The sequence below is a fragment of the Cetorhinus maximus genome, chromosome 18 (assembly GCF_964194155.1).
Source record: "Cetorhinus maximus chromosome 18, sCetMax3.hap1.1, whole genome shotgun sequence".
In the NCBI taxonomy this organism is placed as follows: Eukaryota; Metazoa; Chordata; class Chondrichthyes; order Lamniformes; family Cetorhinidae; genus Cetorhinus; species Cetorhinus maximus.
Window position 1 is genome coordinate 68316465 of NC_135896.1, and position 210347 is coordinate 68526811.

At 42.0% G+C, this 210347-nt stretch overlaps 2 protein-coding genes and 1 pseudogene across 6 annotated transcripts; 2 read left to right on the forward strand and 1 right to left on the reverse strand.

Moving 5' to 3' along the window:
• The first annotated feature begins 21259 nt into the window (after positions 1 to 21259).
• Positions 21260 to 191274, forward strand: heatr5a (HEAT repeat containing 5a). Of its 5 annotated transcripts, none has more exons than XM_078562846.1 (37): positions 21260 to 21379; positions 34193 to 34406; positions 62108 to 62319; positions 63889 to 63997; positions 64284 to 64433; positions 67833 to 68004; positions 73344 to 73501; positions 76232 to 76481; positions 77687 to 77842; positions 79408 to 79658; positions 79947 to 80058; positions 83332 to 83484; positions 84647 to 84746; positions 85310 to 85419; positions 92680 to 92843; positions 97165 to 97340; positions 98012 to 98117; positions 101570 to 101760; positions 114923 to 115082; positions 116574 to 116763; positions 120787 to 120956; positions 121566 to 121592; positions 129255 to 129384; positions 130244 to 130423; positions 130928 to 131167; positions 131383 to 131564; positions 133698 to 133766; positions 135439 to 135618; positions 136828 to 137062; positions 141176 to 141424; positions 144827 to 144954; positions 147482 to 147629; positions 157559 to 157828; positions 178001 to 178225; positions 185842 to 185993; positions 187338 to 187551; positions 189935 to 191274. In XM_078562846.1, the coding sequence occupies exons 2-37, from the start codon at positions 34281 to 34283 to the stop codon at positions 190246 to 190248; spliced, it is 6159 nt and encodes a 2052-aa protein (XP_078418972.1). In that variant the 5' UTR covers positions 21260 to 21379; positions 34193 to 34280; the 3' UTR covers positions 190249 to 191274. The 5 variants fall into 5 exon arrangements, with proteins under 5 accessions (XP_078418972.1, XP_078418971.1, XP_078418974.1 ...); XM_078562845.1 differs by having other exon boundaries at positions 21352 to 21832; XM_078562848.1 differs by having other exon boundaries at positions 21352 to 21832; positions 178043 to 178225.
• On the forward strand, positions 53311 to 53685 carry LOC144693493 (histone H2B type 1-H-like). The gene has a single exon (XM_078563343.1). It carries the CDS (start codon positions 53311 to 53313, stop codon positions 53683 to 53685), a length of 375 nt encoding a protein of 124 aa, XP_078419469.1.
• On the reverse strand, positions 165232 to 165701 carry LOC144693230 (dolichyl-diphosphooligosaccharide--protein glycosyltransferase subunit DAD1 pseudogene; annotated as a pseudogene).
• Positions 191275 to 210347: the final 19073 nt, after the last annotated feature.

The window sequence follows — 210347 nt, forward strand, 5'->3', positions numbered from 1 at the left end:
GCTTACAAAGGAAGCTATTAATTCCCCTAATTATAGAATCCCCTACAATTACCACTTGTCTTTTTGCTCCCCCCTCTTGAATGGCCTCCTGTACCATGGTGCCGTGGTCAGCTGGCTCATCCTCCCTACAGCCCTCTTCCTCATCCACACAGGGAGCAAGTACCTCGTACCTGTTGGACAAAGTCAAGAACTGAGGCTCCTCTGTTCCTGAACACAGGATCCCTCTACCTGCCTCACTTGCAGTCACACCCTGCTGACCCTGACCACTGTCCAGACTTGAGGTACTTAATCTACCGGGTGTGACTGCCTCCTGATACAAAGCATCCAGGTAACTCTCCCCCTCCCGGATGTGCCACAGTATCTGGAGCTCGGACTCCAGCTCATCAATTCTGAGCCGGAGTTCCTCCAGCAACCAACACTTGCTGCAGATGTGGTCACTGCAGCTCACAATGGGATCTGCCAGCTCCCACATCATACAGCTACAGTACATCACCTGCCCAGCCATCTCTATTTAGATAATTAATTAATTAGCTTTGCAGTGTTTTTTTTTTCAAATTTGGTGCAGATTTCCTACCAACCAATCAGGTCACAGCTTTCCTGTGACATCACTTTTTCAGTTTTGGCTTCAGTTACTCTGCCCCGAGGTCACCACTCCTGTGCTCCTCCCTCCGAGTCTGCTCCCTAGAGACAAGGTCGCGAATCCCCGAAGTAAGTTGGATTTATACTCACCGCTCCGGTGCTCCTCCCTCTGAGTCTGCTCCCAGGATTTACACACCAATCAGCTGCTTTTTCTTTAAAATCCACTTTCAGAAGAGTGTCCCTCGCAGGTCTGGTGCACTCCTGAAGGCACTGCCTCTTTCTCTTTTTTTTATGTTTGAGGAGGAGGGAGGGATGGAAATACTACAGCAATGTAATGTTTGGGGCTATTCTGTTCTCTGACAGTGGGTCCTCCTCGATTCCCTCCTGAGTCGCGGTGGCTGCGATGACTTCTCCCAGAATGCTTCAGTCACTTCTCACCAGTGCCCTCTGTTGGATGCCCTTCCTCCTGTTGAGTGCAAGAGTCCTTCTCCCCGATTCCCTCCTGAGTCGCAGTGGCTGCGATGACTTCTCCCAGAATGCTTCGGTCGCTTCTCATCAGTGCCCTTTGTTGGAATATAATTGAGGTCATGCACTTTTCCATGAGAGTGTCAGATTTAAGTTCAATTTCTGGAAATTGAGTTGTGCTGTTCCTGTTTTCTTTTCATAAAATGGGTGCCTGAGGTTCCAATGTGGTGTGCTTGTTCTCATTCAGCGCTAGAACTTGTCTACCATACTGGTAAAGGCTTATCCATAGGTGCCCAAAGCATCTGCCTGAAACAAATGTTGGGCTGTTTGAATGTGTAAATAGGAGGCCTGCTGTTTGCTTGAGGTTCCCTTTGCAAAATTCAATTGTGCACCATGTTGTCCTTCAAGTCTTTGGCAGCCAAACCAGTAGTCCTGAAAGAAACTGCAAGAGATTGCTGTATAGAGTTAAGTTTTACATTTTTTTTACTTGCTTTTTGTGGAGCTGAGAGGAACATTAAATCTAAGGTCACTGCTGACTTGCTTCCCCTCTCCTGATTGCTATTCTCCCCTTCCAAACTCTTTATGACCTTAGTCAGCATTCAAGCTGGACCATTTTATTCCTTTCCTGGGACTGTTGGAGTTGCTTCTGGAACTATATTTGGCAGCTGCAGTTGATGGTTAAAAATAATAGATGAGGCTGGTAGACTAATTTTCCATGGGCCTGCCTTTGACCGCTTTACGTTCATGCATTGTGCCCTGCATCTCGATTGCACTTAATTTTGTACATGATCCAATTTTTAAGGCCCATATCTCAGAAAACTATTGAACTGGTAGTTTGGGGCGTTGCAGCCATCTATTCTGAAAAATCTAAAGTCCCTTTGCCAGCAAAAGCAAATAATGTTTCACGCTCTTATTTGAAATGCTCCATTGATGATTTTTCTGAACAAAGATGATAATTGATAATGCAGGTCAAATTCATAAGATGTAAATGACAACTGGAATATTTACATTGGTAATTGTCACTTCCTGCGTTCTTGATATTCACAATGACTGAACCATAAGCTTGTGAAGAGTGCAGGAAAGTCTGCTGTCTAAAACTACATAGCAATTAGTAATTCAAAACAGTAGTGACTGTCCAGGATTTATTTTAAGTAAGTGTTAATGATGTATGGACAATCCCAGGTAAAACCCTTGGCTATGTGAAAAGGGGAAAAATGAATTGATGTGCACAGTATAAAGTTACTACTTAAATTTTGACAGTATGATGTATGACCAATAATATCTACATGTAGCATAATTTCTTCAGATGCTTATCCCTATAAATTTTTGTGCTTTAATTCAGAACTGAGCGGTGCTTTGAATTCCAAATATCTCATTGGTTGTAAAGTGCTTTGAGATATGCAGTTGTCATGAAGAGTGCTTTATAAATGCAAGCCTTTTTTTGTTTTAATCCATTCAGACCTGTTGCGTGTCAATTCCTGATGTGTGCTGAATTAGATCCTTACACCCTGGGCATAAGCTTGGGTGCTTCAATTGGTCTTGGGACTCTGGGAGGGGGCATTCAGTGTTCTACTTTCTAATTGCTATATGGTAAATTGATGGAAAGTATACATGTCTGGACATCCAAGTGAAAACAAAAATCAGTTCAGGTGTGATGCTGTACTTTTGGTGAATATTGCTAAGATGCATTGAGTTCATGAGAAATGCTGACACAGGTGAGGTACTGGAGGACCTTGCTGCTTGAAGAAAAAGACCTGACCAGCAGTTAGAAGAGAGGGAAGAAAATAGGCAAAAGTGGAAAAAAAATCCTAACTGAATTAACGTGTTTAAGGGATTTCTTACCAAATCGCAACATGAAATATTTCTAGACCTTCGACTGTATAGCCCATCATGGACATCACTATAATGTAATTCTGTCCTTAAAATATGACTGGTAACTTTAAGTGGAAGTGCATTTAGAATATTGCTCTTCATAATGAAAAAGCAGCTATTCCAATATGCTCCTGTAGGATTGATATGTGCCTATCACCTGAAAATTTGGGTTTAAATCTGGATTAGTGAAATTTAAGTTGGTCTCTTATGACTGTAAGGAACCAGTGTGTTTTGAAATCTTAGTCCAGTAGGCAAGCTGTCACTACACATACCATAAATTGATAATATTAGAAATGTATAATAAATAACAGCAAAATACTGCGGAGGCTGTAAATCTGAAATAAAAGCAGAAAATGTTGGAAAACCTCTGCTGGCCTGGCAGCATCTGTGGAGAGAGAAACAGAGTTAACGTTTCGAGTCTGTATGACTTCTTCAGTGCTAAAGAGAAGTAGAAATATGATGGATTTTATATTGTTTAAGAGGGGGTGGAGCAGGTGCAACAAAATAGAAGGTCAGGAATAGGTGGGAGCTAAGGTGAAATTTGACAAAGATGTCATGGACACAGGTCAAAGGGAGTATTAAAGACTAAAGGTGCATAAAGGTAAGGTAGCAGAATGTGTTAGTAGCAGAGCAAGGGTCAGTGCTCTGTGAAAGCAAAACATAAAAACAAGTGACAGCTGGCCCTGTGGTGGGGAGGGGAGTGGTTGGGGAAAGATAAAAAATTTTAAAATGAATAAATTTTTTAAAAAAAATTTGGATTCCAAAAGGGGTAAAGATGGAGGAGAGAGTTCATGGTCTGAAGTTGTTGAACTCAATGTTAAGCCCAGAAGGCTGTAACGTGCCTAATTGGAAGCTGAGGTACTGTTCCTCCAGTTTGCGTTGGGCTTTGCTGGAACATTGCAGCAGGCCAAGGATGGACAAGCAGGCATGAAAGCAAAATGGTGTGTTGAAATGGCAAGCGACAGGAAGGTCTGGGTCATGCTTGCCGACTGAGTGAAGGTGTTCCACAAAACAGTCACCCAGCCTGTGGTTAGTCTCCCAAGTGTAGAGGAGACTGCATTGGGAGCAACATAAACAGTATACCAAATTGAAGAGGGTGCAAGTGAAGGGCTGCTTCACCTGAAAGAAGTGTTTTTATTGCAGATTTCCAGCATCTGCAGTGTTTTGCTTTTGTATTAGAATGCAGTTTGATTAGTGTGGGAAATGGAGAAATGCCACTTTAGTGTAGATGGCATTTGTATAGATGTGTATTTGTCAGTATGGAAATAGATTCCTTTGCTTCTTACTATCTTGTATCTGAGCAGGAATTATTTAATTTTGTGGTAGTGGGTCTTAAGGAGATCACGTGCATTCCCTGTACTGGATTGTGAATTGTCAAAATATTAGCAATTTACGTTTTAATATCCATGCACACACAATTTTTAAAGTAAGATTTACAATATTTCTTTATTGATTTGTGAGTCAATTTTACAAGGTGTGGAAGTTTGAAATTAGATTGCTCCCTGATAGCTCCATGAATCCTACAGAGCACAGCGGTCCTGATCTCGCACCTGTGCTAAGTTGACTGATATAAAAACAGAAAATCCTGGAATTCAGTGGCACCAATACAGTGGAAAATTTCCTACTCGTTCCCCTACAGCCCTTGACTCCCTTGTAGATCAAAAATCTAACTCAGCCTTAAATATATTCAATGACCCAGCCTCCACTGCTCTCTCTCGAAGAGAATTCCAAAGACTAACAAACCCCTGAAAGATGAAACTTTTCCTCATCTTTGTCTTAAATGGGAGACACAATCCTAAACTCTGCATCCTAGTTCCAGATTCTCCCATTATGGGAAACATCTATACTCTGTTAAGATCCCACACAATCTTGTATGTTTCAACAAGATCATCTCTTATTCTTCTAAAGTTTAATGAGTATAGGCCCAACCTATTCAACCTTTCCTCATAAGACTACCCCTTCAACCCAGGAATCATCCTAGTGAACCTTCTATGAACTGCTTAAAATGCAAGTATATCATTCCTTAAGTAAGGAGACCAAAACTGTACACAGTACTCTAGGTTCAGTCTCATCAATGGCCTGTGTAGTTGTAGCAAGACTTTCCTACTTTTGTACTCTAACTCCTTGCAATAAAGGCTAACATTCCGTTTGCCTTCCTCATCACTTACTATACCTGCATGCTAACTTTGTGATTCATGTACAAGGACACCCAGGTCCCTCTGTACTCCAGCATTCTGCAGTCTCCCTATTTAAATAATATTCTGCTTTCCTATTCTTCCTCCCAAAATGGACAACCTCACATTTTCCCTCATTATACTCCACCTGCTAAATTTTTGCCCACTCTTATATCCCTTTGCAAACTCTTTGTATCCTCCTCGCAATTTGCTTTCCTACCTAACTTTGCATCATCAGCAAATTTGGCTATAATACAGACATCTCTTCATCCAAGTTATTAATATGGATCATAAATAGTTGAGGCCCCAACACTGATCCCTGTGACATTCCACTAGCTACAGTTTGCCAACCTGAAAATGATCCATTTATCCTGACGCTCTTGTTTCCTGTTAGATAACCAATCATCTGTCCATACCAATATATCAAACCAAATAACATGAACTTACCTTGTGTGGTAACCTTTTATGCGGCACCTTATCAAATGCCTTTTGGAAAACAAATACACTACATCTACTGGTTCCCCTTTATCCATTCTGCTTGTTATGTCCTCGAAGAACTGAAATAAACTTGTTAAACACAATCTCCCTTTCTCAGAACCAGTTGATTCTGCCTGATTGTATTATGATTTTCTGAATGTTCTGCTACCACGTCTTTAATAGTGGATTCCAGCATTTTCCCAATGACAGACTAGGCTAACTGTCTCCCTCCTTTCTTGAATAGTGGTGTTACATTTGTGATTTTCCAATCCACTGTAGTCTTTCCAAAATCTATGGAATTTTGGAAGATTATAATCAATGCATCCCCTATCTCTGCAGCCACTTTTTATCAGAGCCTCGGATGCATTCCATCAGGTCCAGGAGACTTGTCCACCTTTAGTCTCATAAGTTTTACTTGTACTTTTTTCTCTTCTGATTGTCATTGTTTTAAGTTCCATCGTCCCTTTTGCCCCCAGAATTCCTACTACCGTTGAGGTGCCGTTTGAGTCTTCTACTGTGAGGACAGATACAAAATACCTGTTCAAATTCTCTGCATTTCCTTGTTTCCCATTATTGAATGCTGAATCTCAACCTCTAGGAGACCGATGCTCAATTTGACTACTCTTTTCCTTTTTATATACTTGTACAAGCTTTTATTTTATTTTATATTTCTTGCTAGTTCTGAGATTCTGAGGATTGCGCATGAAATTCCAATGGGGGGACATTTAGGAATTAGGAAAACAGGAAAAGATACACAGGTTTTTTTTTGGCCAGGATTGCATAAGAATGTAGCCAAATTCTGTAGATCATGTCATACATGTCAAGTAACAGGAAAACCACAAGCAGTGATTAAGCCGGCGCCTATAACCCCAATACCAGCATTTAAAGAACCTTGTACTAGGGTCATGATTGATTGTGTAGGACCCCTCCCTAAGATTAAAAGTGGAAAACAGTACTTACTAACAATAATGATATGTCTACCATGTTTCCTGAAGCGATATCTCTAAGAAATATCACAACCAAGAAGATTGTAAAGGATTTAATTAAATTTTTTACAAGATATGGTTTACCTAAAGAAAATAAAATCAGGTCAGGGGTCAAATTTCATGTCACAGCTGTTTAAGGAAGTAATGAACAGTTTGGGAATAAAACAGTTTAAGTCAACAGCTTATCATCCGGAGTTACAAGGAGCTTTGGAAAGATGATCAAACTTTAGGATAGAGGAATTCCATTCTTGTTATTTGCTATTAGGGATGCTCCCAGTGCATCAACTGGTTTTAGCCCTTTTGAACTAGTTTATGGTATGAGGTAAGGGGACTACTGAAATTAATTCATGAGAAATTAGTGGATCAAAATTCAGAAACTATTCTCTTGGATTACGTATCAGATTTCAGGGAAAGATTGAACAGAGCATATGAGTTGGCTAGGGAACATTTAAAGATATCACAGCAAATTATGAAAGTGAAGGCAGATAAGAAAGCTAAAGCTCGCAGTTTTGTTTCTGGAGAGAAAGTATTAGTTTTGTTACCAGTACTAGATGATTCATTAAATACAAGATTTTGTGGGCCTTGAAAAAAATTGAGTGAAGTAAATTAGTTAATAACTCCAGATAGAAGAAATAAACAGAGGGCGTGTCATGTAAATTTGCTTAAAAGGTACTTTGATAGGGAAGAGGAACAAAAAGAGGTATTAGTGATAGTTGCTCCACTGACTGAACTATTAAAAAAGAACACGAAGTTTCAATGGACACAGGAGTGTCAGAAGTCATTCGGTAGTTTGAAATCTGTCTTAACTACGCCGCCAGTTTTGGCAGTACCCAATTATGGCAAGCAGTTCAAGTTGGCCATTGATGCAAGCGATTTAGGCATTGGGACTGTACTGTTACAAGAAGATGACACTGGAGGATGAGAAAGAGGTAGAAGTGCAGGACTCAAATTGATTTTCCTCTAATCAAATTGGATAATGAGGGGGCGCTTGAAAATTTAAATGAAATATTGAGTTACCTTCCAAACAAGTGTCAAAGTGATTTGGAAAAGCTATTGCAGTCACACAAACCTACTTGTGGGAATAAATTGGGAAAGACAGATTTAGCTATACATGATGTCTCTGTACAGGTTTCGTCTTCAGTAAGGCAACATCCTTATAGATTAAATCCGGCAAAGTTATCACAAGTCCAAAAATAAATTGATTTCATGCTTCAAAATGATATAATTGAGTCTAGTTGCAGTAACTGGAGTTTGTCTATTGTGAACTGCGATATCTTTAAAGGTTCCCTAGCCAACTCACATGCTCTAATCAATCTTTCCCTGGTACATAATCCAAAAGAATAGTTTCTGAATTTTGACCCACCCATTTCTCATGAATTAATTTCAGTGGTCCCCTTACCTCATGACCATAAACTAGTTCAAAGGGGCTAAAACCAGTCGATGCATTAGGAGCGTCCCTAATAGCAAGGAAATTGGATGGAACACAAAGACTGTGGGTGTGGGGTGTGTGTGTGTACACTATCGAAAGGTGAATGCCATGACAAAATTGGATTCATATCCTATACCACAGTTAGAAGATTGCATTGAGAAAGTGGGACAATCGAAATTTATCTCACAGATTGATTTGCTAAAAAGATATTGACAGGTATTGTCAGAGAGAGCAAAGGAGATATCAGCTTTTATAACATCAAGTGGACTATATCAGTTTATAGTCATGCCATTTGATATGAAGAATGCACCTGTGACAGTTCAAAGATTGACAAAGTAATTACAGGTCTAAGCAATTGTGCTGTTTATATTGATGATCTAATAGTTTTCAGTCCTATGTGAGAGGAGCATTTACAGCATCTGGAAGGATTATTTTCTCGATTACAAGAAGCTAATTTGGTGATGAACTTGGCTAAAAGTGAATTTGCAAATGCGCAAGTTACATATCTAGGCCACACCATTGGACATGATAAGGTGGCTCCGAGAGACGCAAAAGTCAAAGATATCGTGGATTTCCAGTGCCTATGACAAAATGAGAAGTTTTGAGATTTCTGGGCATGTGTGGGTTTTACTGGAAATTTGTACCAAATTTTAGCCGTGTGGTTGCTCCACTGACTGAACCATTAAAAAAGAACAATAAGTTTCAATGGATACATGAGTGTCAGAAGTCATTTGATAGTTTGAAATCTATATTAACTACGACACCAGTTTTGGCAGTACCCAATTATGCCAAGCAATTCAAGTTGGCTGTTGATGTAAGTGATATAGGCATTGGGACTGTACTGTTACAAGAAGATGACACTGGAATTGAAAAACCGATAGGGTATTTTTCACGGAAGCTGAATGTACATCAGAGAAGATATTCAATGGTCAAAAAAGAGACCTTGGGTTTGGTGTTAGCATTGCAGCACTTTGAAATTTATGTTACAAACAATTCATCAGAAACAATTGTTTATACAGATCGCAATCCTGTGAAGTTTTTGGACAAATTTCGAGACAAAAGTGCAAGACTTTTCAGGTGGAGTCTATTATTACAACCATTTAATCTACGGATTATACCTGTTGCTGATAGAGAGAATCTGTTCTGGTAATGTAATTGTGTGAGATGGGTTATTAAAAAATGAAGCCGTCTTTTAGAATTATGACTGTTCATTTCTCAATAGGAAGGGGGATGTCATGAGATATTAATGTATATAATGTTATTGGAAATTATTTTAAATTGGACTATAGTAGGGTCTGTGTCTGTGGGTGGAAGTATTTAATTGGATTAAAGCCAGTTCATCTGGGTGCTTTGATGTATAGTAGATTTGAGATGTTAAACGGTAAGGAAGTTAAGATAAAGAGGACATTTGCATTTTGTTGAATAAACCTTTCAAAGACTGGGGGTGAATTCTTGCACCTAGCTAGGAGGCACCAAGCAATATGTTTATATTACTAAAAAAATTGGTACTATGAAAGGGGTTTTATTGTTAGAAGAGGTGGAGTTCAAACGGCCTGTTGATGCAATGAGAATTTATATTCAAAGGGAAGGCTAGGTATCTACATAAGAGTTTTGTGTGTGGAAGTTGGAGGCTTGTGAGATCTAAGCTACCTGTAAGCCTACAACTGTTGCAAAGGAAACAAATTGAAAGGAACCTCGTTTTGACTTTGTAAGATAAAATGTGCTTTGCTTGGTGTCTGTTTAAGTCTATGGGTTATTGTTGCCTTGGGGAAGATTACCTGGGAGTGATTAATTTGGGGATTTGTTTAAAAGTTATTATGGTAGTAATTTATAGACATGTATGTGTTTAATTTCTTATTAAAATTAATAAATGTTTAATTTATATAAAAAAACTCTGGAGGCTTGGTGGTTTCATTTCTGAATTCGGAGTTGCATCTCAAACATACCAATTGAAAATATAGGCTACGACAGTTGTTTAAAGTTTCCCTCTGGTATTTTTACCAACTGCTGTGTCATAACACTTTCCCATTTTTCTTGCCAAAGTGGATCAGTTCACATTATCCTCCATCTGCCAAATTTTTGTCCACTCACTTAACCTGTCTATATCCCTTTGCAGACCCTCTACCCCCTCTTGACAACCTACTTTCTTTTCTACCTTGGTGTCATCGGCAGATTTAACTACCATACATTTGGTCCCTTCATCCATATCATTGATGCAGATTGTAAATAGTTGAGGCCCCAGCACTGATCCCTGTGACATTCCACTATTTACAGCTTGTCAAGCCAAAAAAGACCCATTTATCCTTACCTCTCTGCTTCTTGACAGCTAACCAATCCTTTATCCATGCTAACATGTTGCCCACTATTACACCATGTGCTCTTATCTTGTGTAGTAACCTTTGATGTGGCACCTTGTCAAATGCCTTTTGGAAATCCAAATATACCACACCTATAGGTTTCCCTTTATCATTTATTTTATGAACCCGCATTTACCCATGTGACTATTCCACCTACTTATCAATTTTAAACACTTCTAGTGTTTGAATTACCTCCCCTTTCACCATGGCCTGGATAGTATCTTCTCTCTTGGTAAAGACAGATGCAAAGTATTCATTTAATACCTCAGCAATACAGTCTGCCTCCATGTGCAAGCCCCCCTTTTGGTCCCTAAACGGGCCTACTCCTCATTTATTACCCTTTATATACCAATGGAAGACTTTGGGATTCTCTTTTACAATAGCTAGCAGGGTCTTTTCATATTTCCTCTTTGCTTTCTTATTTGCTTTGTAACCTCCCCTCTGAACTTTCTATATTCAGCCTGGTGGTTAATTGTATTTTCTAGCTGACATCTGTCATAAGCACATTTTTTCTTCCTTATCTTTATTTCTATCTTTTTTGTCATTTATGGAGCTCTGGATTTGTTTGCCCTAATTTTCCCTTTCAAGGGGATATACCTTAACTGTGCCTGAACTATCTCTTCTTTGAAGGTAGCCCACTGTTCAGCTTTAATTTTACCTGTCAGCCTTTGACTCCGGATACAATGATCGCTGTCCCCTAAATGTTCATATGCTGACACTTAATCCACTTGACCCACCTCATTCCCAAGAACCAAGTCTAGCAGTGTCTCCTTTCTTGTTGGACTAGAAACATGTTGCTGTAGAAAAATTTCCTTAACATACTCCAGGAACCCTTGCCCCTCTCTGCCCTTTACACTACGACTATCCCAGTCTGTATTTGGGTAATTAAAATCCCCCATTATAACTACTCTCTAATTTTTGCATCTCTGTGATTTCTTTGCAAATTTGTTGCTCTACATCCTTTCTACTAGTTGGTGGACTATGGAGTACATTGAGAAATGTAATTGCACCTTTTTGGTTCCTTAGCTCTAACTCTGGGACATCCTCTATCTCCACCACTGCAAGGCTCTCCTTGAACAATACTGCCATCCCTCCCTATTTCCTTCCTTTCCTATCTTTCTGGAACACCTTGTAGCCAGGAATATTTAACACCGAGTCCTGCCCTTCTTTGAGCCAGGTAGCTGTTATAGCCACAATATCATATTTCCACATGGCAATATGTGCCTGTAACTCACCAATCTTACTTACCACACTGTACATTCACATACATGCACTGTGATCCTATTTGAGACATCATTACTTTGCTCCTTTATTCTGACTCCACCTATTAATTTACTATTCCCTATTCTAGTGCTATCTCCCAGCATATTGTGCACCTCGGTGCCCTTTCTGTTATTATCTTATGATTCCCACACCCCTGCAAAGTTAATTTAAACCCTCCCCAAAAGCACGAGGTGCAACCCATCCAGCATGTACAGGTCGCATTTTCCCAAGAGCCATTGTCCAAGCCAATGTCCCAAGAATCTAAAGCTCTCCCTCCTGCACCATCTTTCCAGTCACGCATTCATCTGCGTCATCCTCTCTTGCCTGTGGCACTGGGAATAATTCAGAGATTACTACTTTTGAGCTCCTGCTTGCTAATTCCCTACCTAGCTCCCTAAATTCTGACTGCAGGACCACATCCCTACTTCTGCTTATGTCATTGGTACTGATGTGAACTACGACTGCTGGCTGTTCACCCTCCCCCCTCTGGGTGCTCTGCAGCCATTCAGTGACATCCTCGATCCTGGCACCAGGGAGGCAACTTACCATCCTGAATTCAGGTCTGTGGCCACGGAAACGCCTGTCTATTCCCCTAACTATTGAATCGTCTATTACTATTGTTCTTCCAGTCTTCCTTTACCTCACTGCACAGCTGGGCCACCTGTGGTGCCATGGACTTGGTTCTGGCTGCACTCCCCAGATGAACTATAACTCTCATCAGTATTCAGAGCTGAATACTGGTTGGAGAGTGGGATGCACTTGGGGGACTTCTGCATTGCCTGCCTGTTCGTTTTTGGCTGTCTGGTGGTCACCCATTTCCTCTCTTTCCCTGCATACTCTTAAGCTGTGGGGTGACCACATCTATAAATGTTCCATCCAAAAAGCTCTCAACCTCAAGGATGCACGACAGTGATGCCAGCTGCTGCTCAAGTTTTGAAACCCAGAGCTCAAGCTACTGCAACTGATGACACTTACTGCACAAATGGTTATCCAGGGCATAGGAAGCAACCTAGGGTACCCACATAGCACAGGACGTACACTCTCGAGGATGGAGTACCCCTGCCATTTCTGTATTTATTAACTGATAACCTTGTTACTGCTAATAAACCTTACTACTGGTAATAAACCTTAGCAATGCTAATAAAGCTTTACCAATACTAATAAAACTTACTGCTATTAACAAACCTAAGATTGATTAAACCCTACTAATGCTTAATACACCTTACTATTGGTAATAAACCTTACTTCAGAATAAAAGATAAGACTCACCAGCTACTCACATGTTACTTTTAATTAATAGTTAACATTTTTTTTTACTGTTTTTAAGCTCCCTGTTGTTTAGATTCAGTCTCTAAAGCAGAAATACTCACCAGACCTTATGACTTTCCTGCGATGTCATTGCTAATTTTTTTCAAACCAGGAGCGCTTTCTGCCTCTATCCACATAGCTAAGCGCTGTAGGCCTCACTCCTCTTGCTTTATTTATCCACTCCCGCCTGTATATCTCCTGCCTCGCTCTGCCTCTGTAATGGCTATCCTATCATATTTATTTCTATTTGTGCTATCAATTAATTCATCTTGTCACCAATGCTGTGCGCTCAGATAAATAATGTTTAATTCTGTCTTTTTACCACTTTTTTTCTTCCTCTGACCTGATTTGCTGACCCATGTTTATATGGTTTGTCCCTTCAGTTGCAGGAAACAATATCTATCCCCCCAACTATAATGTCCCTACTGCTACAGGGCAAACTTGAGAACAGTGATGGAGTTGTCTGTGGCATTGGCTGAAAGGAATGATTCTGTATGACTTTGTCAGGTTGTTGCTTGACCAGTTTGTGGGACAGGTTGTGTGGGTTGGGTATGCCTTTTTTTGTGTCCAGCGCCTGGATGGCGGCCGCCTTCTTGAGTTCTCTGCCCGAAGGCAGGTGCAACCCACAGTCCCAAAACCTCCGGCATGGTTAGGGCAAGGAGACAGTTCCTGAATCCACCCCAGCTGGAACGGGTTCAATCCCCATGCCGTTGGCACCACTCTGGTCCATTCTGGCTATTAAGCTAACCACCCCAAGGAGTCCAGGTTTCAGTGGCAAGATGCATGTTGTAGCCTGGAACTATGGATATAGTGATGGTAGAGGCTCCAATTTCTTTCCATCACATGACTGACCAGGAATCTCCCCCACTCTTACCACCTCCCATTCGCATATGTTGGTAGGATTTACAAGTTTATACTCGACCTCTTTGGACATATTATGAATGCACCTTCCTTGGTCATCAAGTCCTGGAGTGATTCTTGAACTCAGAGCTCCTGGCTCAGAGGCAGGAATGCTATCCACTGCATGAGAAGACTTTCCCCTTAGGTGGTCTTTCCAGTTTTATTCTTGATACAGGCCCAGCTTGATATAGAGCCAACATAGGTTCGATACACATAGGTTACCCAGGAAATTCAAACTTCAGTTGGGCAATTACCCTGCATTGAGAACCATCCGATACTCTTACTTAAATCACAGACTTTGGATGATTCTGACTGTCTTACAGTAATAGTGTGAAAAGTTAGAAGAATTAAAACCACTTCTAACTCCTGGTAACTATAGTACTGAAGACATCCAGCGCCTCCAACCCCGAATCTCCTGACTATGCTCCCGACCCGACCCCGACCACCACCCCCCCTCCCCTGACCACTACCCACCCTGCAAACCTCCAATCCCCCAACTAGCCTCATGGCAGCTAGTGCCATAAAATGGGGGGGCATAGCTTCCTTTCCTCCGACTCTACTGCGATCGACTGAGAGGATTCCTGAACACTGCACTGCACTATTCTCACCTGGCCTGAGTCAGAAAGTCAGGTAAGGAAGGTGCAGCTCCCAATGAAGGTAAATAAAAAGGAGTGGAGTGGCATTCTGACTGTGATTGCCACTCTGCGGAAGTTCTGGCCCTATGTTTTCATATAACTGAGTGGATTGCTAGCCTGTTTTAGAGGGCAGTTCAGATTTACATTGCTGTGGATCTGGACTCGTGCGTCAGCCAGAGTGGGTAAGGAGAGCAAATTTCCTTCTCCAAAGGGTGCTTGTTCGTATTTTTCTTTTTTGCTTCTAAATTTGATGCTTGGATTTAACTAGAGCTCTGTTCTTAAGTTCTATATCCAGCATTTATCTTTCATTTCATCTTAGATCCAGACTTTTAAAAAAAATAAATTATCTTGCTTTTTAAAAATTTTCCAGTCTATCAGTTTTTCTTTTAGTTATGCTTTTGGTTTTCTGATTTTTATAAATTGACAGACTAGAAAGCTTTGCAAAACTCCCCTCTCAATGCTTATTAATACATTTTTAGTTTTGTTTCCAACTTTTTCTGCTCCCCATTCTCCTCTTCATATCTGGCCTTGTCCTTATCAAACTCCAAATTCTCCAATCTCAGAGGAGCAGTGTAATAAGTGAAACAATGGATTCTAAAATTAATCTTAGAACTAAAATTCAGTTGTGTTTTTTTTCAGAGGATAATGTCTTATTTCCAACACAATGCATCTTCAGGAGCAAGTTTAGGCAATGAGAAATAATACTGTGTTGTTAGGGTTGCAGTTTGTATCACCACTGTCTTTGTTGCTGGTGCCTATGGTTGCACAGATCACTGCTGTCCCAAATGATTGTCATCAGCAGCATGACATATCACAGGTTGACATTTTATTCTGGTTACTACTACTGCAGGGCAGTTTTTTGCATTTTTCTTTACGCTTCTAACTTGCTTCACTTTTTGACTTGAAACGCTAACTCTGTTTCTCTCTCCTATCTGGATATGCTACCGGACCTGCTGAGCACTTCCAGCATTTTCTGTTTCTATTTCAGATTTTTGCATTGCTAGGCTTTATGGACATTGGGAAAAATCATATCAGTTTACAAGTGGGGCATGCCTATGCCTATATCTAGTAAACAGTCTGGTAATTAACAGCTCAGTTCATAATTTTGCAACAAGATGTAGCCAACACCTTCCAGTCAGTCTCAGGGGATGCCTGAGAAGAATTCAAGGCCTTAATGAGTTAAAGAAAAACTTAAACATATGGAAATTAGTTTTTCACCACTCAAGCACTTAAATTAGTACTGGAATGTTGTGACTGCTGTGTAGGCAAATGCAATGGACAGATGCTTGAATAGCTCTCATTCTGCCAGCCTTGGGTCAGTTTGGATCTAAGGGCTGGAAGTTCCAAATCCACTTAGTCAATATTAATTTGTCCTTTTATACTTTAACCATTCAGGTTACCGGAGACAATCTAGTGATGTAACTCGGGAACATTTATTAAGCAACAAAAGTAATATTTAACAAATTAGACAGCGACTTTACTGTCTTAACATAGTTCTTGCTTCCTGATTAAGCCTCGGGTGAGAGGCGACATGTAGTCTTCTCTCTTTCTCTGTCTCTCATTCTGTGGTCTTCTGCTCCCAACTGGAAAGCAGCCTTAGTTCAGTCTTTGAATTCAGCGTGCCTGATAGCTCAGAGCCGGTGCTTTATAATTCTTTCCAAACTACAACCCTTGTGCATGATTCGTCTTGTTTTTGAATTCTGATTGGCTCAGTGGTGCATGATCAGTTTCTGGTTGGTTGTATTAATTACTCATAGGACCATCTCTCTCATTATAGCCTTCCTTGTTGTCTTATTAAATTTTGATTTCTCACTGATGATGGACCTTCAGGTAGTTTTGGTGCCTGCTTTTTTGAGATAAGAGAGCATGGTGTCTAGCACTACGGATCAACATTTAGGTTCAGTAACCCAAATGTTTAATTGATGTCTAGGTGTCCTGTAGAATTCCTATGTGCCTGCGCTTGGTACAAGTTAATAAAAAAAAAGTAAAGGAGTACAGTGATGCATAGCCTTATAGAAATTACAACACAAAGCCTACATAAATACATACAAAAATCAATACATAAAGATGACTGGTGTGTTCAACTTAAGGTAACAAAATACAGTCTAATACATTACAGGTTCATAAAGAATAAAAGTCACAAGAACTATATAGCTAAGGTACAAAGTCACGAAAACCGAGAACTTAACTCTAAGCTTACAAAGGTGAAGTTGGTTACATATTTACAATACTACAAGTTAAAAAGACTAAACTAGTTCTGACTAATTGTTTAGAACCTTACAGTTGTTTTACTTCACCCAATAGCCTTTTGAATCTGAGAATACAAACGGATAAGTTTCAATTGCTAGGAAGTACAATGGTTCTATATTTTAATCTAATCAAACTTGACTGACTTCATAGCACTAGTTTAGGGCCATATGGTGTCTCACTTGTCAAGTGTGGATTTGCCTTTTAACAAGAGAAATGTGATGTACCTCCCGTATTGACTACAATTCAGCAAAATATCATGTTGGGTGAATTGATTTATTATACTTCGATTGGTTGATCATTACACATAACTGAACTACAACCTAATTATTAAACCTAAACTTTTCTACAGGGCCCTCTGAAAAATTCTAAAATGTTAAGTGCGACCAGAAGAGCAGAAAGTCATTTTTTTAAACTTCCGTGCCTAATAAGTGGAAACATTAACGGGTTTGACGATAGACTGAAGGAGTGCAGTTTAGACCATGACATCAACAGCCAAGGGACTGTACAGATTGGAACAGCAAAGTATAGGAATGCAGTTGTTATAGGAGATTCTATAGTTAGGGGGGACCACAGGTAATTCCATAACTGTCAGCGTGAGTCTCACAAGGTGTGTTGCCTCACTGGTGCTAAGGTAAAGGACATCACAAGAATGCAGAATATTTTGCAAGGGGAAGGGAGTGAGCCAGAAGTTGTGGTACATCATGTGGCAGTGACAAAGAGAGGGCAGACATGGAGGTCTTACCATCAGATTTTCAGGAGCTAGGGAGGAAGTTTAAAAAGTAGGATTTCAAAGTTAGTAATCTTTGGGTTACTGCCAATGCCACATGCTGCCGAGAGTAGAAATAGGAACATAGTGAGGGTCAATGCATGATTTAAAGCATGGTCCATGAGGGAGGGCTTTAGGTTCTTGGGGCATTGGGACCAGTTCTGGGGCAAAAGGTACCTATTCAAAAGAGACGGGTTACACCTCAACAGGACTGGGACCAATGTCCTCGTGGAGAGGCTTACTAGTGTGGTTGGGGAGGGTTAAAACTAAATAGGAGTGGACTAAGAGGAAATAGTAAGCTATTATGTGGGTTCAGAGTACAGGAGAAAGTAATAAAGTCCAAATCAGGGTTATGCATGTATGTAAATGCACAAGACATGGTAAATAAGATTGGTGAGTTACAGACAGATTGGCATGTGGAAATATGACGATGTGATATAACAGAGACCGAGCTCAAAGAAGGACAAGATTGGGTATTAAATATTCCTGGATACAAGGTGTTCAGGAAAGATAGGAAAGAAAGGAAAAGGGGAGAGGTGGCAGTATTGATCAAGGATAACATCGCAGTGGTGGGGAGAGAGGATGTCCCAGAGGAGTCGAAGACAGAATCTATTTGGATAGAGCTAAGGAACAAAATGTTGCAGTTACATTGTTTGGGGTAGACTATGGGCCACCAACTAATGGAAAGAATGTGAAAGGAACAAATTTGCAAGGAAATTACAGAGAATTATAGAGTAGTTACAATGGGGGACTTTAATTTTCCAAATATAGACTGGGATAGTAGTAAAGAGGAGAGAGGGGCAAAGGTTCCTCGAGTGTATCCTGGAAAATTTTCTACAGCAGTATGTTTCCATTCCAATGAGGAAGGAGAGACTATTAGACCTGATTCTTGGGAATGAGGTGGGCCAAGTGGATCAAGTATCAGTTTGGGAACATTTAGGGGACAGTGATCATTGTATCAAAAGGTTTTAACTTCAATGGGGTGAGAATGAATTTGGCCCAGATCAATTGGAATTGAAGGTTGGCAGACAAAACTGTACCTGAACAAAGGGAAGAGCTTGTTCAGGCACAGAGTGGCAAGGCAGGGCAAACACATTGAGCTCCCTGGGTGACAAGAGAGATGGATATTAAGATGAAGTAGAAAAGGTGTATGTATGACAGATGTCAAGTGGAAAATACAACAAAGAACCAAGCATAAGATAGAAGATTCAGAGGGGAAGTAACAAAGCAAATATGAGAAAAAAGAGAGAGTATGAAAGGAGACTAACAGCTAATATAAAAAGGAATCCAAAAGTCTTGCATAGGTATATAAATAGTAAAAGGGTATTCAAAGGAGGAGTGGGGCCAATTAGGGATTGAAAAGAGGACTTGCACATGGAGGCAGGGGGCATAGCTGAGATATGAAATGAATACTTTGCATCTGTCTTTACCAAGGAACAAAATGCTGTGCAGGTCATGGTGAAAGAGGAGGTAATCCAGACACTTGAAGGTTTTAAATTTGATAAGGAGGCATTGGGTAGGCTGTCAGTGCTTAGAGTTGATAAGGTACCAGGACCAGATGGGATGCATCCAAGAATACAGAGGAAAGTGAGAGTGAACATTGCAGAGCACTGGCCATAAATTAGACTCAGAGGACTGGAGAATTGCAAATGGTTCACCCTTGTTCAAAAAAGGGTGTAAAGATAAGTCCAGCAACTACAGGCCAGTTAGTTTGACCTCTGTTTTGGGGAAGCATCAAGAAATGATAATTTAGGACAAAATTAATAGTTACTTTTGCAAATAAGGGTTAATTGAGAAAAGCCAGCATGGATTTGTTAAGCGGAAATTGTGTTTAATTAACTTGGATTTTTGATGGGGCAACAGGGTGTTGATGAGAATATTGTTGACATGGTGTACATGGACAGCAGCAACATGGATACAAAATTGGCTGAGTGACAGGAAACAGAGTAGTAGATGATTTTTTTTAACTGAAAGAAGGTTTGTAGTGGAATTCCCCAGGAGTCGCTCCTGAGACCTTTGCTGTTCCTGATGTATGTACTAATGACCTTGGTGTACAGGGCACAATTTCAAAATTTGCTGATGATAGAAAACTTAGAAGCATTGTGAACTTTGAGGAGGATAGTGTAGAACTTCAAAAGGACATGCACAGGTTGGGGGAATTGGCGGACAGGTGGCAGACGAAATTTAATGCATAAAGTGTGAAGTGATTCATTTTGGTAGGACAAGGAGAGTCAATATAAAATAAAGATTGCAGGAGCAGAGGGACCTGGCAGTATACTCTTGAGTAAACAAAAACAAATGAACAAATTAATCAATTAACCACCCTTAAAGGAACACTGTAATAGAAAACAAAAACTACAAAGAAAACTTACCAAAATAAAATAACGTTCCCGGGGCTGATGACGCACTCCAGCCTCTGTAGTGCTCACCAGTTGCGAAAGGTCTCAAGCATACAAATGGATACTGCATGATCCCTTTCCAAGGACACCCAGGCAGGGTCGTAACCATGGAAGAGGGGCAGGCAGTCGGAATGACTCCCTCAACTGCCCGCTACCTGAACCTATTAATGGCCACTTTGACCAGGCAGACCTTTACGTTTGTACATAAATCCTTGGTGGTAGGACAAGTTGAGAGAGTGGTTAATAAGGCATCCATCCCATAAAGCATATAGCATCCTCAGCTTTTTTAGTAGGGGCATAGAGTTTAAAAGCAAGTGATGCTAAATAAAAACAAAAAAATGTTGGGGGGTGATGGGTGTTGGGAAAAAAGGATTTAAAAAAAATGAATAAATAAATAAAAATTTTAAAAAAACAATTGGATTAAAAAAGGGGTAAAGATGGAGGAGAGAGTTCATGGTATGAAGTTGTTAAGCTCAATGTTAAGTCCGGAAGGCTGTGAAGTGCTTAATTGGAAGATAAGGTGCTGCTCTTCCAGTTTGCTTTGGGCTTCACTGGAACATTGCAGCAGGCCAAGGAAAGACATGTGGGCATAAGAGCAAGATGGTGTATTGAAATGGCAAGCAACAGGAAGGTGTGGGTTAATTTTAATTTTTTTATCTGCCCCCACACCATCCAAGCCCCGGTCATCTGTCACTGGTTTCTATGTAGTGCTTATATAGAGCACTGACTTTTGTTCTGCTATTAACACATTCTGCTCTTACCTTTATGCCACTATCAGCAAATTATTTAGTCTTTAACAGTACTGTTAACACTCCCTTTGTCTTGTGTCCAGCTTCGTCGATCTCTCCTTAGCTCCCACCTATCCCTGACCTATCTTACTCTTAAACAGTATAAAATCAATCACATTTCTACTTCTCTTTAGCTCTGAAGAGTAATACGGACTTGAAACATTAATAATGTTTCCCTCTCCACAGAGGCTGCCACATCTGCTGAGCTTCTCCAGACTTTTGTTTTTATTTCAGATTTCCAGCATGCGCAGTATTTTGGTTTCATCTAAATGATGTTGAACTTGTGCATTGCAGTTTCTGCCTGGACAGATATATTGCACCCAGCTTTGGGTGCCACACTTTAGGAAAGATGTGAAGGCAGACCAGAATGCGGAAAAGTATCACTAGAATTATCTCAGGGATGAGGGGGTCTAGGTTGCCTAGATAGATTGGAGAACTTGGGACTGTACTCTTTGGAGAAGGTTGAGAGGACGTTTGATAGGGGGCATGCAAAATCATGAGGGGCGATGATATTTTTCAGTTAATTTTCAAGAAAAATCTTTGAAAAAAGAAAATTCAGATATCACATGATAGGCCCAGCGCTTTGCTCATGTTCTGATCTATTACAGGATTGTTCGGTTGCTCGGAGTTCGGTTCGCTGCCCTGGTCATTCGGCTCTCCCGCTCGCATTGTTCGGTTGCTCGGAGTTTGCTCGCGCGGCCCTTAGTTACGGCACCTGTAGCGGGGAGGAGGTGAGTGCTGGGCCTCTGAGGACGGCTCCATCTGGCGTTGTCTGAACTCCGGGGACACTGGCTGCTCTTCAGTCAGGAACCTGGGGAGTAAATTACCCGGGAGGGAGCGGTCACTTTCTGTGCAGGCGAGCGACAGCTGATGGAGGCGGAGCCGGGTGTATAGCTGGTCACAGCGGGATGGAGATATAGGAAAGCAGGAAACGGGGCCTCACTTTCTGACCATCGGGATATGGTCGGAGGAGAGGAGCTGTCCGTCCATCCTTCTTTCCTATCGCCAAACCATGTCTGGAGTTTGTATTAAAATATAACCTGGTTTGCCCCGGGAAGGCGGAATGGACGGAGGAGCCCGTGAATAGTCCGAGCGAATGCTTTCCCTCCCCCAGTGGAAGCTCTAGAAGCGAGGCCGCTGCTGCTGCTGGCAGCACTGAAGCCCCAGCAATCTGCAAATTTCAGGTGGAAATGTCAGCAAACCGCGGTGTATTTGTTTATGTCTCGATTAAACGTTGTTTTAATCATAACATAGTGTTGCTGGTTGGACATTAAGAATTAATGCTAGTGACGAAAGGTCGGTTTGAGAAATAAAACGTCGGTATTTTATGACATTGATTTATAAAATTAAATCAAGTATAGGCGCAGATAAAGTGTTGCACGTAATAGTGGCATTTGCTTCTGTTTGTGGATCAAGTGATGATGATAAAGAAACCTCTTAGTTTGCACCTGAAGCAGGTGACATTTTGCCGAAGTTGCCAACACTGAAGCTAAGACGTGTATGGCTTGGGTACGGATATGGAGATAGTTCAATTGCTGGCGGTTCTGTGGAAATACAATTGGGGAAGAAGAAGGCACCCAATAATTGGTGAGGGGAGGAAAATATTTGGAGCTTATTGTGTTTGGCGCTTCATTGCTTCGGAATGTTTCACACAAGTGGGTAAGTATTTTTCTCCAGTTTAAAGTAGATTAAGTTAAGGAAAGGTAAGGGTTCTAGTTTTTAAAGTACATAAATAATGTAACTTTTTTTTACTGTATTTAACTTAAAGTAAGGGTTTTCTTTCACCTAGAGGCATGGCAGAGCAGTCCCGTGTTAGCCTGCAACATGTGGGAATCCTAGACGCTCCTTGCGCTATGACCGACCACGTGTGAGGGAAGTGCCACCAGCTGCAGCTACTTGAGCTCCAAATTTTGGAGCTTGAGCCGCAGCTGGAGACACTGAGGTGCATCCGCGAGGCTGAGTTTCATGGATAGCACGCTTTTAGACATGATCACCCCACAGCTTATGGAAGCGCAGACACAGAGGGAATGGGTGACCATCAGTCAGAAGAAAGGCGTCAGGCAGGTAGTCAGGAAATCCCCAGGGTGCATCTCGCTTGAGAACTGATTTTCTGTGTTGGAAAACGGTGAGAGTGACGGTTCCTCTGGGGAGTGAAGTCATGCTCATGGCACTGTGAGTCGCTCAGCTGCACAGGGTGGGGGAGGAAAAAAAGGGGAAGAGCAACAGTGGTAGGAGACTCGATAGTATGGGGAACAGACAGGTGTTTCTGTGGCCGTAGACGTGACTCCAGGATGGTATGTTGCCTCCCTGGTACCAGAGTCAAGGATGTCACTGAATGGCTGCAGGGCATTCTAAAGGGGGAGGGCAAACAGAGATTGTGATACATATTGGTACCGATGACCTAGATAGAAAGAGGGATGAGGTCCTGCAAACAGAATTTAGGGAGCTAGGAAACAGATTAAAAAAAACAGGACCTCAAAGGTAGTAATCTCTGGATTACATCTGGTGCCACGTGCTAGTGAGTATAGAAATAGGCTAGTCTAGCTGAATGTGTGGCTGGAGAGATGGTGCAGGAGGGAGGGCTTTAGATTTCTGGGACGGTAGGACCTGTACAAGGTGGACGGGTTGTACCTGAACCGGAATGGGACCAACATCCTTCTGGGGAGTTTTGCTAGTGCTGTTGGGGAGGGTTTTAACTAACTTGGCAGGGGGGTGGGACCCTGAGAGGAGGTTCAGCAGGGGGAGATGCACTGCCAAAATTAGAAGAGAGAGCAAGTGAGTCTGGAAGGCATAGAAATTATCAGTCAGTTAAGGCACAAGGGTGTTTGGCAAGGTTGGATGGTATTTATTTTAATGCAAGGAGTCTGACGAACAAGGCAGATGAATTGAGGGCACAGATTAACACATGGAAGTATGATGTCATGGTTGAGAGAGGGGCAGGATTGGCAGCTCAATATTCCAGGATATAGGGTCTTCAGGCAAGACAGGGAAGGAGGTAAAAGAGGAGTGGGTATCGCAATATTGATCAAGGAATCAATTACAGCAGTGAGGAGGGATGACATCTTAGAAGGCTCCTCAAATGAAGCCATATGGGTAGAACTGAAAAACAAAAAAGGAACAATCACATTGCTGGGAGTGTACAATAGGCCCCCAAACAGTCAGCGAGAAATAGAAGAGCAGATATGTAGGCAAATTTCAGAGAAGTGTAAAAATAATAGGGTAGTAATAGTGGAGGATTTCAACTTCCCCAACATTAACTGGGTTAGTCATAGTGTGATAGGTTTAGAGAGAGTGGAATTCTTAAAATGCATCCAGGAGAGCTTTTTAAGCCAGTGCGTAGAAGGTCCGACAAGAGGGGCGGTCCTGGACTTAATTTTAGGGAATGAAGCTGGGCAAGTGGTAGAAGTATCAGTGGGGGAGCATTTTGCAGATAGTAATCATAGCTCTGTTAGATTCAAGGTTGTTATGGAAAATGACAAGGATGGGCCAGAAATCAGAGTTCTAAATTGGGGGAAGGCCGATTTTAACAAGATCAGATATGATTTGGCCAGAGTGGAGTGAGAGCAGCTACTTTTAGGTAAATCTACGTCAGAGCAGTGGGACTCATTCAAGAAGGAAATAGGGAGAGTACAGGGCCAATATATTCCAGTAAAGACAAAGGGTGGGACCAGCAAATCCAGGGAACTCTGGATGTCGAGGGATATACAGAATTGGATAAAGAGAGAAAGGGAGGCTTATGACAGATACCGAGGGCTCAAAACAGTGGAAGCCTGAGAGGAGTATGGAATATGTGGGGGGGAACTTAAAAAGGAAATTAAGAGAGCAAAAAGGGGGCATGAGAAAACCCCACTGGTGGGTAAAACAAAGGAAAATCCAAAGTTATTTTACATGTACATTAAAGGTAAGAGGATAACTAGGGAAAGAGTAGGGCCCATTAAGGACCATAGTGGTCATTTGTGTGTGGAGCCGGAAGACATAGGTAGTGTTCTAAATGAATACTTTGTGTCGGTGTTCACAAGTGAGAAAGACGACGTGGATATGGAAATCAGGCAGAAGGACTGTGATATAATTAAAGGAATTAGCATAGAAAGGGAGGAGGTTCTAAGTGGTCTGGCGGACTTAAAAGTAGATAAATCTCCAGGCCTGGATGAAATGTATGCCAGGCTGTTGAGTGAGGCAAGGGAGGAGATAGCAGGGGCGCTGGCAATAATTTTCAATACCTCTCTGGCCACAGGACAGGTGCCAGAGGACTGGAGGACAGCCAATGTGGTACCATTATTCAAGAAGGGAGGAAGGGATAAACCAGGGAACTACAGGCTGGTTAGTCTAACCTCAGTGGTGGGGAAACTATTGGCAGCAATTCTGAGGGACAGAATTAATCTACACTTGGAGAGGCATGGATTGATCAAGGACAGTCAGCGTGGTTTTGTTAAGGGGAGGTCATGTCTGACCAATCTGTTTGAATTTTTCGAAGAGGTTACCAGGTGTGTAGATGAGGGCAATGCATTTGACGTAGTCTACTTGGACTTGAGCAAGGCTTTTGATAAGGTCCTGCATGGGAGACTGATAATGAAGGTAAGAGCCCATGTGATCCAAGGCACTTTGGCAAATTGGTTCCAGAGTTGGCTGAGTGGCAGGAAGCAGAGGGTGATGGTCGAGGGGTGTTTTTGTGACTGGATGCCTATGTCCATTGGGGTTCCACAGGGATCGGTGTTGGGTCCCTTGCTGTTTGTGGTATATATAAACGATTTAGACTTGAATGTAGGAGGGTTGATCAGTAAGTTCGTGGATGACACAAAAATTGGTGGGGTGGTAAATAGTGAGGAGGATAGCCTTAGATTACAGGAGGATATAGATGGGCTGATTAGTGGCAAATGGAAATTAATCTGGATCAGTGTGAGATGATGCACTGGGGCAGGACCGGCAAGGCACAGGAATACACGATGAATGGTAGGGCCCTGGGAAGCATCGAGGCTCAGAGGGACCGTGGTGTGCATGTCCATCGGTCCCTTTAGGTAAGAAGGCATATGGGATACTTGCCTTTATTAGCCAAGGCATAGCATATAAGAGCAGGGAGGTTATGCCGGAACTGTATAAAACGCTGGTTAGGCCACAGCTAGAGTATTGTGTGCAGTTCTGGAATCCGCATTATAGGAAGGATGTGATTGCACTATAGAGAGAGTGCAGAGGAGATTTACCAGAATGTTGCCTGAGCTGGAGAGTTTTAGTTATGAGGAGAGATTGGATAGACTGGGGTTATTTTCCCTGGAGCAGAGGAGATTGAGGGGGAACATGATTGAGGTGCATAATATTATGAGGGGCATAGATAAGGTAGACAGGAAGGAACTTTTCCCCTTGGTGGAGGGATCAATAACTAGGGGGCATAGATTTAAGGTAAGGGGCAGGAGGGTTAGAGGGGATGTGAGGAAGAATATTTTCACCCAGAGGGTGGTGGGAATCTGGAACTCACTGCCTGAAAGGGTGATAGAGGCAGAGACCCTCATAACATTTAAGAAGTATTTGGATGTGCACTTGCGATGCCATGGCATACAAGGCTATGGGCCTAGTGCTGGAAAGTGGGATTAGAATAGTTAGGTACTTGTTTGACCGGCGCAGACTCAGTGGGCTGAAGGGCTTTTTTCTGTGCTGTAGACCTTTATGATTATGACAAGTGATTGAGATGTGATGATCAGGTTGGTTTCAAGAAATAATTTAAAGCAGTTATTGAGGTCAAGCTTGTGTCTATCATGTTGGAATATTACTGCCAACAATAAGCACTTTATGGAAATATTGAATCCCAATGGCGTTTGCTTTCGGACTTTTGCTGCAGTCAGACGTTCTGAGTGGATAAGTGGTTTTATTTTACTTGAGGAAATGGGAGGTCCCTTTCTAGCAACTGGTGTTAGGTGTCCTTGTGATCAAGGACTGATCACCATTTAGTAAAAATAAGAATGTCATGGGATTGAATGAATTGTCCATATTCTGGTCAAATTAGATGAGAAATGTCAGAGAAGCTACTTTAGGCATATTATTTTTTAAAATTCCGTTATGTTTCATACTTTTAACAGTTTTACCTTGATAATTCAATTTTGTGCATTTAGGATTTTCATTCCGATGACTAAGAAACACTGAGGCCTGCTTTTCCTCTTCAATCTCATTCACAATGAAAAACTGTTCCATTTGCTCAACATAAACCACAAAGTCCATCATAGCTGGATCTAAAGCCTCTAATAATGATGATCCCATTCTCGTCGCCATTTGAAGTGTTTTGGCACTTCTTAACAATTAAGAACGAACACACACACACACACATACACATAGCTATCTGTTTCTGAACCCCAGCCTCCTGTGTAAAAAACAGAAGGTTCCTTTATTCCTTATTCTACACCAGAGGGCAATACATCTGGGACTTAGCACACCCTACTGTCAGGTTTTTCATATTACATTTTTTAACTGAAATGTCCTTATAAAAAGCATAAACGTTAAACACTTACCTACTCCAAAGGGTATCTTACCTACCCCAAAGGTGTCCCAGGACCATTTTCAAAGGGATACCTTACCTCTCCAAAAAGTACCCTAGCTTTCCAAATGAATCCAAGATTAGACCAACTCTTACCTGGTCTAATCTGCACACTTCAGTTTCACAATTCTGGGCTACCAAAATCTCACTTCAGTGGAGGCAGCTGATGATTTAAATGGCCAGTTGCCTCTGTAAAACTCACATGCTGATGATTGCAAAATGTTCAGTACCATTCGTGACTCCTCGGATACTGAAGCAGTCCATATCCAAATGTAGCAAGACCTGGACAATATCCAGGCTTGGGCTGACAAGTGGCAAGCAACATTTGTGCCACACAAGTGCCAGGCAATGACCATCTCCAACAAGAGAGAATCTAACCATCGCCCCTTGATGTTCAATGGCATTACCATCACTGAATCCTCCACTATCAACATACCAGAAACTGAATTGGATGAGCCATATAGCTGCAAGAGTAGGTCAGAGGCTTGGAATCCTGAGATCAGTAACTCACCTCCTGATTCCCCAAAGCCTGTCCACCATTTACAAGGCACAAGTCAAGAGTGTGATGGAATACTCCCCACTTGCCTGGATGTGTGCAGCCCCAACAACACTCAAGAAGCTTGACACTGTCCAGAACAAAGCAGCCTGCTTGATTGGCACCACGTCCACAAACATTCACTCCCTCCACCACCGATACACAGTTGCAGCAGTTTGTACCATCTAGAAGATGCACTGCAGGAATTCACCGAGGCTCCTTCGTCAGCACCTTCCAAACCCACGACCACTACCATCTAGACAGTCAAGGACAGCAGACAGATGGGAACACCAGCACTTCGAAGTTCCCCTCCAAGCCACTCACCATCCTGACTTCGAAATATATCACCGTTCCTTCACTGTCACTGGGTCAAAATCCTGGAACTCCCTTCCTAACAGCACCGTTGGTGTACCGACACCACCTGGATTGCAGCGGTTCAAGAAGGCAGCTCACCACCACCACCTCAAGGGCAACGAGGGATGGGCAATAAATGCTGGCCCAGCCAGCAAAGCCCACATCCCGTGAATGAATAAAAATATGCTTTGCACTCATAAAAGAGGGTTGTGCAGTTCATTAAACCCAGTGATACATCTGTTTTGAGTTTGTCTTTATTTAAAATTGGCATTTTCCCTATCATTTCAGGTTTTTCTATATGCTGCAGGAATTTTAATAAATCCTTGCCTCTGGCATACATGATTTTTGTTTATTAAGAATTATTGACAGTTTGTATTGAAGGTTTCAGTGGAACATGATGTATGCTCTTGATGCCAGTGGAACATGTTGTACACTCTTGATGCACAAGGACATAATTTTCAAAACCTATTTTAACTGCATCAAGGGAATCTAACCTTCTGGCATTGGCATTCAAATGGCATTACCATCGCTGAATTCCCCACTATCAACCTCCTGTGGGTTACCATTCACTAGAAATTGAACTGGACAAGGCATATAAAACACTGTGGCCATAAGAGTAGGTGAGAGACTGGGAATTCTGCAGCAGCAATTCACTTCCTGACTCCCCACAGAACCTGACCACCATCCACATGACACAAGTTAGGAGTGTAGTGGAATACTGTCTGCTTGCCTGGATAAGTGCAGCTCCAATAACATGCAAGGAGCTCAACATCATTCAAGACAAAGCTGGCCGTTTGATCGATATCCCATCCACCAACTTAAACATTCATTCCCTCCACCACTGATGCACAGTGGCAGCAGTATGTGCTATATACAAGATGCATTGCAGCAACTCACCAAGGCTCCTTTGACAGTACCTTCCAAACCCGTGAACACTCTCACCTGGAAGAACAAGGACACATGGGAGTACCACTACCTGCAAGTTCCCCTCCAAATCTCTCACTGTCCTGACTTGGAACTATATCGCCATTCCTTCACCGTCACTAGATCAAAATCCTGGAGCTCCCTTCCTAACAGCACTGTGGGAACACCTGCGCCAGATGGACTGCAGCAGTTCAAGAAGGCAGCTCACCACCAAACTTCTCAAGGGCAATTAGGGGTGGACAATAAATGCTAGCCTAGCCAGCGAAGCCCATGTCCCGTAAAGGAACAAAAAGAGTTCTGGTCAGTTCGATCAAAACATCTTGTTCGAGGTTCATGATTATAACTGATTGAATTAACCAGCAAACAAGTTCCGTATCTGGCAACTTTACTGTCGCTGGGTCAAATTCTGGAACACTCTTCCAAACAGCACTGTGTGTGTTCTTGCAACACAGACTGCAATGGTTCAAGAAGGTAGCACCCCACCACCTTCTCGAGGGCAATTTAGGGATGGGGAAATAATGTTGGCTTAGCTAGCGAAGCCCACACCCCATGAATGAATTTTAAAAAAACTCCTTGCTGTATTGTTTTGTGTGCTTAGTATGTAGATAAATTCTGCACAGGCCTCTTCCAAACCACATTCTTAAAATAGTTTTCATAGTAGTTATAAAGATGCAGGAACATTGTGGATTGTGCTGTTTTGTCAGTGAGCTATTTATTTTTCCCCTTAATTGTAAGGCAACTGCTTCTGTAATCTATGCTTTGAGTATTGCCTGTATACCTACTATTGAAGGGGGTCAACAGTTGTTCTGAGGTCTGAATCAACTGTGAACATTCCTTTGAAATCTACTGAATCCATCTTAAAGACTGGTACATTTATTGCCACTAGATGTCATTGGTGCACCTACGCAAGCTGTTTGTGGCAGAAATTGCATTTTGCCGTTTATTTTTATTCATTGCCAGGGCTTTTGGCAGATTCTGGGTACATATATATGCTGTGACACCATACAGTGCACTTTGGCTCATGGTAAGTAATTGATGATTCCTGTTGCACACTGTTGCAGCTTTCATTTCTATGCTAAGAATTCAAATCAGTAAATCAACCAGTTTTTTTTATAAGTGAGAGCTGCAATTCAAAGGACATGGGATGCAAATAAGAAAACCTGATGGGGCATTCATTGTTCAATGAAATTCAATTGCTAGCCAAGTCACGTTATTGTCTGTAATTCATAGCTTATTGTGTATCCATCATTTAAACAATTTCCGTCCTTTTGGGAATTTGCGTTATATTATCAAAACAGGATTGTCAGAAATGTATAATAGTTTTCATATTTTTCTGGTTTATTGTCAAGTAGGTTTATGGGGGGCAAGTATATTTGGGTCTGTGATTTAATTACATTTTGTAGTCAAGCAGACTAGGCTTTAAATCATCAAAAGAAGTTAGGTGCTAATGAGTAAACATGGATGGTGGCTTAGCATGTAAGGTGTGAAGGGAATTTGTATTTTTAGATAAATGAAGGGATATTTGGATTTCAAAGGGGTCTTAGTCTGTTTACAACTAGCCAGATAAGCAAGGCTAAGGAGTGTGTTTATTTTTCCCAAATGTTACTGTCAATATTGGCACCATGAAAGTTTTTAAGTTATGATGAAGAGACAGTTTCAAAGACATATAGAACAATAGAAATTATATGTTAAAAAGAGAGAAACTTATGAAAAGTTTTGTCAGAAGGCCATGTAAGATCTAACAGGAGTGTGTGAAATAGCTTTAATGAAGCCTTCAGCATTTGTGCATAAGCCTGCTGTCTTACAAAATTGAAGCTGGGGAAAAGCCATTTGGAATTTCACTGTCCAGGGTATTGTGTTAACTTGCTGAGTTTGTTTTAAATCTAAAATCTATTTTTGGACTGTTACCTTAAAGGAAGTGTAACTGGGGTTCAGGTTAATTAGGACTTTTAGGAGTTATAGCAGTAATTGTGGTCTTAGGTGTGTGCTTGACATCTTTTAATTTGTTAATAAATATTTTAATTTAATTTTTTAAAATCTCTAAAGGTCTTGGTGGACTTAATACTTCTGAATTCAGTGTACACATCTTGTAATAAATACAAATTGCAAAACCGTTGTGATCGTGGATTTGCTCTGCCTGGCACACATCATCTGCCACACCATAACAGGATGCGTTCCAACTTGAACATTTCTTTACATCTCTGCACCCCTCTGTTCCATGCAGTAATTTGATCTTTCACTGGACCTGTGAAGTTATTTTTCTGATGACTGATACCTCCCTTGAGAATTTCATTAGATTGCCATGAGGCTCAATTTACTGAGTCCTGTGTAGATAAAGGAATGCTCTTGATTACCTAATTAGGAAGACTGAGTTTGGAAAGAGTTATCGCTATCTTAAGACAGATTAGTGGCAAATAATTGCTTATTTTGCTGAAATTCTATCTTTCCAAATCCATTTGAAATGAACACCTAACAAGTTGACACCTCAGCTTCAAAGCCAGCTGAATTATCGCCTCTTTTCAGTTAGTTAAACCAACACTGTTTTCATTCTTGATTATATTACTTGTGTAATATAATATAGGCCTTACATACTTCAAGGAATGCATCTTATGTGACTAAGTTGTAGGTATGCTAAGAAGCATGTATATAGCAATTAATCCATGCATGTTTCAGCAGACTTCTATCACTGATATAATGAAAAGTATTTTAATCTTCTACAAAAGAAAGATACATTGTCTCTTCAAACCCTAGACCTAATACCAGAGCAAATCCTTAGATTTATTAAAACAAATTGGGGTTTCATTGTTGAATCTAAAGAACAGTTTAATCAGCCAGACCATATTGTGCCCAATTCAAAGATGATCCAGGGCAGGAAAGTTGAATCATCCGGAAATTGTCGTGCTGGAACAAATTAACAAATGAAATGGAGTGTAAGTATTCATAGAAGCAGTCGGCACACCTCTAGGCCTTGCTTCTGCAAATCAAATGCCTCTGTGTTGTCATCTCTATCTTGTGAAATAAGTAACACTTGGAATTGTAGCTGTTGGAGATTAGAACTGCACAGCAACCTGAGGAATAACAGTCTACCAAAATCCTATCTTTGTATCCTAATTTTAGAGTTTAGGAAACTTCGATTTCAGATGTTACTAATTATGTAAAAAGTACCTTCAGAATTTCTTTGTCTGTTTTTGGAATTATGTAATTATCAGATTCTTTCTTGATACATTGAAGGGAAAAGTACTGTCCAGGAATAAATGATTACTTGTGGTGCAATGGACTTGAAGTCTGTATTTACAGTCTGCATTTGAATTATGTGGATGGAATGAATATTCCTTGGTAATCTTTTTTAATGAATGGACTGTTCATAACAAGTGATCTTGCAACTTCTAACTTTAAAAAGGATTCAACTTGGTTTGAAAATGTTTTATATAATTTATTTTCCAAATTTATAATTTATATTAATACTGCGCTTTTCAAGACATCCTTGTACGGTAAATATTAAATGTCTGAATATACCACCACTGCCCTCAGCTCTGTCTTAAGACCTGGATGTAATTTTGGTTGTAGTAATGGGAGGGTTGGATTTACATTTTCTATAAAGATGCCTGGTTATCAATTGTGCCTTGTAAGCATTCAAATGACATGAGACTGGCTGAATTTGTAAATTATGATTTAATGTTTGTCAGGTTGATAGAAACTTTATCTAGTCATGATAAGAATGATTAATTGTAATTAATTTTAAATATTCATATAATTAGTAATGAACCTACAGGGCCATGAGGACTGAGGGGGCGGGATGGAGTGGGACGTGCTGGATTGCTCTCCGGAGAGCTGGCACAGACTTTATGGACTGAATGGCCTCCTTCTGTGGTGTAAATGGCTCTGACTCTATAATGTAAAACCCTGAATCACAACTGAGGGTTGTGCAAAATCTAAATAACATTAAATAAGAGTTGGTGTTAATGAAATTACCATGCATTCTTTGGGACACAGTCCTTGGTTTAAAAAAATTACATTTCAGCTGCTGCAACAGATTTCAGATACATATGATTTTTTTTCGTCATAGCGTGTGAATGAATTTCAACTGAATTATTTAATTGCTGAGTCAAAGTTTTAGGTTTATGCAAGAAACAATTTAAATTTGTCCCTCTTGGGAAATGAACCTTTGTTTTAGTTTTGGCAATAATTGCACTGGAAACATTGAAAATTGGTTGTTATTGAATCGTTCTTGAAATAAATATAGTTGACCTAGCAATTTCTGAATAAGCTGGAGGACCATGGACTTGTCGACGAACTCTTCAATCCTCCCCCATCGAAATATTTTGGCACCCTTCATTTAGTGTTAAGAGTTGCTTTGAGGAGCGCAGAGGAACCATGTACCATACCATACTGACGTAAAGCCAATAAAATCTCCATGTACTAAATTTCAACAGCCAACATTTAAAATTACCAGGATTACTATCTAATGAAAACTATTCATGTGTGATTTGTGAATCAAAGCTGATTGGTTCATATGCAAGTTTTTTTATTCCATCAATCTTTAAAAAGGTGTCAGTCATTTGGATGTACACAAAGTTCCCTGCTAATACAAAATAGGATTAAAAGCTTCATCAGAATATCGTTAACCAGTGGCAAAACAGCCTTGGCAATCTCATTTTGAAAGGGAAATGGAAAAGAGAAACCGATAATTTCACCCTGGATCCTGACTTCCAACCTAAAAGTGAATTGAACCATGGCCTCAACCTGCAAAGTTCCCTCAACAAATAATTAAACTGATTGGAAGTTGTGTTTACTTCACAACAATTAGACTTTGTGGCTTTAAAGAGACATGATTTCCTCTTACCCATATAACACACGATGCATTATATTGATTAACGTTTCTCTTCATAAAGCAACATATTATTCAATATACTAGTGTGTGAGAGACATGAATTAGCACAAAAAAGTGTTCCAGTTATAACTGGGAGAAAAGACTTTGGAATTTGGTTCCACTATTGTAGATGAAACAAAAAAAAGAATTCCCGCTGAGGGCCCTTGGAAGTGCATTCTTTATATAATAAATGCAAACTCTTGGCCTTTTTTTTAACATTGTTTAACCTTGAAATGGAAAATAATTTCATTTGTGGCAAAACTATTTTGCCATTTATTGTTGAGCCAGTCCAGATGATGGGTCCAGACTGTGAATAAATAATTTTCTTGTTTGTGTTGCAGCAACTGAAAGGATGCCAGGACTTTCAATTCCTTTTCACTGTCATTTGTGAAGTTTCAGTGACTGTTAGAAGATAAGCCTGGCAGAGGCATGGAGCAAGCACATGGCCCACTGTTAAATGAGGAGCTTTATAGTCAACTGAGTGAATCAAAGAAACCAGAGTTTGTTTTCGAATGGCTTCGATTCTTACAGAAACTTTTGGTGGCTGCCAATAAGGTAAAATGTTAAGCAAGCTTTAAAAGCCGTGAAAATGTCTTTTTATTCAAATGTTCTGTCAGAAATATGTAAATTTGCTGTTGTAGATGAAAGAAAAAGCTTGCATTTATATAGCTGTTTGGATGTCAGGATATCTGAAAATGTATAATAACAAATTTGAATATAGCCGCTATCATGTAGGCAAAGCCACAGCCTGTTGCACGCAGCACAATTCCACAAACAACCATTGGGTAAATAACCAAATTATCTGGTTTTAGAGGTGTTGGTTGAGAGAGGAGAGCTCCCTGCTCTTCAAATATTGCCACTGGATTTCTTTTCAACTGAACAGACAGGCAGGGCCACAGTTTAATGTCTCATCGAAAAGATGGTGATGATAACTTGCACTTCAATGAACCCTTTTAAGACACGATACACCAAGCCACAGGCGATAGTTTAGAATGGGTTATTGATTGTAAAGATAGCTTTTGAAAACATTTTGGAGAAGAGAGAAGTAAAACATTTTCCGTGAGAGTGTTCCATAGAGCAGGGTTTGGGTGGCGGAAGACTGTCACCCCTGTGGGGTGAACGATAGGGGTGATGCACACCCTGTCCTAAGGAAAGTAAATCTGGAGGGCTGCAGTGGTAGACTTGAGCAAGGCATTGGAGAGATTTTGTGTTTGAAAACAAAGAGCCAGTAGGTCACTGAGGACTGAATGAACAGGTCTGTATGATACAGGATGTGGGAACTGCACTTCAGAGAAATTAGAGTTTAAGTGTGATTAGAGGAAAGTCAGTAAGGAGAGCATTGGAGTAACTGACTCTGAAGATGACAAAAACCTGTTTTGATGGTGGAGGGACTGAGGAAGGACACTGGCAGGCAACTTTACTGAGATTGAGGAAAGTGATCTTGGTGGTGGCGAAGTTGTAGTTTTTCAAGCTTAACTTGTGGCCAAAAATTATGTCTAAGCCCTTAGAACGCAGCACTTCTTGTAGTGTGCTCTGGGTAATGTGCACAAGTCCATACTGAAGACTGAACCCACAACTTTCACATTCTATCAATTAAGCCAAAATAACAGTTCAGAAGTGTGATGAGCATTTATGTAATAGGTCACCTTGTACTGAAAGGTGAGCAGATAATCTACTTTGTTGCTGTTATAGTTTATGGGAAGTACCAGTTTGACTGGTACAAGTGAGATCATGAATAAATTATATGGCAGACTTCTAGCAAATGCAACCCTTTGTCAATACAAAGAGTATAGAATGTTTCTGCTAACATAGAACAACTATTATCACCTGCATATCTAGGGTATGAATCCTTCAGTTACTATATAATGTACATAATGCTTCCCACTGTGCCTTTGGTGTGGGGATATCATTAAGTTGCTTAACTGTTGGTGATTATCACTTAATCTCAATGGGCAGTATAAACCTTTAAATGTAGACAAGTAAAACACCTGGGAAATATTAAACCTACAGATGCAGAGGTAAGTACTAAGTTATTTATATATACTTAAATATCTAAAAATATTCATTTCCATTTCAATGCATAGTGTATTTGTAATTGTAGTAGAAAGAATAGTGCTCAGATTGGTGATATAAAGAATAGAATGACAGAATTTTACATGAAGTTTGAAAGTTCAATTTGAAACTAGGGCCTTTCATCTAAACAAAGGAAACTATGAAGATATGAAGGTAGATGGGGAAACTACGTTAAAAGGGAGGAGAGTCGATAGGCAATGGCTAGCATTTAAAGAATTAATATGTGGTTTGCAACAAATTAACATTCTTTAAGGTACAAAAAGCAAGCATGAAAAGTGATTCAGCCATTGCTAACAGAAGTTAAAGATTCTATTAGATCAAAGGAAGAGGCTTATAAAGCTGCCAATAAAGTACTAAGCCTGAGAATTGGGAACATTTTCAAATTCAGCAAAGGAGATTGCTGAAGCGAGAAATTGATAAAGAAAAAGAAAATATAATGTGAAAATAAACTAGCAAGGAACATAAAATCAGACTGTAAAAGCTTTTATAGTTTTGTGAAAAGGAAGAGGTTAGTAAAGACAAATGTGGGCCTATTACAGGCAGAGGATGGAGAATTTATAATGGATAGTAAGGAAATGACAGAGAAAATGAACCCATACTTTGTGTCTGTCTTCATGGAGGAAGATACAAAAAACCTCCCTTAAATATTGGGGAGCCAATGGACTAGTGAGATTGAGGACCTGAAAGAAATTAGTATTAGTCAAAAAGTACTGCTGGAGAAATTAATGGGACTGAAAGTTGATAAATCCCATGGATCTGATTACCTACACCCCAAGAGGTGGCTGTGGAGATAGTGGATGCATTGGTGATCATCTTCTGAAATTTTATAGATTTTGGAATGGCTCCTGCAGATTGGAAGGTAGCAAATGTAACCCCACTATTTAAGAAGGGAGGGAGAGAGAAAATAGGGAACTTAGACCTGTTAGCCTGACATTAGTTGTAGGGAAAATGCTAGAATCTATTATAAAAGGATGTGATAACTGGACACTTAAAAAAAATGGTAGGATTAAGCAAAGTCAACATGGATTTGTGAAAGGGAAATCCTGTTTGACAAAACTTTTGGACTTTTTTGAGGATGTTACCAGCAGGATGGAAAAGGGAGAACCAGTGGATGTGGTGTATTTGGATTTTCAGAGGCTTTTGATAAGGTCCCACACAAAGGTTAGTAAACAGGATTAGAGCACATAGGATTGGGGCATGGATTGAGAATTGGATTCTGTCTACAGTGGCATGGATTGGGAATTGATTAATGGACAGAAAACCTCTGTTTAAGAAATACTCTGCCACCTTGTTTTTTCTACCAAAGTGAATAACTTCACACATTCACATTATATTCCATTTGCCATGTTCTAGCTCGTTCACTTAGCCTGTCCAAGTCCTTTGAAGCCTCCTTGCATCCTCCTCACAGCTTACATTCTCACCCAGTTTGGTGTCATCAGCAAGTTTGGAAATATTACAATTGGTCCCCACATCCAAATCGCCTATATAGTTTGTGAGCAGCTGTGGAGCTAGCACAGATCCTTGCAGTACCCCACTAATCACAGCCTGCCATCCTGCGAATGATCTGTTTATTCCTACTCCCTGCTTTCTGTCTATTAACCAATTCTCAATCAATACTAGTATGTTTTCCCCAATCCCATGTGCTCTAATTTTATTTACTAACCTCCTGTGTGGGACCTTATTAAAGTCTTCTGAAAATCCAAATACACCACATCCACTGGTTCTCCTTTATCTCGGCTATAAATAACATCCTGAAAAAAACTCCAACAGGTTTGTCAAACATGATTTCCCTTTCATAAATCCATGTTGACTCTGCCCAATTTTACCATTCCTTTCTAAATGTCCAGTTGTCACATCCTTAATAATAGATTCTAACATTTTCCCTACTACATTTGTCAAACTAACAGTTCTGTAGTTCTCCATTCTCCCTCTCCCTCCCTTCTTAAATAGTGGGGTTAAATTTGCTACTTTCCAGTTGCAGGAACTTTGCCAGAGTCTAAGGAATTTTGAAAGATAACCACCAATGCATTCATTATCTCTTTAGCCGCCACCCTCAACACTCTGGGATGAAACACATCTGGTCCAGGGGATTTATCAGTTTTCAATCCAGTTAACTTTTCAAGTACTACCTCTTTACTGATACTAATTTCTTTTAGTTCTCCAGTTTCACAAGTCTCTTGATCGCCTAGCATTTCTGGGAGATTTTCTGTATCACCTTCCATGAAGACAGACACAAAGTAACTGTTTAGTGTCTGTCATTTCCCTCTTCTCCACTGTAAGTTCTCCTGTGCCCACCTGTAATGGCTCCACGTTTGTCCTAGCTAATCTTTTCCTTTTTATATACCTAAAGAAGCTTTTATAATCTGCCTTTATGTTCCTTGCTAGTTTACATTCATTTTTTCTTAATCAGTTTCTTGGTCCTCCTTTGCTGGGTTATAATTTGCTCCTAATCCTCAGGCTTACCACTTTTTCTGGCATCCTTATAAGCCATTTCTTTTAATGTAATGCAATCGCTAACTTGTTTCATTAACCACACACCTTTGGATGTTTCTGCCTTAAAGGGATGTATATCTGTTATGGACTTTGTAGCATTTCTTTAAGAAAATCATTAAAATAATCATCAAAATTAATCATTGCCTGTCTACTGTCAAAATTTTAGTGTGTTTTCCCAATCCACCATCACCATCTTTCCCCTCATACCTTCATAATTTCCTTTCTTCAGATATAAGACCTTAGTTTCAGAATGAACTATATTGCATTCAAACTTAATGCAAAATTCTATCATATTATGATCACTATTTCCCAAAGGCTCCTATATAGCAAGATTATTAATTAACCCTTTCTCATTACACAACTTTAAATCCAAAATAGCCTGATCCCTAGTTGGTTCCTCAACACCCTGCTCCAGAAACTCATCTCGTATATACTCCAAGAATTCCCCCTCCAGAGCATTGATGCTGATTTGATTACCCCAGTCTATGTGTAAATTTAAGTCCCCCATTATTTCTGTATTACCCATGTTACATGCACCTCTAATTTCCTGATTTATACCATGCCAAATATTACCACTAATGTTTGGTGGCCTATTAACGATTCCCACCAATGTTTGCTTGCCCCTTGTTGTTTCTTAGCTCCACCCAAACTGTTTCTACATCTTGATCCTTCGATCTAAGATCCTATCTTACCAATGTACTGATCTCATCCCTTATCAAGAGTGCTACCCCACCTCCTTTTCCTTTTTGCTCATCCCTCCTAAATGCTGAATATCCTTGGACATTTAGTTCCCAATCTTGGTCGCCCTGAAGCCACTTCGCCGTAATGGCAATTAAATCAAAGACATTTACTTCAATTTGTGCATTCAAATCATCAACATTTTTGTGACTGCTCCGTCCATTCAGATAGTGCCTTTAATATGGCTTTTTAACTTTATTCTCTATTCTGATCTTATTTGATGCTTGCCTATGCTTTGTTTGTCTTTCAGTTTTGCTTTCTACTTTTCTACTTCCTTTTACTAGTTTTGCTTCCCTTGATTCTGAGCTCCCTCTCAAGTTCCCACCTCCCCCTGTCAATCTAGTTTAAACCCTCCATAACAGCACCAGCAAATTTCCCTGCGAGGATGTTTGTCCCGGTCCTGCTAAGACGCAGCCCATCCGTCTTGTACAGGCCCTATCTGGCCCCAGTGCCTCAGAAATCTGATGCCCTCCCCCCTACATCAGTGATCTCATTGAAGCATACAAAATTCTTTCAGGGCTGAGCGGGGTAGATTCAGGTAGGATGTTTCCCCTGGTTGGAGTGTCTAGAACCAAGGAACACAGTTTTAGACTAAGAAGCAGGCCATTTAGGACTGAGATGAGGAATTTCTTCAGTCAGAGGGTGGTGAATCTTTGCAATTCTCAGCCCCAGTGGGCTATGGAGGTCAGTCATCGAGTATGTTCAAAGCAGAGATTGATAGATTTCTAGATACCGATGACATTACGGGATATGGGGTTAGTGCAGGAAGATGGTGTTGAGGTAGAAGATCAGCCGTGAATTAGTTGAATGGTGGAGCAGGCTCGAGGGGCCAAATGGCCTTATCCAGCTCCTATGTTCCTTAAATTCCCCTAAAACTCATTGTATCTGCAGAACCCATTTGAGTGCCTGAAATATGAGGTTTTATGAAAACCCTGATTGAAGGCACTTTTTAAAATAGTGGACAAACGTCAAGATTCAGATTTGTAGCCTGAGCGGCTGGATGTCAGATTATGGCATTTTTTAAGCTAAAATATTTTTGTGCCTTTCTCACATGTACATAATCTATCTCATAAAAAGGCAGGCATAGCTAGGAACCACAGTAAGTGTTATTGTTTGGAGGAAATGAGTCAAGTAAAAGAGTAAATTCAAGGTAAGAACTTAAAGTGAAGAATGATGGTAATGGATGGGGACTGGTTAGAGCTTGAAGCAATTGAGCGAAGGGCTCTCAAGTCAAATTGGTGGGTGTTGGAGACGTAGAGGGACTGGGCATTCATGGTGAAAAGCAGATGGTTAAAATAAGAAAACCATAAGCTGTTAAATTGGTAGAGAGTGTCGCCAGCATTGCAGATGTAGGTGGGAAGAGACTGGTAAAAAGTGGGAAAATAAAGTCAGTATGAAGAAGAAAGTGATATACTTTCAATTTAATACACTGTACACACTGCTCACAATTCATTCTTTGTACTGGGGTGACCAGATGAAAGATCGGGTGATCATTTTGCTGAAAACCGCCATTAAGTCTTCAAGCATGACCCTGATCTTCCGGTGACCATTTTGATTCCCCATCCCACCCCTACACTAACCTCGTCCTCCTACACTGCTCTAATGAAACTTGAGGTACACACCTCACCTGAACCGATCTAGGACCAATGTTCTAGCGAAAAGGGTAAATAGGGTGGTCAACAGGACTTTAAACTAGAAAGTGGGGGGGAGGGAAGGGTAAAACTCCCAAGAAGTATGACTAATGGGAAACAAAGCAGCAGGTTAGCACGTGGTGAGCTGGATTCAACTTCATGGAAAATTATGAAAAAACTGAAAAGAAAGGAGAGCCCAGGAGAGGTTATTAAAGTCTCCAGAACACAAAATAGGACAGAGTGTTTGGAAAGGGCTAGGAATCTAACTTCAAGCACATCAGATAAAGGGACGACAATGAGAAAGGGACGGGAAATACAGGACTGAAGGTGTTGTATCTGAATGCACGCAGTATACGAAATAAGGTAAATGAGCTTGTGGCGCAGATTGAAATTGGCAGGTATGATGTGGTGGGCATTACAGAGACATGGCTGCAAGGAGATCAGGACTGGGAGCTAAATATCCAAGGATATACATCCTATCGAAAAGATAGGCAGGTTGGCAGAGGGGGTGGGGTTGCTTTATTAGTAAGAAATGAAATTAAATCGATAGCAAGAAATGACGTAGGGTCAGATGATGTAGAACCTGTGTGGGTAGAGTTGAGGAACTGCAAAGGTAAAAAAACCATAATGAGAGTTATGTATAGGCCTCCGAACAGTAGTCAGGATGTGGGGCACAAGATACACCAGGAGATAGAAAAGGTGTGTAAGAAAGGCAAGGTTACAGTGATCATGGGGGATTTCAATATGCAGGTAGACTGGGAAAATCAGGTTGGTAGTGGATCCCAAGAGAAGGAATTTGTGGAATGTCTACGAGATGGCTTTTTGGAGCAGCTTGTGGTGGAGCTCACTAGGGAACAGGCAATTCCAGATTTAGTGATGTGTAATGAGGCAGATTTGATAAGGGAGCTTAAGGTGAAGGAACCCTTAGGAGGAAGTGACCATAATATGATAGAATTTACCCTGCAATTTGAGAGGAAAAAGCTGGAATCAGATGTAACAGTATTACAGTTGAATAAAGGCAACTACAGAGGCAAGAGGGAGGAGCTGGCCAGAATTGACTGGGAGATGAGCCTAGCAGGAAAGTCAGTGGAACAGCAATGGCAGGAGTTTCTGGGAGTAATTTGGGAGACACAGCAAAAATTCATCCCTAGGAAGAAGAAGCATACTAAAGGGAGGACGAGGCAACTATGGCTGACAAGGGAAGTCAGGGACAGCATAAAAGCTAAAGAGAAAGCAGACAATGCGGCAAAGAGCAGTGGGAAACCAGGAGATCGGGAAGCCTACAAAGACCAACAGAGGACAACTAAAAAAGAAATAAGGAGGGAGAAGATTAAATATGAGGGTAAACTAGCCAGTAATATAAAAGAAGATTGCAAGAGTTTTTTTTAGATATATAAAGGGTAAGAGAGAGGCAAAAGTGGACATTGGGCCATTGGAAAATGACGCTGGAGAAGTAGTAGTGGGGAACAAAGAAATGGCGGAGGAACTGAATAGGTACTTTGCATCAGTCTTCACAGTGGAAGACACGAATGACATCCCCAAAGTTCAAGAGAGTCAGGGGGCAGAGGTGAGTATGGTGGCCATTACCAAGGAGAAGGTGCTAGGAAAACTGAAAGGCCTGAAGGTGGATAAATCACCTGGACCAGATGGATTACACCCCAGAGTTCTGAATGAGATAGCTGAAGACATAGTGGAGGCGTTAGTGGTGATCTTTCAGGAATCACTGGAGTCAGGGAGGGTCCCAGAGGACTGGAAAATCGCTAATGTAACCCCCCTGTTTAAGAAGGGGTGAGGCAAAAGACGGGAAATTACAGGCCGATTAGCCTGACCTCGGTCGTTGGTAAGATTTTAGAGTCCATTATTAAGGATGAGATTTTAGAATACTTGGAAGTGCATGGTAAAATTGGCCAAAGTCAGCATGGTTTCGTCAAGAGGAGGTCATGCCTAACAAATCTGTTAGTATTCTTTGAGGAGGTAACGAGTAGGTTAGACAAAGGTGAGCCAATGGATGTTACCTACTTGGACTTCCAGAAGGCCTTTGACAAGGTGCTGCACAGGAGGCTGCTCAGTAAGATAAGAGCCCATGGTGTTAGAGGCAAGGTACTAGCATGGATAGAAGATTGGCTGTCTGGCAGGGGGCAGAGAGTGGGGATAAGGGGGTCCTTCGCAGGATGGTGGCCGGTGACTAGTGGAGTTCCGCAGGGGCCATTGTTGGGAACACAACTTTTCACTTTATACATTAATGATCTAGATGAAGGAACTGAGGGCATCCTGGCTATACAAAGATAAGTGGAGGGACAGGTAGTATTGAGGAGGCGGGGAGGCTGCAGAAGGATTATGTCTGGTTAGGAGAATGGGCAAAGATTTGGCAGATGGAGTACAACGTGGGGAAGTGTGAGGTCATGCACTTTGGTAGGAAGAATAGAGGCAAAGACTATTTTCTAAATGGGGAGAGAATTCAGAAATCTGGAGTGCAAAGGGACTTGGGAGTCCTAGTCCAGGATTTTCTTAAGGTTAACTGACAGGTTGACGCGGTAGTTAGGAAGGCAAATGCAATGTTGGCATTTATTTTGAGAGGACTAGAATATAAAAGCAGAGATGTGCTGCTGAGGTTTTATAACGCTCTGGTCAGAGCACATTTAGAATATCGTGAGCAATTTTGGGCCCCGTATCTCAGGAAGGATGTGCTGGCCCTGGAGAGGGTCCAGAGGAGGTTCACGAGAATGATCCCAGGAATGAAAGGCTTAACAGATGAGGAACGTTTGAGGACTCTGGGTCTATACTCGATGGAGTTTAGAAGGATGAGGGGGGATCTGATTGAAACTTACAGAATACTGAAAGGCCTGGATAGAGTGGACGTGGGGAAGATGTTTCCATTAGTAGGAGAGACTAGGACCCGAGGGCACAGCCTCAGAGTAAAGGGAAGACCTTTTAGAACAGAGATGAGGAGAAACTTCTTTAGCCAGAGAGTGGTGAATCTGTGGAATTTGTTGCCACAGAAGGCTGTGGAGGCCAGGTCATTGAGTGTATTTAAGACCGAGATAGATAGATTCTTGATTGGTAAGGGGATCAAAGGTTACGGGGAGAAGGCGGGAGAATGGGGTTGAGAAACTTATCAGCCATGATTGAATGGTGGAGCAGACTCGATGGGCCGAATGGCCTAATTTCTGCTCCTATGTCTTATGGTCTTATTAGGCACTTAACCGCCTTCAGGAGCTGAGTTCAACAATTGGAGATTCTGACCACTCCCCTCATTTTTTTCAGAAAGTAGTTGCTGGTAATTCTGGTGTTGCCATTTACCGCTCCTCCAGCCCCATCTTTTTGTTACTTCACTTGTCCCATTACCATCCCTTTTTCACTCAGATGTTTACAGCACAGAAGGAGGCCATATTTGGCCCATTGTGTCTGCGCCAGTCAACGAAGATCTGACTACACTAATCCCATTTTTCAGCGCTTGGCCCATAGCCTTGGAGGCTATGGCAACACAAGTCACTATCTAAATACTTCTTAAATGTTACGAGAGTTTCTGACTTAACCACCCTTTCAGGCAGTGAGCTCCAAACTCCCACCACCCTTTGGTGAAAAAATTTCTCCTCCACTCCCCCCACCAGCCTTTTACCTCTTACCTTAAATCTATGCCGCCTGGTTATTGACCCCTCTACTAATGGAAAAAGTGCTGTCCTATCCACCCTATCTATGCCCCTCATTATCTTATACACCTCTATCAGGTCCCCCCTCAACCTTTGTTGCTCCAAGGAAAACGACCCCAGCCTATCCAATCTTTATTCATAGCTCAGACCCTCCTGCCCAGGCAGCATCCTGGTAAATCTCTGCACCCTCTCGAGTGCAATCACATCCTTCCTATAATGTGGTGACCAGAATTGCATGCAGTACTCCAGTTGTGGCCTAACCAGCGTTTTATACAGTTCCAGCATAAACTTCCTGCTCTTCTAACTTATGCCACGGCTAATAAAAGGCAAGTATCCCATATGCCTTCTTAAGCACAAAGAAGGTCTGGAGAGAGATGCAGTGGTTGCTGTCGAGATTGTTGCGGCAGCTGCCCCAAGCTTTAGTGCGTCCCTCAGCACGTAGTCCTGGACTTTGGATTGTGCCAGTCCGCAACACTCGGTCGGGGACAACTCTTTGTGCTGGAAGACCAACAAGTTTCGGGCAGACCAAAGCGCGTCTTTCACCGAGTTGATGATCCTCCAGCTGCAGTTGATGTTTGTCTCGGTGTGTGTCCCTGGGAACAGCCCGTAGAGCACAGAGTCCTGTGTCACAGAACTGCTTGGGATGAATCTCGACAGCAACCACTGCATCTCTCTCCAGACCTTCTTTGCAAAGAACCTGCCCTGCTAACTTCAGGGATCTGTGGATATGCACACCAAGGTCCCCCTGACCTTCAGTCGTCTCCAGGGTCCTCCCATTCATGGTGTAATCCCTTGCCTTGTTAGCCCTCCCCAAGTGCATTACCTCATACTTTTCCAGGTTGAATTCCATTTGCCACTGCTCTGCCCACCTGATCAGTCCATTGATATCCCCCTGCAGTTTACAGCTATCCTCCTCACTATTTACCACCCTACCAATTTTCGTGTCATCTGTGAACTTCGTGATCAGACCACCTAATTTAAGTCCAATTCGTTTGTGTACACCACAGACAGCAAGGGTTCCAAGACCGAGCCCTGCGGAACCCCACTGGTTCACAGAAACATCCCTCTACCATCACCACTATGCTTTTTGCCTCTCAGCCAATTTTGGATCCAACGTGCCACTTTGCCTTGGATCCAGTGGGCTCTTACTTTCTTGACCAGTCTTTCGTGAGGGACCTTATCAAAAGCCTTGCTAAAGTCTGTGTAGACCACATCAAATGCATTACCCTCATCAACACTCCTGCTTACCCCCTCAAAGAATTCAATCAAATTTGTCAAACACATTTGCCCTTAACAAACCCATGCTGACTATCCCTAATTAATCTGTGTGTCTCCAAGTGCAAATATATTCTGTCCCTCAGAGTTCTTTCTAGTAACTTCCCCACCACTGAGGTTAGACTGACAGGCCTGTAATTTTCTGGCCTATCCCTTCCTCCCTTTTTTAATAATGGGACAACGTTAGCAGCCCTCCAGTTCTCTGGCAGCTCACCTATGGCCAGAGGGGATTTGAAAATTACTGCGCAGGCCCGATATCTTTTTTTTTGCAAAAATATACTTTATTCATAAAATATCTTCAATCACATTCCAAACCATTCCAAAAACACCATTTCAAGGGTACAATCCGGTTCAACTTTTACAAAATGTATCACCAGGTGCATCAGTACAAACAATATTACAATCATTTACAGCCTTTCATTTTGAGCTGTACAGCCCGAGAGGGTTTAAACAGTTCCCAGCCCCTCGGTGCGCTGTGGCAGAAAGGTCTTAGACAGTGACCCTTCCCCATTGCGCCTTTGCGGCAGCTGCCCCAAGCTTTAGTGCGTCCCTCAGCACGTAGTCCTGGACTTTGGATTGTGCCAGTCCGCAACACTCGGTCGGGGACAACTCTTTGTGCTGGAAGACCAACAAGTTTCGGGCAGACCAAAGCGCGTCTTTCACCGAGTTGATGATCCTCCAGCTGCAGTTGATGTTTGTCTCGGTGTGTGTCCCTGGGAACAGCCCGTAGAGCACAGAGTCCTGTGTCACAGAACTGCTTGGGATGAATCTCGACAGCAACCACTGCATCTCTCTCCAGACCTTCTTTGCAAAGGCACAATCCACAAGGAGGTGAACAACGGTCTCTTCCCCACCACAGCCACCTCGAGGGCAACGTGCAGAGGGGTGAGACTCCTGGCGTGTAGGAAGGATCTGACGGGGAGGGCCTTTCTCACCACCAGCCAAGCCACGTCTTGGTGCTTGTTGGAAAGTTCTGGCGATGAGGCATTCTGCCAAATGACTTTGACAGTCTGCTCGGGGAACCATCCCACAGGATCCACCCTCTCCTTTTCCCTCAGGGCCTCTAAGACGTTACGTGCTGACCACTGCCTGATGGACTTGTGGTCAAAGGTGTTTTTCTGCATAAATTTTTCCACGAGGGACAGGTGGTACGGCATGGTCCAACTACTTGGAGCGTTCCGCGGCAGCGTGGCCAGACCCATCCTTCGCAACACCGGGGACAGGTAGAACCTCAGCACATAGTGACACTTGGTGTTTGCGTACTGAGGGTCTACGCACCGCTTGATGCAGCCACACACAAAGGTGGCCATCAGTATGAGGGCGATGTTGGGCACGTTTTTTCCCCCTTTATCTAGAGGCTTGTATATCACGTCCCTGCGGACACGATCCATTTTTGACCTCCAGATAAAGCGGAAGATGGCTCGAGTGATCGCCACCACGCAGGAGTGTGGAATGGGCCAGACCTGCGCCACGTACAGCAACAGCGAGAGTGCCTCACACCTGATGACCAGGTTCTTACCCGCAATGGAGAGGGAGCGTCGCTCCCACATGCCCAGTTTCCTTTTCACCATAGACAGTCTCTCCTTCCAGTTTCTAACGCATGCCCTTGTCACTCCGAACCATATCCCCAGCACCTTCAGGCCGTCAGCCCTGACAGTGAAGGGGACAAAGGATCGGTCAGCCCAGTTCCCAAAGAACATGGCCTCGCTCTTCCCACGATTTACCTTGGCTCCCGAGGCCAGTTCGAACTGGTCGCAGATGTGGATCAGTCTGCGCACAGACACCGGATCCGAGCAGAAGACGGCGACATCATCCATGTACAGGGAGGCTTTTACCTGAGTGCCTCCACTGCCTGGGATCGTCACTCCTCTTATGCCCGGATCCTTCCTGATGGACTCGGCAAAGGGTTCTGTGCAACACACGAAAAGAACAGGCGAGAGAGGACAGCCCTGCCTGACTCCAGATTTAATTGGAAAGCCATCTGTTTCCCACCCATTGATTGAGACTGCGCTACTGATGTTAGTGTAGAGCAGTTGGATCCAATTTCGAATTCCCTCCCCAAACCCCATTTTGGAGAGCACATCCACCATGTAGGTGTGCGATATTCTGTCAAAGGCCTTCTCCTGATCCAAGCTGATGAGGCAGGTATCCACACCCCTGTCCTGTACATAGGCAATCGTACCCCTGAGCAGCGCGAGGCTGTCAGAGATCTTCCTGCCTGGCACAGTGCAGGTCTGGTCAGGGTGAATCACCAATTCCAGAACGGATTTGACCCGATTAGCGATGACCTTGGACCGAATCTTATAGTCCACATTCAACAGTGAAATGGGTCGCCAATTTCTAATTTCCTCCCTTCCCCCCTTGTGCTTGTAGATGAAGGTGATGATGCCTTTCCTCATGGATTCTGACATACTACCAGCCAGGAGCATACTCTCGTACACTGCTAGCAGGTCTGGGCCGATCAAGTCCCTCAGAGCCGAATACAACTCCGCCAGCAAGCCGTCGCTTCCGGGAGTTTTACACTTCTCGAAGGACTCAAGGGCCTTAGTCAGTTCATCAGGAGTTAACGGTTTGTCCAGGCTCTCCCGCGTACTGTTGTCTAAGACCTCCGTGATAGAGGACAGGAAGGACTGGGAGGCCGTGCTGTCCGTGGGCTTAACGTCATACAATCATAAAAGGATTTGCTGATCCTCAAAATGTCGGACTGCGATGACTTTACTGAGCTGTCTTCTTCCTTCAGGCTGCTGATCACAGAGCTCTCTCTGTGTACCTTTTGGAAGAAGAAACGTGAGCACGTCTCATCCTGCTGCACGGAGCGGACTCTGGAACGGAAGATGATCTTGGAGGCCTCCGAGGCAAAGTGCAAGGCTTGCTGGCTCTTCACCTCTTGGAGTTCCTCCTTGACATCGACCCCCATCGACTGCAGGCGGAGCAGATTCTGCATGTTTTTCTGGAGTCGGGACATTTCCCTCTGTTCCTTTCTAGCTTTCTGGGTGCCTTTGAGGATGAAAAACCTCTTGATGTTTCCGTTGATCGCTTCCCACCAGTGTGTCAGGGACTGAAAGAGGGGTTTCACGGTTCTCCAACCTTTGTAATCCCTCTTGAGCTCCTCAATGTTCTCTGGGGTCAGCAGTTGCACATTTAGTTTCCATGCCCCCCTGCCCACCCTCAGGTCCTTCTCTAAGTGGCAGTCCACCAGTAGGAGGCAGTGGTCAGAAAAAAACACCGGCTTGACGTCAGTGGATCTGACTGTTAATGCACGGGACACAAACAGGAAGTCTATCCTGGAACGAATGGACCCGTCTGGCCGCGACCAGGGGTATCTACGCTGCGCTCCGTCTGCAGGGTTGCTGAAGACGTCGTGCAGCTTGGCATCCTTAACTGTTTCCATCAGGGATTTGGACGTAGCGTCCAATCTGCTGTCGGCCCTGCTGGATCGTCCAGCCGCATCGATGATGCAGTTGAAGTCACCGCCCAGAATGACCGGTTTGGAGGTCGCCAGCAGCAGTGGGAGCTGCTGAAAAACCTCCAGCCGCTCGGCCCCTTGTGACGGGCCATACACGTTAATTAACCGGAGTGGAGCGTTCATGTACATTACGTCTGCTACGAGGAGGCGCCCGCCCACCACTTCCTTAACCTCGGAGACGGTGAAGTTGCCTCCCGCAGCAGAATACCCAGGCCGGAGGAACGAGAGTCGTTTCCGCCCGACCAGATCGATGGCCCATGGGACCACCATCGTGACCATTGCCTGTAGGAGCTGAGGTGCGGTATCGCACACTCCTGCAGAAACAACAGGTCAGCTTTGACCTTGGCAAGGTAGTCCAAGGTCGCAACACATCGCGTAGTAGATTTAATGCTATGCACATTTATGGATACAATCTTTAAACCCATTTTAAAGCATTTATTCTCCTACCAAACCCGTTGTCTCTGAGAGTCCCAGACCTTTAGTCTGCTCCTTCATACCCATAGTGAGCTCAAATTACTTCACTTTGGATGGGCTGAGGTAGTTCTCCTTGGCAGTGTTCTGCTCAGGTGGCATCTGGGGGTTCGCGTAGAGAGCGGGTTTTGAGATGACCTTTGCTGGAGAAGCTTCTCCAAAACTCACCCCCTCTGGGGTGTTGCTGTTCCCGGCTTCCCGGAGCTGGGGTGCGATGATTGCCTCACTGCTCCCAGATTCCAGAGGCTGTGGTGCACTGGCCTCCTCAGGTTGCAGGCAAAGTTGGGGTGCGCTGGTCTCCTTGTTGTCTCCAATGTTCTGGAGCTCGGGTGTCTCGTCCTCCAGTGCCCTGGAGCTTTGCCGCCTCTTCTGTTGGTGCCGCCCTGGCACTTCTTCATCCGAAGAGCTGCTGCCTTTGTCATCCATGTCGGATGGGAGACGCCTCTTGCCACTTGTCTGGGAAGTGGCTTTGCTTCTTCTTCGCTCCTTCTTCCTTTTGGCTCTCTTCACCGTCTGCCACTCCCCCTGCTGCTTTTCCACTGCTGCCTCCTCCTCCATTGATTCGCTGTCCTGAGGACTGGGAGGTTCAGGGGGTAGTGCTGCTGATTGGCTATCTGTTGCCTCAATCTCTTCCTCCACCTTGTCTCTCTCTGTGTCCTCCTTTGTCCCGTTGAGCTCCCTGGGGGCCTTGGTGGTTGGAGTGACACGAAGCATTTCTTCTGCTTCCCCCTCGTTGGCTTTGGCTGCCTGTGCGTAAGTACGGCAGCGTTTGGGGCAGGTCCTGTAGAGGTGACCTGCCTCGCTACACAGGTTGCAGCACTTAGCCTGTTTGCAGTCTTTTGTCTGGTGCCCTTCCTGTTTGCAGATCTTGCAGAGGGAGGCGCTGCAGTTGGCCGCCACATGACCAGCCTTGCCGCATGAGCGACAATGCTTGGGTTGCCCAGCGTAGACCAGGTAGCCACGGTTTCCCCCGATAGCGAATCTGGAAGGAGGGTGGAAAATGGCTCCCTTACCGTCGGTCTTTAGCGTGACCTTAAACTGGCGTTTGCCTGTCCAGATCCCCAAGTCGTCGCGAATCTCGGTGCCGCTCCCCACCTTATCGAAGTACCTGGTGAGGAAGGATATCTCTTCCCTTGTCTCCCTCAACAGCCTGGGATACATCTCATCTGGGCTTGCGGATTTATCCACTTTTAAGACTGCTACACCTTCTGGTACCTCCTCTCTCTGTCTGTCTGTCGCGCTTTCGCTCTCTCTGTTAATTTCCTCTAGTATTTCACCCTGTCCTCCGCACTGATGCCTATACCTGCGTCGTCCTTTTCCACTGTGAAGACCGAAACAAAGTGTTCATTGAGGACTGTACCCATGCCTTCCGGGTCCACATGCAGATTATCTCTATGGTCCCTAATTGGCCCTACTCTTTCCCTAGTTATGCTCTTGCTCTTTATATATTTAAAAAAACCCTTTGGGTTTTCCTTTATTCTACCCATCAGTGCTTTCTCATACACTCACTTAGCTTTCCTAATTTTCTTTTCAAGTTCCTTTTGTCTTGCATCATCAATCTTTTGTCATTTAAACACTCCTATCTTGCACACTAGCACAGATCTTTCACCTGTTGTTTCTTCCCACCAGCATCACCCCTCACCCACTTCTGTATTTGCTAAGTCTGTTGTATCTCTAACTTTGGCCAATTCTGAAGGGAGGTCATGATCCGAAAACTATTTTGCTCTCCACACTTGCTGCCTGCTCTGTTGTGTTTCCAGCATTTTCTGGTTTTTTTTAGATTTCCAGTATCCATAGTGTTTTGTCTTTGCCTGAGTTAACTGATGTTGGCCAGAACTCTTCAGTTAGTTGTGCACTCTCAGTTTGGGAGAAGAAAGTCAACTTATGTCACTCTTGATGGCTACCCAATGACCCTTGTTGGACAGGATCAGATTTGGCTCTTTTGTGCCTCATGATTGAATAGCATTCCAATTTTGTATGACTTCCTAAGATTCATTTATGATTTGATATCTGGTAATGTAGTTGGAAAGCTTTTGGGGTGTTTGCAACAAGCAATGAGGGCAGTGAAAGAATTGGCAATGCCATATATATTTAAATATTGAACAAATGAGGCACAAATGTTCCATTTAAAAACTGCCAACCCCAACTCCTAAAATAGGAAATCCCAGTGCAAAGGTGTTCATGTTTATTTGCAAATCTCATGTTATGCATCCAAATGGTGCTGTGACAGGACTTTTAATGTTAAAAGCATGACAGCTTGCTCATCACATAAAGTCTGCATCACTTGTACAACAACAGGTGTTGTGTAACACTAAGTGAGTGTGGTTTGAAAAGATGCTGTTTTGAATCTGTGTGCACGGGTTTCACCGTGGAGCCACTATTTTAGTTTCTCAGCCTCCAGTGTGTAGGCCCTTGGTAAAGACCAGTAATTAGAAGGTAAGAATTACATTTTTGTATTAATCTACTTTTAAAATATTACTTTTCAGTCATTCATAGGATTTGGACATCGCTAGCAAGGCCAGCATTTATTGCCCATACCAAATTGCCTTTGAGAAGGTGGTGATGAGCCACTTTATTGAATCGCTGAAGTCCATTTGGTGTAGGTATACCTACAGTGCTGTTAGGGAGGATGTTCCAGGATTTTGACCCAGTGTCAATGAATGAGTGGTGATATAGTTCCAAGATGGTGTGTGTCCTAGGCCCAAACATTTTCAGCTGCTTCATCAGTGACCTTCCTTCCATTATAAGGTCAAAAGTGATGATTGCACAATGTTCACCATCTGTGGCTCTTCAGATATTGAAGCAGTCCATGTCCAAATGCAGCAAGACCTGAACACTATTCAGTTTTGGGCTGACAAGTGGCAATTAACATTCACACCATGCAAGTGCCAGGCAATGACCATCTCCAACAAGAGAGAATCTAACCATCACCCCTTGATATTCATCACTGAATCCCCCACTATCAACATCCTAGGGGTTACCATTGACCAAGGGCAATTGGGGATGGGCAATAAATGCTGGCCTCGCCAGTGACGCCCACATTCCATGAATGAATGAATTTTTAAAAAAACTTGTACTGGAACCAGCAGGTGATGGTGTTCCCATGTGCTGCTGCCATTGTTCTTGTAGGTGGCAGAGGTTTGGGAACTACTGTCAAAGAAATCTTGGCGAGTTGCTGCTGTGCATCTTGTATATGGTACACACTGGTGCTGCTGTGTGTTGGTGGTGGAGCAAGTGAATGTTTAAGGTGGTGGATGGGTTGTCAAATAGGAGGGCTGTTTTCTCTGGTAACAGACTACTTGAGTGTGGTTGGAGCCATATCCTGGCAAATGGGATGCATCACACTCCTAACTTTTGCCTCGCTGATGGTGGAAAGGCATGGGAGAGTCAAGAGGTGAGCCACTCACCACACAATACCTAGCCTCTGACCGCTCCACAAGGACTGGGTGATGGCCAGGTAATGGATGCCAATACTGCCATGGACAGATGCATATGTGACAGGCACTTTGGTGCTGATGAGTTTAGGTAGGCTTTTTTCCCTTGTGTTGGTTCTGTGATCACCTGCTGCAGGCCCAATCTGTTAATGATGTCCTTCAGGACTCAGCCAGCTTGGTCAGTGTTAAAATCCACGATTAGCATGTTCAAACATACTGAAACTGAAGATGGTTGATGAGAAGAAGCCAGCTCCCAAGAAGGGAGCCAAGAAAGCCTTAAAGAAACAGTCAGCAAAGGCCGGGAAGAAGCGGCAAAAGTCGAGGAAGGAGAGTTACTCCATCTACATCTACCAAGTGATGAAGCAGGTTGATTCCGACACCAGCATCGCTTTCAAGGCCATGAGCATCATGAACTCGTTCGTGAACAATCTTTTTGAGCGCATCGCCGGTGAGGCTTCCCACCTGGCCCATTATAACAAGCGCAGCACCATCAGCTCCCGGGAGATCCAGACCGCTGTGCGTCTGCTGCTGCCCAGGGAACTGGTCAAGCATGCCATGTCAGAAGGGACAAAGACGGTGACCAAGTACAGCAGCTCCAAGTAAAACTCCAGAACAGACTGAAAAATGTCAAACGTACAAATTGGGAATAGGAGTAGGCCATTTGGCCCCTTGAGCCTGCTCTGCCATTTGATAAGATCATGCCTGTTCAAATTGTGGCCTCTGCTTTCCTGTCTGTTCCCTCTACCGTTTGACTCCCTTGTCAGTCGGGAAGCAATCTAACTCAACCTTTAAAATATTCAAAGACTCTGCCTCCACTGCTCTTTGGCAAAGAGAATTCCTAAGACTCTCAACTCTCGAGAAAAAAATTCTTCTAATCTCCATCTTAAATGGAAGACCCCTTATTTTTAATCTGTGCCCTTCAGTTCTAGTTTCTCCCACAAGGGGAAATTCGGTGCCCTTGCTACTCTCAATGCTTCTTCCAAGTTCTGCTCAATAGCGGAGCAGATGAGTAGGTGTAGGTCATTTAGCTCCTTGAGCCTCTTCTGCCATGTAATGAGATCATGGCAGGTCTATTATCTTACTCCATGTACCTGATTTTGCCCCATTTCCCTTCATATCTTTGGTTAACAAAAATCTATCAGTCTCAGATTTAAAATTAACAATTGATTTTTCATTTATTTCCTTTTGCAGAAGAGAATTCCAAACTTCTACCATCCTTTTTATGTAGAAGTGTTAACTAATTTCCCTCCTAAGTATAAACCCCTGGACCTAGACTCTCAAGCCATTGGCGATAGGGTAGATAGACAAAAATTATCTGTTACCCTTAATATCTTGAAAATTTTGATCAAACCATCCCTTAACCATCTAAATTATAGGGAACACAACTCTAGTTTGCATAATCTCTCCTTGTAATATAACCCTTATAGGTATCATTCTGGTAAACCTATGATGCATCCCCTCCAAGGCCAATATATCCTTTTTGGTGTGATGCCCAGAACTGCTTGCAGAACTCCAGATGAGATCTAACCAGGGCATTGAATGGCTTAGATGTGGCTTGTATTGTAGTCCTCTAGATTTATAGGCTAGCGCTCCATTAGACTTTTTGATTATTTTCTTTATCTTCATGACTTTTAATGATCTTTGTATCTGGACCTCCAGGTTTGACTCCACAATTGTGATATTTCAAAACTTGAAAACCTAATTAGTTAAATAAAATAGCAGAAGGCAGGGCAGATAATGTGTTGCAGCTGTAGCATGTGGTAGCTTTTTTTTCAGAATTATATTTGTTTTATTGGACTGGATACACTATTACAATAGTTTGCACTGCTTGAGCTGTTTTCAAAGTTTGGGAGGTCCTGCTAAGCGCTAACCTTCCATCTTGCCCATCTTCGTGAGAGCTGCAAATACGCCAAGGCCAAGGCAGGCTGAGATATCAGTCCATGTAGCTGTGAGCTCTCACTTTGAGAAAGACTCCTGAAGCACTACCTCCAATGAAATAATTCAATGGATCATTTTCTGTTTCTCGGATTTGCGCAGTTAGGCAAGTGGTCACTCCAAAAATTGCACCAAGAGCAGCCATAGTTAAGGTGCCATTGGTTGCTCTCTGCACTGGTGCATACCAGTGTGATCCACAAAAATCACATCTACATTAAGTATCTGCAGTTTGACGAACTTCAAAACTCAGAGTTGATGAGCTGGAGTCTGAGCTTGGGCACGTGCATAAGGGAGGGAGAAAGGTACCTAGACACTTCGTCCAGGAGGCAGTCACAGCCCTTGGGTTAAGTACTTTTAAGTATGAAAATTTGGCCCATGGTCAGGGACAGGAAGGTGTGAATGCAAATGAGGCAGATATGGGGATCTAGAAGGTAGCATTGGAGGAGTCTCAGCCTTGTGCTTGTGAAATGGATATGAGGTTCTTGCTCTTGTATACACAGGCTATAAGGACTGCAAGGAGGATGAGCAAACTAACCATAGCACCATGTTCCAGGGGACCATTCAAGTTGGGGGAGTAAAATGGAGTGTAGTATCAATAGAGGACAGTATAGTTATGGAGATAGATACTGTTCTTTACAGCCAAGCGCATGAATACCGAAGGCTGTGATGCCAGAATTAAAGACATCTCCAAGGGGTTGGAAAGGAACATGGTATGGGAGTGGAAAGATTCAGTTGCCATTGTCCATGTAGGTACCAATGACGTAGATAGGACCATAAAACACAGGAGCAGAAGTAGGCCATTCAGCCCATCGAGTCTGCTCTGCCATTCAGTGAGATCATGGCTGATCTGATCATCCTCAACTCCACTTTCCTGCCTTTTCCCCATTGGAGTACTGTGTGCAGTTCTGGCAGTCACATTATAGGAAGGATGTGATTGCACTGGAGGGAGTGCAGAGGAGATTCACCAGGATGTTGCCTGGGATGAAACATTTAAGTTATGAAGAGAGTTTGGATAGACTTGGGTTGTTTTCATTGGAGCAGAGAAGACTATGGGGCAACCTTATCGAGGTGTACAAGATTATGAGGGGCATGGACAGGGTGGATAGGGAGCAGCTGTTCCCCTTAGTTGAAGGGTCAGTCACGAGGGGACATAAGTTCAAGGTGAGGGGCAGGAGGTTTAGGGGGGAATGTGAGGAAAAACTTTTTTACCCAAAGGGCGGTGACGGTCTGGAATGCGCTGCCTGAGAGGGTGGTGGAGGCGGGTTGCCTCACATCCTTTAAAAAGTACCTGGATAAGCACTTGGAACATCATAACATTCAAGGCTATGGGATTAGGTAGGCAGGTCAGGTGTTTCTCATGTGTCGGTGCAGACTCGATGGGCGGAAGGGCCTCTTCTGCACTGTGTGATTCTGTGATTTCAGTTCATGGGGTACTGGCACCAGTACTGGGAAAAGAGTGAGTTGTTTCTTTGAGACAGTCTTGAATCATGCTGGGACCTGTGTCCTGGCAAATCAAATAACTAGGGCTGTAGATAATGCTCTAAACAAAATAATGGGGCAGGGGAGGTTCAAGTGAGGGGAAATTTAGAAAATACGAGAAAGGACAAGGTAATAGTGCAGGGTAGTGATTATGTGTAGTGATAACCAGATCATGACAGGAAGGGACAGAGCATACAAACATGAGTCAGCGTATAGGGTCAGAGTAGGAAACAAACAATAGAAAGATATAATTAAAAGCTCTTTATCTGAATGAATGCAGCATAACAAGACTGATGAATTGATAGCACAATTAAAAATAAATGAATATGACGACATTTCGGAAGGGTTGGCAGATAGGAAAAGGAGGTCGGGAACTCTCTAATAAAGGATGAGGTTAGTGCAGTTGTGAGAAATGATCTTAGCTTGGAAGATCAGTTTGGTTGGAGAAAATAAATAAGGAAAGAAGTCAATAGGACCCTGTGTGGCAGGGTCAGAGATGAGAAATTTCTGCCATTGGGCAGAATTTCGTCTTTTGGATAATGGAATTCCACCCTTTTAATTTTTTTCCTGACTTCTGCCTCCTCTCAGCCTGGAAAATCTCTGACAGTAACAGGGCCGGGAGCAGGACCCGGGGAGCCATCACACAACCTTGAGCTAGCCCATTATCCATCCCACCAGAAGGAAGTGCCCTGCTGCTGCGTGCTTGTTGGAGCCGCAGGGCTTAGCAGGCCTGGGTGGGGGTGGGGATGGTGGAGGGAGCAGTGGAGCCTGAGTCTTCACAGGGTTTGGCTTGGTGAGAGACTCCACTGAGTTCGGCAGGAGGGGAATATGGTCTGCTGAGTGAGTGGAGGGAGGGTTGGGGAGAGGGCTGGCTGAGTGAGGGGAGGTGACAAGGGGCTTTGAGGAGAGGGGCTACTGACTGAGAGGGGTCATAGGGAAGAGGAGTTGCATGTGGGGGGCGAGGGGCTGATTACAATGTGTGTGCTGGGGAGTGGTGAGGGACAGGGCCTTCACTGAGTCTTCAGTCACCATAGAATACAGAGAGCTTAGCTGAAACTTACGTGAGTATATAAAGTAACATTTTTACAAGTGCTTTAAAAACAGATTTGCATATTTGTATGATGTATGTGATACGTTAACTTTGATAATCATATACTGAATGTTATTATGTTGCTTTATTGCTATTTTGTTATTGCTGGTGTCTGGGATCACAATTTTTAAGAATACTCAATTATGTGAAGTAGATATCGCTGACAAGGCCTGTCTTTGTTGCCTATCCCTAAGGTTTATCTGAAGCATGCAACTTGGTGTAATCAAGGAAGTTCATAGTTGTGAAGAGCTAGCCTTCTCCCCACCCTTTACTTCAGTTTTTGACTGGGGAAGATGGGCTGAGAACATGTATTTTTGAAGAGAAGTAAACTTCCCACTGAGATGAGCAGTGGTAAGGACTTGAGCAGATTGGAGCTGCTGTGTATTGGATGAAGCGTTCAACTGAGTTCAGATCGACATTGAAGATCCCTTTGCATTATTGAAGTATAGGCAGTATCTTTTGCGATATGTCCAACATTTCTCCTCATTAGCTGGTCACTTATTTCAACAGCAGCAGAGCAACTTGTGTTTATATTGCATCGTAAATGTAGTGAAACATCCCAAGGTGCTTCACAGGAGCATCGTTGAGCAAAATTTTATACCAAACTGCAATTAGATATTAGGACAGATGATGAAAAACTTGGTCAAATAGGTAGGTTTTAAGGATCCTCTGAAAGGAGGAAAGAGTGGTGGAGAGAGTGTTTACAGAGGGAATTCCAGATCTTAGAGTCCAGGCAGCTGAAAGCACCGCCATCAATGTTGGGTTGATTTAAAAATGGGCTTGATGAAGAGGGCAAAATTAGAGCGCAGTTTTCTAAGTGGGTTGTGGGTTGTGGGGTGCGAGAAAATTACAGAGATAGGGAGGGGTGAGGGCATGGAAGGATTTGAAAACAAAGATAAGAATTTTAAAATTGAGGTGTCTATTAGTTGAGAGCCAGTGTACATCATTGAGCATTGGGGTCATGGGTGGACTGAATGGCACGAGTTAGGACATGAGTTTAAGATGACCAATTTTTTTTTCTTTCAAAGGATGTGAGCATCACTGGCAAGGCCAACATTTGTTGCTCATTCCTAATTGACCTTGAGAAGCTGGTGCTGAGCACTACCTTAAACTGCTACAGATGTAGGTACACTTACACTGCTGTTAGGAAGGGACTTCCTAGATCTTGACTAGTGATGGTGAAGGGATGTAAATGTAGTTTCTATCAGGATTGTTTTTAGCTTGGAGGGGAACTTGCAGGTGGTGATGTTCTCATGCATCTGCTACCCTTGACCTTCTAGTTATAGAGGTTGCAGGTTTGGAAGGTGCTGTCGAAGAGCACCTTGGTGAGTTGCTGCAGTGCATCCTGTATATGGTGTACACTGCTGCCACTGTGTTGTTGCTGGAGGGAGTCAATGTTTAAGGTGATGGATGAGGTGGCGATCAAGCGGGCAGCTTTGTCCTGGATGCTGTTGATCTTCTTGAATGTTTTTGGGGCCACACTAATGCAGGCAAATGGAGAGTCGCACTTCTGACTTGTGCCTTGTAAATGGTGGACAGGCTTTGGGGAGTCAGAGGTGAGCTACTTACTGGAGAATTCCCATTCTCTCTTGTAACCACAGTATTAACCTGGCTGGTCCAGTTAAGTTTCTGGCCAATGGTAACCCCCAGGATGTTGATGTTGGGTAATTCAGCAATTTCAAGGGGAGATGTTTAGACTGTCTTTTGTTGGAGATGATCATCACCTGGCACTCGTGGGGCACGAATATTACTTGCCACTTATCAGCCCAAGCCTGAATGTTGCCCATGTCCTGCTGCATGTGGACAAGACTGCTTCAGTATCTGAGGAGTGTGAATGATACTGAACACTGCAATCATTAGTAAACATCTCCATTTCTGACCTTATGATGGAGGGAAGGTCATTGACGAAGCAGGACCTTATGATGGAGGGAAGGTCATTGACGATGCAGCTGACGCTTGTTGGGCCTAGGACACTACCCTGAGGAACTCCTGCAGCAATGTCCTGGGGCTGAGATGATTGGCCTCCAACAACCACAACCATCTTCCTTTCTTCTAGGTATGACCTTACAGAGGATAGAACGTGGGAACTGACCAGTAGTGTTTTGGAATAGTCTAATCCAGAGGTAACCAAGACATGGATGAGGCTTTCAGCAACAGATGAACTGAGACAGGCCGATTGATGTAAATGGGTGGTCTTAGGTGGATATGCAGTCAAAACCCTGTGTTTGAGTGAGACACTAACCTTAGGAACAAAAACAAAAATACCTGGAAAAACTCAGGAGGTCTGCCAGCATCTGCGGAAAGGAGCACAGTTAACGTTTCAAGTCCGAATGAACCTTCAGCAGAACTAAGTAAAAATAGAAGAGGTGAAATATAAGCTGGTTTAAGGGAGGGATGGGACAAGAAGAGCTGGATAGAGGGCCAGTGATAGGTGGAGATAACCAAAAGATATCACAGACAAAAGGGCAAAGAGGTGTTGAAGGTGGTGATAATATCTAAGGAATGTGCTAATTAAGGGTAGAAAGCAGGACAAGCAAGGTACAGATAGCCCAAGTGGGGGTGGGGTGGGGGGAAGGGATCGAAATAGGCTAAAAGGTAGAGATAAAACAATGGATGGAAATACACTTAAAAATAATGGAAGCAGGTGGGAAAAGAAAAATCTATATAAATTATTGGAAAAAACAGAAAGGGGGGGGAAATCGGAAAGGGGGTGGGGATGGAGGAGAGAGTTCATGATCTAAAATTGTTGAATTCAATATTCAGTCCGGAAGGCTGTAAAGTGCCTAGTCGGAAGATGAGGTGCTGTTCCTCCAGTTTGCGTTGAGCTTCACTAGAACAATGCAGCAAGCCAAAGACTGACATGTGGGCATGAGAGCAGGGTGAAGTGTTGAAATGGCAAGCGACAGGGAGGTCTGGGTAATGCTTGCGGACAGACCATGGGTGTTCTGCAAAGCGGTCACCCAGTCTGCGTTTGGTCTCTCCAATGTAGAGGAAACTGCATTGGGAGCAACGAATGCAGTAGACTAAGTTGAGGGAAGTGCAAGTGAAATGCTGCTTCACTTGAAAGGAGTGTTTGGGCCCTTGAACGGTGAGGAGAGGGGAAGTAAAGGGGCAGGTGTTGCACCTTCTGCGGTTGCATGGGAAGGTGCCATGGGAGGGGGTTGAGGTGTAGGGGGTGTAGTGGAGAGGCCTATAGAGGTGGTGGTGAAGTAGAACTGGGTGATATCAGTGGTTTAGGTGGAAACTGATGTTCTGTTGTTCGGTGATGTTGTTAAGGGCACGTAGATGAGAAAGAGGATTGTTCCTTGGGGGGGGTCACCAGAGGTAACAGTGCATGAGCAGGAAAATAAGCCATTGTCGGTGATTCTTTGGCTATGACTGGATAGATAAGAATGGAACTGGGCAGTGCACTTACACCCAGCTGGATGACAGTGAAGAGGTATTGGAGGAGGATGGTGTCATCAAGCATATCAAAGGCTGCAGACAGGTGGTAATGGATAAGGAAGAATAATTTTTCATTCACAGTATTTTATAAACTTTGACAAGAAATGTGGTGTCACTGTGACAGGGTTAGAAACTGAAGAGAGGTATTCAAACATGGAGTTTCAAGAAAGATGGGCATGGATTTGGGAGGCAACAGCATGTTCAAGGACTGGGGAGAGGAACCGGAGGTTGGAAAGAGGTAATAGTTTGCAAGGACGAAGGAGTCGAGGGATACTTTTTAAGGCGAGAGTTGATAATGGCTGATTTGAAGGAGGAGGGACAGTACCTGAGGAAAGGAAACCATCAACAGTGACAGCTAACATAGGAGTCAAAAAGGGAAGTTGGGTAGTTAGCAGTTTAGTGGAAATAGGGATGAGTAGGCAGGAGCTGGATCATATGGACAAGGTAAACTTGAGAGGGCATGAGAGGGGAAACTAGAAATGTGTAAGCTCAGGACTTGGACAGGAGGGAACCATGGAGATGTTTGGCTGGGGAAAAGAGTGGTTGCAGCAGGGACGATTGAATGGATGGTCTCAATCTTAGTCACATAGATCCATCCTTACACTTGTTATTGGAGGTGAGGATGCATGTGATGGGTAGAGGGTTTTTAAAAAAAAACAGCTAGCAGTCATGAAACGTGGGATGATGTTTACGTTCCACAGTGATTCTGGAATACTGAGCAATTTTGGTAGATGAGAACAGGACACAATGGATTTTTATATGGCAACGAATAGATAGACCAAATGTCACCATTATCTGTTCATGTCTGCATCCCATGGACTTAAGGAAATGGAGATGAGGGCCATACCAAGGGAACAGCCAGGGTGAGAGAGAGCATCAAAGGTATAGGTGAGGATGTGATTGAGCAATTTTACGGCTCTGTAGAATCTTTGTTGGTTCAGAATAGCTGTCTGATCTACAAAGTCATTTGTTTTGAGTGAAAGTCAGAGGTGTGCTCAAGTGCTATATGAATAAAAGTTTGTCTTTCTGCCAGACTTGTAATGGAGCGCTTTGTTACTGAGAACCTTTGCTCGGCAGGATGATATTAAAGAGAAGCAGAAGAAGATTGTGGAACAGCTGACAGCCTTATTAGAGAGCTCACCAGGCCCGCCTGTCCGCAAGCTAATTGCTGAGAACCTGGCCTTACTGTATAAAGTTGGTGACACTTTCTCCGTGTATCAAACTATCGACAAGTGCAATGAAATCATCAGAAGTAAGGATGACTCACCGAGTTACCTACCTACCAAACTGTAAGTGATTTTTTTTCCCCCAGAAAAATCATGATTATGACAGCCCCACAAATTTGAGTACTGCTGTTAAATTACATAGCAGAGCTAATGCGGGAGCATTAATGAAAGCTAGAGTGGATAAACACTCATTCCATATTTATATGATCCAGAAATGAAACTTTGTTGCTTTGTGCAAAGGGTAAATGTACTGTATTCTATAGTCGCATAATTCTGAATCTGAGAAAGAGTGGTCTCTGTATATTTCTCCCCTACTTCAGCTACCCTTTCTTTGTTTCTACAGAAGTTTTAAAGCATAATATAAATTTGCCTGGGAGCAGATACTCTGCTCTAGAAGTTTCCTTTTAATATGACTAAAAGTTGTACTTTACTCTAAAGTAACTCTGGGTGTTGTCAGTTGTGAGCAAGCTCTCCTTTGTGATAGTGGAGCAGAAAGATGCATCTTCACATTGGTAGATTTCTACACAAGTTTGCATTCCCAGTCTACCTAAAATATGCTTCACTGGCTCTCCCCGTCCCCCAAATCCCCAATTTCAATTCCAAATTCAAGGGCACACTTAGCGAGTTATCCAACCCAAGTGAATGGAAACTTGGAATGGTTGGAAATTGATAATGTGGTTTATCATTATTTTTATTTCGAAGATCTATAGTCTGAGGTTATCTTTTTTTCACTATTCTTTTATCCTGTTTATAAAAGTTTCCCCATTTTTTAACTCTCCTTTCATTTTTGAGATTGTAGATATTTCCCACGCCACTGCTAATACCGCTGACTGCTAGAAGGTACACAAGAGCGGCCTTATGGGCACTCATTATCTCTTGTTTTCTTGCTTCTGTTGTGAGATACTGGGTGCCCACTTGGCACTTTATGCAGCACCACAACTGCATACAAAAATCTGGGAGAAACAGGAAATCTAGTCCATGATATTGTATACTGGTATTCTAATGTACATTTCGTTTTTAACATCTTACTTTAAACAATTCAGTAGAATACCATTCCCAGGTAAAAATTTGGTTTGCTTTTTGCCACCGTATGGCTTCTGTGTGATAAGTATTAAAACAATCTCAATAATCAACTGTTATATGGTTCTTGCTACAGAAATTTACACATTGACCTTTCCTCCTCTGAAGGTATTTCACTAACTCCGATTGTCCAGGTAATTTAGCTTGCATCTTATTTGTAGTTCTCTTGTGGAACCAGGTCAATTTCTAGGGCAATCTAATATGTTACATCAGATGCAATAAAGATTATCTGTTTTGTCTTCAAGCTTAAAAGCAGCAAATGCTGGAAATACTTCACAGGTCAGGTGGCATCTGTGGAGTGAGAAGCATTTTGTTTCAGGCTAATGACCTTTCAAAAGAACCCTTCTGTTTCTGTTTCCACAGATGTTGCCTGATGTGCTGAGTACTCCCAGCATTTTCTGTTTTTATTTCAGATTTCCAGCATCTGCAGTTTTTTCCTTTTGTATGTCTTCAACTTGTGTTTTTCAGAACAGGACAAGCAATTTTCTTTTAAATAGAATATTTATGTTTAAATCAGTGCAGTTTATTCAGTTTGTTGGCCTTGTTTTACAGCGCTGCAGTTTCTTGTTTGGGGTCTTTGTATGAGAAGCTAGGAAGAATGCTGGGGAATACATACCTGGATACTGTAGGGAACTTATTGAAAGCTATGAAAAGTGCTGAGGTAAGAAGAGGCTTCCCATCAGGAACTGGGAACAGTTTAGAGAATCTATTGTGAAGTAAATATGGCTGGATTAATAGAAATAATTTCACTTGTTTTGATATTCGGCCAGTCTAGCAGATAATTACGAGTTTCAAATATTGATTATTGTGCTAAATGTTCAGGGGAATGCTAAATCTCAATACAAGTTGGCAAGCTTACTGATTTGTAGCCATTGAAACTGTATAATTGTATCATATTAACATGAATGAACCTTTAACATCAGCCTCTGGAATAATTTGTCATCTAGTCCCAAGGACGATATGAGATTATGCTGAGTTTGCAGAAGGTTCTTTCTGGGCAAGGAGTTACTGCTGCACCGTGCCACAGAGATATCTACAAAGCTGCTCGCTCGTGTTTAACTGATCGATCAATGGCTGTTCGCTGTGCTGCAGCAAAGGTATACATTTCTCAATTTTATAAAGTCATACTATGATTTGTCCAAACAGTTAGCAATAGTTTGTTAAACTGGTTTAATTTCCATTTTTTATTTGCTTTATTCTGGCCTATGCAATATGTAACACAGAAACACTTCTGCAGCACCTTGACACACAGCATTTTTTAAATAGAAAAATTGAATTAATGGAATTCTAGGTTTAATCATAAGAGATAATGAGGCACCTGTACAAAACATCAGCAAGACCTTAGAGTACTGAGTGGTTCCACAGTATATGAAGCATGCTGAGGGCATAAAACATCATTAGGATCCCACCCAGCATGAGGAAATCTGATGAAATGTTCAAACTGCATCTTTTTTGTTAGAATAACATAGATAATGGGATAATATATGGTTTGGAATTATGAAAGGATCGAAGATGGTTAAGATGCTCCCAAAGGCTAAGGGGGTCAAGATCAAATGATTGCAGGAACAAGACTAAATCTATGAGATTCTTAACAGAGGACAGAAGAAACTTCTTCAAGCATGAGGCTGTGGAATTCACTTCTAGGATTAGTGGTTGAGTGAGAAACTGTCAACATTCATGATTACGATGAATAAGTGGATGAAATAGTAGGTGCTGCCTACTATTGCCTATATGAGAAGAAGAATCAGAACTATTTGCTCTTGTGGGGGGGTGGTCATTGATGAAGGTTGATTTGGCTGAGTAGCTCTTTCTGTGTCAGAACCTCTAAATATTTTTTCTCATTACCTAATTTCACATTAACTTCACTTGGCTAGGCAAGTCAATGACTTGCTTCTGAGCCCCTTTGCATGTTCTTGTAACCTTTCATGAGGAGGAGTACAAGATCATTCTTTGTTTCTTGCATAATGGCAATTTAAAATCTTAAAACATGGAATTGAATGGTGGCTGAAAATGATACTGATAAATGTGATCACACTTTTTTCATGATATGTACCCTCCTGTAAAGCCCTGCTTCCTCTGTGCCTTTCACCACCGTTTCCTTGTTGTTTCACCCTCCACCCCCAAGCCCTAGCTGTGTTTAATTGTGTCGCAACACAAGAGGGAGCATTTCCTGCACATGCATAGATGCCGTGTCAGTTTGTGTGTCAAGAGATTGTGAATGTTTAAAGTGAGGGATGCTTTAAAGTGCATCTCTGCTTTCTGTCACTGAATTATGCATTTTTTGCAAGCTGGTATCTAACAACTGTCTCCTTTGCCACAAAATCAGTTAATTGAAAAAAATTGCATCTACTCCGAGGTAAACTATTTTAAAAATCAGGTTCTTGTAATGACAAAAATAATTGTAATTTTTAATGTTTCGCTTCAACATTGTTTTACCTTGAATTTTAGTCATTAGCAGATATTTAGACAATTGTGTATTCCCATGCCTAGCCAAAATTTAGGAAATCTCAGTGAATTTCTGGAAACGGAAGATTAGCTTTAGTGAAAGAACTTGAATGTGCGTTTTCTTATTAACTGTGTGTTCTATTAATATATCTTTGTTCAGTATTTTGAATAAAAAAAAGACAAATAAAGATAAGATCACATGGAGTTAGGGGTAATATATTAGCTTGGATAGAGGATTGACTAACCAACGGAAAGCAGAGAGTCGTGATAAATGGGTCTTTTTCTGGATGGCAAGCTGTAACTAGTGGGGTGCCACAGGGTTTGGTCCTTTGGCCCCAACTATTTACGATTTATATTAATGACTTGGATTCAGGGATAGAAGGTACAATAGCTAAATTTGCAGATGACACCAAAATAGGTGGGAGAGTAAGTTGCAATGAGGAAATAAGAAATTTACAAATGGATATGGACAGGTTAGGTGAATGGGCCAAAATTTGGCAGACGGAGTTTAACGTGGATAAGTATGAGGTAATCCATTTTGGTTGGAAGAATAAAAAGGCGACTTATTATTTAAATGGAGAGAAACTTCAGAATGCTTCAGTGCAGAGGGATCTGGGTGTCCTCGTGCATGAATCGCTGAAAGCTAGTATGCAGGTACAGCAGGTAATAAGGAAGGCAAATGGAATTTTGGCATTTATTGCTAAAGGAATAGAATATAAAAATAGGGAAGTGTTGTTGCAACTGTACAAGGCATTGGTGAGACCGCACCTGGAGTATTGTGCACAGCTTTGGTCCCCTTACTTGAGGAAGGATGTAGTTGCACTGGAGGCGGTTCAGAGGAGGTTCACTAGATTGATTCCAGAGATGTGGGGCTTGTCTTATTAGGAGAGATTGTGCAGAGATTAAGCCTATACTCGCTAGAGTTTAGAAGGATGAGGGGAGATCTAATTGAGGTATATAAGATACTAAAGGGGATAGACAAAGTAGACGTGGAGTGGATGTTTCCCCTTGTGGGGCGTTCTACAACGAGAGGCCATAGTTTTAGGCTAAGGGATGGTAGATTTAAATCAGAGATGAGGAATTACTTTTCTCAAAGGGTCATGAATCTGTGGAATTCACTACCTCAGAGTGCAGTGGATGCTGGGACGCTGAATAAATTTAAGGAGATAGACAGATTTTTAATTAGTAATGGGTTGAAAGGTTATGGGGAGAGGGCGGGATATTGGAGTTGAGGCCGAAATGAGATCAGCCGTGATCGTAATGAATGGCGGGGTAGGTTTGAGGGGCTGATTTGCCTACTCCTGCTCCTAGTTCTTATGATTGTCACCAGTGTCAGACCCGAGACCATCACCCTGGGATTAAAAATTCCATTAATTGCTAACTGTGCTGTGTAAGAACTCCCTCCACAAAGCCTTTCCAACTTGGGTAACAGCTCCATAGTGAACCCTCTTCAGGATGCAGCATTCATTTCATTTAGATGCACAATGAATGTTTTATATTTCTAATATCGGACTCGGCACAGATTGGCTTTTATCCTAAACTGAATAAAACTCACTGCTCCACCCCCGGTTAACACTGCACAAAACTTTTGGCAGTCATTTTCTCCTTGCCACCCAGCCCCCTGGCCCTTTTAATTATAATTCTCCTTGGGCATTAACATTGACACTTAGGAGACTGAATGTGCAAGTGCAACCATTGCTTATGCTTTTCTGCTTGGCAACAGGAGTTAATGTTTACCCCAGCCCCACCTTTCTTTCCCATTCAGACATGCATTTTCATAACTGAGAATATGAGTTCTTGAGCTGCATGTCATATCTTAACTGATCTTGTGCAATTGTTGCTTCATTGTCCGTTTTAAAAAGGCTGGCTGTTTCACAATGTTTTGAGATATGGTGAAGTTATGTATTGACATTGAATGGTTTACCAGAATATTTGATCAGTAGAATTAGGGCATAATATTCAGTGATGCTCTCTGGCTCCTGATAGACTTAGTAGTACCATGATTACTACAATGTGAATTCTGAAAAATTGTAATGTTTTTACTTTTTAAGTGTCTTTTGGAACTTCAAAATGAAGCTGTGTTCATGTGGACCACAGAATTAGAGAACGTTACTACACTTTGCTTTAAAGCCTTCGAAGGTTCTAACTATGATGTACGTGTGTCCGTTTCAAAATTGCTGGGCACTATCCTGGCTACAGCTGTGGTGCCTAAGCAGGGTTCAGGTAGGTGCTATACTTGAACTGTTGGAATTTTTTGTTGTAATTTTATTTGAACCAATTTGGATTCGGAAATATTATTTCAATATCAAAGTAACAATAAGAATATAACAGATTTAGTGTTTATTTCTGGATGTCTGGATCTGATTAAATTGATAATTATTGCAGTTATGCCAACAGTGATTTTTGTGCAAGTGGGGAACATGCATCCCTGAGCTTGAAGTAATCCAGCAAAATGCTTTTTAAAAATTGGTTAATCTAACTGTCCAACTTGAGTCACCCATTGTGCATGTATGGCCCTTTTTTAACCAGCTATGTCTAACTTTAAACTGGATGTTTAACTCTGAAAAGTTTCTGAGTTAAAAATCCAGTTCAAAGTTAGACAAATAAGGTTTAAATTGTACGAAATTTTTAATACTAACTCAAAAGTTTGAGTTAGTATTAAAATTTTCATACAATTTAAACCTTATTTGTTCCAACCAGGTCTGCTTGATAGTTCAAGCTGCACTGTGCCATGTTGTTCTGGGCCTCCTTGGAGCTTCTCTCAGTACTGTTCTGTATTTGGAATTGTCATCTTCCACTTAAGTAACATTGTTTTCCCCTGCCACAAACTTAGCTATTCATGCCTTTCCCACTGTTAAACTTGACTATTATAGTGCTATCCTAGCTAATAACATTCTGCTGATGCCATGTTCCCATGCCAAGTTCCATTCACCATCACTCTTGGCCTCACTGACCTATGTTATTTCCCAGACCCCCAATGCCTCAATTTTTAAAATTTATCATTCTTGCATTTAAAATTACTTCAAGACCATGTCATTTTCTAGCTCTAGCTCGGCAAACTTCATCTGCCCGACAACCTCTCTAGAATTCTTCATTCCTCCAACGTTAACCTCTTTTGTGACACCTGTTTCACCAAGCCATTGGCAGCCATGCCTTCAGCTGTCGAGGCCCCTTGCTCTGGCATCAGATCAAACATGGGCAAGTAAATCTCCTGCTAATTACCACGCACAGGCCTCCTCAGGTAATGAATCCGTACTCCTCCATGTTGAACACCACTTGAGGAAGCACTGAGGGTGGCAGGGGCACAGAATGTACTCTACGACTTCATCCTCACTGTGCCTGCCGCAGATACATCTATGACAGTGTTGTTAGGAGTGACCACCTTGTGGAGATAAAGTCCCGTCTTCACATTGAGGATACCCTTCATCGTGTTAAATGAGATAGATTTCAAACAGATCTAGCAACTCAAGAATTGGCACCATAGAAACATAGAAGCCGGAGTAGGTCATGCGGCCCTTCGAGCCTGCTCCGCCATTCAATATGATTATGGCTGATCCTCTATCTCAAAGCCATACTCCTGATCTCTACCCATACCCCTTGACCATGAGGATCTGTGAGCCATCAGCAACAGCAGAATTGTACTCGATCACAATCTGTAAACTCATGGCTTGGCATAACCCCTACTTACCATTACCACCACGACAGGGAATCAACCCTGGCTAAATGAAGACTGCAGGAGGGCATGCCAGAAGCAGCACCAGACATACCTAAAAATGAGGCGTGAACCTGGTGAAGTTACAACACAAGACAACCTGCACACCAAACAGGCATAGGTGCTAGTTTCTTGTAGCAATACATTGTGGAACTGACTAGGGATAAAACTATCTTAGATCTAGCATTGTGTAATGAAGCAGAGTTAATTAGTAATGTCGTGGGAAAAGATCCTCTGGGAGACAGTGATCATAATATCATTGAATTCCATGTTAAGTTTGAAAGTGCCATACTCCAATCACAAACAAGAGTTTTAAAGCCAATTATGTAAGTATGAGGGGAGAACTGGTTACAGTTAATTGGGTAAATAGACTAAAAGGTATGGAGGTAAATGAGCAGTGGTAAATATTTAAAGAAACAATTCAAAATCTTCAACAAAGATACATTCCATTGAAAAACAAAAACTCAGTGCGAAAGACCAATCCGTGGCTCACTCGGGAATTAAGGATAGTATTAGATTAAAAGAACAGCCATAGAGTGTTGCAAAAAGCAGTCCAATCTGAGGATATGGGGTGTTTTAGAAACCAGCAGAGTGCCACCAAAAATTTGATGAAAAGGGAAAAAATACAACATGAGAGTAAACTAGCCAGGAATATAAAAACACATTGTAGGAGCTTTTATAAGTATATAAAGAGGAAGAGAGTAGCTAAAATAAACATTGGTCCCTTAGAGAAGCAGAGACAGGAGAAATTATCATGGGGAATGAGGAAATAGTAGAGACATTGAACAAAAATTTTTTTTGAGTCTGCCTTCGCCGTAGAAGACACAAGTTTCATATCAGAAATAGATGGTAACCTAGGGGCTAAAAATTGCGGAAATTCAGGAAATTAATATCAGCAGAGAATACATATTGCTGAAATATGAGGGACGAAGATCTGACAAATCCTTGAGAGCTGATGACCTACACCCTACGGTTCTAAAAGAGATAGCTGCAGAGATATTGGATACACTGGCTATGATTTTCCAAAATTCCTTAAATTTGGGAACGGCCCCATTAGATTGGAAGTTAGCAAATGTTACACCACTTTTCAAGAAAGGAGGAGAGAGCGAAAACTGAACTCGGCTAGTGAGCCTAACATCAGTTGTTAGGAAAATGCTGGAATTTATTACTAAGGAAGAGTTAACAATGCACTTAGAAAAGCATAGTATGATTAGAACAAGTCAACATGGTTTTGCTAAAAGGAAAAAAAGCAAAAAACTGCGGATGCTGGAAATCCAAAACGAAAAACAAAAATACCTGGAAAAACTCAGCAGGTCTGGCAGCATCTGCGGAGAGGAGCACAGTTAACGTTTCGAGTCCGAATGACCCTTCAACAGAACTAAGTAAAAATAGAAGAGAGGTGAAATATAAGCTAGTTTAAGGGGGGTGGGACAAGTAGAGCTGGATAGAGGGCCAGTGATAGGTGGAGATAACCAAAAGATGTCACAGACAAAAGGACAAAGAGGTGTTGAAGGTGGTGATATTATCTAAGGAATGTGCTAATTAAGGGTAGAAAGCAGGACAAACAAGGTACAGATATCCCTAGTGGGAGTGGGGTGGGGTGAAGGGATCGAAAAAGGCTAAAAGGTAGAGATAAAACAATGGCTGGAAATACATTTAAGAGACATGGAAATAGGTGGGAAAAGAAAAATCTACATAAATTATTGAAAAAAAAGGGGGGGAATCGGAAAGTGGGTGGGGATGGAGGAGAGAGTTCATGATCTAAAATTGTTGAACTCAATATTCAGTCCGGAAGGCTGTAAAGTGCCCAGTTGGAAGATGAGGTGCTGTTCCTCCAGTTTGCGTTGAGCTTCACTGGAACAATGCAGCAAGCCAAGGACGGACATGTGGGCATGAGAGCAGGGTGGAGTGTTGAAATGGCAAGCGACAGGAAGGTCTGGGTAATGCTTGCAGACAGATCGAAGGTGTTCTGCAAAACAGTCACCCAGTCTGCGTTTGGTCTCTCCAATGTAGAGGAAACTGCATTGGGAGCAACGAATGCAGTAGACTAAATTGAGGGAAGTGCAAGTGAAATGCTGCTTCACTTGAAAGGAGTGTTTGGGCCCTTGGACGGTGAGGAGAGGGGAAGTAAAGGGGGAGGTGTTGCACCTTCTGTGGTTGCATGGGAAGGTGCCATGGCAGAACACCTTCGGTCTGTCCGCAAGCATTACCCAGACCTCCCTGTCGCCTGCCATTTCAACACTCCACCCTGCTCACATGCCCACATGTCCGTCCTTGGCTTGCTGCATTGGACACAGGCTGCAGAGAGATGTAGAGAGTTTAAATCAGTGAGCTGCAAGATGGCAAATGGAGTTTTAGGTAGGGAAGTGTGAAGTTATTCACTTTGGTCTTAAGAATAGAAAAGCAGTATATTTTTAAAAGGTGTGAAACTTATAAGTTTTGATGTTCACAGAGACTTGGGTGTGCTTGTACAAAGAACGCAGAAAGTTAGCATACAGGTGCAGCAAGCAATTAGGAAGGCAAATGGCATGTTGACCTTTATTACAAGGGGATTGGATTACACGAGTAAAGAAGTCCTGCTACAATTGTACAGGGTTTGGGTGAGACCACATCTGGAATACTCTGTGCAGTTTTGACCTCCATATTTCAGAAAGGATATACTTGGTTTGGAGGCAGTACAGTGAAGGTTCACTAAATTGGCCCCTGGGATGAGGGGGTTTCCCTATGATGAGAGGCTGAGTAAATTGGGTTTATATTCTCTGGAGTTTAGAAGAATGAGAGGTGATCTCATCGAAGCCTACAAAATTCTGAAGCGGCTTGAAAAGGTGGACGCAGAGAGATTGTTTCTGCCTCTTGGGGAGTCTATAGGACGGGGGTACAATGTCAGCCTCCTTTGGCAGCACCTTCTAAACCCATGACAGCTACCATCTAGAAGGACAAGGGCAGCAGATACATGGGAGTACCACAAGCAGGAAGTTCCCCACCAAGCTACTCACCATCCTGACTTGGAAATATATCGTTGTTCCTTCACTGTCGCTGGGTCAAAATCCTGGAACTCCCTCCCAAACAGCACTGTGAGTGTACCGACACCACAGGGATTGCAATGGTTCAAGAAGGCAGCTCACCACCACCTTCTCAAAAGCAATTAGGGATGGGCAATGAATGCTGGCCTAGCCAGTGAAGCCCACACCCCATAAAATTAAATTTTAAAAAAAGATAAGGGGCTGATCATTTAGGACTGAGATGAGGAGAACTTCACTCAGGGTTGTGAATCTTTGGATTTCTCTGCTGCAGAAGGTTGTGGATGCTCCATCGTTGAATATGTTTAAGGCCAGGATGGGCAGATATTTGGTGTCTAAGGGAATTAAAGGATATGGGGAGTGGATGGAAAAATGGAGTTGAAGCCTCAGATCAGCCATGATCATATTGAATAGCGGAGCAGGCTCCATGGACTATATTGTCTGCTGCTGTTCCTATTTCTTGTGTTCTTGTATGTTGATTTTAGTTGGTTTGTTATAGTAAAAGTTATAAAAAGTTAAATCTTGCGCATTAGCTTTCTTCCTGTTAGCTTTGTGGGGATTACTTTCGATTTTCAAAATGTTATCAGTTTCTATGGGGATTGTAACACATGAAACAAAGATTTGAATTCTGGTCTGTTCGCATTGACCAGCATGTGTGGACTGGAAGTCTGCATTGAGTCTTTCTATTTTAATACCATAGATTCAATTTTCCCTATGAGTAGATTAATCAATAATCTAGAAAATATATTGGAAAAACCTCTGCTGCGTGTGACTGTGGCATATGAGTTTAGTGCTTTTTAATTAATATCAATTATTCATTTTTCTCTCAGGTGCAAGGCAGGTTGTTCGTAAAACCTCGCTGGAGGAAGCAATGGAGTTGCTGGCTTCTGGGTTCTTGCGAGGAGGCAGTGGTTTCTTGCGAGTCAGTGGAGAGATGCTAAAGGGAGGCAGCTCTGTGAACCGGGATATTAGGATTGGAGTAACTCAGGTTAGAAATTACATTTGTGTTTTGCCTTTGTGTTTTTTTTAATCATTTGAACATATGATCATTTTTATTTATCAAAGAAGGAAGTAAGGTTGATGCCTGATAGATGTTATATAAGAATCTCTGGAAAATTTTAAAATATTTGAGTGATAGTTTGCTTTTTGAAATGCTATTGTCACAATCCTGGAATGTTTTCGATTTTTGCTGTTTGCTTGTGACCAACCCCTTCATTTTCTGGGGAAATGGTCTTTTGCTGTGTGGTGTACGATACCAGTTGTACACTTGACAACTGGTTAATTCTACAGAAGCAAACCATCATTAAGATTGGAAGCGTGATTTTTTTGATCTTGTGGTTGGTTTCAAATCAAATTCTCAGTAAATGATTAATCAATCTCCTCGGGTCTGCAGCTTCATATATGCCAGTCTTTAGTCAATTTGGTTCACTCAATGTGAAATCAAGAAATGGCTGAGTGTGCTGGGCACACCAAAGGCTCTGGGCCCTGATAACATTCTGACTGTAGCGCTGAAGACTTGTGCTCCTTCTGTGCTGTAACCATTCTTTGATTCTATGATTCCAGAACCAACCGCACCCCTAGCCAAGTCAGTACAGCTACAAAACTGGCATCTACCTGACAATGTGGAAAATTGTCCAGATACATTCTGTCCACAAAAAGAAAGGACAAACCCAATACGGCCAATTAGAGGCCCATCGCCCATCAATCTACTCTTAATCAGCAGCAAAGTAATGAAGATGTCATCGACAGAGCTGTCAAACACCACTTGGATCGTAATAATCTGCTCACCTGAAGACCAGTTTGGGTTCCACTGGAATCAATCAGCTCCAGACCTCATTTGGCCTTAGTCCAAATGTGGACAAAAGAGTTGAATGTCAGATGTCTGTGAGGCTGCATTTGACCAAGTATGGCACCAAGGACTCCAAGCAAAATTGAAGTAAATGGCACTCGGAGAGAACTCTCCGCTTGCTGCAATCGTACTTGGAAGGTGATTGAAGCTGTTGGAGGTTAATTACTTCAGCCCCAGGACATCGCTGCAGGAGTTCCTCCGGGTAGTGTCCTAGGCCCAAACATCTTCAGCTGCTTCATCAATGACCTTCCCTCTATTGTAAGGTCAGAAGTGGGGATGTTCGCTGATGGTTGTAAAATGTTCAGTACCATTCATAACTCATCAGATAATAATAGTCCATGTCTGCATGCAGTATGCTCTGGACAACATTTAGGCTTGGGCTGATAACTGGCAAGTGACATTCGTGCCATACCAGTGCCAGGCAATGACCATCTGCAATAACACAAATCCAGCCATCTCCCTATCATGCTCAATGACATTACCATCGCTGAATCGCCCAATATCAAGACACTTGGGGTTACCATTGACCAGCAACTTAACTGGACCAGCCAAATGAATACAGTGGTGACCAAGAGAGGCCAGAGGCTGGGAATTTTACGGTGAGTAGCTCATCTCCTGACTCCCAAAGCCTGTTCATCATCTACAAGGCACAAGTCAGGAGAGTGATGGAATACTCTCCACTTGTCTGGATGAGTGCAGCTCCCAACAGCACCCACAAGTTCACCTCCAAATCACACATCATCGCGACTTGAAAATACATCATCGTTTCTTCATTGTTGCTGGGTCAAATCTTGGAATTCCTTCTCCACAACATTGTGGGTATGCCTACACCACATGGATTATAGCAGTTTAAAATGGTGGCTCATCACCATCTTCTTGAGGACAATTGGGGGTGTGTAATAAATGCTGGCCTTACCAGTGATGTCCGCATCCCAGTGTTAAATTCTCATGGGGAATCTGTAACCAAAAGAAACCAGATTTACCAAACAACCCCTAAATTAAGAAATTACCGAACATGATTTCCCTTTGTGTAATTTTTATTCTTACACAAATCAGAATCAACATAAATTAACAGGCAAATCGCAGTTGGCTTGAACTATAAGTTACACATGGAGTAGCAGATACAAAGACTATCTCAGAGTTTCTACGCAGCCCACTTCGCTTGTATGGCCAACATTTTCAGCCACAAAGTTCTTCCAAGTCCGGATCTCCCTAGGGCTGAATTCCAGTTTCTTCCCTTCAAGGATGTAGCCAATTCTCCGCAAGCAACAGTGTCTAGGAAACAGGTTCTGCCGGTGCAGTCTTCCACACAATGGCGCACTTCTTTTTGAAACCTTCTCAACTCTCAGCTTCTGTTGGTCATGGCAGTGTGGATCAACCATAATCGCCTTTACCTTCACACAAAATGGCTGGTTTTGGACTTTGAGTCACTTGGAAATGAAACAGTGGCAGCGTCATTAACATGCTTTCCAACCGCTCAGGAATCCTATTCCCTGACTCAGCATGCTGACCACCTTTGCTCTTTCCAGCCCCCTGTCTCTGCCACATGGCCTCCATATTTTAACTCCCTTTTGGTACTGTACAAGGTCAAGGGCCATCATGTCACATAACCAATATTTCTTATTATCTAAAAAGTAATTACAAATTTTCCTTGTGATTACTGACTCTAGGTCAAAGGTCATCACACCGTAAATTAATGAGACAAAACTGAGCTACATGTTACTAATTTTCGTGTTATGTTTAAGATAACACCCTATATAGGTGATGTAAATAAATAATTAACTTTATTGTGTAATGTTTTTCAAATAGATTTTGTTGAGTATTTGGAATTAGAAGCTATCATAATTTTCATTGATTCATCTTTTGTAGGCTTATGTTGCTTTTGTTTCCACACTGGGTGGTCAGTGGTTGGAATTGAATTTTGCTGCCCTACTTGCACACATTTTGGAGTTGGTGTCCCACCCAAAAGCTACTCAGACTCAAATCGATGCCATATGTTGTCGCCATTGTGTTTCATTTATCCTTCGAGCTACAGTAGGAAGTCTGCGCGGAGAGAAAGCTCAGATTGCAGCAGCTAAAGAGATCTGTCAGGCTGTGGGTAAACAGAAGAAGGCTGTAGGTATGAAATTAGAACCAACCTAAATGAATGTTCATGTCAAACAAGAAGTGCCTGTATGTCAAAGATATATTTTTGTATGTGGACATACACAGTACATGTTTAGTTTAAGACATTTATTGCAACTTCTACTATTACTATTCTGGCTCTGCGTAGTGACTGCCTCTCAATTTATTTATTTTGTGCTTTGTTTACTGTTCTTCATAATGAAATCTGTATGGCAAGCTAAACATCATTAAAAAGGATCCCATTTTATGATTAACATTTTTACTTTGTGAGCCATTGCTTAGAACGTATCTTGTTACAATACAGATTAATCTGCATGAGGAGTTGAACTTACAAATATTTTTATTCTTTCATGGGATGTGGGCATTGTTAGCAAGGCCAACATTTGTTGCCCATCCCTAATTGCTGTAAATGTCTTGCCAATCATTTTGGAGGGCAGTTAAGAGTCAACTACATTGTGGGGCTCTGGAATCGTATGTAGGCCAGACCAGGTAAGGATGGCAGATTTCCTTCCCTAAAGGACATTAGTGAGCCAGATGAGTTTTTACAGCAATTGATGAAAGTTTCATAGTCAGCATTACTGATACTAGCTTCCAATTCCTGATTTATTAATTCATTGAATTCAAATTCCACCAGCTGCAGTGGTGGGATTTGAACCCATGTCCCCAGAGCAATAGACTGAGCCTCTTGATTATTCCAGTGACATTATCACTCGGCCACCAACTCCCCCCTAAACTTTCACTGATTTATTTTTATTTTAGCCCTGTGTTGCTTTTATTTTACATGAGATAATGCAGTGCTGAGCTATAAAATCTATACCTCACTTTTTTATTTCACAAATTTAGAATATCCAGTTTTTCTTTACTGTATCTTTAAGATTTCTTTGCTCTTATTGGGTCCCTTTTACTATATTTTGACTTTCACTGAAGTTCACTAGTTTGATTGTCCATTAGAACTACCAGTGCTTCAGTCAGGCATGAAAAATTAGACATTGGACAAATTGTAAACTGTAAATGTGAGCGAATGTTAAGGTTCATATTTTCAATTCTGCGGGTTGCTTTAGCTGTTGAGCTCATCTCTTTTATTCATAAATATTATGGATGTGTTACCAATTTTCAACTGTGAATACAGCAGTTATGGTTTGTGTGATATTATCATTTGGTTTCTACAATATTTTAATTTAAGTTTATCTTTATTGCCAGATGCTGCATTGAGTGACAGTAATATGGAGACGAAGGTGGGTACAATGGACGTGTCTGCCAGCCAACATGTGCTTGTTTGTGCCCTCCAAGAGTTGGGCAGTCTAGTGCAAGGCCTTGGTTCTACTGCTGCCCCACTGCTTCAAGATTCCACCATAGGTAATATGACAGGTGTAAATTTTGGTGTAAAGATGTATACTCTTTGGTCTGTTGGCAAATCTAATACCAAAATTCTCAGCTGAAGTTGCTGTTCTCCAGCATTTTCATCCGAATGTTAATGTTTCTGCAGTGCTTTCACTTTTTGCATTAAAGGATGTGAAAATGACATGAGTTTGCCCCTTGTTAAATTTAAGTTTTTTTTGTTTTACTAATGGCCCATGATTTGTACCTGGCACTTGCTGCTGCTGATTGAATGTAATCATGTGGTCACTCATTCCACAAGAGATTCCATGACTTATATATATTATGGATATTATCCTGTTAACAATTAACATTTCGAGGCCTTATGACTCTTTTTCAGAGTTCTGAAGAAAAGTCATACGGATTCGAAACGTTAACTCTGTTTCTCTTTCCACAGATGCTGCCAGACCTGCTGAGTTTTTCTAGTACTTTTTGTTTTTATTTCAAATTTCCAGCATCTGCAGTATTTTGCTTTTATCTTAGTGTCAGGAAGCTGTCTTGCCTTGCACTAAACTTAATAATTCAGATTTTATCACCATTTAAGGTATTTATTCCAAGCTGGCATAAGATTGGTTCAAGTCACTCTTTATCACTTATTACCTATACAAACTCTCCATCTCTCATTACTTATTATATTCATATTTAATTATTGGAACTAATTTTTGTTGCCAATTTAAAACTATGGTCAGGGAATGAACTTTTTACTTCATCTTGCAAAGTTTATTTATTTCTGTCGTGGTACTGTGGGAGGTGCCTAAAGAATGTTTCGTGATCTAAGTGTATTGCATCCAGTTGAAATTGTTACTGAAAGAAATCCATTAGCAGGTCATGTGTAGGACCACCCAAGAGGACTGATGCTACACATGCCTCATACAACTGCCATCAAATTTGCACTATGTTTCTAATGCACCTGGAGATACTAACTACACAGTACATAGTGAATCATGAAATATATTAAAATGATGGTCTTGAGTTTTGCAGTCAGCAGTGATGGCACTTTCTGCTGACCTCAAGTGTGGATTTCACCTTTTCTGTTGTTAGTTTGATCCTGGCACCAATTCAAGGGCATCTTCAGGTGTCCAACCAGTGGGCACGGCTAAGGAGCTTATCACATTGAAGAATTTTCACAGACAGTAGGTCAGAAGTAAAATACACTGATAACCATTGACTTTTTATAAATTTTCCAGAGAGTAAAATCAGAGAGCAGACATGGGCACAAAATGGTAGAAGAGAATTTCAAGGCTGATGTGATCACCTGCAGTGATCTTCTGGGGAAGGTAGTGAATGGAAAAACTATGATGTCATTCAGATTTTGGGGTGTGGGAGTGAACTATCAATTTCTATGGAAGGATATGCCCAGTTGCCTGGTCTTCCTCATCTCTACTTGCTTTTGTGTTATCAGTATGCATGTAATCAAGTGTATAGAACAAACTAACTGTAGCTTGTAGGCAGAATTTTTGAATGTATCAGTGAAAAGCTGAAGTTGATGTTTCTATTTGAAAATGCAGGTGGAACACTAATTTGTACATCTCTTCTCCTGTCAGGTGTGCTGGAGAAAGTCATTTCAGTGCTGCTCCATCCCAGTGTTTCAGCTAGATTAGCTGCAGCTTGGTGTTTGCGTTGTTTTGCAGTAGCCTTGCCATCTCAGGTTTCTCCTCTTCTGGATCGTTGCACTGAACGTCTGAGTGCTCTCAGATCTTCCCCTGAAGCAGTAACTGGTTACAGTTTTGCAATTGCAGCACTGTTAGGAGCAGTGCAGCATTGTCCATTGGGTATCCCTCATGGGAAAGGAAAGGTGATGATTTTGCTAACATTTATTTGGACAAGAAAAATTTTGAAGATTCAGAAGCAGAAATAAATTGTAATTAAGAACTGTTGGGTTAGAAAGAGATGCTGCTTTCCTTTAAGATCTAATCAGTTACATTTTAATGTTAGTTGTTTTTGAATACCAAATATTTTGTCATTAGTCATTTTCCTACTTCTGTTTTAATTTATTATTTATATTGCACTGTTTAACAAATTAATTTTATTCATGTACATTCAATGTATATTTAAGACCTATTTTTAAATTCAAATGTTCCAGTTGATTATGACCCAAGCAGAGGATTTTCTACGTACAGCGATCCAAACTAGTCGCCTTTCAATACAGCGCACTCAAGCAGGTTGGCTTCTGTTTTCTGCACTTATGACACTAGGTAAGATAGTTTTGCCTATTGATATTACTGAACAAAATTTAATTAGTGCAAGATGATGGATCATTAGCATTTATTTAATCGTGACCACTGGCACTTTGGGGAAATTTTGCAGGATTCTTAATTATTTTGAAGATATCTTGGTCTGTGAGACTACAGCTGATAATTAAAAAGCCTGGTGAAGACACATCAAATGTGTGACAAAGGTTTGACACATCTATCCTTGTAAACTAACGCCCCATTTCTAAACTTCCCTTTCTCCTCTTTAATCATGTTGTTACCTTGCAGCAAAATCTTTTCAAAATTCCATTTTCAAATCCCTCCAGCCCCATTTCCCCCCTCCTACCCTACCGAAAAAGCTTTGATCAAAGTCATGAATGTCACTTTCTGCGACTATGTTGCTATCCATCTCTATAGAACTATCTTTGTTTGGTTCTTGTCTGATCCACACATGGCCATTGTATCTCGAGAAATGGCTTATTTCTCCATCGCACGCACCCCCCCCCCCCCAAACCTGCTGCTACCCATGGATCTGCATTTATGTCCCTTTTCTACCTCAAATATCTGCAGGCATACAGAAGTGAGAAAGGAATGGAAGGGTATCTTGATGGGGCTCAAAGAAGAAGGGTAGGGGGAGGCTTGTGTGGAGCCTAAACACTGGCATAGATCTATTGGGACAAATGGCCTGTAATTGTGTTGTAATTTCTTCACCCAGAGAGTGGTGAGCCTGTGGAATTCGTTAACATACAATGTTTTGGTCTCAACTACTTTCTATGTTTTCAAGAAGGAGCTAGATATAGCTCTTGGGGCGAAAGGGATCAAAGGGTATGGGGAGAAAGCGGGAGCAGGCTATTGAGTTGGATGATCAGCCATGATCATAATAAATGGCGGAGCAGGCTCGAAGGGCTGAATGGCCTACTCCGTGTTTCTATGTTATGTTAATTACTTGTATTTCTTTGTGACCCTGAACTAACACTCATATCTACACTAATGATGTACAACTCTGCCTTGCCACCAGTTCGTTCAATTCCTAAGTACCTCCTGCATAAACCAGCTTATCTGAAACATAGCTGCCCTTATGCTATCCTTTACAAAGTCCTACTCGCTCATCATCCTACATTAGCTCTGTGGTCCTTGAGGCATTACATTTAAACTCATGTTCTAATCACTTTATGGCCTTTCCCCAACCTCTTTCAGCCTTGTACTTTCTCCCATGCTTTTTGACATTTTACCTCTGGCCTTTTGTGTGTTCTATGTTTTAAATTCGGAATTTACATTAAAACTTGCTTTGATTATGTTTACATATAAACACACTGTTTTGTCACACTTACAACTTTGCTGACCTAATATTCTGTGTCCTGTGGCCACTCGAGAAGCTGTTCCACGTGGAAACCCACTCTCCCCCATCTATTCCATCCTCTGGCACTTGCTGAATGTCCGAAACCAATCCTCTGCTCATATTGTGCTTTTCCAGGATGAAACATCGCACATTGTCATTACAACTTTTTGCACAACAGAAGGGAGACAGCTGGTGAAACAACTGCAATATCATTGCTGCTATCATGGCTAGGCGACAGCTGCATTTATAAAAAATCTGAGGCAGATATGGTTAGCTCATAGATTTCCAGAACATACCAGGTATGCAAAATCAAGGATGTGGAGAAGGCAGAGAAAGCGGGTTGAGACAGAGAAATCAGTGGATGCAGAAATATTGATAGCACACATCAAGGTAAAGGAGTATGTTATTGGGAGACTCAGAATTGAAGTAAAGCACAGATGTGGATGGCGAGAGACATCTTCTGGAAACAAAGATTAATAAGACTGGGGAAGAATAATCAGAAAGATGCAGATGTTAAGAGAAACATCAAGGCAAAGTCATCGAGCACCCACCTACAAATCTATTCTGCATTTTTTCATTCCTCCCCTTTTTATCTCTAACCCTCACCACTCTTGCTGTGCTCCTTCTCCACCACCCCAACCCCTTTCTACCTTCCCCCCACCATACACAACCTTCCCCACCTGCCCTCTTACTGACAACATTGTTAATTTTTTTACTGTTGACCAGTTGCCTCCCTCCCTCTAACCCTGCTTGATGGAAAAGCTAAGCTTTCTCACCTACCCAAGTGTCAGAGAATCACAGAACCTCACAGTGCAGAAGAGGCCCTTTGGCCCATCGAGTCTGCACCGACACGTGAGAAACACCTGACCTGTCTACCTAATCCCATTTACCAGCACTTGGCCCATAGCCTTGAATGTTATGACGTGCCAAGTGCTCATCCACGTACTTTTTAAAGGATGTGAAGCAACCCGCCTCGACCTCCCTCCCAGGCAGCACATTCCAGACCGTCACCACCCTCTGGGTAAAAAGGTTTTTCCTCACATCCCCTAAACCTCCTGCCCCTCATCCTGAACTTGTGTCCCCTCGTGACTGACCCTTCAACTAAGGGGAACAGCTGCTCCCTATCCACCCTGTCCATGCCCCTTATAATCTTGTACGCCTCGATCAGGTCACCCCTCAGTCTTCTCTGCTCCAACGAAAACAACCCAAGTCTATCCAAGAGGAGATGTTATTTGATTCTGTTTTTCCAATTCCCATTAAAATCATATTTTAGGCAGTTAATCTTTACCTTGTCAATCAGGATGGAGATGGAGTTTCCTGTTCACAACTGACTGCAAAGCTTGAGGTTTTGCATTCCTCCTCATTCCTTTTGCATTCAGGTTCATCCTTGTTCATCTCTGTGCTCTCAATAATATTGCCCTATATTTGATATAGATTTTAAGTGCTGCGCTGATATCCCTGCACGCTCTTAGTACATAATGTTTTGAAATGAAACATCACTTGGTGCTTCTTCATAAGGACACAGGAACCTCATCCCCAACTGTGTTAGCACAGGAGAGCCTTTCAACAAATATCTAATTGCCAATCTCTCAATGTATGTAAATGAACCTCAACTCTTTTTAAAAAAAAAATTGAAATAATGTTGCTTGTATATGTTTAAAATAACTTGTTAAAGTACTTTTTTTAAATGTTCGCTAACATAACTTCAACTAGAACGGTGCAACAAGTGCACATTTCGCTCAATGCAGCATGCTGTCATCTTATGCAACATATTATTACAAATTTTAGCATTGGTCAAAGATATCTCTTTATAATTGATCTTATCTGTTATTTCTTTAATGTTTCTTTGTTCTCAAGTCTTTGTAACGGGTGAACTATTTGCAATTTTCAAGTTTTTCAAACTTGACACTTTTTGTTTGATCAATTTGTAATTCCAGGGCCAGCAGTCATTCACCACCATCTTCCAAGAATTCTCTTGCTTTGGAAAAGTGTATTCCCACAATCTTCAAAGGACTTGGAAACGGAGAGGAGTCGTGGGGACTGCTTCACGTGGCAGGTGACGCTGGAAGAACGTGCGGGAGCTCTCTGCGGTATGATATTTGGGACTGTCAGTGATCTGCTTGAAAATAAATTCTTGTTGGCTTGCAACACAGATGTACTTATTTCAAACACATTTAGTCATTTTTAGTTGGGGAGGAAGTCAAGTCAATTCCATAGAAGATGCCAATTGTCAAACATACCTCAAATACAGCATTTAGTGAAGTAAAAAAATTTAATTTGATGTTCCGGTAGTACAAATTAATTTGTCCAGTAATTGTAAGAATGAATAATGAAAGTGGCTCCTCTGTTGCAGTTGAAAAGGAAAACGATTTATCTCTTTGCGCAACATGATTCAGCTGTGCAGGCCATAACTATGTTGCAGACCTTTTGCTTAGCCCATCTAGTTTCAGAATGAAATTAACTGCTAAGTGCGATCTGTATCATGTGAGCACTAATTGCAGCAAGTTGGAATAATCTAATATAACATGAGCAAAAATTGTAGTAATAAAGGACACTCTTAGTGGTGCAACATAAAACTGAAGAAAATAGTCCTTCATTAATACATTGTATATGTTTTTTGTGCTTAATAGAAGAAAAAAGAAGGAAACCATTACTCATTTTGTCATTGTTTAAGTTGTATGTGCTAATTAAGACAATATTAACATTGGGAGATGTGCAATTTTCTGTCTCCCTGTTTGGGGAAAAGCAAGAAGTCTGAAATAGTGATATTGACAAATTATCCCTTCTGGCTAAAGGGTTGATTATAGTGTCACTGGTTGTTCTTTCTGTTTTTAAAAAAGCAAACTGTTTTGAGGGTGCTGGCTCATTACAAAGCAAAGCAATTGGGCCTTGTTCATAGGATGCTTGTGGAATACTGTGACCCAAAATTAACGGTGACACATCTGCTCATTTATTTGCTTTGTTCATTCTTTTTGTCTTTTGTTTCAGAGTACTGATTTTTTTTTAACAATATATTTTTCTGAAATAAAAAGAGAAGCTGTAAATGTAAATGTCTCTCAACAACTCAAAAGCATTAAGATTCATTATGCATTTGAGTTACAGAATCTTGATACAATTCAGTGCATGGATACCACCTTGTTTTTATTTTGTAGGTTTTATTATGATTACATTTTCACAACTCAATATTTTTTAGTAGAGTTTGAAACAATATTCTAAGAAGATTGTTAGCTTTGTATTGATCTCTTTTTTTAGCAATGAAAAGCTTTGTGTTGCATTGCGGAGATTTGTTGACTGATGATGTAATTGAGAGACTCCTTCCACTCCTTACTTTCGCTGTGGCTTTATCAACAAAGTAAGTTGTATTATAGCCAGTCATTTGAGGTATTTGTATTTTTCAAACAGTTATATGTAATCTTTTGCTTGTAAAATTTTGCGTAAAGATGTTGTTGTAAATGCATGGTTGGTGAGATGTTATCTGTGTTTTGTAAATAATTGATTTAAAATATAAGTCTGCTGTGGCAAAAGGTGAAATTAACACCTCTAATTTCAGTGAGAAAGTTCCTCCTCCCACTGAAAAAGTTGCTAATGGTTATTTTTCATAATGGGCTTATTTGAATTATACTGTACAAATTTATGTCAGTGTTAAGAAATGTTTGTTATTAGAAGTTAACATTTCGACTGAAGTTAGCCTAAATCCAAGAGTTGCATTTGCTACTTCTTGTCAGCTGTACAGTTGATCTTTGTGGTTAGCTCTTCTCTTTCAGTGGGCCTAAAACACTGAGGTTTTAGTGTTATTTTTGATGGCTAAAATACTTGTAACAGAAGGTGTAGAAATAAATAACAAAACAATTTATATAAATTGCCTATCTCCAATAATTTGCCTTGTGTCCTGAAGTGGTAAATATATTTTTTTAGACTGCCTGCACTTAACAAATCCTATGGAGCTCCTTTGAAGAGTGCTTCAGTGGTGTTTAGGCAACGGTTGTATGAGATTCTGGCTCTGCTGCCACCCAAGACCTATGAAGGTGGGTCTGATAGAAATTAATGATTTCAGTCTCTAATATCTGATACACACTTATGACTATAGGTTAAGTTGTTTTGTGGGATCAAGTTGTATGGAAATGTATTTTTCTTTCTCTTTTCCTCCTTTCCATTGGCATTCTTTATTATATTTATTTTATATTTTGTGTATTTTTTTAAAAATTAAGAATTGGGGATTGCATGCAATTCATGGACATAAGAACATAAGAACTAGGAGCAAGAGTAGGCAACTCAGTCCCTCGAGCCTGCACCACCATTCATTACGATCATGGCTGATCTAATTTCAGCCTCAACTCCAATTTCCCGCCCTCTCCCTTTACTAATTAAAAATCTGTCTATCTCCTTAAATTTATTCAGCATCCCGGCATCCACTGCATTCTGAGGTAGTGAATTCCACAGATTTACGACCTTTTGAGAAAAGTAATTCGTCCTCATCTCTGATTTAAATCTACCACCCTAAAACTATGGCCTCTCATTCTAGAATGCCCCACAAGGGGAAACATCCGCTCCACGTCTACTTTGTCTATCCCCTTTAGCATCTTATATACCTCAATTAGACCTCCTCTCATCCTTCTAAACTCTAGCGAGTATAGGCCTAAACTGCTCAATCTCTCCTCATAAGACAAGCCCCGCATTTCTGGAATCAATCTAGTGAACCTCCTCTGAACCGCCTCCAGTGAAATTACATCCTTCCTCAAGTAAGGGGACCAAAGCTGTGCACAGTACTCCAGGTGCGGTCTCACCAATGCCTTGTACAGTTGCAACAACACTTCCCTATTTTTATATTCTATGCCTTTAACAATAAATGCCAAAATTCCATTTGCCTTCCTTATTACCTGCTGTACTTGCATACGAGCTTTCAGTAACTCATGCATGAGGACACCCAGATCCCTCTGCACTGAAGCATTCTGAAGCTTCTCTCCATTTAAATAATAAGTCGCCTTTTTATTCTTCCGACCAAAATGGATTATCTCACGCTTATCCACGTTAAACTCCATCTGCCAAATTTTGGCCCATTCACCTAACCTGTCCATATCCATTTGTAAATTTCTTCTTTGCAACTTACTTTCCCACCTATTTTGGTGTCATCTGCAAATTTAGCTATTGTACCTTCTATCCCTGAATCCAAGTCATTAATAAAGCTTCCCAATCTTCCAGCCTGGCACTGACCTTTGCAATTTGGTATGCCTTAGCTTTTGCCTTTAAGTTATCTTTAACTTCCTTGCTTAGCCTTGAATGCATTTCACCCCTCTTGCCATCTTTCTTCCTCATTGGGATATATTTTACTTGGGAGGAATTGAATATCTCCTTAAATATCTGCCACTGTTCATCAACTATCCTACCTTGTAGTCTTCCTGCCCAGTCCACGAGGGCCAAATCTGGCCTCATGCCTATGTAGTTACCTTTGTTTAACTCCAGAACACTAGTGTGGGACTCAAGTTTCTCGCTCTCAAACTGAACTTGAAATTCTAGCATGCTATGTTCACTCTTCCCTAGAGGATCCTTTACTATGAGATCATTAATTAATCCCATCTCGTTACACAAAACCAAATCAAGAATAGCCTGCTCCCTGGTTGGTTCCACAACATATTGCTCCAAGAAACAATCTGTAATACACTCTATGAACTTTCCCTCAAGGCTACCCTTGCCAATTTGATTAGTCCAGTCTATGTGCATATTAAAATCACCCATTTAAAGATAACATGGTGCAAAAGTAATGAATATGAGCAGTTTAATATCACTGACAAATCCTGAGCCCAACAAGCAACCAACTAATTACTCAGTAAAGTTGAATAAATATTACAATTACAGCCTTAAATTTGTAAAGTTTACAGAGCATTGTAAAATAAATATTCAGAAGGAAGACTCTGTAACAAGATCAAAGGACAATCAACACAATAAACCAGGAAACAGTGATTCAGAAATCGCAGAAGTCACCCTCAATGCCTCTCCCAAACCATCCCATTACCAGCTCCCCCAAAAATAGGTATGCCAAAAATAAAGACCACATTTTTTAGAATTTCTTATTAGATCAGAGAAAACATAATTCACTCCACAAAATCAGATCATCAAACTGTTTTTATGTGGAGCGCAGACCTTGCATCTTGAAGATTAATGAATGTGTTCCTATTTATGCCGAAGAATATGAGTAACAGGGCTCAGAGACAGTGGTGGTTTGGGTATGGAGAAATAGTAGTTAGGTTTTATCTTTCAGGGTTTTTTTTGTAAATACCAGACCAAAAAGCAAGACAAGGAAAAAATGAAGGTCAGTCCTTCTGTTTCTAAGAACCTATTTTCAAAGTCATACAGGAGATCTTTTTGTTCTCTCAAACTGACTTTTTCCATTATCCAGCTTATTTACATCTCATTCTTCACCTTCCATAAACTTCAGCTGGTTCAAAATACAGTCACTTGTCCTGCAGCAGGTCATGCTGATCCATTACCTCAAAGTCATTGACCTAGATCAGCTACCTGTTAGCCAGTGTATTGAAATTTAAATCAATCCTCAATTTTAAATCTTCAGTCTCCCCCTCCCTACCTTGCAACTTACTTCAAGTTTACATTGGATTCATCACCTTTGGCCCACTTATTCTGCCCTCTCCGAGCACATTGTGTTGATGAGATCCATCTCTTGCTCTCTAGACCCTGTTCCTACTAAACTGTTGACCACACTAATTCCCTTTCCCGCTCCTCTGTTAGCTGATATTAACGGTTGTCTCCCCTCAGGTGCTATCTCCTCCCATCCCTTATCAAATTTGCCATTATCACCCCTCTCAAAAAACAACATTTGTCCTCGATGCTTGCAAACTACCTGCCCCTTCTCGAACTTTCCTTGTCTTTCCAAGCCCTTGAACATGATGCCCATGATGCAACTTTGTGCCCGTCTTTCTCAGAACTTCTTGTTTGAATCCAACCATCCATCCAACCAGGTTTATGCCACGTCATAGTACAGAAATGGTTCTTACCAAAGTCACAAATGTCATCCTGTGTAAGTGTGACAAAGGTAAAGCATCCCTCCTCATCCTCCTTGATAAGCCTGCAGTCTTTGACATGTTTGACTATGCAATTCTGCTCCCAACACTTCACTGTCAACTATGTGTTTGTGTGGAACTGCACTTGCCTGTTTTAATTCTTATTTATCCCGGTATAGGCAGAGAACAACCTGCAAAGCTTTTCTTTGTGCTCTTGTACCATTACTTCTGGTGTCCCTGAATGATCTATCCTCAGCCTCTTCTTTTCTCTATGTATGTGTTGCCTCTCCTTCACATCATCCAAAATCAAATCAGTTTCCAAGTGTACATTGCTGATATCCAGCTCTACCTCACCACCACCTCTCTTGCCCCCTCCTTTGTTTCTAAATTGTCAGCCTGTTTGACATCCAATTTTGGATAAGTAGAAATTTCCTTCAATTAAAAAGTCCTCATCACACATTCCATTCCCTTCACATCACCTCTGTCCGTCCTACCTGGCAACTGTCCAAGGTTGAACTGGACCCTTCATTGACTTGCGATGAACTTTCTACCACACACCTGCCCCATCGCTAAGACTGCCTATTTCCACATCTGTAACATCACCTGACCTTGCTCCCTGCCTCAGCTCAGCTGCTGCTGTAACCCTCAAGATGCTTTTTGTTACCTCTAGACTTGATTATTCCAATGCACTTCTGGCTACGTTTTACCCTCCGCAAACTTGAGCTTATTCAAAACTCTGTTGCTCATATCATAAGTCACACTGAGTTCTATTCACCCAGAGCACCTGTCCTCATTGATCTACATAAGCTCCCAGTCAAGCGGCTCTTCAGTTTCAAAATGTTCAGCTTCGTTTTCAAACCCCTCCAATGGCCTTGTAATTGCTGACAGCACACAATCTCTACAGACATTTGTGAATTCTGGCTTCTTGACCATTCCCGATTTAATCTCACCACCGTTGGCAACCATTCCTTTGCTTTCCCAGGCTCAAAGTTCTGGAATTTCCTCCGAAGTCTGTCTACCTTGTTTCCTCCTTTAGGACACTCCTTAAAACCTACTTCTTTGACCAAGCTTTTGGTTATCTGGTCTAATATCTCCTCAACGTAACATTGATGTCAAATCTTGTTCCATAACTCTCCATTAAAGTGCCTTGGATGCTGTATAAATTAAGGTGCTGTATAAATGTGAGTTGTTCTGCACATTGCCCCTAATTTTATTCATCATTGATGTCAGAACGACACTTTGCCCTATTGTTGGGGAATCCCCCTCTAAATTGCTTTGACCCTATTTTCTCCACTTTTTAATGCTTCTTAAAAACATAATTTTTCAGTCAAGCTTTTAGTCTTTGCTTCTAACTCTCCCATTATGGTTCAACATGCATTCATTTTCATTTCTGTAAAGGCTTGGCAACATTTTTCAATGTTAGGTAGTGGTGGCAGCCCTTGATATGCCACGAACAGAAATCAAATTCCATATTAGAGGAAGATCATTTTTTGCCAAATTGGGGAGATAGCGACAAAACTCAATAAATGTCATAATGCAGAAATTCCTACAATGTTTTTCTTTTATTCATTGCTGAGTCAGATTTGTTCCAACACTCTAATGAGACTAAGAAATTTTTAACTTAACTGTAGGTCCCACAGTGCAGTTTACACAAATATTTTTGTGGTTCCAGCAACCAATGGTCAGATTTATGAGGCATCTTTCTTTGTTAGTTTCTTCTAGCAATACATTCCATGTTGCACACTACTTATTTTAAATGACTGCTGATAAGCATAAATATATGGAGACATAAATTTGGTTGCTGAGGGAAATTAAGTTACTCTAGGCTGCTTATGTCACTAGTCTCCTGACATTTAGTCCTGACTTTAAGTTAGAGTTACATATATATTGTGTGTCTACTGTTTTGTTAACAATCGTATTATTTGCACATTTTGGTTAAGAAGTCTGTAAGTAACTGCATAATAGAATAATCAATTTTTCATTAGTTGTAATGGCCATATTATTTGAGCTGGCATTGAGATTTTGTGTTATCTTTGTTTGGTTTCCTGTGGCCCTGTGTAAGTTGTCAAATTTGAACTGAATTGCACTGGTGTGCAACCAAATGGCAGGAAGTTGGATTTAAATGGAACTAAACATACAATATCTTAGGTGTCATAAGTTGCATATGAAAGCATTTGTTGTGTTCTTGTTCTAAATGCATTATTTGGTCTGTTTACATCTTTGTATCCGCAACACACATGTTTGCAATGAAGTAATTTGTCATAGAACTTCTTTATTGGAATTGCATGAGTGCTGTATCTATAAAACATGACAGCTTTTTCTAATTAAACTCTACTGCTAGATTTGGACCAGCAGGAATAGATGATGACACATGCCCTGTCATATATCTTTATAACAACATTTCTTGTGGCTGTTCAGCTTGTTTCCTGCCGATCAGAAGTCAATTCATCATTTTGTGTAATCGTTATTCAAACCACCACAAAACATTCCCACCCCCCCCCCACCAATAATTTTCTCCTCAGTCACTTTCTCGCAACAAATTCTACCTAATCAGATCATGGCAAAACAAATTGATATACAGCTGCTATTGTAGTTCTTCACCCATGTAACATTCATAATTAAATCACAAACTAAAACGTCACTCCCAACAAAACACTTTATCCCCACCCCTTTTTCGCAAACAAAGTGAATGACTTTCTCAAGTCTTTGAACATTGTGGATTTAGAGTACACCTTCTTTACACCCCCATTCCTGATTATTAACAATGCTTATTCAGCTTTGTACTTGCCATATTTGGAGATTTAATGTAAAGTCCAAACATAAACTAAATGCAATGACGTAAGGAGAAAAAAATCCAGGTTTCTGGGAATCATCCCTCCCACTTTGTCGTAGCATTGTTTACTGCAATTCTCACTTTCTTTCTCTTCCCAAAGATGAAGGAGCACAGAAACAAAAGTAAGAAATGAACAGACTGGTAACAGAAGAAATGAAAATACTTGTTAATTCTTTGATAGGGTGAAATTTGGTGAAATTTAAATGCAGCATATTAATTCTGATCAAGATAAGTGTAGTTTGCTTCTTGTAATTATCAGCTTTGGTTCAGTGGTAGCACTCTTCCAGATGGGTGAGTTTAGTCCCACTCCAGAGACAGGCGCACTTAATCTAGGTTGACGTTCAGTACCATAGTGAGGAAGTGGTTGCGGCGTTATCGTTTGATTGCAATATTAAATAACATTTATCCTCTCTGATCCATGGCACTGTCCGAAAAGGAGTAAGGTTCTCCCTATGTCCTGGCCAATATTTACCCCACAATCAATAGATTATCTCATCAATGTCTTGTTTCTGTTAGGAGTTTGCTGTGCGCATATTGACCTTTGTGTTTCCTACATTACAAGAGTAATTTAATGGTTTCAAAGATGTGATTGATTAACCATGCTGTTATGAAGCTATTAATGTATATTATATTTTGGAAATATTTTTCTTTTAAAATAGAGGTTTAGTCTGTAGGTGTGTCTTAATTGGATTAAAGCCAACTGGTCTGGGTGCTCTGATGTGTACTAGTTTTGATATGTAAGAGAGATAAGTGTATTTGCAATTTTTGAATGGAGCATTCAAGAAGTGGGGTGAAAACTGACACCTATCTAGCAGATACCAAGCAATATGCTTATATTACTAATAAAATTGGTAGGGGTTTTATTGTTAGAGAGGTTTAGTTCAGAGGTTGGTGATGCAATGAGAAATTACATTCAATGAGGTGGTAGTATAACTTCAGTTTTCGGGTGTGCAGAGCAGAGGCAATGTGAGATCAAAGGTAGCTGTTAGCCTACATCTGGCTCCACAGGAACCAAAGTGAAAGACCTAATTTTGAATTTGTAAGGTGAAAATGCTTTACCAGGTGTTTGGTTAAGTCTATGGGTTTCTGTTGCCTTAATGGAGATTAGTTTGGGAATTTGTTAAAAGTTATGATAGTAGTAATTTGTAGCCATGTGTATATATATTTTAACCTGTGTAAATTAATAAAATGTTTCATTTAGTTTTAATGTAAAACCTTGAGAACTGGTGGTCTGATTCCGGAATTTAGAGTCGCATCTCAAGCATAACACTTAAAATTATAGTTGCAGTTGTTTAAAGTTTCCCTCTGGGATTTTTAAATAACTCATCTGTACCAACTGCATCGGTCATAACACGTGCTATAATTTGTAAAATAAAAGATTACATTTGTGAAAAGGAGCAATATTAACTTTTTGAAAATTTGTTGTTTCTTAACCACAGGGATTTTTAATTCTGTTCTGAAAGAGTTGATTGCTGAATTGACTCTGGCTGATAATCAGTTGTTTGCTGCTACCTTCTTGCTTCCATCCCTCTGTCATCAGGATGATGCTTTGCTACTTGGCGCCTGGTTACAGGAAACTGATCACCGATTTATTGAGGAGCAGGTATTGTACATAAATGTAACCCTTGATGGAAGACCCTTTGAAAAATATGAGCACTGCTCTAAACAGCACATCCCTTCGGCTGTTTGCACCAGACAGAGTACTGACCGTAGCCGACCAGCCCCTGCTTGCAAAACTCGCAACCTAGTGTCCAATATTACGTGTCATTCCATGATTGGACAGTACCTACTGAACAATTCCGAGAGCATGCTCAGAATTACACTAACAGCCAATTTATGATTATTAGCCAGGCTCTCAATGTGGCTCACCTTAGGCTTGCTAGAAACTGCATTTGTATTCGTATGCAAGGCCCTGTCCTATGCAAGAAGAAAGAACGTGTTGAGGTGTTGCATCTTTTTCAATTAAAAGTATGGGGAAACGATAGTTCCCTGGTGAATTTCCCAAAGCAATGCCTCGACCAATCAGAGTCAACTTGCCTTTTTTAAAATTAAATAAACGTTTGGGGGAATAACAGTTCCCTGGTGCATTGTCCATGGCATCGCTTCGACCAGTCAGTGTCCACTTGCCAACCAATCAGCACCTTGTGTCTATCCTGATGAGTGCAAGATGAAAAACCTCGACAATGTGTCTATTTATTCAGCAATACTCAAGTTCTGTACTCCCAAGTGACTACTTATATCCTTTTTTTTCTCCCACCTGCTTAGGTAGCTTTCTTGTAAATGCAAAGATGCTATTTGCATCAACTACTCCTTGTGATAACATGTTCCATATTTTAACCACACTCTTGGTAAAGATGTTTCTCCTGAATTCCCTATTGGAATTATTAGTTACTATCTTGTATTTGTGGCCCCTAGTTTTGAATCCCCTACGAGTACAAACACCTTTACTATGTCTGCCCTATTGAATCTCCATCATTTTAAAGACTTCTTTCAGGTTACCTCTCAACATTTCTCATTTTTTGATAAAAGAGCTCCAGCCTCTTCAGTCTTCTCCAACAGTCTACCCTAGAACTAATTAGGTGGCAGGCATATTAGATTTAGTAATGAATAATGAGTCAGGTTTAGTTAATCATGCCCGTGGGGGGCACGATTGGGAAATTTGCAGATGACACAAAGATTGGCCGAGTAGTGGATAGTGTAGAGGATAGCCATGATCTCCAAAACGATATAGATGGGTTGGTGGAGTGGGCGGTAAAGTGGCAGATGGATTTTAACATACAGAAGTGTGAGGTCATACATTTAGGGAGGTCAAACAGTTACAGGGATTACAAAATAAATGGGAATATACTAAGAGGGGTAGATGAAGTGAGAGATCTTGGCGTAGACAATGTTGTAAAGAAGGCTAGGCACTTTACAGCCTTCCGGGCTGAATATTGAATTCAACAACTTTAGATCTTAAACTCCCCCTCCCCCCATCCCCACCCCGTTTCTCCCCCCTCCCTTTTTTTTCAATAATTTATATAGATTCTTTTTTTCCCACCTATTTCCATTATTTTTAAATCTAAAACTAAAACTTTGTTAGTCTTTCCACCCCACCCCCACTAGAGCTGTACCTTGAGTATCCTGCCTTCCATTCTTAATTAGCACTTTTCTTAGATAATATCACCACCTTCAACACCTCTTTGATCCTTTTGTCTGTGACATCTTTTGATTATCTGCTCCTATTACTGCTTGCTTATCTCCACAATCATCCCACCCTCAACTTCTCTCTCCCCCCCGCCCCCCCACCTTAGACCAGCTTATATTTCACCTTTCTCCTAACTATACTCAGTTCTGCCGAAGGGTCATGAAGACTCGAAACGTTAACTGATTTCTTCTCCACCGATGCTGCCATACCTGCTGAGTTTTTCCAGGTAATTCTGTTTTTGTTTTGGATTTCCAGCATCCGCAGTAGCTTTTAGCTTTTTGTTTTTATCATTGTAAAGAAGGCATATGGAATGCTGTCCTTCATTGGCAGAGGTATAGAATATAAAAGTAAGGATATAATGTTGGAATTGTATAAAACACTGGTGAGGCCACAACTGGAGTATTGTGTGCAGTTCTGGTCACCGCATTACAGGAAGGACGTAATAGCTCTGGAGAGAGTGCAGAGGAGGTTTACAAGAATGTTGCCAGGGTTAGAAAAGCGTAGCTACGAGGAGAGATTGGATAGGTTGGGGTTATTTTCCTTAGAACAAAGAGGGCCGAGAGGTGACTTGATTGAGGTATGCAAAATTATGAGGGGAATAGATAGACTGGACAGGATAAAATTGTTTCCCTTGATGGAGAATTCTAGAACCAGGGGACATAGATTCAAGATAAGTGGCAGAAGGTGTAGGGGGGACATGAGGAAGAACTTTTTTACGCAGAGGGTAGTGGGTGTCTGGAATTCGCTGCCCAAGTTGGTGGTAGAGGCAGAAACTTTAAACTCTTTTAAAAAGTACCTGGATCTGCACCTAAAGTGCTGTAAGCTGCAGGGCTATGGGCCAGGTGCAGGAAGGTGGGATTAGAAAGGGTACCTGGGTATCCTCGGGCTGGCATGGACAGGATGGGCCAAATGGCCTCCTTCCGTGCTGTGGCTTTTCTATGGTTTCTATGGTTCTAACAGTCTAATGGTCCATGAACATTTATCTAATAGCGATCATAAGATTCTAGATTTAGGTAAGGCTAAAGTGAACAGGGCAAATCTGTTAATGGGTAAAATGGCAGATGTTAAAAAAAGAATTGTATGTGATTCAGAACCAGTTTATACCCCTAAAGGGCAAGCATTCTACTTGCTAAAAAAGATAGCCATGAACAATGGAACAGGTAAGAAGCAGCTTAAAACTAAAAGAAAAATATACAAAAAAATAGCACACATCCTTGTGAATGGGGAAAAAATAGAAGGATGTTTAAAAAAAAAACCATTAAGAGCTGCAAAAAGAAAGCATGAAAGAAAGCTTACAAGGGATATCAAATTCAACACAAAAATAGCAATTACTTTCAGAAATACAGGGTAGTCAGAAGCAATGTGGGCACCTTGAAAATTGTTAAACTGTTAACAGCGATGTTGTCAATGAAAATAAGGAAATGGTGGACACACTGAATAATTATGTTGCATCAGCATCAGTACTTACAGTAGAGAAGGGGGTCAGCATGCCAAACAGCCCAAGAAACAATGAATCAGGGACTCAACAAAATTAAAGTAAGCAGGTAATGGAGAAATTAATGGCATTAAAGACTAACAAACCTCCAGGGCCAGATGGTTCAAAAGAATAAGGTGCAGATTCCTTAAATATATTCTTCCAAATTCTCAATTCAGGAACCATGCACTCGAGATTGGAAAATTGTGCATGTCACTTAGCTAGTCAAGAAAGTATTGCTAAGGCTATTTACTTTGGACCTAAAAAGGATCGAATAGGCTACTTTCGAAATGGTGAAAAGCTGGAAACAACGGAGGTCTAAACAGGCTTGGGGCAAAGAGATGGGGGATTGGTTTGGTTGGGGAGAGTGCAGGTACAAAGCTCGTTAAAATGTCATGAACGGGTACAGAAAATAATCAAAACAGCTTATGGAATGCTGGCCTTTGTCTAGAGGACCAGGATACAAGGGGCTGAAGTCATGCTTCAGCTGTACAAAGGCCTTGTCAGACCACAGTTGGAGTACTATGAGCAGTCCTGGGCACCACATCTTAGGATATAATTGGCCTTCACAATCTCTGTCTCCATCTGCTTGGCTGATGCCTGAGCACCAGTCCAGTTGAAATAAGCAACATTCTTCCTAAAAATTGTACCTTCATTCGAAAATGTTCTCCAGTTGTCTAGCCATCCATTTGTCAAAGGCTCTTCAACCACTTGTTGAGTTCTGTTCCCCTTCTCATCCATGATTTCATTTGCACTTCTTGGCAAAGTAACCAGAGTTTCATGGAATTCAATTTACACGTCAACCACTTACTTCAATCAGTCCTTGCACCTGAAAAGCACATGGCCACTTTAGAGAATGCCATACCTTTCCTAAGCGTGCTATCTCTGCTGGTTGATTGATTCTCCAATGAGCATGACAAGCAAACTTATCTTCTGTTTGCCTAGCCTTGCTCTTTCCTTTTCTCTCTCTAACTTTGTGCATATTTTCCCTTCTGGCTAGCTGAATAATGCATCAGTAGATTTTGTTGAACTGTCACTTAGCTACAAACCAAGTATATATTCCCCCTTGAGAATGAAATCCCAATTAGTAGACTTAATATAAAAAACCTTTTGTGCAGCTTATTCCTATTTATGATAGGTATCAAATAGGAATCTGCATGGATTTTTAATACTTTGTCAAACCTTTAATTAAGTGAACATATATTTAGTTGCATGTATTGAATTCACAGATATTTGCCTAAGATTGTCTGTTTTCTTTAACAGTTAAAGCTGGGTGGTATCTTGGGAGGTGGAAGCCTTGAACATGATTCCTTTACCATCTATGAGAGATTAGCGGATGGGGAACTTGTACCCACACCTCTTCCTCCAGTACTCTCTATGATCCGAGCAGCAGTTGACCTTTTTGGAGTGATATTCCCTTGTGTGGATGTTAAGCACAGGTGTTGATTTCTAGCATTTGTGACTTTGTTCTGCATGTTACACATTTGTTAAGTTCAAATATTGTCACACAAATATATCTGGTAACAAGTAAAATAATTTGGTTGTACAATTATATCCTTGGTAATTTCTTCTCCATCTGAGATGCTTCCCTAAACATTAGTGTGCAAAAATGATTCTTCTGTCCTCTGCTTTTCAAGTTTGTAGCTGATTGTTATAACTTTAATGCAATGGATTAGGTTACCATGTGCTATGTGCAAATGGTGAACAGAATTGCAGTGAATAGAAAATCAGTTTTTTAAACAATGTGTTTCTCAATTTTGTCCACTCATTGTCGAAAAGCTCCATTTCAATAGATTTGTCCTGTTTTTACATAGGTTTGTATCAAAATCTTAATTTTATCCATTGTGTGAATTTTTATTTGTAGTGATTTTCAACAGTTTGCAAAAGTATTTCATAAAGATTAAATTCTAAATGGAAGCTTGTATCTACTTGCACCAGTTGGGAATAAATATTGAAGACTATTAATGTCATATACACAAAATCTCAATTTTTCAATTGGCATATGTTGGGATTATTACTTAGATTTTGACTTGTTTAGCTTTTCAATGTAAATGTCCAAATCCATAGGTAACATTTGTAGACTTCCATTTACCACTTCATTTTTCCCCAGAGCACAGATATTGGATCAATTTACGGAGTCCATAAAGCAAACTAAAGGATCAAAGCAGCAAACTGTACAGCTAAATGTTTTTGCTGCATTCTGCTCTGGATTGAAGGTAAGTATACTGTTTCATATACTCTCTGAGGATAAAAACTTTAAACTGTTCACTAATTTGAAATTACAGAACTTGGGTTTGAAATGAGCTCAGGCTTTGTGACTGTAAAGAGTAGTGTGTGAAATTAATTTGACAACCTAAATATAAGACATGATCACCCAGCTTCAAAGTGCTGAATGTTTGTTGAAAGTTGACCATAATTATGTTATTGAAAATAATCATTAAGATGATAAACCTGTGGCTCTTCCAAGGTTTTTGATTAACCCACAATGAGGCAAAATTAGGAGTGTATTGATCTGTATCTGTGTACTATCCCTGAGAGTGCTCAATTTGTGGACTCCAAAACAAGTGGACTCCATATCACTAATATTCTCTCCCTTATCTTAATGAGCTAAAACAATGTAAAATGCATAAATGTAGAGTTATTGGCAGGAATTTTAAGCTTGAGTCTACAAAATGGTTGGCTTTTTCAGCCAACTGACTTTGGGTTTCGCATTCTTGGCCTGAAGAAACCAACAGACCAAAAGAACAGAATTTACCAAACTACCCCAACAAGAAAACCAATTAACAGAATTTCACTTTTTATAACTTCTATTTTAACAATCAAACCAAAATTAACATAAACACAAATTAACAGGCAAATTATGGCCAATATAAACTATAAATTGCGCATTAAATAACAGATGCAGCAAAAGTAGACTCTCAGATTTCCTATGCACTCCACTTAGCACATATGGCACCAATTCCAACCACGAAGTCCTTCAAAACTCTGAACTTCCTCAGACAGAATTCTTGCTCATTTTGTTCAAGATTTAGCCACCAATTCCCATCCAACAGCAGCTTTACTCCACTGGAGTTCCACAGTTACAGTTTTCACTAAAAGGTACAGTTTTCCAAAAACCCCCCAGCTCAGCTCCAGGATCCAGCCACCTTGGTTGTCATTTCCAGCTGAGCCACAACTCCTCTCCCTGCTTTTCCTTTTCAGTGGACCTGTTCACCTGACCCATTTATGTTGTGCTGTGGGTCACATGGTCCTGTTTCATGCCCTTTCAGAGAATGGACCAGCATCCCAGCAATGCCCAACCTTGGCCACCTTGCACATGCACACCACATCTGCCAGCAGCACAGCCAACCCGAACCACTCCCTGGCAACCGTTGACCCTATCACGCTACCCCCTTAAATTGATTGGAGCTGCTTTCAGAAAACAGTCCCTTAACATTAATTGACTTTGTGCTCAATGATATTCTTCCTTTCTAATCACAATTTCCAAATATTCTTAGTTAAACTTGCAGGATTATACTCATCCATCAGAATTACGTGACTAAAAAAACCCTTAAGAATACACCAAACTAATTTTCTTCAGAAGTTAGTACTAGATTTCAGAAAGTTGTGCACTGAGTTGTGGGTTATATCAACAAGCCTTTCTCCACCAGTTGAAATGCATTCATGTTTTATCTATCCTTTTCCTCCACTTGGGCATTGTAGCAGTTGTTAATGCTCATTTTCTTCAGCTTTGTGTTTGTAATTTTCTTTTGCCTCCCATTGATACTAAGCCAGAATTGGCTCTTGGCTACTTGAATTTTTCTATTAGCATGCACTTTTGGGACCTTTTATCTTCAGCCTGACATTCTAATCTTGGTTCATGATTCCTTTCTTACATAGGTTGGTATTAGCTTTTCCATATATATTGCTGATTGCTTCTCCAGGGTGTCAGTCATTGCTCAGTGTGCTGGCCCTTTTCATCTCCAGAGGCAGAAATTTGTGGGTTCATGTCCCACCCTTGAGGCTTCAGGACATAATCCAGACTGACGAGTCTGTGCAGTGCTGAGGGTGTACTGCATGGTTGGATGTGCCCTCTTTTGGATGTGTTATGTTCCTTGGCCAGGCTCCAAGTTGAGATCCAGTTAGGGACCAATAATGTTTTATTTAAAGTAGACAAAGTTTGAGATCCAAGACACTTACTAAGTGAATAAAACCACAATATTCCATGGGCTTTGAACAAACAAAAATAAACTTTACAAGGTTAGAAAGATAAAACAATCTACATTATCTATCTTGTACTCCTAACGTTCAGGATAGATATGAGGTAGATGTGAATTAACAAGCCAACTGTGGTTGAATACACCACACTAAATAATAAATGCCAAATGTGACCAAAACAGATTCCATGGATTTCCCAATAATCCATTCAGGCATTAGTCACACTGTGAGCCAACCAATCTCGCTGAAACTTTGCTCTCTCTCATGAGCATTTCCAATCTCCACCTGCAAAGGGTTTCCACCTTGGAATTCTCTCCAAATGTTGCTCCAACTTGGGTAGCTTCAACAACGGCCCATCTCGCAAGGTTTCTATCTCCCCTTCTGAGATTCCGTTGCCCTGGATTCCTGAGTATACATTCAAACACCAATTACAGGCACAACTTCAGATCTTTGGCTGTGCAGAGCAGAACACTACTACTCCAAAGGGATACCTTTTCCCCAGTGGCCCTCTTTACTCAAAGTCTGCTCCCCACAGCCCTTTCTCTAACTTGGAACCTGTTTCTTTGCTCCTTCCTTTTAACTGAACTCAACTGGGATCTGTCTGTGTCCCCTGTTTTTGTCTCTTACCTGGGACTTCCTTTTGGGACCTCTCCCTGTCCCCCTCCCTTGTTCTTCTCTCTGGGGCTCTCCTTTTCAGATTAAAACTGACTCACTGACTCAAACTGACTGTTCACTGACCCCTGAACAGATCTGATGATTTATCAAAACACTCCAAGAGGGTCCCGCCCTTGTTAATAGGCAGGAACAAATGTAAAAAGCTGTGCAAGATCCTGTACCTTAAATTTTAGATTCTCCAGAGTCTGTTGACTCAGCACATGGGGGTACAGAAAAAAATGCATTTCATCACGTAAACCGAGGATACTTTGTCCTCTTATATGGGTGGAAAGGATCACATGCCACTATTCAGAGAAGGGCAAGGACGCTCTCCGCAATGTCCCAGTTAATACTTATCCCATAACAAACAACACAAAAGATACCAATTATTTGGTCATTACCCACTGCTATTTGTTGGATGGTGCTGCTTGCAAACTGGTTGCTGTGTTTCCTACAAGTATAGGAATAAGCATTTCAAAAGAACTTATTGGATGTGAAGCACTTTGGACTATCCTGACATCATGAGCAGCGCTATATAAAAGCAATGCCTTTGTTTGTGTTTACAATTCTCTTTTTGTCACACCAATCATGACTGACTAGGTCCATCTTCTTGTTCAGAATTGCTTAGGAGGGTGTATATGTAGCAGCTTAGTATGTGCTTGCTGCTGTTTATTATGAAATGTGCGTACTAAGGTATTTGCACATTGGGATAATGGATCTTTAGAATTGTTTTTGTTGCTAGAAAATATTGGCCATGGTTGAAGAAATTTTCAGTTTGTGTGACTGAAGTTCAACATTTTTGTGTTTTTCTTTCCAGAGATTAGCTTGCAAGAAAGGTAGTTTAGGCCCTGAAGAGGTGAGAAGACCTGCTCTGGCACTGGTAATGCATTCCTTGGAAAGTGCAAATCTCCTGTTAAGATGTGCTGCAGCAGAAACCTTGGCCAGACTGGCGCAGGTTGTAGCGGATAGTGCCTTCACTGCCAGGCTGGCACAGACTAGCTTTGAAAAGTGAGTAATTTAATATAAAATTTTCTTCTCGATTGTAGTGCAATAAACCCCTATAAAAAAAATCTATTTGGCTTAGCTATGTACTAGAATGTATGATAGAGTCTTACTGAACCAGTGCCATATTCCTTTCTTGATCTGTGCTGAATACGAACATATGAATTAGGAGCAGGAGTAGGCCATTTGGCTCCTCAAGCCTGGCCTCCATTTGATAAGATCATGGCTAATCTGATTATGGCCTCAGGTCTAATTTCCTGTCTACCCCTTAAATCTTTTGACTCCCTTGTCAATCAAGAATCTCCCTAACTCAGCCATAAAAATATTAAATGACCCTGCCTCGACTACTCTCTGGGGAAGAGAATTCCAGAGAAAAACCACCCTCTGAGAGGGAAAAGAAATTCCTCATCACTATTTTAAATGGGAGACCCCCTATTTTTAAACCGTGCCCCCTATTTCTAGTTTCTCAAAGCCTAAAATCCTCTTACCTTCCAGCCCATCAACTCTCCTCAGGACCTTATATGTTTCAATAAGATGACCTTCTAAACTCCAATACAGTCTCAACCTGTCCAATCCTTCCTCATAAGATAACCCCTTCAGTCGAATGAACCTTTTCTGAACTGCAATGCAATTACATCCTTAAGTAAGGAGACCAAAAATGTACGCAGTACTCCAAATGTGAGTGAGCTGTGAGAATGAGCTATAACAATTGTAAATTTGCGTAGGGGAGAAATTAGCTAGGATTCTTCTTGATCCCTGCAGTAAAATTCAGGTCTATGAATGTACAGTGAGGATCATTCATGCCTTTCTCCTGTTTTGCTTTTGTTACCCCCCACATGCAACTGTTCCAATGCTCTCCTCACTGGCCTCCTGTCCTTTACCCTCCCCTCCATCAATGTCAGCTCATGCAAAACCCTGTTACCCACATCCCATCATGCCTATCCCTGTGATGAGAAATTTCTGCCATTTGGCAGAATTCCGACTTTGGGATCATGGAATTCCGCCCTTGTAAATTTTTTTCCGACCTCCAAAATATAATGCACTTTAAACATTTTAAAAAGCAACTCTGAGGTTCTGAAAGCACCAGCAGAAAGGGAACTGACTTGCTGTTGATTCTGGCAGGGGGGATGTGTGTGTGTGTTCCTGGCAGCCTGTGCAATGTGTAGCATGGGGACAGATTGCGTATGTGCCCGGAGCTTGATCTTTCTCTGATCTTGCCCCTTCATTCATATACCTTGCTGAGGAATCCGGTTTTCTTGGGCAGCAGCACAACCTGGATGTAGGCTATGGTGACCCCTCCCAGCAGCTTGTTGAGCTCCTCGTCATTGCGGATGGCGAGCTGCAGGTGGCAGGGGATGTTGCTGTCCTGGGCTGCGTTGTTGGCCAGCTCGAGGACAGTGGCCAGGTAGACGGGGGCTCTGGCCCCAACATGCTCGGCAAAGTGACCCTTGCGGATACGGCCGACAGGGAACTGGAGACCGGCTCAAGAGGAGCGAGCCTTGGCCTCAGCGCACTTTTTGCCTCTGGTTTTGCTGCGACCGGGCACCTCTCCTCCAGAACAAGCTTCTCTGACCAACAGCCGGAGAATCCAGATCAGATATTAAACTGATAAGAGCTGATGAGTGGGAGTTAGGACAGCACGGAAGAGTCGTCGCGATGGCGGATGTTGCGATGGCACTAGTCCTCCACTCAGTCTTCAGAGGGTCACTCCTTGGTAATGTGCAGCATTGTTTGTGACTCTTCACAAGTGCAGGGGTTTGTACTGATGCCCCAGCAGTGGAGATTAACTGCACAAGGGCCCTGGCCTGTCCTGAACCTGTTTAACAAGGACCACTGTCACTGTCGTAGTTCAAAGCCTGCCATTTGACAATAGGGTTTGTCACAAGGAACTTGTTGGTGACTTCCTGTGTTTGCCATTCCTTGATCCAAAAAATGTTTGCTGGTAGATTTTGCTCAGGAAGGGTGCTCCATATGGGCTGGCTCCATATGGGCCACTGAGATGGAAAGCAAGTGGGTCAAACAGGTCATCATGGAGTGGTAAGTGAGGTGCAGCATGGACTGTTTCAACCAATTTGAGGGTTTTCGACAGTCGACGGAGTGGAGGATGTGGAGGTGGGTGACGATTGTGAGGACAGGAAGCCAAAGGAGAGGTGTTGAGCAGAGGGTTCCAGTTATGACACGCGTTGTTGCATTCAGTTATATGTCAACAAGATGTGTATGTGGTGACCTTTGCCAGACAGTTTCACAGTACTGCAGAATATGATAGGGTAAGTGCTGAGGTCTGGAGTGTTGTGGCAGCAGCGCCTCATGTAAATCCAGCAAGTTTAGTAGTAGGTTGTTTCTGGTTTTGTCCTTTGCTGCTGTTTTCTTCAGATGTTTCTAGAAGGACAGAGACCTTTCTAGAGTCACTCCCAAGTATGTTGGGTTGGGGGTCATGCTTTAGTCTCTGGCCATCTATGTAGATATGCAATTCTTTTTTGTTTTGCACTGGCATTGTGGAGGTAGATTGTACTGGAAATGGTTTTAGAGGGATTCAGCATGAGACACCAGATCCAGTCAAGAGTGCAGAACGACGCTCTGAAGAAGAGTCATCCGGACTCGAAACATTAATTCTGTTTCTCTCTCCACAGATGCTGCCAGACCTGCTGAGCTTTTCCAGCATTTTCTGTTTTTATTGCAGAATGATGGAGCTTGGGTGACACAAGAGGTGTCATCAGCATAGATGAACTTGCGGGACTTGCTTGTTGGCAAGTCATTTGCATATATGTTGAACAAGGTTGGAGCTAGCACTTGAGCCCTGTGATAGTCTTTTCCATGCACTTGCCTTGCCCAAGGTGGACTCTGAATTGTATGTTGTGAAGGAGTGTTTCGACAACTGTTCCGACCCAGGTTGGAAGCAGTCTGGGCAGCTTTAGGAGCAGACCAGTGTGCCACACTGTATCATAGGCAACAATGAGGTCCAGAAGCACTATGCCTGTCTTCAGATTTTTCTGGAAGCCATTTTTGATGTAGGTGGTGCCTTGCACTTTTGCCTTAATCACTGTATCCTCTGAAGCTGCTTAGCTTTATTGACTAGCAAAGAAAATTGAACATGGCTGTTTCGCTGAAAATTAGCCTAAGTGATTGTGTTGACAGAAGACATAGAGCGTCCATTTTGTAATTTTGGTTCAGCAAACCTTGTTAAAAGAGACAAACGTATGAATTTTTTAAATGTATCTTAAATTCGTTTACAGATTGTGGCTGCCATCATATGTTTGGAGAAATTAGATACAGTGATTCAATGTTCTTGTGTGCATAACAGCAATATGTATTAATAAACTTTAATGCAATAAAATGTCCTAAGGTGCCCCCTGTCCTGTCCTGTCCTGTCTTGCATGTAGCTACCCCAACCTTGAGATTTGCTGTGATGTGCAGGCGTTGCTTAACCAGGAGTCAATGGAGGTCAGTAAACATAGGGATGATAGGAACAGGGCTTGGTGTCATTAAGGGCGCAGGCAGCAGAATTTTGGACAAGGCCAAGTTTACAAAAGAAAGAATGTGGGAGGCTGCCCTCGAGTGGTTAGAATGTCAAGTCTAGAGGTAACAAAGACATAGATGTGGGTTGCAACAGCAGATGAGTTGAGGCGGAGGTGGGTCGTGCAATCTTAGTGATGGCACATGTGGATGGAAGCTCATCTTGGGGTCAGAATAGTCTGGTTCAGCTTCAGGGGGATGTAATCAGTGGCTAGGGAGTGGAGTTTGTCATGGAGACCGAAGATAATGGCTTCAGTCTTCCCCATAAATTAGGAGAAATTTCTGCTCATTCAATTCTGGATGTCAAACTAGTGGAGACGATGGAGGAGTTGAGATGGTGATGGTGAGGTTAGTTTTTCCTTCATTTGCCTTCTATTAATGTCAAAACTTTGGACCAGTGCATTTGTACCAGATCACCAAAGTGACCTCAGCATATCAACATTTCAGTGCTAGGCATTGTCATTGTACATGTGGAAACTGACACTCATTATAAGTTACAATTGATATAAAACCTAATTTAAGCTTGTGATTTACAACATCTGCCTTTGGAACTGCAGCACTTTCAACTGTCCAAGCTGAGCTACAAAGTAAAACACATTTGCAATGTTGGAGCATGGCCAGAAGTTTTCACCATGGACACAATTGGATCCAAAAGTGGATCAAAAATTGCTGGTACCTGTTTTGCTGATGTCAAGTTACTCCCAAATATCTTGCCAATTGAGTTAGACTATACCGGAATTTAAACTTAACATAAAACCAGGTAAAACAGTTGGAGCCCAAGGAAAGCACCAAATCCACATCATATATTTCTTCTTTAATTGTGAAAATTTAAAGTTCGGCTTCTTTAACCATCATTCATGCACAAGATGGACAAATAGGTCATGTTCTGGTGTTAGTACAACATGGTGAAGTAAATACTAACTGCATTGGCACTGAAATGTTGACATGCTGAGGTCACTTTGGTGATTTGGTACAAATGCACTGGTCCAAAATTTTGACATTGATAGAAGGCAAACAAAGGAAAAACTAACCCACTTGAAGTCTAATAATTTCATCAATTTGAAATGGCTTAAAGCATTTGCCTTCACTGCAGATCATAAAGAGTGTAATAATTATATAGTGCCTTGTCACAAAAATAATTTCAGACATTTTTGTCTTCAGCCATTAATTTTCAGACCTATTTTGTCTTTGGCCTCTCAACTGTGCTATCCTCAGTTGCCTACATTGGTTCCTGATCCCCCAATACCTCTTAGCTGTGTTTAAATTCCTCATTGGTTTGCCCTCCCAATCTCTGCAATCTTCTCCAGCCCTACAATGTCTTGCCATCTTATTCTTTGTTCCTGTAACTGTGGCCTATTGTGCAAACGCTCCTTTTGCCCGCTATTGGTGGCTGTGCCTTCAAGCAAATGCTCTGGAATTCCCTCCCTAAACCCACGCACTTCCCCTCTCCTGCTGCTCCTCCTTTAAGTCCTTGTTTACAATCACTTCTTGACCAAACATTTGGTCACCCTCCTAACTGGTATCTACTTGTCTGAATCAGCTTTCTTTTTTCTTGTTGTGAAGCCATTTTTTAAGTCACTATGTGAGTGCCAGGAATTATTGGGTTATTGTTGTGAAGGTTGTCAAAGGGTCAGCTGGATTCTACTCTCATGAAGAATGTAGGACTATTGCTTGTTAGTGATAACAGTGTGTCATTGGATTCAGTAGAAACCCATTTATCTTGCTTTCATCAGATTTTGGAAGACATCTTGATTTAGTGCCAGATGTAGCCCTCATGAAGCTGGAAATTATAGGAGTGGACCTGCGACTGAAGGCCTGGATATTTCCCATTCAGCTGAAGTCTGACCATGTAGGGTTACGCTGCAGAGTTTTACCTGATTAAATACTAGCATGAACCTTCTATACGGTTTGTTCTACCTAGCTGTGTCAAAACTGGGTAATTCCTTTGAGGAACAACAACAACTTGCATTTATAAAAACCATTAATACACTAACTCATCCCATGATGCTTCATTAATTCTCAGAATTCAAGACCACCTTAATTCTGTGCTGCTCACCTGAGCTACACTAAAGGCTTGCATTAGTGTACAATGAACTGTGTAGTGCAGTATCCCTGGACGTTTTCTTTTTAAAAGGGGAGACCCTAACTCTTGACTGACTTATCATTGTTGAGGTTGAGCAAGAACATTTTTTAGATTTTTAAACTTTATTTTCAATTTACTAACACAAATCATACTGGTGATTACCCAACGTGCACTTTTATCTGTTGGAGTTCTAACAGTCATTCAGGACAAAGAGTAATTTGAGGGAAGGAAAATATCTTCAGTGAAAACTGCTTCTGTCTTACAAATGCCTTAATTTCAAAAATAATATTTAGAACAAAAAACCTTGTTCCTGTTAATTGCCAATGTTTACTGGCAGCCCTTTTGCTCAGTTGGTGGTTAGAGAGGCATTTAGTTGATATCTATTATCATGCACTCGTTACTGAATAGAAACTATTGCTATTTTCTTTTGTGGATCACACATTGTCAGTTAGTGAAGAGGCATTGTGCATGAGCTAAATATTCGAAAAGATGCAAAGTTCAGTTCCCAGTAGATGGTCCAATTTGTCCAAGGGCCCAAACACTCCTTTCAAGTGAAGCAGCATTTCACTTGCACTTCCCTCAATTTAGTCTATTGCATTCGCTGCTCCCAATGCGGTTTCCTCTACTTTGGAGAGTCCAAACGCAGACTGGGTGACCGCTTTGCGGAACACCTTCGGTCTGTCCGCAAGCATGACCCAGACCTCCCTGTCGCTTGCCATTTCAACACTCCACCCTGCTCTCATGCACACATGTCCGTCCTTGGCCTGCTGCATTGTTCCAGTGGAGCTCAACGCAAACTGGAGGAACAGCACCTCATCTTCCGACTAGGCACTTTACAGCGTTCCGGACTGAATATTGAGTTCAACAATTTTAGATCATGAACTCTCTCCTCCATCCCCACCCCCTTTCTGATGCCCCTTTTTTCCAATAATTTATATAGATTTTTCTTTTCCCACCTATTTCCATTATTTTTAAATGTATTTTCATCCGTTGTTTTATCTCTACCTTTTAGCCTATTTCGATCCCTTCCCCCCACCCCACCCCCACTAGGGCTATTTTACCTTGCTCGTCCTGCTTTCTACCCTTAATGTCACCTATTATCACATTCCTTAGATAATATCACCACCTTCAACACCTCTTTGTTCTTTTGTCTTCCAGCTCTACCTGTCCCACCCCCCCCCTAAAACCAGTTTATATTTCACCTCTTTTCTATTTTTCCTTAGTTCTGTTGAAGAGTCATACGGACTCGAAACGTTAACTGTGTTCCTCTCCGCAGATGCTGTCAGACCTGCTGAGTTTTTCCAGGTATTTTTGTTTTTGTTCCCAGTAGATGGTTGTTGTTTGAATAGCAGAAAGATTGATCAGGACTTTTGCTGCTTGTGGATATTCAGTGACTTTTGCTGCACAGTGCATGTGTATGGATCTCTGATTAGGATGAATTGGGTTCAGGCATGAAGCCCTCCACAGTTGAGTAATCCATTGACATCATATCTAGACTCGAGGTATGAAGGACAGCCACTTTGCTGAATTACTATTGTGTTATGGAGCAACCCTGAAACTAGATTCAAGTTCACAAGAGGAGGAGGAGAAAATTGGCAAATGTGAAAAATAACTCAATTCCAGCTGATTTCAGACCACTGAAAGGTCCATTACTGATTAACGCTTTAAGATGGTAACATGCTCATATGTTGCCTTCTGTTTTGATTTCTGCCTTTCTTGTAGCACTGGCACTGAAATTCATACACAACATTATTCAATTGTGTGGTGGGCAGAATGTAATTTTGGACTGACAATAGCATCCAGTTAGTGCAGCGGCTACACGAGTAGTATTTTCTACAAACACGATGTAGCCTGTGCAATGCCACTGGTGAGATCACATCTGGAGTACTGTGTACAGTATTGGCCTCCTTATTTAAGGAAAGATGTAAATGTGTTAGAAGCAGTTCAGAGAAGGCTTACTAGACTAATACCGAAAATGGGTGAAACAAAAATAAAAATAGCTGGAAAAACTCAGCAGGTCTGACAGCATCTGTGGAGAGGAATACAGTTAACATTTCGAGTCCGTATGATTCTTCAGGGGTTCTGATGAGTTTTTCCAGCTATTTTTATTTTTGTTTCAGACTTCCAGCATCCGCAGTATTTTGCTTTTAACCAGGAATAGGTGGGTTGTCTTATGAGGAAAGGTTGGACAGGTTAGGCTTGTATCCACTGGAGTCTGGAAGAGTAAATGGTGACTTGATTGAAACCCTTAAGATCCTGAGGGGCCTTGACAGAATGAATGTGGAGAGGATATTTCCTCTTGAGAGAATCTAGAACTAAGGGTTACGGTTTAAAAATAAGGGATTGCACATTTAAGACAGATGAAAAATTATTTTTCCCAGAGGATCATGAGCCTTTGGAATTCTCTCCCTCAGAAGCAAATGGAAGCAAAGTCTTTGAATACTTTAAGGCTGAGCTAGATAAATTCTTGATTGACAAAGGGGTGAAAGATTATTAGGGCTAAGCCGGAATGTAGGGCTGAGGTTACACTCAGATCAGCTATGATCTTATTCAATGCCGGAACAGGCTCAAGGGGCCCAGTGGTTGACTCCTACTCCTAATTTGTACGTTTGTATGTACGTTCATATGTACATAGACCTTACATCCCAGTGATTGGCTGACCAAAACAAACAGCGTGTTCCTTCAGTTGTTTGAAATGGGCAGAGTACAGACCGTACTCAACCAGCGCACGCTTGCAAAATCCAAAACAAAACGTCTGCTGTTAGTTGTGATTCTGCAATTGTGCAACACTTTGCTGAACAATTCTGAGTGCTGTGATGACCCTTGGCCAGACCCTGGGCCGTGAAGGAGGTTTGGTTAGGGACCAAAAACATTTTGTTTAAAGTAGAAAGAGTTTGAGATTCAAGATGCTTACTAAGTGAATAAAGCCACAAGATTCCACGGGTTTTGAACAAACAAAAATTAACTTTACACTTATGAGGTACATGTGAATTAACAGGCAAATTAATTATGGTCTCCTCTATCCCCAGTCCCTTTCCGATCCCCCTTTTTCCAATAATTTATAAATTTTTAAAATATATTTTTCTTTTCCCACCTATTTCCATTATTTTTAAATTTATTTCCATCCATTGTTTTATCTCTACCATTAAGCCTATTTCGATCCCTTCCCCCCAACCCCACCCCCACTAGGGCCATCTGTCACTTGCTCGTCCTGCTTTCTACCCCTAATGTCACCATTAGCACATTTCTTAGCTAATATCACCACCGTCAAAACCCCTTTGTCCTTTTGACTATGATATCTTTGGCAATCTCTCTGCCTCCACCTATCACTGGACCTCTATCCAGCTCTGCCTGTCCCACCCCCCTCAACCAGCTTATATTTCACCTCATTTCTATATTCCCTCAGTTCTGATGAAGAGTCATACGGACTCAAAACATTAACTGTGTTCCTCTCCGCAGATGCTGTCAGACCTGCTGAGTTTTTCCAGCTATTTTTGTTTTTGTTTCAGATTTCCAGCATCCGCAGTATTTTGCTTTTATAATATTATGGTTGAACATACCACACTATGCAGTAAATGACAGATGTGATCAAACAAGGATTGAAACTGGACCGACTACTTGGCATCAACCTAGGCACTGGAAATGACAACGGCAAACTTAGCCCTGTCAACCCTGCAAAGTCCTCCTCACTAGCATCAGGGGTTGAGTGCCAAAATTGGGAGAGCTGTCTCACAGACTATTTAGCAACAGCCTGACATTGTTATCCTCACAGAATCATATCATACAGATAATGTCCAAGACACCACCATCACCAACCCTGGGTATGTCCTGTCCACCAGCAGCACAGTGATGTACAGTCAGAAGGGAGTTGCCCTAGGAGTCCTCAGTATCGACACCGGACCCCATGAAGTCTCATGGCATCAGGTCAAACGTGGGCAGGGAAACCTCCTGCTGATTACCATGTACTGCCCTCCCTCAGTTAATGAATCAGTGCTCCTCCATGTTGGTCACCACTTGGAGGAAACACTGAGGGTGGCAAGGGTGCAGAATGTACTTTGGGTAGGGGGCTTCAATGTCCATCACCAAGCTTGGCTCGGTAGCACCACTACAGACCGAGATGGTCGAGTAATAAAGGTCATAGTGGCTAGACTGGGTCTGTGGCAGGTGGTGAGGGAACCAACAAGAGGGAAAAGCATACTTGACCTAGTCCTCAGCAACCAACCTGCCTGCCGCAGATGTATCTGTCCATGATAGTAGCGGTAGGAGTGACCACCGCACAGTTGTTATGGAGACAGAAGTCCCACCTTAGCATTGGGGATACCCTCCATTGTGTTGTGTGGCCTTAACACCGTGCTAAATGGGATAGATTTTGAACAGATCTAGCAAGACTTGGGCATCCATGAGGCGTTGTGGGCTGTCAGCAGCAGCAGAATTGTACTGAAACACAATCTGTAACCTCATAGCCTGGCATATCCCCCACTTAATCATTACCATCCAGCCAGAGACCAACCTTGGTTCAATGAATAGTGCAGGAGGACATTCCAGGCGCAGCACCAGCGCACCTAAAAAATGAGGCGTCAACCTGGTGAAGCTATAACACAACTACTTCCGAGCCAAACAGCAAAGCAAAAGCAGCAAGTGATAGACAGAGCTAAGCGATCCCACAACCAACGGATTAGATCTAAGCTCTGCAGCCCTGCCACATCCAGTTGTTAATTGTGGTGGACAATTAAACAACTCATTGGAGGGGGAAGCTCCACAAATATTGCCTGAATGATGGGGGAGCCCAGCACATCAGTGTAAACAATGAGGCTGAAGCATTTGCTACAATCTTCGGCTAGAAGCGTCGAGTGGATAATCCATCTCTGCCTCCTCCGGAGGTCCCCAGCATTACAGATGCTCAATGCACTCCACGTGATATCAAAAAAAGGCTGAAGGCAATGGATAGTGTAAAGGCTATAGGCTCTAACAATATTCCAGCAATAGTGCTGAAGACTTGTGCTCCAGAACTTGCCTTGCCCCTAGCCAAGCTGTTCCAGTACAGCTACAATATTGGCATTTACCCGGCTTTGTGGAAAAATGCCCAGGTATGTCCTGTACACAAAAAATAGGACTATCAAACCTGGCCAATTACCGCCCTATTAGCCTACTCTCGATCATCAGTAAAGTAATGGAAGGGGTCATCAGTAGTGCTATCAAGTGGCACGTGATTAGCAATAACCTGCTCACTGATGCCCAGTTTGGGTAGGCCAGGGGCCACTTGGCTCCTGACCTCATTACAGCCTTGGTTCAAACATGGACATAAGAACTGAACTCCCGAGGTAAGGTGAGAGTAACTGCCCTTGACATCAAGGCTGCATTTGTGGCATCAAGGAGCCCTAGCAAAACGAGTCAATGGGAATCGGGGGCTGGGGGGGAGATATCTCCTGGTTGGAGTCATACCTAGCACAAAGGAAGATGGTTGTGGTTGTTGGAGGTCAATCTTCTCAGCTCCAGGACACCACTGCAGGGTAGTGCCCTCTGCCCAACCATCTTCAGCTGCTTCAGCAATGACCTTCCTTCCATCATAAGGTCAGAAATGGAGATGTTCGCTGATGATTGCTCAATGTTCAGTAGCTTTCGCTACTCCTCTTACTGAAGCAGTCCATGTCCAAATGCAGCAAAACCTGGACAATATCCAGGCTTGGGCTGACAAGTGGCAAGTAACATTTGAGGCACATAAGTGCCAGGCAATGACCATCTCCAACAAGAGAGAATCTAACCATCACCCCTTGACGTTCAGTGGCATTGCCATCATTGAATTCCCTACTATCAACGTCCTGGGGTTACCATTGACCAGAAACTGAACTGGACTAGCCAGCGAAATACTGTGGCTGCAAGAGCAGATCAAGAGGCTAGGAATCCTGTGACGCTTAACTCACCCCCTGTCTCCCCAAAGCTTGTCCACCATCTACAACGCACAAGTCAGGAATGTGATGGAATACTCCCCACTTGCCTGGATGAGTGCAGCTCCCACAACACTTGAGAAGCTTGACACTGTCCACGAAAAAGCAGCCCGCTGGATTGGGACCACACGCACAAACATTCACACACTCCACCACTGACACACAGTAGCAGCAACATGTACCATCTAAAAGATGCACTGCAGGAATTCACCATGCATCTTCCAAACCCAGAACCACTACCATCTAGAAGAACAAGGGCAGCAGACAGATGGGAACACCACCACTGGAAGTTGCCTCCAAGTCACTCACCATCCCAACTTGGAAATATGTTGCCATTCTTTCACTGTCACTGGGTCAAAATCCTGGACCTCCCCCCATAATGGTCATGTTGATGTACTTACACCACATGGAATGCAGCGGTTCAAGAAGGCAGCTCACCACCACCTTCTCAAGGGCAACTAGGGATGGGCAATCAATGCTGGCCCAGCCAGCGAAGCCCATATTCCATGAATGAATAAATTTTTTAAAAAGGATTCCAGGAATTTCTCAACACCCCACTCAGATGTCAGTCACACTGTGAGGCAGCCAGTCTCACTGAAACTTTGTCTCTCTCTCTCTCTCTCTCTCACGAGGGTTTCCAATCTCCACCTGTGAAGGTCTCCACCTTGGAATTTTCTCCAACAGTCGCTCCAACTCAGACAGCTTCAATGACAGTCCACTTCACAGGGTTTCAATTTTGCCTTCTAAGATTATGTTCTCCTAGATTTCTGCACACCCTCGAGCATCAATTTACAAGCACAGTTTCAGATCTTTGGCCATGCCAAGCAGAACACTACTGCTCTAAAGTGGTACCTTCGGCCCAACAGCCCGAGCCGCCAACCTTCATCTGCCTTCTCAGATCTTCAGGACTTCTTATGAGCCCTCTTTAATTATCAGGGCTTGTCCTGAGCCCACTTCACTTAAAGTCTGCTCCCCCCAGCCCTTTTTTTAATTGGAGCCTGTTTCTCTGCTCCTTTCTTTTTACTTAACGTCGCTTTGTCTTTTGTTCCTGCCTCTGGGACACTTCTTTTCTGATTAAAACAGACTAACTCAAACTGACTGGCCACTGACCCTTGGACTGATCTGGTGACCTATCAAAACACTCCCAAGAGTATGCCCCCCACCACCTTGTTACTAGGAACAAATGTAATAAGGAGTGGAACACCCTGTATCTTAAATGTTAAAATTTCCACAGAATACAAGCTTATATAGCACACAATGAATGAATGTCAATTCAGTGCACTAAAAACGGCATGAACAACCGATTTAAGATAATTAGTCGAGCTCATAACGTGGCTCATTTACGCTTGCTACTCAGGGAGCTGTTCTCTGCAAGCAAAAGTAATATGTTCCAGCCTTATGTATTTTTGAATTATCCAAGAGGTTGGGGAGCCTATAACTTGCCAAACAATCAGTACCCTTTTCTCCTGTAGCGTAAATTGTGATTTTGAAATTTGGTGTTCATGCATTTGTCCGGGTGTGTTCAAAACAAAAAGCTTTGGCAACATGTCTCTCTTTTCAGCAGCGGTCATGTCCTGTACTACTAAGAGACTGTTTCTAGTAACTGTTTTCTTCTTCATGACTTCAGGTTAAAGTCTGCCAGGGATGTGATTTCACGCACAGGACACTCCATGGCCTTAGGCTCCCTTTACAGGTACCTGGGAGGAATAGTTTCAAGTCAACACTTGAATGCTTGTGTCAGTATACTTTATACTTTGTCTCAAGACAGCACATCTCCCGAAGTTCAGGTAATATATATATTTTGGAATGTGGAGTCAAAAGTAAATGCTTGTAAATGTGAAAGCATGAACATTCAATTTTGTTTAAAAATACTCGTTCAGCTTTGCCATATTGAAGAGATTTATTGCTGTAACTAAATGACATCAGACTTTCACCTAGTCATGAAAATCTTATCTGAGATTTGTGCAGGATTGCAAGCTACATAATTTCAATGCATATTGATTTTCTTAACTCTCTGGTCTCAGATTTCAAGTAGTTGTAAAGTTCAGAAAGTTGACCTCATTAGGTACTGTGGTTACCCAGTGACTACTAAATAAGGAAATGAACCTTGGTTTTGTGCCGCCTTGTTAGACACAAATACTTGTTACAATTTTACTCTTCAAAAAAAATAGTTGATGTTATCGCAATCTAATCAGGATCGTCTGCAACCAAAATGGTGTGTATATTGAGTTTAATCAGAGTTTAAGACAGGATATAACACACCAGTCTTACAGCAAAAGCATACAATAGTGACTAGTGTGTGGTAGTCTAGATTGGATAGGATAGATGGCATGCATAAACACGTTTTATGTCTTTCTGCTGATCCGCCAGTCCTTGCCTGCCTCCCTCCCTCCGTCCACTTGGACCTGCCCCTCCCTCCGTCCACCTCCCCCTCCCTCCATCCGTCTACCTTTCCCTCTGGCCCGACTGCCCTCCCTCAGTCCCTTCGGCCTGACCACCCCCCCTTCGGTCCACCCTCTCCGCCGCCCCGCCCTTCCTCCCTTCTGCCCCGCCCTACCTGCCCGCCCGCCCGCCCTCCCTTCTTCCCGCCCGCCCTCCCTTCTTCCCCACCTACCCTGCCCGCCCCGCCCTGCCCTTCCTCCCTCCCTTCTGCCCCGCCCGCCCTCCCTCCGCCCTGCCCCGCCAGCCCTCCCTCCGCCCTGCCCCGCCAGCCCTCCCTCCGCCCTGCCCCGCCAGCCTTCCCTCCGCCCTGCCCCGCCCGCCTTCCCTCCGCCCTGCCCTGCCCGCCTTCCCTCCGCCCTTCCCTGTCCCGCCCTGCCCTCCGCCCTGCCCCGCCCTCCGCCCTGCCCCGCGCCCCGCCCTCTGCCCCGCTCCGCCCCGCCCGCCCTCCGCCCCGCCCCTCCACCCCTCCTGCCCTCACTCCCTCCCACCCCCCTCCCTGTGTTTAAGGTCAAGTTTAATGTTTCTATCTGATTTGATGCAGAGAATGATATCTAAGCTGCAATATTTAATGGAACTCAGTTGTTGCAACCTTTAAAGATTGTGTCAGGAAGCATTCACAATGTACCTGAATTTTGCAGTCTAACTTAAGAAGCTCAGTACATTTCCTTTGGTGTGAATGTGTTTTTATCTTGTAAAACAGCTCTTTTAGCAATAACTTTCTTGGATCAAGGTTTCTGAATTCATCAACTTATTAATGAATGCAAGTCATACATTATACTGGATCTTTTATTGGGACTACGTTTAGTTATAGATAATCTTCTTGTCTTCATTTGTAGACCTGGGCGCTGCACTCCTTGTCATTGTTAATAGATTCCAGTGGTCCAATGTATCATGCCCATGTGGAAACAAGCCTGTCTCTAGTCTTGCTGCTGCTGTTGACTGTGCCTATTACTCATGCCGAAGTTCATCAAAGTTTGGGTCGTTGTTTGAATGTGCTTATTACCACATTGGGTCCAGAATTGCAAGGTAACATGTTTGCAGCAATTAATCTTTGTAATGAGAATGCTCATTAGTGTTAGAAATATATTTCCCTTTGCATGGTAAATGCCTGAAATTTACATTAATTTAAAACAGCAGTGTTAACGTGTATTTATTGAATTAGTTTTATTTAATATTTCTTCATCACCAATAAAGGAACATGTTTAATACAGAAAGCGTCATTTTTTTGTGCGGTGATAGGAGAATTTCTGTTTGTTTCATATAATTTTCAAGTATATATTGAGCTCAAATGAAGGTGGTTTTGCCTTGAATAAATTGGAAAATAGAAGTTGGAAGACACATTTCAGCAAGACCTCATAGATTTGAACTGGACGTTATCCAAAACACAAGATTTGGAATTGATTGCATGGCATTTAGTAGGGATGAGAGACTTTGAGGATATGGGGCATTTGGTCATCAGCATGATGTGCGATACCTTCTAAACATTGTGCCTTTAGTTAGGATTGATGAGATGGTCTTGATTTCAGAGGCCCTTGTATTGTCAAGTACTATCAATATTTCTGTCTTTAGTTCTTGGTGGAAAATGCAAATACTGTCAGTTGACTAGAGATTTTTTCTATCCGCATAAATATTGCATTATGATGGCCAATGTCTCGTTGTCCTTACCTGGAGACCTGGTGCTTATCAAACTGTGCAAGAAACGCAAGATGTAAAACATGTTTTATTCCCTTGTTGAGTTAGTCTGTTTCACCATTAAGCATTTTACCCACATTATCTTACAATGGATTATTCAACCTGCAAGTAAAACTATTAGTTTAAGCCTTCCAAAGGATTTTTGATGAAGTGCCACATAATGGGCTTGCCAGCAAAGTTGAAGCCATGGGGCAGAATTTTTTTTCGGTCCCATGGGCAGACATGCGCCTGACCCGAAAACGAGTGAAGTGGTGTGCAATGGCGTCAGGTGAGTGTCCCAGTGACATCGCATGCACTCATGACCTTTCAGTCAGCAGGCGCGCGCAAGAGGTGGCAGCGCGCCTGCCAATAATTAAGAGGTCTATTCAGACCCCTAATCAATCAATTAATTAAATTGAATTTTTTGCTGCCCTTCTAACTGTTAGGTTCCCACCCCTGGACTTTGTCGCAATAATCCAGAGAATGTTCATCGATTTCTTCTGGGACAAAAGGCTGCGCTGGGTCGCTGCCGAGGTTCTGAGTCCCCTGCCTGAGCAGGGTGGTCAGGCGCTGGTGTGCCTATGCACCCAGGTGGCGACCTTCCACCTTCAGGCCCTGCAGCGATACCTTTACGTTGAGCCCCCTCCGAGATGGTGTGCCTTGGCAATGTATTTCTTCCGCCAGGTGCACAGCCTGAATTATGATGTGTAAGGCTCCTTGCAGGCGTTGCCCATCTTTTACCAGGACCTGATCAAAGTTTGGAACCTGGTTGCCTCGCAGCGCAGCTCTCCGCCGTCTGAAGTAGCGGCTATCATCAGAGAGCCGCTGCTCAGGAATCCACCCCTCCATCTGTTTCGGTGGCTGACAGAGAGGAGGGCTGTGGCTGCCGGGGTGACCAGGATCGGAGATGTGTTGGGTGGCGGAGGAGTGAGCTGGATGCTTCCACATGAGTTGGCACGTCGTGCGTCCGTGGACGTCCAGCTCGCGGCCAACGCCATTCAAGACCTCAGGACGGTCATGCTCGGCCCCGACGTCGTCATACTGGTGGTGCAGGCGCGCGGTGGTCTTCTGCCTGAATGCACCCCTGTTCGGGCAGAATTCCACATTGGCCCCAAGCCCCGAATCCTCCCTTGGGACCTGGTGCCCTGCAATCTGAGTCGCCTCATGGAAATGCCCTCCATGTCCTTTAGCATGTGCTGTTGCACACCCTTCACTTCCTTGCCTTCGCCTGCCGCCTGGACACGCCCTGGCGTGCCTTGTTGCCGTCCGGCGGTGGAGGTCCCCATTAGGGGGCCCTCTAAGGAGGTGTCCTCCCCCTTTCCACCGGGGACCTGGGGTGGAGGGTGTTGCACGCAGCAGTCCCCTACAATCGTAGGATGTGTCGGTTCACGGACTCCCAAGATACCTGCCCTTTTTGCGGTCTTGTGGAGTCCGTGGACCATGTTTACGTAGGGTGTTGTAGGATGCACTCCCTTTTCAGTTATTTAAAGAACCTTTTATTAATGTTTTGTTTGCACTTCAGCCCCACGCTCCTGATCTACAGGCACCCAGTGCAGAGGGGGGCCGGGAGGGAGGAGGACCTCCTCATGAACCTGCTCCTGGGCCTGGCCAAGTTGGCCATTAACAAGTCCAGGCAGCGGGCGATCAAGGGGGTCATCCGACCCGACTGTCTGTCCCTCTTCTGCGGCTACGTTTGCGGCCAGGGGTCCCTGGAGAGGGAGCATGTGGTGTCTGCTGGCACCGGCGAGGCCTTCTGTGCCCGGTGGGCACCACGGGGACTGGGGTGTTTTATCGACCCCCTTAATCACATTTTGATTTAATGTTTGTAAGTCTCCCTTAAATTATGTCCAAAACTGTAGTAGACCAAGTTGAAGGAGGTGCAAGGGAAGCGCTGCTTCACCTGAAAGGAATGTTTGGGCCCTTGGACGGTGAGGAGGGACGAGGTAAAGGGGCAGGTGTTGCACCTTCTGCAATTGCATGGGAAGGTGCTGTGGGAAGGGGATGAGGTGTTGGGGATGATGGAGGAGTGGACCAGGGTGTCCCATAGGGAATGGTCGCTATGGAATGCTGACGGGGGTGGGGTGAGGGGAAGATGTGTTTGGTTTGGTGGTGGCATCATGCTGGAGTTGACGGAGATGGCGGAGGATGATCCTTTGAATGCGGAAGCTGGTGGGGTGAAAAGTGAATACAAGAGGGACCCTATCATGGTTCTGGGAGGGAGGGAAAGGTGTGAGGGCAGAGGCACAAGAGATGGGTCGGACGTGGCTGAGGGCCTTGTCAATCACAGTGGTGGGGGAGAAACCTCGGTTAAGGAAGAAGGAAGACATGCCAGAAGCCAAATACCTTAAATCTATGCCCTCTCGTTCTCGATCCTTTCACCAATGGGAAATTTCTCCTTATCTACTCTGCCCAGACCCCTCATGATTTTGAATACATGTATCAAATCTCCTCTCAACCTTCTCCAATTTACCTACATCACTGAAGTTCCTCATCCCAGAGACCATTCTTGTGAATCTTTTCTGCTCTCTCTAATGCCTTCACATCTTTCTTAAAGTATGGCACCTAGAACTGGATGGAGTACTCCAGTTGAGGCCAAGCCAGTATTTTACAAAAGTTTAACAGAACTTTATTGCTCTTTTCCTCTATGCCCCTAAAAATAGAGCATTAGTAGCATTCCGGATTTTAATTGCTGCAGCAATAAAGGCCATGCCTTCAGCTGACAAGCTCTCAAATTCCTTCTTTAACCTCTCTGCCCCTCTACCTTTCTTTCCTCCTTTTCAACCAGACTTTTGGTCATCTGCCCTTATGTCTCCATATGTGGCTTTATGTCTCGGAAGCACCTTAGACTCAAAGCACCGTTAATATAATAAACAAGTTGTTGTATTGAACAAATTAAAGAATCACTATTGTAATGTAGAAAACATGGCAGCCAACTTGCACACAGCAAGCTCCCACAAACAGTAATGTGATAATGATCAGATAACCTGTTTTTCTAATGTTGATTGAGAGATAAGTATTGATCACTCCTCTTCGAAATAGTGCCACAGCATATTTTACTTCCACCCAAACAGGCAAATGGGGTTTCACTTTAATGTCCCATCTGAATGACAGCACATCTGATGGCACTTGCTCAGTATTGCACTGGAGTGTCAGCCTTGATTTTTGTGTTCAAGCCCTGGAGTGGGATTTGATCCTGAAACATTGTGATGCAGAGGTGAGAGTGCTACTGACTGAGCCACAGATGTCTATTGTAAGTGACCCTGGGCAAAATTTCCTGTCAGGGTCAATGCTGCAAAATATTTTCACTATATGCTGAGTATTCAGTACTTGCTGTTCCAATAATTATAAATAAATCATCTATGTATATTTAATTTCTAGGCAACAGCACATCTGTCTCCCTGTTAAGAACTTCCTGCCTAGTTGGCTGTGCAGTGATGCAGGATAACCCTGATTGTCTTGTGCAGGCACAAGCCATCTCCTGCCTCCAGCAGTTACATATGTTTGCACCACGTCATGTGAACCTTTCCAATCTTGTCCCCTGTCTATGTGTAAGTATGCCATATGGATATATCCTTTTTATATTTGAATTTGGGTACCTACAACTTGCATTTTTTAAAAATGTGCCATCTATAAATCTAAATTGGTTGTACCCATTGCTGTGACTTGAGCCTTAATCTATACAGCTTTTGTTCTGTTTAGGGGGCATATTAAGTTAATCATACCAGGGCCAGGCTAGTGCATCAACCAGCCAAATAAGGGGCCCCTGATAAAACTCAGGAAAACTACATACAACAACTAATCTAGTTTTATTTAAGCATAGTATATTGCAATATGATTACATCGTTTGTCAACACAGCTTGTAAACAGTCTGAGGGACTGTTTCTTGCATTTTACTACACATTTGTGACTTCATGGGTTGGATTTTAAGGGAGTATCAAGAGGCTCTAGCACCATGACTGCTTCATCCGGCTTTGAACAGTGACTACTTGGTGTCTGCACCCTGTTACAAAAATAATTTCAATCAGAGCACAGTGCTTTGTGTAGTGTCAAGTTCTTGCTAGCAATATTATAATGGTACCACAGTTTCCATTTATTGAACAAATGTGACATAAACAGGGTTTTATTGTGACTGGCCTGTCATTTGTTCTTTTGTACAGGAGATCTTATTGGATAATTCTGTTTGGGTAGGTTGTTTCCCTCATTCCACCCATTTCCTACCTACCGCCACACCTGCCTCACCCCCACACCCTCAAACAAGTGTTGCTTTGATGTTTTTAGATACCTTTTTATATTGGTTTGTTTTTAGCTTTGACTCTAATCATCAATCTAACAACTTGGCTGGGCATGCAAAATGAATACAAACAAGCTGTGTGTTGCAACTTCTCTACTGATAAAAACCCTTGGCTTATATCTGACTTAATTTTCTAATGTGCTTTCCTTATTTGACTAGCATCAATTGCATCTGCAGGCTGCACAGGTGGCGGCAGCATAAATTAATACTGCAAATGGTTTGGCTTGTTTTTTATTATTTGCTTGATCGTACAAAAAGCTCCCCAAAACCTTGAGACTGTCATGAAGAGAGTATGTATTTCAGTTGTTTGCAGATGTTCCTCACTTGAGATTCTTTCAATATTTTGCTCGAGTCCTGAAACGAGTTGATTTATCTACTGTCAACTGATGCAATATGGGTTGCTGATATTCACACACTAACCTGCAGAGTGTAATAGTAATGCGAAAAGTAACATCACGGAATTACAGTTTATTTTAACTGTTAATGTTTGCTTGTTCTTTTGTACTTGGTAGTAATTGTCAGCATTTCTTTATCTTTGCAGGCGAGTGCACCACTAAATTCATATGTATTAGGTTTTTGTAAAAGCTTGATCTTGTTTCAACTGTTTAAAATCATACTTGTATTTTTAAGAAAAGCTCCAAATGACTTTGGGTGCAACTAGAAATGAATTGTTTTGACTTAAAATTCTAGCACAAGTATATTGGTGTACTTGCTAATATTTAATTACAATCCAGAATGCAGTATGGAGCATAATCAATTAACTAATGATGATGAAAGTGCTCAAATTGTAACAGTATTAAATTTATATGCATCGTATTTTTACAGAAATACAGAAAATCCATTTACAGTTTTTATTAATTTTAGGCCGAGTATGTACTGTTTTCCCATATGTTGCACCAAACGCTTCATTTCAGGTTAGGTGAATGGGCCAAAATTTTGGCAAATTGAGTTTAACGTGGATAAATGTGAGGTTATCCATTTTGGTCGGAAGAATAAAAAGACAACGTATTATTTAAATGGAGAGAAACTTCAGAATGCTTCAGTGCAGAGGGATCTGGGTGTCCTCGTGCACGAATCGCTGAAAGCTAGTATGCAGGTACAGCAGGTAATAAGGAAGGCAAATGGAATTTTGGCATTCATTGCTAAAGGAATAGAGTATAAAAATAGGGAAGTGTTGTTGCAACTGTACAAGGCATTGGTGAGACCGCACCTGGAGCACTGTGCACGGTTTTGGTCCCCTTACTTGAGGAAGGATGTAGTTGCATTGGAGGCGGTTCAGAGGAGGTTCACTAGATTGATTCCAGAGATGCGGGACTTGTCTAATGAGGAGGCATTGAGTAGTTTAGGCCTATACTTGTTAGAAGTTAGAAGGATGAGAGGAGATCTAATTGAGGTATATAAGATGCTAAAGGGGATAGACAGAGTAGACGTGGAGTGGATGTTTCCCCTTGTGGGGCTTTCTAGAACGAGAGGCCATAGTTTTAGGCTAAGGGGTGGTAGATTTAAATCAGAGATGAGGAGGAATTACTTTTCTCAAAGGGTCACGAATCTGTGGAATTCACTACCTCAGAGTGCAGTGGATGCCGGGACGCTCAATAAATTTAAGGAGGAGATACACAGATTTTTAATTAGTAACGAGTTGAAAGGTTATGGGGAGAGGGCGGGGAATTGGAGTTGAGGCCAAAATGAGATCAGCCATGATCGTAATGAATGGCGGGGCAGGCTCGAGAGGCTGAATTACCTACTCCTGCTCCTAGTTCTTATGTTCTTAAAGTTAACTAGCCTTTTCTATCATGAGGCACAAATACATAAAAATATTCTAAAGTTACAGAATTATTACAAAGGCTATTGATATTGGGGCAGAAATGTTGCTGTTCTGTTTACCTATGGACAGATTAGTGCACCCAATCCCAATACTTGAAATATTTGAATGCATAGGAATTGTAAGTCGTCAAAAGTCTGAAGTGATTAACTGCTTGCCTGGTGCAATTGCTGAAAAGTTGTTCAAGGTACTTTTCATAGTTCTGGTATTAAAGCTTGAAAGCATTGGGTCAGATTGGAGAACCTGCAATTGTACTCCTTCAAGCAGAAAAGGTTGAGGAGGGATTTGGTATCAGTAATCAAAATGACAGTTTTGATAGTAAATGAGGAGAACTGTTTCTAGTGGCAAAAAGCTTCCTTGGCAGAAGTGACGTGGAAACATTTTTTAGGCAGTAAACGAAGATCTGGAATGTACTTTCCGAAAGGGTGATGGAAGCAGATTCAGCCTCAAAAGGGAATTGGGTAAGTACGTGAAAAGGAGAAATTTGCAGCATTCTGGGGAATGAACAAGGAATGGGCCTAAATGGACACTCCTTCAAATGCTGGCATAGGCATGATGGATTTAATGGCGGCCTCCTGTGTTGTATCATTCTATGACTCATGTTCTCAAGATGTTCTAAAGCACTTCTCAGCTAGCTAACTACTTTTGACATTGTAATCAATTTGTTCACTGAAGAATTCACAAAGTGCTAATGAGATAAATGACCAGTTAATCTTTTCTTGATATTACAGCTGTTGAGTTCATATAGATGGCTTGCAAATCTGCAGGGGTATGTAGTACTTGATATGGTAAACAAGAGACAGATAACTATGCTTTCTGAGGGAATCATTCAGTCTCTACTCTCAAATGATTTGCATCAACTGTAGGCAGAGGCAATTTGTGACCACCATCTTCAGAATGACAACAGAGGCATACATAAGAGAAGCATTAGGTTTGGAAGTAAGATGAAACATGCCAGATGACTGGAGAACAGCTAATGTGGTTCCGCTATTTAAGAAGGGTTGTGGGGATAAGCCAGGGAACTACAGGCCAGTGAGCCTCACATCAGTGGTAGAGAAACTATTGGAGAAATTTCTGAAGGAGAGTATCCATCTCCACTTGGAGAGGCAAGGTTTAATCAGGGATAGTCAGCATGGCTTTGTTAGAGGGAGGTCATGCCTAACAAATTTGATTGAATTTCTTGAAGAGGTGACCAGGTGTGTAGATGAGGGTAGTGCAGTTGATGTAATTTATATGGATTTCAGCAAAGCCTTTGACAAGGTCTCACATGGGAGACTTATAAAGAAGGCATGGGATACAGGGTAATTTGATAAGGTGGATTCAAAATTGGCTTAGTTGTAGGAGGCAGAGGGTGTCATAGAAGGACGCTTTAGTGACTGGAAGCCAGTGTCCAGTGGCGCACCACAGGGATCTGTGCTCGGTCCCCTATTATTTGTCATTTATAGAAATGACATTGATGAGTATGTGGGGGGTAAAATTAGTAAGTTTGCTGATGACACAAAGATTGGCTGGGTGGTTAACAGTGAGGTTGAGTGTCTTGGCTACAGGAAGATATAGTCGGGACGGTCAGATGGGCAGATAAGTGGCAGATGGATTTAACCCTGAAAAGTGTGAGGTGATACACTTTGGAAGGAGTAATTTGACAAGGAAGTATTCAATGAACGGCATGACACTAGGAAGTTCTGAGGAACAAAGGGACCTTGACGTGTGTGTCCATAGATCTCTGAAGGCGTAGGGGCATGTTAGTGGGTTGGTGAAAAAGGCATGTGGGACACTTGCCTTTCTCAATTGAGGCATAGATTACAAAAGTAGGGAGGTCATGTTGGAGTTGTATAGAACCTTGGTGAGGCCACAGCTGGAGTACTGTGTGCAATTCTGGTCGCCACATTATAGGAAGAATGTGATTGCACTGGAAGGGGTGCAGAGGAGATTCACCAGGATGTTGCCTGGAATGAAACATTTAAGTTATGAAGAGAGGTTGGTTAGACTTGGGTTGTTTTCGTTGGAGCAGAGAAGACTGAGGGGTGACCTGATCGAGGTGTACAGGATTATAAGGGGCATGGACAGGGTGGATAGGGAGCAGCTGTTCCCCTTAGTTGAAGGGTCAGTCACAAGGGGACATAAGTTCAAGATGAGGGGCAGGAGGTTTAGGGGGGATGTGAGGAAAAACTTTTTTACCCAGAGGGTGCTGACGGTCTGGAATGCACTGCTTGGGAGGGTGGTGGAGGCGGGTTGCCTCACATCCTTTAAAAAGTACCTGGATGAGCACTTGGCACGTCATAACATTCAAGGCTATGGGCCAAGTGCTAGTAAATGGGATTAGGTAGGTAGGTCAGGTGTTTCTCACGCGTCGGTGCGGACTCAATGGGCCGAAGGGCCTCTTCTGCACTGTGATTCTGTGATACCTAATAGGGTCTTAGAGGAGTAATGCTTAAAAAAGACTGCAGCTCTCCTGTGACTAAGCCGCTTCGTTGCTTGCCTCAGGAAACCACTCAATATAGACCAGCAAGTCCCATGGTCAATCTGGTATGCAGCCAATAAATTAGGGGATTGTCGGTAGATTACAGTGACAACAATGGTTCTGATTTGGAATGGAAAGAAAAAGCAACAGGCAGAGTCCCTAATCTTGATCACTGTCCTGCAATTCCTCCTGGGAGAGCTGTGAAAATTAAATTTTGGCCTGGTTTGTTTTGTCATGCCACAGTGGTTCAGTCTTTATTATTTCAAGTCATGCACAAAGAACATGTACTAGGTGCTAGAATACATGTGGTACCTGATTTAGCACCTTCAGGAAACAACTAGGCATACAGGTTTATCTAAGTGTAGTTGCCACAGCTGCAGTTTGTTTCTTTACATTATCACAGGTCATTAGCCCAGGTTTTGCTGACAATAATTGAGTTTAATGGCATCAGCATTACTAATATGTAAATTCTCCAGCAACTTGTGGTGAGGAAGAGATACTTTGTGAAATTGTAAATCTCCACAGCTTGCTGTGCAGTTTGTGCTTCTTATCTTCATGAAAATGGGATCTCACCCTGAACCTGTCTGTGAGATTCATGGAATTGCTGCATTTGCACATTAATTTCCAGTTGAGCATCCTACAGAAAGTTAGGGCTGCTACTTAACAACGTAAGTATAATTTTAATGTGATTTCTGTTTCTGCAATGAGACACACCCTCTCTGGTCCTGAAATGGAACAATTTAAACTATGGATCCGCATTCCTGCAAGTAAATTATTAGAGAATTTTAAATTTCTTTCTATGTCTTTGTCTTTTTTTTCTCTCTTCTGTACCTGTTTGACTTGAATACACCATATTTTTTTCCTCCATTCCTCTTTCTTTCTAAGTCCTTAAATCTCATTGGGCCAGGAGATAGGCTGATCATTGATCATCAAGGCCCCATGTGTCCTGCAACCCTCATTATTAGCTCGCACTTCCAGCAACTTGCAAGGCAAAACATTTTTGAGCTGAAGGGTGAGGGGGCAGAAAATGCACATAATTGGCCACATTGTGAAATGCTCTGCTCCATGAAAATCAGGTCCATAGTGTTTGGCTGTCTGTTTTGGACTCCTAAATCACCTTTTAAATGGTATTTGCATTAGTATTAGCATTTGTCTGCCCAGCGTATGCACACAGTCAATTCATACAAGCTGGCATCTTCATGAGAATTATAGTTACAAAGCTTACATTGAAGAATATCTAAGCTTAATAATCAGTTGGGGCTCTGAACAAAAGGTTTTTCTGAAATATGATTAATCCTCTGTGATTGGATGCATCAGATTAGTAAACAGTTGATTCTCAGGGCACTCTTTGGTGACAAGGGTTCTTTTCCTTTTTATTATACTTGTTGCTTCCAATTTATGTTAAATGACAATCTGCCAGCCTTCATGGTTATTTTTTTCTTGGTTCGGACCTACAAATGGAAAGATTTGTTTAATTCAGCTTAAAAGATGCCACAAAGGAATTTGAACTCGGAACACTTAGATTACAAGTCAAGTTCCATAACTACTACATTAGTGGAAGGTCAGTCTTGAGATCTGCTCTTGGGTCTCTGTAAAGCTGCTGTGTGGAAATACGTTTTATACACGCTGGAAGATTAAGTTGCAAAGCATAAATGTGAACCAGTGCAACACAGTGTATTGAAACCATCATGCTCTGCTCTAGTACAATATCCTTTTAGAACTGAAGTTCTTCACCCCAGCATTGTTTCGGTTGAAGGATATGGAGAAACAGTTATCTCTGGCCACTGTTGCTGGTTGTAATTTACGGGTTTTTTTTGCAAATAGAAAAGCCTGTTATTGTCATTTGTCATTATTCTGGTGGTTGAAATGAATCTCTTATGTAGTGTGATTTTTTTAAATGTATATTTATCCATCTGTAGGCAGTTGCTGGTCAACTTTAGCTTGATTCTTCTACTCAGTTTCCAGCAGCTTGAACTGTAATGGGTTCTAGTACTCAATTATATTGCTCCCCTGAATTTGTGGTAACAGTACTTGATATTTTACATTGTCCTTTGAGAACGATTGGATGTGTGTTACACTAAAGAGCAAGATAACTCTAAGGAGATCCTTTCTTTCTGTGTCTTCCCATCCCTGTTTGGTGAGGTGATGGTGGGGGAAGGCAGCACAAATCCCATACAATAGGATAGAAAATATTCTCAACAGTTTCTGGGAAGTCCATACTCTCCTCCGGCAGTTGGGAACTGTGAACTTTGTTATGGGGGGAGAGAGAGAGCAGCTTCATTCAGTAGAATTGGAGAAGTACTTAGAACACTTAGTTAACTGAGAGCTGTACAATCCTAGAAAACATGTTGTTTGGGTGCTGCTGAGTTTTTAAAAAATGCAATTGTTACTGGAATGCAGTTCCACAGATGTTGGGCCTTTCTACACCGTCTTGTGCGTTTTTTTTGGTACATTTGCAACCTTTGTCATGTCGTCGTGTACATTGTATACTCAATGCACAAGTACAGCTCTGGAAGAGAACAATTGTACTCTTGTTTATGATAAGAAACATAGTGATCCAAGTATCCAGCAAGTGTTCATAAGGCTTTGGGAAACTCCTCCCCCTCCTGCAGTTAGTTGCAAAGTGAAATTTATAATAGTTTCATTTTCGAGTTTTTGCATATGGTTGTATTTGTGCATAATGTGCCTGATTTCTCCCTCTGTGCACCTCCATCCCCCCCAGCAACAAATGCCCTGAGCAATATTATTGAAATAGTTCAAGAGGCTTTGTCAATAAATAGATTCCTGGTGCTTGAAGATTTCTAAGGGTTTTTTCTGCTGATGAAAAACTCTACCTTTTAAATCCCTCTTCAAATGTAAAGTTGTTAAATTAAATATTTACAAGATAAAGTATAGAATAACTCTATATCAAATACCTAAACTACCCTAAGTAGATACTGTTTTTGCTAGCAAGCATGGTGATATTTCCTGTGATTCACATTATGACATCACTTCTGCAAATCCAGCTTGTACTCGACTAGATAAACTGTACTTTAAGCCTGGGATGGAAACGATATAATCTGTTTACAGTTGGACCTGAATTATGAGTAGATCTCAATGGAACTTTCTTTACAGCAAATGCTGATTATATATCAGTATAACCTACCGATCATCATAGATTTGTGCGTGCATCTGATTCCAGTGTTTTGTTTCTTGTGTAAGAGGAGAAAACATATTGCATTATCTCTGCCCAAGGTTGACTTTTTTCATTACAGAGGGATTTTGCCTTTTAGGTAAACCTCTGTAGTTCACACCTGTTGTTGAGACGTGCTGTGATTGCATGCCTATGTCAACTTGCGCAGAGGGAAGCTGATGAGGTGTTGGAACATGCCATGGCACTTGCCACGGAATCCAGTCAGCTTGGTAAGTATTTGATTTAGAGCCATAGAAGTTATGATCTTGGTACGTAGTCAATCCCATCAAAAGCAAACTCTGAAAGCATCAGTTTTCAAAGCAAAAGCATCAGTATTTAACCAACTTGCACTTGTGTGCCTTTAAAGTAATAAAAGGTGAGAAAGCACCTCACAGAACTTGAAATAATTGGACACCAAGTACCTGTGGTGAAAGGGTTAGGTGTGGTTACTGAAGGCAAGATCAAAAAGACATTTTTCAGAAGACTGTTGAAGGAGGCTAAAGAGGTAGCAAGGCAGAGAGGTTGCAGTGTAATACACTTATTAAGGTCCAATCCAATCCTGCTAAATATGGAAAATCAATATTTTTACCCAGTTTATTTAATATATAGCCTCCTCACTGCACTACAGTAGTCACAGTAAATACTGTTCTCAGTGTTGCAAATAGTTTCATGGACAACAGTAATTGTTTATTCTGCCCTGGTCTCAACTGTTAATGGCAAAATTCTACAGCTTGATGACCTGCTGAACCAGCAGTAATTTTTAGTGCTATGGTTATGCGATGATAGCAAATGGAGAATAAAGCACTCTCTTTAATGACCCATCATGAGATATTTATGTTTTCCAAAATGTTAAAACTAACCAAGTGCAATCAGAAGTCAGTATGCTTCATAATTGTTATGCAATGCAGTATTCATATTTAGCTGGGGAAGTACAAAATTAGGTGTCAGGGAGATTTACACAGATCAACCTTCTTATTTGCAAAGTTAAAATTAGGCAGTCTGAGTACTGGAGATGAAGTCCTGTTGTCTTAACAGTCAACCAGAAAATGTGGCTGTGAACAAGGATGCTGACCTTGTATTTATTTTCAGATGTTAATATTAGTGAAACTGGCCTGGAAGGAGCGCTTTTCAGTTTACTGGACAGAGAATCAGACCAACGACTTTGTCAAGACATTCGCGAAACTCTTAGCCATATCCTATCATCCATGGCTATTGAAAAACTTTCTTACTGGTTGAAGTTATGCAATGATGTTTTATCTGCTTCAGCTGGTGAGTTCAAATCTTTAATGCGGGAAATGTGTTAGTCTCCTGTCAAGCGTGGGAAATTGGGACATGGAAGATTTTTTAAGGCTCTTTTCTCCTTGTTGAGACATTTCTGCCTGAAAGGCCAAATTGGTTACGTCTTACAATGCATTTACCCATATAGATCTGTAGCCAAGCAGCCAGAACTTTAGGAGCAGCATGGAGTGACCTTCCAAATTTTCCCTTCCTCATTTTCTCTTTTTCTGGGGAAGTATTTAACCTAGAATTATTGTCTAGCTGTGATGGCATGCTGAGTTTGAAAACTCAGATTGTGAATTATGAGTGTGCATGTGGACCCCTCCACTCCAGTGCAACCGTTAAGCATGACTTCATTTTAGAAACCGATCAGTATTTTGAGTTTAAATTTAAAACTTTTTTGTACTATTTTCGTGCAATTATTTATTTTCAGTAGTAAGTTAATGTTAATGATCTTTTCAAAGAATACATAAATTCTGATAATTTCTGCTTAAGATTTCACCACCACAGCACCAGTGGACACTACTCAGGAAGAGGAAGATGATGGGGGAGATGATGATTCAATATTTACCTCAAGAAAAAATGACCAATTCCAACCAATCATCAAACCACGCTGGCCTACAAGAGTATTTGCAGCAGAATGTGTATGTCAAATTATTACACAGTGCGAGAAGGTAGATGCTGCTCATTTTGACATGACCATGGCTCGAGAAAGGAAACTGAAGCACCCTAAAAGTAAGTAGTTACACAGGGACCAGAAAAGTTAATTTTTCCTTGACGGGGGTTGGGAGTTGAAGGAAGAGGTCACTTGTTCAGGAGTTTGATGTACCTATGCTCAGCTTAATGTAACAATTATCAAAATGTTAAACCACATGGATTTCACTATAAAGGATTTTTTAATGTTTTCATATGAAATATCCCATGCACACTTTTTAAAATACTATTTGCAGGTGACTTCTTAGTGATCCATCTGGCAGATTTGATCCGCATGGCTTTCATAGCTGCCACAGATCACAGTAACGCTCTGCGGCTGTCTGGCCTTGAAACACTTCTTGTCATCATCAGGAAATTTTCTACTGTCCCCGAGCCAGAGTTTCCTGGTCATGTAATCCTTGAACAATACCAAGCAAATGTAAGTAACAGATGAAATATCTAGTTTATATGCCATGTGTGTCAATAATGTTTTATAGCCAGTGGGTTATTTTGAAGTAAAATCACTGCCTTGTGGACAAACAAGGAATTAACTTGCCCGCTGTTAAGTCCCACCAGCAGCAATCAAGTGAACAAAGAAAATAAGTTGAAATATATAATGCTTTTGTTTTTCAAGAAGTAAATCTATTCTTATTTCATCAATTATCAGATTGCTTTTCGAACATCCAGCACTGGATGAGCAGAAATTTCCTCCAATTGAATTTTGGGAAGGCTCTGGCTCTCTCGCTCTTTGGGAGCCCCTGGTGTATGCATTTGGCCCACTTATGGCTGTGCTTTTTGCTGGTGCCTAGTACTCAGGCTTGCACAAATATGCACTCTCCAATAGGAGTTACCAGACACTCAGCAGTAGCATTAGCAGGTTTGCCTGTTTCCTAATACAAGGGTACTGAGGTCAACTGATATGTCTTACTGCTGCTCCCGCAGAGCTCAGTTACTAAGCTGGAAGCCTTCCTGATTTGTGTGGCTTAATAACACACAGGACAAATTCTATTTAAATATAAGTTTTGGGGTCCAAGACTTACCCATTTTAGCATGAGTTCCATGCTGTAGTTGGCTCCAATCTATTTGAAAGCTATTATTTCTGCTAAAAATGAAGATGCACTCGATTTGAATCAGAGGTTTAGAAAAGCTGTCAGCTGAATTAAAGGAATACATCAACATTAATTCTGTGAGGAAAATGGTCTTTACATTCTATACCTTCCAGCTACACAATCTTACTTCAATGGGTATATCACTGCACAAATTTAGACTCAGGGAAGGTGCAGTTAAAATGTTACAAAACTTGAATCCTAAACAAGGTCTTGGTCATGTAACAAGATTGGTAGTAAGGGAGCTGTTTTCTTTAATAAATGTTGAAATTATAACAGGCAGATTTCAAGGAAATAGAGTGTTTATTCCTCAAATAATAGATGTAAACCTGCCTTTTCAACTCAAGAGAAAACAAGTTCCCAGCAAGTGAAGAGAGCACTCAGTGGAGCTCAAACTTTTGCCATGTGTGAGCTAATTAATCAATGCTTTTACAATTATGCAGCTCATCCTTGAGGCTTTTCCCTGCCTGGTTGATTTGCCTAACTACAAAGCTGAAAAAAGAAATCTTTTTACTCAGAACTTTCATCTCACTGAGGAGGCTTCTGGCCAATGGACATTAACAACTCACTCTGAAAACTCTTGTTCACATTTTGACAGTTGTGACAAATTGCAGCCAAGCAGCTGAGACAATCCGCAATATTCTAAAACAATCAACAGCATTCTAAATAAAACAACCTACAACTTTCTTAAAATAGAAGTCAATTTGCCATATCTCCCAATGTTAATGGACCCTTCAACAAAATCCCAGAATCCAGATCCACATCTTGCCAAAAACTAATCGTTACTTCCTTGGGCCACACCGTATCTGTGTACCAAGTTTCCTTGAAATCTGTCCATTAGTTTTTGTTACAGATATACAAATAGGGACGAAACCATTACCTCTGTCCACCTTCAGTGGCAGAGGGAATGAGACTGTCATATTCTATGACTACAAACAAGTCACAAGGCCAGTCTCTTGACAGAATTTACATTTGCACTTCTAGGCCTGATTTTACACATGTACTGCTTTATGTAGCTTTTGCCAGAGTGAGAAGTTTTGATCCTGTTCAAGTCTTTGGTGGAAGAAAATCTAGACCTCCTGTATTTAAAGAAGCGCTGTTGCAATGAAAATACTAATTTAACCACAAAAGCGGTTAAAAAAGGTCTCTGCTAGTTTATTTATAATACTTGCTCATTTTCTTGCTTTTTGACTCCCAAGCCTGTGCCCCTCCTGATGTGCATTTAAGTGTGTGAAACTGGTCCTCGATAGCTTGTCATTTGAGACGGTCAAAAGCTAATTAAGGTTATTAAGGCTAAATTATGTCTTTTGAGGAGCTGCAGACATGAGTCTGTATCTCGTCTTTTGTAGCTTGGAACATTAGAGTAATATTGTACTTTGCTCCTTTCAGACACCTTTTGTTATAGTTTTAATAGATTTGTCACCAAGAAGATATAACCATGTTAAATATCCTAATTTGGCATTCAGGTTGGAGCAGCGCTGAGGCCTGCATTCTCCCCTGACACCCCACCTGATGTTACTGCTAAGGCATGTCAAGTAAGTGCGTCACTTTATTTTATAGGATTAATATGTCATTCACCATTCTCATCTGAAATGGTTTTTCAGTTTTCAGCAGGTTAAATTTGCATCAGAAGCATAATATGATCTTTCTGCACTCTTAATATAGTGGAGGAAAAAATTGATCTTAAAACGTCATGTAATCTTATCACTGGGAACACTGCACACTTAACCCTTACTGTGCCATGGTAGAGATTTCAGCTGAGTATGATTGAATTTCAATTCCTCTGAGAGAAAATTCATTCAGCAGCAGTGCTTAGTTTTTGCCGAAAATGAGCATTGGTAACAATCCCAATAGCTCATTTGGTAAAGCCAGCAAATCTACAGACCAGAATTTTTTTCTCTATTTATGTTGATTTTTGGCAGCTGCTACAGTGCCCCTTTGATTAGGAAGTAGCCAAGGCCCTGTGCCCAATTACTGTCCATTGAACCTTACAATCATAAACAGAATAAGGATGGTTCATCATGCTCACAGTCACATAAATGAGTAAGTAATTGTTGGACCATACTTACTCAAGTCAACCTTCAGGCAGGAGGGGAAATTAAAGAAAAAAGCCTTGAGCTGAAGGTGAAAACACCATATTCATCTTAGTTTTATGATTGTTTGGAGAAACAGCCTTTAGCCTTACCAAATGAACTATGATGACCTGATGGGCTTTTTCTTTTTGAAGGAAATGTAAGAAGAAGTAGGTTTGAACCTGCAACTTTGTTTAAATGAGTCTACTGATCTCAATTTCCTGGTACTTTACAGGTAGAGTCCATGCGGGGAGGCAGTGGCGAAGTGGTATTTTCACTGGACGAGTAATCCAGAGACTGAGGCTAATGTTCCTGGGTTCGAATCCCACCACAGTAGATGGTGGAATTTGAATTCAATCAATAAAAATCTGGAATCAAAAGTCTGATGATGACCAAAAACATATCTGGTTCACTTCTGAAGAGTCATACGGACTCGAAACGTTAACTCTGTCTTTCTCTCCACAGATGCTGTCAGACCTGCTGAGTTTTTCCAGCAATTTTTGTTTTTGTTTCTGGTTCACTAATGTCCTTTAGGGAAGGAAATTTGCTGTCCTTTTTTCTGAGGGCTGAGAGTCTTTGGAACTCTCGTTCTTAAAAGGCGGTGGAAGCAGAGTCTTTGAATATTTTTAAGACAGAGTCAGATAAATCCTTGATTAACAAGGGAGTGAAAGGTTATCGGGGGTAGGCATGAATGTGGGGTTGAGGTTACATTCAGATCAGCCATGATCTTATTGAATGGCGGAGCAGGCTTGAGGGGCTGAGTGGCCTACTCCTGCTCCTAAGTCATATATTCGTATGTTACCTGGTCTTCCTTTCTTTACCTCCAAGAAGGCAGATCACCATCACTTCAAGGACAAATAGGGATGGGCAATAAATGCTGACCTAGCCTGTGACTCCCACGTCCTGTGAATGAATAAAAAAAGAGTCCATTTCTGCTCTACTGAGAAATGTTTTCATATATCCTGAATTAGATTCATTTAGGAACTTGGCTTGCTTTTTTTCTCTGAGTTAGTTCCCAGACCCTGGAGCAAGTACATGATTAACTGATATCTCAGTGCTAAATGCGAGGCATCTTCTGTTGGGCCTATACAGTCAGTGTGATCAAATTGAAGATTTCTCTTAAATTCTACTTTAGGTTTGCAGTGCCTGGATTGGAAGTGGTGTTGTAAGTGACTTAAACGATCTTCGAAGAATTCATCAGTTGCTAGCAACATCCTTGAGCAAAGTACAAGCTGGGAAGGAAGCACAAAATCAACTGTACAATGAGAGTACCTCAACAATGGAGACTCTAGCTGTTCTGAAAGCATGGGCAGAAGTATGTGCTGCGGAATACAAGCTCGGATGTACTGTTTATTTTTTATCTATCTTTTGTACTTCTGCTACACATCATTTTTGAAGACATCTCCATCTGGGTAGATAATTCAACTTGACAGGCATAGATGTTTGCTAATAAAATGAAGGAATCTTGTACAAATGCATTCTGGAAAGCTTATTTTCAAGCAGTGGTTCACCATGACTTTGGCAATGTCATCTTTCTTGATAAAGACAGCTCCAACTATTCTCTTAGTACCTCATCCATTCCACTTCATCCATGTTTAAGTCCCCATTTTGGTCCCTAATCAACCCCATTCCTTTCCTTACTATTCTTTTTCTATTTATATGTCTATAAAAGACTTTTGTACTCTTTCATGTTAGCTGCCAGCCTCTTCTCATATAGCCTCTTCTCATACTTCTCTTTGACCCTCTTGTTTCATTTTTCACTTCCCCTCTGAACTTTTTATATTCAGCCTATTTCTTGTTTTATCAATCTGACATCTGTCATAGGCACCCTTTTTCAACTTCATCTTGCTCTCTGTCTTTCATCATCCAAGAAGCTCTGGCTTTGTTTGCCCTGTCTTTCTCCCTCATGGGAATGCACCTCGACTGTGCCCAAACTATCTTCTCTTTAAAGGCATCCTGTTGTTCCATTACTGTTTGTGATTCTAATTTGCCTGGTCCAGATCTGTTCTCGCCATGCTGAAATTAGCCCTCCCCCAATAAATTAATTTTACTCTTGATTTCTCTTGGTCCTTTTCCATAGTTAACCTAAACCTTATGACACCGTGATCACTGTCTCCCAAGTGTTCCCCTACTGACACTTGACCCACCTCACTACCCAGAATCAGAACCGTCCTCAACTGGCTGGAAACAAACTGATACAGAAATTTTTCCTGAATACTCTTCAGAAACTTTTCTCCCTTTCTGCCTATTACACTATTACTGTCCCTGTCTGTATTAGGATAATTTGAGTTCCCCATTAAAACTACTCTATAGTTTATGCACCTCTTTGCAATTTCCTTGCAAATTTATTCCTCTATATCTTTCCCTCTAGTTGGTGGCCTATAGAATACACACAATAGTGTAATGGTACCTCTATTGTTTCTTGGCTCTGACTAAATTGAATTTGTCCATGACACCTCTGAACATTTGTTAATTTGCTTAACATTTTTATGTTAAAGTTATGTTATGTTATGTTTTCTGCCAGGTTTACGTAGTAACTATTGAAAGGCAAAAAGTGTGTGCACCAAAACAGAAGCAGTTCTTGCAGTTTAAGACCTCCGCTGCTGACGGCTCTAAGGATGCAGTTACTACTGCAGAAGGTCTTCTCAATTTGGTCCAATCAGAACTGGGAACACTGAGTAAACTCTGGTTGGCTGCACTTCAGGACCATGCCCTTCTCACCTTGCCTCCAGAATATGCTGATCAGTTTCCAGCAGAAGGTCAGGATATTGATTTTTTCCTAAGCATAAATTGAATCTGTGAAATTTAAGTTCCACTGTGGTTCCTTGCTTATAGCAACATGACCTAACTGAGGTTCAGAGACTTGGGCTGTTCTAAAGCAACTATGAATGGCCAGAGCCAGCATGTGAATGGCGAAGAAACCTGTTTTTATAGAATCAGAATGGTTACAGTACAGGAAGAGGCCATTCAGCCTGTTGTGTCTGTACCAGCTCTCTGCAAAATCAATTCCCTTAGCCCCATGCTCCTGCCTTTCCTCCACAGCCTTGCAAATTTTTCCCCTTTCGACAATGATCCAATTCTCTTGAAAGCCACAATTGAATCTGCGGCCACCACAATTTCAGGCAGTGCAATTTCCCCCCCCCCATAAATTGTCAATTTTCTATAGCAGCTATTGTATTACTATTGTATTAGCAGCTACAGTTGCACAACATATAACTTTGAAAACCCTGTTTCATACCCCCACTTAAGTCTTAACAAATAGTCCAGTTAAGTGCTGCACTTTGAAAATGCCTGTTGACTTTCCAGTTGATAGCATCTGACAATGGAGATTTTGATGTATTTGAGATAGTATTGCCAGCCACTCAGAATTTTTAATATATAATAGGTGTACCTTGAGAAAATAGCTATTTTTTTCTCTAAATACCATCATATCAGCTGAAAGGGTAGGCAAGGCCTTCCCTAGATTCACCGATGCCATTCTGAAGCTGATTGCAAAGAAGTGCATGGATGCAATGAAATGATGATTTTTTTTTCCCTCCTTGTGGTGAAGTTCTTTTGCTCAGTGTTTTGCCAAAGCAATTGAATCATGAAGCCAAGGCAAGTGGAGAATGCAGGTGAAATGCCATGCCTTGCCACTCTAAAGCACCACAAGCTAGTGTTTCAGTGGGTTGTGTCCCTGCAACACCCTTCTATTTTGATTTTAACTATACAGCTTAAATTGTAAAATGTTGCCATTAATAAAATTGAGAAATACTAAAGCTATTTTTTTCTCCCTGGCAGGAGCTTTTACAATATACTTTCTGTGTTATAATGTTATGGGGAGGTGCCTATTTTAAATCTACCTCAGCTCCTGACTCTATCTTAGTCATAATTTAGGGTTCCTTTAAATTTGCTGTCAAAAATTTTTTCTCAATTTTCTTCTCGGCTGAAAGCGCTGGCCCACAGTAGCTCTTTGACACCTATCCAATTGACAATTCTTTGTGTGAGCTCAGATGCCATGTGTCACTGAGCTCCTCAACTTTGAATGCAATTCCGTGAAATCCAGCCCTCACCCTAAATCCACAAACTAAGCCATTGGATAGTGATCTGGTTGATGTATTGTAGCTCATTTTCTCCTTAGTCCAGGAGCATTGAGGCTAACCCTAATGTCTCTACCTCTGCCTGCAGTGAAATCTGCAGACAGAGACCAGGAGTCAATGCTGCACCGGCATTAAGTACCATTTCCACCTATGCCTTCGGAGAAGCCTGTTCGAATTTGTAAAAATAGTTTGAATTTTCCTCAAATACCAAAGCAAACTACTATGGATGCTGGAGATCTGAAATAAAAGCAGCAAATGCTGGCAACACTCAGCAGGTCAGGCAGTAACTCTGTTTCTCTCTTGACAGATAATGTTTCAGACCTGTGACCTTTCATCAGGAAAAGAGTTACAGATCTGAAAATGGTAACCTGGGATCTCTCTCCATAGATACTGCCTGATCTGTGACTCTTTTCCTGATGAAAGGTGACAGACCTGAAACATTATCTGTCGAGAGGGAAACAGAGTTACTGCTGACCTGCTGAGTATTTCCAGCATTTTCCATTTTTGCTATTGGAATTTTGTCTAATGGGTAAATGTGTCATTTTATTGTGTAATGCCATTAAAAACAGAAGATCTCATTCTAATTTTCACTTTCTGCTAAGTTAGTTGATCTCAACTGAGACAGCGTTATAGGACACAATGTTGTGTGACATTGCTTTGGGTCATCAGTCTTTCCTCTCCCTCCTTATTTCTTCTCAGTAATTTCTGCTGGAAATAAGAAGTTTTCTAGTGAGAATGGGATCAGGGCTTATTTAGCATGCCCTTGTCAGTTAAATAGCATGCTGACATTGTCACCATATGCCTGAAAAATAGCCACGTGACTGATGTTCCAAAGGATTGCTAAGAGCACCTTCTGGTGAAACAAGGAGGGAAAATTGGTTTAAGTTGAACTTTTTTTTAAATTGCCAAATCCTGTTATTTAGCAACTAGCTTGTAATACTACTGGATAGTGATTTGAGGATTGTAAAAATTTGTAAATAATAATTCTGCTTAAAACCATAATAAACAGTTTATATTTAGTTTTTACCCTATACCATGTCCTAGGCCCAATGCATCTTCAGCTGCTCCATCAATGGCCTTCCCTCCTTCATAAGGTCAGAAGTGGGGACGTTCGCTGATGATTGCACAATGTTCAGCACCATTTTCGACTCCTCAGACAATGAAGCAGCCCATGTTCAAATGCGGCATGGCCTGGACAACATCCAGGCTTGTGCTGACAAGTGGCATGTAACATTCGCACCACACAAGTGCCAGGCAATGACCATCTCCAACAAGAGAGAATCTAACCATCGCCCCTTGACGTTCAATGCCATTATCATTGCTGAATCCCTCACTATCAACATCCTGAGGGTTACCATTGACCAGAAACTGACCGGCCATATAAATACTGTGGCTACAAGAGCAGGCCAAAGGCTAGGAATCCTGCGGCGAGTAACTCAACTCCTGACTCCCCAAAGCCTGTCCACTATCTACAAAGCACAAGTCAGGAGTGTGGTGGAATGCTCAGCTCCAATGACACTCAAGAAGCTTGAAACTATCTAGGAAAAGGCAGCCCACTTGATTGGCACCCCATCCACAAATTTTCACTTCCTCGACCACCAACGAAGAGTGGCAGCAGTGTTTCCCATCTACAAGATATACTGCAGGATCTCACCAAGGCTCCTTAGAGTGCACCTTCCAAACCTGTGACCGCTATCACCTAGAAGTACAAGGACACGTGGGAACACCACTACCTGGTAGTTCCCCTCCAAGCCGCTCACAATCCTGACTTGGAAATATATCACCGTTCCTTCACTGTCGCTGGGTCGGAATCCTGGAACTCCCTCCCTAACGGCGCTGTGGATGTACCTACACCATATGGACTGTGGCGATTCAAGAAGGCAGCTCACCACCACCTTCTCAAAGGCAATTAGGGTTGGGTAGTAAATGCTGGCCTAGCCAGCGAAGCCCACATTCCTTGAATGAATAAAAAAAAGTTGGCTGGATTTTTAGATGAATTCATATGAATGGTGGTTCTAAAAGAGGCTTTTAACACCTTTGCAAGGAAGTAAACCCGTGCAGGCGTGTAACGGTCCGGTAAAGACAGATTGAAGCCTGCTGTCACCTCCTTGAACAAGGCTGACGTGAATAAATAGCCATTTGGATCAGGTATGGGGGTCAATTCAATATTCGTAGAATTGTAAGTTAGCGAGAAGCAGCTAACAGGGAGAGGGCAGAAAAGTCTTAAGACAGGAGGGGAAAGTATAGCTGCAGCATTTAATATGTTCTAAATAAAGTCGGCGATATTAAGTTCCTCAGTCATATTAATATTAATGATTCTGCTTTGTTGCATGATTGAGTTATCTGAAACTGGCTGGCTTTAACATACAAGTCAGTTTCAAGTCACTTTGATTCGATTTACTTGTAGAAATAATGCTTCATTTTTTTCCTTTTTGACATTGAGTGTTTGTTTGAGGTAATGGCAATGAAGCAATGTCTTAACAAACCTTCCAGGGATGACTAAGTTCTCCACCCTGACATAGAACTTCAACAGGGATTTTGGTTTGAAGGTCTGAATGCTGTACCTTGCATTGAATTCATCCACTGAACCATCACAGAAGCTAAGATTCCTTTTTTTAAGACCACTAGTTTTGTTCCCAATATGAAATGTTGGCAGATAAATAAATTGGAATTTATCTAATGAAGTTTAATTTTTATTATGCTTTTTCTCAAACCAGTCATCCTGGAGGCTTCAACCTCTTTAAACTTGTCGTAAAATGCTAATGCATAATGTGTTTCATCTTCTTTGGCTAGGTGGTGCATTCTATACGTCGGAGACCATAGAGGGTGCAAGGCCACATTATAGTAACTCTTGGGCTCCTATTCTTCATGCCACAGCATTGTGGCTGAACAGTACAGGTTTCATAGTAATTGACCCGGATGAAGGCTCTTCTCGTCTGTCCAGACCTGTAACCCCAACAATGCTGGGTCATGAATCCACTTTGGCAAATGTAGTTAAATCACCAGAGGATGTCAACGCTGATAGATTTCATCTCATTCTAGGTTAGTTATTTAGTTAGCTAGTAAGTTAGTTATAGAATATTTTTCTCTGTAAATGTAATTAAAGAGTATGTTTCATAAGAATACGTGCACATTGTATTTAGAAAGAGACCTGTAGGTACTGTAAATCTGGACAGAGATTTGTATTGCAGGTCTATTTGCAAAGTTTTCCTTGTTAGAAAAATATTTTATGAAGTAAATATTATTATATTCGTTATTTAAAATAGTTAACTAAACTGAAACAAACAAAGCAGCCTGATATGAACTTTCTTTACACTTGATTGTTGTGGATTTTTCTCTCAAATTTCACAATGCAAAAGTGTGAGAAACAGCAGATATCCGGAGCTTGATGGCTGGATTTAGACATTTGGGTGTATTTGCAGTATTAACAATAAGAGCCTGTATTCATATTACACATGTAGCTTAGGAAAGCATCCCATTGTGTTTCATGCAGGTGTAAGGAAAATAGATGCTAAGCCAAAGAAATAGAAATTGAGAGGACTGATGAAGTCACAATCCGATCAGCTATGTTCTTATTGAATTGCAGAGCAGGCTCAAGGGGCCGAATGGCCTATTCCTGCTCCTAATTCCTATGTTTGTACAAAAAGCTTAGTCTGAGGTGGGTTTTAAGGAAGGTTGTAAAGATTAGAGGAAAATGAAGGAGCACAGGCCGGGAGAAAGAATTCTAAGTAGTGGAATAATGGTGAGGCAAAGTTAGGGATGTACAAAAGCCATAATCAGAAAATGGGGAGTCTGAGGTGTATTGGAGGAAGTTAGAGAGAGGGAGACCACAAGGGATATGAAAACAGACATGAATTTTAAAACTGTGACTTTGGGAATCAGGAACCAATATGGATCAGTGAAGCTTTCTGATGATTGCAGAGTATTCAGTTCTTCAGATAAATTAGTAGCCTGTGCCCCCATGCAGTAAGACCTGGACAGTATTCAGGCTTGGACTCTTAAATGGCAAGTAACATTCACATCATACAAGTGCCAAACAATAACTTTCTCCACGAAGAGATCTAACCATCTTCCTTTGACACTCAATGGTATTACCATTGTTAATTCCTCCATCATCAACTAACTGAACTGGACCAGCCACATAAATACTGTGGCTACAAGAGCAGGTCAGAGGCTGGGAATTGTGTAGCAAGCAACTTGCCTCTTGGCTCCCTAAAGCCTGTCCACCATTTACAGGGCACAAGTTAGGAGTGTGATGGAATACTTTCCATTTGCCTGGATGTTTGCAGCTCCAGCAAAACTCAAGAAGCTTGACACCATCCAGAACAAAGCAGCCTTCTTGATTGGTACCCTATCCACCACCTTAAGGCACACTGTGTTTGCATTGTATACCATCCACAAGATGCACAGCAGCAACTTGCCAAGGTTCTTCAATACCACCTCCCAAACTCAGACCTGTACCACCTAGAAGTACAAGGGCAACAAGCGCATGGAAACACAAACACCTGCAAGTTCCCTTCCAAGTTATTATCGTGGAATATATCGCGCCGTTCCTACCCTGTCACTTGGTCAAAATCTGGGATCCCCCTACCTAGCAGCACTGTCAGTGTATCTTCACCACATGTTCTGCAGCAATTCACGAGGCAACTTACCACCACCTTGGGGGCAAATAAATGCTGGCTTTGCCAGTGATGCCCACATCCCTTGAATGAATTTTTAAAAATGTATGGTGGGATTTGTGGCTGGGCAGGATACAAGCCAAACGGATACAGGCTAAAGGACGGAAGGCCAGAAAGGAATGTGGCCAAGAGTTTATTGGGAATGGAGTTGTGGGAGCAGGAGGTAAATGTTCTGGAAAGATCTTTTTTGGAGAAAAGATGGGAGAGAGACTTGGATCCAGAACTTCTGTGGGAGAAGACTGGATAAAGGGGTTGGTATAGGAGAAAAAGGGAATGAGAAACAGTTGAGTGATGATTGGTATTTTGGTGACAAAGAAATCCATAACTCCTCACATTTGTCTTATGAGGTGAGAGCAAAAGGAGCAGTTTAAAGGGCATAAGATTTAGTGGGCTGTTTTGGCTGAACAGATTGAGGCCTTGTTAGACTTCTTGTGGTCAAGTTAGAACTGTCCATGGATCAGTCAACTAGTTGTGCACAAAGTCTGCTCAAGTTTGTGCACCTCTAATGTGGGAAAGCAATTGTGTGGTCTTAACTAGAGGGAACAGAAGGGCTGGGTGAATATCCCTTGGGGACGAAAGTTGAAGGAAGAAGGAGTTGAATAAATGACCAGCTGTAGATATATCATGACAAATGGATGGATATTAGAAAGGACAATTGTCAGCAACTTTAAGCCCCCTCTTTGTCCTGTCATTTTATATAGAGAGAAAAAAATGCAGTGGTTGTTTTAAAAACAATTGCTTTTTTCCAAAATTTCAGTTACTAAACCCTACAAAAAAATATTGTGTTTTATTGTCTATGTTCAGTCATATTCATCAGATTCGGTTGAGCCAAATGGCCTTTTTTTCTGGCGCAGATTTGATATAACTTGATGGGTTAGGATCAGTGGGCACACTCTGGTACCTCACCCAAGTAGCCATTATTCATCTTTGAGCTTTTCACAATGAGTTTCAGTAGGTTACTTAATTATGAGTGGGTGGAAAGGAGTGCAATGTTGACACTATCCTTGCATGATGCACACTTCTAGCAGATACCACTAGAAATCATGAGTGGGAACCATGGCTGATTTTTACTCTAAGCAAATGGTGTGAAGCCCAATGTAGTGTCTCCTGAGGCCAATTAACTCAGTTAAAAACTCAGATCTTCCTGGTTTGTACAGCTCAATTTCCCACTGCTTAAGCCTGCTGAGCCTTGATGTGTTCCTAAGATAGTTTTAAAGGAACATTTTGCTCCCTTGGGAATTCAGTAAATTTATCAAATGATGGGCAGTTTTTGTGTAGCAGATGGCCAGCAGAAGGGAGGGGAGGAACAAAATTGATAAGAGATGGAGATATCCATACTATTATAGATGTGTGTGACTCACTGATGTAAAATAAATGTTCAGCTCATAGTCCTTTGTCCCATTTTGTGAATGAATTTGAGGAAAGCTGTACAAAATTATTCCATATTGCTTCTGGCCAGGAAGTAGAAAGAGCAGGAGAAATGGACAAGCAGTAAGAGTGCAGTTGTTCCCTTTTATAACATTTAGAATTATGTGGTAATTCAGCTAAGAAAGGTGCACTTGAGCAGCAATCTTGCATGTCAAGTATGTTTTGTAACAAAACTGAATTCAATGCGTATTTTGTTCTCTTTCGTTTTTTTTTAAAAAGCAACTGATTTGTTTTTAAATGAGCAAATTGGTTTCTGCAACCAGACTGGTGAAACCAGCTAGGTTAGGTTAAGGAGTTGAGAAAAATATTATGTGCTGTTGTACTGCTTTAATTACAGGAATCAGTGTAGAGTTTCTGTGTTCGCCACGACCAGATGCACCAATGGAAAGCATTGTAGCCTGTTTACATGCTCTGCAGTCACTGCTGGATGTTGTTTGGCCACGTTGTAAAATAGGAAGCAATCAGGTATTACATAGAAATAAATTCTATAAAGTCTTGGTTTACTTCCATGTTACCTTTTTTTTAAAAATAGAGTTAACCTGTTACTTTATTGAGTCTGTTCACCATTTTCAATTTGGCTTAAATAAATTAACGTGCTTTCACATCCCTTCAGTGACAGTGAGACATAGAGTTTGAGGAATTCCAAAATTCAATTCCTGAATGGTAAACTGATTAACTTTGATTTGGCATTTCTAGAATTGGCCTTAGCTAGAAAGGCAGATGATTACTTTCTGCTCCCAATTGCTATTCATTTATTCCTGTTGAAAATACAGAAGAATGAATTTCTTAGAAGAATAGGTTTCAACTCCGTTATAATGGTGCAAACGGTCCACCAACCTGCATTCTCCAAGTTCACAAATAGAAGTTTTGGCAATGTACTGGGGAGCTGTTACAACCATATTTGGGAGATCTTTGGGTGGGAAAGGAAAGTGGAGAAAGGAGTAGTTTATGCAATGCTTTTAACTTTTAATGAATAATAAACATTGCAGTGACCAACAGTATGTTATCCTAAATACCACCATGAGTGAGGCTAATCTGAAAGCTTGCTTGTGAGTTACCTGTTGTTTCAATGGCCTGTCTAAACAAACTTTAAAATGGCTTTCTCTCCCCAAACTCTGTGCAGTGACCCAAAGTTTTGGGATAGTAATTCTGCATGCTTTTGTCCTATGTGACTCACTTCAGTTATCACTGCTTTAATCAAATTTCGTAAGTGCTTTGTTTCTTACTGCTTTTGAAATTATATTGGTTGCATTCTTTCTCCACATAGGTATGCAATAACAATTTGACACATTTAAGCTATATTTGGTTACCCTTCTCTTTATTTGCTATTCCTCCTTTACAATAGGCTGGTTATAAAGCAAAGAAATCTGGTTTACTGGTTGAGCTAAAAGTTAAAACTGACACATCGAATTAAGATATGATGTTCTGTTGTATAAAATTTTAATCCTTCTGTACTCTATGCCACTGCCATCTTGCTCCAGTGATAGTCTTCATGCATGAGAATTACCAATGAATATTTATTCATGGGGCTATCATAGCTGAACCAACCCTTTTCTTGCCATTATCCACATGTCCACTTAAAGCATAGATAACTGGATTGTGGTCAAGAATGGGAACCATGAAGGAGTTGTCTGTCTCTACTTTGGAGATTGAGGTCAACTGTAATGCTCTCACAAGTACAGATTGACTAACTTAGATCTGAGACCTCTTAAAGCTGATTGGTTAAGTAGCACTCCATGTGGTGCAGTTACCTACAGTGCCATTAGGGAAATTTATTGCATTCTTTTACTGTATTTGGTACTCTTAACCTTATTTTACCGTTTTTCCTTCAACTCCTACAGTCACATTTGGGATATAAAAGTGAAATTTTATACATGATTAACTTTGCACATTCTAAAACTTATCAAGTTGATATTCCCTTCAGTAGTTCAATTAAGGTTCGCCTTGATGCTTCATTCTCTTGACCCAGAGTAGATTCAACTATTTTCCAAACTTGTTTTTTTTTATTGTGGTACATATTGATTTAGTATTCAGGGAAAAAGAGTAGTTTCTGTGTTTAGTATTTTGACTGGCCTAAGTTCACCTCCACAAAAAAAGTCTCTATGGGTCCATCTGATGTGTTACTGGGTCTTACAGTCTACAAAGGTCCTGAGTTCAATATATTGATTAGTGCTTAGCTAACTGATCTAAACTAAGAGAGTGCTGTTGACTATAGGGTTGTACGCTTAGGAATGCAATTACATTGGAACATGGCTTTTCCAATGATTTCCTGTTGAAGTGCATCTGCTGACAACTGGTTTGGGATCAACTGTGACCCTTTCCTCTCTTGTTTTCTCTCCACCCCACCCCTCCCTTCATACCACTTCCAACCTCATTGCGTAGCTATCAAAACTCATGGTTTAGACTTGCACTTGAATCGCTCTTCCAGAAAGACAGCAAAGAGATTCTGGTTCATGTGAAAAGACAATCTAGTTTGTGTCATTGCCTCTAAGAAAGGAGGCTTAAGGGGAGAAAATGTAAAATACTGATTTGGGCAATTAATTTAAAATCAAGAAGCAATTGTCTATTATGCAGCCAACCTAAAAAATATTGTAACATCAATTAAGTACAGAGAGTTCTGTGATTTGTCCTCTCAAGGAGGAAAGTTATTGGGTTCTTTTGAAATGAAAATGGATTTATTGACATTCCATGGTAATACTTCAATTTATCCAGTTATCTAGAGAAAATAAGCCCTGATTCAATTAAATACCCTGGGGCCCTGTTGCATTTACTATGTATTCTGAAGTATAAGATTTTCTTTTACTTCATGTGAGTAGGTTTATAGTTTGAACGCCTATGCAAGCTGTCCTTTATCTTATTGGGATTGCATTTGATTCATGTTGGCCTTTCAGCACAATGAGATAAGTTGGGGGATAGTGTGTATTTTTTATTGTCCACTTTGCTATTTCTTTAACTGACATCAATATGAATTCCCTTTTTTTTCTCGTTACAGGAGCTTGGAGTGGAATTGCTGAATGTGCTGCATCGATTGATACTGACACGCGAGTCTCCATCCATCCAACTGGCTGTAATTGAAGTTGTCGAACAGATTATACGTGCAGCCCAGGAACATGTAAAAGAAAAACGGAGAAGTGCAGAAGGTGGGCATTCATAGAATGCATCTAATTGGTAAACATAGAATATAGGACCAGGAGTAGGTCATTCGGCCCTTCAAGCCTGTTCTGCCATTCAATATGATCATGGCTGATCCTCTATCTCAACGCCATACTCCTCTCTCCCCAAGCCCCTTGACGCCTTTAGAGTCTAGAATTCTATCTATTTCCTCCTTAGATATATTCAGTGACTTGGCCTCCACAGCCTTCTTCTCATCTTAGTCCTAAATGGCCTACCCTGTACCCTGGGATTGTGACCCCTTGTTCTAGAACCTCCACCCCCCTGGTAGCCAGAGAAAATATCATCCCTGCATCCAGCCCGGTCAGAATTTTATGCGTTTCAAAAAGATCTCTCATTCTTCTAAACTCCAGTGAATACAGGCCGAGTCAACCCAATCACTCTTCATTCAACAGTCCTGTCATCCCAGGAATCAGTCTGGTGAACCGCCATGGCAAGTCAATATACTTGCATGGGTAAGGAGACCAAAACTGCACACAATACTCCAGGTGTGGTCTCACCAAGGTCCTGTACAGCTGCAGCAAGACATCCTTGCTCCTGTACTCAAGTCCTCTCGCAGTGAATGCCACCATGCCATTTGCCGCCTTAACTGCTTGCTGCACCTGCATGCTTGCTTTCAGTGATTGGTGTACAAGGACATCCAGGTCCCTTTGTACATCAGCATTTCCCAATCTATCACTATTTAAATAATAATCTGCCATTCTGTTTTTCCTACCAAAGTGGATAGCTTCACACTTATCCACTTTATACTGCATCTGCCATGTATTTGCCCACTCACTCAACCTTTCAAAATCACCTTGAAGCCTCTTAACATCCTCCTCACCACTCACATTCCCACCAAGTTTTTTGTTGTCAGCAAACTTGGAAATATTACATTTGGTTCCCTCATCCCAATCATTGATATAGATTGTGAACAGCTGGGGCCCAAGCACTGATCCCTGCGGCACCCCATTAGTCACCGCCTGCCACTCTGAAAAAGTCCCTTTATTCCTACCGTTTCCTGTCTGCTAACCAATTCTCAATCGATGCCAATATATTATCCCCAAATCCATGTGCTTTAATTTTGCACACTAACGTCTTATGTGAGACTTTATCAAAATCTTAAAGTCTATAAGTTGATCAAATCCTTTGCACCAAAACTGGTCAGTGTAGCAATGCATTGGTTTACTAATGGTGTGTACGACAAAAGTTGAACTGCACATTTGTGTCCATTGTTTCCCACGTTAAATATTAAATTTAGCTGGACATTTAAGAAGATGAAGGGAAACAAAATGTTGCTACACATCAAGAGAGGTAGAAGTTGGTGGAAACAACATTAAATAAGGGCAATTATGAGGGCGTGAAAGCTGAGCCGGCTAAAGTGAATTGGCAAGTTAGGTTAAGGGATAGGGCAATAGAGATGCAGTGGCTAATATTTAAGGGGATATTTCAGGTTGCACAGAATAGATAGATTCCAGCAAATAAGAAAAAGTTTAAGGGACGGACACATCATCCGTGGTTAACTAGAAAGGTTAAAGATAGTATCAAACTTAAAGAAATAGCATATAATTGTGCAAAGACTGCTGGCATGTCAGAAGATTGGACTTAATATAAGGAACAACAAAGAGTGACTAAAAGACTAATAAGGAGGGAAAAATTAGAGCATGAGAGAATGCTAGCCAGAAATATAAAAACAGATAGTAAGAGTTTTTATAAATATTTAAAAAAGAAAAGAGTTAACAGAGTGAGCGTTTGTCCTATAGAAAGTGAGTCTGGAGTATTGATCATGGAAAACAAATGAGATTGCAGATGAATTGAGCAGTTATTTTGCATCAGTTTTCATTATAGAGGATATAAGTAACATCTTGGAAGCAGGTATAAACCGGGAAATGGAAGTGGGGAAGGAAGTCAGGAAAATTACAGTCACCAGAGAAGTGGTACTGAGCAAATTGTTGGAGCTGCGGGCTGACGAGAGCTGGGTCCTAATGGACTTCATCCTAGGGTCTTAAAAGAAGTGTCTCGTGAGATAGTTGATGCATTGGTTTTAATTTCCAAAACTCCCTCGATTCGGGGAAGGTCCCATTAGATTGGAAGATAGCAAATGTAACTCCATTATCCGAAAAGGGAGAGAGACAGAAGTGAGAAACCACAGGCTAGTTAGCTTAACATCTGTTGTAGGGAAAATGTTAGAAGCTATTATTAAAGAAGTTATAGCAGGGCACTTGGATAAGCTCCAGGTCATCAGGCAGAGTCAACATAGTTTTGTAAAAAGGAAATCATGTTTTACCAACTTATTGGAATTCTTTGAGGAAGTAACATGTACTGTGGATAAAAAGGAGCCGATGGATGTACTATACTTAGATTTCCAGAAGGCATTTAATAAAGTGCAACATCAGAAGTTATTGCGGAAAATAAAAGCTCATGGTATAGGGGGTAACATATTGGCATGGATAGAAGATTGGTTAGATAACAAGAAGCAGAGAGTTGGCGTAAATGAGTCTTTTTCAGGTTGGCAAGATGTAACAAGAGGTGTGCCACAGGGATCAGTGCTGGGATCTCAACTGTTTACAATTTATATAAATGACTTGGATGAAGGGACTGAAGGTATGGTTGCTAAATTTGCTGAATACACAAAGATAGGTAGGAAAGTAAGCTGTGAAGAGGACATTAGAAGGTTACAAAGCGATATAGATAGGTTAAGTTAGTGGGCAAAGATCTGGCAATTGAAGTATAATGTGAGAAAATGTGAAATTGTCCATTTTGGCAGGAAGAATAAATATTATCTAAATGGTGAGTGATTGCAGAATTCCGAGTTGCATGAATCACAAAAGGCTAGTATGCAAATACAGCAAGTAATTAGGAAGTCTAATAAAATTTTATCATTCATTGCGATGGCAATTGAATGCAAAAGTAGGGAGGTTATGCTTCAGTTGTGCAGGGCCACATGTGTCTACATTTGGAGTACGGTTGGTCATTGGTCACCTTATTTAAGGAAAGATGTAAATGCGTTGGAAGCGGTTCAAAGAAGGTTGACCAGACTAATACTTGGAATGGGTGGGTTGTCTTATGAGGAATGGTTGGACAGACTAGGTTTGTATCCGCTGGACTTTAGAAGAGTACGAGGCGACTGAATTGAAACATATAAGATCCTGAGGGGTCTTGTCAAGGTGGAAATAGAGAGGATGTTTCCTCTTGTGGAAGAATCTACAACTAGGGGTCACTGTTTCAAAATAAGGGATTGCCCATTTAAAACAAAGATGAGGTGAAATCTTTTCACTCAGAGGGTCATGGGTCTTTGGAACTCTCGTCCTGAAAAGGTGGTGGAAACAGAGTCTTTAAATATTTTTAAGGTAGAGGTAGATAGATTCTTGATAAGCAAGGGGGTGGATGGTTATCATGGGTAGGTAGGAGCTTGGAGTTGAAGTTACAGTCAGATCAGCCATCATCTTATTGAATGACGGAGCAGGCCCGAGGGGCTGAGTGGCCGACTCCTGATCCTAATTCTCATGTTCTTATGATGCTCTCAGTACTATTGTGCAAAAGGTCTCAATTCAAGCACCATTTTCCATAACCTAAAATAAATTCTTTACCAATTTTTAAGTATTCGCATGCCAACCAAGAAGCGGGAAATTTTCCAGTGATCTGTTACAAAGGAGTAGGGACTTTTCTCCCTTTTTTTTTGAATTTGGAAAATATAGGTTGAGTATCGTTTATCCGTAAATCCAAAAACCGCAACTTTTTTTGAACAACTTCAATCTTCAGCACAGGAAGTCTGCGACCTGAGCTGAAAACAAACCTTGCTGGCTGCACCTGACCTTTAGCATTTTAAGTCTTTGACTTAAACTGCATGACCTGACCTTTAGCACAGGAAGACTAATTGTCTGCACTGTTTATCTTGTGATTTTTGTTTGCACTGTTTACCTTGCAAACCCTCTCCTACAAGCAGAATTGCAGATGATGCCATGGGTGGGAACCCATTACAGGTACCCTGTATTTATTATTCAGTGGTACATCTTACTTTTCTAGCCATTTTATTCACTTTAGACTCTTGCTAGCCTAGGCTTCAACCATTGTAATATAAGTAGGCCTAGGTTTATATGCGGTTTCCGAAAACCGAAATTATCTGAAATCCAAAACGCAATCAGCCCCGAGGGTTTCAGATAAAGGGTACTCAATCTGTACTTAGTAATTGGGACAGGACTAACTTTAAATCATGGAAAATGGTACTCACTTTTCTGTGATCGTGTATAAAAATTGCAACTTAATATTCTTCTCAATTGAGGCTTCTCGGCTGAGAACCAGCAATATTTGTGTTAAGTGCCATCTTGTATAGTTAATTTCCACAGACAAATGCATTGTCACATCAGTACCAATCGATCTTGAATGCTACCTCCATGTATTATTATGGCAGTGTTCTATATTGTAAGATGATAGTTTACACCATGGCGGTGAAGTCTATTAAACATCGCCTGATGTGGCTGAGAAGCCCCATTCTGGCATGGCAGTCTCTGCCATATTTGCTGCATAGGAAGACAGTCAACCAAGAAGGTGCATGAATTGCTGGCCTCTGTTTTCTCTGGGCCCTCTTCTCAGCCACCTGAGCTTTGTGAACTGTTCACCTCTTCTAATGACTCTCCAAACAGTCAGCCTCCAGAGGTCACAGCCATCAGCAATTGTCTCCCAGTTGTCAGTGTCATTGTCCACCATCTTCATACCTCGCTTGCAGGTGAGTTGCAGCAGAGTTTTGGCACCCAGGAGGTTGTAATCCAGTGGCCAATTCACCATACAGGAAGTTCTTTGGGTATACAGCTGCCATCCATCAGATGAATGTGTTTGAGCCAGCACAGACATTGGCTTAACAATGAGCGTATGCAAGTGGAATTAGCACACTTCAAGACCTCTTGACCTTGTCCTACCAAGAGATGCCACAGATACATCTGAGACAGCAAAAATGGAAACTGTTCAGCCTTTTCTCCTGCCTAACATATGTTGCCCAGGTCTCACCACTGTAAAGAAGTGTGCTGAAGACGTGGGCTTGATAGACTTGCAGTTTGGTGTTCTCAGTCGAGTGGCTGTTGTTCCACCCTCTCTTGTTCAGTTTGGACATGACAGCTGCAGCTTTTGCGATGGGTGTGTTTATTTCAGCATGAAGTGACAGATTGCTGGTAATTGTAGAGCCTAGATATGTGAAGCTATCAACAACCTCCGGCGTCACATTGTCTCCTGGATGCTAACATTTGTCTTGATGCTGATCGTCAAACCAAACTCTTTACAGGGATGAAAGAGTCTGTCCACTTGCCACTGGCTCCTCAGTTGGGAATGATAGTGGAACATTGTTGACATTGAGCTGATGAGGAGTTGAGAAACCTTTGTCTTGAATCTTCGGTAAACAAGGCTGATCAGCGTTCCATCAGTTCTGGTATGTAAGTAGACACCCCCCATAGATGATCTGAAGGCGTATGACAGCAGCAAAGAGAGGAATATGCCAAGAGTGTCAGTGCCACAACCCTGTTTGACTGATGCTGCCCTGTGATAGCTGACTTTACCCATCATGTTGTCAGGAAAATGGAGTAGTTTCAGCAGGCAGCCGATTTTCTCCAGCAGCTTAAATAGCTCACGTAGTCAAATTTTTTGGTGAGATCAATGAGGGCAATATATAGTGGTCTCCTTTATTTCTCTTGCAACTGCCAGACTGAGAAGATCATGTCAATTGTAGATCTTCCAGTTCTGAATCACCCCGGGGTTTGAGGTAGATACGTTCAAGATCTGCAGTTTGATGAGGGCAACACAGGCAAATACTTTTCCCACATCGCTCAGCAGGGAGCTGCCTCGATAGTTGCTGCAACCGCTGCAGTCACCCTGGTTCTTAAATAGGCTTCCTCCACCAGACACAGAGAGGTTCGTGCAGATGCTGCAGAAGTGTCGGTTTCCTATGCTTGATGAGTTCAGGTGGAATAGCATCAGCACCTGGAGTTTTGCCCATGGCAAGCAAGTCAATAGCTTTGCTAAGCTCCTGCACTGTGGGTTTGATATGCAGTTCTGCCATGTCAAACAGGCTTTCAGTAGCGTGTAGAGCTTCTTCAGTGACAGTGTTCTCCCTTGAATACAACTCAAGGTAGTATTCTACCTTGTCGCAGTTGGTGATGACCTCCCTGCTTTTGCTTTCAATTGAGCCATTTTATTTGCTGATGCACCTGTTGCCTTTTTGATCCTTTCATACATGCCCCTGACATTCCCTGTTTTGAAGAATATCCAGATGTTCCGGCAGAGTTGTAAATTGTCATCATTGGTGCACCATCTATAAGTCAGTTGGACTTAAAGTGGCTCATAGTACATTTAGTCTTCTCACTTGCATCTTTCTTGTAACCAATGAGAGCAGACCACTTGGCTTCAATGACAGGTTCCTTCACAGTGATTTTAACCTCAAATCAGTCAGCATTTTTCCTCTCTCGCTTCCCATATGTTGAGAGTGCCCTGTTATATATGCTGTGTCAAAGTATATTCCATTTTACTTCACTCTGTGAGAGTGCTGGAATGCACCTGTTCAATCGAATCAAGGAACAGTAGGCCTTTATCTGTGTAGGCACAGGGGCAACATTTCTGCTTTGAATGAAAAAGCTTCAAGGGTTGCATTCTCACCTGAGTGCACACCAGGGACTGATCTGTATCAAAGTCAACACTGTGGTCTCTGCGTGTGTTGAGAATGCTCTTCAGAGAGTCATGTCTGGTGATGATCAGATCCAGTTGGTACCAATGCCCTGATCTTGGATGTCTTCAGAACACCTTGTGGCATGATTTGTTCTGGAAAAGAAGCGTTGGTATGTAAACTCATGGTAACAGCAAAGCTTGTTATGACACAGCCGATGGTAAATGCCGAGCTGCTCAAATCCCAGAGGGAAACTTGAAGCAACTGTCGCAACCAATTTTCAGTTTGTATGAATTTCGAGATGCATGCCTTGAATTCAGTTGTAATAAGAGCACCAAGTCTTAACATGTTTTTATAAAACTAGATTAAACATTTATTAATAAGAGAAATTATTTTAAATACATACGTAGATCTACAAATTACTACTATGATAACTTCTCAATCCCCTAATCAATCTAACTCCCAGTTACACTTTCACTAAGGCAACAGTAATACACACAGATTTTAAAAGACCCAGGCAAGGAAACATGATACCCTGAATAAGTTGAATTCCAAGTGAATTTTCTTAACTTCAGTCCTTTGAGGACAGCAGCTTGAGGCATAGATGCTGAAGGCTTTTCACACACTTGTAAGATCTTTAAAAATGCCTTCCCTTACAAAACGGCCTTCTCTTCTTTATACATATCATCCTCTTTGAATGTAAATACCCATTGTTTCACTTGTCTTTGGACTTTCTCTCCCTGATAATAAAACCCTGTCATAGCACTAAGGTTTACCAATAATCTTTGGGAAAAATAAACACACTGTTTCTAAACCTCACCTGGCTAGGTGACTCATTTTACCCCTTCTTTGAAAACAATCCAGTCTGGTTTATTTAAAAATGCAAATATTCCCTTGACACCTATGGTTTTTAAACTTCCCCATGTTTACCTAATTAACATTTCAAACCTAACCTCTTCTTAGATAAAGCACCCAGACTCATTCAAATAAGTCTCACACATACGTACACACACACACACACACACATCCCACTATTACTCTTTCCCAGGCCATGATATCCGACACAGGAGGGCCATGCCTCATGGTCCATGTCCACTTTTCTGCTGAAATCCCCCCAATAGGCAATGATGTCCTGATTTAGGGGTTCTGCTGATAGCAAGCTCCTCATAGAAGTGGTCTTTCACAATTGTAATGGAGCACAAGTTGCAGCATACATACTCTACATTAACTGGATGGAGAGAACAAGTTCTGAACCACTTTTGGAGGGCTCCATCATTGAGAATTGAGTTTCTTACAAACCTACACCTTGCTCATGCATTTTCTCCAAACTCTTCATTGTCAGATAAACGTGTAATGTTTTTATTTTATTGATCTGCTCTTGATGAACCTGGTCTCTTGTAGGGATGCTATGTCATTGTTCAGCCCATCAAGTTTCATGTCGATCACAGCTGCCTTGCGCACGTTATTGACCAGCTGCAAGTCGTCTGTCAACTCCATGCACGTGGTCCTAAAGTTCCAGATTCCCAATCGAAGAGTTGGCATCTTTTTGTTTGTTTGCCTGGTGCGATGGATTCTATTCACTAGTTGAGCAGAAACTCTAAGCTCCAAGCACTTATTGAAGCAGATGGACCATGGGCAGGCACCTTACTAGTAGGGGTCTGCCCGACTTGTGGGTGGGTGGTGGCTGACCAGTGGAACATGGTCTCTCCCACTGCCGGAGAGTAGCACTCGCTCTATACGCCAATCAAGTCGGGCTTGATTGTTGGACTCGCAATTGTTGTATTCCGTGTTGTGTTAACTCTCTGCAGGGAAACTGGAGTGCCCTCTGCAGACCACAAGGCTGGGCAAAACTTATGGAGACCCTGGGCTACCAAACATCAGGGTCTCCTTTTGACCTCCCTGGTTGAATCCAAAGGAATGCAAAGTACTATGTTTGGCAGCAGCTTGGTTGCAGGAGTTGCCACAAATGTGACATTTAGACATCAGTCTGTCTTTGGGCTCCACTCCAGATTTTTTTTTTGTCAGGGTTTACTCCTTTAGCCTTCAACTCTCCTGAGGTATCCACATTGCAATGGATCTGTTCACTCATAGCTGGAAGTTTGGTTCATGAGTGAGTGCCAGGGCATGTCCAAATGCCAGTGGGTCTGCACACTGCATGTCTGGGGGCCAAACCTCCTCAGAGTTCCTCTGAAGGTTTAGCCTGGGACCACAAGGGACCTAGTTTCGGTGTGTCGCCATGAGGAGGCATATCTGAGGACTTGCCAATGGAGAGGCTGTGTACCAACAGCAAGAGACTTAAACATTTGGTTGCCTTTTTCACATTGCTGCTCGCCAGCAATGTGGACTGAAAATGAGGAGGAAACTAGCATACAAAAGTGGAAGGCATGCTAACTCTGCTCTCTTTATCCACACACTAGTTCATAGCAATCTGTTGGACATACTACCTCCTTGTAATTACCTTTTTTCTATTAATATTTTAAAGATACTTCTGAAAGATTACTAGATTAGTGATGGTTGGAGCGAAATCACTCACTAATGCATCCTAAATGAGTATTCTCTCATTTTAATTTCAATATATGCTTAAAAGCATAGAGAGCTCTGAATTGGCCAAAATATGAAACTCTTATTGACACTATGCTTCAAAAGTTAGAATTTCAGTTCTCTGCTATTGTCCATCACCAACCAAATTTCTTCTCTTATCAAAATATAGTGAGTCAAGCTCAGACAACATTTGTTTTTCATTCATGATCTGGGATCTTGGGCATGTCAGGGGGAAGAGAGGAGTGGGTTACCTCAGTCCTGCTGTTACCTACTTGCAATATACAAATTTACACTTTCAAGCTTGGTTACTGGTTCAGCTCAGAAATGGCAGTGCTGGCAGATTTTAGCTTCATCTCCCATCTCCTCCCCCACACACCACCCACCTTCCCAATCCTCAGTTTGCAGACATAAGTACTATTAGTGTCCCTGGTCATCCTCACCATGTTCAGATAATGGATTGGCGCAGATTGTGGATTGAGCCTGGAATTTCTTAATCTGAATGAAGGGTTGTGGGAGTAGGCGGGGAAATGGCACTAGATGCCTTTATCATTTGGAGAGCTGGTGCAGACACGAATGGCCTCCTCCTATGCTGTAACAATTCTGTGAATGATACAGATCATTTATCCATCGAGCTATTGGGAGAAACCATCCTGCTTTTTCTGGTTTTATGTCAGAGTTACAATGACATTTTTTTCATATTTAATTTTATGTCTGATTACCCCTTGTGTTTAGTTGATGATGGTGCTGCTGAAAAAGAGACACTACCAGAATTTGGAGAGGGTAATGATACAGGTGGACTGGTACCAGGAAAATCCCTTGTCTTTGCAACATTGGAGTTGTGTCTCTCTATCCTTGTTCGTCAACTTCCACAATTAAACCCTAAACTTGTGGGTGCTCCTATAAGCAATGGAAAGCCTCAACTGTTGTCCGAGGATGGTATTAAATTAGTAGCAGCTGCCCTGGGAATTCTCTCTGAACTCACTTCAGTGTGCTCTCCTACAGGTAAGTTGTGCACATGTTGCAAAACTAATTTATATTTGCCTGTTTGATTTTGGTATTTTTGTTTTCAATATGTTGATTTTTAAATACCCATATGTTGTATTACGGTCTATATTGGAGCCTTAAGAAATTTTTTCTAATTTGCATTTGCACCATTAGCAAAGCCCCACTTTGCTAATTAATTTGAAATACTCAACATGTCTGACAGCTTCTGTGGAGAAAGAAACAGAGTTAATATTTCAGGTTTGTGGCCTTTTCAGCATTTTCTGATTTTTGTTTAACATTTCCGGCATTCCCACTGTATTTTGCTTTTGACTTGCTAATGTTGCAGACTGGTGAAAATTCCTGAGAGTGAAGAAGGTTTAGCTCTAGAAAATTTGTTTCTAATGAAATCTGTTCTTTAATTAGATTGAAAATAATAATGCACATGAAGCTATCAAAGGAATACAAAAAAGGATCAATTGCCATTGTGTTGTTCACATGAGGGAAATAACTATTGAGTAGCAATTGCTGAGAACGCTATTGCTTTTCACTCTGAACTTCTTTGGATGATAATTATTCAAAAAGATTTCTGACCTGCGGTTTCTGACAAAATTGTAGTGGAAATTAAAGCATTTTGAAATGAAATTTTAAAATATTTTAGACAAATTTCCTAACTTTAAATGACCTTACTCAAGTGAAGACCTAAGCTGAATGTTGTATCTGCATTAATAACTTGACACCATGGCTGAGCAAATTTATTTTGTTGCAATAGAAGAAGTAATTTCTGTTGCGTATTGTTGCCAAGAATATGCACTAAGGCTTCATGATTTCTCTGTATTGTGGAGAGGAATTAAACAATTTATTGAAAGTATATCCAACACATTGAGCTGTTGGACTTGAATGGGAAGCAACTTGCTGTGAATCCCCTGTACCTGTATCCTGAGTGAAATGTTCTCAACATCTTCTGGACCTTTCTGGCCCTCGTAGAGAAAAAAGATTCTAAGGAGCCTTAACATATCACAGTAAAACAACGATAAAAAATGTTTTACATTAAAAGCACGAGTTTCACAATTGTGCTAGATAGGGAATTCCTGGATTTTGACTCCATAATATTTAAGAAGTGATGAATCTATGGCCAATTCAGAATTGTTGCTTATGTGGTAATATTCCATGATGTTTGTTCTCTTATCCCTCTGTGGTAGGTCTGAGAGGGGCTATGCGTGTATGCTTTAGTGAAATGCTGTATATCAGCCAGTAGATGATACATGATGCAGCCGCAGTGAGCCAGTGGTAGAAGGGTAGAATTGTGTCCTATGGCAGGGGTACCAATCAAGCAGGCTTTGTCCTGAATGATGTAAAGTTTTTTGAGCATTACTTTTCTAAGCAAGTGGTGAGTATTCCAACACACTCAAGACTGGAACCTTGTAGGTGGTGGAGAGGCTTTGAGGGTTCAGAAAATGAGTCCACTGGTGCTTTAAAAAGTTTTTTTCTATAGACCAGGAGGTCCCATATTTGATTGCAGTTGGCTAAAAGCCACTGGGGATAAGGTGGAGTTCCGCAGTTAGCCTCATGTTGATGAATAAAATCAACGAAGATTTGCACTTTTCATTATCAGCTGACTCCTGCTGGAAATTGTACAAGAAAATCAGGCTCAGCTGTGATGTTGCTTAATAGCCTGCTAACACTTATTGCCTTCGCAGAGATAACTAAAAATTACCAGCATTCATGAAGGTGGCAGGGCAGGTTGAGCAAGTGGTTGAAAAGGCATATGGGATCCTGGACTTTATACAGGGTACAAAAGCAAGGAAGTTATGAAGAACTTTGATAAAGCAATACTTCATCTTCAGCTGGAGTATTGTATCCAATTCTGGGCACCACAGTTTAGGAAGGAGTTGCAGCCTTTAGAGAGGGGACAGAAAAGATTTATGAGAATGGTTCTGGGGATGAGGAATTTCAGTTAAGTGTTTGATTGGAGAAACTGGGGCTGTTTCTCTTAGCAAAGATTTGATAGAGGTGTTGAAACTCATTGGTCTGGGGAAAAAATGTTCCCTTTGGTGAAAGATGAGAACCAGAGGACACCGATTTTGGGTGAATGGCAAAAGAACCAAAGGCAACATGAGGAAAAACACTTGTATACAACGAGTGGTTAGGATCTGGAATGCATTACCTAAGAATGTGGTGGAGGCAGATTCAATGAGGGTTTTCAAAACAAAATTGATTAAACACTTGAGAGAGAAAATTTATGGAACTAAAGGGAGTGGGTTGCCCTTTCAGAGGGCTGGCATGGTGTTACAAATGCGTGATTTTATAAGATTGTTATGTTTTGGAACTGCGTCTTAAATTTCGTGTCAAATGAAGGGGGTCATGTGACTTGTTCTGAATTCTCCTGACAGCCTGTGAGGTGCTTACGAACATACGAATTAGGAGCAGAAGTAGACCAATCGGCTCCTCGAGCCTGCTCTGTCATTCAATAAGATCATGGCAGATCTGAATGCAGCCTCAATCCCACATTCCTGCCTACCCCCAATAACCTTTCACCTCCCCCCCTTCCCGTGAATCAAGAATCTATCTAACTCTGCCTTAAAAATATTGAAAGACTGCTTCCACCGCCTCTTAAGGAAGAGTTCCAATGACTCACAACCCTCTGAGAGAAAAAAAGAGTCTCCTCATCTCTGTCTTAAATAAGCGATCCCTTATCTTTAAACAGTGATCCCTAGTTCCAGATTCTCCCACAAGAGGAAACGTCCTCTCCACATCCGCCCTATCAAGACCCCTTAGGATCTTAAAAGTTTCAATTAAGTTGCCTCTTACTCTTCTAAATTCCAGTGGATACAGGCTTAACCTGTCCAGCCATCCCTTATAGGACATCCCACCCATTCCTGATATTCGTTCAGTAAACCTTCTTTGAACTGCTTCTAACTCATTTACATCTTTCTTTAAATAAGGAGACCAGTACTGTGCACAATACTCTAGATGTGGTCTCACCAATGCCCTGTACAACTGAAACATAACCTCTCTATTTTTGTAACCAATTCCCCTCACAATAAATGATAACATTCCATTAGACTTCCTAATTACATGCTATACCTGCATAGTAACATTTCGAGATTCATGCACTAGGACACCCAGATCCCTCGGAACCTCAGAGCTCTGCAATCTCTCACTATTTAGATAATAAGTTTATTTTTTATTCTTCCTGCCAAAATGAATGATTTCATGTTTGCCCACATTGTACTCCATTTGCCAGACCTTTGCCCAGTCATTTAACTATGTCACTTTGTCGCCTCCTTACGCCCTCTTCACAATTTACTTTCCTACCTATCTTTGTGTTGTCAGCAAATTGAACAACCATTCCTTCGGTCCCTTCATCCAAGTCATTTATATAAATTGTAAAAAATTGAGGCCCCAGCACTGATCCCTGTGGCACACTACTTGTCACATCCTGCTAACCAAGAAAAGACCCATTTATGCCAATTCTCTTCTTCCTGTTAGCTAGCCAATCTTCTATGTTAGCCAATATGTTACCGTCTACACCATGAGCTTTTATTTTCTGCAATAACCTTTGATGGGGCACTTTATTAAATGCCTTTTGAAAATCTAAGTACAGTACCTCCCTTTATCCACAGCACATGTGACTCCTTCAAAGAACTCCAATAAATTGGCCAAACGTGATTTCCCTTTTACAAAACCATGTTGACTCTGCCTGATTGCCTTGAATTTTTCTAAGTGCACTGCTATAACATCCTTAATAATAGCTTCTAACATTTTCCCTAAGACAGATGTTAGGCTAACTGGCCTACAGTTCTCTGCTCTCTGTCTCCTTCCCCTTTTAAATAAAGGAGTTGCATTTGCTATTTCCAATCTAATGGAACCTTCCCCGAACCTTGGGAATTTTAGAAAATTAAAACCAATGCATCAACTATCTCGCCTCTTCTTTCAAGACCTTAGGGTGAAGTCCATCCGGACCTGGAAATTTGTCAGCCCACAGCCCCAACAATTTGCTCAATACCACTTTCCTGGCGATTGTAATTTTCCCGAGTTCCTCCCTCCCTTCCATTTCCTGATTTGCACCTATTTCCGGGATGTTACTTGTATCCTCTATAGTGAAGACCGAAGCAAAATACCTGTTTAATTCATCCTCCGTCTCCCTACTTTCCATTATCAATTCCCCAGACACGCTTTCTATAGGACCAACGCTCACTTTGTTAACTCTTATTTTAATATCTATACAAATTCTTACTATCCGTCTTTATGTTACTAGCTAGCCTTCTCTCATACTCTAATGTTTCCCTCTTTATTAATCTTTTTGTTATTCTTTGCTGTTCTTTATATTCTTTCCAATCTTCTGACCTGCCACCTGTCTTAGCGTAATTATATGCTTTTTCTTTAAGTTTGATACTATCTTTAACTTTTTTAGTTAACCACGGATGGTGGGCTCTCCCCTTGGAATTTTTCCTTCTCATTGGAATGTATATATTCAGCGTATTCTGAAATATCCCTTTAAATGTCTGCCACTGAACTTCTATTGACATATCCCTTAACCTCATTTCCTTTTCATTCTGCTTTCATGCCCTCATAATTGCCTTTATTTAAGTTTAAAATACTAGTCTTAGATGCACTCGTTTCTCCCTCAAAATGTGCCTTCGCTAGCAGGCCATCAATTAATTCTATCTTGCTGCACAATACCAGGTCCAGTATAACCTGCTCTCTGGCTGGCTCCAGAACGCGCTGTTTTAAGAAATTACCCCGAAAACATTCTATGAACTCCTCATCTATGCTACATTTTCCCAGTATAACCTGCTCTCTGGACGGCTCCAAAACGCACTGTTCTAAGAAACTAACCCAAATACATTCTATGAACTCCTCATCTACGCTACCTTTGCCCATCTGATTTTTCCAGTCTATATGTAGATTAAAATCCCCCATGATTATTGCTGTATCTTTCTGGCAAGCTCCCATTATCTCCTCTTCTATCCTCTGTCCTACTGTGTAGTTACAATTAGGGGATGTGTACACCATTCCCACAAGTGACTTCTTGCCTTTATCATTCCTCATCTCAACCCAAACTGCTTCTGCATCCTGGTTTCCTGACCGTAGGTCATCCCTCTCTAATATGCTAATACCATCATTAATTAACAGAGCCACCCCTCCACCTTTTCCTAACTCCTGTGCTTCCCAAATGTCAGATACCCTTCAATATTCAGGTCCCAATCTATGTCATCCTGCAGCCATGTCTCTGTAATGGCTATCAGGTCGTAGTTATTTATTTCTATTTGCACTATCAGTTGATCTGTTTTGTTTCGAATGTTACGTGCGTTTAGATACAGAGACACAGTTTTGCTTTTGTTATTTTTGTAGCGCCCAGCCTTATCTGCTGATTTACTCTTAGATTTGTACTCTCTGTCCCTTCCTGTCACAGTCTGTTTATCATTTCCCACATTAATACCTATCTCTCTTGCCTTGTCTCTACTCTTTGGTTTACCACATCTTCCCAAATTTGATCCCTTGCCCCCACTATTCAGTTTAAAACCCAATCAGTTTAGGACACCAGCCCCAGCATGGTTCAGGTGTAGACCGTCCCAACGATACAGGTCCCACTTTGCCCAATACTAGTGCCAGTGCCCCACAAACTAGAACCCACTTCTCCCATGCCAGTCTTTGACCCACGCGTTCATTTCTCTTATCTTATTTGTCCTATGTCAATTTGCACATGGCTCAGGGAATGATCCAAAAATTGTTACCTTTGAGGTTCTGCTTCTTAATTTGGTGCCTAGCTCGTCATACTGATTATGCAGAGCCACCTTCCTCATCCTGACTTTGTTGTTGGTACCTACATGGACCACAACAACTGGATCCTCCCCCTCCCACTGCAAGTTCCTCTCCAGCCCTGAGCAGATGTCCAGAACCCTGGCACCAAGCAGACAACAAAGCCGCCTGGACTCTCGCTCTTTGTTATAGAGAACAGTGTCAATCCCCCTCACTATACTGTCCCCTACTACCATTACATTCCTTTTTGCTTACCCCACTTGAATGGCTTCATGTACCATGGTGCCATGGTCAGTTTGCTCATTCACCCTGCAACTCCCACTCTCATCCAAACAAGCTGAGAACCTAAAACCTGTTGGACAATTGCAGAGGCTCGCACTCCTGCTCTCTGGGCCCCCTTACCTGCCTCACTCACAGCCACACCTTACTGTCCCTGGCCGCTGACCAAATCAGAAGACCCTATCCTAAGCGGTGTGACTGCCTCCTGGTATAAAGCATCCAGGTAACTTTCCCCCTCCCTGATGTGTTACAGAGTGTGCAGCTCAGCCTCCAGCTCAATTACTCTGAGCCGAAGTTCCTCAAGCCGTAAACACTTACTGCAGATGTGTTTACCCTGGATCACAGTGTTATCCAGGAGCTCCCACATGCTGCAGCCTTGACCCATCACATGTCCTGCCATCCTTGATGTATTTTAAATAATTACTTAGTTATATTAATCACTTATTTATGTTGCTTTCTTATATATTTTATTAAATTTACCACAAAATTGTGTACTATTTTAAACCTTAGGGGTAGAATAGAATCTACCCACTTACCAGATACTCACCAGGCAGCTAGCTGTAGTAGAGCAACAACCAATTTCTATGGGGTGAGAAAGATATAAAGGGAAAACGAACAACTCCTCCTCCCCGTTGACCGAACTGCCCCTCTCACCAAACTCCAAGGGCGGAATTTTTCCATCGGCGAGCTGGGGGTGGGGCCCGCTTGCCAACGCGGGATGATATCATCCCGCCCCATTTAAATATTCAGGAAGGCTGGCAGACAGTGCGGTCAGCCATTAAGGCCATTGACAGGGTAGTTAAACCAATTAAAGGCCCTGCCTGTCCAACCTTAAGGCTGGCGGGCAGGCCAGGAGCCCCAGCGGGCTTCTGAAAAAACATGAAACCTCATCCATCGGCGGGATGAGGTTTCATGTCTGTTTTTAAAAAGTTTAATAAAGTTTTTGTGATATTTATTAACATGTCCCATCTTGTGAGACATTGTCACATGAGGGGGACATGTTAATAATTTTTTTATTTTTCTATTTTTAAAGTTTCAAACAGTCAGCGCTCTCCCTGAGGCAGCACTTAGTCTCAGGGAGATGTGCGCTTTTTCGTGCGCATGCGCGAAAGAGCGCACTCTGACAGTTGAGGAATCCCTCCCCCCCTGCACAGGAAGCGCATAGTGTTTCCCAACGGGCGGCCCGCCCACTTAAAATGGCAGCGGAGCCCATTTCAGCGGTGGTGATCGGCTGCCCGCCTGCCGCCGAGCCGGTGGGGCCCACCCACCCATCAAGGGCAAAATTCTGCCCCAAGTCTTCATTCAGTTAGTCGGCTACACTCCATTTGCCAAGGCTGCACTAAAGAACCCTGAATTTATTTATTTATTTGTAAAAGATGTTTTTTTTTTATATGTATATATGGAACAAAACAAAATGTGTAAACAAAGTTCAAACAGATCCATTGCAGCGGCAATACGAGCTTCGGTTCCTCTCATTATTTCTGCTGCATGACAATGTGTACACTCAACCTATGAAGTTGATCACCACTAGATGAAGAATGGTGCTGGCAAAGACGAAGTCTGCAAATGCTCGCTCAGGTGAGATGCCAATGAAATCTCCTTTATTCTGAGGGTTGATCTGTATCCGCAAGCAAACTACCAGCACGAAGGCCCCCACACAGGCGATGAATCCAGACAGGAAGGAGTTGAAGGGGAAAGTACCGACCAGCACGCAGTAAAGGAACTGAGCTACTCCGCTCAGCGCCATGTACAGCAGGTACGAGTCCAGCAGTTTCAGCCGGAGCGGATTCCCCGCCGCGTTCTCCTGAGAGAAGCGGCTGAGCACCGACAACACCGACCCGTGCATCATTACAGATTCAACCAGTTAGCTAATTAACTACTCAGCTTCTACAACTGAGAGTGAGTTTACCCTGTCGAAACTGCAAGAAATAAAGGACTTAACCTGCTTACACAGTACTTTCCAGTGACTGCTAATTACAGACTAGATTAGATTTTTAAGAGGAAAATTTAAGAACAAAATTAGCACTTAAAACTCCCCTCTCGCCAAACTCCAAGCCTTCACTCTGTTAGTCGGGTGCACTCCGTTTGCCCTGGGGTGTTAAAGATTAAAGGTGGGGGGGTGCCCAGGTTGTTTTACTGTGAAGAAAGTGCAAGGTGTTCATGCTTATAAACAGTGCCCAAAACATCTGTGCTGACAGTGGATGGACTGTTAGTCACCAAATCCCTGGAAGGTGTTAGGAATGTCAGATTTTGTAAATGGCTATACTCCAACTGCCTATTTAGCTTCAAGACAGAATGAAGTTGGGAGTTTAAAGAACAGCTAATTAACATTTCTATCTTGATACAAGGCCTATTCCTTTGCCATGGAAAAGGGCTTTGAGAGAGGGAGACTATAAAGGAAGCCATTATAAGATAGGCTTCCAGGGTGTTTTCTTAAAATATCATTGAACCTTACAGACAGGGTCAGTCTGCAAGGACCTGAGAGAGAGAGAACAGAGAGATGATTCGCCACTCAATAATGTCAGTGGGAGCTCACGTTCAGATGGAGAATTTAAGAGAGAGACCGGAAGATTCACCCAGCTTTAGCTAAAAAGAAGAATCTTCAATTTGCCCCTCACTGTGAAAGCTAGTTCAGGAATTAGAAGTTATCTGGCTGAGAAAGGAAAATAAAGGGCCCTCAGGAGATAAGGATTACTTTGGACTGGTTTTGGGAGAACAGTGTCTTGTAAAGGGACAGAATAAAGTAGAGCCGGGGAAGGAGATATTTGGTTGTTTTAAATGTTAAATGGGAGATCTTTCCTGTAGCTTAGAGTATAAGTTGCCTGTTGAAATACTGTTTAGTCATGTTGCTTTAGTTATGTGTTACAGTAAAAGCCTTAAAACTTGAAATCTTATTGTACAGATCCTTATTAAATGAATCACTGGGAATTTGAATTTACTGTTAAGGGCATTGTAACAACGGACACAGGCCAAATATCTACCTTCTATGCTCTAACCATTTTATGATCCAGTTAGAAGGTTTACATTTCACATTGTATCCACCTATAGCCTACCTAATAACCATGGCTGCAACTTTGATTGCATTTCACTATAATCAGTATATCTCCACTATGTTGTATCTTCTATTCTTAAGGATGGTGAAGTCTGTTTCATAAATCTCCTGGAACTGACATCTGCAACATTTTGTGATCAAGAAACAGGATTTTTGTGGACTGGGTGAGATCAATAAACAGTATCTATCCCCTTGACTATAGTGTCTCCTTTCACAGCCACATTCCTCTTTGCACTTCACCATGGTGCCATGTTCAGTCCACTCTTCCACCTTGCAGTCCTTTTCCTCATCCATACAGGTAGCAAGCACCTCGTACCTGTTGGACAAAGGGGCTGAAGCTCCTCCATCACTACATTTCGGTCTCCATATGTGCCTTATCTGCAATCGCACCCTCCTATCCCTGACCCTTGACAACTCTAAAGTTCTGTCTAACCTAAGGGCTGTGACTGCCTCATAGAACAAAGTAACTTTCCCCCTTCCTGAGGCATTGCAGTGTCTGCAGCTCAACTCCAGCTCAATGACTTTGAGCCAAAGCTCCTCAAGCTGCAGACACCTACTGCAGACTTGTTTGCCCTGGATCACACTGGCACCCAGGAGCTCCCACATTCTGCAGTGGCTTGTCACCTATCGTGTCTTGATTAATAAACTTTACTACTGCTAGTAAACCTTGTTACTCTCATGAAACCTTACAGTCACTTAGAAATTGTAGGATAAATGAGAAAAATGCTCACCAACCAATGACTTACGTGTTTCCCTGTGACGTCATACTTTGATTTCTCGCCAAATGTGGTTGGTCCACCGCTTTGGTGCAAGAGATTTAATTTTTCTTTTAATTTAATTCTAAATTGCTAACATTGACAGTTATCTTTGGCCCCAGATGTTTACAGCTCTTGAGGGGAAAAATGGTGACTATATTTACCAAAGGCACTACAAATATTCTAACAAGAATAATTTCTACTCCCATGTAAGGCCCCATAAACCATAATATTTACATAATGGTCATGTGTTCATGAATGTGGCAAAAGTAACACAAGTGTAATGTCTAAATTATATTTCTGAACAACTTGACAGGTGGGAATTTTTTTGTCTGTATAATGTGTAAGGTATTTTGAGTGCCTTAACTTTCTCTGTTCATTTAATCACTTTAAAGTTGTAATTACTTACTAAATAAATTTAGCTTTGGTTAAGTTACCAAAAAGATAAAACTGAGATTGTTTGCAAATACCTAAGTCGCATAGCATAAGATGTACTGGAGGCTTTGTTTGGAATAAGTTATTTTAAACTTAATTCAAATTCTAAAAGTAAAGGCTATGTCTTGTACTAATAATCAATTTAGATTTATTTGCCTTGGAATTTATTGATCCCTAATTTATTTTGCTCTTGAATCATCTACATAACCCAGAAAAACAAGCACCCATTTAACCCTCTGTACCATGAATGATGTTGAGGACCGAACACAGCAAAATAATGTGTTTGATGTACAGCTAGAAGTGAATTTACAATATTTGCCTTTTATGTTAAGGGGTAAGGAAATGATTAAATCACAAGTAAAATGATAACTTGGTTTATGAACTCGTAGGGCTAGATTTTGTGGTCAGTGGTGAACGAACACCACTCACTTTTTGTTATATTGTGGGCTTTCCCACTGTAATTTGCCACTATTAGAGAGGTAAAACGGTGCTGTCTCCTTAACGAATCAGATTGAACAGTTCTTAGTAAACCACAAGCTCAGGATTTTGTTTCTGGCTTGGGTGTACGGAGATGGCAGAATTCCTGGCTCCCCGAGCCGGCCTCTAAAAGCATCTGCCTGAACATCTGATTTTTGGTCTGCAGGCGCGGGCTGGTGTAGGAGTTGGGGCAGGCAACGCCGAAAGTAGTGAGTAGTCAGGCAGGCCCAGTGTGTGTTGAACAACACAGGCAGAGGTAAAAAGTGGGCCTTCAGCAAGGCCCATTTGAGAGGTAGGTCATCAATGGTGAAGTCCCTGTGCCTTGGAGGAGACGTCATTGCCTTGTCAGATCAATGTTCAAGCTGTAAATGTTGTCCAACTGTTAGTTGACCCTGGAATGGATGGCCCATCATGGGCTTTCGCTATGGGAGAATTGTCATGTTGCTGCCTAATCAAAATGTACTCTACTAAACCACTGAAAACTTGAAGTGGATTCACAGGACACAGCCATGGAGATGGCATCGTCTTGCCACCACTACCTCGTACAGTTATTATGCAGTCATGCAGTTAGCTGCCAAGACTCAGCAGGTGGATGAATGATGAATATTGCCATGCTCATTATCCCATCCACTTGCCCTCGTGCCACCCATATATCAGGATGCACCCACACTGTTGACCCTTGACCAGGCCCCTCACAGCCGCACACTGTAATGGTGTAACAGTATGACTAAGATGGAGCAAACCAGTAGGTCACGGAACACAGCATGCTACCTTGGAGTCACAGCCACATGGCACCAAACATTTGCGCAGAGCCCTTTTCTCCACTGAAACTGATATAGTGAAAATGTTTAGTGCATGTAAGCACACAAACGTGAACAAGAACATTGCAATCTGAATCATTACAACCCTTTGCACTTCAAGTTTTTAATCATAGAATGTCACACAGAGAAGACTCGGAAGGGATGAGCCCAGCTGCTCCATGGTTTTCTGACCAGGACCTTCAAGTTTTGGTGGAGGAGGTCCTTAAGAGGAGACTAGTCCTCTACTTTGCTGGCCGCCATAATCCCCCTGCAGTGACCATGAAGGCCTGGATTCAAACTTCAGCTGTAGTGAGTGCAGCAGGACACCATCAGCACTTATGGATTCAGTGCAGGAAAAGGTTCAGTGATTTGTGTTTTGGCAAGGTAAGTAGCTTTGTTCATCCACACAGCTCCAAGGGAAGGGTCATATATGCATGGCTGCAGCTAAGATGCAACAAAAGACAGATGCCTCTCCTTCAGCATTGAGGCTTGTATGTGTAAACATGTAGGTGCTCACAGAACACATATGAATGAGCATTGTGATGCACAGTCACAGTGAAGAGAAATATCTCTCCATGCAATACATGGCAGGCTAATGTAAATTCATGTTGTCATTGCGGAACAAAAGGGCGAAGAACGCCACAGGAATGGCCCAGACTGGGGTGGGTCAGCCTGGCTGAGACTCATCCGACCCATGCAACAGATGGCCCTGGATATCGCCAGAATGCCTGAACAGCTGTCGGTTGGTGATGGTGAATCACTGTTAGCAGGTGATCAAGGCAGTGTTGAAATCACCTTGGCATATGATGGTCATGTTGGGGATCTTGTTGTCACTTCATTGAGCACAAGAGGACGTTGGCATGAGAGATTTGTGTCATTAGGACAGCATGAGCAGAGTTAAAGCAATGGTGTGCATCTGACTTTTCCCAATGACCTAAATAACTCCTTTGCTGTCTCACACAGGTCCCAACCCTGCACCTTCATACGCCCGGTCAGATCGTCTCACGGGCATCAAGAGTAGGAACAGATGTCTGAGGAAGCAGCATCACATCATACTAGCCCATGCACCACCAACTCAGAAGTACTTTGGGGGGATGTAGCACATTTAGAGTTGGTAGCACAAGATGAAGAGCACCACACAGTGCAGGAGGAGGTGTCAGAGTCAAAGACAGTCCCACTCTGAGGAGGGAGGAAAGTCATCTTGATGTTCCAGTGAGCATGCACTTGGACCCTCAGCAGTCACCTTTTGGGGCACAGCTTTTAGGTAATCGGCATCAGAAGTGTAGAAATCTGGCAGAGTTCCCTGAGGCAGTGGGAGCCCTTGGACTGTGAATGGAGGAGTCCATCACTGTCATGAGCTCCTCATTGCCCTGGGGGTTCATCTGTCTGAGCCCTGACCATGAGAGATTGGCCAATCTCATGGAGAAACACAAGCAGCAGCACTCGGGAGTGGATGTAAGAGCAACGTCTCAACCATGAAAGGGTACAAGCCTCCCTCAGTAGCCTTGATCAGTCCGCTCAGAGTATAAGCACTGACGTTCATGGAATATGTGAGGAACTGCATACTCCTAATGGGTCAGCTGCATTGTTGGCACAGTGGTTGCTGGAATGGATGATTGCTGTGCACCAGCAGCCAGCCCCATCAACCCCACCTGAAGGCCAACCCAGGGCTATGCAGGTCACTAAGGGTGAAAATACCAAGAGCTCCTCAGCACATTCATCTCTTTCATCTCCCCAACCTCTTGTCAGAGCCCTCATCTGCACATGTGCCAGTGACCACAGTTGCCCATGCAGAAATGCTGAAGCTGCAGTCTGAAGGAGGTCCCCAATAAGTGCCTGCATGACAAGACAGGTTACCGCACTCCTCTTTGCTGTTCAGACAGAGAAGTGAGCAGCCTACCTCCACCTCCTCCGAGGCAACCCAGTGGGCACCTCATAGGATTGTGCGAGAGCGATGGGTGCCATTTTGCCTACAGCACTAATGGGTTTGCCATGGTTACACTTTTCACATTGTATATAGCACTTTTGAGCACTACTTGAATATATTTACTGTCGCTTGTACATGACTTGGTGTGTGTTTGTACACTAGAGCGCTCAAAAAGAATGGTAACATTATGAAGACTGTTCTCACCAGTAATAATGAGGTCCATCTCAACATGCAGTCAGCAGGATAAAGGCTGTTGGCTGATTTCAGATGCTTCAGGGGGCTTCTTCCTTCTCTGCTGTATCACATAAGATTCTAGTATTCAAAGGCTCGAGCATTGAGATGCTCCTTGTATCTTTCACTGTCAATCCAAGCTTGACTTTAAGGGAGGATCAATGATTAGACTCCATCAACAGAAGCTGGGCAGCAGGTGTATCTCGAGCATGTGTGCTGGGTGCAAGGCATTCGTCTACATTGCAGAGTTATACATTGGCCGAGGTGTAGGCATCACAGCTTGAGAGACCGTGTATCATGCAGGTAATATTAGATGTCTGCTGTACCCACTACTTTAGCTGTGCTTGCATTCCAGGTGTCACAGGATGTGCTTTGTGCAGCAAGCAGAGGCATATAGAAGCCAGGAATGTTGCATGTGGTGCAAGCTGGACCATTATCCAGAATGGATGGTGTACAAGTTCTTTCATAGAGCTTTGTTGCACAGCCATGGGCAGCTCATGCGTGAGATATCTTATCTACATGTATGCTAAGACGTACAATCTGACATTGTGTCACTCTCAGCATTGTGGGCATGGTTTGATTATAGACAATTTGGCAGCATTGGCCCCTCATTTACAGTCATTGGTGTTCATGTGAGAGGGGGCCAGGTTATGAATGACTTATTACCATGTTGCAATATGATGGGGCCCATGGTTATGATGGTGAGGGTTTTAGCCACATGAATGTGACTTAGTCAAACTCGTTAATGTTTATTGCTTCCCTTGTGGGAGATGGGCAGTCCCTTGAGTAATCATGGAGTCAACATATAAGATTTTTTAGGTGGAAGTATGTCACCAGGAACTGGCTGATGGCAATTGTGATACCGCTTGACCTTATGAGAACCTGTTTTGCACATGGACCTGTATGGTGAGGATCCTGTCCTACACAGTCAGCCCTGGCTACATGGCCGTGCCTCACAGCTGCTCTGCCATTTTTTATTCGCAGTCGCATGCAATTTATTCAACGATGTGGTAAATAAGAAAAAAATCAAATGTAGCAGTCTATACAGTGATCCAAAGTTCATATAAGTAATTATCAATAAATTGCATGATTTACATGTTTCTTGGTAGGTTTTTTTCTTTTTACTGTTCGTCCATTTTTCAAGGTGTAAAGAGGCAAAACCAAGGGATAAAATCAGCCACGTAGTCTTTTTAAAGAATCCTTCGATAGTCGTACCAAAAAAACAAAATAAAAAGCAAAATGTCCAGCATTAAACTGAAAAAAATGCCCCCACAATATTCTACGTCCGCAACTGCCAGTTTGTGCAATAGTCTCTCATTTTACCTGTACAAATTATTAATACTTTGAAAGTTCTGCTCAAACCTTTGTATAGAAGTAGAAAAATATTAAGGGAAGTAGGGGCTACACGAGGTATCGTAACCCTTTGCTGTCAAAAAAAATGGATGTATACTGTAGCACAGGCTGCTTTTTCTCTTCTATGAAATGCTTCGCGTTAATGAACAAATACTCACAAGATTCTTTGAAGTTAGAAAATAAAAATACGAATTCAACTCTCCTTTTAAAAAATGTTGGCATGGGTTTTCTGCAATTAAAACAACAACAGGAAATCAAGAAAAAAAGGGACTGGCTGTTCACCATTGGTGGCCTCCACATGTTCATCTGTTTCGGGATCTTCCAAATGGACAGGGGCTTCCTCCTCATCTTCCTGCTCCCCAGTGGGTCAATATAGAAGTTCTTAAGGGATAGCCCATGTCCTCTCGAAGCGAACCATGGATCTGTGTTGGTGACTGAAATAGTTGTGGGAGTTGGGTACTCCTTTGTATGAAGGAGGCATGGCAGCTGCCAGGGAACCTTGCACACAAATGAAAGAAGAACTTGTGATAACAAACAAGCTGTACATTGATTTAGTTGAAAACTTCATGTTGATTTGGGGCCGTTATGGCTACATGGGTGCAATCAATGATACCCTGTACCTGAGGGAAGCCTGCTCAATGGGCAAAGACCATGGCTCTCTGCGTCCGTGACACTGAATCTGTAGGGAAATTAATGTGATTCCCCACACAACAAATAGGCCATTAGTTACAACCTTAATGCAGCTGTGTGCTGCTGACTGGGATATACCAGACAGGTCTCCTGATGATCCCTGGAAAGATCCTGAGGCATAGAAGTTAAGAACGATGGTTATTTTCACAGCCACTGACAGGGCACGGGGGTTGATGGACCATGGCTTGAGTTGCTGCAGGACCATACGACATATGTCTGTCACCACCTCATAACTTAGCCTCAGTCACCTACAACTCTGTCCGTCATATTGAGGTCAGATGTCCTAGGTTTGTACACCCCTCAGGGCAGTACCTGGTTGCCCTGACTGTCGCTTTCCTTCCTGGTGCGTGGGAAGCAGCCTCTTCCTCCTTATCCTCTGGCCGCTCATGGTGACTGGCTTCAATGGCCTCAGTGTGCAAGGGTGCCATGCTCATCTTCTGTGTTCCTTTGCTCAAAACACTATCTGCCCTTCTCTAGCACAAAGTTCTTCCTGGCATCTGGATGCATGAGTCAAGCCGGAGCAACAATAATTGCCCTGTGAGACTAGGAGCCCCACCCTCCTCCTTCCTTGGGTTAAGGGAAGACAGTTAGAATTTTGTTTTGTGCCACTTCTGGGGCTTTGAATAAAATTTTAAAGCAAATTTCACAGGGGTACCCTACCTCTCCAAAGAGATTCCTGGTTATCCAAGGAAATATGTTAAGTTCATACTTGCTTCTTACCAGGTCTACTTTACACACTTGAGATCCATACTCCTAGACTACCAAAATCAGACTAGAGAGGAGACAGCTGCTTACTTAAATGGCCAGCTGCCTCCGTAAAATGGGCAAACGCCCAAACAAAAATGGGAAGTGCCATACTGAGGGGCAGGACTAATGATTTTCAGGCAGTTACACTATTTTCGCCACAACGGAGAGGTTTTCTGTCGTGAAAATCTGGGTCAGAAGGAGATGTAAAATATTGAATTAAATGTCTAGAGGGAAAGAAAGATGAAATTAGGACAGATGACATAGAAGAAGTAAAACTGCACCGTTTATTTTAATTTTTACAATCTCTAATAAGTAAAATCTGAAGGAATGAAATTCCAGACTTATAAAGGTAAATTTTACCAAAGAGCTTGTAGCAGTAATTAAGACTTAGCACAGTGTTAGGAATTTATTTGCACTTAAATGAACAAGCCTAATTTTTTTCTCGTGTTTTAAGTAGGTATCAATCATTGAAGTACTGCAAATTAATGCGTTCTATGTATTTTGAATACCAATACTCTTGGTGAGATACTGTTATAGCAAAGCTTGTGGAGGAACAGGAAAATTCAAAACAACTTCCTGATTTGCACCTTTAACTGCACATGTGCAGTTGCCAAAAGTTGCTGTCCAATTTACTCCTTAATAATGATGAGTTGCCTCATCATTATTTCCAATGCAAAATCTGAAACTAACAGTTCCATTTGCCATTGCATATTTCCACAGTATCAAAATATTAAGTGAATTTAACTTAATCTGGCAATTCAGCAATGATCAGCTATTATGTTTAGTATATGTTTGGCCCCATTATCTTTTTGTAGTTTAAGCAACAAAATAACAGGCAGCAATTGCACCCTATTTGTTCAAGTCTGTTTGTTGAATGGTATTAAAAATATACAACTTGTTTGCTCAAGTAGCAGTCTGCTTCCTGCCTCTGGAGTACATTCTCAGCAAACTGCCAGTTCATTGCCTGTCATCCGCTGTTAAACATAGCAAATGCATTGCATTTTCAGTTATTTTATACTTTAAGCTATTCCAGTCATGGTTGAGCTCCTCCCTAAAAAGATTGAACAATTATGTTTAGGTTTCTTTTCGATCCTTTCATATTTGAAAAAAGTCTACTTGAAAACAGGAATCTATAATAAGTTTCCTTCAGCCTTTAGCTTACCAGAATTGAAAGCATCGCTAGAGGCCTTCTGACCCTTAACAACGTTTATTTAAACTATATAAATAACACTTCTTTAAAATAAGTAAGCATTAAATGCATTTATTATTTTTTTAAAAACTCTCCTTTAATGTTTGTTAAAAACAATCTTTACTTGATTGTCCTTGGTTATCAAGAGCTTTCCAAGTTCAATAATGTGGTCACATTTCAAGACTTGGTCAGCAAAACATTAATGAAGTTAACTTGAGTGTCAGGCTTGCAACATTTTTTTTCTTGCATGGTTCGTTTTGCTTCCACTATAAACAAAAATAATTAATCTGTCCAAGATTGCGTTGCAAATTAATTTTGCATCTTATTGTTGAATAGGCCATATTTAGTGATCATGGGGCACTTCCAAATATTGTTATGGACCGTGATGGGAGGGATGCACAGTCAATTCTAGTCCCACTTCTCCACAGGTCGTGACAAAAGTTTAAATGCTTAACTCACCCATAAAACTGGCTAGGTCTTTACCTTTGATGCTGTTATTTCCAGCATTAAAAAAACTCTAAACAGGCTTGTTTCATTAAACACAAATAAATAATTGCAAAATACTGCGGATGCTGGAAATCTGAAATGAAAACAGAAAATGCTGGAAAACCTAGCGGGTCCAGCAGCACCTGTGGGGAGAGAAACAGAGTTAACGTTTCGAGTCCGTATGACCCCTCTTTTCCTGCGGCTACAAGCCATGATGGAAGTCAAAGAGCTTCAAGAATATTTTATGTATAAATTAATAAATACATATCCACTTCTCTGGACAATCCCTGCAAATATTAACATACAGTGCTCCCCACCTCTGAATGAATAGAAACATTCTTCTGGTGCTCTGTAAATTATACCTTCAAAAAACTGTTAACTGCCCAAAACAAAATTGGTCAGAACATAAAAACAGAAAATGCTGAAGAAACTCAGCAGGTCTGACAGCATCTGTGGAGAGAGAAACAGAGTTCACATTTCAAATCTGTATGACCCTTTTTCAGAGCTAAAGAGAAGCAGAAATTGATACTATTTAAGTTGGGTGGAGCAGGTGAAGCTGAATAGAAAGCCAACGATAGGTGGGGGCTAAGGAGAGATTGACAAAGATGTCTTGGACATCTTCGCTTGCAGCTTCATTTTGCAGATTTCCAGCATCCGCAGTATTTTGCTTTGATTAGAACATGTTTTGTTGACATTCATCAACAAAAATTTGTTTTAGCTAGTCAACAATTAGAGAAATTCAGAAACCTGATGACCACGTGAACCCCATAGATTCCTATTAGAAAACTGGTTGAGCAGCAAGAAGTTGATGTGTAATTGCACTCCATGTTGTTCGATGGTCTTATGGGAAAATACAATTATGAACTCAATCAATTATTGGAAAATACAATTATAGACTCAATGTGAAGTGGAACCTACTATTTAAGAACTTCATAAGCTGCTTTGTTAAAGAGGACATTGGTTCACAAATGTAACCTTGTATATGGAGGTCCTGAGCTTTCCTTGTTACTGACCGCTTGGCTCGGAGATTGTACTTCGCACTTTGAGTCAGAAATTTGAATTTGAGCCCCGCTTGGAGAACTTCAGCCTATAATCTAGGCTAACACTCTATTGCAGCACTGAGATTAGTATTGCATTGCCAGAGGTTTGCCATCTTTTGAAAGAGAAATTAAACAGAGGCACTAAGTATCTGTTCAATTGATGCAAAAGATCACATGGCAGCATTCAAAGAGCAATAGAGAAACTCTTTACCTCCTGGCCAGCATTTATCCTTTTGCCAACACCACCAAAACAGATTAATTGGTCATTATATTGATTTTGTTTATATTGTAAGTGGAATCTTCCTATACTGTTTTAAAATTAGGGGCCGCCTTTATAAGACAGTGATGATAAATTTTTCCTCTGAGGGTTGTGTGATTTTTGAACTCTGCCTCGGAAGGCGATGGAAGCAGGGTCACTGAATATTTTTAAGGCAGAAGTAGACAATCTTGTTAGGTAAGAGGGTCAAAGATTATCAGGGGTAGACGGGAATGTGGAACTCAAAACACAAACCAATCAGCCATGAGCTTATTGAATGGCAGAGCAGGCTCGAGATGCCAAATTGCCTACTTCTGCTCTTATTTCGTATGATCGTATAATTTGCTGCCATATCTGCCTGTGTAGCAGTGACCACATTTCAGAAGTAATTACTTTTTTCCCCGAGGTGACTGGTAATTAATCATTTCCAAAATAGTTTCGAAAATCTAAGGAACTACTCCAGGTTATGCACATGTACCTTCTTAGAGTAAGAACATCATCGGTAGAAACCTGGGGCAGGGCCCCACTATTTGTTCTTTGAGCCAAATCTTACAGGGAAATGGGAGTAAAGAAGAAACTTATGAGGAAGTATGGTCCTCAAAAAAGTATGCAAGCAATATAATCTTTTTGAACGTTTATTATAAATTTGATTTTATACTAATTTTTCCAATTCAGTGAAAATGCTCCAATATTTTGTTTTTTTTTAACAGGGAGCGTTTCCATTCTTCCTACTGTGCTTTACCTTATCACAGGAGTCCTTAAAGAAACTGCAGTAAAGAAGCTTGATGGTTGTATATCTTTAACAGTTGGTGCAGCACTGCAGGCATTGAAGGCCGTTGTCTCCTCTCCCATGGCTCGAGCTGAGAAAAGCCATGCTGCATGGACCAGGCTTCTCCGCAGTGCTCTTGCAACAATTTTGGAATTTTGGAATCCAGGTAACAGAATTTTGAACTCCTCTATATAAACTATACATTACATAGCCTACAAAAATGACCAATTACTCAGGGGGAAAAAACTTGCTAATAATTATCAGCAACAAGAAATTGCATGTATATAGTGTCTTTAATGTATAAAAATGTCCCAAAATGTTTCAGAGGAATACAAGAACTTGCATTTACATAATAACTTAAACGTCACAAAATATCCTAAGGCTCTTTTCAGGGACATTATCAGACAATGTTTAACACACAGCTTTTAGGGCACATGACCTAAAGCTTGGTCAGAGAGTTAGGTTGTAAACAGCATCTTAAAAGAGGCAAAAGATGGAGGTTTAGGAACAAAACTCCAGACCTTTGGTCCATAGTAGCTGACCAGTAGTGGAGCAATTAAAATAAAAGATGCTCAGAAGGCTCTGGCCATACTCATCTCCTTATTTAAAGAAAGATGTAAATGCGTTAGAAGCAGTTCAAAGAAGGTTTACTAGACTAATACCAGGAATGGGCGGGTTATCTTATGAGGAAAGACTGGATAGGTTAGGCTTGTATCCGCTGGAAGTTAGAAGAATAAGAGGCGACTTAATTGAAACCTTTTAAGATCCTGAAGGGTCTTGACAGGGTGGATGTGGATGTGTTTCCTCTTGTTGGAGAACCTAGAACTCGTGGTCATTGTTTAAGAATAAGGGGTCGCTTATTTACGACAAGGAAGAGGAGAGATCTTTTCTGTGAGGGTTGAGAGCCATTGGAACTCTCTTCCTCAAAAGGCAGTGGAAGCAGAGTCTTTGAATATTTTTAAGGCAGAACTAGATATATTCTTGATTAACAAAGGAGATGAAAAGTTATGGGGGGTAGGCAGGAATGTGGGGCTGAGGTTACATTCAGAACAGCCATGATCTTATTGAATGGTGGTGCAGGCTTGAGGGGCTGAGTGGCTTATTCCTGCTCCTAATTTGTATGTTAGTATGGAAATAGACTGTCTTGGTGATAACGCGGCAATATATTTGGAAGTTTATCTAGAAATTATTTATTGACACCAAGGTTGTGAACGGTCCGGTTAACCTCAGACAGTTGAAGTGGCTGAAATTGGTGGTTAGGCAATGGTGTTTGTGGTGAGGATCGACAACAATGACTTTGGTCTTAGCAATAATTTATAGGAGGAAATTTCTGCTGATCCTGTACTCCATGATAGGCAAATGAAGTGACAAATTAAAGACAATGGAGAGGTCAAGGCACATGTTGGTGAGGTAGCTCTGGGAGTTGTCAGCATACATAATGGAACTTGATATTGTTGTTGCTGAGTGACAATGTCTGGCTGAAAAATGGGATGTGGCCAAGGATCATTCCTTGAGGGACATCTATAATTTTATAATTGATTCTTTGTCTTGACCTGGGTAACATTTTTTTTATTCATTCATGAGATATGGATGTCCCTGGCTAAGCCAGCATTTATTGCCCATTGCTAATTGCCCTTGAGAAGGTGGCAGTGAGCTACCTTCTTGAACCGCTGCAGCCCATGTGGTGTAGGTACACTCACATTGCTGTTTAGAAGGCAATTCTAGGATTTTGATCCAGCGATATTAAAGGCATGGAGATATAGTTCCAAGTCAGGATAGTGAGTGGCTTGGAGGGGAACTTCCAGGTGATCTTGTTCCCATGTGTCTGCTGCCCTTTTCCTTCTAGATTGTAGTGGTCATGGGTTTGGAAGGTACTGTCGAAGGAGGCTTGGTGAGTTCCTGCAGTGCATCTTGTAGATGGCACACACTGCTGCACTGTGCATCGGTGATGGAGTAAATGAATGTTTGTGGAAGGGGTGCCAATCAAGTGGGTTGCTTTGTCCTGGATGGTGTCAAGCTTCGCTCATCTAGGCAAGTGGAGAGTATTCCATCCCACTCCTGACTTGTGCCTTGTCGGTGGACAGGCTTTGGGGAGTCAGAAGGTGAGTTACTTGCCACCAGATTCCTAGCCTCTGACCTCTTGTAGCCACAGTATTTATATGCCTACTCCAGTTCAGTTTCTGCTCTATGCCCAGTATGTTGACAGTGGGGGATTCAGTGATGGTAATGCCATTGAATGTCAAGGGGCGACAGTTAGATTCTCTCTTGTTGGAGATGGACATTGTCTGGCACTTGTGTGGTGCAAATGTTACTTGCCACTTGACAGCCCAAGCCTGGATATTTTTCAGGTTTTGTCGCATTCGGACATGGACTACTTCAGTATCTCAGAAGTCGCGAATGGTGTTGAACATTGTGCAATCATCAGCAAACACCCTCACTCCTGACCTTATGATGTAATGAAGGTCATTGATGAAGCAGCTGAAATGGTTGGGCCTAGGACACTACCCTGAGGAACTCCTGCAGTGATGTCCTGAAACTGAGATGATTGACCTGCAATGACTACAACCACTCCCTTTGTGCTAGGTATGACTCTAACCAGCAGAGAGTTTTCCCCTGATTCCCATTGACTCTAGTTTTGCTAGGGCTCCTTGATGCAACGCTCGGCCAAATGCTGCCTTGATGTCAAGGGCAGACATTCTCAGCTCACCTCTGGAGTTCAGCTATTTCCATGTTTGAGCAAAGGCTGTAATGAAGTCAGGAGCCGAGTGACCCTTGCAGAACCCAAACTGAGTGTCAATGAGCAGGTTATTGCGAAGCAGGTTCTCTTGATAGCACTGTTGATGACCCCTTCCATCACTGATTGACAATATACTGATGGAGCAATGAATGGCCGGGTTGGATTTGTCCTGTTTTTTTGTGTACAGGACATACCTGGGGAATTTTCCACATTGCCGAGCAGATGCCAGTATTGTAGCTGTACTGCACTAGCTTGGCTAGGGGCATGGCAAGTTCTGGAGCACAAGCCTTCAGTACTATTGCCGGAATATTGTGAGGGCCCATAGCCTTTGCAGTATCCAGTGCCTTCTGCCGTTTCTTGATATCATGTGAAGTGAGTTGAACTGGTTGAAGACTGGCATCTGTGATGGGTGCTGGGGACCTCCAGTGGAGGCCGAGATGGTTCATCCACTTGGCATTTCGGGCTGAAGATGGTTGCAAATGCTTCAGCCTTTTGCACTAATGTGCTGGGCTCTCCCATCACTGAGGATGGGGGTATTTGTGGAGCCTCCTCCTCCAGTGAGTTGTTTTATTGTCCACCGCCATTCACGACTGGATGAGGCAGGACTGCAGAGTTTAGATCTGATCCTTTGGATGTGGAATCGCTTAACTCTGTATATTACTTGCTGCTTATGCTGTTAGGCACACAAGTAGTCCTGTGTTGTAGCTTCACTAGGTTGACACTTCATTTTTAGGTATGCCTGGTGCTGCTCCTGGCATGCCCTCCTGTACTCTTCATTGAGCCAGGGTCAATGCCCTGGTTTGGTGGTAATGGTAGAGTGGGGGATATGTGGGGCCATGATTGTGGTTGAGTACAGTTCTGCTGCTGTTGATGGCCCACAGCACCTCGTGGTTGCCCAAGCTTGAGTTGCTAGATCTGTTTGAAATCTAACCCATTTAGCACAGTGGTAGTGCCACACAAAACGATGGAGGGTATCCTCAATGTGAAAACAGGACTTTGTCTCCACAAGGACTGTGCGGTGGTCACCTCTACCAGTACTGTCATGGAAAGATGTACCTGCGGCAGGCAGGCTGGTGAGGATGAGGGTCAAGTATGTCTTTCGCTCTTGTTGGATCCTTCAACACATGCCACAGACCTGGTCTAGCAGCTATACCTTATAGGACTTGACCAACTCAGTCAGTAGTAGTGCTACCGAGCCACTCTTGGTCATGGACATTGAAGCCCCCCACCAAGAGTACATTCTGCGCCCTTGCCACCTCCAGTGCTTCCTCGTGTTCAACATGGAGTCAGCTGAAGTGGAGGGTGGTACGTGGTAATCAGCAGGAGGTTTCCTTGCCCATGTTTGACCTGATGCCATGAGCCTTCACGATGTCCGGACTTGATGTTGAGGACTCCCAGGAAAATTCCCTCCCAACTGTATACTGCTGAGCTGCCACCTCTGCTGGGTCTGTCCTGCAGGTGGGTCCCCCTGGTTACTGTTGACCAGAAGCTGAACTGGACCAGCCACGTAAATACTGTGGCAACAAGAGCAGGGCAGAGGTTGGGAATCCTGTGGCAAGCAACTTCCCAAAGCCTGCCCACAACTCCAAGGCACAAGTCAGGAGTGTGATGGTATACTCTGCACTTACTTGGATGAGTGTGGCTCCAGTAACATTTGAGAAGCTTGTCACCATCCAGGACAAGGCAGCCTGCAAGATTTGCAGCCCATACTTTAAAGGACCACTTCTTCCACCACCGTTGCACGATGGCAGCAGTGTGTACCATCTAAATGATGCACTGCAGCAACTGCCAAATCTCCTTTGAGAGCACCTTTCAAACCTGTGACTTCTGCTGCCTAGAAAAACAAGGGGAGAAGGCACATTTGAACCCCACCATCTACAAGTTACCTTCCGTCAGATACCATCCCAAATTGGAAATATCATCATTCCTTCACAGTTGCTGGGTCAAAATCGTGGAACACTTTCCTGTTATGCACTGCGGTGGAGTTACCTCCAGAAGGACTAAAGTAGTATCTTAGGCTTTATTAATAGGGACATTGAGTAGAAGAGTAAGAAGGTCATGTTGAATTTGTATAAGGCACTAGTTAGGTCTCATTTGGAGTACTACGTTCAGCCTTGGGTGCCATACTTGAGGAAGGATGTGAAGGCATTGGAGAGAGTGTTATGACACAGCAGTTAGTAAAGGCTGACTCGTTTAAATCCCAGAGGGAAACTTGAACAACTGTCATAACCTATATTTTCAATTGGTTTGTTTGAGATGCAGCTCTGAATTTAGGAATAAGACCACCAAGCCTCACAAGATTTTTTATATAAAAAATAAATTAAACATTTATTAAATTAACAACAAATTAAACACACACACACGTCTACAAATTACTACCATAATAACTTTTAAACAAATCCCCAAATTAATCATTCCCAGGTAAATTTTCACCAAGGCAATAATAACCATAGACTTTAAACGGACACCAGGAAAAGCACATTTGGCCTTATGAATTCAAAATGAGGTTCCTTGCAATTTGGCTCCTTCGTGGACGCAGTTGTAGGCTTACAGGCTGGTTAGATCTTAAATGCCTCTGATTACACAGACAAATTCCTTTCTGTTTGTACCTAGCTTTTCCTTTGAATGTAAATTTTCCATTGTATTACTAGGCTTTTAATTTTACCTCTCCTACAGCTAGGTGCAAGATTTTACTCCCACTGTTGAATGCTTTATTCAACAAATGCAAATGTACACTTAACCTTTTTATCCTCCTTACGTTTATCTAATCAACATTTCAACTACTATACATCAAAGCACCCAGACTAGCTGGCTTTAATCCAATTAAGACACACACAGACACACACCTTACAACAATTCCATTTTAAAAAAAATTTCCAATAACATTATAGATATTAATATCTTCATGACAGAAAGTACAGAGTAGATTCACAAGAATGATTTCAGGGATAAAGAACTGTAGCTATGAGGATAGATTGGAGAGGTTGCGACTGTTTTCCTTGGAGAAAAGAAGGCTGAGAGGAGACTTGATAGAGGTATTCAAGATCCTGAGGGTTATGGACAGGGTAAATAGTGAGAAACTATTCCCAATCAAGACAGCATCAAGAACTAGAGAGCACAGATTCAAAATAATTGGCAAAAGAAGTAATAGCGATGCAAGGAAAAAAACTTTCACCCAGAGGGTGGTTAGAGTCTGGAACAAACTTCCTGAGAGTGTGGTGAAGGCAGGCTCGACTGAGGTATTCAAAAGGGAATTGAATTGCTATCTGAAAAGAATGTGTAAAGTTATGGGCATAAGGCAGGGTAGTGGGACTAGGTAGAATGCTCTTTCAGACAGCCAGTGCAGACTTAATGGGCCAAATGGCCTCCTTCTGCACTATAAAGATTCTGTGACTCGGTACAAGAAAGATGTTCACTCTCACTTTCTCAAAGGTAATTAGGAGTGGACAATAAATGCCAGCAGTGTTCTCTCTAAGCTATGCGACCAAGCAGCAGTCCAAAGCGCAACAGTCCAAAACGTAACAGCCCACCAAGTACATTACAGCCATGCACATCCTGACGGCCAAATGAAGTTTACTGCCACTCTAGCCAACAAGCAAAGAACTGCTTGACTCCCCCACGACAGGAAATTAATGGAAAGGGCCAAGCCCGACATGATTAATCCAGTGGAATTAACGGCTAAAATTCACTTGTGGAGCCCGAAGCTATGTCAGCGCTTGTGGCCCGCTCACCAATTCCCTCCCTGACCACCTGCTTGCAGCTCTTCCCTGTTTCTCTCCCAAGTCCTCTCCCACAGCAAGGATTCAGGAGAGAGAAGTAACAAGCTGGGGAGAGGTGGCAAGCAGAAGGGATGGAGAGTTAAGCAGCGAGATGGGGTGCAGTTGGTAAGGGAAGCTGCAAGCTAGAGGGTTGGAGCGAGAAGTGCCAAGCAGGCGGGTTGGGGAGAGAGGCAGAGAGCGGGAGGGAGATGGCTATAAGGAGAGAGGCGGTGAGCTGAAGGGGGGAAGCGGCGAGCATAAGGGAAGTTGTAATTAGTAAGTTAGTAAGAGGATCTTGGGGCCAGTTAATACCACTGACTTAGTCATTTTTCTGCAGCTGATTTTGTAGAATTATTAAAGGAAGATTGATCCAAAAGACACTTGACACATTAAAACCACAAGGGCGTTTCTCGGGTGTTTTGTAAAAAGTTTTGGATTTCTAGTGCAGATCTCCAAATATTTTAATGAATCAAATTTACAGTTAACTTGTTAGCATCCTTCCTGTGACTTCCAATATCTTAATATTTGTGTTGAGAATTATTGAGTGAAGGGACTGTTGCCCAAGTTGCCAGGCTTACTTCATATCCTTACATATATTTCCAATAGATGTACCCCTTAGTATCTCCTTTTCCATTAAATATTTTTAATTTGTACCTCCTTTTCCTGTTTGTGTCACATAGCAACGACAAAATTGTTTCCATTTTTATTTAATTCTCTCTTTTTACAAACGTACTGTTAAACTAGTTTTTCTGTTTCTCTTTCTGTTGCTGTATTGTTGTAACTTGTCAATTTCTTAGTTTTTTTCTTGTTAGCCAGATCTTTGAGTTCTTTCCTCCAGCTTCTTCCACTCTATACCCAGGCCATGAAATCATTGCATCCTGCTCCTGCTATCAGGCTAGATGTTCAATGGTCCATGTTAATCCATGAAAGGAGGAAGTCAAAATTCCTTAAGTGCACAATCCCCTTTTTTTCTCCTTAACCATCACGGTGGCTATTGAACTATGCCCAGACATATTTCTTTGGAATTTTTTTTTATTGTTGATAGTGTGAAATAGAATATTTGATTGGTGTGAGGCAGAATTTGGCCAGTTTTACTGTCACCAAAGGTTTTCTCATTTTGCACATGAATTAATAATTTGGCCATACATAGGTGAAGGGTCTTACTTGTGCCAAAGATCAAGTGTCTATTCTACCCCTCAGCACCACTCCTCACCTCACCAAGCCTACTTTTAAACTCCTTGGTTGTAGCCCCCTGTCTAAGTTTTGTATGTTTCCTTGTTTTCATAGAGATGACTCAGTCAGAACTGGATGAAGTGAGCATGCTAACTACCGTTAGTATTTTCCTGGTGTCAGCAAGTCCAGAAGTCACATGTGTACAGTGCCTTGAGAAAAAATGCATCAACAGGTTTAAAATAATTCTTGGTTCTAAAAATCCAGTAGTAAGTATTCTGGCAGATTTACTAAAATTTACTTAAATTGAATGGAGATGAGAGATACTGTCTGTGTGCCATAATTTAATCTGATTTACAGTTGAAATCAAATAACAAACATTATCAAAAATGCATTTCATCTGTCCACTTTTATTAACTGTGCTGTGTGTCTTTGACCCATATAAACCAGGGGATCCAAGGTTTGATCCTAATTGGTGCTGAATTAGCTTATCATTGTCAAGTTCACTCGTGATAAAGGAGTATAATTCATACTTCAGTACAAGTCTGCCATTTTCCCCATCATGATATTCACCTGCATCTGAATGACTCCAGAACTTCTGTTTCTATTAAACCACCTAAAAGACCAAATGGTCTGGTGAGGGGGAGTTATAATTACCTCAGCACCCTGAGGTAGGGAAGTAAAAAATCAACAAGAGTCCCTGTCCCTGATTTTAATGCAGTGACCACTGAAGGAAAATGCACATATGTAGATGTTAGGTGAGGATAACATTAGCCTTGGCTGTAATTCCCCTTACATTTCAGATGCTTCACTATCCAGGTTAATGCATGCAAACTTAACAAGATATTCCTGGAACAATACCCAGTCAGAAGAGGAGGGGAGAAAATTTTTCAGCAAATGTTAAATGAATTGAAGCATATTTATGAATTTAGCTTTTAATTTTTGGGCTCATGCACATATCTATTTAGAAAATTAAATGCTTTATTGTCAGAAAACTTGAAGTAAGATAAGAAAATTCATGCAGTGGCTTATTTGTTAATGCACTGCATGACACAGCATTAAGCCACAAAGGTTGTGAGCTATAAAGTGATTAAAATCAGTCAGAGTCTTTATTCCTAACACCTAACCAGTGACCCCTGCTGGAAAATGCACCTGCACATGTCAGGTAAGGAAAGAATCAGACTTGGCTTGGATGTCCCTGGTGATCTAATTGCTTGCCTACACTTGTTTTAATAAATCTCTCCTTAGCCTTGGGTAAGTTGTCAGGGGACTGATGGTCCTGTAACCCCCAGCCTCAGTCAATGACTTCAGGAGAAGAGAAACAGGAAGAAAATAGAGGTATTAGCAGACCTTTACTGGTTAGCCTTAGTGTATACCTGTACAGAAAGGTTGTAGGCAGCAGTTTCCATCTGTTTTTCATATGGTGAAAGAGACTCCAAAGCAAAACATCACCCTAAATAGACTAACTTTTTAATGTATAATACATAATAACAGCATATTGTAAGTCCTATCTTTTCAAATTGTACCAACATCTGATTCAGTTTCTCAGTATTTATACTTTGATGCTCTGTGTTTTCTCATGTTTGTAAGAACTTGTGCTTTTTTCATCTCAGGTACTAATGCATTGCTACAAATTGCTGCAGTCAGTATTTCAGCATCCTAATAGGGCCGTATCCACACCCTATATCCACTCCCTGACTCTTTTAATTGTGGAAAGGTTACGAGAAGTGGAAAAAGAGAAACCAAGCACATGTGCAGAGTTGCAGGCTGTGCAAGAAGGGATGAAGACTTTAGAGGCTTTGGTTAGCATGGCTGATGAACAAAACCGTAAGTGTTTTTACACAGTTCACTTTGGACTTTTATTGACAGCTGAGAATTTTCATCTTCAATTTATAGCTAAAGAACCTTAATCTTTAACTCATTTTTTCTTCTGCCTCTGCTGAGAGGGTGAATGCTCATGTCCTCTGCTAGTACCCTCTTTGGTTGGCTGCTAGGAAGCATGAGATACCACCTAGATAGAAAATCTTCATGCAATTCTTCCCTCCCTTGAATAGTTGTCTGAGAAGGGGGAGAGGAACAAGATAACTTTCTTAGAGTACTGGCTTATTTTCAGCTCTATATCTCAAAGTTTAGTTTTTATATTCACCACCCACAAGATTTTTCTTCCCCCTTTTTCTGAAGATGGTGAGTTATGCTGTTGTATGAAGCCTGTCCGCCTTCAAGCACCTCCCAAAACAACCATTCTTTATTTCTAAGCCAAAGAGTGAGTGTTGGAAGTTGATCAGAACTGAGTTGGATCCTATTTTGAACTGACTCAATACTTACAACACTTTTCTAAATGGGATGGAAGTTCTGATTTATTTTTTTCTCCTTGGCTCAAGGCTGCTGAGGCCAACTGTGCTCAGATTCCATCAGCAGTACAGCTGTTCTTCAAGGAGGAATAGTAATTACTTTGTTTGAATTTGAATGTATAATTGTTTACTTTTGAATTCAGAATGTAGTGAAATATTCACGAGTCACTTTTTGAGCTCTTAAGCTATGGGATGTGGGCATCACTGGCTAGGCCAGCATTTATTGCTCATTGCTAATTGCCCTTGAGAAGGTGTGGTGAGCTGCCTTTTTGAACCGTTGCAGTCCCTTTGGTGTAAGTACACCCACAGTGCTGTTAGGGAAGGGAGTTCCAGGATTTTGACCAAGTGACAGTGAAGGAATACGTTTCCAAGTCAGGATGGTGAGTGGCTTGGAGGAGAACTTCCAGGTGATCATGTTCCCATGTATCTGCTGCTCCTGCCTTTCTAGATGGTAGCGATCTTGGGTTTGGAAGGTGCTGTTTAAGAAGGGTTGGTGAGTTCCTGCAGTGCATCTTGTAGATGGTACACACTGCTGCCACTGTTCGTCGGTGGCGAAAAGAATGAATGTTTGTGGAAGGGGTGCCAATCAAGGGGACTGCTCTGTCCTGGATGGTGTCAAGCTTCTTGAGTGTTGTTGGAGCTGCACTGATCCAGGCAGGTGGAGAGTACTCCATCAACTCCTGATTTGTGCCTTGTAGATGGCTTTGGGGAGTCAGGAGGTGAGTTACTCACTGCAGGGTTCATAGCCTCTGACCTGCTATTGTAGCCACAGTATTTATGTGGCTAGTCCAGATCAGTTTCTGGTCAATGGTAATCCCCAGGATGTTGATAGCAGGGCTTCAGCAATGGTAATGCCATTAAATTTCAAGGAGTGATGGTTAGATTCTCTCTTGTTGGAGATGGTCATTGCCTGGCACTTGTGTGATGCGAATGTTACTTGCTACTCGTCAGCCCAAGCCTGGATATTGTCCACATCTTGCTGTATTTGGACATGGACTGCTTCAGTATCTGAGTCGTTGGCAAATGCTGCTGAGCATTGCGCGATCATCAGCGAACATCCCCACTTCTGACTTTATGATGGAAGCAACGTCATTGATGAAGCAGCTGAAGATGGTTGGATCTTGGACACCACCCTGATGAACTCCTGCAGTGATGTCTTGGAACTGAAGCGATTGACATGGTGGTGGCATGTAGCTTCCTTCACTGTCACTGGGTTTGTCACTGGACTGGTAATCCAGAGACCCAAGTAATGCTCTGGGGACCCAGGTTCGAATCCCCCCATGACAGATGGGGGAGTTCAATGAATTCAGTAAAAATCTGGAATTAAAAGTCTAATGATGTCCATGAAACCATTGTCGATTGTCGTAAAAACCCATCTGGTTCACTAATGCCCTTTAGGGAAGGAAATCTGATGTCCTTACCTGGTCTGGCCTGCATGTGACTCCAGTCCCACAGCAATGTGGTTGACTCTTAAATGCCCTCTGAACAAGGGCAATTAGCGATGGGCAATAAATGCTGGCCTAGCCAGCGACGCCCACATCCCATGAACGAATCAAAAAAACCGCAACCATCTTCCCTTGTGCTGGGTATGACTCCAACCAGCAGAGAGTTTCCCCCTGATTTCCATGGACTCCAGTTTTGCTAGGGCTCCTTGGTGCCACACTTGGTCAAATGCTGCCTTGATGTCAAGGGCAGTGACTCTCACTTCACCTTCATTGAAATAGAGAATTTTCTCCCCACCCATTTGGCTATCATGCTTTAATTCATTTTTTGTACAGTTATTTGACTTGACTACGTTGAATACGTTTATACAGATTCAGTTTTAGTGTAAATTTAAACTCCTTGTTCATATATTGCAGGAGTCTATTTGGTAGTTTTGCTTCTACCAATCCTGATATCTTTCCTTTTGGATGAAAATGCTTTAACATCTGCAGCAAATCCAGCCAAGAGTTTACATGAGTTTGCCCTTCAGAACCTGATGCGAATAGGCCCTCAGTATCCATCCATTTTTCAAAAGTTAATGGGTACTTCACCAGCTATGAAAGCAAGGCTTGAAGGTGCTGTTAAAGGTAACCAGGAGAGCGTCAAAGCAAAGACAGCAGCTGGACAGTCTAAGTGTCTTGGAAAAACATCTCCCAGCATTCAACTCAAGACTAATTTTTCTCATTTCTAAGAGCTGCGAACCAGTTATACCTAACTGCTCATAACAAAATGCCTACCAAGTGAAGGAATTAAAATTGAAGAGAAGTTGAGAAAGAAATCTCATAGTATAATTTACCCAGCCAAAATAATTAATCTTGTTTCAGTTTATGGCAGAACGCTAAAATTGTAGAACAACTTGAGTATAGGTTAACATTATAAAACTTGGTAAACATACCAATTTTTAAAAATTTAATTTGAAAAATCCATGTATACAATTTTAAACATTTTCTTTTACTATTATGATTTTAATTTCTAATTCACTCAATTGGTCTTAAAACAACTGTTGTGTATTCAGTTATTGCAATAATCCAAGGATTTGGTATGGCTTGTTAACCAGGACTTGATCTCCAAGCAAACAAATATAGCTAGAGTTATGTTAAAGGGAATTTTATGCAAACATGTGTTTCTTTAAAAGGTTGCCCTCCTATTGCCAGAATTTGCAGAAAGCCTAATATAGCAGTGTTATTAGTATGATTCACAACATACAAATTTCTAACTAGTAATTGCTAACTTCTTAAATGGACTCCAAAGCCAATTGCACTACAACGCTATTATTTTTTTAAATAAACAAGGTTATTAAGTTACCCAATACTAAATCTGTTTTTAAAATGTACTCTGAACTCTATTTTAAAAAAAATTAGCTTTAATAAATTCATAACCATAAATTGTTTACTGAATATGGCTGTTGATGACACAGTTGTATTTATGTCGGTAATAATGGCATTACACACTGTGTTATATGTATAATATTCTTCATGCTACAATAATCTTTATACAGAAGGTCTAATTCCAAAAAATATTCCTAGAGAAAAGCAGTCTGCTAGCTACCAACTGGCAAGTTCTTGTGCTTTGACCCAACTAAAGCTCTGAAGTACTGTACTCATATTTGACTTACATGCCATGTACATAACACAAATGTAAATTTTGCAGAATAATCATGTGTATTATTATTACATCTTGCTTTTGTAATTTTACTGAAATAAAGCTAATTTCTTCATTTTGTCTGATTTATTGTTCCTAACTTTTCCCTCCTATCTGGGTTATTCCTGCCCCATCATACCAATCCACAGGCCCAGCTGAAAATTGCAACGATCTGGTCTTTTCTCGTGTCTTTTTCTCAATCGGCCAGTTTTTTGTATTTTCCTCCTTCTGAAGGTGCTGACTTGTGTAATATACAATTCCACAGGTTCTAGTGGCCATTCCGCACGTGGGAGCTTAAATAATAGATTTTGATGCATTACTTTCCAATGGTGAATCACTAGAAATTAGATCTATATTGTTTCCTTTTCAGGCCCTTTGGATCAATGGCTACTTATTATTCCTAGCTCAGAAGTACTGATATCAGTTGTACTCCCAATTTTATTCCAGCTTTATTAGCAAACAGCACAGACCAGAGATCAAGCCTGTGACCTTTGTGACCTGCATGACTCTGTATCACACACTACTATATTTACCAACTCAACCAGAAAGCCATTCTGGCAGCCCATACGTATTCCCAGGGGCCTTTCCGCCAGGAGATTTGTTTTTGTTTTTGCATTTTGTCCCTCCTTTTAAGGAATGTGCCTTTTTCATGTAGAGCGCCTATCATAGACTGTAAGCAACTGGGAACATGCTAATATCCCAGGAATTGTGTGAATCTTTAGCTCTTTTACTTTAACAATACTTTCCTGAGCTAGACTTTCTAACATTTACAAAGCTTTGTGCCCCGCAAAGTGAAAACTGGTGAGAAATACATATAATTAATTGCAATTTCAGTTTGTTCATTAACATAATGAAATGACTCCTGAGTATATAAAGGTGCCTTTTCTCAGAATTGTACAGTTAAGAGAAGTACACCTAAGGTAATTAAAAAGTGCACTAAATTTTAACTAAAATTCACTGTGTAAAATGAAGATACAACATGACATCAGCTTTTTAATGTTATTAGCACTAAGTTGCATGGAATTCAGAAAATAGCTGCTGTTGTGTTTCCCTTTCTCTGAAGTTTAGTGAATGTGTCTAAACAGCTGGGAAGTTAAAAACATTAAAGATAATAAATAAAGCATTCAGTTAGCTTCCCTATATTTAAGTGCTGTCAACAGAAGAGAAATGAGTGGCTGGTGAGTCTTTTTTTATGTAGTAAGGCTTAATAGGACTAGTAAGGTTTAATAGTACTAGCAAGGTGTATTATCTAATAGACAAATGGCAGGGCTGCTCCGATCTCTAGAATACACATCCTGTGTTATGTGGGAACTCCAGAATACTTCCAGTATCCCGGGTAATCATATGTGCAAGAAGTGTTGTCAGTGGCAGCAGCTTGAGCTCCAGGTTTCGGAGCTTGAGCAGCATCTGGCATCATTGTGATGCATCCATGAGAGCTTTGTGAATAGCACCTTTATAGATGTGGTCACACTGCAGCTTAAAAGTATGCTGGGAGAGAGGGAATGGGTGACCATCAGACAGTCAAGCAGTAACAGGCAGGTAGTGCAGGAGTGCATCTCAATCTGCAACCAGTATTCAGTTCTGAATATTGATGAAAGTGATGGTTCATCTGGGGGATGCAGCCAGAGCCAAGCCCATGGCACCACTGCTGGCTTAGCATTACAGGGGAGCAGACTGGAAGCGCAATAGTGATAGGGGTACTGATAGGTGTTTCCACGACCACTGATGTGAATCCAGGATGGTACATTGCCTCCCTGGTGCCAGGACCAAAGATGTCAGGGAATAGCCGCAAAGCACTCGGGGAGGGGGGTGGGGGGGAGGGTGAACGGCCAGCAGTTACAGTCTATATCGGTACAAACAACTTAAGCAGAAAGAGGGATGTTTTCCAGCAGTCAGAATTTAGGGAGCTAGGTGAGAAACTAGCAAGCAGGACCTCAGTAGTTATCTCCAAATCACTCCCAGTATCACTTGCAAGTGACTATAGAAAAAGGAGGACAAAGCTGATCAATGCATGGCAGCAAAGATGATGCAGGAGGGAAGGGCTTTAGATACCTGCAACATTGGGACCAACTCTGGGGAAGATAGGACCTGTACAGGCCAGATGGGTTGCACCTAAACAGCTAGGACCAATTCCTTCATGCAGTGATTTGCTAGCACTACTGGGGAGAATTTAAACTAACTTAGCAGGAGTATGGGAACCAGGACGTAATATCAGAGAGTAATACCAAGATGCACCGAATACTGGGAGAGACAAATAGTACTAGAGTAGGAAATGCTAAGTTATTAGGTGAGTTCAGAGTAAAGGAGAAAAAAAAAATCTAAATTAGGGTTATTGTGCGTGTACGTGAATGCGGAGTGTGGTAAATAAGATCAGTGAGTTACAGGCACAGATGGCCACATGAAAATATGATGTTGTGGCTATAATAGAGATTTGGCTCAAAGAAGGGCAGGTCTGTGTATTAAATATCCCTGGGTACAAGGGGCAGAATTTTCCGTTTGTCGGGCAGGCAGGCCTGACCCAATCGCGGGTGGGCACGGAGCCAATTGCCGCCAGCGATCGGGGCTGCGCTACCATTTTACGTGGGCAGGCCAATTAAGGCCCGTCCAGCATGATGTCCACCGGGAAGCGCTATGCGCTCCCTGGGCGGGCAGGGGGAATCCCTAAAATCGAGAGTGCAGTCTTTTGCGCATGCGCACGAAAGAGCGCACATCCCCCTGAGGCTAAGTGCAGCATCAGGGAGATCACCTCAACTTTTAAAAATATTAAGAATAGAGAAAAGAAAAATCCCTTACATGTCCCCTCATGTGACAATGTCACATGAGTTGGGACATGTTCATAATTTACAGAACAACTTCATTACAATTTTTAAAACCCTATATGAAACCTTATCCCGCCGCTGGATGAGGTTTCATGTTTTTTCTAGTTGCTGCCGGGGCTCCTGGCCGACCCGCCAACCTTAAGGTTGGACGGGCAGGTCCTTTAATTGGTTAATTGATCCTGTCAATGGCCTCAAGTGGCCATTGACAGGTCGGCGGGCCTGCAGCTGATTTTGCTGCGCACCTGCCTTCCTGGAAATTTAAATGGGGCCGGGTGACGTCAGGGGTTCCGCCCGACATCATCCCATGTAATTTCACGCGTCGGCGAGCAGGCCCCGCTCGCCGACGACAAAATTCTACCCAAGTTGTTCAGGAAAGACAAGAAAGGGGAAAGAGTGACGATACTGATTTGGGAGAATACTGCAGTGCTGGAGAGAGGATGTCCCAGAGGGGTCAAAGACAAAATCTTTTTGGCTAGAGCTAAGGAACAAAAAAGATACAACTGCATGCTATGAGCCACCAACTAGTGGGAGTAATGAAGAGGAACAAATTTGCAAGGAAATTTACAGAGAGGCGCAAGAATCATATTTATAATGGGGGACTGTAATTATCCAAATACAGACTGGGATAGTAGTGTAAAGAGCAGAGAGGGACAAGAGTTCTTAGATTGTGTTCAGGAAAATTTTCTACAGTATGTTTCCAGTCCAACAAGAAAGGAGGCACAGCTAGACCTGGTTCTTGGAAATGAGGTGGACCAAGTGGATCAAGTTTCACTTGGGGAACATTTAGGGGACAGTGATCATTGTATCATAAAGTTTAGGTTAACAATTGAAAAGGGCAAGGAACAATTAAGAGTAAGAATAATTAACTGGGGGGAAGTCAACTTCAATGGGGGAAAAAATGGATCTGACCCAGATAAATTGGAATCCAAGGTTGACAGGCAAAATTGTAACTGAATAATGGACTTCCTTTGAAGAAGAGAGCATTGGGGCACAATCAATGTATATTCCCACAAAGGGGAAAGATAGGGCAAACAAATCCAGAGCTCCCTGCTTGACGAAAGATATAGGGATTAAGATGAATAAGAAAAAGTGTGCTTATGATAGATGTCAGGTGGATAATACAATCGAGAACCAGGCTAAATATAGAAGATTCAGAGGGGAATTGAAAAAATGAATAAGAGAAGCAAAGAGAGAGTATGAAAAGAGACTAGCAGCTAATGTAACAGGGAATCCAAAAGTTTTCTAAAGGCGTATAAATAGCAAAAGCTTGGTAAAAAGAGGAGTGGGGCTGATAATGGGCCAAAAATGGAATTTACGGATGGAGGCATGGGGCATGGCTGAGATATTAAGTGAATACCTAGCGTCTGTCTTTACCAAGGAAGATGATGCTGAAAGAGGAAGTAATTCAGGCACTTGAAGGATTTAAAATTGATTAGGAGGATGTATTGGATATGGTGTTTGTACTTGTAAGTTGATAAGGCACCAGGACCGGATGAGATGCATCCAAGGATATTGAGGGAAGTGAGTGTGGAAATTGTGGAGGCACTGGCCATAATTTTCCAATCTTCCTTAAATTCAGTGGTGGTGCCAGAGAAGTGGAGAATTTCAAGTGTTATACCCTTGTTCAAAAAATGGTGTAGAGATAAGCCCAACTACTACAGGCTAGTCAATTTAACTTTGGTGGTGGGGAAGCTTTTACAAACGATAATCTGGACAAAATTAACAGTCACTTGAGCAAACGCAGGTTAATTAAAGAAAGTCGGCATGGATTTGCTAAGGGCAAATGTGTTTAACTTGCTGGAGTTTTTTGAGGTAACAGAGAAGGTTGGTGAGGGTAATGCTGCTGATGTGGTGTATATGAAGTTCCGAATGGCATTTGATACAGTGCCGCACAACAGACTTGTGAACAAAGTTATAAAAGGGACATCAGCAACATGGATACAAAAGTGGCTGTGTGACAGGAAACAGAGTAGTGGTTAAATGGATGTTTTTCGGACTGGAGGAAGGTTTACAGCTGAGTTCCCAAGGAGTCGGTCTTTGGACCCCTGCTCTTCCTGATGGATATTAATGACCTAAACCTTGGTGAGCAGGCTGTAATTTCAAAATTTGCAGATGATACAAAACTTGGAAGCATTGTGAACTGAGGAAGGACATATAGACAAGTTGGTGGAATGGACGGATACATGGCAGATGAAATTTAACGCAGGGAAGTGTAAAGTGATTCATTTTGGTCAGAAGAACATTGAGAGAGAATATAGAATAAATGGTACAAATCTAAAGGGGGTGCAGGAGCAGAGGAAACTGGCTGTATATGTGCATAAATTATTGAAGGTGGCAGCACAGATTGAGAGCGCGGTTAATAAAGCAAACAGCATCCCCAGCTTTATAAAGGAGGGCATAGAGAACACAAGCAAGGAAATTGTGTTAAACTTGTTAGAACACTGGTTCGGCCCAGTTCCAGGCACCACACTCTTGGAGAAATGTGAAGGCATTCAAGTGCAGAAAAGACTCGAGAATGGTTCCAGGGACGAGGAGCTTCTGTTACGTACATAGATTGCAGAGGATGGGATTGTTCTCATTGGGGAAGAGATGGCCAAGAAAAGATTTGATAGATACTCAAAATCATGAGGGGTCTGGATTGACTAGGTAGGGAAAAACTGTTTCCCTTGGTAGAAGGTTTGAGAGCCACAGATTTACAGCATTATGGACCAGGATGGGAGGAGTGTGCAGTTAATTCTAGCCCCAGTTATCCACTGGCTGTAACAATGTTTAACTGTTTAATTCACCCACAAAATTGGCCAATTGTTACCCTTTGATACCATTACTCTCAGCATAAAAAGACTCTAATCAGACTTCATTCAGTTAACACACAAAAATTAATAAAACAAACTACTTTTTGAAACAAGTTAATAAACTGGTTAACATAAAAGTTGTAGTTTAGATTTTCCCCTTTTTAAAAAAAGTTATTTGAACCCTAATACACACAAACAATCACAAAACAAATGGTCCCCTGCAGAGGCTGGGAATGTTTCTTTTAAAAAGAATAAAATTCAAAGAGATTCTAATCACAATAGATCTGGAAGTTCTTTTATACGTTTTTATTTTATGATATATTGGTAGCTCTTTCTTATCACAACTTTGCAAACTCCCAAAAAACCAGATGAGTTTTTCTGAGGAAAGTTTAACACAAAGTTGGGACAGAGAGAGAGGGAACGAGAGTGTCTTTTTCTTGCAGCCTGCTTCTAAGACAACCACCCCCCCACACACACACAGACACACACACACACGCTCTCTCTCAGGGTTTTAAAGGCTAAGGTGTTCCAAGAATACTTCTGTCAGGCCAGGTGTTTTTAACCAATCAACAAGAGTCATTAACCTGGCAACAGCAGTTCTTTGTTAACTTAGATATACAAAACATCTCTTCCCTCACAAGACATCTATCTTGACACGTGGTTTCTTAAAGAACGGCATATGTTGGTGCAGGCTCAATGGGCCGAAGGTCCTCTTCTGCACTCTGTGATTCTGTGATATACACAGCTCTGAATTAATATTGCAAACTTTAAAAAATAACTCTGGAGGAAGAATGTCCAAAATTCAATGTCCTTCAAAGTTTTCAAAAATGGTTTCCTCACAACAGTAATTGACAAAAGAAGCAATGGTGACATGAGGAAAAGCTTTTTTGCACAGCGAATGGTAAGGATCTGTAATGCGCTGCCTGAGAGTGGTGGAGACAGGTTCAATCAAGGCATTCAAAAGAGAATTGGATTATTAACTGAAACGGATGAACATGCAGTGCTACAGGGAAAGCCAGTAGGCCAATTGCTCCTTCGGAGAGCCAGAACAGAATGGCTTTGGCAGAATTTCAACCCACATCTCCTGAGCATTAGCCTGGGCCTCTTGATTACTGATCCAGCGCCATTACCACAATGCCAAAATCTCTATTTACGGGCTGTGGCTCTGAGGGGAACATACAGGTAGTGCTGTTCCCATGCACCTGTTTCCTTGTCTTTCTAGGTGGTTGAGATCACAGTTTTGGAAGATGCTGTTGAAGGAACCTTGGTGTGTTGCTATAGTGCATCTTGTAGATGGTACACTCTGCTGCCACTGTGGAGGGAGGGAATGTTGAAGCTGGCGGATGGGGTCAAGCAGGCTGCTTTGTCCTGGATGGTATCAAGCTTCTTGAGTGTTGTTGGAAGTCTGGGAAGAGTGTCCTCTGCAATCACTGTCGCTGAATGAAAAAAAAGAGTGACATCACAGGAAAACCGTTAGTTCATTGGTTGGTAAGTAATCGCTAGTTTGAACTACCTGTTCTAAATTGATTTCAGATTAAAGATGACGGCTGGGGCCCAGGATCGGAGGCAGAGCAGAGAGAGCGAGTTCCAGTTGATTTTAAAAAGTGTATTTTGAATCTCTTCTAACTTGCTTTCAGAGTAAAAGTAAATAGGAGAAATATTTTACAGATTGATAAACTAAAGACCAGTAGGAAATTTATAAATAAATTGAAAAACTAATTAAATAAAATAGAGATGCAGGGCCAGATGATGTGTTGTAGCTGCATGATGTGGGAGCTGGTGGACCCCATTGTGGTTCCTAGTGACCACATCTGTACCAAATGTTGGTTGCTCGAGGAACTCTGGCTCAGAGGTTGATGAGCTGGAATCTGAGCATCAGACACTGCGACACATCAGGGAGTTGCAAGAATTACCTGGAGGCTGTGTTTCAGGAGACAGTCACGCCCCTTAGATTAACTACCTGAAATTTGGCCAGTGGTCAGGGACAGGAGGGTGTGACTATGAGTGAGGCAGGTAGAGGGACCCAGGAAGTAGCACTGCAGGAGCCTCAGCCCTTGCCCTTATCCAACAGGTTCGAGATTCTTGCTCCCTATGTGGACGAGAGAGGGGACTGTAGGGAAGATGAGCAAACTGACCATAGTGGTACAGGGAGCTATTCAAGTGGGGGGAGAAAAAAGAAATGTAGCTGTAATCAGGGATAGTATAGTTAGGGGAATAGATACTGTTCTATGTAGCCAGGATCGAGAGTCCCAAAGGCTGTGTTGCCTACCTGGCGCCAGGGTTAAGGATATTTCATCTGAGCTGCAGAGGAACTTGGAGCAGGAGGGGAAAGACCCAGTTGTCATGGTCAGCGTAGGTACCAACGATGTAGGTAGAACGAGGAAAGAGGTTCTGCTGAGGGAATACGAGCAGCTAGGGGCTAAATTAAAAAGCAGAACCAAAAAGGTGGTGATCTCCGGATTGCTACCTGAACCACAAGCTAATTGGCACAGGGTCAATAAGATTAAAGAGTAAATGCTTGGCACAAACATTGGTGTGGGAGAAATGGGTTTGAATTCATGGGACATTGGCACCAGTTCTGGGGAAAGAGGGAGCTATTCCGTTCAGAAGGGCTCCACTTGAATCAGGCTGGAACCAGTGTCCTGGCAAATCGCATAACTTGGTTTGTAGATAGGGCTTTAAACTAAGTAGTGGTGGTGAGGGTTCAGTTGCATGGAAATAAAAAAAATCAAAGTTTGAGGAGAGGGTAAGAGTGCAGGTTAGTGACGAGGCTGATTGTTACCAAAAAGTGAAAGGAAGGGACAGAGTGTGTGAACGCCATATTGGACCAAAGAATATAAGAGTAGGGAAAATTGACAATAGGCCAAACTTAAAGGCTCTGTATCTGAATGCACGTAGCATTCAGAATAAAACTAATGAGTTAACAGCGCAAATAGAGATAAATAGGTATGATTTGGTGGTGATTACTGAGACGTGGTTACAGGGAGAACGGGTTTGGGAGTTGAATATCCAAGGGTACTCTGTTTCGGAAGGATAGGCAGGAAGGAAAAGGAGGTGGTGTAGCTTTGTTAGTAAAGGAAGAGATCAGTGCTATAGTGAGGAATGATATAGGTACTGGAGAGAAAAACGTAGAGTCAGCCTGGGTAGAGATAAGAAACAGCAAGGGAAAGAATTCCCTGGTGGGAGTAATCTATTGGTCCCCAAACAGTAGTTCAGCAGTAGGGCACAGTATAAACCAGGAAATACTGGGAGCATGTAAGAAAGGCACGGCAATAATCATGGGTGATTTTAATATGCGTATAGACTGGACTAATCAAATTGGCAAGGGTAGCCTTAAGGGAGAGTTCATAGAGTGTATTAGAGATTGTTTCTTAGAGCAATATGTTGTAACCAGGGAGCAGGCTATTCTGGATTTGGTTTTGTGTAATGAGATGGGATTAATTAATGATCTCATAATAAGGGATCCTCTCGGGAAGAGTGATCATAGCATGCTAGAATTTCAAGTGCAGTTTAAGAGTGAGAAACTTGAGTCCCACACTAGTGTTCTGGAGTTAAACAAAGGTAACTACATGAGGCATGAGGGCAGATTTGGCCCTAATGGACTGAGCAGGAAGACTACAAGGTAGGATAGTTGATGAACAGTGGCAGATATTTAAGGAGATATTCAATTCCTCCCAAATAAAATATATTCCAAAGAGGAAGAAAGATGGTAAGAGGGGGAAAAAGCATCCATGGCTAAGCAAGGAAGTTAAAGATAACATAAGGAGTCAGTTACTGCAGTAAGGAGAGATGATATCTTGGAGGGGGCATTGAATGAAGCTTTGTGGGTAGAGTTTAGGAATAAAAAAGAGGCAGCCACATTGTTAGGTGTTTGTTATAGACCCCCAGATAGTCAGCGGGAAATTGAGGAGCAAATATGTACACAATTTGTGTAAAAACAATAACAATAGGGTAATTATATTAGGTGATTTCAACTTTCCCAAAATTAGTTGAGATAGACACAGTGTTAAGGGCTTGGATGGAGTGGGTTTCTTGAAATGTGTACTGGAGAACTTTTTAGGTCAATATGTAGAGGGTCCAACAAGGGACGGCGCAGTGCTGGACCTAATTCTGGGGAATGAAGCTGGACAAGTGGCTGAGGTGGTGGTGGGCGAACATTTTAGCGATAGCGACCACAACATGGTACAGTTTAAGTTTGTTATGGACAAAGAAATCGACAAGTTGCAAAAAAATGTTTTGGATTGGGGGAGAGTGGATTTTAGTAAAATAAGGCAAGATATGACCAAGGTAGATTGGGAACAATTACTTGTGGGGAAATCTACAGAGGAACAGTGGGGGGTGTTTAAAAAAGGAAATGGGGAGGGTACAGGCTCAACATGTTCCCTCTAGGGTGATAGGAAGGAGTAACAAGCTTGGGGAACCATGGATGACCAGAGATATTCAGGTTACGATGAGAAGTAAAAGAGAGGCTTTTAGCAGGTACAAGGGAAGTAAATCAGCAGAGGCATTAGTGGAGTACAGAAAGTGCAGGGTGGAGCATAAAAAAGCAATTAGGAGAGCAAAGAGGGGATATGAGAAAGCTCTGGCTGGTAAAAGTAGGGAAAATTCCAAGATATTCTATAAATATATCAATGGGAAGAGGATAACCAGGGAAAGAGTAGGGCCCATAAGGGACCAATCTATGGATGGAGCCAGAGGATATCACTAGAGTGTTGAATGAATACTTCATGTCTGTCTTCAGCCAAGAGGATGAGGATGAAGGTATGGAACTTGGGGAGAGAGACTGCAAGGTTCTTAAGCAAATTGATTTAGGGAGTGACAAGGTATTGGAGGTGGTGGCAGGCTTAAAAGTGGACAAATCTCCAGGTCTGGATGATTTGTGTCCCAGACTGCTGAGGGAGGCAAGGGAGGAGATTGCAGGGGCTCTGGCCCAAATTTTTAATTCCTCTCTGGCCATGGGGGAGGTGCCAGAGGTTTGGAGAACAGCTAACGTGGTTCCGCTATTTAAGAAGGGTTGTAAAGATAAGCCAGGGAACTACAGGCCAGTGAATCTCACGTCAGTGGTTGGGAAAATATTGGAGAAAGTTCTGAAGGAGAATATTTATCTCCACTTGGAGAGGCAAGGTTTGACCAGGGATAGTCAGCATGGCTTTGTCAGAGAGAGGTCATGCATAACAAATTTGATTGAATTTTTTGAGCAGGTGACCAAGTGTGTAGATGAGGGTAGTGCAGTTGATGTAGTTTATATAGATTTCAGCAAAGCCTTTGACAAGGTCCCACATGGGAGACTTATAAAGAAGTCAAATGCACCCCCTGTGCAGGGTAATTTGATAAGGTGGATTCAAAATTGGCTTAGTTGTAGGAGACAGAGGGTGATGACAGAAGGATGCTTTAGTGACTGGAAGCCAGTGTCCAGTGACGTACCACAGGGATCTGTGCTGGGTCCTCTATTATTTGTCATTTATCTAAACAACATAGATGACTATGTCGAGGGTAGGATCAGTAGGTTTGTGGATGACACAAAGATTGGCCGGGTGGTTAACAGTGAGGTTGAGTGTCTTGGGCTACAGGAAGATATAGACGGGATGGTCAAATGGGCAGATAAGTGGCAGATGGAATTTAACCCTGAAAAGTGTGAGGTGATACACTTTGGAAGGAGTAATTTGACAAGGAATTATTCAATGAACAGCATGACACTAGGAAGTTCTGAGGAACAAAGGGACCTTGGCGTGTGTGTCCATTGATCTCTGAAGGTGTAGGGGCATGTTAGTGGGGTGGTGAAAAAGGCATATGGGACACTTGCATTTATCAATTGAGGCATAGATTACAAAAGTAGGGAGGTCATGTTGGAGTTGTATAGAACCTTGGTGAGGCCACAGCTGGAGTACTGTGTGCAGTTCTGGTCACCACATTATAGGAAGGATGTGATTGCACTGGAGGGGGTGCAGAGGAGATTCACCAGGATGTTGCCTGGGATGAAACATTTAAGTTATGAAGAGAGGTTGGATAGACTTGGGTTGTTTTCGTTGGAGCAGAGAAGACTGAGGGGTGACCTGTTCGAGGTGTACAAGATTATGAGGGGCATGGACAGGGGGGGGATAGGGAACAGCTGTTCCCCTTAGTTGAAGGGTCAGTCACAAGGGGACATAAATTCAAGGTGAGGGGCAGGAGGTTTAGGGGGGATGTGAGGAAAAACGTTTTTACCCAGAGGGTGGTGACGGTCTGGAATGCGCTGCCTGGGAGGGTGGTGGAGGCGGGTTGCCTCACATCCTTTAAAAAGTACCTGGATGAGCACTTGGCACGTCATAACATTCAAGGCTATGGGCCAAGTGCTGGTAAATAGGATTAGGTAGGTAGGTCAGGTGTTTCACACGTGTCGGTGCAGACTCAATGGGCTGAATGGCTTCTTCTGCTCTTTGTGATTCTGTGAAACTATCTTCAGTGAGACTGGCATCACATGAATGTGAATCTCACAAAGGGAGGCGATGACTTCCTGACTTCCCAAAGCCTACAAGGCACAAGTCAGGAGTATGATGGAATACTCCCCACTTGCCTGGATGAGTGCAGCTCCCATAACACTCAAGAAGCTTGATACCATCTAGGACAAAGCAGCCCAATTGATTGGCACCACACCCACAAACACCTCCATCACCAGCGGCAGCAGTGTGTATCATCTACAAGATGCACTGTAGGAATTCATCAAGGCTCCTTTGACAACACCTTCCAAATACACGACCACTACCATCTAGAAGAACAAGGCAAGGAGATAGATGGGAACAGCACCACCTGCAAGTTCCCCTCCAAGTCACTCACCATCCTGACTTGGAAATATATCACCGTTCCTTCACTGTCACTGGGTCAAAAGCGTGGACCTCCCTTCCTAACAGCGCTGTGGGCGCTACACCACATGGACTGCAGTGGCTCAAGAAGGCAGCTCACTACCATCTTCTCAAGGGCAACTGGGGATGGGCACTAAATACTGGCCCAGCCAATGAAGCCCACATCCATGAATGAAAAAAAAGGCTACCACTCATGGGAGGGTGGTCAACCCTCGCAATAAGAGGACACATATGCTACTGCAAAACAGATATACCGCCTTGGATACTGTTGGGGGGAATGGCCTCCCAGGAGAAAGCAGCAACAGCCAAATTTGTTGCACCACGGTTGGCTCTGCTGCACAGGGGAGGAGTAAAAAGTGTGGGAATGCAATAGTTGTAGGGGATTCAATTGTAAGGGGAATAGATAAGCGTTTTTGTGGCCGCAAACGAGACTCCAGGATAGTATGTTGCCTCCCTGGTGCTAGGGTCAAGGATGTCTCAGAGCGGCTACAGGACATTCTGAAGGGGGAGGGTGAACAGCCAGTGGTCGTGGTACACATTGGTACAAACGACATAGGGAAAAAAAGGGGTGAGGTCCTAAAAGCAGAATATAGGGAGTTAGGGAGTAAGTTAAAAAGTAGGACCTCAAAGGTAGTGATCTCAGGATTAATACCAGTGCCATGTGCTAGTCAGAGTAGAAATAGCAGGATATATTGGATGAATATGTGGCTGAAGAGATGGTGTGAAGGGGAGGATTTCAGATTCCTGGGGCATTGGGACCGGTTCTGGGGGAGGTGGGAGCAGTACAAACTAGTACATTCCTAGGGGGAATATTTGCTAGAGTGGTTGGGGAGAGTTTAAACTAAAATGGCAGGGGGATGGGAACCTATGCAAGGAGTCAGAGGAAGAGGAATCAAATGCAAGAACAAAAGACAGAAAGCGGATAAAGAAAAGTGATAGTCAGAGAAATCAAGGGCAAGAATCAAACAGGGCCTCAGTGAAAAATAGTGGGAATGGGACGAGTAATGTTAAAAAGACAAGCCTTAAGGCTTTGTGCCTTAACGCGAGGAGCATTCGCAATAAAGTGAATAAATTAACTGCGCAAATAGATGTAAACAGGTATGATATCATCAGGATTACAGAGACGTGACTGCAGGGTGACCAAGGATGGGAGCTGAGCATCCAGGGGTATTCTGTATTTAGGAAGGACAGGCAAAAAAGAAAAGGCGGTGGAGTTGCATTGCTGGTTAAAGGGGGACCCTATCATGTTTCTGGGAAGGTCGCATCTGTTCTGATGACACTACCTTCAAAAACAGCTCCTCATGTCATCCTTCTTCCTTAACCGAGGTTTTCCACCCACGGTCGTTGACAGGGCCCTCAACCGTGTCCGGCCCATATCCCGCCCATCCTCCCTCACGCCTTCTCCTCCTTCCCAGAAACATGATAGGGTCCCCCTTGTCCTCACTTATCACCCCACCAGCCTCCGCAATCAAAGGATCATCCTCCGCCATTTCCGTCAACTCCAGCATGATGCCACCACCAAACACATCTTCCCTTCACCCCCCCTGACGGCATTCCGTAGGGATCGTTCCCTCCGGGACACCCTGGTCCGCTCCTCCATCACCCCCTACTCCTCAACCCCCACCTATGGCACCTCCCTATGCCCACGCAGAAGATGCAACACCTGCCCCTTCACTTCCTCTCTCCTCACCGTCCAAGGGCCCAAACACTCCTTTCAAGTGAAGCAGCATTTCACTTGCATTTCCCCTAACTTACTCTACTGCATTCGTTGCTCCCAATGCGGTCTCCTCTACATTGGAGAGACCAAACGCAAACTGGGCGACCGCTTTGCAGAACACCTGTGGTCTGTCCGCAAGAAAGACCCAAACCTCCCTGTCGCTTGCCATTTTAACACTCCACCCTGTTCTCTTGCCCACATGTCTGTCCTTGGCTTGCTGCATTGTTCTAGTGAAGCCCAACGCAAACTGGAGGAACAGCACCTCATCTTCCGACTAGGCACTTCACAGCCTTCCGGGCTGAATATTGAATTCAACAACTTTAGATCTTAAACTCCCCCTCCCCCCATCCCCACCCCGTTTCTCCCCTCTCCCTTTTTTTTCAATAATTTATATAGATTCTTCTTTCCCCACCTATTTCCATTATTTTTAAATCTAAAACTAAAACTTTGTTAGTCTTTCCACCCCAACCCCACTAGAGCTGTACCTTGAGTATCCTGTCTTCCATTCTTAATTAGCACTTTTCTCAGACAATATCACCACCTTCAACACCTCTTTGATCCTTTTGTCTGTGACATCTTTTGATTATCTGCTCCTATCACTGCTTGCTTACCTCCACAATCACCACACCCTCAACTTCTCTCTCCCCCCCGCCCCCCCACCTTAGACCAGCTTATATTTCACCTTTCTCCTAACTATACTCAGTTCTGCCGAAGGGTCATGAAGACTCGAAACGTTAACTGATTTCTTCTCCATCGATGCTGCCAGACCTGCTGAGTTTTTCCAGGTAATTCTGTTTTTGTTTAGGAATAAACGGGTCTTTTTCCGAATGGCAGGCAGTGACTAATGGGGTACCGCTGGGATCAGTGCTGGGACCCCAGCTATTCACAATACATATTAATGATTTAGATGAGGGAGCTAAATGTAATATCTCCAAATTTGCAGATGACACAAAGCTGGGTGGGAGGGTGAGCTGCGAGGAGGCTGCAGAGATGCTTCAGTGTGATTTGGACAAGCTGAGTGAGTGGGCAAATGCATGGCAGATGCAATATAATGTGGATAAATGTGAGGTTATCCACTTTGGTAGCAAAAACAGGAAGGCAGATTATTATCTGAATGGCTATAAATTGAGAGAGGGGAATGTGCAACGAGACCTGGGTGCCCTTGTACACCAGTCGTTGAAGGTAAGCATGCAGGTGCAGCAGGCGGTGAAGAAGGCTAATGGTAAGTTGGCCTTCATAGCCAGAGGATTCGAGTACAAGGATGTCTTGCTGTAATTGTACAGAGCCTTGGGGAGACCATACCTGGAATATTGTGTGCAGTTTTGTTCTCCTTACCTGAGGAAGGATGTGCTTGCTATAGAGGGAGTGCAGCGAAGGTTTACCCGACTGATTCCTGGGATGGTGGGACTGACATATGAGGAGAGATTGAGTTGATTAGGATTATATTCGCTGGAGTTCAAAAGAATGAGGGGGGATCTCATAGAAACCTATAAAATTCTAACAGGACTAGACAGGGTAGATGCAGGAAGGATGTTCCCAGTGGTGGGGGAGTCCAGAACCAGTGGTCACAGTCTGAGGATATGGGGTAGAAAATTAGGACTGAGATGAGGAGAAATTTCTTCACCCAGAGAGTGGTGAGCCTGTGGAATTTGTTACCACAGAAAGTAGTTGAGACCAAAACATTGTATGTTTTCAAGAAGGAGTTAGATCTCGCTCTTGGGGCGAAAGGGATCAAAGAGTATGGGGAGAAACCGGGAGCAGGCTATTGAGTTGGATGATCAGCCATGATCATAATGAATGGAGGAGCAGGCTCGAAGGGCCGAATGGTCTACTCCTGCTCCTAGTTTCTATGTCTCTATATTTCTATATATATGAATGATCACAATGCCTTCAATTGACCAAACCATTCTCATTGGCATCAAATTACAAAAGTGCAAGACTTTTATAGTTGTCACGACTCACTGGGGATAGTGCGCTGTAATATCAAGCCCCCCTGCTCCCTGAGCTGTGACAGATGTGAAAAGTTTGACCAAACCACCAGATTGCCCCAATTTTACCAGTTTAATTTAGGTTAACAGAATATGAGCACCAGGTTTGTAAACTTAATTAACTGTTAAATAACTGTTTATTGAACAAATTGTCTTTAACCAGTAACTGCTAATTAACTGCTAATTTCTAACTGTATGACGTAAACTCTACCCCTTCTTAAATCCCTATACACACACACATACAAGACACATAAGACAGACAAAAACATAGATTTTAAGGGTGGGACAAAACAGTTCAATAGCACCACTTCCAGATTACAGGGTTCAATGGGTTTATTTTGATCGATGTCTTCCAAATTCCTTACAGTTCTTGTTGATGACGCGAGGTGATCTTCCAGCACTTTCAATATTTCATTCACTGGTTGAGCACTTGCCTTTTAATGTCTCTAACAGTGATTTTTCTGCTTTGCCTCTTGGCAGGGGTTTTCAGAGTGGGAGCAAGTTATAGAGATATGAGGAGAAAAAACCAGTTAGCTATTATTGTGCGATTACTGGAATCTTACACACACAGGAGCAAGAGGTTTTAGGTCTTTTTCTTTTTAGGCTAGGAGTTATTCTGCTGCACTGTTCTCACATAAAACCTGGTCAGGAGCCAATTAAAACATTATTGCCAGGCAGTTCCCCATGAGACCAGACTCCTCCTCGGCACCATCCTGTCTTTCATGGCACACTCTGTTACAGGGCAGCAACATTGTATATATCCCTCACACTGTTCCAGTGGGCATATCCTTCAAACTGCAGCCATTGTAATTTTAATCCACAGTCCAACAGAAATAAACAGATACGTTCTTTACAAAGTGATTGCACACCTGTGGCCCAGAAATGATGTTAATATTTCTTAACTTTCTTAACCCTACTGCCATACTTGGGTGTAGCCCTGATAAGCACAATAAAGGTGGAGGCAGCTTGCTGACTGCTACATCCTGTTGTCTGTGATGGCCTTGGCGGACATCCTCTGATGACCTGAGGCCTGGAGGGGCCCGGCCTGATAAAGGTTTCCTGCTCAGAGTGAGATGCATCCTCCTCAGCCTGACAAGCTGGAGTTGATGGGGGTCACAGTCAGAGGAGAGACACTTTGAGAGTGTGTAGACCCCACATGGTCCAGCTGATGCTCATCCTCCCTGTGGGTGCCTGGGGGCCTGTCCTTTGCTCCTTGAGGAGAAGGGGCCTCTTATCTAGCCACTGATGGATCCCACCAATGTCTGTGGCCATGGAGTCCAGGACCGAGCACAAACCCGGCATAACTTGCTGGATCAAGATCTCCAAGGCAGCTGCCTCCCTTCCCATGGTGACTTTGAGGTACTCGCATGTCAGAGCCACAACATCAGACAGAACAAGGATGGACTATAGGCCACTTAGCTTGACATCTGTCAAGGGGTAGGGTGTTAGAATCGACCATTAATGACATTATAACTCAAGGTAACTGGGAAGAGTCAGTTTGGTTTTGTGAAAAGAAAGCCATGTTTAACCAATTTATTAGAGTTCTTTGAAGGAGTAACATGCACTGTGGATAAAGGGGAGCCTGTAGACGTACTGTACTTGGATTTCCAGAAGACATTTGATAAGGTGCCGCATCAAAGGTTATTGGCAGAAAATAAAAGCTCATGGTGTTAGCATGGATAGAAGATTGGCTGGCAGAAAACAGAGAGTATGCATGAATGGCTCTTTGTCTGATTAGCAGCTTGTGACGAATGGAATCCCGCAAGGGGTCTGTGCTGGGGCCTCAGCTTTTTACAATTTACATTAATGACCTGGATGGGGGGAGTGAAGGCCTGGTATAAATTTGCAGATGACACAAACATAGGTAGGAAAGTATGTTGTGAAGAAGACATAAGGAGTTTGCAGATTGATATAGATATTTTGAGCGAATGGGCAAAGATGTGGTAGATGGAGTATAATGTGGGAAAATGTGAAGTTGTTCACTTTGGCAGGAAGGATAAAAAAGCAGACTATTACTTAAATGGGAAATGATTGCAGAATTCCAAAGTGCAGAGGGATCTAGGTGTTCTGGTGCATGAGTAGCAAAAAGTTAGTATGCAGGTATACCAAGTAATCAAGAAGGTTAATGGAATGCTATCCTTTATTACGAGAGGAACTGAACATAAAACTAAGGATGTTAAGCTTCAGTTATACAGAGCATTGGTGAGACCACATCTCGAAAGCTATGCAGTTTGGCCTCCTTATTTTAGGAAGGATATAAATACATTGGAGATGGTTCAGAGGAGGTTTACACATTGACACTGTCTTATGAGGATAGGTTGGACAGTCTGGGCTTGTTTCCACTGGAGTTTAGAAGGGTAAGAGGTGACTTGATTGAAGTATATAAGATCCTGAATGGGCTTGATAAGGTGGATGTGGAAAGGATGTTTCCTCCTGTGGGTGAGTCCAGAACTAGGGGGCACTGTTTTAAAATTAGGAGTCACCCTTATCGGACTGAGATGGGGAGAAATGTTTTTTCTCAGAGAGTTGTGTGACTTTGGAACTCTGCCTCAGAATGCGGTGGAGGTGGGGTCATTGAATATTTTTGAGGTAGAGATGGATAGATTCTTGTCCGGCAAGGGAATCAAAGGCTATCGAGGGTAGATGGGAATGTGGAACTGAAAACACAAACAGATTAGCTATGATCTTAATGAATGGCAGAGCAGGCTCGAGGAGCCAAATGGCCTACTCCTGCTCCTATTTCATATGTTCGTATGACTCCTGCATCCTTCGTTCTAGTCTGCTGAGTGACTCTCGCATCTCTGCGTGATGTTCCGCTGCCGCCTGTCGTTGCATCTCTAGCATTGTGTCAGCAGCTGTTTGCAGAGGCTCATTGTCTGGCTTGGATGCAGTGGGTGCCTGGTCTCCAGCAATCCTCTGAGTTCCAGAGCCCTGGGCTGTCACTTCCTCCGACTGCTGTGAAGATATGTCAGTGAGGGGCTCTCCAGAAAATGA

Bases quoted from the DNA above. Each gene is read 5' to 3' on its own strand.
- heatr5a (XM_078562846.1), top strand. From the start codon at position 34,281: ATGGAGCAAGCACATGGCCCACTGTTAAATGAGGAGCTTTATAGTCAA. The intron at 92,844-97,164 runs GTATTGTACATA...TTTCTTTAACAG, and splicing joins ACCGATTTATTGAGGAGCAG to TTAAAGCTGGGTGGTATCTT. The intron at 120,957-121,565 runs GTAAGTATGCCA...TCTTTTGTACAG, and splicing joins ATCTTGTCCCCTGTCTATGT to GAGATCTTATTGGATAATTC.
- LOC144693493 (XM_078563343.1), top strand. From the start codon at position 53,311: ATGGTTGATGAGAAGAAGCCAGCTCCCAAGAAGGGAGCCAAGAAAGCC.